This window comes from Geotrypetes seraphini, chromosome 3, assembly GCF_902459505.1.
Source record: "Geotrypetes seraphini chromosome 3, aGeoSer1.1, whole genome shotgun sequence".
In the NCBI taxonomy this organism is placed as follows: domain Eukaryota; kingdom Metazoa; phylum Chordata; class Amphibia; order Gymnophiona; family Dermophiidae; genus Geotrypetes; species Geotrypetes seraphini.
The window spans coordinates 67,151,932-67,415,266 of NC_047086.1; the positions used below are offsets into that span (position 1 = coordinate 67,151,932).

The window sequence follows — 263,335 nt, forward strand, 5'->3', positions numbered from 1 at the left end:
CATCCACACAAGCCTTGAATTGTTTATATTAAAGTATAAAAAGAAACAATATTCTGTACAATTGTCAATTTATAAATCAGCGTCTTCTCCCCACTCTCTTCCCCATTTTCCTTCAGCATCCTCAGCCCACTCTCTCTCCACTTTCCTTCAGCGCACGCACATAAAAACAAGCAAGTAATTTTATATCATTGTCATTCTATTCATTCATAGAAATTAAAGTCTAGATAATGCCAGTCACATAACAAAACATGATTTTACAAAAATAATTCCTTGCACAGTCAAGCCTGCAAGGATTACTAGATGTCTTTCAGCAGCTCCCCTCCCTCCCTCCCCCTTACCTTTGTGGCCAAGTCAAAATGATCTACCAACAATAAAATTTTAAAAACACAAAGCACGCTGTACGCAGAGAAAATGTTAATTATCATTTATATTCCGCGGGTTTTCAAAGAGGTCAAGGCAGATGACTTTATGCAATGTCACCTCAGTAACAACTATACAAAAATAGACAAATATTCCCCCTCCCTTTTTACTAAACTGCGATAGCGGTTTTTAGCGTAGGGAGCTGCGCTGAATGCCCCACGCTGCTCTTGACGCTCATAGGCTCCCTGCGCTAAAAAACGCTATTGCGGTTTAGTAAAAGGGGGCCATAGTGCAAAATATAGACAGCAGATATAAATTTTCAAAACGGACACATTTTGATCACTAAGTTGAAAATAAAATCATTTTTCCTACTTTTTTGTCTGGTGATTTCATGAGTCTCTGGTCCTTCTTCTGGTCCTTCTTCTTTCTTCTCCTGCCCCCCCCTTTCTTTCTCTCTCCCCCTGGCTCCCCTCTTTATTTCTGCCTTTCTTTCTCCCTCCCCCTGGCCCCCTCTTTATTTCTGCCTTTCTTTCTCTCTCCCCCTGGCCTCCCTCTTTATTTCTCTCTCCCCCTGGCCCTCCTCTTTCTTTCTGCCTTTCTTTCTCTCCCCCTTGACCCCCTCTTTATTTCTGCCTTTCTTTCTCTCCCCTTGGTCCCCCCTCTTTCTTTCTGCCTTTCTTTCTCTCTCCCCCTGGCCCTCCTCTTTCTTTCCCCCTTGACCCCCTCTTTATTTCTGCCTTTCTTTCTCTCCCCTTGGTCCCCCTCTTTCTTTCTGCCTTTCTTTCTCTCTCCCCCTGACCCTTCTTTATTTCTGCCTTTCTTTCTCTCTCCCCCTGGCCCCCCCTCTTTATTTTTTCCTTTCTTTCTCTCTCCCCCTAGCCCGCACAAAGCCATCGTGCCAATTTATCCACTTCCATGATTCTTTCCCTACCCTCACCCCCAAGCCAGCAGCCGATTTCTCCCTGCTCCTTCCCCGATGTCCTGATGTCCTGAACTTTATCGGGCAGCAGCAGCATTCACAGCTGTTGCCTGCTTCAGGCCTTCCTCTCTGTCGGGTCCTGTCTTCATGAAAACAGGAAGTAGGCAGGACCCGGCAGAGAACAAGGCCTGAAGCCGGCAACAGCAGCGAATTGTAAACGCTGCTGCTGCCCGAAGAAGGTAATGGAGCACCGAGGCAGTCCGCTTCTCCCCCCTCCCAGCCGAACCCCCGCTGACCCTCCTATCTCCCCCCCGTGAACCTTTCCGACCTTCCCAGCGAGAGCAACAAACCTCCTTCGCGGCTTTCTCCTCCCTCTGCCGCGTCACTGATGATGTCATCAGTGATGCGTCAGAGGGAGGATAAAGCCGACGCTACTGAAGGGAGATTTGCTGCTTTCGCTGGGAGGGTTGGAAAGGTTCACTTGGGGGGGAGAGATAGGATGGTCAGTGGGGTTTCGGCTGGGAGGGGGGAGAAGCGGTCTGCCTCGGTGCTCCAAGGCCTGGCGCCATTACCTTTTTCGGTAATGGCACCGATGCTGCTTTCGCTGGGAGGGTAGGAGTGCAATAGGGACCGGGCCAGCTGTGCACCCCCCCCTAAGGCGGCACCCGGGACGGACCTCCCCCCCGCCCCCCCCTTGGTACGCTACTGCCCTGGGGAAACAGCCTGCAACAAGATTGCGCGATGCCAACGATCTTTGCTTGCTTCGGCTGTTTCCTCCGCCGCGGTCCCGCCCCTCCTCTGAGGTCAGAGGAGGGAGCAGGACCGTGGCGGAGGAAACAGCCGAAGCAGGCAAAGATCTCTGGCATCGCGATCTTGCTGCAGGCTGTTTCCAGACCCGACACCTGGCGCGGGGGGGGGAACTGGACCGGACCGGGAGCACCCCCTCAGGGCTTGGCACCCTGGGCGGACCGCCCCCCCACACCCCCCCCCCTTGGTACGCCACTGATTTAGAGTGCTCACAGTTTGATACTATGAGCATACAAAAGTGGATGAAACTAACTGAGTAGAAAGTTGGTTAATAATGGGATTGGGGGACGTTGTGGGGTGAAGTTGGATGGTTGTTGGTATAGAGGTTAGGATGTGGTGCAGTGGGACATGACTTGAAGTGAGGGTTTGGTAGTAACAGGAAGGGTTAATTGAAGGGTGACTCATGCATTGATTGGTGGTAGTGGTGGTGGGAGGGTGGAAGTGTGATTGGTCTGAGTTGTGAGATTTTTGGAGGGCAGGAATCATTTTACAATGGGAGAGAGAGAGCAGGGAGTGGGGTAATGGGTTAAAAAAAATTTCCCACCCTTCCCGCACAATTTATATGGGGTTGGTGTGTGTGTGGGTGTAGTATGATGTGGATAATTATTTGGGTTTAGGAAGGTTGGTCACAGCTTTAGCTGTGGCAGAAACGTGTAGGTGGTAGGGGAATTTATTGTCTCAGTGTGGCTAAAAATGCATGGAGTATAAATGCCATGCTCTCCTGGTATGTGAAACCATCATGGGTGGAGACAGGACCCTGAAACTTCACAGGTCTTGCTGGGAAAAAGAGGATTGGTGGCATCTGGGGAAATTGCAGTGAGTGTAGCTAGTTTGATATTGAAAAACTCCAGGTGGGGGGTGGGATATTAAGCTACACTGAGCTGTTGAATTTAGTTTTGGACTTGAAAGGAGAATTATTGGTATTATTTTGAAGTTTTGTAATAAAGCTGTGGCCTATGTTTTGCCACTAAGTTAGTTGTGCGTATTACTTAGTTTCTGTCCTGTTGTTCCTTGCTTTATAACAATAATGTAAACCGAGTCAAGCACCAGTATCTGGGGATGATTCGCTATATAAATGTAAGGATTGGATTGGATTCGTTTGAATGTTATTTGGAGCAAGAAGAGTGTGTGAATGCCAATGCTGTTGGTACACAGAATGACTCAACTTGAATCATGTTTTGGCCACAAAGACCTGCCTCAGGAGTCTAAATGCACACAATTAAATAAAAAAAATGGTGGCTTACTATATAAAAATACATAATAAAAGAAACACATAAATAAAATTGACTGGCTTAATAGAGTAGAGATAATAAAGCTTACTCATGAACATGTCTTAATGGATATAACATTATGAGGGTTGATTCATAAGTCATAGCAACTGTTTTTTTCTCTCAAAAATGTGGCAATGTTGGAAATCTAATATACTGTATACTATACGTTTGAAAGTATGTGATATGTACTACTTAATGTTGCCACCAGATAAGAGAAGAGTGCAGGTGTCTCTGGTAGGTGAGAAGCAAACTCCGAAAACCAGACCTTCTCTCTATTCTCCAGACACCTGAAGGGTTTCGGGCTAACTGAGCCCCTTGTACCAAATGTTTGGTTGGAAATTATAAACAGAGTGTTACATCAGTAAGTGGGAACTCATGTGGAAGGTTTTATCTGAGTTCACCAGGGTTCAACACCACCAAATGCACCAACGTGCTTGGCAGATATTACCCACTCACATCATTTTAAAACACTCTGTGGGCTAATCTAAAAATCTTTAATTCATAGTGCTAAAGTTTTTTTAAAACTGCTTTTTTTTCTTTTTCTCTTTAGACTATAAGTGAATGCAAAAATTGTTATCAATCGCCCAAAACCCTGGTGTCTATATAGTGTGGAGAATTAAATTTAAATAGGATTGAAATAAATAAATCAACAATTCAACAATGCTTTTAAACGACATTAGTGAAAAAGCTCCTGAGAAATATAAAACCTGGTGAATTTTAAACCCTTAATAAAATGGCTGAAAAACAGGAACTTATCTGCAAACTGCTGTTTGTTATGTCATGCAGGGTGCCAGCTGATTGCCCTACAGAGCCCCATTTTGTGTCCTTCATCAGGGGCAACCTCAGGGGCATCTCCCAAAGCAGTACAGATCAAAAGTTGGTTCTCCACGGTGCAGTGAGAAGCGGAGGTGAGAAGCAAAACCATGACATTTGAAAGTGTTGTTTTATTATGGCATAACATGAAGAACAAAGTACAAGTAGAAACGGTTTAACTGTTAACACCCTCCCTGTTCTCCCAATCTCAGTCCAGGTGACTTCGATCTGAGTCCTAAAGTGAAGAAGCCATTGCGTGTGAAACACTTTGCTAGCAAAGAGGACATTTTAACTGCATTTCGGTGAGAGGTGGCACACATTAGTGAATCAAATGTAGTTAATGGTATTCACCACCTTCTCCATCGATGGCAATAAACTGTGGACAACCTGGGAGAATACTTTGAAGGATGTTAATAGTTAGTACTTGTACTTTGTTGTTCATTCATATATTCAGGCTCTAAAGGGAAAAAAACTACATGGGGGTAAATTACTTCATCGGCATAAAAAAAAAAAACCTCACCTCTTCCAACAGGCATTCAAACTAAAAGGAAAGCCTCATGTAATGCAGAGCCTTTTAGTGCCGAACACTCCACTTCAAGCATTCACATTTTTTTAAAAAGAATACTTATCATTAGATGAATCCACCACACACTGACAATGACCAGCTGCCTTAGGATGTGAAAGTGTTGATTCTTCCTGAAAACCCCCCATGTAATTTCTTTAGGCCTGGATTCTATAAATGGTGTCCCAATTGTAGGCAGCCAACTGCTACCTAACCAGCCAATCGGGATGCACGTTTTTAAAAAAAACCCTCCGAGGCAGGCTGCGTACATTGGAGGTGCCTCCAGGAGACTAGGGAGGTGTGATGGTCCACCTAAGCTCACCTAAGGCTAGGTGTGGGTGTGGTTTGGCCTGGAATTAGCCTTAGGTGGACCTAGGCAGCCGTTCATGTCTCCATAGACCTGCAGTAGACGCGTACAATGTAGGCCAGCAAAATGCTAGCCTACATTGTATGCAGACATGTCCACTGAGCTTATCTTGGCAAGGGTTCTCCCTACTGCGATAAGTAGGCTGCCAATCTCCCCATACATCGCTGGCAGGAGGGATGCCCAGTCCCTCCTGCTACAACCTCCCCCCCCAAAAAAAATCGCACAGCAGGAGGGATGCCCAGTCTCTTCTGCCCTGCACCCGCAGTGCATTCTGGGAGTGGGAGTGGGCCAACCAGAATCTTAGGACCAATTTGCAGTGCATGGAAGTGGCCTAAGGGATCTGGCCAATCAGAATCTTAGGCCACTCCTAGTGCAACCTAGAATGTACCTTGAATTGGGCCTAAGATTCCAGTTGGTCCAGGTGTCTAAGGCCCCTACTATGAGAGGGGTCTTAAGCACCTGGGCCAATCAGGGCCTAAGGCCCCTCCCTGGTGCATCCCATGATGCACTAGGAAGGGGCAGGCCCACCATTCTTGAAAAGGCTGGCCAATAATCTAAGGTAGGGGGGTCCAGGGGGGTCTGGGTGGGTCTGGGGAGGAGGGTAGTGGGTTAGAGCGGTCTAGCAAGGGGATGCCTTCTATGTTCGGTAGGGGTGGGCATCCCTCCTGCTGGCATTGTACAGGGGTTTCCGGCAGTAGGGATTGAGCATCCCTCCTGCCAATGATGTATGGGGAGTGGGGGCTTCTGGCAGGAGGGATTAGGCATCCCTCCTGCTGAAGGTATGGGGGTGGGGGTAGGGGAGGATTCCAGCAGGAGGGATTGGGCAAATGGAACAAATGTTTAACCAACTTCATCTCAAATGCACTTTCGTACCAAACTTTTAGGAAGTCAATCAAAACTTCTCTCTTTGACAAATTTCTCTGACCCTACTTCAACCTTGATGTACTTCCAAAACACTTCCAGATAAACTTGACTAACCTTAACATGCCAATGTAATTTCGAAAGTTCTCTGTAATATCGCTGTCTGTATACAGTCTCTTCCCCTGTAAACCGCTTTGAACTGTTTGTGGTATGGCGGTATATAAAAATAAAGTTATTATAATTATTATTATAATTGGCTTGGGTGCTAGAACCTTGGTCTCTGAACATTTTCACCATCATAATTTTTGGGAATCTCAGTGAGCCCATCATGTGCTAATGTATGCTGCTATTTCTTCGAGGGAGTATTATTTTTATTTTTTGTTTAGACCTTGAATACTTGTGCTGTTAGTACAATATATAGAATCATACCTAGCAGTGCCTAAGCATCCTGTTTCCAACAGTGGCTAACCCAGGTTCGAAGTACTTAGCTAGATCCCAAGTAGTAAAACAGATTTTATGCTGCTTATCCTAGGAATAAGCAATGGATTTCCCCAAGCCATCTCAATAATGGCTTATGGACTTCTCTTTTAGGAAATTATCCAAACCTTTTTTAAACCCCACTAAGCTAACTGATTTCACCACATTCTCTGGCAACAAAATAAGAACATAAGACAAGCCATACTGGGAAAATGTCCAAGTACTATTGGATGGAAAAAGTGTAGCATACCACTGGGATGAAGAAAATTACCTGGATTATAAAACTTAAGCTTGGAAAATATGATCAGGTTTGGAATCCACTATTACACTCCTTTTCATGATTGCTTCTCAGATTTATAATTTAGATGGACCTTGCATTTTCTCAGGAATGTTTTATAGGACATACCTGTATTTTCTTTTCTCATTGTGAGTACTGATTATTTTTATGGCTATTGGATTTCTTCTCAATTTCTTACACGGTAATACCATTACATTTTATTTCCTCTAAATTTTGGTCTCTTCTGTATGGCTATAATATTATTTCTTTGTTATTTATTTTTTCTTAAAACTGTTGATATTTGCTTGTATTACTATAGTTGCCTTTTGGATGGCTTGATTTTTAAGTGGACTAAACCATTTACATAAGAGCATAAGAATAGCCTTACTGGGTCAGAGCAATGGTCCATCAAGCCCAGTAGCCCATTCTCATGGTGGCCAATCCAGTTCCCTAGCATCTGGCCAAAACCCAAGGAGTAGCAACATTCCATTCAGAATCCTAAAAGAATAGCAAAATTCTGGAATCCCAAAGAGTAACAAAAGATTCCGGAACCTCAAACAGTAGCAATATTCCATGCTACCGATCCTGGGCAAGCAGTGGCTTCCCCTATGTCTTTCTCAATAACAGACTATGGACTTTTCCTCCAGGAACTTGCCCAAACCTTTGTTAAAAACCAGCTAAGCTATCCACTCTTACCACATCCTCTGGCAACGCGTTCCAGAGCTTAACTATTCTCTGAGTGAAAAAATTTTTCCTCCTATTGGTTTTAAGAGCACTTTCCTGTAACTTCATCAAGTGTTCCCTAGTCTTTGTAATCTGTCAAACTGACATTCTTTTACTATAGAAAACATTCACACTTCTTTAAAGATCACCCCATTGCCTTTAACTTAACTATTATCATCCGAATGCTTAATAGAGATTGCTCACAGCATCGCAGAGAAACTCCAGTACACTATGAATTTTTTTTATGTTTTGAGCCATTTCCTACAATAAAATAACATAAAATAATGTGATCTTTAAAGAAGTGGGAATGTTTTCTATAGTAAAAGAATGTCAGTTTGACAAATTATTTGGCTAAATGGTTTAGTATGAATGGAAATAAAATATTATAAGATCAATTTATAAGATGAAAATACATGATGTTGTAGTAGGATTAAAAGTGAGAGCCTGAAGCAATGTGAGATGAGGTACAGAGTGTATATGATTTTAATAGATTTTTTTGTATGTCACAGATAGATGCAGCGTCATTTATTGAACCCTTGAGAAAGCCTATATAGAGGGCGAAACGGGTCCTGCCGGGCTTTTGATTATTTTGCATCTATTTAAGATGTTATTTTGCTTCTTTGCTGGGTGGATAATGATTTATATAGAATATGGAAGCATTTTAAAGAAAGAATTAATTTGTAATCATAGAAGGAGGGGGAGGTTTTGAGGATCAGTGATTGAAACTTGGAACTTGTATGTCTTGGCCTTGAGCTTCATTTACTTATGTCCAAGCTGGTTTCTGAGATCCTCAACCACCCTGTTATGAACATTCTATGCTTCAGTCTATGGGATTGTACTTTTCTTGTGGTTGATTCCTTTTTGAGTCCATACACCATCTTTCCATACATTAGCATTCAATTGAAAGCTCCATGTTATCTAAATATGTGCTACCCGTCAGACTAAACTCTAATGGTTGGGTGTAGTTACAAAATATTTACCTCCAGGATCCCCGCATTGGCCCACACCAATTTCCCTCCATCTCCAACTAATTGCACTATAGATGGTGAGCCTCTAGTCTGTTTAGTCAGCTTAGCCAACAATTTGCCACTCATGGCCATGATGAAGGTAAAGTTGGCATTTACAATATTTTAGGGACTCGAGTGTAGGTGTTCATTTAACATAGCTTGCAATGCCAGCAAACCAGCCTTCCACTGAGATGTGGGCTTTCTACTATTTAGACAGTGCTCCTCTTTAACCCCTCCCTCGTTTACAACACCATGAAAGCAGTTTTTAGCACAGGCCGGGGCACCGAATGCTCTGCGCTGCTTCCGATGCTCATAGGAGCTCTATGAGCATCGGGAGCAGCGCAGAACATTCAGCATGCCATCCGACATGAAAAAACGCTTTTGTGGGCTTGTAAAAGGGAGGATAACTTAGGCTTCCAAGCGCAGAATCTCACTATCTCTAGCTTTATGTTTATGGCTAGCATATGCTATCACTTCACCCTGCAAAACTGCTTTCACGGCCTCCCAGAATAGCACTGTCTTTCTGAGGGGGGTTTCGCCAACATATCTCCTGTTACAAGCCACAAAAGGACGATCTCTCTTCAATTGCATAATAAGACAGCAATACTCAAAGATGATAAAAGGCAGATAGGAAATTAAGGATTGGAAGCTTGTCTCTCCTGCATCTGCTCCTCAGCACGGCATTACGTGACTTCTCTGGAAACCTGTTTTATAAAGGCAAATGAGTGCCTATGCTGCCTTATCACAATAGACTTAAAATGGGTTCCTTTTAGGAATTCTCACATAGGTATCCACCCCTTTAAAGTCAAATGGATGATGTGCTGTTGAATAAAAACCTCAAAGATATTGTTGAAGGAATATTTTTTTTTTAAATTGCAGATACTATTAAAATGAATGTCCATTGTTTTCCTAGCAAAAATAGTTGCATCCTTCTAGAATTTAAAGGGGTTTGGGCAACTTCCTGGAGGAAATTCATAAATTTAATTTATTCAATTTTTCTATACCGCTCTCCCAGGGGAGTTCAGAACGGTTTACATGAATTTATTCAGGTACTCAATCATTTTTCCCTGTCTGTCCCGGCAGGCTCACAATCTACCTAGGGCAATGGGGGGATTAAGTGACTTGCCCAGGGTCACAAGGAGCAGCGTGGGATTGAACCCACAACCCCAGGGTGCTGAGGCTGTAGCTTTAACCACTGCGCCACACGCTCCCCCTAAAAATTAGGTGTGTCCTAGCAGAGGATGGTTACGATCCATCGACCTCTGGGACCATGTAGACTTGGGAAGGCTCCTTCTCATGCCTGGTTGGCTACTGCCAAGGACAGGTGCTGGGCTTGATGCACCTCTTTGGGCTTACCCAGCATAACATTTCACATGTTCTTAAATATTAGTCAGCATAGCAGATAATAATAAGACAATCGGCATGTACCTTCAGGGTGATCTTTTCTGCCTCACTCTCCTTCTTTATATAAGAGTACATAAAACTTGTTTCTTCTTTTTCAATATTGGTGAAATTTACTCCTTCCCAAATGCTCATCCACTCTGTCACTATATTCCACTTTGACCACAGCAACTTACTCCTTAAAAGTCACTTCAAACTTCTATTCCTCACATACAAATATATTCACTCTGCAGCTCCTCATTTTTTATCTTCTGTCTCCGTACGTTCTTCCTCATGATTTTTTTTTTTCCATCTAGCATGTCACTTTTATTTGTGCTCTTTTCTTCTTTTGCTAACTCCCATCTCTACTCGCTCAACTTTGCTGCCTCTTTTGCCTGGAACAGACTTCCTGAGTCGATGCTCCTTTTCCAGCCACTTTAAAATCCAGACTAAAAACTCACCTTTTCAAGTTTCAAGTTTAATAAATTCTTTGATTAGATCGCAAAATCTCATTTCAATGTGATTTACAACAGATAAAAATCATATAAAATAATAAAATCCACATATATCACATATACTGCTAATTGACATTAAAACATTAGGGAAAAGGGCAACTTAAATTACAATATTTAAAAAAAACAAAAACAAAAATAAAATTGGGTATAGGTTTAGTACATACAGGATGGGAGACACATACCCACATATTTTAGTAACCTCCTCATCCTACCCTAAAATATAGTAAGACTGATCTATTAAAAAGCCAGCTCTTTTGAGGTTGCATTTACATTTTGACCACTTCATTGTAATGCATTCATCTAGAACAGGGGTGGGCAACTCCGGGCATTCGAGGGCCGGAATCCATATGCCTGAGATCTATTTGCGTGCACTGCTTTCAATGCATATTCATTGGGGAAATCCTGAAAACCCGACTGGATTCCGGCCCAGAAGGACCAGAGTTGCCTACCCCTGATCTAGAATCTCGTATTTGTTATGTATTTTTGTTTTCACTAGCTCTTAAGATCTGTGAAGCATGAGCTCGGAATGTCTCTTACACGTCTGTACAGTACTATATACAGGAGTAGTAATAAATGAGTTTCTGTATATTCTGACATCAGCAAAATGAGAAAAGTATACAAATGTTCTTCAGAATATACAGCAAATAATATGGAAACAACCATTGTAAATGATCTTCAAGTGTCTTTGTTCTGTCAATATACTGTATCATTCAAGACTACCATTCCTTGAAGGAAACAGAAATGACTTTGTCCTCCATGCTCTCCCCACCCCACATGGTCACCAGGGAGGCTCAGTCTAACCTATTGAAAAGAGTACAGAATACGAAAGAATAATGAGGTAATTCTATAAAGATAGGGCAAAGTGCATGCCTAGAATGATCAGCAGGGATCAGGCTAAAAAGGCATTTGAAGAGTCAGCTGTTTAATAATGCTCAAGAGCTGCCTTTGTTTTCCCTTGATTGACTGGCTTGATGGATCTTTGAGGATATAACTCTGTATGTCTGGTAGAGCGCTACTATAACAAATATTCATTTGTGACTACATGTGCTGTACACCACTGGCTTGTGAGAGTTAACGTATTCCTTTTTCTGCTTAGTCTGTACATTGCTTTGGCCTGCTGAACAGATAGACAGCATAGCAAGTTTAATTAAAACCATAATCACTAATCTTTAAAGGAGAAATATATGCATATAAGTTTGTACTGTCAAAAGGGGTATTTGGGAGGCCATGAATGAGTGTATGCTGATCAGGACTGGAAAGTATGAACATGAAGCTACAGGGCAATACTTTTAAAACCAATAGGAGGAATTTTTTTTTTTTTTTAAGTTCTGGAATGTATTGCTAGAGGTTGTGGTAAGAGCGGTTAACGTAGCTGGTTTTAAAAAAGGTTTGGACAGTTTCCTGGAGGAGAAGCCCATCATCTGCTGTTGAGACAGACATGGGGGAAGCCACTGCTTACCCTGGATTGGTGGCATGGAATGCTGCTACTATTTGGGTTTTTGCCAGGTACTTGTAACTTGGATTGGCCTCCGTGAAGACGGGAGACTGGGCTAGATGGAACATAAAGTTATCATGACGCTGTACTGGGCCATGGTACGCCCTCACCTGGAATACTGCATCCAGCACTGGTAACCGTATATGAAGAAGGACACAGTACTACTCGAAAGGTTCCAGAGAAGAGCGACTAAAATGGTTAAGGGGTTGGAGGAGTTACCATACAGTGAGAGTTTAGGGAAGCTGGGCCCCTTCTCCCTTGAAAAGAGGAGACTGAGAGGAGACATGATCGAAACATTCAAGATAATGAAGGGAATAGATTTAGTAGATAAAGACAGGTTGTTCATCCTCTCCAAGGTAGAGAGAACAAGAGGGCACTCTCTAAAGTTAAAAAGGGATAGATTCTGTGCAAACATAAGGAAGTTCTTCTTCACCCAGAGAGTGGTAGAAAACTAGAACGCTCTTCTGGAGGCTGTTATAAGGAAAAACACACTCCAGGGATTCAAGACAAGGTTGGATGAGTTCCTGCTGAACCAGAACGAACGCAGATAGGGCTGGTCTCGGTTAGGGCACAGGTCTTTGACCTGGGGGCCGCTGCGTGAGCGGACTGCTGGGCGCAATGGACCACTGGTCTGACGCAGCAGCGGCAATTCTTATGTTCTTATTGGTCTGATCCAGTAAGGCTATTCTTATGTTCTTATGCAATGTATTCTATAATGTCATGCCACATTTGCATCTGTTATATATACCTACTAGAATGAAAGAAGACACGTCTTGTAATGTTCAAGTTCCTTTATTTTATTTATTTATTAATTGTTCTATATTGTTCTCCCAGGGGAGCTCAGAATGTTTTTACATGAATTTATTCAGGTACTCAAGCATTTTTCCCTGTCTGTCCCGGTGGGATCACAATCTATCTAATGTACCTGGGGCAATGGGGGAATTAAGTGACTTTCCCAGGGTCACAAGGAGCAGCAGGGGTTTGAACCCACAACCTCAGCGTATTGATGCTATAGCTTTAACCATTGTGCCATGGTTAAGCAAATGCTCAGTTAATGCTAAATAATAATTTTGGACTTACTGGTAGTATTTAAAATAATTTAAATATCCAAGAGAGGCTCTTGACCATTTACATCTTTTGTCTGGGGCTAACCATGCATTTTTAGTGGCACTTAACTGGATAATGCCACTGAAAATGCCTGATTATTGCCAAAGCCAAAACCAATTACTTTGGAAGCATTTCAAGGGTGGAGTTGGCACTTAAACTGTTAAGTTTAAAGTTAACCGCATGAATAAGATTGCATAAAAGGCAGACCTATCTTTCTGTGATTCTTTATTGCTAATTAAGAGCTGACTATTGCACGTAATTGGCTATATTTTGGATGGCTTTGTATACCTGGAAATTCATTGCTGAAGTCCAGACATAACCCAGCCTTGCATTTCTGGGTATAATGCTAGTAAGTGTACACTGGGAAGAGAAGGATTGAGCTTATTGAATGCAATCATTTATTAAATACAACACATATATAAATAATCATCAGTCTATCTGAAAGGATATGCAAGATAGACTGATGATTATTTATATATGTGTTGTATTTAATAAATGATTGCATTCAATAAGCTCAGTTCTATCTCAGGTTGAAGTGTACGGTTCCTTCCCCACTTCTCTTCTTCTGCATATTTACCGTGGAGTTGCTTGTCTTGTTCTTTTGGATTACGTTTGTTTAAACTGAACACTGGGACTTTCATTCCTAGCAGGCCCTTTAAATTGCATACCCTATTATCCAGGGTCAGCGCGTGTTATTTCACAGAATCAGGGTTGGCAAAAATAAAACAGCTTTATCTTATGTTGAAAACTTTTCCACTGCTGTTAATTCTAATTTATGTGTATTACAGACCACAGACCACTAAATAAAAAACTCAACTGGGGAGTATTCTTTCCAATGGAGCAATATCCCAAACTTGCTCTCCTCCTGATGATTATACTGTGTGATGTTAATTCTTCCTGCAGGTGGAAAATAGAAGATTGTGCCCCAAAAATTAGGTGCCTGGGCCAATCAGGGCCTTAGGCCCCTCCCTCATGCATCCCCGGTGGGGATGCAACAACATGTGGGAGAGAATACCTATATCCTTCTTAGAAGAGCAGCCCTGAGCTCAGAGGAGAGTGTGGTGTAGTGGTTAAAGCTACAGCCTCAGCACCCTGAGGTTGTATGTTTAAACCCCACACTCCTCCACTGCCCCAGGTACATTAGATAGACTGTGAGCCCACAGGACAGAAAGGAAACAATGCTTTGTGTACCTGATTGTAAACTGCTTAATAAACCTTGTCCAAACAGTGTATCAAATCCCTTTCCCTTAATGTATTTGGCCACTTTTACCGGGGTTAAGAAACAACAAAGACTAAATAAGTGAACCATCTAACAAATGTACTCCAATATAAGGACCATTATTTAGGAGAAAGCGCATTCCCATACTTGTGTACTCTGGATTCTTGGGCCCCGTCTTCTTTCTGTAGGTTAATGGATAGAGAGTGTGGGAAAGTTACATCAACTGGGAAAAGGGCCTTAGTCAGTGCAAAATACTGTCCCTAGAGTTGTACAGTTTTACTATTTAGCCAAATACAAATACCAAATATGAATAATGAGCATTGGCCTTTAAAATAAGAAATACTAAAAGCAGCAACATTGAAATCAGAAATCAAGTGTTTATTTCAGTATGATTTAGCACAATAGAGTCCCGGATTGTTTGTAGATGGAATTAGATGGGTGGAAGTGGTGGAGACAAAGGCTGTGTCTGAATTCAAGAAAGCACAGGACAGGGATCTCTTAGGGAGAGGAGGAGATAGTGGATGCTAATGTATTTGGGGCACTATTTAGAGCTGAATTGAATTGAATATGAACATTCGGGATAGCCCTAATCACCTGGGATGGGAGAACTAGGCCAGAGATGCCTGATAAATTGTGAGAGGTATCTGATAATATCTCCATGCTATCAAAAGGGCCATCTTCTCTCTTTCTCCCCCCACATCCAGCATTTCACCCTGAAGCAGATGCATGTCCCTGTTCATTTATACTGTATATCTTTCCTGAAGTGTAAATATATCCCCTATGCCTGGTTATAGTGAATGGACCTCACAGATGAATGGCATTAGAGCATAGCTTACTGGGTCCTTGGCATCCCCCCCCCCCCACACACACACACTTTATTAGCAGTTTCATATGCTGTCAGGCTTGTGCAAATATTTGTTAGCACTGAGTGAGAGGACTCGTGTGCTTGAACACTGTGTTGTGCCTTTGTGAGTATGGCTGGGCCATTTGTAACCTGTCCTCATGGGACCGATATGATCCTAATCTCCTGGTGATTTGTTTTTGGGTCACCTGCCTATAATTTGCATATGGACCTTTTGATAGCACGAAGACACTGTCAGACATATCTCACAATTTACCATGCACTTCCGGCCTAGTTCTCCTTTCCCAGATCTCCCCCCCCCCCCCCCCCCCCCCGTTGGCACTTACCTCTCTGGAATAGGAAGCTATTCTGTTGTAGCACCTGCACAGCCTTTCCTAGGCCTTGCCCCATCCTGCTGGAGTCCCCCCTTTGGCCACACAATGGAAACAGATGGTGTTATTGTCTCAGGAAACACCTGGCAGGAGGAAAGTGTTTGTTTCTTCAAAGTTCTGCTCATTTTTTAAAATTATTTTTTTACATATGGCAGCTATTTTACAATGACTGTGATATCAGTATGCATGACACATAAAACTACACACAGATACAAAGATGCACATGGATAACTATGTGCCCTACCTCGTGTGGGTGCATACTTCTGCATCTGACTGTGTGCCTAACTTCCATGCTAAATTCTTCAATGACCTGTTCAAAGGCCTCTATTCTATCCTCATCCTTCTCAATCTGCTGCTTTTGACACTGTTGACCACCACCTACTCCTTGATACGCTGTCCTCACTTGGATTTTAGGGTTCTGTTTTTTTCTTTGTTTACTTCTTATCTTTTCCATTGGACTTTTAGTGGATGCAGTGGTGGATCTCCTCCACTGCTATCCCATTATCAGTCAGTGTCCTTCAAGGCTCTGTCTTGAGACCTCTTCTTTTTTCCATCTATACCGATTCCCTTGGTGTTCTGATCTCTTTCTGTGGTTTTTAGTATCACCACTGCCAGATCTACCTGATCTACATCTCTACGCCACACATTTCTACAGGAATCCAGGCCCGAGTCTCAGCCTGCATGTTTGGCATGGCTGCTGGTTGTCTCACTGCTATTACTGAGCTTCTTATCTTTCCACCTAAACCCACCTCTCCACTTCACCTATTCTCTCTATCCACTCTATTTCTGTGGATAAAACGCTCATCTCCCCCTGTCTCGTCAGCTCACAACTTCAGAGTTATCTTTGACTCATTTCTCTGCACAAATCAAACAGATGGCTAAAGCCAGAATTAATCCAGGTACCTCTCCTCCCTTGTAACCAAAAAAAAACAACAACAACAAAAAAAAACAACCCCCCAAAACTGTTGTAACTTCACTGGAAATGTCCAGTTAGCTCTTTTGTAATCCGCCTTGAACTGCAAGGTATAGGCGGAATAGAAGTCCATAATGTAATGTAATGTAAAGTTTCTTTCCTTATAATGTCACCAAAATCCTACTTTTCCTTTCTGAGCACACTGCCAAAACTCTTATCCACACTCTTATCACCCCTTGTCTAGATTACTGCAACTTGCTTCTCAAAGGTCTTCTATTAAACCATCTCTATCCCATTCAATCCATTCAAAATTCTCTGCATGACTTATATTACGCCAGTGTCAATTTGCTCACATTACCCCTCTCCTCAAGTCAATTCATTGGCTCCCTATCAATTTACACATTCAGTTGAAACTCCTCTTATTGACTTACAAGTGCATTTGCTCTGCAGCTCCTCCTTTATCTCTCCTTATATTCCTCACTGGGAACTCCGTTCTCTCTTATTTGTACCCTTCTCCTCTACTGCCTGCTTCAGATTTCATCCCTTCTATTTTGCTGCACCGTATGCCTGGAAGAGTCAGTACATCAAGCTCTGTTTCTGGCAGTATTCAAATCTAGGCTGAACCCATTTTTTGAGGCTGCTTTTAACTAACTCCCACTCACTTGTAAAGTACCCATGCTTGTTCTATCATTCCCTCTGTAAGTAATTCCCTAATCCCTATTTGTCCTGCTTGTCTGTTTTAATTAGATTGTAAACTCTATTCAGCAGAGATGGTCTCGTACATGTTAATGTACACCGCTGCGTATATCTAGCAGCATTATAGAAATGATACGTAGCAGTAGTAGGTTCTTATTATGGAATACAGAAGCAATACGTGTTTGCAGAAAGAACAAATTATCAAGTGTTTAGAAAAACCTTAAAGATATATTTTCAGGCAGGCATTGCGGTCAAATTAAATTTGCAGTTTTGGAGGAAAATGGATTTAAGTAGTGTTCTGGTTGTTTTAAATTCAAGCGCAGATATTTAGCTGGTGCAGTTTCCAGTTTAAGTTAAACACTAGGACTGTCATTTAACTTAAACTATAAATTAAGTGCCCCTATCCATATAGGTAGCTGAGCTGAATTTATGGATAGTGGTATGACTGTGCTTGCAATATCCATTTAGTTTAGGCTGTTGTCAGGATAATTTCTTGGCCTGTCTCACCACTCCCCTAACTTGATTCATAAAAATATGAATAATATCTGGCCATTTAATAATTTAAACAGTCCAATGTTGCCTGTATATTTTTTTTGAAAATGCATAGATAAAACAATTATGTTTTTTTGCCAGCAGCCAGCAACCGCTGACAAATGCATAATTACCTTTGACTATGAGTCCTGTAGTGTCTAAAATTTGTTATCTTTATTATAAGAAGGCACAATATGATACTAATAGTTAACAGATCTGCAGAATAGAAATGTTAACTGCATGATATGAAGAAATAGAAAAATACAACAGTTGTTTTGTAATTTACAAAGCACAGTTGTGTATATCAGAGCTAGTGCAAAATACCACAGGGCACTGTTTCCTCAAATAATTAGTATAGCTTGAAGAAATGGCTAGGTTCAGCTGGGTAATTAACATAAAGCAGTCTACAAACAAATAACCCAGTATTAGATTTTTGTACGTATAAATCAATTTTTTAGTAGATCCTCAGCAGGCTCCTTCTTCCTTGTACATTGTTCATGCGAACATCGCTTGAGCCGCTCTCGTCACTGGATCCATTTTTAATGCTTAACGTGCATTCCTTATAGCAATAATTTAATTTTAATAAATAGTTTTTGCACTTATCTTATTAGGATTAATACTCTGAGAGCGCCTCCACCAACATGTCCATGTTTCATAGCTCTTCTTCAGGGTCGAGGCTTTCACTATAATACTGAATGAAATACTGTGGTGCTCAGCTGCAATATCTAAGAATCCGAATAAGATATTTTTAGAGGGAGCCTCGACCCTGAGGAAGAGCTATGAAACATGGATAAGTCGGTGGAGGTGCTCCCAGAGTATTAATTCTAATAAGATAAGTGCAAAAACTATTTATTAAAATTAAATTATTGCTATAAGGAATGCATGTTAAGCACTGTTTACATTAAAAATGGATCCAGTGACGAGAGCAGCTCATGCGATGTTTGCATGAACAACGTATAAGGAAGAAGGAGCCTGCTGAGGATCTACTAAAAAATTGATTTCCTCAAATAATTAAGCATGTAAAATGATTAGAATTGTACATGGAGCAGCAAGACATCAGAGGCTTTGTGGTTTGTTCCTGATGGAGTTAGATCGCAAAGTACTCAGAACTGAGCCTTTGCTTTTCTAGCATTGCATCTCCATTAAGACTGAGAGATCTCCTGAACTTTCAGAATGCAATAAAGGCCTCTTTTAAATTATAACTATAGGGAAAGGGAATGGGACTTGATATACCATCTTTCTGTGGTTGCAATCAAAGCGGTTTATATATTATATACAGGTACTTCTGTTGTACCTAGGGCAATGATTAAGAAGGGGATCACAAACAGATCTGAGAAGGTTATCATGCCGCTGTACTGGGCCATGGTGTGCCCCCACCTGGAATACTGCGTCCAACACTGGTCGCTGAACATGAAAAAGGACATAGTACTACTCGAAAGGGTCCAGAGAAGAGCAACAAAAATGGTTAAGGGGACTGGAGGAGAGACTAGAGAAACTGGGCCTCTTTTCCCTTGAAAAGAAGAGACTGAGAGGGGACATGATTGAAACATTCAAGATATTGAAGTGAATTGACTTAGTAGAGAAAGAGCAATTGTTCACCCTCTCCAAGGTGGAGAGAACGAGAGGGCACTCTATAAAGTTAAAAGGGAATAGATTCCGTACAAACGTAAGGAGAGTGGTAGAAATCTGGAACGCTCTTCCAGAGTCTGTTATAGGGGAAAGTACCCTCCAGGGATTCAAGAAAGGGTTAGATAAGTTCCTGCTGAACCAGAATGTACACAGGTAAGGCTATACTCAAATAGGGCACTGGTCTTTGACCTAAGGGCCGCCGCATGAGCGGACTGCTGTGCATGATGGACCACTGGTCTGACCCAGCAGTGGCAATTCTTATGTTCTTATGTTTAATGAAGGGTTGGGAGACTTGCCCAGGGTCACAAGGAGCTGCAGCGGTAATTGAATCCTGTTTTTCAGGGTGATGCACTAAACATTAGGCTAACAACTAACCACTAGTTGCATGAAGGAGATCAGAGAGTATGAATGGAGTTTGGTCATTAATGTTGTTTTATATTTTTATGTTGGATTTATTTTATTTTATGTTTTATGTCTGTGTCAATCTATGGTTATTTTACTTTATGGATACCTTTGTATTTAGATATTGCTATAATTTTACTTACAAATAATTTTGTAACTTTCTTTGAGTGATGGGTAATGGTAAGGTGTGCCACCCATGACAACTCAATACAACACAACATGAAATAAGCATAAGTTTGAACAGATAATCTATTAAGATGGAAACTAACAATAGGTACGATAGTTGGATGAAATAATAAGACAGTTTAGTGCTTGAAAATGATCTACTTTAAGAGCATGGTTAAAAATATTACTAAATAATAGATTGAAAACAAACTGAAGAAAATATTTCTTCACACAACATGTAATTAAACCCTGGAATTTGTTGCCAGAAAACGTGATGAAATCAGCTTAGTGGAGTTTAAAAAAGGGTTGGATAAATTCCTGAAAGGGAAGTCCTTAGGCCATTATTGAGATGGCTTGGGGAAATCCACTGCTTTATTCATAGGACAAGTAGCATAAAATCTTTTTTATTACTTGGGATCTAGCTAAGTACTTGGGACCTGGGTTGGACACTGTTAGAATCAGGATACTGGGCTTGATGGACCTTCGGTCTGTCCCAGTTAGGCAATTCTTATGTTCTTATATTATATTTATGACCAGATGATATCCATACTCATATCCACAGTTCTGATAATAAAACACAACCCAAATCAAACTAAAATAGTTACATTGAAATAATAAGGACCCTTTCACTGAAATGCGCTCTGTTTTGGGCTTACACCACTATAACATAGGATAATGTGCATCAAACCCAAAATTAGTGCTGTATCAAAAATGGGCATTCCCAGTATAATTTATTGCAGGTCATGAATTAACATTCAGATTAACGCATGGTACCTTCTCCAGGTTAACTTGGATACATATAGTGTTCAAATATGGGCACTGGAAAAAATCTTGAATGGTATAGAACAAGTAAGAGTGAATCAATTTTTCACCATTTCAAAAAGTACAAAACCCAAAGGATACTCAATGAAATTACTTGAAAATACTTTTAAAGCATAGAGGAGGAAATATATTTTTACTCAAAGAATTGTTAAGTCTGGAACCCATGGCCAGAGAATGTGGTTACAATGGTTAGTATATGAAAGATTTGGACAATTTCCTGGGGGGAAAAGTCCATAGTCTGATGCTGAGAAGGACATGGCGGAAGCACTTCTTGCCCTGGGATCAGTAGCATGGAATGTACCTGCGATTTCATTTTTTTTTTTTTTTTTTTGCTAGACACTTGTGACCTGGATTGACCAATGTTGGAAACAGGAAACTGGGTTAAATGGACCATTGGTCTGACCCAGTATGTGTTGCCCCCACAGTATGGCTATTCTTATGTTCTTATGTAGAGAGTAGTAACAGTTCTCTGGGTGCCAGACTGATACCTTTTGAAACCTCGTGAAAATTCTAGTGCCCAAGTTAGAATGCCCCTGAGCCACAAATGCACTTCCATGTCCCCTTGTAGGTCGTACACTATAGGATTTAGACACCCAGCGTGTGCAGCCAGATGAACAAAGCTTAGTCAGTGCCAATAACCGTCAATAATTGGCTACTAGCATCCAATTATTAATGGTTTATAGCTTGTTAGCCAATTAATTTGTACAGGTTTCTCAAGAGCATACCCAAATCTGAATGGCATATATAGAATCCAGAGGTTATTGCCTTCTATTTAGAAAGCGCTAAATGATCCTGGATAAACTCTGCATTAGCCAGTTAGTGCATGGTAAGTGTAATGTGCCGTAGTAGGTTTTTTATTTTTTCCCCTCTGTGTTTAGTTTAAGATGGTATCTTGCTGACCATTTGTGTACTTTTTCCAGTGCTCTTGAGAGCTTGGTTGAAATGGTTGCTATGTTCAAATCTGCCTGGATTAGTAGGATGCTATCATCTACATAAAAGAGCCATTCCCTGGGTCTTAGATCAATTGAATTTAAGGTAGTCATAAAGGATAGTAGATGTGTGGAACAGTCTCCCGGTAGAGGTGGTGGAGAAAGAGACTGTGTCTGATTTCAAGAAAGCCTGGAATAGTCACGTGGGATCTTTTAGAGAGAGGAGTAGATAATGGTTACTGTAGATGGGCAGACTGTATGGGCCATTTGGCTTTTATCTGCCATCATGTTTCTATATTTCTATAAATATGTTCAAAAGTAGCTGTGAGACTGGAGATCATTGTAGTTTGCCACAAGGTGGTGTACAGTAGCATGAGAAAGATCTATCTTTTAAGACTGTATTGTCTGTTTGTTAAGAAGCCTTGGAACCATTTTAGTACAAGTTCAGAGACTCCCATTTCAGATAAGCTATTCAACAGCAAGGTGTGGCACAGAATTTTTTTAACTAGTGCACAACATTTCATGCACAAGTTTTATAAAATAGTGCCTAACTTAATTGTTTAAGTGGGGACTAAGGAGGAGGGGCCTGAGGCGTCTGAGCCAATCAGGGACTACCTTAGGAAGGAGCCTAAGGAAGTCCTTGATTGGCCCCTCCCCTCACATGATGCACTGGGGAGGGGTCTAAGGCCCAGTGTCGTCATCGAGGGAGGAGCAGGTTTTTTTGGTACCTCCTGCTTCCAACTTTTAAGGCACAGAGCAGGGGGGCCTGGAGGGAGAGTGGGTACCTTCATGGCGGGAGGGAGTGAGCATCCCTCCTGCATTTTTGGGGGAGTAGGGGAGGGAGGGAGGTCCTTCATAGCAGGAGGGAGTGGGCATCCCGCCTGCCAATTTGCCTCGGGTCGGCCGTGGGGGAGGGGTGGAGTGGTGATGGGGAGGATGGCAACTCAGGGTACTGGCACAAGGTGAGAGGGCATGGCATGGGGGGCTTTTTTATGGGACAGGTTATGTTTAACACAGCACATCTGTTCCATTAAAAACAAAACCAGAAGCCCTAACAGCAATGAGAGGAGGCTTCTTTCCTGTCACTGCTGTTAGGGCTTTGCGCATCTGTCAGTCGCTCACTGAGCGATTGAATCGGTCGCGTTTGCATGCAAACTTGTTTGTGCATCAATTGCTTTTGGGGAATCGGCCAGCGAATCGGCCAACAGTGATCCAGTCAGTAATACCAACTGACTTTTGTGCATCTAGGCCTATATCCTGTTTGTCTGTCTTGTCTGTTTAGATTAGTATCTCTTTCAAGCAGAGACTGTCTTCTTTGTGACTCTGTACAGTGCTTCATACCTCTGGTAGTGCTAAAGAAACTATTAATAGTAGTAGTAGTAGCAGCAGCAGTGAACATACATATATAGTACAATAGTGACTGGTGCAGGCTATATAAATAGTGGTGATATTCATCCCCTTTCTTGATAGCAAATTAGAAGAGAAGCCTAATGTTTAAAGCAGTGGTCTAAGAACCAGAAGGCCTAAGTTCAAATCCCACAGCAGCTCGTTGTGGTCTTGGAAGAAGGCCATGGCAACCAACACCTGTATCATGCCAAGAAAACCATAAGGAGGAATCCCTCACTGCATGGTCACCAGGAGTCAGCTCCAGCTCATAGATCTAGATAGCTGTGTGGTGTAAGAAGATCAAAATTTTTTGTTCTCCTTACTTTAGCACCTTAGCTATCCAGTTAATAGTTAAATACCATGGACTATCCGTTGAGTTATTTGAAATGGCTATGTTCTTTGCTCACTCTGCCACAGCACTGTCTAGGGTCACCAATAATTCATGAATAAGCCCTGGAGAGGGCACTTAAAATTTAGATAATGGCTGCTAACATCCAAATAAATGCCTTTGAATACTAGGCTGACATCTCAAAACTTCTGACCAAAACAACAGACATAAAAGAGTTCCGTAAAGAAATAAAAACACTACTGTTCAAAAAATATCTCCCATCACTCTAACCACCACCCAATGAGTCTCCAATCAACGCCTTTGGAAACACCCACCTATAGTATCTCTTTGTCTGTGATCCAGAATGTACTGTAACTCTTTTACACTACACCCGATATAACTTGATTCAGTTGACATGTATTATCTTCTATGATATGTATTATCTTCTGTTATATGTATTATCTTCTGTGATATGTATTATCTTCTGTGAAATTGAAGTATCATAATCCTTTACTGTTCCTGTAACTTACCCTTATCCTGAAATGTAATTCTACTGGAACTGCCCAGATATTTTCTATATTGTAATCCGCCTAGAACCGCAAGGCACAGGCGGAATAGAAATCCCTAATGTAATGTAATGTAATGTAATGATGATGTATCTCACCTACAGTAAATGATAGAAAACACAATAAAAGGCAAACGATCTGTAAACAATCAACAGGCAGCAAAACACGAAGCAGACCACAAATATAATCTTTCCACAAAATGGTAGCAGTTAGTCTCAGCAAGCAGAAGATCCATTACTTGAAGCGGTCCAGAGGGTGGTGACAAAAATGATAGAAGGTTTGCGCCAAAAGATGTATGAGGAGAGACTGGAAGCCCTGAATATGTATACCCTAGAGGAAAGGAGGGACAGGGGAGATATGATTCAGACGTTCAAATACTTGAAGGGTATTAACGTAGAACAAGAGAAAGGAAAATGGTAAAACCAGAGGACATAATTTGAGGTTGAGGGATGGTAGATTCAAGAGCAATGTAAGGAAATTCTACTTTACGGAGAGGGTGGTGGATGCCTGGAATGCACTCCCGAGAGAGGTGGTGGAGAGGAAAATGGTGACAGAGTTCAAAGAAGTGTGGGATGAACACAGAAGATCTAGAATCAGAAAATAATAGTAAATATTGAAGAACTAAGGCCAGCACAGGGCAGACTTGCATGGTCTGTGTCTGTATATGGCCTTTTGGTTGAGGATGGGCTGGGGAAGGCTTCAATGGCTGGGAGGGTGTGGAGTGAGCTTTGACAGAGACTTCAGCAGTTGGAATCCAAGCACAGTACCGGATAGAGCTTTGGATTCTTGCTCAGAAATAGCTAACAAGAAAAAATAAAAAAAAATTTAATTGAATCAGGTTGGGCAGACTGGATGGACCATTCGGGTCTTTATCTGCCGTCATCTACTCTGTTACTATTTTACTTCTGCTTGCTGAGACTAACTGCTGCTATTTTATGGAAGGATTGTTTGTGAGTTTTTCGAAGAAGGTTGCTCTACCTTTTAGCTTTATCCCTTGATGCAGACTTTGGTCAAAACATGGCAATTTCGAGAGTGGGATTTAAATAAACCAGATATATCCTATTGTTCTTGGTCTGCTTTGTGTTTTGCTGCCCACAGTAAATTATATACAGATGGTGATTTTGGACTAGTGCATCCTGCCAAAAAATGTGAATTAGATGCATTAATCTGCATTTATATACTAATCACTGAGAAGTGACTCCAATAGCATGAAATTTCACATATACAATTCCCACCTGCTCAAAGACAGATGCAATGATTTGCATATATTTTATGCATATGCATGCACGTTAAAAAACAACTTATTTCCCCAAATTTAGTCTTATTTTTTATGGTTTTTATTTGTTAAGTTAATTATTGTAAACCGAGTCGAGCTTTCTTAGAATGATGACTCAGTATATAAAGCCAAACCTTAGATTAGATTATTTATACTTGCAGTTCTGTTCCTGCTCTGGCCAAACTCCACATGCTGGACAGAATTTGTATAAATACACATGCAGTTCTCAGTATGAATGCAACTCCCTTTCCTGCATGTTAAAAATATTTAACATGTGAAAGCCCTTTATAAATTCACTACCTAGATAATCATTATTAATAAAATTAAATTACATTTTGGCCACATTTTGCACATCAAAACACAATTCTGTGGATACAAGTCATTTTAATTTAACTTTACATGTAAAAAATATTGAATAACATTTTTTTTTTTTTTTGCAAATTTACAATTGCTTCATTTCAACTATCATTTTTACTTTTACTGTTGTTGAAACGTGAATTATATATGTAGTCCTAGAGTGAAGCGTACAATACTGTGGAAACTTCAAAAACGTTTCACATGAGACCAAAACCACCTTCAATTGTGAATAGCTCCATTATTACTTGTTGGGAGTGTGCTTATACTGGTTAGTACAACATGTTCTGATAGTCTGGACACGTTGTCATAGTTGCTAATTTGTGTGGTTAGGGACTTTCGGCTTCCTGTGCTCGTCCGTCCTCTGCTGAGCCGTTGTTCATCATGACGCTGGACCCCAAGGCAACGACATGTAAAAGCAGCTTTAAATTCTTCTCTAAATTTTCCTGCCAATCATAAGAAAAGACTTTCTATCATGTGTGCTAGAGGAAAAGGAAAATTGGAGAGAAAATACAATACACCGAGAAATGGTATATGAAACAGTGCTTGAAGAATCACCTCCATAAGTGCATCAGTCATTGAGCATTTGCTGGAACAAGGCTGAGCTGTCAATGTCTTAGAACATTTATCATTGAAACAATTTTAAAAGGAAATACATACATAAAATCAAGGATTGTGAGAGTGCAATGAATGAACTACTCAAATGGATTTTTCAGCTGGTTAAAAGAATGCATCTATTTTCACAACTCAAGTACATTGATTTACATGTTCAAGGCAATATTCTCAGGGGACAAAAAAAACCTGCATATATTGAAATTTCAAAAATGTAAGAGGGGATGCTAATGCACACTTTTACACTACTAGTTTTGATGGCATATATACAGCTGTACATTAAATTCAAGCAAGTCACAGGCAAAAACAGATACTAAGGGCCTGATTCGGTATAGGATGCCCAGTCTCAGCAGTCACCTAGGCGGCTTTTGAGGCGTCCTATATAGAATTGCCCTGATTCTCTATGTCACAGGTGCCATTTAGAGAATTGCATTGCCACTAAGCTGATCATGGCAGGGAACCCCCGAACCCCACCACAAGTCGACTGGCAGAATGGATGCCCACTCCATCCTGCTGGCACCCTCCAACATCCCCAGCAGGAGGGATGTCCACTCCCTCCAGCTAGCACCCCCCCTCCAGAACACATGACCCCCCCTCCAAAGCCCACTCAGACCCCCCCTGGACTTAATAAGCAATGCCAGCTGGAGGAATGCCTACTCCTTCCTGCACCAGGCCCGCCTCTTTAGAATGGGATGCTGGCCATGGCCTTAGGGATCTAACCAATCAGACACTTAGGCCATTCCCAGTGCATCCCAGAATGCATTGGGAAGGAGGCCTAAGATTCCGGTTGGCCCAGGTGCCTAAAGCCTCTCCTATGGGAGGAAACTTAGGCACCTGTGCCAATCAAGGCCTTAGACCCCTCCCCAATACATCCCAGAATGCACCAGGAATGGGAAGGCCCACCATTCTGAAGAGGTGGGCCTGGCGTCTGGAGGGAATAGGCATACCTCCGGCCGGCCCTGCTTATAAAGCAATTTGGGGGGGGGGGTCCTGGGTAGACTTTGGTGGGTAGGGGTTCAGGGTTTCATGGAGTGGGGAGTCATGTGTTCAGGGGGAGTCATGTGTTCAGGGAGTGTCAGCAGAAGGGATTGGGCATCCCTCCTGCTGGGGATTGTTTCAAGGTTTGCAGCAGGAAGGATGAGCATCCCTCCTGTCGCTGACAGTGGATATGTGTGTGTGGGGGGGAAGGGTCGGGGCTGGCAGTGGGAGTGGGCATCCCTCCTGCTGGCCAGCTTGCGGTGGGGTTTGGGGGTTCCCTGCTGTGGCCATTCAGTTGATCATGGCAGGGGGATTTCCTTGCCACAATTAGTTTATCGGCCACGTCTATTTGAAATGTAAGTCAGTATTTCAATAGCTTACATTTCAGGTCCCTATCACAGCACTAGGGAGATGCCTGGGTCCACTTAAGCTTGCCTAAGGCCACTTCCAGGCGAAACCATGCCCATGCCTTGGGTGAGCTTAAGCATCCCTAGGCACCTCCCTGCACCCGTGACAAAAGCCTACAATGTAGGCGGCCTGCCTCAGGTTGTTTTTAAAAAAAATTAAACGTGCATCCCAATTGGCTGGTTAGACAGCAGTAGGATGCCTACCACCACTTTTAATCGGGACGCTGTTTATAGAATTTGGCCCTGTGTGTTTTGATGTCTTTTACATTTGTTGCAGGTTTGGGGGTGGGGCATGAATCCAAAGTGGATGGGCACTGATTTGTAGTACTAAACTTTATAGATTTTCAGTCATTGAAAATGATATAATAATTCAATTTTAAAAAACATGGACAAAAAACGATGTTAACAAATCCAAATAATGTGATTCTAAGTGCTAAAGGCTCTGAACCATTCATATGCCAATCACATGAACAAAATGGTACAGAATTTATTTCAAACTTATTATATATATTAGATGGTGTAAATTCAAATACGATCAAATTACAATGAACTTCAGATCAGGTTGACATCAGCATCATTCCCATCATTAATTTTGATTAATTATGATAAACTACTTAATTATAAAAAAACAGCGATGGATCTAGGAGCTGGAGTCTGTTGCCCCTAAAGGAATTACTCTCCCCCCCCCCTTTTACAAAAGCATAGCGTGGTTTTTAGTGCCGGCCATGGCGGTAAGAGCTCTGACACTTATAGAATTCCCATGAGCATAGGAGCTGTTACCGCCGTGGCAATTAAAAACCATGTTACACTTTTGAAAAAGGGAGGGGGGGAGTTACTGAAGAACTTGAAAGGATATCATTAGCCTTTTTGGATGTTACTGTTTCAGTGCTATTGCTTCTTTAAATAGATGATATCAGACGTTGTCACCATCTTTGAATGCAGCTTGCCTGAGAAATGCCTGTATGTTATAAGTGCGGTGTTCTTTCTCACATGTTTAAAGACAATAGACTGTTTTCAGTCCAATTCTTTATATGTGAGTTTGCAAACCATTGGACCCCTGAGGAAGGCGTGTTCGCCGAAACACGGACCGTGTAGGGCCAGTTGGATTTTTATCACAGTATTTTTTTATCGTACATTTTAAATTGAATTTTCATGGTTTTATATGTCAGTGTTTAATAAATTATCTCCAGAACATCTGTATCCACAGTTTTTGTTTTCATCGGTGGATTGTTTTCACTGTGGATCATTGGGTCTCCCCATTTTTCTTTGTTGTGTTGGACTGAAGAATATATAATTAGTTTGGACTTTTAGATGAACTTTTGTGGAGTTATTTCTCTCTTTTGGTTGCAGAACTGATGCAGCTTTGGATAGCGAAACATAACGTTATGCTTGTGGTTGTTCGTGTATGCTGTCAGATACTACAGGCTTGAACCTAATTCCTGAAGATAAGCTTTGAATTTCGACTAACAGTGAAGAATTTGAGATATATTTGTGAGTGTTATTTGAGATATATTCATGTTATTTTAGATATATTTATGAGTGTTATTGTTTTTGATATAGTAAATAGACTGGCAATGATGTGAAAAAAACCCATCTGTTTGTCAACAGTCCCATCATTAATTTTTTTATAATGTCAATCTGAAGTTCATTATGATTTAATCTCAATTGAATTTACACCATCTGATTATATATATATATATATATATATATATATATATATGGCTGCTGAAAAATTTTCAAGCCAATAAAATTGGATGAGTCTCCACCGAGGGCTATACACTTAGGGGCTGATTCTCCAAACGGCATCCCAATTGTAGGTGATGGTAGACATACTACCACCTTCTCACTAGCCAATTGTGACACACAATTATTTGTGCCTACATTTCACGTATGTTTAGTGCATCTACAGAGACAGGTAGGGCATGGGCATGGATTCACCTGGAAGTGGCCCTGGGTAGCATTAAGTGGTTGTATGCATCTCCGTAGACAGGGAACAGATGCCTGAAATGTAGGCCTGAAAAATGCTGAAAGTTAGATGCTTACACACAACGAAGGAGTCGTGAGGATAAGATGTCAAGTAGACATCCGAGGGTGTATGGTTCAAAAAGTCACTTTATTAGTAGATAATAATAATAATAATTTTATTTTATACCACCAAAGCCTAGTTTGAGGCGGTTTACAACGAAGAAGGGCTGGACAATCAGCGAAAATGGTACAATGTTACAATCAGAGAAAAATAGATGGCAGAGAAAAAAATGGTACAACAGAGAGAAAAAATGGTACAAAACAGAAAGAAAGATGGGTACAATTATGGCAATGAAATGGTACAGGGAAGAAGGTCAAGACAATCTGCGTAAAGGACATAGAGAGATAGAAGGGGCCAGGGTGGGCATAGGGTCTTAGGGTATGAATCGGGTGAAAAGATTAGTTTTTAGTAGTTTCCTGAAGTTTAAGTAGGATGAAGTGCGTGAGATGATGTGGGCCAGCCAGTTATTGTGATGACCTGCTTGGAAGGCAAGAGTTCTATTTAGATATCTTTTGTAACGGCAGGTCCTTAGGGTAGGGTAGCTAAACAGGTGGGTTCTACATGTGAGTTTGGATGGGCGGTCTAGGATAAAATGGGGTACTAAGTAGAGGGGGGCCGGGCCAAGGATGGATTTGTAGCAGAAACAGGCGAACTTGAATAGCACTCTTGCTTCTAGGGGTAGCCAGTGAAGTTTGTGGTAATAGGGAGTTATGTGTTCCCATTTTTTTAGTCCGAAGATCAGTCGGATTGCCGTGTTTTGAATAATTCGCAATCTTTGTGTGGTTTTTTTGAAAGATCCCAGGTAGATGATGTTGCAGTAGTCGACTAAACTTAAGATGGAGGATTGCACAAGTAGGCAGAATGAGGGGGCGTCAAAGTATTTTCTGATGGATCTTAGCTTCCATAAGATGGCGAAGCCTTTTTTGACCAGAAGGTCGGTGCGAGCTTCGAAGGTAAGGTTGCGGTCAAGAGTCACTCCGAGTATTTTTAAGGAGTTTGTTAAGGGAAAGACTTGGCCATTCAGGGAGATTGAGGTATCTTTGATTTTGTCGTTTGGGCTTGCCAGGAAGAACTTGGTTTTATCTGAGTTGAGCCTCAGTTTGAAGTCGGTCATCCATAGTTCGATTTGCGTTAGGATTGAAGACTCGACACGGTCAGTGTTTCAGCGTCTGTGCCTTTATCATGAGTCTGTCTTGAATATGGGCACAGTACATGTGGACACTCTGGGTCAAGCGCTATTGAAATGTCAGTAACGACAGTGTGGAAACTGGTATCCAAATCTGAGCTGCAGATCACTGGTTAGTTAGATGCTTGCCATCAGCTGATTATAGCACGGTAATCCCCAATCAGCTCAGCCTGCAGAACTCTCCAAGACTATGGCTTCATAGAGTCCTGCCAGCTCAGCTGATCGGGTGAAATTCCCATGCCATGATCATCTCAACCCGCTACAATGGGCAGAGGAACCCCCTGAGATTGGCAGGAAGGTTGCCCACTACCTCCTGCCTGCAGGGTCTCTCGCACCCTGGTAACCCCCTGCCCCCTCATATCTTTATGAGGAAGGCCAGCTGGAAGCATGCCTATTTCCTCTGGCCTGCAGACCCGCCTCTTCAAAATGGCAGGCCTTCCCCTTCCTGGTGAAACCTGTGATGCACTGTGTGGGGCCAAAGGCCCTGATTGGTCCAGGTGCCTAAGGCATCCCTCCTGCCAATCTCAGAGAGGGGTGTCCTGGGGGAGGGACTCAGTTAGGCAGTAGGTTGTGGGCATCCCTCCTGCTGATTTTGGAGGCGTGTGGATCAGGGGACTCATTCAGGCAGGAGGGAGTGGGCATCTATCCTGCCAATCTTGAGGAGGTCCTCTCCCCACAGCAGCCAGATGAGCTGATTGTGGCAGGGAATTTCCCCAATCAGCTTAGCCAAAACTCAGCTGATCAGGCAGACTTGCACGGTCTGTGCCCATATATGGCCATTTTTGTTGAGGATGGGCTGGGAAGGTCTTTGATGGCTGGAATGGTTTAGATGGGCTGCAGTAAGCTTTGACGGAGACTTCAGAAGATGGAACCTAAGCATAGTACTGGGCAGAGCTTTGGGTTTCTGGCCCAGAAATAGCTAATAAAAAGGAAAATTTATATTAAATCAGTAATTTAAAGATAGGGCACAGTTGGGCAGACTGGCTGGATCATTCGGGTCTTTATCTGCCGTCATTTACTATGCTACTATATGTTACTATGAGTCCCCAAAGCTGCAGTTTTGTGGAATCCTACTGGCTGAGCTGATTGGGGATTCCTATACCGTTATCAGCTGATGACAAGCGATGGTCTAGTTTTTGGATCCCTGGTGCTGAAATGTAGGCACAGGGCTTTCCAGCCTGCATTTCAGCTGCCTATCTTTACACTCATTGTGATTGTCTAACTGGTGCCGGTTAGATAATCCGGGGGAAAGGCTCCTGTTCCTTAATGTAGATACTGATGTGTGATTGATACATGATCTATGGCCTCTTCATAGGTAGCCTCCAAGACTGACATCCTATACAGAATCAGGCTCTTAGTCCAGTGAATTCTACTTTTTTAATTCCATTAGAAAAATACAGAATTGAAAAAAGTGGAAAATCACTGGACTATGTGTATAGCCCTCGTTGCCTGCTGATTTTAAAGACAGAGCAAAATGATTAGAAAAATAAAATCAGCAAGCAACAAAGGTAAGAAAAAAGAGGCAACATGGATTCACTAGAGGTAGGTCTTGTCAGACAAATCTGATCAATTTCTTAGACTGGGTGACCAGAGAATAAGATAGAGGATGTGCACTAGATGTGGTATATTTAGATTTTAGCAAAGCCTTTGACAGTGTTCTGCACAGACGTTTAATAAATAAACTGAGTGCCCTTGGGATGGGTCCCAAAGTGTCGGGCTGGGCCAGGATATGGTTGAGTGGAAGGCGACAGAGGGTAGTGATCAATGGAAATCGCTCTGAGGAAAGAGATGTTACCAGTGGGTGTGCCTCAAAGTTCTGTTCTTGGGCCTGTTCTTTTTAACATTTTTATAAATGATATTGCTGAAGGGTTGTTGGGTAAGATTTGCCTCTTTGTGGATGATACGATAATCTGCAATAGAGTAGACACACCGGATGGTGTGAATAACATGAAGAAAGACCTGGCAAAGCTTGAAGAATGGCCTGAAATTTGGCAGCTAAAATTTAATGCTAAGAAATGCAAGGCTATGCATTTAGGCTGCAAAAACCAGAGGGAACAGTGCATATTAGGGATTGAAGAGCTTATGTGCACGACAGAAGAGCGGGACTTGGGTATGATTGTATGTGATGATCTTAAGGTGGCCAAACAGGTTGAAAAGGTGACGGTGAAAGCTAGAAGGATGCTAGGTTGCATAGGGAAAGGTATGGCCAGTAGGAAAATGGAGGTATTGATGCCCCTATATAAGACTGGTGAGATCTCATTTAGAATATTGTGTACAATTCTGGAGACCACACCTTCAAAAAGATATAAAAAGGATGGAGTCGGTCCAGAGGAAGGCTATTAAAATGGTATGTGGTCTTAATGATAAGGGGTAAGGGGAGAGACTTAAAGATCTCAATCTGTATACTTTGGAGGAAAGGCGGGAGAAGGGAGATATGATAGAGCCATTTAAATACCTACGTAATGTAAGTGTGCATGAGTCGAGTCTCTTTAATTTAAAAGGAAACTGCAATGAGAGGGCATAAGATGAAGCTAAGAGATGATAGGCTTTGGAGTAATGTAAGGAAATACATTTTTACAGAAAGGGTGGTAGATGCATGGAACAGTCTCCCAGAAGAGATGGTGAAGACAGAGACTGTGTCTGAATTCAAAAGGGCCTGGGATAGGCACACGGGATTTCTCAGAGAGAGAAAGAGATAATGGTTACTATGGTTGAGCAGACTGATGGGCCATTTGATCTTTATCTGCCATCATGTTTCTATGTTTCTATATCTACCACTGTACGAGTACAGAAGAAAATGTGAGGGGGGGGCACTTTATGCGATTAAAAATGTAAATGCAATTAATAAATGTGCAGCTCTAAAACATATACATATATAAAATTGGAATAAATTCAGTAGCGTTTTGTTCAAGTGAATGATACGTTAACAGCATGTGCTATATCATTTTGATTTCTAAAAGGAACCATGGAAAACCCCCTGAAGTCATGACATCAGTAGTGCTCACTATTCTTATTTACTGAGCACTATTCCAACACAGGCTGCATTCTTCTTCTTTGTTTTTTTTTATTTTTTTATAACGTTTTTAATAATACATCAAGCCATACAACTTGAATGGAAAAGTCGACAATGTTGAGAACGCAGGTGGAAATAAAATATTCTCAACCTACAAAAAGGAAAAAAAATAAAGAAAACATAAAGGCAATACAAACAATCCTGTTTACATAACTTGCCAACACAAATCCAATTCAGGATCCAATAGCCATAAACGGAGAAAAGGGAAATGATGAAATGCACGTAAAAAGAAATTAAGACATTATCACAGATGGAAGAGAGATAAACAACATGCATTATACTTCCTTAGCACTTTAAGCATAATGCTACTACTACTATTTGTCATTTCTATAGCGCTGAAAGGCAAACGCAGCGCTGTACATTTAACATACAATAGACGGTACCTGCTGAGAAGAGCTTACAATCTAATTTGGACAAAAGACGGGACATCTCAGGGTTGGGGAGATTCTGGTAGAGGAAATGAAAACTTATAATGAAAGGAACAAATAAAGCATAATAGTTATTAAAATGAAACAAAATTAATGAAGAAGCAGGAGCGATTGGGTCAATTTTCATCTAATTTAGACATTTCAAATTATTTCTGTAGTCAGCGGAATAATCACGCATAGCTAGCACCATTGAATATATAAGTATAAGCCACATAAGGGCCCATTTACTAGTGTATGCTAAGTCCTAATGTGTGCTTAGTGTACCTAAAAAAGCTTACTGCAGGATGCACTGAAGTGTCTTTTGGAAATTTTACTAAGTATGCATTTTATAAATTTATTTTTAAAGGGGAATGCCATGGGCAGAGAATGAACATGTATGAAACATTCCTCAGAATGCAGTATGATCTTTATTTACTTAACTCATAATACTTTCACAAACTTCCCAATCATTATTCATGCAAAATATATATCTATAATAATAAAACCCTAGAGCGCGCATGCGCTCTTGAAAGTTTGTGATTCCTGGTGCCGTGAGATATGTTCTGTGGCAGTATTCTATTTCACACCTCATAGCGCTTGCAGGGGCTGGAGGTGCCTGCGGTGGCTGAAGGCGCACGACTGTGGAGCTGTGTCAATGGCGGTCGGCTTCAGGCGCGTTTGTCAGACCGGCGGGAGAGTGCAATTGTGGAGCTGTGTCAACGGTGGTCGGCTTCAAGCGCGTTTGTCAGACCGGCGGGAGAGTGGCGGCTGCGGTTGCGGTGGCAGTTTGACAGCGGTAGCACCAGCATTTTCTCTTCTGTTAGTCGGTTCCAGTGCTGCTTTGTAGGAGGCTGTGCAGCGGCTGTTATAAGGTAAAAAAAAAATAAAATACTACGGCCCAGGGAAGTGGAGGGGAGAGGGGAAGGGGGCGGCTTTGGAGGGAGGGGTGTGCTGGGAGGCCGACAGACAGAAGGGGGCCAAAAGAGACAGAGAAATACAGGCAGGGGGCCAGGCAGAGAGACAGACTGAAAGAAAAACAGGGGGCCAGGCAGAGAGAGAGACAGAAAGAAAGACAGGGGTCAGGCAGAAAGACAGAGAGACAGAAAAACAGGGAGCCAGGCAGAGAGACAGGCAGAAAGATAAACAGGGGGCCAGGCAGAAAGACAGACAGAAAGAAAGACAGCCATCCACACAGCGGCCAAGGAAAGAGAGAGAGAAAGAAAGAATGACAGACAGACAGCCAGGAGCCAAGGACAGAGAGAGAAAGAAAAAAAAAAAAAAAACCCCAGACAGATAGACAGCGGCCAAGGAGACAGAGAGAAAGAAAGAATGACAAACAGACAGACAGAGGTCCAGAGAGACAGACAGAAAGGGAGAAAGACAGACAGAAGGAAAGACAAACAGACAAGGGGTCAGAGAGACAGATAGAAAGAAAGACAGACAGCCATCCAGACAGGGGCCAAGGAGAGAGAGAGAATGAAACAATGACAGACAGGATGCCAGAAAGACAGACAGCCAGCAGCCAAGGAGAGAGAGAGAGAGAAAGAAAAAAATACAAAGACAGACAGCAGCCAAGGAGAGAGAGAGAGAGAGAAAGAAAAAAAGACATACAGATGGCCAGTAGCCAAGGAGACAGAAATAATGATATACAGACAGGGGGACAGAGAGACAGAAATAAAGACAGACAGCCAGAAGCCAAGAAAAGAAAGAGAGAAACAAAAATAAAGACAGACAGTGGGCAAGGGAGAGAGACAAAAAGAAAAAGGCCAAGGAGAGAGAAAGAAAGACATACATCTTATATAATGTTCCCTGACGCCGTGTTTTCTGATCCATGGCTGGATTCTATTTTAGAACGCAGCAGCAGGGAACACTCTGGCCACTCCCCTCCTCCCGTCCTCGCTCACCAACCGCTGGAGGAAGCACAGGCAAGCTCTCTCCCTGCCCGCCGCCCTGTCACTCCTCACACACGCACGACTCTGAGCCAACAGGCCACTGCCCAGCAGAAGCCCCAACACAGCGTCGACCACAAGGGAATTGCGCACAGGATCCCCACCCCGACACAACCCTCCAGCACGGACATGGAGCCCCGAAGGCAGCCCGAGAACACGTGCCGACTCTGCCGAAAAGGCCCGGCGCACAGCTCCACCCATGCAACCACCGTGCGCCAACTGAAGAAAACGCCACGGACACCCGCCCGCAAGGCAGGCCCTCACGACGACGCCTGCAGCTCCGAGCAGCCAGCACTCCCGACATGCAGCCCGCTGGGAAGAGGTGCTATTGGACAGGGGGAGCAAGGAAGAGGGACAGGGGGAGCAGGGAAGAGGTGCTACTGGGCCAGGGGAGCAATGAAGAGGGACAGGGGGACCAGAAAAGAGGTGCTACTGGACCGTGGGAGCAGGGAAGAGGTGCTACTGGACCGTGGGAAGTGGAGTGGGGAGGGAAATCCTGCTGGTGAGAAAAGGGGGCTCGGGCTGAAAGGGAACAGATGGGAGAAAGGGGCTGGGGGGGGGTAAATATGGGTTTGGAGCTGGGGCTGAAAATAGGGGACATGTGAGGGAAGGAGGCCTTACTAGCACCCGTTAATGTAAAGGGCTTAAACACTAGTATATATATAATATTAAAATAAACGGCCTCTTTTACAAAGCCGTGCTAGCAGCCCCGAAGCCCATAGAGATTTACAGGGCTTCGGGATAGAGAGTTGTGTGGGGACAGAAATCCCACCCATCCCCGCCCATCCCCACTAGGATCCTCTCCATCCCTACCCGTCCCCATCAGGATCCTCTCCATCCCCACCCGTCCCTGCCAGGATCCTCTCCGTCTCCACCCTTCCCCGCAAGGAATTACCTCCATCCCTGCCTGTCCCCATAAAAAGCAGCAATTACTTCTGATAGGATCATCAATTCCACAGTTTCTTTTGTTTTTGCGCTGCTGTTTTCCTTGTGGAATCTCTTTGTTGGAACCCTTTTTTTGTTTTCTGTTCAGGTAATTAACTTATAAACCCCCTCTTTTACTAAGGCTGATGTGTCCATTATATTATATTATATGAATCTGCTTCCAAAGCCTTCCATTCCTGTGGGAGTCCTGTTGGCTAGAGGGGGGTCCCCATGGGAGTCCCGTAGGCCAGGGGGGATTCCCGCAGGGCCCCCATGAGCCCGCAGGATTTCCGCGATCCCCGTTCCTGTGCAGACCTTTACTTCGGGGTTGTTGCCACATGGCAGCCACTAGTGCGGCTTTGTAAAAGTGGCTGAAAGTGTTCAGACCACCAACCAATCTGCTCAAATCTTATAAAAGCAAGCATAGGATGTCAGTGGGACCATCACTGCACTTTCACAGTCCCTATAACTGCCTTAGTAACAATGTTGCTATAATTCTTCACTGATCACTTATAACATATGGATCGCCCCCCTACAATCTCACCTCCCCCACCCTCTCCCTTACCCCATTAATTACCAAGGCACTTGCTTTACCTGATTATCAATGAGTTCCCTCTTATTTGAGTCTTTTTTTATTTTTTACTTAAACCTTCTTAGGTTTCAGTGTTGTCACTTAGTTCTCAAACTTGTCATTGTACTAAGCTTTATACACCCACCTCATCATCAGCCATATTGCTTACAAACTATCTAAATCACTTTTTTAATCCTTTTAAGTTTGATTTTAAAAAGCTTTCATTTATCTTAAGTCCATCTTAAGCTTTCATTTATCTGGTCCAATGGCCAGGCCAACATGTTTCACCACAAGATGGCTTTTTCAAGGCTCTCCCCTTATCTCGCCATAAACTACCATCAGCCCCAGCTCTTGATGGCAGAGAATGGGCATGGACACATTAACCAGCTTGCATTCTGACATTAGCACATGCAAACTGGTTACTGCACCTCAGTAGTAAAGAAAAGAGTTTTCAAAACCTATTAGGTTCTTTGGAAATGTCAGATGGAATGTCGGACCTGGACTGAGAACAGTTTTATTTTTCAATCACTGCTAGCTCCATACGCTTCATTTATTTTCCTGCAATGACTTTAATACCTTTAAAAAGAATTCTTCTGTTTGACCTTCAAACTAGGATGTCACAACTTCTTTGATGCCTTCATCACTTGAAAACCGCTGTCCATGGAGAGATTTCTTCAAAACTCAGAACAGGAAATAATCTGAGGGAGCCAGGTCAGGACTATAGGGTTGACAGCTGCTGAAATCCTTATTCTCAGATGGCAGCTTGTGATTGTCGTGACATGTGCATCGGTGCATTGTTGTGAAGAATCAGTTTTCCTTGTCTTTTCTCCTTGATTGGTTCCTGCAAAGCGATCATTGTGTTGGCGTAACTCTCCCCAGTTATGGTTGTCTTGTGTGGCATGAACTCTAGAAGCAAAAGTCCTTCATCTCAGAAGACAGTTGCATGACTTTGCCTGAAGATTTTTCTCTTGTACTTTTTTGGAGTAGGGATGGCTTGTGCTTCCACTGCACTGTCTCCATTTTGGACTCAGAATCTCTGTGACAGACCCAAGTCTCTTCTCCAGACATGCCCAAACTGTACCTGCTTAGATGCCCATTTATTCAGCTATTCAACCTTAATTCATCTGTCTGACAAAATTAAATCTTTAAATTTCTTGCACATTTCTGTAGAAGTTGCTTCAGTGGACTCTCTACCCCACTTGAAGTGCTTGGTTCAAAATTTTACTTTGTTTGACGATGGGGCAGACTCGCCCTAAACTGCAGTCATGTGTTCATGGATCTCCTTTGGCTTTTTCCCTTCTTTTGTGAGAAATTTTTTTATCACTGAACAGTGCACGAGGACTCTCCTGCCATCCTATCTCTTAGAATATTAGACTTGCACTATGCATGAGTAACTTTGAGACGTCAGAACATGCACGGACTTGTTTCAACATGCTTGCTACTTTCGGTCATGCTCGGGTAGATAAATTATTGAACGCCCCTTATTTGCGGCCCTTCCCTGGAATGCTCTCCTCCACCCCTTTTGCTCTATGAGGGAAATTCTAGGCACCTACGTAGAGCCCATTCTATAAAGCAGTGATTCCCAACCCTGTCCTGGAGGAACACCAGGCCAATCGGGTTTTCAGGCTAGCCCTAATGAATATGCATGAGAGAGATTTGCATATGATGGAAGTGATAGGCATGCAAATTTGCTTCATGCATATTCATTAGGACTAGCCTGAAAACCCAATTGGCCTGGTGTTCCTCCAGGACAGGGTTGGGAACCACTGCTATAAAGGGATGTAGGTACCTGCTTTCCTTTATAGAATTCTAGCATAGAAGGGTAAATAGGCACACATATTTTACATGTGACTGCTTACAACAGCCATGGAGCTGGTTTAAATGGCTATGCCCAGATTGCTTAATAACAGATATCTAAATGATAGCAGTTTAAAAGTTATATTCATAAATTTAAGTCTGCCACTCATTTGCCCAGTTTTTGAGCCTAATAGTAAAAATCAAGGTTAAGCTTCTAATGTCTTTTCCCCACCTTAAATCTGCCCCTGTTGCCACCTACTTTTTATGCTCCTAAATTTAAGTTTAGTGAATTTTTAAATAGTAATGTACGCACCCAGCCCTAGTAAATACTCAAAGATATGGTTACCATATTTGCTAAGTCAAAAAGAAGGGTGTATGACCCCCCCACCCATACCCCACCTTCACTTTGTCCATGCCCCACCCCACAGTGCCCTTTTCTACCCTTGCCTCCCACTAGTCTTCCCCTAAACCACCCCACCCCACAACACAGCCTTTCTCTCTCCAACCCCCCCACTCCCCCAACACACACACACACCTGGGCCACCTCGGAGATGGGTCTGGATCTCGTGAGTTTCCCCTGTCCTTAGTACTTTCTCCAGTGCTGCAAATGTTAAAACTTTGGGCAGCCGGCAGCATTAGCGATGCAATCTCTCTGCCGTCAGCCTGCCCTGGAAGTCTTCACGCTGCGGTTTCCTGCCTAAGCAGGAACAGGAAGTGCTGCAGCGTAAAGGCTTCCAGGGCAGGCTGACATTAGAGGATCTCGCTGCTAAAGCTGCCCACTGCCCAATGTTTTTAAATTGCAGAACTGGAGAAGATACTAGGGGACAGGGGAGACTGACGAGAGCCAGGCCCAACTCCGGGATGGGGACTGGACTGGAGAGAGTTTATCCTAAACCCAGATAAACTCCCTCCAGTCCAGGAAACTATCCAGACACCCGGGCAATCCACTAAAAAGAGGACATGTCCAGGTAAAAGCAGACATCTGGTAACCCTAATCAAAGAGACCAATTTATCTTTATAATCCTCAAAGTTAGGTGCATAATTCCTTTGACATGCGGATCTTAATTATGCTCTTGCAGCACCTCCTTCAAGTTTCTGCATTCAACAGCAACGTCATTCGATATTTGGAAATGCAATGCAATCTAGATGCATAAATCCTGTATTTTGCATGTCTCAGTGCTTCTAAAAAGACCTATTTAGGCAGCTAACAGGATCTTAAATTTAAGGGCTCAGCTGATTTGGAAAACTGGGCCTATTACATTACATTAGTGACTTCTATTCCGCCTGTACCTTGCAGTTCTAGGTGAATTACAAAAGAGCTAACTGGACATTTCCAGGATAGTTACAATTTTTGGTTACAAGTGAGATAAGAAAGCTGGATATTTCCAGGAAATATTGCGAATTAGATAACAAATCAGAATTGGACATTTCTAGGTAATATTACAAATAGGATAACAACTAAGAAAGCTGGACATTTCCAGGAGCTTTACATTTTAGGGAACTGTATTTAGAAGAGGAAAAGATTACCAGAGAAGTGGAGGCTTTGAGAGGGGATTTTACCAGGGAGGAGAGGGATGAGGGTGAGAGTTAAGGTATCTGGACATATTTCTTGAATAGCAGGGTTTTGATCACTCTTCGCTCGTTGTTGTCAGCAGGTTGGAAATGGAGTGGTCGAGTTTTGCTGCTTGCGGTTGCAAGTAGGTTGTCAAACATTTTCTTGCCCTGAGTACCTTTGAGTGGAGGGTAGGTAAATGGGGTCAGAGTTCTTCTTTGTCTAGTAGTGAGGATCTGATTTAGGCCTATAGTCATTATTTATTCTAGTATTTATATACCACTTACAGCCTAAGGGCTCCTTTTACTAAGCTGCGGTAGCATTTTTAGCGTGCGCTACAGAATTGCACGCGCTAACCGCCAGCTCTAAGGAGGTGTTAGCATCTAGCGCGCACGCTAAAACCACTACCGCAGCTTAGTAAAAGAAGCCTTAAGTGGTTTACATTCAAGTACTCAAGTATTTTTCCCTATCTGTCCCGGTGGGCTCACACTCTACCTAATATACCTGGGGCAATGTGGGATTAAGTGACTTGCCCAGGGTCACAAGGAGCAGTGCAGGATTTGAACCCACAACCCCAGGGTGCTGGGGCTGTAGCTCTAACCACTGCACCACACACAATTTTGCATAGCATCGTTTAAACATTATCATGTTTTTAAAAAAAAAAAAAATTATTTTTTTTTATGTGTACATTTGTTGTTTCATAATTTTAATAATAAATTTTATATTATATTTGTGCCTATTAGGACCCCTGACGAAGGTTTGTCCGAAACATGGACCGTGTCGGGTCCCTTGATTGGTAAAAGGGTTTGCATATAATTATTTTGTCACAATAAATTTTGCCTACGTCTTGTACAGATCTGCAGTTTTGTTTTGTTTGCTCTCGGTTGGTTTTTTACTGCAGTTTAGGTTAGAACCTCCCTTTTCTCCTTGTTTTGTGGATTAAGTGACTTACCCAGAGTCACGAGCAGCGACAAACCCCCTACTTCAGGAAGCAGGTGAAAGCTTGACACTTCCCCTAAGCCATATTATAGCAGAACTTGCATATCAATTTCTACTTTAGCTGAGATCATTTTCTTGCACCATTTCAGACTCCTAGTTGAATTTTCCTTCAGTCACTTCCCTTTATTTTCTATGTAACGCCATTAAATCCTGTTACTCTATTGTGTCTCTATATGTTTTAACTCTGCTTAGATCTTGTGCTGTCTAATAAGATGTTTTAATGTGTATTGCACTGACAGCTCATGTAGGATATTATACTATAATGTGCACTGTTATTTGAATTCATTTACTGCTGTAATTCAAACAAAGCAATATTTTGAAGAATGTTATAGGCATATAGCTACTGAACAATACCTTTTTTGTTTGTTGTGATGATAGCTTCAGGATCATGAAAATGTAGACAGATGTGAGAATGTTTATATCATTTTTGATTTTTAGAATTATTAGTAATATTTTATTTAATGATAGAACTCAGGAAAGAAAAATGATTACAGGATTATAATTCCAAGTTGAAAACTCTAAATATAAGGCATCAAAGTAAGAATGGGTAAAAAAAAAAAAAAAAAAAATGTGAAAATATGGGCCTGGTTTTCAAAGCGATATAAACAGCCAAGAGAGGCCCAAGCTGCAGACCTCACAGCAAACCCTGAAGAAAGCCACAGCATGATTGCTAAAACATCGGTTTCTATCTGACAAGAGGCAGCAAGACCTGCAACAAGCACAAGGCCAGCTGTGGAAACCCTACAAGAACAAGAGAGGCTCTTGGCCATTTAAATCACTTTTCTGGGGATCTTTGGGAATATTCAGTGGCATTTAACCAGGCAGTAGTGCTGAATATTCTTTTAAACAACCTTTCCCTAACTGACAAGATTTGGGGTAGGCGTTAGCTAGGCGTTGAGGATGGAGTTAAGATAAAAGTGATGGCCTATCCAGTTAGAATCAATATTCAGTCTGTTTACTGACTAGGTTTATCGCCATAATGCTGGGTTTTTACAAATCTGCGGTAGAGGTAAATGCTCCGACACTCATAAAATTCCCATGAGTGTCAGAACATTTACTTCATCGACCCATAGTAGAAACGTCTACCGCAGCTTTGTAAAAGGAGTCCAAAGTTAGGACAACAAAAAGGCGGCCCTAACTACTTGTGATGAGATTAAGCAGGCTCAAGTCTAAATACTGACTGGGGCTCTGTTATTTCTGGGTCACAGAACTTGTGCTCCTGTGGGATCTCCCCTTCCAATCCTCCCACCCCAGAGCAACATACCCCCACCTCTAATACCCCCTCATACCCCCAGACCTTGGCTATCCCTCTTCTTATCCTTCCTCTACCCTGAAGAAAATACAAGGAGTCCTCAACTCAAGGAGTCCTTTGTAGGTGCCCCTGGGCCTACCTTTCCTGGTCCCTGGCGATCTAGGGGGAGATAGGCCGGAGTGATGCCTATATGCTTCTGACCAGCAGTGTCTACTCTTAAAAATGGCTGCTGTGACCTCTCACAGCAGCCTCTGACTACTTTAAGTACCACAAAACTGCACTAGAGTTTGTGGCAGTCATTTTCAGGAGCAGCCAGTGCTAGGCAAAAGTGAGTGTGCATTGTTTCTGCCTGTTTCCCCCAACATTTTTAATCATTGTAAACCGCATAGAATTTCACGGTCCTGTGGTATATAAACTGTTGTTATTATTATTATTATTAGACCATGAGGGACTAGCAAAGGTACAGGTAAAGGGGAGATAGGATTTAATTATCCTGCCTTTCTGTGGTTGCAATCAAAACAGTTTATATATTATATGCAAGTACTTATTTTGCACTTGGAGCACTTGAAGGGTTAAAGGAGTCACAAGGAGCTACACTGGGAATCAAACCCAGTTCCCTTGGATTGCAGGACATTGCACTAACCATTAGGCTACTCTTCTGCATATAAGCCCAGAAGAGTATATGGGGGTAGCCCTAAGGGCTCAGGCCTCCTGGTATGTTCTGTGGTGAGGGGTACAGGGAAGGATCAGAAGGGGGGTAGCCAAGGTCCAGGGTGGGAGGTATGCTGCTGTGGGGGGTGGTCTTATGTGGGTCCCAGCTGAATATCAGCCTGCATCTAAAAGATTAGACCCAGACCTCTGAACCACAGCCATTCACACAGATCCCCGGATGTTTTTCTACATACCATAATTTTAGTGGTAATACAGGATCGGACCACAGATGAAGGTCTTTTATGACTGAAACACGGACCATTTTGGGTCCATACCACATTTTCCTATTTGTTACATGGATTTGTTATTTGGCTGTATCGCTTATATTCGTGAAGATTTCAAATAAGTTATTTTGTCATGATCACTGTGTCCACAATTTCTCTTGGTTTTATTGCCCATTAATGCATGTTAAAAGAGCAATAATGTGTGTGGGCATTATTTCTAGAAAAACATGAGAGCACTGGGATCCAAACACATGGCCTGATTAGGGTTACCATATTTGTGAAGCCAAAATAAAAGGACACATGACCCCGCCCATACTCCACCCACAGACCCACCCATACTCCAACCATTTCCTTGGTACCCTTTCCCATCCTCTGTACCCTTCTAGTGCTTCTCTTTCCCTCTTCCAACCCTCCTTTCCTGTGGGTGCTTCGCTCTTTCTTTCTCTCTCTCTCTCCTTCCAACCTCCACCCCCCACCCCCACATGTGCTCATCTCTCACCTTTAAACTTCTTCCCCTGCTGTTTCTGTCTTTCCCCTCCCATCCAGCACTACCTTATTCCATGCTCTTTTCTCCAGCATTCTCTCCTTTTCATAATGCTTCTCCAGCCATCCTCCCCTTTCTATGCTGTTTCTCCAGCACCCTCCATGATGTGTCTCCGGCCCTCCCTTCATACTGTTTCTCCAGCCCTCCCTCCCTTCATGCTGTTTCTCCAGCCCCATCCATCTTGTTTCTCCCCTCTCCTTCCCTCCCTCCCTCCTCCGACACTGCTTCCTCTCACTACCGCTCAAGCTCCCAACTCCCCCACCTACCTCCTCTCTGTTCCCGGATGCTGTAATTGATTCTTAGGGCAGCCAGCAGCAGTGAAGTAAGCCTGCTATCGCCAGCCTGCCCTGGAAACCAACTCTCTGGAAGTCCTGGCTACGCAAGTCACAGCAGAGAGGCATCTTCTCGGGCAGGCCGACGGTAGCAGGCTTAGCTCATCACTATTGCTGGCTGCCTGAAGATTCAGTTACAGCAGCCAGGTCCAGGAAGGAGGTAGATGAGAGAGTAAAGAGGGCCAGTTAAACCTGGAAAGTCTCCCCAAGTGGTGTCAAGACAGGATAAAAGGAGCTCCTGTCCCTTTCTGACATACAAGGGGCCACTGAAAAGTTCTTATCCCAACCAACAAAGTTAGGGCAGTCTCCATCGAGGGCTACACACTTAGTCCAGCAATTATCCTTTTTTTATTTTTTCGATGGAACAAAAAAAGTAGAAAATCACTGGACTAAGTGTATAGCCCTTGATGGAGACTGCCTTAACTTTGTTTGTTGGACTGAGAACTTTTCAGTTGCCCCTCGTAAAGTTCAAATGACATTAGCAATCCCTATCAGTAATCTCATGGTACTACTGTTAGAGGACAGGCTGCAGGCTAGTTATTCCAGTGGGAAATTAAGGAAATTAAGTTGCATTAAAAGCACAACTTTTACTGCACCTTAATAAATATGCCCCATAATTGTTGAATTTTATTACAATTTTAGGGTTCCTTTTACTAAACAATGATAGAGGTTTTTAGTATGGACCAACAAGGTAAATGCTTCAATGCTCATAGAATTCCTATGAGCATTGAAGCATTTCCATTGCCGGCCCACGCTATAAAAACCTCTAGTGCCGTTTAGTTAAAGACCATAATTTTTCTGACCTATCATGGTTTGTGCTCGAACAATTGACGAGTGATTTTAGGGGTGACAAGATGGCCCATATTAACCTTAGGGAGCAGTTCTGGATCTTTCAATTGCAGTGTATTTCGCCACATGGTCTGAATGACAGCATCGAATCGAATACTATCGTTTAGTTATTGTTCCGTTCTTCCTGCTTTTTTGTGATTGGCCTCCTCTATGCGTGACATCACTGATGACGGTTTTTAAGCACATCTGGCGCCCCTCTTTGCTAGCTCCTCCCTCCTTCCAGCTGACTTTGATTTTTGAATTATGGGTTCCTGAGGAAGGGACGTGTTCCCGAAACCAGGCTTGGTTGGACCTGGTATTCTGCGGCGTTCCATCTGTCTTGCCCTTCATACCCCTGGACGATAGATGAAGACTCATTGAAGCTAAGTTTGCTTTTTTCATTCTAGTTTTGGGAGTAGGCTGGGGGGTTCCCAGAGTGGTGGCTGTGACTGAATTCACCTGTGTTCACTGTTCACTGTTTTTTATGGTGGTTGTGTCACTTTTGATTTAAAGCACACTAAGGTACCCGATGATGGTGTGTAGGTGGGGGCTTGGTTGCCTCTACCCTGTTATGTGAGGCATTGGAGGAATTCTCCCATCGCTGACCCCTCACACTGAGGGTACCTAATTCTATTAAATTAATTAAATTTATAGATGTTATTCAATCACAGAGTTGTTTTTGGCATTGCTGGACCACTCTCGGAATTTTTGGACCATTTTTGCCTTATTGTTGGTCTCTTTCGAAGTTTCCTTGGCAATACCTTTTGGAGTTTCTTGTGTGGTGTTTAGTTAAACCCAGCATTAGACTTCAGAACAGTAACACTAATTTTTTTAAAAAAGGCTGTAGGTTTAACAACATAATTAGCGGCCAATCAAGTATTTTAAAAATACTTACCACTTAAAAAATTATAAATGATTGGATTTGCAGCACTGTTAGCATACACAAGCCAATGTGAGAATGTAAACCAGGCATAGACCGTCTCTCTGTCATTTGTATGGGTAAACATGCCCAAAACTCTGCAAGATACAAGAAGTAAAGGAGAAACAGTGTAGAGAATTTGGAAAGCAATTGTGTAGCTTTTTTTTTTTTTTCAAATCCATTTTCCAAGTAAAAGTATTATTCATTTTAAGAATTATATGTGATGTATGATTGCTTTTAATGAAACAATATTTACATTGTAAGAAAGGTTCACTCTCAAATTCCTCTTCTGTAATGTTTTAACACCATCAAAAAAAATTAAATATATCCAAATACATACAGCACAGTTAGTTTGGAAGCTTAATTCACAATTTGAGATGAAAATTCCATTATTTACACCTACAAATGACATGCAATTGTAATTAGTGATTTAAAAAAACAATAACAAATAAACTATGTTAACATAAGCAGCCACAATGCAACAGATTTTTTATTTAATATTCAAGACCCCTTATCCACAAACCACCTGAAAATGATAATGGAAACGGTAGAAAAATGGATGTCAAGTCATAAACTAAAACTGAACTCGGAAAAAACTAAATTCCTACTACTGGAAAGGGAAAAAAAACCATCTCTCACAGAACTAGAAGTAAATACAATCAAGTACCCAATGCAAAGCACACTCAAGATCCTGGGAATCCTACTAGACAGAAACTGCACAATGCAGTCTCAAATCCACAAAATCATCCAAAGAGCATTCTTCACAATACGTAACCTAAGAAAAATAAGAAAATTCTTCAACAAAGATCAATACAAGATATTAGTACAATCCCTAGTACTGAGTATTGCAGATTACTGTAACAGCCTATACCTATCATGCCCAAATTACATGATAAAACAATTACAGACAGTTCAGAACACAGCCCTCAGAATCATCTACTCACTAGGCAAATATGACCACATCACCAAAGCATACTTAGACGCACACTGGCTACCAATAAAAGCAAGATCCCAGTTCAAATTCTACTGTCTATTATACAAAGTAATACATGGAACAGCACCCAGCTACCTAAACAACAGACTACACCGTAACCTCTCACACAGATTAAGGAGAACCCAGAGCCTATTCACTCACCCCCCTCTCAAAGGAACACGACGAAAGAAACTATATGACAGCCTTTTAGCGACACAGGCAGCAAAGATCGATACTACCATCACCAATCTACTGACCAAATCAATAGACATTAAAGCATTCCGAAAAGAAATCAAAACTCATCTCTTCAAAAAACACTTCCCATCATCATAACCTCACAAAAGTATTAGAAAATGCTCTCATGACTACCCAAACACCACCACCAGCAACACCCGAATCCGGACAGTATTATCTCTACTCGTCTAAACAACAGAATCCGGACAATATTATCTCTATTCGTCTAAACAACCTATCACTATCTACTATCTACTACCAATTTATCCTGGAAAAGTCCAGAACAACAATTGTAACTTAACGCATTCTTGATTATATGTACTGCAATGCTACTGGAAATGTCCAGTCTTCTAACTTGTAATCCGCTTAGAACCGCAAGGCACAAGCGGAATAGAAATCACTAATGTAATGTAATGTAATGTAATGTAATGAGAACACGGTTTCCTTTAAGATGAGCATACAGTCCTGCCAGCAGGGGGTGCTGTTTCATTATCACATTTTCAATAGTGAAGGACAGGCAAGCTTTGCAGGACTCCAGGAAACATGCTTGTCCCTAGTAACTGAAAACACAGTATGGAAGGCTGTATCTAAGTTAAACATGAGAATTTGCACCAGGTTTGGTCATGGATCCTGGCGCTATGGCGCTACTCTATAAACAGCACCCAACTCGGAGCACCATTTATAGAACAGCATTCAGCATGCATTTTTCTCATTGCCCAAATTTGGATGCCATTTACTGAATCTAGTCTGATATGTAGAAATTTCAAAGGGGTGTGTTGGGGGCACAAGCAAGGATCAATTTCCATCTCTTTGTGGATGGCAAACAATTATTATTTTTCTTAGTCTTGTGTATGGTGTTTAAAGCTTGACATATAAAACCTCCTATGTATCTGTCAAACAAGTTATCTAGCTAGTGTCCACAAAGATCTTTACGCTCCTCTCAGAATGAGTTGTTTTTATTGCTTGGCCTTGGTCAAACCAAACTCACTTCAACGAGAGTTGGCCCAGCTCTGTGGAATTCTGTATTTGACAAATTCTTTGATGGTTCGTCTTATTTAACTTTTAGGAAGTCATTGAAAACAGTATTGTTTCAGCAATATTATGTTACTAAAGATTTTGATTTACTTGTAATTGCTGCATTATGCTAATATAATTGTACTATATTGTATGAGGGTGTACTTGTATATGTTGTGACAAACCCACTGCAATCCTAGGGTTTGCCACATACAAATATAGAATATCGCACAAACCCCGGAGCAGAAGGGCAGACCAGGTCAAAGCCCATGACAGTAAAATAGCTGACTACCCTATGAGCAGTGAAGATGAGACTGACACAGAATGGCAAGACAAGCAAGAACAGGAAAGGTTTGCCTTACTTGAGGCAGTGCCAAAGCAAAGCAGGAAATCTCTGCCCTGCTATTACCCTGTTCCTGTAAAGCAGAAATTAAAAAGAAAGTTCCCTCTCAGAGAAACATCTCAGGCTGAGGAAGGAAACCCTTCCCCCACACAAGCCAAGGGTGTGTGGTTTTCCTCAGCTTAAAGTGAGGTTGAGTAGAGAGCAAAGGGAGAGACAAGAAGAAGCTCAGAGTGGGACGGAGCTTCCCCCAGACCAGGCAGCTGAGGTACACAGCACAGACTAGGAGATGACTGAGGAGCAAGCTGAGGATAATTTGCCTCCAGAGTTCCTTTCCTCAGAACCGGGAGAGGCTATGATTGTTGAGGAAAACGGTGCTGCAGCTGAAGTGTGGTCAGAGCAAATGGAAGTGGCATAAAACAAATATGAGTTTGCTGGAGATTTTTTCTTGCTGTTTTTCTCTGCTATGCAGACTGAGGATGCTGCAAGAGAAGGTATAATTTTGAACTATGTAGTTGTCTGCATTTTTTTCTCTGTGCCTTAAACTAAGGAACTGTATCTCTCACTGAGCAGAGCTTTGGCAAAGCTGAGTCAAACGTTGAGCAGGAAACCTTGTTTTGTTCTGGTGAATCACTGCTAGCAGAGCTCCATGTGTAGGCACCAGCTGCTAGCCGTTGCCACGGCAGCCCTGTTAATTACACATAGCCTGCATAGTGAAAATATCTGCTTTGTTTAAAATTTACTAATTAATAGATTACTGCTGTCAGATACCTATACCCACTATAACCTCCCCAACCCTGAAATGTCATATCTAAATTAGATTGTAAGCTCTTCTAAGCAGGGACTGTCTATTGTATGTTAAAATGTACAGCGCTGCGTATGCCTTTCAGCGCTATAGAAATAATAAATAGTAGTAGTACTAATAGCTCTATTGTATGTCCCCCTAGTCCTAGTATTTTGGGAAAGAGTAAGCAAGTGATTAATATCTACTCATTCCACTTCACTCATTTGTTTTGTTGAGATGATTGTGGGCATTGTAAAGCTTCAAATGAATTGCAAACTGCAGGTGTAATGTTACTTCTGTGTCCTTAATACCTTTAGGGTTAAGACTAAACCTATAGCCCAAAGAGTTTATAAAAATACTTAGTGAATTTATCACCATACAAAATAAGCAAGGTGACAAACAATTTCCCTGGAATATGCCAAACTGAATTTTGATGTTAGATGTTATCATTCTAAGTCAGATGAAATGTAGTTTGCTGCATTTCATGGTGGACTTGATGTACTCATTCAATCAAAGGTTTATATTGCCTGAGTCAAAGTAATTTACTGTTCATGAGTGTGATCATAAGAATTCCCATACTGGATCAAATCAAAGGATCACCTAGTCCAGTATCCAACTTATAAATGGTCAAGCCACATCACAAGTACCTGGCAGAATCTCCAAAATGTAGCAATATTCTATGCTACATAACCCCAGCAATAAGCAGTGGCTTTCCTGGGTCTTCCCAGCCTAACTCCTGCAAGCCACAGTGATCACAGATATTCAATGCCGGGGCTGTATCAAGACCCAACATTGAATATCCAGGGCAATGTTCAGCAGCTCGTGTTTAGCTGGCCGAGCCGATTGTCACCATGGAAATTATTAGCAATAAGTAGTGGAATCACTGGAGGGATAAAGGCATGACCCTCATATACTCCCCTAGTGGTCATTGAGCCCCTCCCACATCTCCAAAGATGTGAATGAAATAGTACATACCTGCTTGTAGGATCAGATGTTATGACAAGAAGGTTCTTAAAGTAGCCTAGTGGGTGGTGTAATCAACCACAAGGGACTCAGGCCTAGATCCGACTCTAATTACTACACTCTTGATGGAATATGTGAGCCTTCCAAAATCTACACAAATCCCATTGTACCTACATATAGGTGACACCTACAAGCATAAGGACTATTGGTGTGGTGTACAATTGTGTCCAGTAGGTTTTGGGTGGAGTTTGGAGGGCTTACCACACGCCCTGACTTATAAGATACTACATTCAGATATTCCCAATTATGTGGCAGCACTAATTAGCCCTTATTCATCAACACATACTAGTCAGCATTGCTTTCTATCGTGCCAGCATCATGGAACTCATTACCTTCAAATCTACGTTTAGAACCATCCTTCACTAAGTTCCACGTGAGTTTAAAAACTCACCTTTACAAACAAGCATTTTCTTATTTTTAGCTTTAAAAGCGGAAGTATCAGAGAGCACAGCGTTGTAGCATCAGACTATGAATGTTTAGGGTTCTCTTATGAGCATGTATTACTATCCTATTTTATTAGTGACATTCTATTCTTGTTTTTGTTTTTAATTTTTTAATGTAAACCGCCATAAATTGCGTTGCAACAAAGGCTGTATACCCAATTTAACAAATGATAAACTATAAGGGGGTTATGGTGAGATGTGTACCTGGGCATTTTTATGTGAGGTTATTGCAGTGCTCCCTTAGATGTCCCACTACTCTGATCGGTTGGTGCGCACATCCAACGGAGATGCCATCACAGATTGCCTGGTTTCAATCACTGTTTTTATTGTATGTTTTACCGTTCTGTCCCCTGAGGAAAGCATTCCAGACTGCGTAAACTGAGATCCTAGTCAGGACTTTTAGCTTTTAAGATCTGTTTCCAAGTCAAGAAACCATATTGGGACTATTTTAGGTGAATAACTATAACTGTTGATTAACATCAGACATCTCACTTGCTTTTCTTGTCTGTTTGGGATGTCTGAGTGGCCAGTCTACTAAAAAATGCTGGCCCCCCTCCTTCATCCCAAGGGCTTATTTTGTATGTTTTCCTATTGCACATCTGAGAAATGGCCATTTAAAAAAAGAAAATAGATTTTTTTTGTCTGTTTCAAAATGGTCATGTTCACTACTGGATTTTTGTTCGCATTCTGCAAAATGTACAACTTTGGATTTGGATGGCATATTGAAAATGTCCCTCCACATCTTGCAGCAAAGAAATATTCACCTTCTTAGTAAGGCATTTTCTTTTCTCAGCACTCCCTACCTAGGATACTCTCAAGAACTTTCTGATAATTATTCCAGACTATATTGGGATTTTGGCTTATCTTACAACTAGGCACAATGGGGCTCATAATCGAAAGAGAAAAATGTCCAAAAACTTGCCTAAGTCGGCACTTGGATGAACATTTCCCAAATACATCCAAGTGCCAATACTAAAAATGGGTTTTGGATGTATTTCTAAATGACCTAGGCTTTCATAGTGCCGCTGAACGACCAAAGCTAAACGGGGCATTTTGGGAGGAGTGTTGAGGGCGGGAGTTGGGCGGGATGTGGGCCGGCTTAGACTTAGTCGTACAGCATATATAACCGAAAATTATACAGCCCACGATCGACGGAACTTGGACATTGTGACTTAGACCATGTAAAACATGGTCTAAGTCACAAAAACCCACCTAAAGTCACCAGAGAAGCACTGCAAACACATAAAACAGATCCACACACACTACCCCAGTGATCCCCGACTCCCCACCCCCATAAAAATATTAATCACACCTTTAAAATTCAGCCTCCAGACCATCATCACCTGGCAGCCTGGCATAGGAAAGCCTAGTCATACAGCACAGAGGCAGCTTAAGTCATCCTGGGGGTGGGTTAGGGACTCATGGAAAGGAGGATCCATGCCCAAAAGCCCCTGTAATCACTGTATTGATAATGAAACATATGCACTCCCCTATACACCCCCAAAACCCTTTTGTACTGGCATATAAGTGGCTCCTGCAGCCATAAGGGCTATTGGGGTGGTAGATAAGTGGGTCTAGGGGATTCTAGAGGTGGTTTGGGGGGGGCTTACCGTGACCTATAAGGGAGCTGTAGTGAGGAGGAAGCCATGGCACCCTTTTTGTGACGTTCACAGCAGTGCCCTGTAAGGTACCCCACTATTTAGGTGGCATGTCTGGGTGTTCAATCCATCACTTTGCAGACCCTTCCCACATCCAACATGGCTTGTTCTAGGCGTTTTGGACTTGGACGAAAAGTTAGACGAAAATGTGGTATAAAGATGGACGATTTAGTACTTGGACGATCAGATCTGCAGGACGTATAATTAGACGATTTTCGAAAGTAAAAAAAATTTTGGACATATGTTTCAAAAATGTGTCCTAGGCTGTTTTTTTACTTTGGACGACTTGCGAGTTGGACGTAAACAGACGTCCCTTTCAATTATGCCCCTCCACTGCTTTATTTAGCATGAGCTAGTCTTTTCTTTCATACAATCCCTTCTTATTGCCTTTGTTTTATCAGTATGAAGTTATTAGAATCAATAACAGATTAATTGGTGAATAATTTTTGGGAAGGCACACTGTCTATTGTATGTTAAATGCACAGCATTGCGTACGCCATTCAGCGCTATAGAAATGATGAAAAGTAGTAGTAGTAGTTCCTATTAGCCACTATGATGTTAAGCCTAGCAGTCCAATCATTTGATTTTTATATTTTACCAGGGATAGAGAATATACTTGTGACCTGGGTTGGCCACTGTTGGAAACAGGATACTGGGCTTGATAAACCTTCTGTCTGTCCCAGTATGACACTCATATGCTCTTATATTCTTATCCAAAATGAGAAGAATCGGAGATAGATTTTTTTGGTACACTTATTCAAGAGCCAGGAAACAGCTTCAATGATCGACAAAGTAGATATTGAGCATGGACAAGGAAGTCTGCGCATTTCTTACAACCTTGACAATAGAGGTTTCATGTGCAGCCAAAACTGACATGTACTGCCTGCTCCATGATTGGAACCCCTGCCAAAAGCACATCATCAGAACATTATTTTTTTAGTTGCTGGAAGATCAATCAAGGAACATAGAATGTACATAACTGAGCTCTGGTTCTGTAGATGGTTTATTGTTTTTACATAGTTTGAGATTATTGTTTTCTCGCGGTTAATGTTAATAAATAATGGGGCCAATATTCAGACTGCGGGAGATAGACTGGCTCAGTCCCACTGTTGGCGTTGAGCCCAGATATTCAATGTCAGGTTGTTTCCGATGACTGGAATTGAATAGCTGGGTTTTTTCAAACAGCGTTAACAACCAGATGAGTCAGTATTCAACACTGGTCAGTTAAATTTATAGCAGCCAAAGATAGGCCTGCTGCTTACATGGCCCAATTTGGCCACTAAACTTAGCCCTTCAATGCTGAATATTGCCGGTTATCCGCGATATAGCTAGTTTTTAGCTGCTAACCATGAATATTCAGGAGAGATAACCACACTGAATATTCAAGGTTAGCCAGTTAAATGCTATTTAACTGCTCAGTGGCCATTTCTGGCCAGTTAAATAGCTTTGAATATTGGGAGGAATTTGTATTTCTTGTCTCCTTTTACGAAGGCGCGTAGTGGTTTAACGCATGTAATGGCGCGCGCTAAACTGCTGACCGCGCTAGCCACTACTGCCTCCTTGAGCAGGCGGTAGTTTTTTGCCTAGCACGGGGGTTAGCGCATGATAAAAAGTCACGCACACTGAAGCCATTACCGCGGCTTCGTAAAAGGAGCCCTAAGTTATGCCTATTGCTTTGTGTTAAATTTTAACAAGTTATAGGATACCATTTATGTTTTGTTTGAATTTGCAAGAGCTTTTAAATACAAGTTGGGTACAGGGATGGAAAATAATTGATTGAGGATGATGAGGGATTGGTAGATTAGATGATGGGGATGGGGATGGGATGGGGCAGAATAGAATTGACTGGGGATAGGTTGGGTTGGTGGCCAGAGTATGACTCTGTGCATACCTACGTTGAAACCAAGGAGTGGATGGAGTTAAAGGGAGTTTGTTTGCAAATTAGTTTTGACTACTTGGGATGACAGTAATGATCTTATTCCCAGCACAGTGTTTGGCACAAGTGATAATAAAGGATAGAGTACAGAGGGAACTAAAAATAAATTACCCAACCAAATTTTGGCAGAAGAACTCGATTGTGTTGCAAATGTACAGAGGGGCTGAAGAGTTGCAAGTGCTTGAGGGGACAGAATTATGGCTTGAAAATTGATTGCAGGCTTTGCTTGACACAATAAGCAGCCTTTCCCTGGATGGCATAAGATTCAGAAAGGATGAACTAGCCAGGTTCATATCTGTTTGTTCTTCATTATTTTCTGCAATATTAAAAACAAGTTTTGTGGAGTCAAATGCAGTTCACTGAAGTGAAAACAGTGGACTGTACTTTGTACTCTGCATTCAACAAAATTTATAAATAGACAGTTTAGAAAACTGAATACCTGCATGATAAAAGGCAGCAATGATGCATCATAATAGGAACGATGGAAAGCACATTCATATAGAAAAGATATGACATTCATAATGTCAGCACAATACAAATAAAACACCTCAACAGGCACACATTAGAACATTCAAATGATATAGAAGCAGGGCAGAATTAATTCGTCGAGGGCCCCTAGGCACACAAGTACACTGGGCCCCCTGCCCCACCCCACCCCACCATGCACCCAGGCGGAAACAGGAAGCTGCGTCAGAGGGAAGCTTTGGGCAAGCAGCACTGCTTGCACAATTACAGTTTCCGTTGCCTTTCTTACCCGTGTTGCTTGCTTGTCTTACTGTCCGTTGATGGGGGGGAGGGCGTGTTGCCGATCGGGGTGGGGCCCGCATTGTCGATCGGGGTGGGGCCCGCGTTGCCGATCGATGCTGGAGGGGTCCGCGTTGCTGATTGATGCTGGAGGAGCCCATTGCCATTTGGAAAAAACAATGTTGATGCCCTCCTTCATCGGGCCCCCCTGACCATTTTGGGCCCTAGGCATGTGCCTACTTGGCCTATTGGTTAATCCTGCCCTGTATAGAAGTGATAAATGCCCATGGGCCTGATAATTAGTCCATGGTGGTAAATGGCTCGTAAGCCACTCATAGCCATAGGCTGAATAAACCCTAGATATTCAATCCTGGAGCATGTCCAGGCTAGTGTGGCAGTTACCAGGTACTGGTCAATATTGAGACCAGTTCCCAGTTAACTCGACAGATAAAGTAGGATAGTGGACAAAATATTACCACTAACTAGTTAAATGCTGACCGAGAGCTATATGGTGAATGAGGACGGAGTGCATTTAATGTGTGAGCCAGACAGATAATGTACAAATGTTGCCAGACATGCAGTGTAATATGGGAATATATTAATAAAAAGGAAAGTAACCCAGAGGGAATGGAGACAAACTGGATGACCTGTGTAATAAGTGCAACATGAGTAGAGGGCTTGACTAGAAGGAAACATATTGGCATGAAAAAACATTGGCTAAAAAGGAGACTTAAATAACAACTGAATGATATGTTTTATGTGGGTAGTGTGTGGTGCAGTGGTTAGAGCTACAGCCCCAGCACCCTGGGATTGTGGGTTCATATCCTGCACTGCTCTTTGTGACCCTGGGCAAGTCACTTAATCCCCCAGTGCCCCAGGTACATTAGATAGAGTGTGAGCCCACCAGGACAGATAGGGAAAAATGCTTGAGCACCTGAATAATTTGTAATTCACATAGAATTGTAGGATATGCAGAATATAAATAAATATCTTAATATAGTTTACATGTTTATCATTTTTTAAATTTAGATTGCTATATGTCCCAAATGCTGTCTTTTACTAATGTATATGCATCGTGATATGTGACCTAAGATTTTAATTGTTTTTTTTATGTGTTGCATATTTCTTAATAGTGTCCCCTGAGGAGGGCGTTTCCTATACGTCGAAACAGGGATCCTTGTTGGGACCACTGTTTTTAAATAAAGACTATCATCATTGGTTGACAAGACACCTCCCGTGCCTTTTCTGTTTGACTATGAACATTATTTTTCCATGATTATTCAGTCTACTGTATTAGCTCAACTGGACTATTGTAATTCAATTTATTGTAGTATTAGTAAGGGTAATTGAAAACATCCACAACCAATACAGAATACTGCAGCTTAGCTGATTTTTAAGAAAAATAAATTTGAATATGTAACACCCCTCTTGAGATCACAACATTGACTTCTTATTCTTTCAAGAGTCAAATTTAAGTGTAACTGTCTAGTTTTTAAAATATTTTATGGACAATTAGGTGACTCAGTTGTACCACTGACTTTAGGTCTACCACGACAAAGTGGTAGACAAAGATCTTCTACTGCTTATAAGTTGTCTTTACCATCATTTAAAGGTGTTCAGTCAAAGAGTCAAGTCTTCCGTTCTTGCTCTTTTCAATTTACTACTTCATGACCCATCAGTTTGTGGTCATGCACTACCTATCAAATCTTTTGAAAAGATTAAAGGCTTTCTTGTTTTCCGCTATTTCAGACTAGGTTTTTGTTTTTTTTTTACAATTAATATAATATGTACAGTCTTAATGTGAACCTTATCAAGCCCTCTTATGCAGGGATGATAGTCACCTACTTGCCATGCCAGGAACGCCCGCTCACTCTAACCTTGAAGCTTAGGCAGTCAATGAAGGCTGTCAAGCCCAGCTTTCCAAACCAGCCTACTATCCTTCTTAGTGCAGCATTCCTCACAACATTAATTGCAAGGAAGCATGTTGGGGGAGGGGGAGGCACAAAGCTCAGAGAGGAAAAAACCCTGTGTGAATCAGAGCAGTACATCCCAGGGCCAGAGAGGGAGCCAAAGAGTATAGGATTCACTCCCTCAAGCTGGAAGTTTGGGGTGTGGCATTCACACCTTAAACAAGCTGGGAGTTTGGTTAGAGAGGGGGACGCAGAATCAGGGAGAGAAACCACACGCACAGGAACGCACATAGCTGAGAAGCACACAACCAGAGCCTGCTGAAGGTATGGGCATTGATACCAGTGATTCAGAAAAGGAAAGCCAGAGCCTTGAAACAAGCCCAGGATAAACCATGAAATGGGACGTGGAAATCGATACAGTTAAAGGGCAACCAGAGGCAATGGACGTTTGCCGAAGAAAGGCAAGTGTTTTTGTGTGAGAATTTGGTGCTGTGTGGGATTGCCAGACACCTGGAAAAGCCAGAGGGGACTGGCTGAGAGTGCTGTAAAAAGAAAACCTTCAGAAGTGGGTTTTTTTTTTAAAATTATTAGTTTATTTTGGCCTGCTTTAATTCTGCAGCCTGCAGTAAGGAGTTGGTTTTTGAGCAGAGTTTATGGAAACTGGGCGGGTTTTTTTGAGGGACTATTTTTCCAACCTTATTGCAGACTCAGCAACTCTTTCCCAGTGCTTTGCACTGGGGCGTAGCCAGGAACAAAGGCTAAAGGACACTGTGGGACATCATATCAGCAGCATTGTGTGGTAAAGCATAAGAACTGAAGTTTAAAATTACTAGAAGCAGCATGTTTTATTTGAAATGAAAACCTGAACATTGCAGTTGGGAAGTATTTTTTCTTTTGAACTTGTATTTTTTTTTTTTTTGTGAAACGCCGCTGGCTTGAGTACAGTGCCATGCAGGTGGTGTGTACAGCTTCCCTAAGGCTACTAGAAAAAGGTATGGACAGCTCAAACACAGGTTTACTAAACAGGAGCATTCTGACAATCTTTGGTTGAAGTCTAAAGTATTCAGACGACACCAAACTGTTCAGTGGAGCTTGGACTAAAGAGTACTGTGAAGAATTGCAAAGGGACTTGAACAAATTAGGGGAATGGGCGACGAGGTGGCAGATGAAGTTCAACTTTGACAAATGTAAAGTATTACATGTGGGAAGCAGAAACCCGAGGTACAACTATACGATGGGAGGGATGTTATTGAATGAGAGTACCCAAGAAAGGGACTTGGGGTAATGGTGCAGCGGCCGCTAAGAGAGCGAATAGAATGCTAGGTATAATCAAGAAGGGTATTACAACCAGAACGAAAGAAGTTATCCTGCTGTTGTATCGGGCGATGGTGCGTCTGCATCTGGAGTACTGCGTCCAATATTGGTCACCGTACCTTAAGAAGGATATGGCGTTACTCGAGAGGATTCAGAGGAGAGCGACACTTCTAAGAAAAGGGATGGAAAACCTCTCATACGCAGAGAGATTGGAGAAACTGGGTCTCTTTTCCCTGGAGAAGAGGAGACTTAGAGGGGATTTGATAGAGACTTATAAGATCATGAAGGGCATAGAGAGAGTAGAGAGGGACAGATTCTTCAAACTTTCAAAAAATAAAAGAACAAGAGGGCATTCGGAAAAGTTGAAAGGGGACAGATTCAAAATGAATGCTAGGAAGTTCTTCTTTACCCAACGTGTGGTGGACACCTGGATTGCGCTTCCAGAGGACGTAATAGGGCAGAGTACGGTACTGGGGTTTAAGAAAGGATTGGACAAATTCCTGCTGGAAAAAGGGATAGAGGGGTATAGATAGAGGATTACTGCACAGGTCCTGGACCTGTTGGGACGCCGTGTGAGTGGACTGCTGGGCACGATGGACCTCAGGTCTGACCCAGCGGAGGCATTGCTTATGTTCTTATATAAAAGCTCTTGTTTTGGGCGTTTGGGAGTTAGGCTTTTTTTTAGGTTGATTATATGGTGTTAGTGTAGACATAGTGGTTGTCTGGGCGTTTAAACAGCTGAACGTAGAGGCAGGCCATTATAAACAAAAAACCTCCTTTTGGACGTTTTTTTTGATAATGGACATTTTCCCTGCTTCTACTTTCAATGTTTAAGGCCTTAGGCCAAAAGTGGACTTAGACCTTTTTTTTTTTATTATTCCCCTCCACGGTTATAGAATTAAGGGGACAAATTCAAACTTTTTTAAACATGTGACAATATAACAGACAGGAGGAGACTGAGTGAAAAACAAAATTGCAAGGAAAAAAATCTTTAGACTGATGAGAAGCAGCACCGATATTCATATTCTACATTTGCTGTTTGAGCTTAGCTCAACTGAAACACTTTCTGTCTCCAGCTAGAGTGCCAGCCTCCTGGTAATCTATGACAAGTTTCATGGTTTCGCAGTGTGTTGCTCTGGAAACACATTATGAGTCAAAGACCAAACCATGAGAAGTCACGAATATCAAATAGGTTATTACTGCTATAAAGCCTAAATTGACTCTCCCCCTTAGAAACACTTTATTAAATAAACACAGTGTAACAATTAAAGAGGAAAAGGCTGTGGCTCTGACTCCGACAAACAGCCCCTTATCGTTTCACACCCTAGTGCTTCCCCATGGGATATAATCTTTATAAATTTAAATACCTTTCACAGAAAACTGAATTTAAAGATAATTATCCTTGACAAGTGCCACATACTCTATAATCCTTTGTTAATATTCCAAAGGTAGACAGAAATATTCATGGTGACTTTTGCTATAGATTTTAATTATATAATGTTGGAATAGAAATTCATATCATAAGCACACCGTTTTGAAGATAATTCTTCTTATATACCCCCTTTTTATCAAGCTGCGCTAGAGGGTTTTAGCGAGAGCTGGCACGGTAAATGCTCCAGCTTCTATAGAATTCCTACGAGCATCTGAGCGCTTTCTTTGCCAGCCCGTGCTAAAAACTCTAGCGCAGCTTGAAGCCATGTTAGGCTTTTTTTTATCACTGGCCGTGGCGGCATTAGCTCCGACGCTGATAGAATTCCTATGAGTGTCGGAGCTAATACCGCTGTGGCCGGTGATAAAAAAAAAAAAAGCCTAACGCAACTTCATAAAAGGGGGGTAAGTTAGGTGCTTACATCGGTTAGGCGCCCCAGTGTGGGCACCTAACTTTAGACCAGGGGTGTCAAAGTCCCTCCTCGAGGGCCGCAATCCAGTCAGATTTTCAGGATTTCCCCCAATGAATATGCATGAGATCTATTTGCATGCACTGCTTTCATTGTATGCTGATAGATCTCATGCATATTCATTGGGGAAATCCTGAAAACCCGACTGGATTGCGGCCCTCGAGGAGGGACTTTGACACCCCTGCTTTAGACGTAGTACAGTATATAGAATTTGCCAGAAAAAACGCATGCGTAAATGAAACAAAAATAGCGGGGGAAAAAAAACACCAAACCTCAGAATAAAAGTATCTCCCAAAAGAGAGCCTCTCATCTCACAATGTTTATATATAAATAAAACAAACTTTACCTTTTTAGGATATTTAGGATGCTAATTGGTAAATAGCAAAGAGCAAAGACAAAGAGAACCACCATGAGCATACGAGCCGTTTTCCTCCTGCCTCTAATCTGTTTGATTTCAGCAGCCACAGCGTTTCCTTTTGGCTTAGAGCTTGGTTGGCTGGGCCCTCGAAGCTGCGTTGAACGCTGCAATGGCTTCCATTGTTTCTGAATGACTGATGAGGTTCCTGGAATCTGCAATAACATTGAAATTATTGCCGCCTATTAATGTATGGTAATTTTTTTGAACTGACAGACATACAGTATTAACAGACAAATACGTCAATATTCAGCAGCTCTTATCCAAGTGGAATGGCTTCCACCCAGATAAATGCCGTTCAGAGAATAGTTAAGTTCTGGAACACGTTGCCAGAGGTTGTGGTAAGAGCGGATAGCGTAGCTGGTTTTAAGAAAGGTTTGGATAAGTTCCTGGAGGAAAAGTCCATAGTCTGTTTTTGAGAAAGACATGGGGGAAATCACTACTTGCCCTGGATCAGTAGCATGAAATGTTGCTACTCTTTGGGTTTTGGCCAGGTACTAGGGACCTGGTTTGGCTACCGTGAGAACGGACTACTGGACTTGATGGACCATCGGCCTGATCCAGTAAGGCTATTCTTATGTTCTTATTTTATTAACATGACTGGTTTGTTTATAGGATTTTTCATTTGATTTGTGTTTCTTTTTTTCTTCTTTTCTTTTTCAGGTAATGTTTTTTAAATAGGCACATTTCTTCAATACTTGGGCATCTTGGATCAATTTTAGCAGGCAACAGAAAAGGTTCTGCTACTCAGCTTCTCTACTAGGATTTCTAACATTTCACATTAATTAAAGTATAGCGATATAAACACTTAAGCTTGTGCCATTACATCAGACTTTCTCCTCTGGCTTCACTTTCAATAACTGGTGTCTTATGAGGAAAGACTAAAATGGTTAGGGCTCTTCAGCTTGGAAAAGAGACGGATGAGGGAAGATATGATTGAAGTTTACAATATCCTTAGTGGAGTAGAACGGGTACAAGTGGATTGATTTTTCACTCCGTCAAAATTACAAAGACTAGGGGACACTCAATGAAGTTACAGGGAAATACTTTTTAAAACCAATAGGAGGACGGGTTGCCAGAGGATGTGGTAAGAGCGGATAGCGTAGCTGGTTTTAAGAAAGGTTTGGACAAATTCCTGGAGGAAAAGTCTATAGTCAGTTATTGAGAAAGACATAGGAGAAGCCACTGCTTGCCCTGTATTGGCAGCATGGAATATTGTTACACCTTGGGTTTTGGCCAGGTACTAGTGACCTGGATTGGCCACCGTGAGAACGGGCTACTGGGCTTAATGGACCATTGGTCTGACCCAGTAAGGCTATTCTTATGCTCTTATCTCTGAATATTCTGCACTATCCTAAACTACAAAAGCAAAGGAGAGGCATGGTTCTCGTAGACTAAAGAAGGAAAAAAAAAACCAGTAAGCATCACTATAAATAACTGATAACATTTATATGGATCCATATGGCACTAAACATCATTTATCCTTAGTTGGAGTGGCTTCTCTCACACACATACATAGGGAGCCACTCTTAAAATCATAAGGGATGTGCAGATACTGAAACAAGAGCACCATTCAAAGCCACATGAATAAATTATATTTGTTGCCAAGCAGATCTCACACCATTTGACATATTATAGACAAGGATTGCTTTTATTCCTATATTGCATTTTATCAGATATTACAGATGCAGGCTTCTGCCTAAACTTCAACACATTAGATTTATTATTTTTTTTTTTTTAAATGATAACATATTGAATTTGTACATTGTTAATATTGCAGTTTCTTATATAAGTTTTTGATGGAGTGAGTAGGGCTCCGTCCCAGGGCCACATTGAAAGAAAGCTAGCTAGAGTGCTGAACCAGAGTCCAGCTATTGGGAGGTAAAACTGTAGAGAGGAAAAGGACAGAGGCCCTGAGCAGATAGTTTCTAAACGTGAGGCCTGTGTGTCCAAAGATGGGCATAAAGGTATGCAATGAAGGCACAAACGCATAACTTTAGCAAAGCCTTTGACATAATGGGGGATGTGTGGTGCAGTGGTTAGTGCTAAAGCCTGAGCACCCTGAGGTTGTAGGTTCAAACCCACACTGCTCCTTGTGACCCTCAGCAAGTCACTTAATCCCCTCATTATCCCAGGTACATTTAGATAGTGTGAGCCTACCAGGACAGATAGGGAAGAATGCTTGAGTACCTGAATGTAAACCACTTAAGTCTCCTTTTACTAAGCCGCGTTAGGGCATTAATGTGCAGAATAGCGCGTGCTAGACGCTAATGCCAGCACTGAGCTTGAATTAGTTCTAGCCGCGCAGCGCGGGTTTAGCGTGCTAAAATGCTGCATGTGCTAAAAACGCTAACGCAGCTTAGTAAAAGGAGCCCTTAGGCTATAAGTGGCGTATAAATAAATAAATTCCACACAGGTGTCTAATAAATAAACCCAGTGCCCTCATTATGGGCCTCAAAGTGATGGACTAGATTAGGAACTGGTTGAGGGGACAGTGACAGAGGGTAATAGTAAATGAAAGTCACTCTGAGGAAAGCAATTTTATCAGTGGTGTGCCATAAGGTTCAGTTCTTGGACCTGTTCTTTTTAACAGAATTTGCAAGTGATATTGCTGAAAGGCTGTCTGGTAAGGTTTGCCTCTTTGAGGATTGTATCAAAATCTGCAATAGGGCAGATGGTCTTGATGGGATGGATAAAATGAGGGTGAACCTAATAAAGCTTGAAAAATGATCTGGCGCTAGTCAGCTAAGATTTAATGCTAAGGGTCATGCATTCAGGCTATAAAAAACACAAAACGGAATGGGATAATTTAGGGGGTGAAGAATTTTTGTGCACAAAAGAGGAGCAGGACTTGCGTGTGATCAAACGTGATGATCTTAAGGTGGCCAAACAAGTAGAAAAAGTGACGTTGAAAGCTAGAAGGACGCTTGGGTGCTTAGGGAGAGGTATGACTAGCAGGAAAAAGGAGCATTGATGCCCCTGTATAAGACTCTGGTGAAACCTCATTTAGAATGCTGAGTACAATTCTGGACAACGCACCTTCAATAACAGTGGTCTCAAACTTAAACCCTTTACAGGGCCACATTTTGGATTTGTAGGTACTTGGAGGGCCTCAGAAAAAAAATAATCAATGTCTTATTAAAGAAATGACAATTTTGCATGAGGTAAAACTCTTTATAGTTTATAAATCTTTCCTTTTGGCTAAGTCTTAATAATAATATTGTAATTTATAGCTACAGAGACATATGATCAAGAAACTTTTATTTTATTTTTATGATTATGATAAACATACCGAGGGCCTCAAAATAGTACCTGGTGGGGCTGCACGTGGCCCCTGGGCCACGAGTTTGAGACCACTGTTCAACAACATATAAACAGGATGGAGTCAGTCCAGAGGACAGCTACTATAATGGTTAATGGTCTTCATCGTAAAACATATGGGGACAGACTTCAAGATCTCAATATATATACTTTGGAGGAAAGGTAGGAAAGGGGAGATAAGATAGACATTGAAACTCCTTTGTGGTATAAATTCAGATGACAAATCAAAACAGGAGGATTGCCTCCACAAGACGATGACAGACAAATGAACAGTGATGTCCAAAAAACCACCAAGGTGCTTTAAATTTAAATCTCTGTTTTTATTGCTATAGTGGCTCAACACGTGTTTTGCCTCAGGAGCCTTATGATTGTCAGAATTTCTTTATTGCAGAGAATACTGTATTGCAATGAAAACTAAAATGACACTTTTTTAAGGCGACGAAGCAGTGTGACAAGGCAGTGCCTGTAGCTGTAGCCAGGAGGATGCTAGGCTGTATACAGTAGAGATAGGCATAACCAGCAGAAGAAAGGAGGTGTTGATGCCACTATATAGGTCATTGATGAGGCCACACTTGGAGTATTGTGTTCAGTTTTGGAGGCCGTATCTGGTCAAGGATATGAAAAAGACTTGAAGCGATCCAGAGGAAAGCGGCAAAAATAGTAGGGAGGTTGCGCTAAAAGAAGTACGAGAAGTGACTAGAAGACTTCAACATGTATACTCTGGAGGAGAGGAGGGACAGGGGTGATATGATATAGACATTTAAATATTTGGAAGATATTAATATAGGACTAAATATTTTCCAGAGAAAGGAATTTGGTAAAACTAGAGGACATAAATTGAGGTTGAGGGTGGTAGACTTTGTGAGGAGGAAAGAGGTGGCAAGAGGATGGGGTTTAAACCTAAAAGGAAAAGGGAATGTGTTCCTTTAAATAAGAATTAGCAGTGGCTGAATCTGAGTCCCACTCCTCTGTCCCGAGGAAGAACACAGAGATAACTAACCCTTTCCATGATCATAAGGATTGGCCTCCCTTGAGACAATTTCTAGAGTTTATGCAAAAACCTGGAACAGGAGAGACTCAAGGAGTGGGCCATCCTCCTTGGTTTACATGGCCAAGCCACTCAGGGACTGGGTTTTGGGAAAGACAGGGGACAGGTGCTGACAAGGAACTAGTTAAACAGTTGGAAAGAGCAGAGGGAGGTCAAACGGAGATGGACTAGGAAGACACTGGGGGGAATTCAGGAAGGAAGAGAAATGACACAAACTGAAAGTTCTCCCCAGGAGTCAGAAGGTATGGACTTAAAAGGGGAAAATGGGTTGGTGATAACCGAGCCCATTACCAGGATAAAATATCTCCAGCCTGGAAGCTATAAAGATTGATAGCAGCAAGAACCAGCAGTAATTCCAGAGGAATACCTAGGTGGGGAGGAAACCTGTAAACTTGGAGGATTCCTACGGGGTGGCAGAGAGCCTAGAGACATTCAGACTCTAGTTTGTGGTGATAAAAGCCAGAGAACTACATGAGAAATTGCTGTGGACTGTGTATAATGCAGTGTAGGGGAGGGATGGACTTAGAAATGGTATTTTTTCTTTTCTTTTTGAGCATTTACCTCAAGAATTGCCCTTTGGAGTGATTATTAAAGACATTCTGTGGTACTAAACAAAGGCCAGTGGACTGCTGGTGGATTAGGGGCAGTGCTAGAGCCCCGAAGAAATTTAAAGAACATACTGGGCCAATTGGCTGAGAGATGATAGTGGATGATAAAGAGGTTTTGTTTGGACGTTATTATTTTTATGTGCTTAACCCCTCCAGGTTGGAGTCTTCTTGATCGCCCGCTTCATTAAATATGAGGTGAAATATCCTAAGGGCTCCTTGTTTTTCTTTGATACACAAAGGGCTCCTTTTACTAAGCCACGCTAGCGGTTATAATGCACGCACTGGATTAGCACATGCTATAGCGCGCGCTAGCCGAAAATCTACCACCTGCTCAAAAGGAGGCGGTAGCGGCTAGTGCACGTAGCAAATTAGCGTGCGCCATTCTGTGCGTTAAGGCCCTAGTGTGGCTTTGTAAAAGGAGCCCAAAATGTCAGAATGAACTAACCAAGGTTTAGGGTTGAGTTTCCAGTGAAAAGCCTTGGTGTTCAAGTGGTGACAAGCTGCCATGCAGTGACAACTTAAGAGTAATGTTAGGAAAAAATTTTTCATGGAGAGGGTGGTGGATGCCTGGAATGCCCTCCCAGGGGAAGTGATGGAGAGGAAAACTGTGATGGAATTCAAAAAAGTGTGGGATGAACACAGAGGATTGCTAATTAGGTTATGAATGGGCAAACTTTCATGGTCTGAATCCTGCAAATGAGATGGTTTGGATAGGCTGGAGTGAGCATCAACAGCAACTCTAGTAGTTGGAACCTAAGGATAGTACCATGTAGACTTCTAAGGTCTATAGCCCAGAAATAACAAAGAAAAAAGACATTTTAATTTAATCATGGAATTCCTATGCATATGATTTACAGGGCAAACTGGATGAACCATTCAGGTCTTTATCTGCCATCATTTACTATGTTACTATGTTAATAAAGTCTTGAAATTAATTTCCATTCTTTTTCACCATCCACACTGTCATAAATTTTTTTATCATTTTGATACTTTTTAAAAGATTACCCCCCCCCCCCTTTTACAAAGCCACATTAGGCTTTTTTATTGCCGGCCACGGTGGTATTAGCTCTGAGAATTGTGCCTAGAGGTGTCTAAGTCATTCCACCTCTAAATACACCTACTTTACTGTTAGGCGCTGATAAACGCCATGTGATAAGGCACCTATCTTTTGCCTATCGTCCAATTAATTTTTTTTTTCAATTAGCTTGTTCAAATTCATGATTGAAGCCAATTTCCTAATTACAAAATCATGCAAGAGGTTTTTAGCACCAGCTGATGCGCTGAAGGAACTCTATGACCAATGGAGCAGCGCAGAGCATTCAGCACTGGCCAGTGCTAAAAACCTCTTGTGCAGTTGTAAAAGGGGAGGGGGGGTAAGATAGGCGCCTAACTTTACATGCCTCCTATATGATTTGCCCCGTGCTAGTGCATGCTAATCATGTTAGCACACGCTAACAATGAGCGCATATTAAACACTAAAGAAGTCCATAGGAATATGTTTCCAGTTTGTCTTTAACATTTAGTGCACGCTAACGTGCTTAGCACCTTTGATGAATCCCCCCCACCTTAATAGCTTTGAATTGTTCTGTGTCATCTGCAGATTTGATCATCTCATTTATCATTTCCATTTCCAAATCATTTGTAAATATGATGAAAAAACACTGATCCCAGTACAGATTTTTGTGTCACTTTTTTATCTTGCTTTTATTTTAAGTTAATCCTCATATAAACTTCAACATACTTGTACTCTTATAGTATTAAAGAAGTTTAGGGAAAATGAACTTAGTCTTTAGACATAGAGGGGCATTATCGGAAGAAACGTCTAAGTCTGTTTTGGGCCTAAGTTGCTAGTTGCCCAAGGTCAGCAGTGCCTAAAGTCCATTCTTGAAAAATACATTCAAAATATTTTTTTTTCTTCAAGAATCGTCTAACTGTACGTCCAGCTGTTTGATCGTCCAGACCACTAAGTTGTCTATCTTTATACCCATTCTCGTCCAAAAATTCATCCAAGTCAAAACGGCTAGAACAAGACCTTTTGGATGTGGGAGGGGCCAGAAAAGTGATGGATTGGACACCCAGACATGGCAACAAAGTAGTGAGGCACCTTACAGGGCACTGCTGTGAACTTCACAAAAAAGGTGCCACATAAACATCTCACCTTAACTCCCTTATAGGTCATGGTGAGCCCCCCAAAACACATCCAAAACCTACTAGGCCCACTTGTCTACAACCCCAATAGTCCTCACAGCTGCAGGTGGCACCGATGTGGCAGTACAGTAGGGTTTGGGGGGTGCACACTTTTCACTTTTCACTATAAATGTAGTGGTTAGAGTGGCTTATGGGCCAGGGTCCTCCTCTCTATGGTTCACTAGTCCTACTTAAGCCACCTCTGTGCTGCTCTACTAGGCTTTCCTATGCAGCTGCTGATGTTCTGGAGGCAAGTATTTATATTTTTATTCTAATTTTTATGGTATTGTGGGGGGGGGGCAATGATCATTGGGGCAGTGTGAGGGGGTCTGTACTTTGTGTTTGCAGTGCTTATCTGGTCACTTTGGATACTTTTTTGGCACTTAGACCTGGTTTTATATGGCCTAAGTCACAACGAACAACTTCCGTCCAGGCAGCCTAGTTAAACTTTCAGTTATACTTGCAATACGACTTAGTTTAGATCAGCCCACGTCCCACCCAAATCCCAACCTCACCATTCCTCCTAAAACGCCCCTTTTAGCTCTGGTCATACAGCAGCACTGAAAAGGCCTAAGCCATTTTTAGATCCTCCTAAAACCCATTTTGATTATCGACACTTGGATGACTTGTCTTATAGATCATCCAAGTACCGAATTAGGCGGGTTTTTAGAAGTTTTTTAATATTTTTATTATGAGCCCCAAAGTGTCCATTGGCCTGGGGGAATATGTCCAACATGTTTCATCTTACAAAGCAGCTTTTTTAAGGACTCCCTCTAACTTCTCCAGTGAGCTACTCATACCACACAGTTGGGAAGAAAATAGGAGGCAAGCCTGTTCCTGCCCCAAGGAGTAGCTCAAGGAGGACAAGTATGTTGAAGTTTATATGAGGCTTAACTTAAAATAAAAGCAAGATAAATAAGACAGATCTTTTCAATGAATCTCTAGAGTCAGGAGTGGTACCGGAGAACTGAAGAAGGGTGGATATGGTCCCTCTCCACAAAAGTGGAAGTAAGGAAGAAGGAGGGAATTACAGGCTGGTAAGTCTGGCTTCTGTGGTAAGTAAATTAATGGAAACACTTTTAAAACAGAGAATGGTCAAGTTTCTGTAATCCTGTGGATTACAGGACTGGAGGCAACATGGATTCACTAGAGGTAGGTCTTGTCAGACAAATCTGATCAATTTCTTTGACTGGGTGACCAGAGAATTGGATAGAGAATGTGCGCTAGATGTGGTATATTTAGATTTTAGCAAAGCCTTTGACAGTGTTCTGCACAGATGTCTAATAAATAAGTTGAGTACCCTTGGGATTGGTCTCAAAGTGACGAGCTGGGCCAGGAACTTGTTGAGTGGAAGGCGACAGAGGGTAGTGATCAGTGGAGATCGCTCTGAGGAAAGGTATGTTACCAGTGGTGTGCCTCAAGGTTCAGTTCTTGGGCCTGTTCTTTTTAACATTTTTATAAATGATATTGCTGAAGGGTTGTCGGGTAAGATTTGCCTCTTTGCGGATGATACCAAAATCTGCAATAGAGTAAACATGCCGGATGGTGTGAATAACATGAAGAAAGACCTGGCAAAGCTTGAAGAATGGTCTGAAATTTGGCAGCTAAAATTTAATGCTAAGAAATACAAGGTCATGCATTTGGGCTGCAAAAACCAGAGGGAATGGTACAGTTTAGGGGGTGAAGAACTTATGTGCACAACAGAAGAGCAGGACTTGGGTGTGATTGTATGTGATGATCTCAAGGTGGCCAAACAGGTTGAAAAGGTGATAGCGAAAGCTGGAAGGATGCTAGGTTGCATAGAGAGAGGTATGGCCAGGAGGAAAAAGGAGGTATTGATGCCTCTGTATAAGACTCTGGTAAGACCTCATTTAGAATATTGTGTACAATTCTGGAGACCGCACCTTCAAAAAGATATAAAAAGGATGGAGTTGGTCCAGAGGAAGGCTACTAAAATGGTGTATGGTCTTCGTGATAAGGCGTATGGGAACAGTCTTAAAGATCTCAATCTGTATACTTTGGAGGAAAGGCGGGAGAGGGGAGATAAGATCGAGTTGTTTAAATACCTACATAATATAAATGTGCATGAGTCAAGTCTCTTTCATTTGAAAGGAAACTGCAATGAGAGTGCATAGGATGAAGTTAAGAGGTGATAGGCTCCAGAGTAATCTGAGGAAATCTTTTTTCTTTTTTACGGAAAGGGTGGTAGATGCGTGGAACAGTCTCCCAGAGGAAGAGGTGAAAACAGAGACTGTGCCTGAATTCAAGAGGGCCTGGGATAGGCAAGTGGGATCTCTCAGAGAGAGAAAGAGATAATGGTTACTGTGGATGGGCAGACTAGATGGGCCATTTGGCCTTTATCTGCCGTTATTTACAATGTTTCTAAGTCAACGTTTAAAAAAAAAAAGACTGATGACGAGGTGGGTATGTGAATCTCATTGCAATGAGAAGGTTTGAGCTTTGAGTGACACTGCTGAAGTCTGAGTAAAGTCTCTTAACAGAATTGAAGAAGGAAAGTTTAAAAGAACTATGGGGTATATTCTGGGATGGTAGTACAGTAAAACCTTGGTTTGTGAGCATAAGTCATTCCAGAAGCATGCCTGTAATCCAAAGCAATCGTATATCAAAGTGAATTTCTCCATATGATATAATGAAAACTCAGATGGTTCGTTCCACAACCCCAAAACTTTAATATAAAATACTATATGTACTTGTATTGCAATACCTCACTCATTTAGAACAGTCACTACACTCCCATAGCGTCAGTGAGAGAAGAACCATCAGCTCAGCTGTGATGTGGGTATACTCTATGTACTTGTATTGCAAGACATTGCTTGTATATCAAGTTAAAATTTAATAAAAAGTTTTGCTTGTCTTGCAAAACACTTGCAAACCAAGTTACTTGCAATCCAAGGTTTTCTGCACTTTATGAATCTTGGGATAGACAATTGGAGTGCATACAACAGTTGGATTCTTTTTTTAATGACATTTTAATTGCTTTTAAATGATGTGATCAATTATCACGTCAATTAAAGGCAATTAATCCAACTTAAACAGATGTCGTTTATAGAATTTGGGTCACAAATCCCTAGTACTCAGGACAGGTTTGGCCCAGTAAAACTGAGCTTCTTTGTTTTGTATCACATTCATTGTAAAGCATATTACCATAGCTTAACCTATATTAAAGTTTAATGTGATTTTTATTTTTAAACTGACAGCATTTATATGTTCGATACAGTTCACATTCCTTATAGTGGACTATTAGCCAACTTGAAAGCAACACAAATTTATATAAAATAACTTACCTGGCGGCACCACAGTTTTTGGAATATTTGTAAGTATGCCAGTATCATGAGACACAGAGGTGCCATATATGTTATCAAGAAAAAGCAGGTGTGGTATATTTTAGGGTACATTTGATCTGCAAAGAAAATCAAAGTAAGTGAAATGCAATTACATATCTACAAGTCGATATTGATATCAAGCACATACACTTCTGGTTTTATTTTTGGTATGGGATGTTTCTGTTGCGTCTTTCATGTTCCAATTCAATCTGACCCACAATTCTATTTATTTATTTATTTATTCAATTTTCTATACCATTCTCCCAGGAGAGCTCAGAACAATTTTACATGAATTTATTTAGGTACTCAAGCATTTTTCCCTGTCTGTCCCGGTGGGCTCACAATGTATCTAGTGTACTTGGGGCAATGGGGGGATTAAGTGACTTGCCCAGGGCCACAACCCCAGGGTGCTGAAGCTGTAGCTTTAACCACTGCACCACTGTAGAAATCAAAATATAGTAAAAGTGAGCCAAGTATAGAAGGACAATCAAGCCATTGTGACATCACTGATGAGATTGCCTCTTAGGCATGGGTGGAATGAGGCATTATGATGTCACAATACCAGCTCTGGTTATCAGAGGCTGAAGCTTTTCACACTATTTACTTATTCAATTTTCTATATTTTTCTCCCGGGGAGCTCAGAATGGTTTACATGAATTTATTCAGGCACTCAAGCATTTTTCCCTGTCTGTCCTGGTGGGCTCACAATCTATCTAGTGTACCTGGGGCAATGGGGGGATTAAGCGACTTGACCAGGGTCATAAAGTGCAGCATGGGTTTGAATCCCCAACCCCAGGGTCCTGAGGCTGTAGCTTTAACCACTGCGCCACACTCTCCCCCTTTGTACTACCAGACTTCAATTAATCATAAGTAGTGTACAACCAACTCTCTCCCCCCCATGATTTCTATTCATAGCATTTTCTATCATATGTATTTATTTTAGGCCACACCTAGCAGAGTGCTTACTGTGGTATGCAGCCAGTTTTTTTTCTTATGCTCTATTTCATCTATATTTTAAACCCTCTATGTTAAGTATTAACTGATCAATATCTAGCCAGCAACTGTCAGCATTTCTATAAACACTGACTACCACAGGCTAACTTAGACCAGATATCCAGTCTAGGGTCCTTTCTGGGCACAGGATGAAATATGTTGATCTTTTTAAGCACCCAGAAGTTATGTGAGTAGCAGGACAATAGCATTCCATTTGCATAGGAAGGAGAACAGTGGACATTGCTGGCTGACAGAACCCAGGAAGGAGGAAAGGAACCATGTTAAGCGCCAAAGGGAGTCAGGAGGAGGGGGACGCCTGTCTACCACAGGACTTTAGACCAAAAGATGGTTGATTGCAGGGGATCAAGGAGAGAGAAAGATGGACTTCAACAACAATGCCAGTGTGATATCATACTAATGTGATGCCTGTATGATAACAATACCTACTTGAAGCATATTACTCATATAATCACTATTCGGTATGATAATGTGTTAAGTTTTTGATAACTGTTATATCTGTAATCTAAAATCTTTAAGGATCATTGAAGATTTGTCTTATATAGTGGTCCTTTTACTAAGCTGCAGTAAGCACTAAGGTGTGTTTACGGCAGCAAAAAATGCCTTAACACAGGCTACACTCATGTGTTCCATGGTAATTTTGCATGTGTGTGGAATACCCATGAGCTAAACAAATATATATATATTTTAGTGCTGGGGCAAGACTTAGGGTACAGAGTAGGCATATTCTCTACTAATCTGTTAGCACACCTATATTGCCATGCAGTAAGGGGCTGATTCTACAAACAGGCATCCCGATTGTAGGCGGCGGTAGGCGTCCTACCACCATATGGCAGCCAATCAGGATGCACATTTTTTAGAAAAAAACCTCCCTGAGGCAGGACGCTTACATTATGGGCATTTGTCGCAGGTCTAGGGAGATTCATAGGGACACCTAAGCTCTCCCAAGGCTGGGCGTGGACGTGGTTTTGCTCAGAAGTGGCCTTAGTCAAGTTTAAATGGTCCTAGGTGTCTACCTAGAGCCGCAACAGAAGCCTGAATTGTAGGCCTGCAAAGTGCTGGCCTACATTTCATATCTTAAAAGTAGACACAGCCAGCTGAGTTGATCATGGCACGGGAATCCCCGATAAGCTGACCCAGCAGGACTCTCTGAAGCCATGGCTGATCAAGGGGGAAAATACCTCTTCTATGATCAGCTGAGCTGGCTGCAACAGAGGACCCCCCCCCCCCCCGACACCCAGCCCCAAAATTGGCAGGACAGATGCCCATTCCATCCTGCCTAACACTACCTAACACCCCCCATCAGCAATTAGCAGGAAGGATGCCCACTCCTTTCTGCCTAAGATCCTCAATCTCCCGACACCTCTCTCATCGGCAATTGACAGGAGGGATGCCCATTCCATCCTGTCACTAGCTCCCTGAACCCTCCAACTACCAACACCCCCCCCCCCCCCCGAATCCCTAAACCTCCAACTCTGACATCCCAGAACCACAAAACACCCCAGCCCAACACCCTTTAAACCATTCCAATACTCCCCACCCCCATACCATTTAAAGTAAGGCCATCTGGATGGATGCTTACTCCCTCTGGCCAGCAGGCCCACCTTTTCAAAATGGCAGGCCTTCCCCTTTTCTGGTGCATCATGGGATGCACCGGGGAGGGGTCTAAGAGCCTGATTGGCCCAGATGCTTAAGGACTCTCCCATAGGAGGGGCCTTAGGAGTTAGGCATTCATGCTATAGAATACAAGGAGTTATGTGCCTAACTGCCAACAGCCTTTGATAGGTTCCAAATTGCAGACCCGTCGTCATATCAGCACCTAAACCTTGGTGCTCTTTCTTGAATCTAGCTCTTATTGCAAGGGAGGCTTTCATGTGGTGGAAAATGGATGGGCCTTTGGCATGTCACCAAGAAACATTCACAACTTATTGAACACTATCAATTGCACGCATTGCATTACACCAGCAACTGACTTGATGTTAGTGGGCATGCCAAAATGGTTATGCCTACATCGCATTATAGAATTGGCATGAAGTGTGCCCCATTTTGCTGCCAAGTTATAAAATTGCCCCATGTGTGTAAATAGCAAGTCTGCTCATGTTCCAACAAACTCTGCCCAGAACATGCCCACATACGGGTCACATACATATACGCGCGTCCTAGACATTGCATGTACTTTTACCCATGTATTGCATGTGGCAATTTTATAAAAGACATTTTACATGCGTAAAGTGGAATTGTACATATAGTTGACCCATTTCAAAAAGGATATAGAACACGTAGAAAAGGGAGACAAAAATGATAAATGGATGGAACAAGTCCCTTATGAAGAAAGGCCAAATGGTTTAGGTCTTGGAGAAAAAAACAAAACAAAAAAAAACCAGTTAGGGATAAAGCTGACGAAAAACATGGGCTGATGAAAGCGAGCCAACATGGCTTCTGCAAAGGAAGATCGTGCCAAACAAATTTACTGCACTTCTTTGAGGGGGTGAACAGCCAGTTGTACAAAGGGGAACCCATAGACATCATTTATCTCGACTTCCAAAAGGCCTTTGACAAGGTACCCCATGAGCGGCTACTTAGGAAGCTGTGGAACCACGGGGTGGAAGAGGACGTACACAGATGGGTCAAACACTGGTTGGCAGGCAGAAGACAGAGGGTTGGAGTGAAGGGTCACTACTCGGGCTGGAGGAAGGTCACGAGCGGAGTTCCACAGGGGTCTGTACTGGGACCGCTGCTGTTTAATGTATTTATTAATGATCTGGAAACGGGGATGAAATGTGAAGTTATAAAATTTGCGGATGACACTAAACTCTGTAGAAGGGTTAGAACTACGGAAGAGTGTGAGGACCTACAAAGGGACCTAAACAAACTGGAGGAGTGGGCGAATAAATGGCAGATGAACTTCAATGTAGGGAAATGTAAGGTCATGCATATAGGGAGAAAGAACCCGATGTTCAGCTACCAAATGGGGGGATTAGTATTAGAGAGAAGTGACCTTGAAAGAGATTTGGGTGTACTGGTGGATACAACAATGAAGTCAACGGCACAATGTGCAGCAGCCGCGAAGAAGGCAAACAGAATGTTGGGTATTATTAAGAAGGGTATTACGACCAGAACAAAAGAAGTCATCCTGCCGTTTTATCGGGCAATGGTGCGCCCGCACCTGGAGTACTGTGTTCAGTATTGGTCACCGTAACTTAAGAAGGATATGGCAACACTTGAGAGGGTCCAGAGGAGAGCGACACGAATGATTAAGGGCATGGAAAACCTCTCATTCACTGAAAGATTGGAGAGACTGGGGCTCTTCTCCCTGGAAAAGCGGAGACTCAGAGGAGATATGATAGAGACCTACAAGATCATGAAGGGCATAGAGAAAGTAGAGAGGGACAGATTCTTCAAACTTTCAAAACATATAAGAATAAGAGGGCATTCGGAAAAATTGGAAGGGGACAGATTCAAAACAAATGCTAGGAAGTTTTTCTTTACCCAGCGTGTGGTGGACACCTGGAATGCGCTTCCAGAGGACGTAATAGGACAGAGTACGGTACTGCATTTCAAGAAAGGATTGGATGATTTCCTGCTGGAAAAAGGGATAGAGGGGTATAGATAGAGGGCTACTGCGCAGGTCCTGGACCTGTTGGGCCGCCGCATGAGCGGACTGCTGGGCACGATGGACCTCGGGTCTGACCCAGTGGAGGCATTGCTTATGTTCTTATGATAAACTCATGAATAGTGAACTCAATTAAATAGCATACATCACAAAAAAGAGGACCTTTGTGAAGCTAATGAGCAGCATATTGGAGAAAGTTTTATTTTTTCATGCAGCATATATTAAACTATGGAGTCTTATAGCAGAGGACTGTCAAAGCAACTAACATATAGAAGTTATAAAGAGGTTTGGACAACTTCCCAAAGGAAAAGTAGATAAAAATGATTAGCTAGGTAGACTTGGGAAAGCCATCGCTCATCCCTGGACATGAGCTATATGAAATAGACCTACTTTTAGAAGTCTGTCAGTATTTGTGATTAAGACAGCCACTGTCAGAGGCAGGATGTTGGACTTGATGCATGGTTATTTCTCATGTTCTTAACCCTGTGCATCCTTTTAGCTAGAATAAGTGAAGTCCATTTTCAGACAGTCAATTTACCTGAGCAAATCGTTATTTAATACGGTAAATGGCTTTGAAAATGGTCATTTTAATATTTCATGAACTAAGATAATTGTTAGCAAGATAAACAATATAGACATAAGAAAATAATTATCTTGAAACAAGACAGTACATCAAGCAGTGTCTGCGGAATTTAAAAAGTGAAAATTGGCAAACTAGATGGCCCCTTTTTGATGCTTTTTTTTTTCTATCACATTTCAAAACATGGATAGTTTTGTGTAACATTAAATAAGTATTAGAAAAATCCAATCACTGGCTCTGACTCCTCTGCAATTTGACTGTAAAGCTTAGAGGAAAAATAGCCACAGTCACCAAAAAATAGACCAAAGTAACTCAAGACATGCCAAGGTGAAAGAGGGCAGATTTAGGAGTAACTAAAGGAAATACTTCTTCACAGAAAGGGTGGTGAATTTGGGGAATGGTCTTCCAGTAGAGGTAGTAGAGACAAAGACTGTGGCCCCGATGCTCTAAACTCACTGTGCCTTTAACGATCAATGCTAAACCAGATCTTACTGGTTTAGCATCAAAGTATTTTACCTTTCGATCCACATAATGGCTCACCGCTGTCTTTTCTGTGTTTCGTAGTAGCCTCAGACTCTGCTTTGCAAATGTAGTACAACAGAGGTCAATAATATTATAACAAGCACTCCGGGTGATGCTGTGACATCGCCTGGTGATCCACAAACTGAAGCATCGACTTTTAATGCTCCAAAATTACTGGCTTGTCGGGGGGTGCCAGTACTGTTAAAAGCATATCTCAGGTGCATTTGTCTGGGGCTGGGGATGACAATTACATGACATGGAAGTCCCCCAAAATTCTCCCAAACCTGGCAGATATCACCATCATTATTTCAGATGCAAATTGTATTACCAGTGGGGGGGAAAAAAATCTCAAAATAGCAAATGAAAGTCCCCTCCATTGCCAAATATCTTCCCCAGAGGGCCTGAAAAGACTGCCATTGACGAGCCAGTAAAGCAGTCAAACAATGGGGGTTACTGTTCTGTTCTTGATCTACCATACGAAAAACGGCTTGACAAATTACAGCTATATTCACTCGAGGAGCGCAGAGAGAGGGGGGACATGATCGAGACGTTCAAGTATCTTACGGGCCGCATCGAGGCGGAGGAAGATATCTTCTTTTTCAAGGGTCCCACGACAACAAGAGGGCATCCGTTGAAAATCAGGGGCGGGAAACTACGAGGTGACACCAGGAAATTCTTTTTCACTGAAAGAGTGGTTGATCGCTGGAATAGTCTTCCACTACAGGTGATTGAGGCCAGCAGCGTGCCTGATTTTAAGACAAAATGGGACGGCACATGGGATCTATTCACAGGGCAAAGGTAGGGGAGGGACATTAAGGTGGGCAGACTAGATGGGCCGTGGGCCCTTATCTGCCGTCTATTTCTATGTTTCTATATTATGGGGTTTTTATTGTGTGGGATACTTTGTTGCTGGCCCTTGGTAGGGGGTTGGGGGGGCGGGGGAAGGGGGGGCTTGTTTTCTGGGGAGGGTTCTTTATTCTTCTTTGTGAAGCTGTATAACACTTTGGTATTCTATTGCTGTTCCCCCTTTTGGGGTGTTGACTTGTGGTCTGTTTGACGGCTTTTGCTTCTTTTTGTGATGTGCTTCACTTTCAATACATAAACAATTACAAAAAAAAAAAATAGCAAATGAAATAGCAAGCAAACTTCATCTGGAATCATGTATCGATGCATTCATTGGGATTAGGGCACCATATACGTATATATGTGGTAAAAACCACGTCTCAAGCACGTGTATTAAAGGTGTGTCTTATGCGTGTTTGTTGAAAGTTGCCGATTGCTGATAGTTCTCCACCCCTCTCTTCCCGTCACCTCCATCCAATAGTCTCAACAATAAGGCATGCCTAGGATGTGTGCCTAAGACGTAGCATTTCCCAGTGCATGCACAAACATTTATGCCTCTTTCTGTGGACTGTTCTGCACTTGTCAATCACTTTCTCCAACCACTGATTGAATGGGATTTCTGTGGACCTCCACGAACCTCATTTGCATGCGAGGTTCTCTGGGCATTGTTCACCCACAGGATTTTAACAGCAATTTTAGAGCATTGGGGCCTGTGTCTGAATTCAAACAAGCTTAGGGCAATTTATTGAATAAAGTCAGTTACGTATGCAGCTTAATTAGCTAACAAGCCACTAGTTGGTGTTAACAACCAATATTATTGAGAACTGGTGTTAATTAGTAATAATTAACAATTACATGCGTAACTATTCCTAGTCTGTATTCAATAACCCATGTGCGCAAATTCCAGAGTGTGCAACTGCAAGAGGGCATGTATTTGGGTAGAGCATGGGCAGGTCAGGGTGTGCCTAGCAATTTAGTGCATGGGTTATAGAATACTTACAGTTACATGCCTAATTGTCTAAATGACAGCAGAAAAGGACTTGTATGGTCCTCCATTTTTTCCAATAAGTTGGTAGGGTTATGCCTGCCACTCTACGAGGGCCCCAGTCACCCATGTTTAAATACCTATAGTTAGGCACAAGCATGTAAAGCAGCTATTGAGCTAGTGTAAGTGCTTGGGCCTAAAATTAAGTGCATAAATACGGATTTACATTGGCATTCTATAACAGCTATTATAGGAACCAACAAGAGAGGGATGTAAGGGTATATTCTTTATAAGCTTATTTTGCTATGCAAGAAATCACACAAAAACATTATCTGTAACTATGACTACTGGCTATGGAATTTCCCTCCCCCCTCCCTGTTTTCATGAGAAACGAAACTTATCTTTCCTCATAAGCTACACCCATTATTAGCTTGTGACTGGGCATGTACAAAGTGGGGGGGGGGGGGGACTATAAATATGTGATGTTGGTCTGAATAAAGACACATCTCTTTTGCCATGTAATAGTCTGCATGTGTGTTCTTTTCTTCCTAATGAGATGCCCTCCCCCCCTTTTTTGCATCGGTACCAGAGACGACAGAGTATGTGTGTAAGGCAGTATTGGGATCTGAACCTTTTCAAGGGAGCTATTTTTGATTTGGTCCTTAGTGGTATGCAGGGCATAGTATGTGAGATAACTGTTTTGGGTCTACTAGGAAACAGTGATCATATTGTGATCGCATTTAATTAATCTGATTTCTGTAGTGACATCGATAATGAAATTTACTATAGCGGCACTTGCTTTTTGAAAGGGCAACTCTGATAAAATGAAGAAAATGTTAAAAAGAAGCTAAAAGGATTAGTGGAAAAGGTTAAGACTATAAACTAGGCATGGACATTATTTAAAAATAACATCATGGAAGCCCAGACCAAATGTATTCCATGTATTAACAAATGTAGAAACAAGAGCCGGCATGGCTAAGAGACATAAATACTGGCAAATTATAATAATAATAACAGATTATATACCGCAGGACCGTGAAGTTCTATGCGGTTTACAATGATTAGAAGATGCTACAGATTGAGTGGAATTAACAAAATTAGGAGTTAGTGATTAACAGTTCTAAGGATCAGTTGTTGTGGACTAAGATTGTGTAGGTCAGTTACCTAAGTACTTCAGGAACAGATATGTTTTTAGGTGTTTACTGAATTCCCCATAAGTAGTAGGCAACAGCAGTTGTTCCAGATCTTTACCCCATAAATTAGATGCATAGCATTGATAAAGAAAGCTAAAAAAAAAGAATATGAAGAGAAACTTGCCAAAGAGGCAAAAACTCATAGTAATAATTTTTTTAAGTACATCAAAAGCAGAAAATATGTAAGGGAATCTGTGGGACCGTTGAATGATCAAGGAACAAAAGGGGTACTCAGGGAGGATAAGGCCATAGTGAAGAGACTGAATGAATTCTTTACTTCAGTTTTTCTGGAAGAAGATGTAAGAGATCTATTTGAACCAGAAATTATTTTCAAGGGTGAAGATGTGGACGAACTGAAAAAAATCTTGGTAAACCTAGAAGGCATACTAAGCCAAATTGGCAAGTAAAAAAGAGTGATAAAATACCTGGAATGGATGGAATATATCCCAGGATACTGAAAGAACTCAGACATGAAATTGCTGATCTGCTGTTAGTGATCTATAACCTGTCACTAAAATCATCTGTAGTACCTGAAGATTGTATGTGTATGTATGTGTGGGGGGGGGGAAGGGGGGGAATGTTACACCAATTTTTAAAAAGGGTTCTAGGAGATCCGGGAAATTACAGACTTGTAAGTCTGACTTCAGTGCCAAGCAAAATAGTGGAAATAATTATAATAAATAAAAGTGTGGAACATGTAGACAAACATGATTTAATGGGACAGAGACAGCATAGGTTCAGTCAAGGGAGGTCTTAATTACCAATTTGCTTGACTTCTTTAAAAGTGTGAATAAATATGTGGATAAAGGTGAGCTGATTGATGTAGTGTGTCTAGATTTTCAAAAAGCTTTTGACAAAGTTCCTCATGAAGGCTTCTGAGAAAACTAAAGTCATGGGATAGTATAGTGTATGCGATCTTTCTGGTTAAGGTACTTACATCACCCAAAGATATTCTTTCACATTTTCATGAATATTATACCAAGCTATAGCAATCAGAGAGTACTAATGATCCTAAGGAGACTGAGAATTTGTTAGCTTCTCTATAAAAATACACAATTGCACCGGAAGAGCAGGATTGCCTAGAAGCTCCTTTTACCACTGCTGAAATCCAAAAAACGATTACCGTATTTTCGCGGATATAACGCGCGCGTTATACGCGTTTTTACGTACCGCGCATACCCTTCGCGCGTTATATGCCTGAGCGCGGTATACAAATTTTTTTTTACATATTTTACACCCCGCCCGACGCCCGATTCATCATCCGGAAGGATGCTCGCACCCCCACCGCTCGCACCCCCACCCCGAAGGACCGCCGACTCCCCGACAATATCGGGCCAGGAGGGAGCCCAAACCCTCCTAGCCACGGCGACCCCTTACCCCCACCTTGCACTACTTTACGGGCAGGAGGGATCCTAGGCCCTCCTGCCCTCGACGCAAACCCCTCTCCCCCCAACGACCGCCCCCCCCAAGAACCTCCGACCGCCCCCCCAGCCGACCCGCGATCCCCCTAGCGACCCCCACGACCCCCCCACCCCCCTTCCCCGTACCTTTGGTAGTTGGCCGGTCAGACGGGAGCCAAACCCGCCTGTCCGGCAGGCAGCCAACGAAGGAATGAGGCCGGATTGGCCCATCCATCCTAAAGCTCCGCCTACTGGTGGGGCATAAGGCGCGTGGGCCAATCAGAATAGGCCCTGGAGCCTTAGGTCCCACCTGGGGGCGCGGCCTGAGGCACATGGGCCCAACCCGAAAGTCAGGGCGGGTGAACGGTGAGTCGGGGCAACCAGAGGAGAGTCGGGGAGGGCGAAAGGAGAGTCGGGGTGGCCAGAGGAGAGTCGGGCAGCATGCGCGGTATACCCATGAGCGCTGTATACAAAAGTTTCCGTACATACAAGTGTGGTTTCTGCGCGCTATACCCGTGTGCGCGTTTTACACGGGTGTGCGTTATATCCGCGAAAATACGGTAAATCCTTCAAACATAATAAGATGCCGGGTAGTGATGGATTTACTGTTGAATTCTTTCTACATTCCAGCAGGAGCTTTTCCCCATTTGGGCTCTACCTTTTCTTGTTTTCTTTCCACAAGCAAGTTATCTGGAAAAATTATAAAAGCCCTTACTATAGTTATCCCTAAACCTGGTAGGGATTTGCTTGAGGTCTCTAACTATAGACCTATTTTGCTGATTAGCATTGATGCAAACATTTATGCTAGAATCTTGGCCCATAGAATAATGGATCTCTTAAAGTGGTCCTGATCAAACTGGATTTCTCAGTTATAGATATTCTTTTCATAATTCTCATTTAGCCCTACATCTGATACACGCTGCTAAAAAATTGCAATTCCCAACATTTATGGTGTCCTTGGATGCCGAGAAAGTCTTTGATAAGGTTGAGTGGCCCTATCTTTTCAAAGTACTTGAATGGTTTGGATTTCAGCCCAATTTTATTAATATGATATAGTAATTAACAAATAAGTTCCTCCCCATTTTATCTATTCAGAGGCACCAGACAGGGGTGTCCTCTTTCAACTCAACTGTTTAATCTTGCTCTAGAATCCGCTCTTCTTTGGCTATCTCTGGTATTTCTGTACAAGGAGTGGAATGTAAATTATCCACTTATACAGATGATATCTTGTTTTATTTGTCTCACATGGAGCACTCTATTCTTTCGTTACTTAAGCTAATTGATAGTTTTGGGTCATTTTCAGAGTATAAGATAAGCTAGGTCAAGTCTGATTTAATACCGTTAAATCTATTCTGTACTAGAGCTACTTGTCAACAATTCCTCTTTAAATGGTAGACTGGAAGGCTAACATATTTAGGCATATTACTTCTTCCAGATATTGATGAAAGAATCAAAGCTATTGAGTAACAGATCCAGCAGAAAATACTTTTTCTATGTAAACAATGGGCTCTCTTGTATTTAAGTTGGTGTGGCCAACTTGAGAGGTTAAAATGTCCTTATCACTCATCATTTTGTATTCTATGTGTTTGATACCTCTATTCTTCTCCAAACTACTCTATCAGTCTATTACCAAAATTGTTTTGGATTTTCTCTGGCAACACAAATGTCCAAAGATTGCTTTAAAAAAGTTACAAAAATCTAAGGAACTAGGTGGGGTTAATTTTCCTAATTTCTATAATTATCACTTGGCTTTTTTGATGAGACAATGCATGTTTTGGATTTATTCTGTAGACTTTTCTTTGATACATAACTGGCTACCTCTTGAGCAGCAACTTGTTCTTCCTATGTGTCTTGAGTATCTATTGGGATCTTCATTGCCTAAGAAGCTGAGAGCCATTCCTATTATATGGTCTACATTTCGTGCATTTCAAATTTCAGATAAGGCTTTTCCTCCTTTAATTCAACAGTCTCATTGCATGCCAGTTTGGTGGAACAAACTTTCTTGATTGAACATCAGCCTTTACTTTGGACTCTATAGATGTGCTAGGGTATCTGGACACTCGATCATCTATTTTTGGATACATGCCTCTATTCTATTACTGAACTAAAGCGTCTATACCAGTTGCCTTTCATGCAATGCTATAAGTGGATGCAACTCCGGCATGTAATTTTAACATCCTCTTTTCAATTAAACTCCTAGGCATTGGAGTCAGGTATTCATTCTATTTCTCTTGCATATGAATTTTCACAATTATATGCTGCTTTGTTTTACAAATTAAATCGCCACTCCTACAAACCACAAGAGCCGTCTGCACTTAAATCTATTTGGGAACGTGAAATCAAAGTGCAGTTATCCAACGGAGACTGGGAATCTTTATGGAATCAAATGGTTTGCTGTTCTTCTGCATCCTTAACACAATCATTTTATTTCACAACTCATTGAGTGTTATGGACTCCAGTGAAGCTACAGTGACTTAAGTTGAAATCTATGAACCTGTGCTGGTCTTCTCTGCTCAGGCAGGAACTTTGGACCATATGCTTTTGTACTGCCCTCTAATTTGTTCTTTTTGGCAACGATATGGTCTAGGATATGTTCAATTTTTAAACTCCAGACAGCCTTATCATACCAGTTTACTTTTTGTCAAGCCTGGCTCACATTTTTTGGAGGATAGAGGTTTATTCAATATAATATAATGAAAGCCATAGTACTCCAGCTCATAATTAAGAACTAACCACCTCAATGTTCATTTTTGGTGGAATTTTCTTTGTTTAATCTATAGCAGGGGTGTCCAATCTTATGGCTTTCCTGGGCCGCATTGGCTGAAAAAAGTGTTTCTGGGGCCGCACAAATGCTGCAGCAAGACAGAGGAGGGAGCCGGCAAGATGGTAAACACTGCATCGCCCTCGACCAGGGCCGCACAAAATACTTCATGGGGCCGCATGCGGCCCTCGGGCCACAGGTTGGACACCCCTGATCTATAGCAATGAGGCCACTATTGCTGAAAGCAAAGATAGATATGACAGATTTGTCTCCAGATGGTCCACTCTACAGATTTTCTTAGAAAAGGGTGTTTAAATCATAGGCGTCAGAATGGGGGGAAGTCACAGGGGCCGGGGCCTCTCCAAAGATTGGTGCCCGCCCTCCCACCCGCTCTCTGGTGTTCTAATGTTTAAATCTTCCAGCAGCTGCCGCACAGCCTGCCCCGGAGCACTTCATTCTACTTCTGGGGGCAGGACTGCTCGCTGACTCTGCGCAGCGGCTACCTGAAGATCTAAAAGTACAGCGCCGGGAAGAAGGTAGGTGGGGAGTCAGGAGCTGGGGAGAGTCCACACTGTAGGATTCCGCAGGGCTAGGGTGGAGCTCCCGGACCTGCTGCATGTCAATCACGCTGAGGCGCCACTTTGAGCATTGCAGTTACAGACGCCTAACGAAAACCTTAGATGCCGGTAATGTAGGCCAGGGTTTTAAAGGCCTACATTGCCGGCACCTAAGTGTGTCAGAAAATTGCACCTGGGCCGGCGCCATCCCTAAACCCTGCTTACTTCCATGTTAGACATCACTAGGCACCACTCGGTGCCAGTTCCAGAAGGTATCTAGCACTGTCTAATTTTTTTAAAATTGTTTCTTAATTGGTTTTTAATGGTGTGTTCAATTATTGCGCCAATTAAAACAAGTTATGTGACGGTAGATGTGATCTAGGTACCTACTGGAGCCTAACTTTAGGTGGCCGTGGAGAATTTCCCCCTCACTCTGCGACATTGGTGAACCTAAAAGGATATGTGCCCATTTATAGAATTGGCCCCTAATGAGTTCACCTATATAAAGGCCAGATTTTGATGGAAACCAACTCAAAGGCTGAACTTGTTCACATGATCAGAAAAACAATCTAAAATTATTTCACAAATTGTCTGTTTGCTGGTCAAAACATAGAAATTTGTGGGATACAGTAATTCAAAACAATTTTTTTTTTAAATTGTTATGACAGGCATTTAATGATAGATTTTTAACAACTCTATATAATGATAATAATTATTTCTATGACTAAGCAGTAATTTGTAAAATTGCTCACACATTCTAGTCATAACACATATTCTCATGAACTTTATTTCTCTCTTATTCTGAACTGAAGTAGAACAGTTCCAGCCATGTATTTTTGGATAGTCAACAGAACAAACACTAACACTATACAGTATAACATTTCTGGTTAACACATGGGGCTTACTTTTCAGCAACACTTACTCAGATAAGTACCACTCACTGAGGGGCTATATCCAGATTTTCAGTGGTATTACACAAATAATGCCAAATCTTCATTGACTGCTCTAGCACTGTCCGCGTACTGCTAGAATGCCCAGGGGTAGATCCAGAATGTATTCAAGTAATGCCAGTATTACCATCTATGCGAGATAGACTAAGAAAATGTATGTATGTATGTATGTATAAATTTATTCAATTTTCTATACCGTTCTCCCTGGCGAGCTCAGAATGGTTTACATGAATTTTATTCAAGCATTTTTCCCTGTTTGTCCCGGTGGACTCACAATATGACTAATGTACCTGGGGCAATGGAGGGATTAAGTGACTTGCCCAAGGTCACAAGGAGCAGCATGGGTTTGAAATAGAGAATGGCACGGGAACATTCACCCAGATAACAGCACTGAATATTGTTAGTACCTAGGAAACCTCCAGCGGTCAATCTATTCCCGGATATTCAACACCAATGTCTAGGTATCAGTCAGCGCTCAATGTTTGGTTATAGATTTAAATTCCACGTCCAGCATTTAAATCAGGGGTGACAAAATTCCTCCTCGAGGGCCACAATCCAGTGGGGTTTTCAGTATTTCCCCAATGAATATGCATGAGATCTATTTGCATGAACTGCTTTCATTGTATGCTAATAGATCTCATGCATATTCATTGGGGAAATCCTGAAAACCCGACTGGATTGCGGCCCTCGAGGAGGGACTCTGACACCCCTAATTTAAATCCAATGCTGACCATGCTGTTTAAATATTGGGGGATAATATCCGAGATAGGTTCACACTTACCTCCCCAGTGCTCATCACATACTGTAAATAAGATGGTCTTGTTGGCTAGCTCTGGGAACACACTGCTGCACTCCATAACAATGGCTTGAGGAATCATTATGACACAGGATACAATCCAGATAATTATAATACTGTTCCTCGCCCGCTTGGCTGTGCTTTTAAACATCAAAGGATGGCAAATTGCATACCAGCGATCCAGGGCAATGCAGCTAAGTGTCAGTACAGACACAGAGACTGATACTGTCTAAAAAAAAAAAAAAAAATACTATAAGGACTTCATTTTTGGACCATTAGAATAATTTCTACATTATATAAAACAATGTGTATTCAATTTGATGCATACATCTTTGATTATACTGTAGATCTGTACCTATATCTATATATCATGTTTTGTACTTTTCAAGAGAGTGCAACATTTTTTATGTATTCATTGATCTGTGTAGGTTTAAAATCTGTGCTATGTGATTTAATATAGATTATGCAGTCTACTCCGGCTATGCAATGACAAGAGTTGTAATCACAAGAGTGTTTATTTTAGAAGCACAGGTCAGGTTGCAGATGTCCATAAACTGGCATTTTAAACTTTCATATCGCATGGATGTCTAAATCTCAATCTTAAAAAGCTGCAATGTTGACATCTAAAATTGAAAAATGGCCATATGGCAAGGAGGTATGGCGTGGACACGAGCCAAAATACAGACATCTATTCCCCATTTCAGGCTGTTTAGAGTGCTTCCGGCCCGACGCTGCTTAGGTATGTAGGGCTCGTGGCGGAGTTCCAATGGGAGGGAGGGAAGGATAGGGATTCAGCTGCCTGGCGGGGTATGAGTGCTTGGAGGGGAAGGGGTGCTCGCTCAAGGGTTATGCTGCACAAAGGGTGAGAGGGAGGGAAGGGAAGCTGGGCAAGGGGCCTGCTGCACGAGGGATAGGAGGGGAGCAAAGATGCTGCACATGTGGGGCAGAGAAAGGAAAGAGGAAGAATTGGGGTGAAGGAGAGGAAGGGAGAGATGATCATGTACATACCCTGAAAATAAGACCTAGTGCATTTTTTGGGCCTAAAATTAATATAAAACACTGTCTTATTTTCGTGGAAACATAGTAGTATTTGGGTTCCTGCAAGGTACTTGTGACCTGGATTGGGCAGGTTGGGAGACTTGGAGCTAGGTTTTGTTTCAAGGGTGGCTAAAACTCTGGTTGTCAGAGCAGTTGCAATTATCACCAGACATGACCCAGCACTGAATATCTGGAGTTAATTTTGCTTGCAGTAGTCTGCATTTTAAAATATGTTGACTGACCTAGATAGACCATTGTTGTGACCCAATATGGCTAATCTTGTGTCTCTAAGGCCTAGATCAGACATGTCAAACTTTAGCCCGTGGGCCAGTGTAGTGAAATTTGACCCGCCAGACAATTAACTTAAGATGGCCCGCCAGCAGACAGAGTGTGATTCGGGAAGTGCTGCAGTTCCTCCCGCTCTTACCTTCCGCTAATTTCGGCAGCCTGCAGAGAGGATTGCTGGTGCTGTAGCGATCCTTACAAGCTGCCATCATCCTGAGCACCACATTCCCTCTGCCATGATCTTACACCTGATGTCAGAGGAGGGGCAGGATCGTGGTAGAGGGAACGTGGTGCTCAGGACGATGGCAGCTTGCAAGGATTGCTATAGCACCGGCGATCCTCTCTGCAGGTTGCCGAAATTAGCGGAAGGTAAGACCTTGACTTTTCACAACCTATGAGGGTTGGGTAATATATTTAAATTAAATTAGAGTCAGAGCTTTTTGCCAAGCTGTTTCTCAGCGAGTAGCATGGGCAGAGAAATAGCAGAAGGCACAGACAATGAGGGGAAAATGATTGAGCATCTAATAAACTTTCTCTTCTAGGAATAGAGCTACCAGGTAAAAAAAAAAAAAAAGAATCAATAAAGCAGCACAATGAGCCAGAAATACATTAGAAATTTTTTTAACCTAATAGCAAAAGTTTTTCTCTATTCATATGCATTGTGTTTGGAAATCAAGTTGTTAGTGTTGCTAAAACAGAGTAGAGGGAGAAAGATAGTGAACAATTGGATTTAGGAAGGGAAGGAACAGAAAGGGAGAGAAGTTGGACACAAAGGATGGTGTAGATGGGGAGGGAGATAGCGAAACTGGATAAGAGGGTAGTTGGGAAGAGAGAGTAAAAGTCTTTTTTATTTATTTTGTTTACATCACAGAGCTGCGGTGGGGTTGGAGAGATTGTAACCCTATACTTCTACTAAGACTAAGGGGTCCTTTTATTAAGATGTGAATTTAGCGCGCTCTAAATCGGTTAGTGTACCTTAATAAAAGGACCCCTAAGTATCTTAATAAAAAATTCAGCCTGCAACTTACCCTATGTTTTAGATTTTGGCCCCTTATGTGATTGAATTTGACACCCCTGGCCTAGATGCACTAAAATTGGTAATACTGACTGGATCGCTGTTGGCCAATTCTCTGACCGATTCTGGCCGAGTGATCGATGCACTACCAAGTTTGCATACAAATGATTTGCACAGAGGTGAAGCATCTGGTGGCAGGAGGGAGTGGTCATCCCTACTGCCTTGTTTTTATCAGGAGGAAGGGGGAGAGGAGGGGATGGTTAGGGGGGTCAGAGGCGCAGGGGGCCCAAGATCGAGTGGGGGCATGGCGCAGGGGTATTTGGCCAGGGATGAAGGAGTAGGCATCCCTCCTGCCATTTTTTGCTGCCGTGGGGGTGTCCTGTGCCAGTTCATTGGGGGGGGGGGGGGGTCATTGAGGAGGGCTGTCATTGTCTAGACTAGTCATTTTTTTCCGATAACTAAAGCCCCTTCTTTTTGGAGTTTGTATGTTTTTTTTGCATAGCCAACAATGTTAGTGCATCAATCGCATGGCTACTTTGCATGGGGTTTTAGCTAATTTGCAAGGACGGATCGGAAAATGGGCGATCAAGGGAAAAAACACACAGTGAGCCATTTCGTGCATCGGGTTGGTAAAAGTGATTGTCGTTGAAGCTGTGAAAACAGGTTTAGCGGTGATTGCTGACTTTAGTGCATCTCGCCCTAAGTTGCTTAGATAACTGGCAGGCCCAACCATTCAAATGCCCCCCTTGAAACAACCCACTATGCCACTTATGCACATCCTCACAGAATAGTACTTAGTTGATATTCTGCCACTTATGCATGTAAGTGTACACTTACCTGCAAAAGTGTTTGTATTTTGTACATTTATACACATAAACAGTATGTGGTGAAAAAATGCAGGTGCCCAGTTATAGAATTGCCCTGATAGTGCCAGGGTGGTCCTGGAATTTATCTAGATAATATTCAGTCTGCTATCCAGACAAATTACACCTAAGTTGAATATTGGCATAATGTGGATAAGTCTGGTAGCGCTATAGAAATAATAAATAACAGTAGCTGAAGTAGATTTTTATTAGATTTTTATTATATTTTATTGTTAACCATTTAGACACTTGTATGATAAACGGTATGTCAAAAATAAAGAAACTTGGAAACTTAGATAAGTTCCAGTGCCTTATCTGGCCACTATGTGGATAATGATGTTGAATATCTGGATTTATTTTTTCCACAGCAGCCCATGTTGAAAAAAAAAACCCCAAACCATTGAACATGATAAATATTGACCTGGTCATTTTCCCATTTTCTCTGCAAATGAATATAGATTGTTTTTGATATACTGTTTGTTTGGTCAATATTGTTGTTGGTGTGTGCTAGATGAGACCAGCTCTGGTCAGCCTTTTTATGATTGCATGATCAGACTTGACTTGGAGAACAACATGTACCTTTTTTATCCATATGCATTTGTAGTAGTAAATATAAAATCATTGCATAGATTAACCCCCTCTTCTACGAAACTGCGCTAGCAGTTTCTAGTGAGGAGAGCCATGCTGAATGGCCCACGCTGCTCCCGACGCTCGTAGGAACTTTACTAGAAGAGGCCCTAAATAATTAGAATTCACCCACCTGATATTCAAAGCCCCCTGCCCAGCTAAATCACTCCTGGTCACCTAACTGCTGAAGTTCAACAGCATTTAACCAGACAGCGCCACTGAAAATCACCACAAACTTCTGCACTGTCCGGTGAGTAAAGGAACAGTCTGTGGGCAGAGACTTGGAGGATTTGAGAGTTAACTGTTTAGCAGTGATATTCAGACCTCAAACTAGTTAACTAAGAAGCTAAAGTTAGGATAGCAAAAGAGCTGCAAGATTGCCACTAGGAATTATGGTAACTATTATGAGACCAGACCCATAAAGGACAGAAGCAAGTGGGCACGTCTCCTTCCAGTACAATCCCCCTAGACCAGTGGTCTCAAACTCAAACCGCTTGCAGGGCCACATTTTGGATTTGTAGATACTTGGAGGGCCTCAGGAAAAAAATAGTTAATGTCTTATTAAAGAAATGACAACTTTGCATGAGGTAAAACTCTGTATAGTTTATAAATCTTTCCTTTTGGCTAAGTCTTAATAATATTGTAATTTATAGCTAAAGCGACATATGATCAAGAAACTGTTTTATTTTACTTTTGTGATTATGATAAACACACCGAGGGCCTCAAAATAATACCTGGCGGGCCGCATGCGAGTTTGAGACCACTGCCCTAAACTACCAATAATATTCAAGGTAGGCCCAGGGGAGGGCCTTTCGGGGTCGGAAGGATTGGGTCAGGCTTCATTTTTCTCCAGGAAGAAGAGAGAGGATTGAAACACCTTCTTGTCTTTATGCGATCTCGGTCGATATTCAGCCAGGACACACCTAAGTACCTTATGCATATCCTGATTGAATATAAACTGGGACACGTATAAGACCCTGCAGATAACATGTTTTGAATTAACCCTGGATATTCAGTATTGACACCCAGGCATTGCCTGATATTGAATATCCGGAGCCAATTCTGCCCACTTAAAAAAAACAACAACACAATTTACAGTTAAAGCTTAATATGTTGGCTATAAAATTAGACAAAATACACTTTCACAAGAAAAATATATACCGGTATATAATGTCAAGTGGAACATGAACAGTACTGCTTAGGTTTAAATGTGATGTGCCATTAAAAAATGGAGGATAAAGCCTCAGACTGGAACCCTCCCACCTCCACAAAGGTGGTTAACAGGTGGTTAGGCGATAACCTCACTGGCAAAAAACCTCCTGGCAAAAAACCTCCATTTTTTAATGGCACATCACATTTAAACCTAAGCAGTACTGTTCATGTTCCACTTGACATTATATATATATTTTTCTTGTGAAAGTGTATTTTGGATATTACTTAGTTTTTCACAAAATCCGAGTTTCTTCGGCTATAAAATTAGAGCCTATGAACTCAGATGCACGATGCAACATGGCAAGTGTTCACAGCAAAGCTTAGAGTCTGTGAGGAGTGCAGTTCATTACTGTCAACATATGGTCAAAACTACCCAATCTGGAGACATTGCTCCAATGGAATCTACTGTATTATTCTTGTATATGTTGAAAGAGAGTGTATTATTAAAAAGAAACAAATACCTGCAAGTAGGGAATAACTTTGCAGAGAGTCCTTCCAAAGAACCAGGTTTCTGTGATATCAACTACCAGTGTTGCTGGAAGACAAGTGATCGTAACAAGAATGTCAGCAAAGGAGAGGTTCACTATAAAATAGTTGGTAACCGTCCTCATATGATGATTCTTCCACACAGCGACGCAAACTGAAATTACAAAGAAGAGTAAAAACATTTATAAGCATCAGCCAGTCAGGTTTTCTGCCTACCCACAATGAATATGCCTCCCGTTAACCATCAAAATGGAACCCTGTTATCTCAGATTTCAAGAGAAACTAAAGACTCTTCTCTTTGAAACATTAAACTCCATTGACAATCAGTAGCATGTTCCAACTCAAAGATTTCTCCCTCATTCAATATAATCTGCACTTTTAATGTCAACCCAACTCTTCCCAGTAGAAGACTCTACACCCTCTCCTTCTACTCCTCCAGCTAACTCTCTCTTGCCCCTTAATTCTTCTATCCTTTTGTCTAACACTTGATTTGTACATTGCCTTGAACCTATCCAGGCATAGAGCGACTCACAAATTGTAGATTAGATTGGATTAGAATATGCATGAGATGAAGTTTCATGCATTGTTTCTGTCGTATGCAAACTTACTTCATGTACATTTATTGCAGGTGTCTTGAAAACCTGACAGGATAAGTGTGTCCCATGGACTGGGATGAGAACCACTGATCTATTACTATGAAATAAATAATTTTCATTGACAGTTTCTGTAGTGAAAGTCAATTTTTATAGGCTTTTATGCTGAGAAGCACTTGTTGGCTCAGGTACAATTCATTTTTGAAGAGTCTTGCCATACTGCAGATAAAACGTTACCCACTGTGATGTCATATGCATACTTTGATCAACCCAGTCCTTCTTACATACCCAGTTAGTCACATTTTCAGTATACCCACAATAAATATGCAAGGCTGCTATCAAGCAAGCTTAGGTTTTGGCAAAATGCTCCCACTGAGCAGCACTCCATTTGAGGGATAAGGGATTTTTGTCTTTTTAACCCCAAAAGTCAAACTGGCAAGGGATACCAGTCTTTGACTGTCAAGATAATACACATTTATATTTTAAAAAATGCAAAGAAAAGTACGTATGGGCTGACATGTATACATTTATGTGCTGGTTTTCAACCCATTGAAAGTTTCAATTCTTATTTTGCTAAAATGGATGTTTATGCCATACATACCTGGTACATAAATTTCCAAGATGGTGGATAAGAAGGGATAAAAGATTACATGGACAGGCAGACTAGATTGACCATATGGTCTTTATCTGCCATCATTTTTCTCTGTTTTTATTTCTCCTGTATTTTAAAAGAGGATCTATACCAGGGGTCTCAAAGTCCCTCCTCGAGGGCTGCAGTCCAGTCGGGTTTTCAGGATTTCCCCAAAGAATAGACATCATTTACCTGGACTTCCAAAAAGCCTTCGACAAGGTACCCCACGAACGGCTGCTAAAGAAACTGTGGAACCATGGGGTAAAAGGGGATATCCACCGATGGATCAAACACTGCCTGGCAGGCAGGAAACAAAGGGTTGGAGTAAAGGGCCATTACTCAGAATGGCGATGGGTCACGAGTGGAGTCCCACAGGGGTCGGTTCTGGGACCACTCCTGTTCAATATATTTATAAATGACTTGGAGACAGGGACGAACTGTGAGGTTATTAAATTTGCAGACGACACTAAACTCTACAGCAAGGTTAGAACCAAGGAAGACTGTGAAGACCTGCAAAGGGACTTAACGAGATTGGAAGACTGGGCAAGGAAATGGCAAATGAGTTTTAACACTGAGAAATGCAAAGTCATGCATGTAGGGAAAAAGAACCCAATGTTCAACTATAAAATGGGGGGATCATTGCTGGGGGTGAGCAACCTTGAAAGAGACCTGGGGGTGATGGTGGACACAACACTGAAAGCATCAGCACAGTGTGCGACAGCCTCAAGGAAAGCAAACAGAATGTTGGGTATCATCATAAAGGGTATCACAACCCGGACGAAGGAAGTCATTTTGCCGCTGTATCGGGCAATGGTGCGCCCACATCTGGAGTATTGTGTCCAGTACTGGTCGCCGTACCTCAAAAAGGACATGGCGGTACTCGAGGGAGTCCAGAGAAGAGCAACAAAACTGATAAAGGGTATGGAAAACTTCTCATACGCTGACAGATTGGAAATGCTGGGGCTATTCTCCCTGGAAAAACGGAGACTTAGAGGAGACATGATAGAAACTTTCAAAATCATGAAGGGCATAGAGAAGGTGGACAGGGACAGATTCTTCAGGCTGTGGGGAGCCACAAGTACAAGGGGGCACTCGGAGAAATTGAAAAAGGACAGGTTTAGAACAAATGCTAGGAGGTTCTTTTTCACTCAGAGGGTGGTGGACACATGGAACACGCTCCCGGAGGCTGTGATAGGCCAGAGCACGCTACAGGGGTTCAAGGAGGGTCTGGATAGGTTCTTGAAAGAAAAGGGGATTGAGGGGTACAGATAGAAGTGGAGGTAGGTTACAGAAATAGTCAGAAACCACTTCACAGGTCTTGGACTTGATGGGCCGCCGCGGGAGCGGACCACTGGGCCTGATGGACCTCTGGTCTGACCCAGTGGAGGCAACTTCTTATGTTCTTATGTTCTTAATATGCATGAGATCTATTAGCATACAATGAAAGCAGTGCATGCAAATAGATCTCATGCATATTCATTGGGGAAATCCTGAAAACCTGACTGGATTGTGGCCCTCGAGGAGGGACTTTGGGACCCCTGATCTATACTGTATGATGATCAGGTTACCAAGTCCATTCTTTCAAAGCCCTTCCTAAATGTAATGGGTATCGTTCCTCCCCAAGACAGGCATAGAACCCTTAATGGAAAGGAAAACATGATCCAACCTTGGGAAGGGAGCAGTAAAATCTAATACTCACATGGAAGGGAAGGTTCAATCCTCAGATAGAGAGCAGACTTTAGATCAAGCCCAGTTTTTCAGGCTCACAAAGCAGTATTCCTTAGAGCCAAAGGGAGGCTAGGAGGAGGAGGGGCGTTCCCTTTAGCTCTTAGAGAAAATGCTAATGGACAGAAGGAAGAGGAATAATGCCCAAAAGAAGAGGATATGGAAATCAGCTCAGATTAAATGGGATTTAAGAGTGGTGATGAAAACTCCTGAGAGCAGTGCCATTAAACCCACATGTACAGTCCTGATGGGTGGTCAGTGAAAGTACCTGGAGTGAGAAAGGTGGGGCTAAGGTTCTACCTCTAAGCTGTGTCCTAGAAGCAGTGCTTCAGAATAACAGTGTGAGAAAAGGCAGAAACGATGTATGCTTAATTGCAAGCAACATCAGTGAGGGTGAGGTTAAACCATGCTGTGTGATTTTTTTTTTCTCCCTTTTTATTAAGCCCTGGTGGATTGTTGGGAAAAGACTGATTCAGGAGATAAACTGACTTTTATGAGCTTTTCTGCTGGCTTTGATAATTCAGGGTGAGCCTATTGGCAGTGTGTGAAAAGTTAATGGTTTGTTTTTTGAAAGCTATAAAGCTTCATCTGTTCCTGTGAAGGAGAAAGGACAGTGCAAGAGTACTAGGGATCCTATTGAGGGCTCTGCTTGAACTTTAGACTTACACATAGGTCCAGGGCACTAGGAAAAATGTCTTATTTTGGAACTTTAATGCTTTTGTGTGTTGTTTTGGAGAACCCAAAAAAACAGATCAAGATCTGGCGTTTATGCATCTATGTTTTTTTTATCATTGGTAGAGTTGGAAAGCAGCCAAAACGGGTGAAGGTAACCAGGACCATGGCACACCCTGGGATTCCATTACAGTTGACAGGTTCTGTTTTGAAATGCTAGTGAAATTTGATACATTCTGACCTGGACACCTCAATTCTGACTTCTAAGTCCTTTTAAAAAAAAAAAAGGGGGTTGCATGTGTCCTTATGCGAGGAGGGGGATTCCTTTGTTCACTGAATCTTTCAAAGTGCAGTGAGGAAGGGGATTGCAGAAATTCAGCAAACAGGCCTCTGATGTCATAGCAACAGGTAAACTGTCTGTTTATTATATAGACTCCTCCCACTGCCAAGAACAGAGAGTTACTATTGGCTGTTTTGAAAGATTTAGGGGTTTTATTTTTTTATTTTTCTGAGAACAGTGCAGAGAGAGAGAGAGAACTGCAGTTGGAGTGAGAAGGGGAAGGGAGCAGTTTGGAGAAGAGAGAAGTACTCTGTCTCTTTTTGGTTAATAGTTTGGTGGGAGCAGGCAGATCATTTCTCTAAGCATCTGGCTAATTTATTTAGCGCACGCTAAACGCTAATGCGTGCATGTTAGGCCCTCTTATACTAAGGTGCGCTAAGTGCTTTAATGTGCATTTAGTGCATGCTAAATCAATGTGTGCGCTACCCGCTAACGCTTCCATAGGATAACATGCATGTGTTAGTGTTTAGCACATGTTTAGTTTGCGGTAATATTTACCGTGCACTAAAAAGCATAGCGCATCTTAGCAAAAGAGGGGGTTAGTCTATGGATGTGTTAGCACGCTAATCGGTTAGCTCACCATAGTAAAAGAGGGGGTAAGTCTAGGTCAGCCTACAACCCATCCTAACCACTCCTCCAGATATGCCCCTTTCTGCTCTGGGGGCACAGCAGCATTCAGAGGCATAGAAAGTCCACCAACACATCCAGAAATTGGTTTGATTATCGACACTTGGACGACCTAAAACAGGTCATCCAAGTGCCGACTTGGGTGTGTTTTTAGACGTGTAACTTTTGATTATGAGCCCCATAAAGTTCAAAAATGATAAAAGAAGAATCTCAGTGTCAAGATAAGATTGAAAATCAAACTGAAAGGAGTCAAGGATGGAATTAGTGTGCAAAAATTCAGCTAGTTGGTCAAAGACTACCTTTTCAGGAACTTCAGCTAGAAAAGAAAGAGAGGATACAGGTCTATAATTATCAACTAAGTTAGGATCAAAAAAGGGCTTCTGAAAGAGGGGCTTCACAGCTGCTAACTTAAGACCATCGGGCACATGTCCATCTAGCAAAGATTTATTGATAATATCAGCATAAAAAAGGAGCAGAAAGATCTTTCAGGGCCATTTAATTGTGGGAAAGCAGACATTGAGGACATATCAGGAGCTGTTGATTCACGAGAAAATATGTACAATATCTCAAAATGTCACTGTGTATAAAGACTCCCACAATGGAACAGGATTGGATGGTGGTGGAGATTCTAAGGGCAGGGATCTATTATAGAAAGTTGACAGAAGAGATTTTAGCAGCTCAGTAAGTAATTAAACTGTGGAGATTCTTCATGTATGATAAGATTAGATATGATGTGAAATAGCTCCTTGGATTGGCTTTGAGGAGGAGAGAGTAAGTCCTTTTTGAGGAGAGGACAAGAGATCTATAATTTTGTAATGATAGGTTGTAGCATTCCAATGTATCACTGGAGGGTTTTTTCCTCCAGGATCATTCATGATGTCTCACTGCACGTTTGAAAGAGTCGAGATCGGCATTGAACCAAGGGACTATGTGATGCCTTATAGGAGTAAAGATCCTTATAGAGGCTATTTGATCTAAGGCTTGAAGCAAAGCTCCATTCCATGGAGACTTTTCCAAGTAAGAAAGTTTGAAATGACTACGTTTAGAAAAAGTGTGAGGAGAAGAGGCAAGAATAGTATCTCACACAATAGAAAAGCTAATTAAATGATGATCTGACCAAGGCACCTGGAGAATCTGGTTAATCTGAGTTCTTGAATTGCCTAGTGTGAGGGTGGAGTTAGTGGAAATAAGATCAAGTATTTGTCCTTTATCATGAGTACAAGAGGTTACCAGTTGTGTCTAGCCTATGGCATTAAGTAAATCAATAAACTCATCTACAAAAGGATCACAATGCCTATCATCGATGTGCATGTTAAAGTCACCAGCTAGGATGGAAACTCAGTGACACAAATCTATATCAACCAACCATTCAATGCAAGCACAATAGACACAAGGAATGGCACTATGAGCACAATAACAGAGAAGGATATTGAGTGGGAGGACAGAAAACGAAGATCAATGCCATCAAAGACATCAAGTTTAGAGAAGCAAAAATAATTCTTTAGCAAGAACAAGGACCCCTCCCCCCTTTCTTCAGTATGAGATTGGTGATAAGCAATGAATCTAGGCGGACATAAGAAATTAATATCCACAGTATCTTCTTGCAGAAGCCAAGATTCAGAGATGCATAGCAAGTCAGAATGGCAATCTCTAACATAGTCTCCCCACATCCAAACTCCACCCGTGAAAATGCCTAGATGCAGGTTGTGTAAAAGTCTGTGCCTTTGTCTTATCATGTATAATTTTATGCCAGAGGTAATTTTATAAAAGCCTCTTTTTGTGGGTGTTTGAATCTCTGCTTTCCTGGTTCTCGGTCTACTCAGTCTACTCTTCCACTCCCGTTTGTAGGCCAATCAGTAAAGCACTTTAGGAGCTCTTTTACTAAAGGGTGGTGTACTGCGTAAACAGACTATTTCAGAAATATGCTAAAGCATGTGCGTGCACAAACCCACATGTCACCAATTAAAAAAACAAAACAAACATTTAGGAAGGAATGTGCCATGGACAGAGAATACGTGTGGAAGCATTAACCAGCTACTGTGCTAACTGGCTAAAGCAGAGACAATAATATAGGAGCAGTTAGGCTCTGATTTTATACAGTACGCCTAAGCAATAGGCTTAATTAGTGCTGATACTGGCACTCAACACCTCACAATCGGCCTTAATTGGATTTAATTGAAAGTTAGGCACCTAACTAGAAAGCACGATTCTATAAAAGGTAAGTACCTAACCCAAAGCTCCTACACTAAAAGTGGGTGTGGATAGGGGTGGATTATGGGCGTGGTTTTGAGTTAGGTGGTGCTTTGTGAATCAGGTACCATTAGGCTCTGATATCGGTGCCTAACTTTAGGCATAGAAAACCCTGGCATAAACTGGGGACACCTAAACGTTAGGATTCTGAGCGCCACCTAATTAGGCTTAGATGATGCTGAGCACAATTCTATAATGGGCCTGTAAGTTTTCTAGAATCAGTGCTTATATTGACAACTAACTATAGGTGGACTTTATAGATTCAGGGCCTTAGTGCTACCTAAATAGGCTCTCGTTAACTGTAGGCAGGTACCATGTGCTAATGCACAACCTGCAATAAAATATATTTTAAAAATCTTCCAAAAGTGCTGTGCATTGTCATGTGTTAGGCCCCAATTCTAGCTCATTTTAATAAAAGGGCCTCTTAGAATCCTGTGTGTCTTTATAAAATACAAGCACAAATTCTGCAGAAATTGTAGGTAAAAATGAACCTCCAGTACATTTACATAACAGGCATAAATATACCCACAAACAATCCATGCATTCATTCATATTTTATAAAAGCTGCCTGTAAGCCCTACTTTACTTATAGAACAAAATAAAGTCACCACACTCATTAATACACTCAGTAAACTTATTTTTTGTTTAGAACTCTGCTCAGAGACATGAAGGCTGATTACTCGGCCTCACCTACCAATCATTGCAGTGTTCAGAAAAAATTTTTGATTTTGAAGTTGCTATTGATAATGCGCTAGCCAGAAGGCTATGCTGAAAGTATAAATGTTCTCATGAATTCTATAAACTATACAAAATAACTTAACTTTAAATAGTGACTGGTTCCGACGTGCACGTTTCGTTGCTGCGTCAGGGAACCGACAATACAGCTAGGTTTAAAGCTGGTAGTGAAGTCACTGAAAGCAAGAAATAAATACTGTAAATAACAATTCTTTGAAATAAATACAAGTTGTAAAATACTATAGCTCTATCTTATGGCTATTAACTGGAAGAGCACACTCACCATGAGATTGCAAAACTAGGTTTCTCAAGAAAATGTTTCTTCTTAGATGTTTCAAACAGGGCAAGCGAAGTACAGACGCTATTTAAAGATAATGCTGAGCCGGTGAGACTGCCACGTCAGAACGCTGAACGTAACTGTCCCGGCCTGCCGAGTACTATTGCATCATTAAGCTCTCTAAACTATAGAACCAAGTGCTACACTCATTCTCAACAGATAACTGCTATTCGCTAGTGAAATCAAACTAAAAAAATGAATAAAACAAAAAACCAAAATGCAAACTATGCTGTGAATGCCCTACCTTGATAGAAGACATGTACAGAATCAATATTATCATACAAAAGATCACAAAAAAGCTCTCCACCCAACTTCACTATTCAACCCCTGAGGGAACAGGGTGCCCAAGGTATAGATCCATTTCTGCTCTAAGGCATACAATTTAGCTTTCATGTCACCTCCCCTAGGTAACAGTTATCTGTTGAGAATGAGTGTAGCACTTGGTTCTATAGTTTAGAGAGCTTAATGATGCAATAGTCCTCGGCAGGCCGGGACAGTTACGTTCAGCGTTCTGACGTGGCAGTCTCACCGGCTCAGCATTATCTTTAAATAGCGTCTGTACTTCGCTTGCCCTGTTTGAAACATCTAAGAAGAAACATTTTCTTGAGAAACCTAGTTTTGCAATCTCATGGTGAGTGTGCTCTTCCAGTTAATAGCCATAAGATAGAGCTATAGTATTTTACAACTTGTATTTATTTCAAAGAATTGTTATTTACAGTATTTATTTCTTGCTTTCAGTGACTTCACTACCAGCTTTAAACCTAGCTGTATTGTCGGTTCCCTGACGCAGCAACGAAACGTGCACGTCGGAACCAGTCACTATTTAAAGTTAAGTTATTTTGTATAGTTTATAGAATTCATGAGAACATTTATACTTTCAGCATAGCCTTCTGGCTAGCGCATTATCAATAGCAACTTCAAAATCAAAAATTTTTTCTGAACACTGCAATGATTGGTAGGTGAGGCCGAGTAATCAGCCTTCATGTCTCTGAGCAGAGTTCTAAACAAAAAATAAGTTTACTGAGTGTATTGATGAGTGTGGTGACTTTATTTTGTTCTATTAATCTCTTTAGTCACTCGACAGTAACCTTGACTTGAAAGAGTTACCCCTGTATATCTTTTTTTCTACTTTACTTATAGTCTGCTCAAATTCTGCTCCAGAATACACCTGCCCCAAAGTTATACTGTAAATAAAGGCACACATTCTCGTCTTTAGAGTCATTTTCTAATGGCTTTTTATGCTGCATATACTGTCCATGTTTATTTGGGAATGTACAGGGTGAGGCAACTTCTTGAAATTTTTTTTTGTTGTTGTTGTAACTATGTACCAAGTGGAATGAGATTATCTTTAATCATGGCAAAGTGAGACTCTTTAGCGTGGAGTATAAAACAGGAGAACCAAATCCACAAACTCAAAGACGCAAAGAAATGAGTTCCCCCCCCTCACAACCCCCATCGGAGCTCTTTAAAACTAAGTTTTCCTGCAGCGCGCTTGTGTCTTGCACCAAATTGTCAGTGCTCAATTTTCGGCATGCTGGTGTCTGGTGCGCGATTGTCCCATCACCGTGGAGGACATGGTTGGGATATTTCTACTTCCGTGTTGCTCTCTGCAGAGACGGGGTTCACCGTACTGCTTCCTGAGCCTTTTGCATGTCATTTTCAGCTGTTCTTAGAATGTGGCGCAGAGCGCGCGAGGCGGGTCCTTGTGTGTGAGGGGGTGGCAGGGCCCCACTGTTTGCACTCGCTATCCACAGTGACTGACCTGGGTGTCTGCCTGTGTTGGAGTTGCTGGGAAGCAGTGATTTTGAGGGTGAAAGATTTTAAGGAACTTTACTCATGATGTAATTTTTAGGGGTGGAATCAGCATCCGAAAAATCGCGAGTAAGCGAAACCATGAGTGCAGAAACCACGAATACGGAGGGAGAAGTGTAGTATCATACACAGAGATTATAGAAGCCTAAGGTGTTGGTATTTTGTTAAATGCTATACATCCAAAGCCAGAAGATGGCGCTTTAGCATAAATTTACTGCACTGTGTCAACATTCGAAAACTCATAAAACCTGAAGCTATACACAGCTCTTTGGTTATTATGAAAAAAACTGAATCCTGAGCACAGATGTCAAATGATGCAATTTAAGAAATTTTGAGAGTTATGTTCAGAAAAAGATAAAGCTGCAACATAAATATGACCCATTAGTGAAAAACAATAGACAGTTTTGCTACAGATTAAGAGACAGTTTTAGGAAGATTCCAGACTAAGGATCAAATTGTCAGCTTCCCTGCAGTGCATGCAGACACTTTCCATCTGCTTTACAGCACTATTTAACCAGCTGGGATGGCGTTGAAGGCAATTTCAAAAAGGTGGGCTTTCAATCTATTTTTGAACAAGGAAAGAGGCATGATGCACGGACTTAGAAATCCTATGCCAGGCATATGGGGCAGCAAGGTGAAAGGAACGAAGTCTGAAATTGACAGTAGGAGAACAGTTCAGATAAGTTACTTTTATCTGAGGAACAGAGTTCTCAGGGAGGTGTATAAGGAGAGACAACAGAGGAAAGATGCTGAGGGGCTGTAGAATGAACATTATTCAAACTCATATTAGTTTGAACTGTATGTGAAGATGGATAGGGAGCCAGTAAAGTGATTTGAGGAGATAGGCTCTTGATCCCATACAGTTCATCTAGAACTCTCAGATCATCTTCACAATGTACTTTAAACGTCCCCTCTCTTAAAATTATAGGAACCCGCCGTGCTTCAATTTTCTCTGTTACGGCACCAATGTTATGGAATTCTCTTCCATTATACTTAAGATTAGAACAGGATTTAAAAATATTTAAAAAGAATCTTAAATGTCTTCTTTTTAAAGAAGCTTTTAACTGACAGATTACAATTTCTCTTTTTTTTCAGATTTCCTTTCGGTTTCTCATTTTTTCCCTTATTTCCCCATTGTGTTTTCCTTTTATGTAATCTTTAAATAAATATTGTATTTCCTCCCCACCTTCCTAATGTTATCAGCTGTCTTCTTGTCCAAATTGTTTCCCAGTATGTTTATATGAATAGTAATTGTATAAGTAAGTCTACTCTATTTTATTTATGTAAAACGCTTTGAAATTTTAAAAGCGTTTAATCAAACAATATAATAAACTTGAAACTTGAAACTTGAGAGGGGTAATGAGTGTAGCAAGGTTGGCAGAAGATAAGTCATGCAGCAAAGTTTTGCACAGATTGCAAGGGGAGAGGTGGTTCAGTGGGAGACCTGTTAGAAGTAAATTGCAGTATGTAAGAGTGAGTATATGAGGGTGTGGACAAGGGTCCAGGTAGTGTGCTCAGAGGGGAAGAGATGAATTTTGGTGATGTTGTAGAGATGGAAGTAAAACCAAACTATTTCTCCACTACAACCAGTCGAATAATATATGAACGCTGGGTTTTACTAAACGATGCTAGAGGTTTTTAGCACAAGCCGGAGAGGTAAATGATCTGACGCTCATAGAATTCTTATGAGTGTTGGAGCATTTACCTCACTGACCCGCATTAAAAACCTCTAGTGCCATTTAGTAAAAGGAGTCCAAAGTTGTTGTTTTTGTTATGTAGATCTTCAGATGGCTATCAAAAAACTCATGCTAGTGTCAGCCCCTATCTTCATTAATCCAATTTTCATATTATTTTATATTATGTATTCATTCAATAAATAAATACAGTGATACCTCGGTTTGCGAATGCACCGGTTTGCGAGTGTTTTGCAAGATGAGAAAAACATTCGCAAAATCAGCGCCTCGGAAACCGAGCATGCCTCGCCTCGATTTGCGAGCGCCCCCTGCGATCCGGCACCCTCCCCCCCCCCGTGATCCGGCACCCTCCGCTCGCGTCACACCCCTTCCCCACTGCGATCCGGCATCAAAAAGGCACCCACCCGATCACATTTCTTACCCCCCATTTGGCACCGGCACCGGCACCAACGCACAGGACATGCCTCCTTCTGCGCTGGGTCTTGAGCATCTGCGCATGCTCAAGGCCTTCGTGTTCCCGTTCTCTCCGAGATTCTCGGAGCTTTGGTCAGAGAACTGTTTTTGTTAATGTTTTGATTGCAGCTAGAGTTATACCAGAACACTTAGAGGGGCATTTTCGATAGGAATGTCTAATTTGAACATATTAAAAAAATGTCCAGGAATCCAGTCAAAAAAATGTTCATTTACAAAAGAGACAGACATCTATCTTTTATTTTTGAAAATAACCTATGTAGATACTTTGGTCCTTAGTACGTCTTTCTTTTTTGACCATTTTCAAAAATAAAAATGTCCACATGAAAAACACATAAATGCAAGTTTTGCAGATGTACCCAACTACCTTGTCTGATCGCGGCAGGGGAATCCTCATCAGCTCAGCCGGTTTCAGTGCAGTCCTGCCGGCTCGGCTGATGGTGAATTCCCCTGCCAGGGTTAGCTGAATCGGCAGGGAGAAAAACATTTGTTTCTCCCTCCCTCCCACCCACATATCCTTCTACACCCTTCCCCCCAACATCTCCCCACATCCCTCAACACCTCCCCACATCCACCTGACATCTCCCCAAATCTCCCAACATCCCCCAACAACCCCTGTACCTTCGGATGACAAATTAGCAGAAGGGAAGCTGCGTGCTCAGAATGATGGGCCTTCCCCCTCCCAATGTATCTTGGGAAGCAGTGGGAGGGGCCTAAGGCTCTGATTGACTCAAAATTGTGATGTTGGGGGGAATTATAAGCTTAACAGTTGCTAGTGAACATGCATCTCCCATTTTAATATTGACTTGATAGGCTTGAAAAGTAGAAAAAGGTCTATGGCACTTTGCACCAAGGTGGGGTAATGGGCAACAACGGAATATAGTGGCTGTGCTCTGTGCACTATCATTGCATGCACTTACCTGTTGGATTGCAATATGCTTGTAGGATCAAAATTAGTATTTAAACTTACATTTGTACGTGAAAATCTTTTGGAGCTTTCTTGTGTCCACTTTGCAGCCCTTTACATGGAAAAGGTCGGAGACTATCCCGCCTCCCCCCTTTTACAAAAGTGCGGAAGAGGTTTTTAGTTCCAGCTGGCATGCTGAATGCTCTTTGCTGCTCTGATAGTCATAGAATTCCTATAAGCATTGGAGCAGCGCAGAGAATTCAACGCATCAGCTGGCACCGAAAACTTCTTCCACACTTTTCTAAAAAGGATGGTATCTTTATATTGTATAATAGATTTAGCGTACAAAATTACCAGTAGAGAATACTAGCATAGAACTCACCTAACTTTTAGCGCTGTTTATAGAATTCTGCACTATAGATGTAGCACAAGGAAAGGATCAAGAAAGTTCTTAAAAGATTTCCCTTAACCAAAGGCACATTCAACAAAATTTTCATTAGCAGACCTGAAGGGATATAAGCTACAGATGAGTTTTGCGATATTTAGGCCCCAGACCATGAATAATCTTAAAAACAAGGGCAAGGATCTAAATTGAGCTCCAAAGGAGACAGGAAGCTGATGCTAATATTGTCTCTTATCCTAGCTCCAGTGAGAACTCAGGCAGCAGTATTCTGGAGAAGATGTGCTTTCATAGTTTGCTTTTTAAAGGGTCCTATGTACAGAATCTTACAATACTATATCCAACACTCTTCTTAACAAATAACACACTCCTTAGATTCGAGGATGAGTCGGAGCTTAGTATAACTGTCCCTGTCACTGCACAGACCAAATAGACATGTTAAATACCCATAGCAAAGGAAAAAGCCTCAAAATCCCACCCACACCGCCTTGAATAAAACAAAGTGTAGGAACTGACCTGGGGTAAGTTACCTCACTGGCATTAAAAAACCTTCTGAGTTGGGAAATGTCAAAGCCTTGAACAACGCAAGGAGAGATAATCAAACTTTATGCTCTTAAATCAATACTGTTCTTGATTGAAAAAAAGAAAAATGATAGAGAAAATACTTATCCCATGCTGGAGTAGATAAACGGAGTGAGTGTCACATCTCACTCCATGTGACACTTACTCCGTTTACCTACTCCAGTGTGGGATAAGTATTTTCTCTATCTTTTTTTCTTTTTCAATCAAGAACAGTGCTTATTGCGGCCCTAGGGAGATGCCTAGGGCTGTTTAAGCTTGCCCAAGGCCACTTCTGGACAAAACCTTACTCACACCCTGCCTTGGGCAAGCCTAAACATCCCTAGGCGCCTCCCTGCACCTGCAACAGATACCTATAGTGTAGGCAACAGGGATTCACTAGAGGCAGATCTTGTCAGATAAATCTGATCAATTTCTTTGACTGGGTGACCAAAGAACTGTATAGAGGAAATGTGCTATATATGATGTATTTAGATTTTAGCAAAGCCTTTGACAGTGTTCCATAGAGGTGTCTAATATATAAACTGTGTGCCCTCAGGATGGGCACAAAGTAATGGGCTGGGTCAGACACTGGTTGAGTGTAAGAGTGTAGTGGTCAATGGAGACCTCTTTGAGGAAAGGGATGTTACCAATGGTGTACCTCAAGGTTCAGTTCTTGGGCCTCTTCTTTTTAATATTTTTGAAAGCGATATTGCTGAAGGGCTGTCAGGTAAGATTTGCCTATTTGCAAATGATATAAAAATCTGCAATAGAGTAGACACTCTTGAAGGTGTGAATAACATGAGGAAGTACCTAGTGAAGCCTGAAGAATGATCTGAAATTTGGCAGCTATTATTTAATGCTAAGAAATGTAAGGTCATGCATTTGAGCTGCAAAAACCCAAGGGAACAGTTCAGTTTGGGAGGTGAAGAACTTTTGTGCACAAAAAGGAATAGAACTTGGGTGTGATGATCTTAAGGTGACCAAAAGTTTGAAAAGGCAACAGTTCCCCCCCACACCCCCTGGGAACAGCTACTCCAAAGTCTAAATCAAGTTGAGCATATCAGTTCAAAAGTCTGCTTCTAGCAGGGGGTGTCAAAGTAGAACAGAAAGGCAACCAACATCGAAGAAATAACGTGCCTTGCTTAGAGTTCATATCAGAGATAGCCTGGCGCTCATACCCTGCCAATTGAATCATTTGGGCCGCCAATGCACCATTGTAGGAGTAAGCGGAGTCAGCCAGCATTGAAGGATAGTTTTGAGTCCCATAAAAATAGCTTTTTGAACAAAGGCAGCAGTGCCCGGTCGAACAGGGACCAACAAAATTTTCAAGGTAAAAAGAAATTTATCTGTGGGCATCCAAGTGCAATTCCACAAAGATTTGATCTGTAAATAGAGGCGTCTCCAGTATGCCTGAATGCCTGGACATAACCAAAACATATGGCCCAAAGTGGTTCTGGAGGCAGCACATTTAGGGCAACTGTCCATAGGGTTAATATGTGCTTTGTAGGCTCTGTTAGGTGCAAAATAAGCCTGAACCAGGAATTTATAGTATCGCTCTCTTTCCGCTGCAGAGACCAATAGTTTGGCCCCCAGCTTAACACTCCGCTTCAGCATGGCAGCAGAAATTTGCAGCTGTAGATCCCGAGTCCATTTGGTCACCAAAGTCTCATAGTCCAAATCACCAGCCAGCTCCTGCAAAAAGCGGTGATGAAAATGCATCGGTATGGGTACCTGCGCAGTCAAACAGAGGGATTCTGACAGTTTCTCTTGAATATCTTCAGACAAAGCCAGGCTGGGGAGGGAATGAACATAATGCTGTAGTTGTCTATAAGAGAAAAAAATCCCCAGCAACCAGGTGTAAGGAGTCTTTAAAACATCTGAAATGATTGCAGAATGACATCAGAATGCAATCCTCGAGACAAATAATACAAGCCCTTCCTAGACCACAGAGAAGGCGGCCAAGCACTCATGCCAGGGACAAAGTCCCCATTACTCACAATAGGCAAACACAGTGTCACATCAAATCTAATAGCCAGTTGTGTACATAGTTGTTTCCAAATTTTGCGCGCTGGATATAAAAACAAGTTCCCATAAGACTGAGCACGTATAGGCAAGCACTTAACATGTAGTAAGTAACTAAAATGAAAAGGGGCATAAGCAAGGCATTCTACCCCTGGGGCTGAAAAATGATTCGTCCCACAGAACCAATCATTCACATGTCTAAGTTGACAAGCCATATTAAGTCTTCCCAAATGCAATAAACCTAGGCTCCCCTGATCCGTAGGAAGTGCGAGGGTGTATAAAGGAATCCTAGAGCGTTTACCTCCCCACAAGAACGTAAGCAAAGATCTATTTAGTAACCTTATGTGACGGTGCTGTATGAGCAAAGGTAAGGTTTGAAGGAGGTAAAGCCACTGGGGTATCGCCATCATATTGTACAAAGCAATTCTACCAAGAATGGTCAATGGGTAAGAGCGCTATGCCCGCACCCTCTGTCCTGTTTTCATAAGCAGCAGAAGCACATTAAGGGAGTAAAGTGAAGTCAAGTCCTGAGGTATAAAGATACCTAAATAACACAATGATGAGAAGGTTCATTCCAAGAGGGTCCCGGCTAAGTATCTTGAACCTCCACTTGTAAAGAGAAGCACCATAGACTTCTGCCTATTCAACGTCAATCCAGAGAAAAGATGGAACTCATCTAGAAGCTCCAAAGCCCTAGGCAGCGATCTCTGCGGCCAGGCCAATGCAAGTAAGAAGCTCATCAGCAAAGGCCAACACCCTTAATTGGGAAGATCCCTCTGGTAGCCCAACCAATTCATCATCTCTCTGGATCGTACATAGAAGAGGTTCTAAATATAGTAGGAAAAGTAAGGGGGACAAGGATCAACCCTGACGCGTCCCTCTACCAACCGCAAATGATCTAGTGGGGATCCCATTCACCAGGACTGAGGCAGTCGGAGCTGAGTATAACGCCCGTAAGGAAGACATGAATCATCCCCCGATGCCCACAAAGTCCAATGCCCGAAAAAGATAGGGCCAATGAACCTGGTCAAAGGCTTTAGCCGCGTCCAAGCTCACTAGAATGCCCAATGTATGATTGGATTATGCTCTAGCCACAGCCAACAGTGCCTGCCTAACATTCAATACCGAGTGTTTGCCCTGTACAAAGCCAACTTGCTCGGGAGATATTATATGTGGTAGGAGAGGAATTAAGGAGTTAGCAAGCAAACTTGCCAAGGTCTTCAAATCCACATTTATTAAAGAAATCAGACTGTATGATTCTACTTCATCTCTGGGTTTATTCAGCTTCGGAATTAAAGTGATGGTGGTTTCATTGGCATAAGCTGGAAACGTGCCATCCGCCAGGGCTCTAACATAATAACCCAGAAGGGGCTCACACACTTGCAGGGATAACATTTTATAAAATTTGGCCCAAAAACCGTCAGGACCCGGGGCAGTACATGAATATAAATGCTTTATCGCTTTTTGGATCTCCATGCCCTGTAAAGGTTGGTTCAAGGCCGTTCTCTGCAAGTCCATAAATTTTGGCATACCCGCATCCTCCAGATAGTCCAGAACATCCGGACCACAATAAAGGCCCGGACTGCTATAAAAAGTCAAAAAATGGCGGTATCATATGAACCCAGCTATGTTAGTGGGGTTCATATGATAGGAACCAGGGCCACTCTTAATCCGTGAAATATATCTGTCATCCTGCCAATTCTTAGTCAGAGTGCTCGTTATATTCCCATAATGATGAAATTATATTTTTGGTAAAAAAGGGATCTTTTGGTTCAGTCATGCAATAGAGTGTTAAGAGCAACCTGGACCGAGTGAAGTTCCTCCTGCAAGGCGGGGGCAGGATTCTGCAAATAACTCGCTTTCAGATGCGAATACTGTTTTTCCAAACATATAATGCCACTCGAGATACATTTACGACGTGCCGCAATGTAAGCTATAACATCCCCTTTAATAACGGCTAAAAGGTTGTAAAAGCAAGAAATTCCTAAATCACTCTTTAGCATCTCAGGCAGCTTCTCATGAAAAAGAATTTCGATCATTGTTGCTCACAGCTGTTTCTTACAGACATTTTAGAAAACAGCTAAAAACCTATCTTTTCTCCAAATACCTGACTAGCTGACTCATTCAAATATACGATTATGTTTAATGTTTATAATCTTTTGTAAACCGCGTAGAACTTTTTGGTAACACGGTCTATAAGTATAATGTTATGTTATGTTATGTTTACAAGTCTCCCCAAAAAGACCCGGGCTAAATTGATGTTGGCCATTTGCTAGTAAATAATCTTCCCAACATTTCCACAGGTAGTCCGAAAAGTCCGGATCATTCTGCAGGCAACATCCAACCAAACATGACAATGGTCTGAAATTGCCAAGGGGCCTATAGTAGCATCAGTGATCTGAGAAAACAAGGATTCCAAAACCAGAAGGTAGTCCAGGCAGGAAAAAGTCCTGTGGGCACGAGATTGATGAATGTAGTCCCGTTCAAGCAGATAGAGAAGCCTCCAGGGATCCACTAAGCTCAAGGACTTACAAAGAAAGGGAATACCTTTAGTGAGGGTGTCAGCAGAAAGAGCCGTAGGACTGGATCAAACGTAACATCCAACACTTGATTAAGGGACCCAGCTACAATAAACGGTAAGGAGGTGTCTTTAAGACCCAGAGTGACCAGTGAGTTAAAATAGGCTTGGGAATAGGTGTTAGGGACATATGTGATCAACAGCCTAAAATCTGTACCCTGCAAAGAAATGTGAAATAGTAAACATCTACCCTGGGGATCCTGATGTTTTAAGGTGATAACACACTTCAAACTCTTACGGACCTTTTTCCAAGTGGAGGAAGTATAAAATACAGAACCCACCCAACCTCACTGCAATTTCTTATTTTCCTCCTCTGTCAATTTAATCTCCTGTAAGCAGGCAAGATCAGCATGGTGGTGCTTCAGCTGTCTCAAAATATTTGTGCGTTTAACCGGGGATGCTATACCAGAAACATTCCAGGAAACAATACGAAGTGGGCGATCACCCAGGGGCACTAAACAAGTAGTATGTACCAGTGGCGTACCTAGGGTATGTGGCACCCGGGGCCCATCATTTTTTGACACCCCCCCCCCCTCATGGAAAAATTTTTTTTTTTTTTTTTTTGCAATAACCATGAAATGGAATAAATGGTCAGAATAGAAACAGGCAGTGAAAATTTTCTTTTATTGAACCTCATTTATGTAACCATTATTCCAAACATAACATAACATAAATTATGTCGGAATTGTCATGACATCAGAAGTACATATGGAGTAGTTGCAGGTGATGCTTGGGACAGTTCTGATTATGTTAGTTTGGTTTTATGTGTTTTTTGAATAGAAGGGTTTTTATTTCTTTTTTTAAGGTTTTGTAGTTTGTGGTCGAGGTCAATAGGTTGTAGAGTTGGGGGTCAAGTGTTGCAGCTCGAATGGCTAGGAGGTTGTCGAACAGTTTTTTTCTTTTGACGTTTTTGGTTGGAGGGTGTGTGAATGGTGCGTGAGTTCTCCTATGTCTGTTTGAAGTGGATTGAATTATTTAGCTGAAGAAATTAGTTACCCCCCCATTCCACACACATTAATTCTCTTCCATTTTTGTTCCCATTATAAAAAAACACTGATAAGTTCCCAGGAAAAAAATACATTAAAATAAGAAGTGAAAACAAAGGCCCCTACAGATGAGAACATAACATAAGAATAGCCTAACTGGGTCACACCAATGGTCCATCATGCCCAGTAGCCCATTCTCATGGTAGCCAATAGTGCTGCCCGATTCAGAGAAAAATATTTCATTCGATTCGATTCACCCTGTTGAATCGATTTTTCGATTAGATTCACTGTTAATGACACCGCTTTTTAAGTTTAAACAAAGTATAACAATAAATTTCACAACAACAATAAATTTCACAAAGTACTTAAAAAAAAAAAAATCACATTTTTCCATTAAAGCAGTTCTGGAGACATTTGCTTGAACAGTCTTTTTTCCCAGTCCATAAGCAAGCAATATGAAAAAGATTTCCTTAATTATCTACTCAAACATTTTTGCTATTTACTTTCATTGTACCTAGACTATTATTCAGTAGAAAAAATTTAGTTTGTTCAATCAAGCAGAACATTCACTCATAGAAGTCCAATGTCCACACAGGATTTGATTGAACAAACCATATTTTTTCTACTGAATAATAGTTTAGGTATACTGAATAGCAAAAATGTTAAAGCCACACAGAAAAGCAGTAAAAGTCAATAGGTTCTCCAAGTGGGAACAACCTGATGTCTCAGCACTTGAGGAAAAGACCACGTAATAATGTTTATAAGATAAATCATATAAATGATTATACTGAAGCAGGGTGTCCTCAGCGTGAGAGGTAAGTGAGAGGAGAGAATTCTCCAGTGCTTTACACAATAAGGCTCCTCTGCCTGCAGTGCACACCATCATAGGACACCTCAGGTGTGCTCAAATTAATCAATGTGATAAATTAAACAGTGATAAACAATTGGTCAATCACAAGAGTGCAAGATCAAACAGGTTGTTCCCACTCAGAGAACCTATTGACTTTACTGCTTTTCTGTGTGAGTAGATAATTAAGCAAATTTCTGATAGCCTACAGAACTGATTCTCACCTTCCATCCCCAGCCCCCAAGACTTACCAGACCCCCCCTGCCGATGCATTTACTTACTGCCTGAACTGGATATTAAATCGTGGGGAAGAGAGGAGAAATGCGGGGAAAGAGCCAGCCAAAACTAGTATTTGTTGCTGCTGAGTGCACCAATCCAGGGCAAGCAGACGCTTCCCCCATGTCTTAATAACAGACAATGGACTTTTCCTCCAGGAATTTGTCCAAACCTTTCTTAAAACCAGCTACGCTATCTACTTTTAACATAACTTCTGGCCACTTCATTTTTAAGCTTAGATCTTTCCTTCCAAACAGAGACCTTGCTAGATGTCAAATACAGCACAAGGTAACTTCACATGGACTTAACTGTGCAGGAAATGAATCTCCTCATACACCCACCATATAGTGCAAAAATGTGCAAAGGTCTGTTTTTTTCTTTCGATCACTACATAGCCTAATGCCACACAAGCAGCGCTGTTACAAACATATTCTGAAGGTCAATGCTAAGGTTGACAAAGTTTCCTTCCTTGGACCAGAAGGAGATACTGACAAACCACTGGAAGAGATTCTAAAACAACTACCCAGAAATAACACCCAAAGACCCACTCAGTGTGTGAACCAGTTGAGTGGAGTGGACTAACTGGGGGTGGAAATGGGCCCAGAGTTTGCTCAGCAGAATTTCCCAGACTACCTCTTCCTCTCAACACACTGACATGCTACCACCACCACCAACACTAGGAACACCTCACCGAGTATGCCAGCAATGCTTATAAACTTTATAAAACACATTATTATATTTTCTTATAAAGCATATATTTTAACTGAACTCAGCCTTGCCATTCACAAAAATAGAAAAGTTCCCATTTCAAGCTGTCTCATGTACACTTTTCAAATCTAACATATTGTAATCACAAAACAGAAAATAAAATTATTTTTTCTACCTTTTGTTCTCTGATCAATATTCAAATCTTGTTGGTCCCAGGCTCTTGTTGTCTTGCTTGCCAGGGTCTCCTTTCTCCGTGCTAACCATCCGTCTGCCATCTCTGTTCTCCCCTTCCGTTTCCCTTCCCTCTCCCGGAGATCTGGCATCTTTCCTTTTTTTTGTCTCCATCCACAGATTCACCTTTTCTCAACTCCCCACCACCCCAGGATCCACCATCTCTCCCTTTCTGTTCCCAACTATCCTCCTATCCAGTATCTCTATCCCCCCTCCACACCATCCCCTGTTTCCAAGTTCTCTCCCTTTCTGTTCCTTCCCTCCCTAAATCCCATTATGCACCATCTCTCTCCCACTCCTCTGTTTTTAGACCCATTATTTCTAACCCCCAAAGTCTGGCATATGCACGTATCTTTGAACCCCCCCTTCCCTCTCTCCCTCTGTGTACTTTTACACCAGGACCCCCCCCCCCCCGAAGGTCTGTCCCCCCTCAGAAGGGCTACACCCCACCCCTGAAGACCTGCACCCCCCGAAGGACTTTACCTCCCACCCGAAGGTCTGTCCCCCTCTGAACGCCTAAACCCCACCCCTGAAGGCCTGCACCCTCCCCGAAGGATTGTACCCCCCACCCGAAGGCCTGCACCCATCCCGAAGGCCTGCACCCATCCCGAAGGCCTGCACCCACCCCGAATGCCTGCACCCACCCCGAAGGCCTGCACCCCCGAAGGCCTGTCCCCCCCCCTTGAAGGCCTGACCCCCCCTTGAAGGCCTGCCTGCTTGTCCCCCCTTGAAGGCCTATCCCCCCTTAAAGGTCTGCCTGTCCCACCCCCTTGTAGGCCTGTCCCCCCTTAAAGGTCTGCCTGTCCCACCCCCTTGTAGGCCTGTCCCCCCCCCTTGAAGGCCTGACCCCCCCTTGAAGGCCTGCCTGCTTGTCCCCCCTTGAAGGCCTGTCCCCCCCTTGAAGGTTGGCACCCCCCCCAAAGGCCTGCACCCCCTTGAAGGCCTGTCCCACCCCCTTGTAGGCCTGTCCCCCCCTTGAAGGCCTGCCTGCTTGTCCCCCCTTGAAGGCCTGTCCCCCCCTTGAAGGCCTGCACCCCCCCTTGAAGGTTGGCACCCCCCCAAAGGCCTGCACCCCCTTGAAGGCCTGTCCCACCCCCTTGTAGGCCTGTCCCCCCCTTGAAGGCCTGCACCCCCTTGAAGGTCTGCACCCCCCCCGAAGGCCTGCACCCCCCCGAAGGCCTGTCCCCCCACTTGAAGGCCTGCCTGCCTGTCCCCCCCTTGAAGGCCTGCACCCCCTTGAAGGTCGGCACCCCCCCTGAAGGCATGCACCCCCCCTGAAGGCCTGTCCCCCCTTGAAGGCCTGTCCCCCCCCCTTGTAGGCCTGCACCCCCTTGTAGGCCTGTCCCCCCCCCTTGTAGGCCTGTCCCCCCCTTGAAGGCCTGCCTGCCTGTCCCCCCCTTGAAGGCCTGCACCCCCTTGAAGGTCTGCACCCCCCCCCGAAGACCTGCACCCCCCCTTGAAGGCCTGCCTGCCTGCCTGTCACCCCCCTCCCCCTTGAAAGTCTGCCTGCCCGCCCGCCCGCCCCACCCTGAAGGCCTGATGCCCCGACCCACCCCGAAGGACCATTCGCCCCCCTGGCCTCCCCGCACTACCTATGAAGCAGCCGCAGCAGGATCGCGACGTCAGCTATCTTTGCGCTGCTTAGGAGCTGCTTCCTGCGCCGGGCTACCTTAAGCTACTGCCCCCCCCACGCCCGAAGGACCGCTCGCCCCACTGACCTTCCAGCACACCTATGAAGCAGCCCGCAGCAGGATCGCGACGTCAGCAATCCCTCAGCTGCTTGGGCGCTGCTTCCTGCGCCGCGGTCCCGCCCCCTCCTCTGACGTCAGAGGAGGGACGGGACCGCGGCGCAGGAAGCAGCGCCCAAGCAGCTGAGGGATTGCTGACGTCGCGATCCTGCTGCGGGCTGCTTCATAGGTGTGCTGGAAGGTCAGTGGGGCGAGCGGTCCTTCGGGCGTGGGGGGGGGACTGAGCGGCAAGGCCGGGAACACCCCCTCAGGGCTGGTACCCGGGGCGGCCCGCCCCCCCCGCCCCCCCTAGGTACGCCACTGGTATGTACAGAACACAAAATCCAGCCCAGCCCCACCCCAGTGCTTACCATATGACACCCAGCATCGATCAGTGCAATAAACAACATGCTCAAAAAACAATAATACAAACAAAAAGCATTGAAGAACAAACCCCATAATAGCAAACCCATAGACTCTTCCCAACCAGAGTCCCCAACCCCACCCTATCCCCAAACAATCCCTTAGGGAATATCTCCAAAGGAATATGCAACAGGCCTATAATTGACACCATATGGGACCCTAACCTTCCAAAAACAATTTAGAACAAGTAATACTGAGGAACACTAGCTCGCAATAACAAAGAGAACAGTACAATCAAATCACAGGCAACCCTGGCTTTAAATCAAAAATCCTCTGAGGCCAGGAAATAATCACGGAGAATCAACAGAAGAGCCAAAGGTCACATTAATGTAGTCCACGGCCTCCGTAGTCACATTGAAGGAGTGCCAATTACCATCATGATGTATTTTCAATAAGGCTGGGTAAACAAACAAAAAGCATTTTTTTTTATAATCCACCAGCTTTGCACAGAGAGGGTAAAAAGCCTTTCTGAGGTCAGTAAGAGCAGCCAAGTAATCCTGACTAATTCAGACAGTGAAGCCTTTAAATTTGAATGAGTCCCGCTTAGCCCGATATTGGCACAGAATAACCATTTTGTGTTGGTAATTTAAGAATTTAATTATCACCACACGTGGTCTGGAATCTCTGGCCGAGCGTACTTCGATGAGATGAGCCCTATCCAAAGAGAGGGGGCCAAGTGATGATGTATCCGGGAACTCCAACTCCAGCCAGTCTTCCAAATTAGTAAGTAAGCGCATGTCTGGAATTAGTTCTGGGACGCCCAAAAAGCGAAGATTGCCTCGGCGGGAGCTATTTTCTAGGTCATCAAGTTTATCCACCTGAAGTCGCACCGTTTTTTGCAGGGCCACGATGTCCAATTCATGGCAATTAAGCATGTCTTCTGCCGTGGACACCTGCTGCTCCAGGTCAGTGGTCAAGACTGCCATCTCTGTCAAAAGCTGTTCCAGGCGGCTACACCTTATTCTGGAAGAAGCTAAAAACTCTTCTCTTCCACAATTAAATCTTTATGCCCCTCTATCCCCCCTCTTCTCTCAAGCCTTTCCTTCAGTTCCCCCTCCCCTGCCTTGTCCCCTCTCTCTCTCCTTTCATTGTAAGTCGCCTAGAGCCTGGCCAGGTTTGTGTGACACACAAATGGAAGATTAGATTAGATAAAATAATAATAATAATAATAATTTATTTCTTATATACCGCCAAAGCCATAGTAGTTCGAGGTGGTTTACAACGAAGAAGGACTGGACAATCAGCGAATATGGTACAATCAGCAAAAATAGGTACAACAAAGAAGAGCAAGACAGTCTGCGTAAGGTTCAATCCAAGAATGTTTTACGTATATGCCTATATTCACTGTTTACCAACATTCTTGGATTGAACCTTACGCAGACTGTCTTGCTCTTCTTTGTTGTACCTATTTTTGCTGATTGTACCATATTCGCTGATTGTCCAGTCCTTCTTCGTTGTAAACCACCTCGAACTACTATGGCTTTGGCGGTATATAAGAAATAAAGTCCATTTTAATAATGCCTTATGGAGTTTTCTGTTAGAAAATTATCCCAAACTGCTTTTTACCACATTCTCTGACAGTGAATTCTAAAGTTTTTTTCCACACAGAATGAAAAATATTTTCTCCAATTTATTTTAAATAGACTACTTAGTAGCTTCATTGCATGGCCCCTAGTCCTAGTATTCTTGGAAACAGTAAACAAGTAATTCACATCTACTCATTCAACTCCACTCAATATTTTCTGATGTTGTTTAGAGCAGTGTTCTTCAACCTTTTGACTCCTATGGACCGGCAGAAATAAAATAATTATTTTGTGGACTGGCACCGGTCCGCAGACCGGCAATTGAAGAACACTGGGCTAAGTCGTGCCCCTCTCCACTCAGTCTCCACCCATAATAGTACTAATTGTAACACCATTTGTTCCATTCATTTTTCATATACACACACACACACACACACAATATAATCGTATTAACAACACATACTGGTTAACCACAAAATTAAAATACACAAAGCACACTGTATGCTTTTCAACATTCATTCCTACCAGAAAAGAGATAACCCCATGCAAATGCAGGACCAAAAACTAAAAGTACTAATATTTGCAAACAAACCCTAAGATACAAGACTCTGCAAGCAGTACAGCCCCAGAGGAAAAGAAACAAATGCATTTCTTCCTGAATAGACAGCAGATGTAAATCAATCACTAAATAAAAAAATAAAAGCATTCCCCCTACCGCTGTTGTCTCTCTCCCGCCATGCTGTGCCTTGCCTTCTGGCCTGCCCCCCGGTGTTATCTTCGGACCGGTCCACGGTGCGATCAATGCGGCATCTTCGGGCCGGCTCCCTGAGTGCTGCATTTCACAAAGCTGTGGGCAGCGGCTCCTCACGCGTGTCCCGCACCTCATCTGGAAGCCTTCCCTCTGACATTGTGATGTCAGAGAGAAGGCTTGCGGTTCAGGTGCAGGACACACGTAGGAGCCTTTTCCCACGGCTTTGTGCACTGCAGCACTCAGGGAGCTGGCCTGAAGATGCCGCATTGATTGCACCGTGGACCAGCGGCTGAAGAACACTGTCTTCTGCCTGATGGACGTGCCAGCCCTGTGGACTGGCAGAAAATTTCTGCAGACTGGCACTGGTCCACGGACCAACGGTTGAAGAACACTGGTTTAGAGAGAGCTGTTTGCCTCACCACTTATAGACTTCTATCATATCTCCTGAGCCGTACCTTCTCCAAGCTGAAGAGCCCTAGCTCCTTTAGCTTTTTCTCATAAGGAAGTCTTCCCATTCCCTTTATCATTTTTGTCATCCTTCTCTATACCTTTTCTATTTCCGCTATAACTTTTTTTAAGATACAGAGTACAGAATTACACACAGTATTTGAAGTGCAGCCAAACTATGGAGCGATATAAAGGCATTTTAACACTCTCATCTTTATTTTCCATTCCTTTCCTGATAATTTCTAACATTGTATTTGCTTTCATAGCCGTTGCTGCACACTGAACAAAGGGTTTCAACATATCATCAATGATAACGCCTAGATCCTTTTCCTGGGCGGTAACTCCTAATGTGGAAACTAACATCACTTAGCTATATTTCAGGTTCCTCTTTTCCACATGCATCACTTTGCATTTGTTCACATTAAACGTCATCTGTCATTTTGATGCCCAATCTCCCAGTCTCTCAAGGTCCTCTTATAATTTTTCACAATCCTCTTGCGATTTAAGAACTTTGAACAACTCTGTATTCAGTAAATTTAATTATATCATTAGTTATTTCCATCTCTTAATCATTTATAAATATCTTAAAAAGTAGCAGTCCCAGCACATCCTACTGGAAAACCCAACTACCCACCCATCTCCATTGAGAATACTGACCATTTAATCCTACTTTCTGTTTTCTATTTTATATCCAGCTCTTAATCCACAAGAGGACATTACCTCCTATCCCATTACTTTCTAATTTCCTTAGGAGTCATTTGTGACATACTTTGGCATATGCCTTGTCACAAGCACTCCTCAGAGCAGAGTGTTATCATGACAAAATCTATACTCTGGCGTGTCCCCTACCACCAGGGGTATCTTCAGGTCTTTGACTGGGGAGAAAAGGGTAAGTATTGGCTTCAACCACTCAACAAAATACAAAGTCCAGTCAGAATTCTTCCAAAACACAATAATAGTTTTAATCTGACCTCGATGGTCAAAAAGAACAAAGCATACAGGCCACACATGCAGCACTCAACAAAATCCAGTTTTCAATAATGAAGAAAAAAATAGATTAAAGGTTCAAAAGAACACCTAAACAGCTACTCACTGTTAATTAATGTCTATGGGCTATGCCTGACTCTATGTAATGGAGCCAGCTTCCTGCACTTCCATTCCTTCCAACCACTCTGGCAACTGGCAGGTAGAAGTAGGAAGGCTTTCTTCCACCTTCTGCATAGGCCACTCTGGGACCTCAGTTACTGCTACCTTGTTCCAAGGCTCTTGCTCTGCTCTGAGCTGCTGGAGTGACTCAACCTCGTCACTCTCTCCTCCCCTTACTGCTTGCTTCAGTCTTCCTTCAATCAGCCCAAAGCCACTCCCCTTCAGCCTGTAGAGGGGGATGGGCTTTGGTTCCACTGCAGGCTTCCCTTGCCTGTTTTGCCTAGGTTTTCTAGGCTCGGCTAGCTTATATTTGACTGCCCTAGCTGACTTATGGACAGGATGCTGCTGTTGCCAGTCTACCTGCCCCTGATCAAGATCACCACTGCTTTGGTCATATGGGCAAGGGAGGTCAGTCTCAAGTTGGTCCCCAGAATTAATCTGGTTAGCTCTTCTGCATAGGATCCTGTTAGGTGCAAAACTAGTATGGGTGCTAGGTTTGTCACAGCCTTTTGAAAATCCTGATACACAATATTGACTGGCTCACCTTTATCCTTATGTTTATTCACCCCTTCAAAGAAATATAGTAGATTGGTGAGGCAAGATTTCTCTTGACTAAATCTATGTTGAGTTTGTCTCATTAATGCATTCTTATGTATATAGAGTAGTAGAGTAATAGATCACTACAGGTCATTGACCTGGGGTGCCACCGCGGGAGCGGACTGTTGGGCGTGATGGACCTATGGTCTGACTCGGCAGAAGCAATGCTTATGTGCTTATGTACTCTGCAATTCTGTTCTTTATAATAGTCTCTACCATTTTGTCCGGCACTGATGGTTCACTGGTCTATAATTTCCCAGATCACCCTGAAACTCATTTTTAAAAACTGGTGTTACATTAGCTATCCTTCCAATTTTCCATGCTGTTCTCAGATATGCTCTTTCTATTCTAGGCATCAAGACTAGACTAGTAACCTACAATTTTGATAAATCTACTTCTTTACCTATAAGCAAGAAAATGAGAGCGATGTGAAGTTTATCCTACCAAACATCCAAATTTTCCCAAATTCATGAGCACAGTGACTTTATTCATGTCAGTTAAGAGCTTCTCTTTCCCTGGAAATCAATTATTTTTATAATCTCTACTTGCAGGTATATATTTTTGTATAATTAAAATTTTCAGTAGTTACAATCTAGGTAACATAAAAAGCAATAGGCAAATATAACAAAAAGAAAAATTAATGCTATAAGCCCCCAACAAAAGGAGTTAGAGTAGACTACTAAAATAAAAATCTACCAAAAACATTACTTAAAATAATAATAATGGACATCTGAGCAGGTAAAATTATACTTTACTCTAAAAATAAAAATAAAATTGTAAAGCCCCCACCCCTTATAAAACCGCAAACGCGGCTTGTAGCGCAGGCTGGCACGCTGAATGCTCTGCACTGCTTCCAACCCTCCTGACCTGTAGTTATGTAAAAGTGTATGTGTGTGTGTGTGGGGGGGGGCTGGGTAAATGTATTGGATCTAAAAATATATGACTCTTTTCCCTATGTAACCTACAGGGAAATTAAAAAAAAAAAAAAAAAGTGGCTCTGCCAGCCAAAAGCTTAAGTTTGTCTGGATACATCTGGAAACATTAAAATAGAAAGGTACACTCTTCGGTAAATAATACTTCATAATTATCATATTTTTCTCCAAAGAAAACACAGAAACCACTAATATTGATCTTTTAATTATAGAATCCTGAGATGTTTCTAGAAATTTTGTAAAGTCAAGACTATCTCGCAAATAGCTTCCCTAGTTCAACATGGTGTATATAATAAGTATTAACAATATTTGTATCATCTAGAATTAGCTGTAACATATCATTCACATAGATTTTTGAAAAATTCTTTAGGGGGAAAAAAATGAGTCATTGGAAAATTTAACAGTCTCAAATTAATTGCCCTAGAAGCATTTTCAAGTGCCTCCATTTGCATATGAATCATCAGATTATCTGTCATAGAATGTGCTTGTACAGCTTGACAAGTTTTCAATTGCGATTCAATTTTACTAAAATTCTGTTCTAAATTAGTTATCCTGGTGTCTTGTTCAGAGAATTTAATTGAAGCTTCCTCAGTAAATGTATTATAACATGATAGATGTTTTTGTAGTGTTTTATCTAATTTAGTTATAGTCATTATTATATGTTTTATAGAACTATCTTGTCCAAGTATGGAAGATTCATTCAAAGAATGATAAGTAAAAAAAAAAAAACAACTAACTGGTGCTGGTACCTTAAATGTCCTGATTACTTGATTTTTCAAATCTTGAGAAAGACCCAAGAATCTTGACCTGTATGTTGTTCCTGTATGTCATATCTTCAACTCTCACTCTACCAAGATCAGCTTCAGAGCAAAATAGGTTGTGGGGTGGGTTAGGTCCTCCTGATGAAAGGGAAGTCTCAGGAGGAGAGGGACACCCAATTACCGAAGGTGAAGCCATAGACAAATGCTTATTCATAGGACCTGAAATCACTATTGGTACAATTTTCCCCTTTGATACTCCTTTTCTCTTCCCCATCGAAGCAAAATGGATCAGAATTCCATTCTCCATGCTTCCAAGTGACCCAAAAGGGGCTTCCCTTTGGTCACACCTCTTTGGGCACACACCCACATTCATACCACAGTCGCATACCACAAAGCAGACGCCGAGATGAATTGGCCTCCAAGGACCCTCCTCTGAAGGGGCATCTAGCCTGATGCCTATAGCAAGGAAGACTCTTCTTGAACTCCCAATATTGAAGGGAGCATGCACCCAGATGAACTGGCTTCCAAGGACCCCCCCCCCCCATCTAATGACACCAGATGGTAGGGGACATCTAGGCTGATGCATGTAGCAAAGAAGACTCTGCTCATACTCCAGGTATATTTTGACTAGAAAATATTGGTTTTCAGAGTGAGGGTGAAGAAATCAGGCAACTGCCCTAGGCATTATGCATCAAGAGGTATTGGAATGATTTTATTCCTACAAGCAGTACTACCTATTCCAAATCCTCCCTCCCATCCCCCACCACACTTTCAAACACTTACAGGCAAGAACAGGAAGTTTGATTGGATACTAACCCTGGCTGCCACGAGACTGAATCTTGCAACACTTACTAGACAGTGAGTCACAGAGGGGAAATAGGAAGTGAAAAATGAGAGAAAGAAAGGGACAATAAGAGGCTTTTCAAAGGGGAGAGAATAGGAGACTGAGATTAGGTGGATGGCAGACAGGGAGAAATAGAGACATAACTATCAACCTGAGCTCCATTTAAGATATTTTATTTTACACTAATTTGTGCTATTTTAGTACAGGTCCCATTTTAAGGAATAAGACCTACAACTAATAACTAGGGTTAGCAGTAAAATAACATGTCTTTAATGATAGCCCATGTTGATAGCTTTCACACTTAATGCTATTAGATTGCACGATTAAGCCCAGCTTTTTTCTGCATGTAAAATAGACTTTAAATGTGGGGAAAAAATCATTATATAAATTTACCCACAATAGGAGGAAGCACATTTCTTTTTCTCTTCTTTTCACTACTACACTGCTCATAGAGCCTAGCTTTGTTTTTATCTACTTAGTCATTTCTAATTTGAGGTCCCTCATTCTGTATTAGCTGAGAGTCTGTCTATGTTCCAGCAAGTACCGTAGTTTTTGTATAGGAATCTGATACAGTCCCACTTTTTCTGTCTTTCCAATGGTAGGTATACTTAGGGCCTCTTCTATTAAACTGCGCTAGCAGTTTTCTAGTGCGGGGAGCTACGCTGAATGGCCTGCGCTGCTCCCAACGCTCATAGGAACTCTTTGAGCAGCTCTTTGCGCTAAAAACTGCTACTGCAGTTTAATAGAATAGGGGCCTAGTGCTCTAAAGCTCAATGCAACATTGACAGTGTTGCTATTTAATAGGTGGAGTTACTGCAGCTTGCACCTTGGGAATTAAGGCTGTTATGGTACACATGCAGTCCCTGGATTTAGCAGGCCCGACTTACATCAAACTCGTATTTACGAATCAGGGTTACCTAGCATATGTGACACCCGGGGCCCATCATTTTTGACACCCCACCATCTGTATGAAAAGCATGATTTTTAGTAACAATCCACACGTCACACATGAATACCTAGGAAAAGGCAGCATCTTACATACTGCAGTGAACAGTACATCAATAAACCCATTGTAAAACTAAACAAGCCAGACTAGTACAGATACTAAACTAAACTAAATCTTAAGTTTATATACTGCATCCTCTAATCTAATCTAATCTAATCTAAATCTTGGGTTTATATACCGCATCATCTCCGCAGATGGAGCTCGACACGGTTTACATGGTTAGGGAAGGAACGGAACTCCAGTGGAATTATATAAGTATGAGAGAAGAGAGGTTGGTGTGAGAGTGCCAGGAGCGGGACGGGGTTACGTTCTGGAGAAGAGCCAGGTCTTCAGATGCTTACGGAATGGTAGAAGGGGGCTCAAATTGCGGAGAGGGGAAGGGAGACTGTTCCAGAGCTGAGTGATTCTGAAAGGGAGGGAAGAGCCAAGTTTACCAACAAGGGAGATGCCTTTTAAGGAGGGGTAGGATAGTTTTAATTTTTGAGTGGATCTAGTGGAGGTTGGATTTGAGGAATTCCAGGATAGAGGGATAAAAGGAGGAAGGATACCGTGGAGGATCTTGAAGGTTAGGCAGGCACATTTAAAGTAGACCCTGGAAATAACGGGAAGCCAGTGGAGTTTGGATAGGAGCGGTGTGACATGGTCAAATTTACTTTTTGAGAAGATAAGTTTGGCCGCGGTGTTCTGGATTACTGCATCCTCTCCATGAATATAGGCTCGGTATGGTTTACAAGAGCTTAATAAAGGAAAGTATAATACATTGAATTTGGAGGTAGTGTAAACGGGGGGTGGGGGGGAGGGAGGAGAGCATTACGTTTTTGTGAAAAGACTAGTTTTCAGGTGCTTGCGGAATAGTTGGAAGGAGACCTGATTCCGCAGTGGGGTAGTAAGGTTATTCCAAAACCCTGAGATTCTGAAGAAGAGAGATTGTCCCAATTTTCCCGCATGGAGGATGCCTTTTAGTGAGAGGAAGGATAGCTTAAGTTTATGGGTGGGCCTGGTGTTGTTGGGATTTGGGGAGTTCCAAGATAGTGGGATTAGGGGAGGGAGGATGCCGTGTAGGATTTTAAAAGCTAGACATGAACTTTTAAAGTGAACCCTGGCGATTATTGGGAGCCAATGGAGTTTGGACAAAAGTGGGTAAACATGGTCAAATTTACGTTTTGCGAAGATCAACTTGGCCGCAGTGTTCTGAATTAGTTGAAGTCTTTGAAGACTCTTTTTAGTTAGACTTAGGTAGATGGAATAACAGTAATCTAGTTTGGAAAGGATGATGGATTGAACTAGGACGGCAAAATGTTGTTGGCGGAAGCAGGATCTCACTTTCCTCAGCATGTGGAAGCTGAAAAAGCATGATTTTACCAGGGAGTTGAGGTGGTCATGAAGGACAGAGAAGAGTCAATGATGATGCCTAGAACTTTGCTTGAGAACTCAAGCTGCAGCATGGCGCCAGAAGGTAGTGCGAAGAGAGTGGGCAGATGTTCTAATTTTGGACCGAGCCAGAGAAGTTTCGTTTTGGACTCATTCAGTTTCATTTGAACAGAGAGGGACCAGGATTGGAGTTTCATTATGCAGGCTGTTATGTTCTCAGAGAGGTTGGTAAGGTTCGAGTCTGTCTCGAGAAGGACAAGGATGTCGTCAGCATAAGTATAGATCAATCCTACACAGAAAACCATGTCTTTTTGAACACACAGAAGACAGAAAACACCTTCGCCTAGTATGTAATCACAAACTAACCCCTCCCCCTTTTACAAAACTGTAGTGTGGTTTTTAGCCATGGTGGTAACAGCTCAGATGCCAACGCTAAAAAACGCTCTACAGTTTTGTAAATGGGGAGATAGAATAAAAAAAAGCTGGACTCTGCATTCAATGCAACATCACAGAAACAGCAATACATCTCACCTAAAGCAAAAAATAAATAAATATAATTTTTTTTTACCTTGTCTTCTCTGGTTTCTGCTTTTTTACTCATCTTTTTGTCACTCTCTTCCTTTCATCCACTGTCTACCCTCTCTCTGCCCCTTCTATATGGCATCTTCTCTCTTTCTATTCCTGTTCTAGAAACTTTATGCATCCCCCTTCCATTTCTCCCTTCACCCCCATTAGTCTGGCATCCATCTTCTTCCCTTCCCTCCTCCAATAGTCTGGCATCTCTCCTCTCCTCTTCTTTCCTTCCCTCTCCCACACCCACATGGTCTGGCATTTCACTCTCTCCTCTCCCTTCCATCAGCATCTGCCCCTTTTCTCTCCATCCAACCCAATTCTATGCAGTATCCTTCCCCCTTATGTCTCTTTCCCCACAATTCCATCAGCATCTGCCCCTTTCTCACCCTCCACACCCTTCCATATCACCCTGATCCCCTTTCTCACCCTTCACCATGTTTCCATACCACCCTGACCCCCTTTCTCACCCTTCACCATATTTCCATCCCACCCTGACCCCCCCTTTCTCACTCTCCACACCCTTCCATACCACCCTGATACCCTTTCTCACCCTTCAGCATGTTTCCATACCACCCTGACCCCTCTTTCTCACCCGCCACACCCTTCCATAACACCCTGACCTCCTTTCTCTCCCTTCACCACTTTACTACGCTCCTTTCTTTCTCCATTCCTAAACAGCAAGGTCCCGCAATGACTGCTTCTGTTCCGGATGGAACAGGTAAGTGACGTCGGAGGGGGCTGGGCCAGCGGACGCAGGGAGTTGCAGCAAGATCCTGCGATGATTGCGGCTTCTGGTCCACTCCCCCCCCCCCCCCACATCACTTACCTCTTCTGGAACAGAGGCAGTAGATGGCGCAGTCATCGCGGGACCTTCATTCACTTCAGCACGGCTGATGACTCTGCTCTGTTATAAGTACGGTAGCCAAGCTGAGGTGCCATTTGGAGCAGAGCGGGAGGTTCCGGATCCAGCCGGCTGTGCACCCCCTTGGAGCGCAACCATGGCGGACCGACCCGCTACCCCCCCCCTTTGGTACACCACTGGTCCTACCTCTCCCTTTCTGTGTCAGCACATCCCTTCTTCCTCCCTCCCTTCCTGTCCAAAGCGCGCCCCTGCTCCTCCCTTCCGTGTCCCAAGGCACTCCTCGTTGTCTTTCCTTCTGTTCTGCAACCCAAATCTATGCCTCTCATGGGTGTTAACCTCCTATGGCCAGCTCTCCTCCCAGTTGCACTTCTCTTCGCAAAGTCCTGGCCACTGGTTCCTGCATACAGCTCGTGGCTGACCTGAAAATCTTTCCTGAGGGTCAGCCATGAGCCGTGTGCAAGAACCAGTGGCCACAGCTTTGCAAAGAGAAGTGCAACTGAGAGGAGAGAGCTGGCCATAGGAGGTAAACACCCACAGGAGGCACAAAGGGTCAGGCTGTCGGGGCAGCCATGAGCCACGTGCAGGAACCAGCTTTGCAAAGAAAAGTGTGACTGGGAGTAGGGAGCCAGCAAGAGAAGGTAAACACCCACGGGAGGCATGAATTTGGGATGCAGAACGGAGCGAAAGACAATGAGGGGCGTGTTGAGACAGGAAGGGAGGAAGAAGGGGTGCATTGGCACAGGCATGGAGAGGCAGGGCCATGTTTATTTATTTCAAAAATTTATATTCTGTATATCCTACAATTCTATGTGGATTACAATAAAACATCCAAAATTGATAAAAGACATACAAGTAACGAATTACAATCTTACACTACAAAACATATTACAGTAACTAATACATTTTTTTAAAAAAATAACAATAACCCTAAAACACTAGAGTTCTCCACCTTCTCCCGCTTTACTGAGAAATGACTGTTGGCACATAACTCCCTTCTTCAGTTTGAAAAAGTGTGCAAAAACAGAATAGTTTTAAGCTGTTTCCTAAAATGTAATATGCGTTAGGACACAGGAGGAAGGGAGGGAGCACAAACTTCGGAGAAAGGATGGAAGGAAGGAAGAAAGGAGGGAGGGAGCATGAACTTGGGAAATAGGATGAAATGATGGAGGGAGTGAGGGAAAGAGATGCTGAGGTAGGGAGAGAATAGAAAGGGAGAATTGTTGGGCATGGGTGCCTGAGTGAGAAGCAACGAGAGACGGTGCACATGGGAAAATGAAGAAAGTGGTGAATTGTTGGGCATAAGGAGGGAGAAAGAAATATTGGACATGGTGGTGGGAGAGGCGTAAGGTACAGATTAGAGAATGACACAGGGACAATTTTGCCCCCTACCCGGAAGAACTCAATTTCCCCGTCCTGTCTCCATGAGTTTTGTCCCTGCCCCATTCCTGTAAGCTCAGCCTTAACCGCACAAGCCTCAAACACGTATGATTTTAAAGTATTTGAAGCTTGTGCAGATAAGGACGGAGTTTGCAAGAATGGGGCAGGGACAGGAAAAGAACTCATGGGGATGGGAAAATGAGTTCCTGAGGGGATGGGGACAAAATTGTCCCTGTGTCATTCTCTAGTACAGATGCATGGGGAAGGGAGAGATGAGAGGGAGAAATGTTGGAAGTGATAGCGAAGAGGGAAAGAATGAAGAACAAAATTAAGTGTGAACCTATTTTTTCTTTCTATTTAAACTACAGTACTTTGTTTTGAGGATTGTTTCTTTAATGTTCTTTAATGTTTAATGTTTTTATAGACTGTATACTGTACAGGATCCGAGTTACATAGAAATTCAACTTTTATTGCAGAGTCTTTTATAACTAACTAAAGGGCAGAGGACAGCAATAAGGTGGTGGGTACAATGTCTGAAAATGTCATTTTGATTTGCCTCCCTATTGCCACCCTGAATACTTCGTCCTAAGCACCACTGGTCTGCTAACCTCCCCAGCCCCTTCCTGTCTGACAGATCATCTGGCCAGTGGTGTAGTAAGGGGGAAGGGACCACCTCAGATGCCGTCTCGATGGGGTCGCAGGCCTGCCCCGCCACACCCGCACTGCTCACGCCATCTCTTTTCCCGCCCCATACCTTTGTAGATCTTCGCCAGCACGAGCAACTTCTCCCACCCGTTGCTCACGCCATCCTAATTCCCCTCTAAATCACTTCTTGGTCCCGGGGCCAGGAAGTGATGTCGGAGGGAAACTAGGCTGGCATGGGCAGCATGCTGGAGAAGCCACGCGCGCTGGTGAAGATTTACAGAGGTACATGGGGGGAGGGAAGGGAGAGTATGACTGTAGAGATTGGTGGGAGGGCGCGGAAAGAGGAAGGAGTGGTGGGGGAGAGGAAGGCCGGATGCCTCCTACCCTCGCTACACCACTGCATCTGGCCCCAGCATGTTCTGAGAAAAACTGGCATCATTGATCCATGCAACTCCCTACTTTACCCCCCCCAAAAAAAAAAAAAAAAAAAAGAAAAAAAAAAAATCTTGTAAAGAAGTGGTATAATTCTGGGTGTTGTGACCAAACAGACACAAGGCCTGTCAAGGTCCCAGCTAAGGGAAAAGCTAATGTAACAATAAAACCCCGGAAGAAAAATTCCGGGATTTCTCAGGAATTTATTGTGAGAAACAGGGTCAGTGACCACCAGGTGGAGCCTGACTTATCTGGGGATGAGATAGGTGAATTATGTACAACTCGCCACCAGGGGAGCTCTAGAGGACCCTGGGCTACTGCTGACTCACCTAGAGCAGGGCACGCCCCAAAGGTAGTTAAGCCAGCAGTGGCATTCAGACCAGCAAGCCGGTTAGGGAGGAAGTTTGGGCCTTGCCTCCCTAGGAACCCTGCCGAGCCAAACAGGGACAACAAGCCCCAACCTATGGAACCTATGGAGGTTGAACAGCCAGAGGATTTGTCTGTCCTGTTTGAAGAACCTATGGACTTCCAAGAGTCTTGTGCTGGCAGTGAGTGTAATTTGCCTGAACCTATGCAGCTGAACCTGACTTTGAGCCACAAACAGTGAGTGTGTTTTGGAACTGTTTGTGTGCTGTGTATTTTGTTTTTGAATGCTGATTTTGTGAGAAAGCTTTGAGAGAGTGGGGAGAGGTTTTGCTTCCATTCTGGGAGGGAATTTGAAAGCCTTTTCTGAAGGCCTTTGTTTTTGGCAAAACCTAGTACTCTCTCCTTTTCCTGGCAACCATATTCTGATTGCCAGAGGCTTTCCTTCATTTGCTGCAAGGACTATAAATTAAGGAAAACTTGAATGCTGAACTGTAATTTTGATGAAGTGAAATACCTGCTTTTCAGCAGGCAGAGTAAGCTCTGTATTGAGCTGAGGTCTCAGGGATAAGTGGGACTTAAGAGACACAGAAAGAAAGTTGCACTGTATTGTGAACAGCTTTATTTTCCTGCCTTTTTCTCTTTTGGCAGTTTGTTTGTTTTGGTTTTTGGTTATTAAGGCTGTGTGAAAACCTGACTGAAGTTATAAAGTCTGAAAAGTACTTACCTGCCCTAAGGAATTAAGTAAAAAGAACTTTATCCTGACATGCCACTATTGTTGGAACTTTATTTGTGTTTGAGTGAATTTTTCATTGCTACTATAAACTCCAGTCCTGCAGGGTGACTCCAGGCCGGGTCACACGCGATTGCATTATTGTTTGTAGCCATCAAATTTTCTACAGAGCCCTGCTCTGGGTAAGACTGGTGGTCACAGTGTAAAAAAAAAAATGCTGGTCCTGGCTATCTGGCTATGAATGTAGTAATTTATTCTTTGAGCCCTGAAACAGTGGCCATATGTTACAAAATTGCCAACTACAGAGGAAGTTCTCCATGTGGGCTACCATCAGGTCATGCTATTTTACTGTTTACCTGGGTTATTAGTAATTAGGTCTCATTGCATAAAATGGGACCTGTACTAAAATGCAAATACAACAACAAAGTTGACCAATTGGTGTTCAGTCTCTTTATCGGTAAATAGACTCGGCACGATCATGTTTCGGCCCACAAGGGCCTGTCTCAGGAATTTTGTGATAAATTTATTTGTGTAATTTCCAAGAATACTTCAGTACATACTATAGTGAACTGCAGCTCTAATGAATGACATCTGCTGTGGTCCACAATCGTGTCGAGTCTATTTACCAATAAAAAGACTGAACACCAATTGGGCAGCTTTGTTGTTGTGTTTGCCGTTCACCGTTGTGAGGGCAGTTTCTCCTGTTTGTATCCAAGACCTGTACTAAAATTGCACAAGTTATTGGTGAAATAGCACGCCTTAACATAACATATGGCACTCGCACCGCTTCACTTTCATATAGCACATCTACCACTTAAACAAATGCAGACAGACACAATTTAATGGACAAATAATTTGGCCATAGCTTTATTAACAACTTCTTTTTTTATATTATTTTTAATCTTTATTAAATTTTCAAACTACAATTATAAGAACATAAGAATATAAGAATTGTCACTGCTGGGTCAGACCAGTGGTCCATCGTGCCCAGCAGTCCGCTTAAAAAGGCGGCCCCCCCCCCCCCCAGGTCAAAGACCAGTGCTCTAAAATGAGTCCAGCCTTACCTGTGTACGTTCTAGTTTAGCAGGAACTTGTCCAACTTAGTCTTGAAATCCTGGAGGATGTTTTCCCCTACCACAGACTCTGGAAGAGCGTTCCAGCTCTCCATCACTCTCTGGGTGAAGAAGAACTTCCTTACGTTCGTACAGAATCTATCCCCTTTCAACTTTAGAGAGTGCCCTCTCATTCTCCCTACCTTGGAGAGGGTGAACAGTCTGTCTTTATCTATAAAGGGCTCCTTTTACGAAGGTGCACTAGCGATTTTAACGCACGCACCGGATTAGCGCGCGCTAGCCGAAAAACTACCGCAAGCTCAAGAGGAGGTGGTAGCGGCTAGCACGTGTGGCATTTTAGCGTGCACTATTCCGTGCATTAAGACCCTAATGCGCCTTCGTAAAAAGAGCCCCAAGTCTATTCCCTTCAGTATTTTGAATGTTTTGATTATGTCTCCTCTCAGTCTCCATGTACATATAATATTACAAGAAAAGCACAATAAACTTACAGATATTAATAAGCAATTATTTTCCCCCACCCTCCCACCTAGTAATCAAGAAAATAAATACCCATAAGAAACTACCTAAAAAATCCCTGAATCAATTAACAACTTCTTAATATAACAATGTGATAACCCATAATCATTCTAACCATCTTCTAGGCTGGTCACTTACTAAACTTCTTCATTACTGTCAGCTAGTCGGTGACGGACCTAGCTGTATTTTAAATATTCACAAATTGTATTCAACATATGAAGTATTCCCTCCCCTCCCCCATGAGACCTGCGGTGGCCTCACGCTACTTGTAGTGGTATCGCACATAGGTATTTCACACCCAAGAGTCCATTAAACAACTTCAAGCAAACAGAATGGCCACCTGGAAGCACCCCATTTCCACAGCTGCAACTCCCTTCACCCACTTTCCAACCCAACAAGTACTCAAACCCCAACTACCAAAGAAAAGACAACGGGCGGGCAGGGTGGGAAAATTCCAAACTCCCCCTAAGCCTTTCCTCAAACCTCCAAACTACCCAACCTCCCCACACCAAACCAACCATACTGTCCCCACAAGAACAAATTCCTTTCCTTCAGTTCTCACTTCCCGCCTATCAACCAGCCAATCCAAAACCCACACAATCCCCACACTTCCTTCCTCAGTAACCATCTTCCAGCCACCAGTCCCTAAATGTAACCCAACCCTTCCATCCTTCTGCACTCGCCTCTCACTCTTTACCCACTCCAATTCCCTCCCCTCACCCCACTACCTCATTATTTCCTTAACCCGGCAGCTCAGCCATTGTTAGCCCACTATTTAATTAGCGGGCTTCCGTAACCCACATTGATAACTCCACCTCTATATGGCTTTAGTTACAGAAGGGAACATGCACAAGGCTTACTCCTAGTTAAACACAAGTTTCGGTATATCCTTACCTGTTCTGTTTGGCTGACTTTCTTAGGACTCTTCTGCTCTGCTTGCTAGGTGTAATGACTACCCCGGGCTTCTTTGACTCATGACATCTTTCCTTTAGATTCAGATACCTGATGGGAAGAGATATAATTCAGCCCATACAGCCACTAATCTTTAATATGGACAGAGATGCCAAGGAGGAAAAATTTTTGACACGGGAGATTTTACTACCTATCCGCCAGCTCTACCCACTCCGTCTCCTAGTGTCACTCTCTGCTCCACCTCTGCCCCATGGGGTGACGGGTCAAAAGCGCGCGAGGACAAAGGCGCGCCGACAACCGAGCGCGGACAACTGAGCGCAGGGCTTAATCGCGCTGAAGAAAACCCGTATTTTAAAGGTCTCTGACGGGGGTGTGTGTGGGGGGAACCCCCTCCCACTCTACTTAATAGGGATCACACTGCCTCACGCTGCCATGTTGGGAGTGTGTGGGGGTGTAACCCCCCACATTATACTGAAAACTTAACTTTTTCCCCTAAAAAACAGGGAAAAAGTTAAGTTTCCAGTATAATGAGGGGGGTTACAACCCCCAAACCCCCCACAACGCCAGCGCAATCTCTATTAAGTAAAGTGTGTATGTGTTGGGGGGGGTTCCCCACCCACACACCCCATCGGAGCCCTTTAAAATACGGTTTTTCTTTGGCGTGATGAAGTCCTGTGCTCAGTTGTCCGTGCTCGGTTGTCGGCGCGCCTTTGTCCTCGCGCGCTTTAGACTATGAACCGCCCCATGGTGATTCCATATTGGTGATGACAGGGATGGATAAGAACTGCAGATAAATTACAAGTGCAAAATAACCTCCAGTCATTTACTCTGAGAATATTAACCTTATTGCCCCTTACCTAATATATAATGTTCTTAAATGAAGGAAAAGGCCTCAGGAGCTGCGGAGAGCAAAGCTCCACTGCTGCTATGAAGGGAAAAGCTGTGTATATACAGTATACAAGCTAAGAACTACAGATAACCATTCTCACTACTTTTCTTGTTAACCCCTTTGATAAATCTTCTTTCCCTATCAATCTGTCACTGCAACTATTACATCAGCCCTAGAGCACTAATACGGCTTCCATTGGGAAACTGCAGTATGGTAGAACAAGCTGGATTGTTACAGATCCCTACAAAAGGAGTTACAAATTGCACCTCAGTTACATATGCAGAAGATAGACAGACCCTTTACCTAATGCAGAATTAAGAGACCACAAATTTGAAATAAACAGCTAAATATGAACTGAAATGAAAATCCCCTAAGAACAATAGACTTTATAAGCAGTCCAGTACCAATTAAAGAGAAACAATAAATGCAATGGCCTTATGCACATTGCAAAATACAAACATAGGAAAAGACGATCTTGAACCAATAATGATACATTCCATTACTTTTTTTTTTTTTTCAATTCTAACTCTGTTGACCTGGCATTTTATTTTTCTAACCAGTTTGATTCCACGTTTCTTGTGTGATTCTTCTCTAAATAATTTTTTTTTCTGCATCTCCTATTTCTTCTTTCTTCCCTTGTCTTCTTTTTTTCTCCCTTCCCTATATCTGTTTAAAACTGATCTTCTCTCTTTTCTCTTTTTCTCTCTTCTCTGCTTCTCCACTCATGGGTCCATTTTGCCTTTATCTGACCCTCCAGATCCTCTTTTCACCTCTCACCTACTTACCAGCTTTTCATCTCCCATTTTTTCACTCTTCCAGTTGCTCCCATGGTTCCTTTTTCTCTCTTTTTCCTTTGCCAGCCTATTCTCCCTTTGAGGGGCATAATCAAAAGAAACATCTAAGTCTGTTTGTGGCCTAAGTCACTAGTCACCCAAAGTCGACTAAGTAAAATGTCCATTCCAGAAAAATACGTCCAAATTATTCCCCCCCCCCCCCCCCGAAAATTGTCTAGTTGGACGACCAGCCATTTGATCGTCCAGACCGCTAAGTTGTCTATCATTATACCCCATTCTCGTCCAAAAATTTGTCCAAGTCAAAAACACCCTTTTGGATGTGGGCAGGGTCAGCAAAGTGATGGACTGGCCACCCAAACATTGCACCAGAGTAGTGGGGTACCTTACAGGGCACTGCTGTGAACTTCACAAAAAGGGTGCCACATAAACATCTCACCACAACTCCCTTATAGGTCATGGTGAGCCCCCCAAAATACCCCCAGAACCTACTAGACCCACCTGTCTACCACCCCAATAACCCTTATGGCTGCAGGTGCCATTTATATTGCAGTACAAAAGGATTTTGGTGGGTTTTTAGGGGTGCACGTTTTACCATGAATGCAGCGATTAGAGTGGCTTATGGACCTGGGTCCTCCTCTCCATGGTTCACTAACTCACCCCCAAGACCACTTAAGCCACTTCTGTGCCGCTCTGCTAGGCTTTCCTATGCCAGGCTGCCAGGTGCTGATGTTCTGTAGGCAGATGTGTATATTTTTATTACGATTTTTATGGTGTTGTGGGGGGAGGTCATTGATCACTGGGGCTGTATGTAAGGGGTCTGTACTTTGTGTTTGCAGTGATTATCTGGTCACTTTGGATACCCTTTTGCCACTTAGACCTGTTTTTACATGGCCTAAGTCACAACTTCGATCCAGGCAGCCTTGTTAAAGTTTTGGTTATACATGCAGTACGACAAACCCATGTCCCGCCCAAATCCCGCCCTCACCACTCCTCCTAAAATGATCCTTTTAGCTCTGGTCGTACAGCGGCACTGACCAGGTCTAAGTCGTTTTTAGGTACGTCTAAAACCCGTTTCGATTATCAGCACTTGGAGGTTCAAGTATCGATTTAGGCGAGTTTTAAGATGTATTTATTTTTTGATTATGAGCCCCTTTATGTTTAACTCGCTTCCTAATCAGCATTTCCATCCTCTATACTCAACCCCTTATCTACTGTACCTTTTTCTGACTCAGGCTAAAATGTAGATTTGGATGGTTAGCTGGATAGGGAGAACTGTCCTTTTACTAAGCTGTGTTAAGCAGCTAGTGTCAGTAGAGCCTCACCTTAGATCAGGAGTGTCAAAGTCCCTCTTTGAGGGCCATAATCATAAGTACATAAGTAAATAAGTAGTCGCCTCCGCCGGGGCAGACCAGAGGTCCATCCAGCCCAGCGGTCCGCTCACGCGGCGGCCCATCAGGCATATTGCCTGAGCAGCGGTCCCTGACTAATTTTATACCTACCTCTACACTTATCTCTATTTGCATACACTGCTTTCATTGTATGCTAATAGATCTCATGCATATTCATTGGGGAAATCCTGAAAACCTGACTGGATTGCGGCCCTCGAGGAGGGACTTTGACACCCCTGCCATAGATAGTACAGACCCACGCTAATGTCTGATGCATCAGTAAACTTGTTAGCATGGTAAAATAATAATAATAATAATAACACTACCTGCTTAATGCTGGAGTTGGTGTGATTAGGGTGAACTGGAGGAGTGACTGGTTCTGATAGCATGGGTCAATACCTGCACTTACTGCCACACTATTAGCAGTTTGGAAGCACAACTGCATTTAAGGGCCAATGCAAAAAAAACTACTGTGGGCCTAACTGCATGGTTACTATGGGTTGAATATGCACTGCCAAACAATGTAGAGAGTTGCTGAGCATAGGTATTAACTCAATGATTGTTTTATGTATTACTTATGTAGTTAATAGTTCGTTTTATGCAGTGTTTTATGTTCAATTAATTGTATTGCACTGTCAAAGTTTGAAAATCAATAAAGATTAAAAAAAAACTCAATTGCATTTACATTAAAACCTTGGTTTATGAGCATAATAATAATAACTTTATTCTTTTATACTGCCAACACCAGCAGTTCTAGGCGGTTTACATAAAAGAGGACTGAACAATCAGTGAAAAGATACAATTGCATGAAAAATACACAGATGCAGCTTTAAAACCATCTAAATCAGGGAATAAATCTATCAAACAAATTAGTCTTAACTAGTTTCCTAAAAGAACAGTAGGACAAGGCTTGAGGAATAATTTTGCCTAACTAAGTTTGCAATTTGCCCGCCTGAAAGGCAAGTGTCCTATCCAGGAACGTCTTATATCGACAAGATTTTAAATTAGGGCAGGCAAATAAGCAAAAACTTTGAGTAGCTTTGCTAGACCTATGCCGCTCAAAGTGAGAGGAAAGGTAAATAAGAGACAATCCAAATGCCAATTTGAAGCAGATGCAAGCACATTTGAATAGAACTCTTACTTCAATGGGTAGCCAATGTAATTGCCGATAGTAAGGGCTAACATGGTCTTGCTTTTCAGACCAAAAATTAGTCGGACAGCTGTATTTTGGATTAACCTCATTCTTCTTAAGATCTTCTTGTAGGATTCCAAATAGATTATGTTACAATAGTAAAAAATAGACAAAATTAACGCTTATAATCCAAAGCACTCATATATCAAAGCAAATTTCCTCATAAGAAATAATGGAAACTCAGATGATTCGTTCCACAACCCAAAAACTTTACTGAACTGTAGTATGTATTTGTATTGCAAGACCTCACTTGTTTAGAACAGTCACTACACTCCCGCAGCATCAGAGAGAGAAGAACCATTGGCTCAGTTGTGACGTGCATACTTGTATTGCAAGACCTCACAGCATCTTCGGCTCAGTTGTGATGACGTGCTGCACGAATACGTACTCGTATTGCAAGACATCGCTTGTTTATCACATTAAAATTTAATAAAACATTTTGCTTGGCTTGCAAAACACTCGCACACCCACTCGCAATCCAAGGTTTTACTATAATGTCAATGAGGCCATTAAGAGATAATGCAGAGAGATAGACAGGGGTTTTGTCGTGGTTACCGCAAGAATATTTTCATCAAGTCTGAGGCAGAGTACAGGGGTTAACGAAGAGGATTTCATGGCAGGTTTTCAGATTTAATTGCCAATTTTTTCTCTTTTTTTGCAAGAGAAGGAAGATCTTGCAATGTTCAAGTGCACGCAGGAGGTGACAGACATGTGCATTTATCTGAACACAACGGAAAGTAAAAGTACACCTTGGCACCTGTCCTTGTGCGCCTAAATATGAGACTTGCAAAACTTTTGTGTAAGCAATTTTTGCATGGATGATATTTAGGTGCAAAAAGCACGCACCAATGTGTGCTCACACTTTCATTTTTTGTTTACACATGAGCACAAGCTACATGTACCAAAAATCTTCCATACACATCTGTGTCCCATTAGCCACAAGATTTCTGTGCATAAAATTTGTATACCATCGGCTTTCTGCATGGCATGGTGTTACACTTCTAATAGAAGCCCTGTGTTCAGACATCCAGGCTCAGCTTTACTATGAATCTTTCCATATTGGCCTCTCAATGGACATGTGGTGGTAATCCCCCATTCTCTAAAACTTCCTTATAAACCCCTTCAGCACAAACCCTGATCCTCTGAAGATGCCAACTCTGACCCCAATGACTCAGACACTAATTCTTGATGTTTAAAATACTGACCCTCTAAAGCAGGGGTGCCCAAAACGTTGATCGCGATCTACCGGTCGATCGCAAAGGCAACGCCGGTAGCTCACAGAGCCAATGTTCTCCCTAGCATTCCCCCGGTCACTGTCTCACCTTTAAACTAGTGGAATTATGGCAGCCTGCAGAGCGAACATAGCAGATTTCCGTCAGCCTCTGTAGCACGTTCCCTCTGCAGCTGTCCCGCCCCCAACGTCAGAGGAGGTGCGGGACCACGGCAGAGGGAACGTGCTACAGAAGCTGATGGCAGCATGCTACGTTCGCTCTGCAGGCTGCCGTAATGAACTTTCAACTGTGATAGGCCAGAGGGAAGAACGGAGGTGAGGGATCCAGTCTAAGGGAAGCAGCTCGATGATCCAGTCTGATGGAAGCAGCGGAGATAAGGTCCCACATGTCGGGGTAAAATTGGGCCCATTGCAAGGGAGGAGGGAGATTGCCTTAGAGACGCTGGATCGGGGAGGGGGGGGAGAGAGAAGAGACAAAAGGACCTTGAGGAGGGGCAGGAAAGCAGCCTTGAACAAAAAGGGAGTGGGAAGATAAGGCAGATCCTGGACTACTAGAGGGCTTAGAGAGGTTGAAACACTCTGAACCGAGGAGAGAGAGATGCCAGGCCCTGGGGAGGGGGAAGACAAAGAGAGTGAGAGACACAAAGACCTGGACCAATGATGGGAGGACTCAAAATGTTAGCAGAAGGAAGATAGAGAGGGAGAAACCTGAAATAAAGGGGAGGCAGAAGAGAGGGGACAGATATTGGGCTATGGGACAGAAGAGACAGAAGGGGAGAGACCCTGAGGAAGAACAAAGAGTTGCAATATCAGAACAGAGGAGGGAGACATGTTGCCAATAGGGGTGGAGGAGAGAGAAAGAAAAGCTGGAAGGACAGAGAGATGTTGGTTGGGGAATGGAGCGAGGTCTGGAGGACAGAAGAGGTGCACTCGATATATATATAAATAAATATGGGGGTCTTTTACTAAGGCGCACTAGCTGATTTAGCGTGCACTAAATGCTAATGCGTCCATAGAATACAATGGGCGCACGCTAAATCGGCTAGCGCACCACAGTACAAGAGGGGGTATATGTTTACTATTTTTATTGTTGGTAGATCATTTTGACTTGGTCATTTTGAAAGTAGCTCGCAAGCCAAAAAAGTGTGGGCACCCCTGCTCTAAAGACATAAAGCCTGTTCCCCCCCTCCCCAGAGTCCAAACGCCTCTCATTTAAGAAACAAAGCCTACAGTCCAAAGGCCAATTTCAAGTTTCAAGTTTATTAAAAGTTTGTTGTACACGCAATATCAAATACTTCAATGCATATGACAATTTAAAATTAGGAGACAAAGGCTGCCCTCCAGATACAAAACCCCTACTTACCGAGGGGTTATCTTTGATAGATCAGGTGAGAGCGGACATAGTACTACTCGAAAGGGTCCAGAAAAGAGCACCTAAAATGGTTAAGGAGCTGGAGGAGTTGCCATACAGTGAGAGATTAGAGAAACTGGGCCTCTTCTCCCTTGAAAAGAGGAGACTAAGAGGGAACATGATCAAAACATTCAAAATAATGAAGGGAATAGACTTAGTAGATAAAGACAGGCTGTTTACCCTCTCCAAGGTAGAGAGAATGAGAGGGTACTCTCTAAACTTAAAAGGGGATAGATTCCGTACAAACCGAAGGAAGTTCTTCACCCAGAGAATGGTAGAAATCTGGAATGCTCTTTCGGAGGCTGTTATAGGGGAAAACACCCTCCAGGGATTCAAGACAAAGTTAGATAAGTTTCTGCTAAACTAGAACGTACGCAGGTAAGGCTAGACTCAATTAGGGCGCTGGTCTTTTACCTAAGGGCTGCCACGGGAGCGGACTTCTGGGCACGATAGACCACTGGTCTGACCCAACAGCGGCAATTCTTATGTTCTGCCTGTGCCTCATCCAGGATCCCAAATGGCCATCAAGTTCCCTAATGGGACTCCTGAGGAGTCATGAGTAGGGGGAAAGTACAACTCTCAAGGTTGGGGTTTGTACTGGTGGTGGCCCTTATGCCTACAGATGGTCAAAGTTTAGAGTTTTGGGAAAAGGGAAATTTATCTTTGGGGGCTGGGGTTTAGAATGTGGGGTGGGAGGAGGGGGAGGGAGTCAGAGTTTGAGCCATAAGCAGGATGGGGTTTGAGTTTTTAGGAAGTCATGACTTGAGTTTTGGGATGGGTCATGGTTTGAGCACACCCTCTGCATTTACTGCACAGGATTTTGCACTTACTGCAGTGTAAACATGTGCTAAGTTCAAAACCCAACTACAATTTAGTAAAAGGGTCCCTATATAGTATATATATTCAGAATCACTCATGATCTGAATAGCAGCATTAAATATAGCTGCATTAATTTAATCATTCGGTATTTCAAAATCTCAAAATTATAGATGGTTGCAGTTGAAGCAGGCCTTTCAGAGTGGGTTCCCTGATTGGCGAAATCTAAAAAATCATTATAGCTTGCAGGTCCTATGCTTCCAGGCAGATTTTTTTAGGACATCAGGCCGCCAGGTGGTATAAATTAATTTCTGAATTCTTGAATTCAAAAAAATAGTCTTAGAGACATTTGGAGCATTGAGATAAAGGAGTATATTTCTGCATCTCGATGGCCACGAATTTGGACTTGGAGGATGAGATGTTTTTTCTGTTACATAGATCTTTTTGGACCCCTGTTAGGTTGCACAGGTTAAACAGTTCTAAATCTAATAGATGCTGGCACTGTCATCTTGACATAGGGACATTGGATCATCTGTTGTTCTATTGTCCTTTGATACTCAACTTTTGGAAGTCAATATGGGGACAGATTAATCTCATATTGGAATCAACAATTCCAATGAGGTAGTCATGTGTGGAACATTACTGCATATTAAGCTCCACATGGACAGCTATAAATGCAGGCTTTTCCTAATTATGACAGGGATAGCCATGCAAATGGTAACTCGCAATTGGAAAAATTGTGATCGCCTTAATTTTCCTTTTTGGTGGGCGAGTTTATGTTTATGCTACAGATATGAGAAGATGAATGCTGATATGTTGGGGCATAGCAATTTATTCAAACTGGTTTGGGGCCCATTGACATCCTTTGTAACTTCATTATAGGTATCTTTTGTTTTTAATTTTAATTTATTTCCATACACATCCAGGACAGGGTGGGTGTGGGGGGGGGGGGATATCTTGTTGGTTTATTATTTGATTAAATGTATTAGATGGGATGGGAGGGATATTTTTCTTCTGCATTGTTATTGATTGAATATAAGTGATTGTTTTGATTATTAATGTCTGTATAATTCCTGGCACTTTGTATTAGTTTTGAAAAATTAATAAAGATTTTAAATAAATAAATATATATATATCTGCATTAATTTAAGCACCATAGCTAGCATTAAAAAGAAAATGCTGACTGCAGTTTTTTAAATCTCAGACTAATAGTTACCTCATTTAATTTAACCAATTGTGTGGATGTTTCATAGAATATGGTATTTGTTTAATGATGACAAAATTTGTTACAGCTCAGTTTAATTTTATAATTCTTAATATTCTCTGTAGCTATCGTCAGCAAGCATGACATTTAGCTGGGTAATCTAACTAGTGTCAGCTGTGTCTGCTGAATTATTTTCCCTAGAAATGGCTATTTGCTGAATCCCTTGACATTATTTTGAATTGCCAAGGCCAACTACTACTTGCCTTTAATTCTTTTTGCCTAGAATTTCCTTGCTGATATTCCAAGTTTTGTTGCAAGGTCTCTGCCTGGTGCCTAATTATTGCATCTTCCAATCTCTCCTGAGTGGACCAGGTGAGCTCTACTTTATCCAGTAGAACTTCACCACTCAATTTAATTGGTTTTCTATGCAGGGCTTCACTTGCATGCAAAAAGTGATTCTCTAAGCTTTGTATCCTCTTTTATCAAGCCACATAAGGATAATTTCTCAAAATGTTGCTAAATTATGGCAATAGGAAGATGTATGCTAAGCATGAATTGTATAACACAGTTGTGCATATAACGACCTTCTAGTATTCGAGCTGAAGCCTGAATTTACATGCCTAACTTTGGCTATGAGCATTTACACCACCTCAGTGGCTGCTGTAAATGCTTGCATCTAACTGGCAGTTATGCATGTAAATGCTAGTGTTCGGTAATTTACGTGCATAACTGCCTGACATGCCCCTGATCCTCCCTATCCAATTCCACATACAGTTCAAACTCCTATTATTGACTTACAAGTGCATTCACTCTGTAGCTCCTCAGTATCTTTCCTCTCTTATCTCTCCATTCAACTCTAGACTCCGTCCCTTCTATGTTGCTGCACTATATGCCTGGAAGAGACTGCCTGAGTCGGTACATCAAGCTCAGTCCTTGGCAGTATTCAAATCTAATCTAAAAGCCTACTGTTTCAAGACTGCTTTTAACTCCTAACTCCCACTCGCTTGTAAAGTACCCATTTCTGTTTTATTATTCCATGTGTATGAAATTCCTTAACCCCTATTTGTCCTGTTTTATCTGCTTTAATTAGATTGTAAGCTCTATTTAGCAGGGATTGTCTCTTACAAGTACAGCACTGCGTACGTCTAGCAGTGCTATAGAATTGATACGTAGCAGTTGACCCACCCATGACCCTCCCAAGTCCATGCCCCTTCAGGTTGCATGCTCTGAAATTTGAGCATGCAACTTAAAAAATTGCAACTAAGAGCAGTTATGCACATAACAGTTAATTGATGCTAATGAGTGCCAACTAAGGACAATTATATCCTCTTATTGGTCATTTGGGCATGCAGCTTTCTAGAATTAGGGGGACAATGGGCTAGATTAACTAAGGCCACCGATCAACTTCCGACCATTTACATTACATTAGGGATTTCTATTCCGCATTACGACACGATTTCCCTCCGAACTGATTCATTAACCGCTGCCCCGATCATCCTCTGATACATGCATGCAAATGAGGGGGAACGGCATTCAGATGCAGGCAGGAAGCAATTCACTAAAATAAAAAAGCAAAACCGACTGGGCTGGCCGATCCAAAAATAAGCGACTGCTGAGGACCAGTTGCTGAGGTCCTTTCCGAATGCCTTGCCTTCTGCCACCTACTCTCTGCCCTGCTTCTCTGCTCTCATCCCCGAATCTCCTGCTCTGTCCTGCCTGCCCCGATCTCCTGCTCTCGCCCCAAATCTCTCCTGCCTGCCACCCCAAATCGTCATCCCAACTTACCCCGAATCTCTCCTGCCCTTCCTGCAGTGCTAGCCCGTGGTTTTAACCTGAGGGTTTAAAGTGGGTTAAAACCACAGGCTTGCAAAAATAAGTTTAAAAAAAAAACTTCTTTGCCGGGCTCGGAGGGCCAGCACATGCGCAGACCATCTACAGATGGTCTGCGCATGTGTCGGGATCGCTAGAGAGCGATCCTGGCAGTCAGATGGGGGCATGATTCCGATTACCCTCATTTGCATGAGGGCGATTCGTGAATCAGTTCCCCGGACATGGATCAGATTGGATCCCTCACGGATCGAATCCGATCCGTGCCCTTTGTTAATCTAGTCCAATGTATATTCACCCACACCCAAATCATGGGAAACCTGTGCCTGGGTATGGCTTGCCTTGAGGATATCTAAAGCCTTACGATTTTCTTAGATAGTCCATTGCTTACAAATTTGCTAACAACCCCCCTCTTTTACAAAAGCCGGCAGTGAGTGCCAGCGCGGTAAATGTTCCGACACCCATAGGAATGGAATGAGCGTCGGAGCATTTGCCGTGCGGCACTAAGCTGCGTGGCTTTGTAGAAAGGAGGCCAAAATGAGAGAGTCATTGAGAAAAAGTAAAAACAAAAAAACAAAAATAAACACATAAACAAGTTGGCAACTTTAAATTCATCTGCAGCACAAATTAAGAATCACAACACATGGGAAATATGATGGAGCTGGAAACCACCTTCTTATTCCATTAAGTTAGAAATAAAAAAAAAAATCAGCTTTTCTTTATTTAACTGCAACACAGTTTAGCTCCTTTGAATAGTGAAAGCATGTTTGACTTAAATAACAGTTAAAAAAAAAAAGTATTTATAAAGAGACATATGTCCAGTTGATAAATTGATAGTGAAGAAAAGGTTGTGTGTTATGCTGAATACTAAACAGGTAGAATGAATCTTCACTGATCATAACATTTGAATACTACGCATTTTCTTTTGATGTACATTACCACAAAGAAGGTGATAAATAGTAATATTAGCTTATTCTTTTTTCTTTTTTTTTTAATGCTTGCTGCATTTTGCAGCTGTGTAGTGCTATTGAAATTAGGAGATGATGGGACATTAGGACATTGGCAAAATGTGTTGTAGCTGAATCCATGTTATAAATCGGGGTCAATGGGCAGACTATGTTGTACCCACATTTGTGATGTATTGAGCCACCAGAGTACTTGCCTAAGATCTAAGGCCTCCGTGACAATCAGAAATGACTCTATTCCTCTATCCAGTGGAGATTGTAATATATGCTAATTAACCCCCCTCCCGAGATGGTCAATTTTTAGAGAGAGCCAGGCCAGAAGAAGCCAGTGTACTAACAACTGATGAAAGATCAATATTCATCTCATTTGGTGGATGATAAATCAAACAGCAAAATGAAAAGAAAAAAAATTCCCATCTTCCAGCCCCATTTCCATTCCAACTACTTGTTAGAGCATTGGGCTGACAGCCAGGGGAGCCTCCTTCAAATCCTACTGCAGTTCCTTGTTGATCTCAGGCAAGTCACTTTACCTTTCATTGCTCCGGATACATGCTGAGTTTGTAAGCCTTCCAGAGACAGGAAAAAATATCTAATCATTCACTTTTAGCTACTGCTGAAAGAAGCATGAGCTAAATCCAAAACAATAATAATTCTTTAGATCAAATCCCCAGACTTTTTTGGGTCAACAGTAGCCCCCACCCCTAAATCAGCGCAAATTAAACTTATCTGTTTCAGCAAGCTTTTCATTTAATACATGAGTGATTTTCTAGGCAATTACAGAAGGAAGTCATGTAACTTCTTGATTAATGTGGACTTCAAATTAATAATGCTCTAATTGCAAGTGAACTCTGCTTTATATGGATTATATATTTATGCTTTAATTTTGTTATATTTTATGTAATTTTATTATGTGTTGTTGTAATCTGCCTAAAATTTAAGAGAGAGAGCAGAATAAAAATTTGGAAAATAAATAAAATAAAAATATATTACCACTGCCTCTAGCCCTAAAAGAAATAAAGCAGTCATAGTTTTGTGGACAAAGATATCAATAGGGGAGAGTGTGGGGCAGTGGTTAAAGCTACAGCCTCAGCACCCTGCGGTTGTGAGTTCAAATCCACGCTGCTCCTTGTGACCCTGGGCAAGTCACTTAATCCCCCCAGTGCCCCAGGTACGTTAGATAGATTGCGAGCCCGCCAGGACAGAGAGGGAAAACTGCTTGAGTACCTGAATAAATGCATGTAAACCGTTCTGAGCTCCCCTGGGAGAATGGTATAGAAAATTGAATAAATAAATAAATAAACCAGGAATGAGTAATCCAGAATAGATCTAATCCATCTCCATGCTATGTATCACATAAAATAAGCAGTTTAGTCTATCCCGAGTGAGATATATAATTACAAATGAAACTGTTACAGAGGGGCAAAAGAAGACAGAGGCAGAGTAAAAGGGAGGGGGGGGGGAACAGTAACAGAAATAGCCATTGTTAGCAGGTAAATCCTCTTTTCTGCTGAGGCATATATGGAGTGAGTTTTACGGAATAGAAAATCTGATGATTCCTCATGCAAGTCATTTTCAGAATCGTGAGATAATTGAATGTTTTATAGCCAAGGAAGGACTAGAGAATCTAGTTCTTATTGTGCTAACTGGTGAGGAGGTAGAATGCTTTTTTGTTTGGGGGGAGGAGCCAAAGAGCTCTGCCCTAGCCCCAGGGGATCCTGTGGCACAACAACTCCCCCACCTATCTTCCCTGGTTGTAGTGAAGTTGCAAGGGTGAGAGGTAACTGGGACGGTGTTGCCCCTCCTCCACCCTGTTCCCTGCCCCTCCTGCTGCACACCCCTTCCGTCTTTAGCATTCCCGGCACAAGCAGCAACCTCAACCTGCTGCTTGCGACAGCGGAGGCTCTTTCTCTGATGTCACTTCCTATGCGTGTGTCTCAGGAAGTGATGTCAGAGGAAGAGCCGACGTTGGCATGACAGCATGGTTGGGGTTTCTGCTTGTGCTGGGAACGTTAAAGAGGTACAGGGGAGGGAAAAGGAAGGTAGAGGGTGGGGGAGCAGAGATGAGGACGGGTGCCGGTAGACTTCTACCCGCACCATTACTATGCCACTGCCAGATCGCTGTCATTTTAAATATTCAGGCTGTTGTCGTGCAGTGTCAGTAAGCAGGCCTGCCCTGAAAGTCTTCATTCTACAGCAATGCTGTGTGGTGGCTGCCCCCAGATTTAAAATTACAGCATCTAAGAGGATGCGGGTGGGAAAGTAGAGCCATAGCTGGCTTTTCTGACCACCAATTTTTGGGGAGGCCATAGCCCCTGTGGCGTCCCCGGTTACGACACATACTGCCAGAAACAAATGAGTCCACAAGTAAAGCAGATAGTGGAGCTTGTAAAGGATGCCTATGACCATACTGAAAAGAAATGTTTCAGGAGCCTGCCAATGCGATCTCCGTGTGATGAGCTGGGGTTTGCAAGGGGGGAAAACGCAGGGTTCAGGATCAAGCCTTCTTCAAGAAACTGTCTTTAAGCTCAGGCTGGGCCGGCGTGAGACGATCGTGGAGCTGGGGGAGAGAGTGCCCAGCAAAGGATCTAGAGTTGGCCTCCGCAGCACGTTCCCTCTGCCGCGGTCCCACCCCTCCTCTGACATATGGGACCGCTGCTGAGGGAACGTGTGGCGGCAGCGGCAGCAGGGCTCCAATTTCGACATGGCTCCTTTTCACATGTTGCGGTGCACCTGATGGAGGGAGGGAAGGAACAGCGGGTCCCGGCGATGGCAGGAATTGTTTGGCGGCCCAAGTTTTATTGGCCCGCTGGCCTAACATGTCAGATTTAAAGGTAGGGACGGGTGTGTGTGTGTGTGTGTGTGGAGATTGTTATATTTGCTCTATAAGACATACCCGGAAAAAAAGTGTGTCTTATGGAGCGAAAAATACAGAAAGCTCTGTAACTCATTGGAGGAGGATGTGGCAACAGAGATTAGTGTAACTAGGTTTAAAAAAGATTTGGACAAATTCCTGGAGGAAAAGTCCATAGTCTGCTATTGAGACAGACATAGGGGAAGCCACTACTTGGTGGTGTGGGATTGATGGCAAGGAATATTGCTACTATTTCAGTTTCTGCCAGGTACTTGTGACCTGGATTGGCTACACTGTTGGAGCAGGATACTGGACATTGCTTCCTCCTTTGACAACACAAAGTCACTGTAGGTGCATTTCTTGCAAACCCTGCTCTATGGCTAAGCAATGTGATAGTTTTACTTCTTAAGATATTCCACCACATGTAAAAATCTCAGTATGTGACTTACATTTTGAACTGCAGTTATAATAAATTGTACGTTGGCAAGGCCAGAAAACCACTGCGTGTGAGGTTTATTGAACACAGATCAGCCATCTAATGATTGAAGCAAGGTGCTCCACTTGTATCATATGGCAGCCAAGTGGGACATATTATTCAAAGTTTTCATAGGTTTTTCCTATAGCCCAGCTCTTCACAGACCAAGGGATATTGACAAACATCTGTACCAAAGGGAACTACTGTGGATACATTTTTTTTTATTTCAATTGAACCCTTTGGACTCAATTCTTCCATGGAATGAAGTATATGTTTTTGATCTTGGTGTATATACAGTATATATATATATATATATATATATATATATATATATAAACTATTCTCATTTTAAGATTATTGGACATTTTATATTCTCAGCAGTTTGCAATGCATTTGCATGTGTTTTAGCAGTTTGCATTTGCATTTTTTCCCTTTCTGTGTGGTTTTTCCATGTGGTTTTCTGCATGGTTTTCCACATATTTTTATGACATCACTATGTTTAGATGTCATCAGTTGGGGACTCAAATATAAACTTTTTTTTTTTTTTTGCCCAAAAATCTCGCTTTATATTTGAGTATATACGGTAGGTATGATAGTATGTCATGGTCTTAAGGCAGTCAAACAGGTTGAAAGGGTGAAAGCTAGAAGGATATTAGAGTGCATAGAGAGAGGAATGGCCAGTAGGAAAAAGGAGGTATTGATGCCACTATATAAGACTCTGGTGAGACCTCATTTAAAATATTGTGTACGATTCCAGAGACCACACATTCAAAAAAGATATAAACAGAATGAAGTTGGCCCAGAGGAAGGATATTAACATAATTGGTGGTCTACATCATAAGGCGTACGTGGACAGACTCAAAGATCTTTGGAAGAGGGAGAGGGGAGATATGATAGAGATGTTTAAGTACCTACATGGCATAAATACGCATGAGGCAAGTCTCTTATTTAAAGGTAACTCCAGAGTGAAAGGGCATAGGATAATGTTAAGAGGTGATAGGCTCAGAAGTAATCCAAGGAAATATTTTTTTACAGAAAGGGTAGTAGACGCATGGAGACAAAGACTGTGTCTGAATTCAAGAAAGTGAGGGACAGGCACGTGGGATCTCTTAGGGATAGGAGGAGTTAGTTGATTCTGCAGATGGGCAGACTGGATAGGCCATTTGGTCTTTATCAGCCATCGTGTTTCTATGTTTCTAAAATTATAGGGCTCCTTTTACTAAGGTGCACTAGCATTTTTAGCGTGCGCTAACCACGCGCTGCATGAAAAATACTAACGCAAGCTCTATGGAGGCGTTAGCGTTTAGCACGTGCGATATTGTAGCGCATGCTAAATGTGCTCTAAAACCGCTAGCGCACCTTAGTAAAAGGAGCCCCAAGTATGTATACGATAGCTTTACTACTTTTTCAGTAAGTTTTGGTCTTTGTTTTGTATGCCTTGATTTTTGTAAGACTTTACTTCTTGTGTTTGGCAGATAAGAATGGTTTTCTTTTCCTGGATCCCTTGAAGAACTGGTGGTGAAACAGGATCCTGGTTTTGAAAGATAAGTTTTCCTGACTCTTCTCTACATAATCCTGAGTGCAGTGGAGTGGAGTAGAACGGATACAAGTGGATCGATTTTTCACTCCATCAAAAATTACAAAGACTAGGGAACATAGAAACATAGAAGATGACGGCAGAAAAGGGCTACAGCCCATCAAGTCTGCCCACTCTGCTTACCCACCCCCTGTCTATGCCCTAATGACCCAATTTCCTTATCTTGACCCTCGTAGGGATCCCACATGGGTATCCCATTTATTCTTAAAGTCTGGCACGCTGTCTGCCTCAATCACCTGCACTGGAAGCTTGTTCCAATGATCAACCACTCTCTCTGTGAAGAAATATTTTCTGGTGTCGCCATGAAATTTTCCGCCCCTGAGTTTGAGCAGGTGCCCTCTTGTGGCCGAGGGTCCCTTGAGAAAGAAAATATCATCTTCCACTTCAACACGTCCCGTGAGGTACTTAAATGTTTCGATCATGTCTCCCCTCTCCCTACGTTCCTCGAGAGTGTAGAGCTGCAATTTGTTCAGTCTCTCTTCGTATGAGAGACCCTTGAGCCCCGAGATCATCCTGGTGGCCATCCGCTGAACCGATTCAATTCTGCGCACATCTTTACTGTAATGTGGCCTCCAGAATTGCACACAGTACTCCAGATGAGGTCTCCCCATGGCCCTGTACAACGGCATTATGACTTCAGGCTTTCGGCTGATGAAACTTCTATTGATACAACCCGATATCTGCCTTGCCTTAGATGAAGCCTTCTCCACTTCATTGGCAGTTTTCATGTCTGCACTGATGATTACTCCTAAATCTCGTTCTGCTGAAGTCCTAGTTAAAGTTTCAGGGAAACACTTTTAAAACCAATAGGAAGAATTTTTTTTTTTCACTCAGAGAATAGTTTAGCTCTGGAAAGCATTGCCAGAAGTTATGGTAAGAGCGGATAGCGCAGCTGGTTTTAAGAAAGGTTTGAACAATTTCCTGGAGGAAAAATCCAGAGTCTGTTATTGAGAAAGACATGGGGGAAGCCACTGCTTACCCTGGATTGGTAGCGTGAAATGTTGCTACTCCTTGGATTTTGGCAAAGTACTAGAGACCTGGATTGGCCACCGTGAGAACGGGCTACTGGGCTTGATGGATCGTTGGTTTGACCCAGTAAGGCTGTTCTTATGTTTTCCTCTACTCTCTTCTCCTCCCACCTCCGTCCACTAGCCAGTTTGCCTGCCCACCCATGCAATATTTCTTCTTACTTATGGGCATTTGTCTTCAACAGGTTGCTGGTAGTGGTTCCTATCTGTTGCCAGTGGCTGACCTGGAAGCCTTCCCTCCGATGCAAAACACAAAAGCGTAAGAGGAAAGACTTCTGGCTCAGCTGCCGGTAGCGTGTAGGAACTTTTGCTGATGGCTTATTGAAGAGTGAAAGTGTGACTGCGCAGAATCATTGAAGGTACATTCCCGTGGGAGCTCCACAGGAACAATTTCTATCCCCAAAGGATCCCCAGCAGTGGGATCCTCGTCAACCCCATTCAGTTCTCTACTTTGGAAATAATTCCAATTCCTTTCCCTTTCCCCCCCAATCATAGAAAACAAGTGATTCCAAAAGGTATTCCAGCTGTGCTCTTGTATCTTAAAAAAAAAAAAAGTTACATTTAGGGGGAAGTTATTGTTAAGATGGGTTATTTTACCACACAGTGTTCTATTTTAACATAGGGTTACAGTTTTTGCAATGAGAGCTTGTGCTAAAAAAAATCATGAAGTGATAAAAATAACCCGTTTTAACGCTAGCCCACCTTGATATTTCCCCTCCCCAGTTGAATGTTCATTGTGTGAAATTCATAAGATTATCTACATTTTCTAAAGCAAGACTGAATACTGTATATGCCAAAAGATATTAGTGAAATTGTTTGAAAGGGTGCTTTGGCACAAAGCTGTGCAGTTTATAGGAAGGAGCCAATGCCTTAACATTTATTTCTGGCAGAATGAAAATGTAACAGTGGCGGAAAATCACAGATCCTGAAATTATGGAAGATTTTGAAACTAGCATAAAATATACCAAAACCAACTCGATCTAAACTTCAAATCCTGTTTAGTACATCATTCCCAAACACCAAAAGTCTACTGTAATATGTTTATTCATTCTTGATTTATACTAGTGGTTAGACATTAAAAAAAACAACGTCTAAGTTCCTTTTTGGCTTAAGGCAATAGGTGCACAAAGTCGGCAGCAGGGAAATGTCCATTCTGAAAAAAAATGTCCACAATGTGGTCTCCATCTAGAGTTATATATTAAGGACCTGATTATGTATAGGACGCCGGTCTCAGCAGGAGCCTAAGCAGTAGCTGAGAATCGTACACATGCGTCCTATACAGAATCACGTCTGTCCACCTAACCTGCTTGACTCTGTAACTGGCACCCATGTTAGAGAATCACATTGCCACTGAGCTGATTGCAGGAAGGGAATCCCCCTGCTGTGATCAGCTTGCAGCTGCAGCAGGTAAGCCCCACCCATGCAAACATCCCCAGCAGGAGGGATGCCCAATCCCTTCTGCCACCACCCCTAAAACAATCCCCTATCCCTCCTGCTGCCACTCCTGAAACAACCCCCGGCAGGAGGATGCCCAGTCCCTCCTGCTGGCACCACACACTAACATCCCTGGCAGGAGGGATGCCCACTCCTTCCTGCTGGCACCCTTCCCCAAACACATTACCTCCATCCCCCCCAAAACCTCCCACCACCCGCCCCGACCCCCAAAGCTCACCCGAACCCCACCCCATACCATTTTCAGTAAGGCCGGCCAGAGGGATGCCCACTCCCTCTGGCCCTGCTGGGGGTGCCGGCAGGAGGGATTGCCATCCCTCCTGCTGGGGGTTGTTTTAGAGGTGGTGGCAGGAAGAGTCTGGCATCCTTCCTGCCGTGGATTGTTTTGAGGGGGTAGCAGGAGGGATCAGGCATCCCTCCTTCCATGGACAGTGGTGGTGGGGTTTGAGGGTGGCGGCAGGAGGGAATGGGCATCCCTCCTGCTGGCCGACTTTCAGTGGGGTTCAGGGGTTCTCTTTCATGGCCACTCAGGGAGATTTCCTTGCTGTGATCAGTTTAGCGTCCGCATCTATTTGAAGTTTAGGCTAGGATTTCAGTGGCCTACATTTCAGGTGCCTATCGCACCTCTAGGGAGATGCCAAGGGCCACCTAGGCTCCCCCAAGGCCACTTCTGGGTGAAACCATGCCTATGCCCAGCTTTGGGTGAGCTTAAGCATCCCTAGGCACCTCTCTGCACCCATGTCAGATGCCTACAGTGTAAGCGGCCTGCCTCATTTTTTTTTTTTGGGGGGGGGTTTGTAAATATGTATCCTGATTGGCTGGTTAGACAGCGGTAGGACTCTTACTGCTGCTTACAATTGGGATGCCGTTTATAGAAGTTGCCCCTTAGTCCATCAAGTTTCTATTTTTTTCATAAGCTATTTTTCCTGCGATACGAAAAAAACCCTGAAATTCCCTGGACTAAGGGCTCCTTTTACTAAGCTGTGATAGCATTTATAGCACACGCAGAATTGCCATGCACGCTAAACCCGCGCTAAGCGGCTAGAACTAACACCAGCTCAATGCTGGCATTAGCGTCTAGTGCGCACAGCAATTTAGCAAGCACTGTGTGCTAAAACCACTATCGCAGCTTAGTAAAAGTGTATAGCCCTCAATGGAGACGACAATATTTAACTTACCAAATTACCCTCATATATATTTATTTTTATTTAATTTGTTTTCTACCCCGTTTTCCCCAAAGAGTTCAGAATGGTTTACAGGTTAAACATATATAATATACAGTATATAATTTCAGTACAAGTTTACGATGCAAGTTTTTTTCCGACAAGTTTTTATCCTTGACACATATTAGGGGTCTAATACTAATATACATAATATACATTTTACAGGTTACAAGTTTTATCCTAACTTTACGCACATAGACAGTTTACAGGTTAAATTTGCCATAGTCACAGTGCAAGATTTTTCAATACAAGTTTTCCTAACATGATACGCACTGGGATCTGGTACCAATATACATTTCTTTGTAATCCTTTGGTCAAGGGCAGAGGAGTTAGGAAAAGAGGTATGTTTTTATTGCCTTCCTAAAGTTGAGAGGTCTTCAAGGGATCTGATCTGCGGGGCAGCCAATTTCAGTGGCTTGATATGAAGTAGGAGTAGGAATGTTGTCTGGCGGGTGGTAGTTGAAGGGCACAACCAGGGGGCGTTTTGAGGCATATTTCATTCTGGGAGTGGAGGGACCTGTTCAGCGTGTATGGAGGAAGCTTAGCCCTAACGTTGTCCGGCGCCATGTCATGCAAGGATCTGAATGCTAGCATCAGAACCTTGAAGACACAAGTCGACGCTAGAGCCTGGGAGACAGGGTCACGGGCACAGAGGTTTTTTTAGAAGCCTGATTGCCGCATTTTGTACATGCTGGAGACATCGTATGTTCTTTGCCGTGAGACCATTGAATAACGTATTGCAGTAATCCATGTGGTAGAATACTAAGGCATAGTGTAGTTAGATGAAGTCAGACTCTGAAAAGTAGTTCCTCATTTTTCAGAGTTATCGCAGGTAAAATAAGGAAGATACTATCTGAGAGATATGGTTGGAAAGTGACAGTTTGCAGTCAAGGAGTATTCCTAGGCTGCATGCTTGGTCTTTTGCAGTTATGGTAATTGAGTCCCAGCGCAGCGAGGGACGGGCATGGTTGCACTGTTCCTTGTGGAACCAAAGGAGTTCTGTCTTGGAGGCGTTTAGTTGTAATTTGTTGATGGACATCCAGTTTTTGATTTCCAAGGAGGAAACCTCAGAATACCAATTGGACATATATTTATGTGTATTGTTGTTGACATTGTAAGTAGGATACAGGTAGTTGATGACTTAAGACCGCAATAGGTTCCGACTGATCAGTCGTAAGTTGATTCGGTTGTATGTCGGCCTATGTTAATACAGTACAGTATAAAGTACTGTACTAACTATTTTTTACCTCTCCCCGCCTACCTTTTCCCTGATGGTCCAGCGGTGTATCCTGCCTGAGCCCTTCCTGCCGATGTCAGAAGCCAGCAGCGTACCTGGGCTGGCACACGCAGGAGCGAGATTTTAGAACTCCCGCCCTGCCCTGCGCCGCTGACTGAAACACTGCCTTAAGTTCTCACGGGACTTCTGGTTCTTGCAGAAAAGGTAGGTGGAAAAGGTAAGTGGGGAGGGATAAAAGTTATAATTAGTATGGGCTGGGGAAACGCGTCGAAAAGTTGAACGGTCGCAAGTCGCATAGGTCGTAAGTCGACAACAACCTGTACTATGCTCTAAAGCAGGGCTGTCCAAGTCTGGTCCTCGAGATCTACTGGCAGGCCAGGTTTTCAGGATATCCACAATGAACACGCATGAGAGAGATTTGCATACCAAGAAGGCAGTACAGGCAAATCTCTCTCATGCATATTCATTGTGGATATCCTGAAAACCTGGCCTGCCAGTAGATCTCGAGGACCAGACTTAGGCAGCCCTGCGTGGGTATTGTTATATAGAAACATGATGACAGAAAAAGGCCAAAAGGCCCATGCTGTAGTAAATAGTATCCGCAGTAAATAGAATCTCTTCCTCTCTCTAAGAGATCGCATGTGGCTATCCCAGGTTTTACTATTGCAATTGCTTATTAGCTATATCTGGGCTATACTTGCTGACTATCACCTTGAGTGAATTTCTTCAGAAAAGCGGTAAATAAATCATGATTAACTGCAGGATTGGGAGGAACTAGCGAAAAACCGTAAACATTCAAAGAATTAAATTCCAGATTCCATCTACAGACCTTAAGAACAGAGACTTTGGGCACTGGGTGCTGCCTGCTACATGTTTTAGTTATGTGCAGATTGGTGTTACTTTGAACTTTTCTGAAGCAGCACAAGGTAGATTTTGAGAACACTTTAAGTACTGCCTTGCAACAGGTTGCAAAATACAGAAATACAATGGCATTTTGATTCCATTATGTCTAAATGAGTTACAAATAATGCAACTTTTATATATAGGTTTTGTAAACTTATAATGAAACTATCAGACAGACCTAAAGAGAGAAACATTTCATATCAGTGAGAAGGGTCAGTTTCCCTTGTATCAATCACAGAGCTGAAGATAAACATTCATCCGCAGTTTGGGAAGGACGGTCCTTCTATATAGCAAAGAAAACCCACCAAGAATACACTTCTTGTGTAGAATGCAAGACAGCTACACGTCTATGAAACTCTACAAATACTGAGCATTAAAAAACAACAGTAGAACCTTTATTCCAACCACTCTACCCGATTTACACCCCCCTTCCCCCCCCTTTACAAAAGTGCAGAAGGTGTTTTTAGCGTTGGCCGGAACGCTGAATGCTCTGCTCCAGCACTCGTAGGAACTCTATAACCGTCAGAACAGCGCAGAGCATTCAGCACACCGGCCTGCACTAAAAATCCTTTCTGCGCTTTTGTAAATGGGGGTGGGGAGGGCAGGGGTTAATCTGTTAAATCACCAAGTGAGCAACTTTTCAGCACTTTTTCTTATGAAGTGCCCTCCAAAAGGATCCAGATGACAACATAAGGACATAAGAACATAAGAGTTGCCTCCACTGAGGTAGACCATAGGTCCATCTTGCCCAGCGGTCCGCTCCCACGGCGGCCCATCAGGCCTATTGCCTGAACAGTGGTCCCTGACTAATTTTATAACTTACCTCTAATCCTGTCCCTATAATCTACCTCTACTCTTATCTGTACCCCTCAATCCCTTTGTCCTCCAAGTACCTATCCAAAGCTTCTTTGAAGCCCTGTAGTGTGCTCCTGCTTATCACATCCTCCAGTAGCGCGTTCCATGTATCCACCACCCTCTGTGTGAAAAAGAACTTCCTGGCGTTTGTTCTAAACCTCTCCCCTTTCAATTTCTCCGAGTGCCCCCTTGTACTTATTGATCCCCTTAATTTGAAAAATCTGTCCCTGTCTATTTTTTCTATACCCTTCATGATCTTGAAGGTTTCTATCATGTCTCCTCTAAGTCTCCGCTTTTCCAGGGAGAAAAGCCCCAGCTTTTTCAGTCTGTCAGTATATGAGAGGTCCTCCATGCCCTTTATTAGCTTAGTTGCTCTTCTCTGGACTTTCTCAAGTACCGCCATGTCCTTCTTGAGATACGGCGACCAGTACTGAACACAGTACTCCAGGTGCAGGCGCACGAATTAAAATCTGCAGCCAGGTAAATATATACAAACACTGTATGACTGCTTTTGGATACTACAGTGATGTTAATGGACTGAAATAGTGCAGGATCAAATCAGTTAACGTAGCAGAATGTAACTAGGTTCCCTCCTGCGTCCTGATTTTTTAGTTCTTTTCTTCCAAGATTCCACAAGTATAAGAGTTGAATCTAATTCCGTATATAGTGGAAGAAGCAACTGGTTTATTAACATCAAGCCATACTTATTTATCATTATAGGTATGAAAGCTACTGTCTCATCCTCTGCAGCTGCAGAAATCACAAACCCAAGGTCCTAGTTAGTAGCTAAGAGTGGTCCTGTCGTGATCTTTAGTCAGAAATTCATAATCTCTATAATATGAATCGTGGCCAGACTAGGGGCTCCTTTTACAAAGCCGCTCTAGGGCCTTAACGTGTGGAATAGCGCATGCTAAATTGCTGTGCGTGCTAGCCGCTACCGCCTCCTTTTGAGCAGGTGGTAAATTTTCAGCTAGCGCATGCTATAGCGCGCGCTAATCCAGTGCGTGCGTTAAAAACGCTAAAGCACCTTTGTAAAAGGAGCCCTAGGAGAATTAAACCTTTCAAAAAAAAAAAAAAGGTTGCGGGTTATATTGCCTCCCTATTAATATCACTATTCAGTTCTGATGACCACCTTATGAATCGAACAAGTTCTATATTAACACAGGTATGCATATAAAATAATAACAATAAATCTTATAGTCCTGAATAAAAGTAAATACAAGAAAATAAATTCCTAATGCACTTTTATACAGATCAACCATATACATTGCAACATGGTTTTTAACAATAAATCTTCAAGTTTTAGCACTCTCAAACTAACAGTAACCAAATAGAATGTGCAAAATTAAAGTCTCAGCCAGCTCTGGCATTGTAATACTTACCCAGTATGTTCCCAATCAGAGCCACAACAAACACAATAATATAGCCAGCAATCAACACCCATTCATATTCTTTGGGATGCAAATATTCCCTCCACAGATATTGGAGAAACTCGTCCTCATAGTCAGAAGAGGGGTTTAGAAAAGGGTCACGAGTTACATAATTCAACTCTTGGGCTGATGACCAGTTCCTGGAAAGGGACTCAGCAACTTTGGTCATGGGCATGCCTGTTCAGTAGCCAGGTCCTGAGAGCCTTCGGGGTTTCTGACGTCTGCCAGCCACATCCATTTACCGGAACGGAGCAGTCTGTGATAATGCAGCAGAAAAGGCTATAAAACGTCAGAGAATAAGTCCTCGGGAGTTGGACGCAAAACAACTTAACTGCCTCTGCCTGGGTTTCTCCTAAGACTCGGCAAAGGCAGTGCTTGGGCGTCTGACTGAATTGCTGCTTGTCACTCTCTTCGGGGAAGATGGACCAATCTCAGAAAAGTGTAAGAGAGAGAGAGAGGGGGGGGGGCGGGGGCCGTATCCACCGAGCAAACAAAGCTTCACCCGGTTTGAACCTCATTCAAAAGCATCCCCCCCCCAGCTTTAACTCTTTCACTTTAAGTTGGTGGTGATGCTTCTGTGGAGCTGTCTCCGGACTGGTCCGCCCCTCTTGCTCTTTCGTACCTCAGTGCTGTGATTCTTCTTCACAGCATGGGAGCTTCCTAGACCTTTTTTCTCGACCCTTGTGGCTAAATATTTCTTGTTGCAGCTGTAGTAAAAGAGAGAGAGAGAGAGGTACCTTAGGGTGCTTCCCTACCACTTTGCCGTTGCATCACTTCAATGAGGGCTTCAAATTCAGTCTTTCTACACAGGTGTTGCTTTCGGCAGGGGCTCACGCTGGAAATCTTAATGTGCAGTTTAGACTACAGCTCTCTATTGACAGGTTATTCTGAATAAAGATTTCCCTTTGAAGCTCCCTGGAGGGGTTGTTTTTGTTTTGTTTTTTAGCACTGTGACTAATTAATCTTTAACCATACCTTTGTGGATAATCTGTCCTTCAGTTACCATTTAAGCTTAATAGAAGTCTTTGCATTAAGGTTAGTAGACCTTGGAAGAAACTTAGCTAACAGTGCTCTCTGATTGCAAGAGAGCGAGAGCACAGGAAGAAATCACTCCTCACCTCCCCACCACCATCACCATCACCAAAATCCTTCACTTTAGCTAATAGTATCCTGTGAAAATGTTGTTGTTGTTTTTTTTTTCTTCAGTTTATTTACCAAGGCTAAATGTGATAAGCCTTCTGACAGGGACTATTCAATAGTCCACTGAACAGGTAATTGGATAGTCGGTTACATTTGCAATTGCGATGTGTGCCGCTGAAATCCCAGTTAAGTTTCTGTGCTCCGAATCTGAGTGTGTGAAGTAGAGTGGAGGAGTAGCCATTATTGAGATGGCTTTGGGAAATCCACTAGAAGTCCTAGAAGAAGCAGATAAAATCTGTTTCACTCCTCGGGGATCTTACCAGGGACTCGTGATCTGGATAAGCCACTGCTGGAAACAGGATACTGGGTCTGATGAACCTTTGGTCTGTCCTGTCTCTGTAAATAATACCCTTTCATCTAGCGCCCCCCCCCCCCCATACCTGGAACAAACTACCAGAGTTTGTCCATCAAGCCCCGCCCCTTCCCTTGTTTAAAAGCAGACTGACAACCTACCTTTTTGCTATAGCCTTAAGTCCATAAGCCCATTCCCCAATGCCCACCATTGGCCAATCAGACCTTAGACTTAGTAGGGATGGGCGGACCCTCTAATCCTAAGGCCTGATTGGTCCAGGCTTCTAGAGCCTGGGCCAATCAGGCCTTAGGCTTCGGCGGGATGGGCCGGGAAGGGGCGGGCCTCATTTTGACGAGGCGTGCCTGCTTGCTCGACGTGCAAGACCCATCTGTAAGAACAGGTTTGGTGGAGTGGGGGTTGTTAGCGCAGGGGGGGGTGCGTCTTCGGGCAGGAGGGATTGGGCACCCTCCTGCCAGCGACCGATATTGTCGGGGGGGGAGATCGGTAATGTCGGGGGGGGGCGATCGGTAGGGTAGGGGGGGCGGTCGGTAGGGTGGGGGGGGGGGGTGCGTCTTCGGGCAGGAGGGTTTGGGCACCCTCCTGCCAGTGATCGGTCAGGGGGCCACGGCCCGCTATACTTATAGCGGCAGAGAGATCCCTTGCCGCGATAAGTGTAGCGGGCCGTTTCTAATCTAACCCGATTCTCTAACCCGCGTCTGTAACATGGACGCCGGTTACAGAATCGGGGTTTAGTTTAGGCCGATTCTGAATAGGACGCCTCTCCCGGGCGTCCTATACAGAATCAGGGCCTAGGTGTCTTGCGGGCCTCGCCTTCAATATAGGCGGCCTGCCTGGGGAGCATTTTTTTAAAAAAAACGTGCATCCCGATTGGCTGATTAGACAGCTGTAGGACGCCTACAGCTGGCTAAAATCGGGACGCACTTTTAGAGAATCAGGGCCATCATGTGTAGGCCCTTTCTCTGTTCCTAGTGTGTTTGTAATCCAAATTTTTGTTCCCGGGGCAAATGGACAATTCATTCAAAGCAAAAAAAGAAAGATGTTTTTATCTAAACCTGTTTCAAACACATCCAGAATACAAAACTGTGCCCCGATTGAGTAGTTGACCACTGGAGGGATGAAGGTATGTCCCCACCTTACTGACCCCCTGCAAAAGCTGTATAGCTTAGCCTTGGCTTAGTTGTGATGGCTTGTTTGAAAGGCTAAGCTATTCAGCTTTGGCAGGCTAGCTTCGGCATTATCCACAATCCTGATGAAGCAATGAAACGCATCGGTAGGGCTGATGCAGCAGCAGCTATTGAAGCTAAGTTCAAACGCTGTTATATTAAGTTATTATAAAAGCATAAGAAAATAAAGAAAAAGCATTAAGAAATTGTAAAGAAAGTTGTGGGATACTGCTTGGGTGACATTCTGAAGATCCTATTAAATAGGACCATCAGCAGTGTAATTTCAGCGTTGGTGTGTGGAATGCTAATATTTTAATCACTTTTTGCTAATGCCAATTACTAGTTTGGACTTTTCTTACAAAATATACATACTGAGATTTTTAAGTCTGCCTCCATAATGTTTATGACGAGTACCACTGACCATTTTTGTAGGTGCTCTCTGGATCAACTCCTTCCTGTTTATATCTTTTCCATGGTGTGTAGAAATAAAGTTTAGTGAACAACAAGTTTGAAAGTGAATTCTTGATGCCAGAGGTGGGCAACCTTGGTCCTCAAGGGCTGCAGCCCAGTTGGATTTTCAGGATTTCCCCAATAAATATGTATGAGATCTATTTACTTTATGCACTGCATAGTGGTAGACTGGGTATCCCTCCTGCTGTGATCGTTCGGGAGGGGTTCCGAAAGGAGAGATTGGGTATCTTTCCTGGCATGATCAATGGGGTGGGGGTGGGGGTGGGTGGGGAGGGCTCTGGTAGGAGGGATTGGGCATCCCTTCTGCTGGTAGTTTTCACAGGGGGTGGGGACGGGTTGCCACTAAACTTATGTGGCAGGGAGATCCCTTACCACAATAAACTCAGCGACAACCCGATTCTCTAACCAGCACCTGTAACATGGGCGTCAGTTAGAGAATTGGGTTCTTAGGTGGGCTTAGGCATAATTCTCTATAGGACGCCCATGTGCGATTCTCAAAAGCTGGTTAGGTGGCTTCTGAGATTGGGCGTCCTATACAGAATCCAGGTTATTATGACCTGGATTCTCAAACTGATGCCAATATTGGTGGCTGCCGTAAAAGTAGCCACCGATCGTGTGTCAATTATGCATCGGCACCGGTTGGCCACCAATCGTGTGTCAATCATGCATCGGCACTGGTTTCAGAACAGCGCTGAGGTGAAAGACACCAGAAATGTAGGCCAGGGTTTTCCAGGCCTACATGTCTGGCACCTGTCTTCACGTGAATCGCACCTACATAGGCGTTTTAGGACGCCTAATGCCACTTCCAGCATTGGCCATGCCTACTTTGGCATCAGGCGACCTAAAATGCCCATGTAGGTGCAATTAAAGTGATAATTTTCTAGGCATCAAATTTTTGTTAAAAGTATCATTTGGATGGCATTTTTAATGGAGGTATGGGCGCCTACCGGTGCCTAGAAAGTTGGCACCAGTTTGAGAATCTGGACCAATGTGTACAAGGAAAATTCAAAAATCTCAAGTTCCTTGCTCGAGATGAGTTCTAAACATATTCCATACACATGTGAGCTAAAAGATTGTCCTTTGTCTATTGTGTTCTTGATTGTACATGGTTCCATTCCTAATTTTATAATGCCATTCATTCCTTTTGTCAGCTAGAAATATTGACCTTGATTCAAGGGGATTTCTAATGTTTCACTATCCTAACCCTAGAAAAGTGATATACTCGTATAAGAAATTTTTATTATTATTATTTATTTCTAGTTTTACATTAAACTTCACAAGAATAAATCTTGCACCGTTAAACACAGGGAAGGAAATCAATTCAGAACACTTAAGAAAATCATTCTTACAATATAAACCAATCATAATCCCCTTCTTAGACCACAATATTGAGGAGAGTGGTCAAACTATATAAGAGAAAAACTTAAGTATAAATTTTTCAGAAGAAAGGCTTAATGTTATCTAAACAGCTGCATTACTTCAAAAAGACCCTCTTTAATCATTCCTTGATAATCTTCTTAAAATCTATAAATTCCTTCAAATGGTCTGGAGAGAGAGAAAAAAGTATACTTTATTCCCAGATACCCAACCAGGTACTTACAGGGATATGCCAAAATTGAATGTAGCACCTAACTTGTCTCTTGAAGTAAAGATAGAAAGTCTTTCCTTCGCTCTTGAGTGGTCTTAGCGACATCAGGATATACCCATATTTTCTGTTCCCCAAACAATTTTTGAGAGTTCTTAAAGTATAATTTCAAAATGTATAAGAAATTTTTAGCAGCACATTTACATATCAAGCTAACAGACACTGGAATAAGTTATCGCATGTTATAAGAAGTCAGGATGACTAGCAGAAATTCTGAAAATTATTGAAGACTTTTTTATTCAAGAAATATTTTACTAGCCAGCTGCAGTCTTTCTTTGGGGAGCACTATTTTGTATAATATTAAAACGAAAGACAAAAGAAAGAACGACAAAATTGTACATACGAGGGGAGGGGGGTATGCTGAAAGGTTCTAGCCCCACTAAGAAGAGTATGACGTGAATATGGTCCAATCAATAATCTGAAACAATTCAAAACATAGGGCTCCTTGCAGCGGATTAGCGCACACTAACCCCGCGCTACGCGGCTAGAACTAATGCCTGCTCAATGCTGGTGTTAGCGTCTAGCGCGCGCAGCATTGTAGCACGCGCTATTCCACGCGTTAAAGCCCTAACGCAGCTTAGTAAAAGGAGCCCATAGAATTTCACTTCTGCAGCTTGGCACTTAGGCCCTCTTTTATTCCTCCACGGTAGAGTTTCCAAGTTTCCAAGTTTATTAATTTTTAATATCCCGACCATAAACCAAATATCTGGCCGGTTAACAATATAGTTTAAAAAAGGGGGTAAAAGGGGAAAATGGATAAAATATTTAAGTGAGACATGAATGACAAAACAAGACAGACTTGACTGTGAGGATAGTAAGGGAGGAGGGGAAAAAGTTACATTTAATAAGAAGAAAAGGGAAGAATGGGTAGGGGAAAAACGTAAAGGTAAGGGCATATTGTAGTGATAATTGCTTGCAAGAGGAGAGAGAATAGAAATAAAAGAGAAGAGAGAGAAAATGGATAGAAGAAGATCTAGGTTACGTTATAAGCGTCATGAAATAAGAAAGTCTTTAGACAAGATTTAAATTTAACAAGTTGTTGTTCGTCGCGGAGGTATTGTGGCAAGGAGTTCCATAATGTAGGAGCAGTTACGGCAAAATTTGCACCGCAGCCTGGGGTGCTAAATGCTCTGATGCAGCTCTGATGTTCCAGGCCGCAGTAGAAACCTCTGCCATGGCTTAGTACAAGGGGGTTTAATGAAATAAGATAAACACTCTTTTCAGCTACAGTGGCAAAATAACACTCAGAATTTAGGAAGTTAGTTGGTTAGGCTGAGAATTTTTCAGCACTCCCTCACACAATAGAATTTAATCATATTTCTAAAAATATCACGTCCAGCCTTGAAAAAAAGCACACACAAAAAATACTTTGGCATATACGGTAATAAAAAGTGTAGATTCACTGACTGGCAGTGACCTTTTGATAGCTTACAAAAGAAAAAAAAAAAAACCTTAAAAGACCTTTTAGCTTCTTCAGCACTTCCTCCAATTAAGATTCATATGGAAGCTGCTCTGTATATTCTATGAACTTTAAAAACAAAATCCTCTGCCACCCTGTAACAAAGGAAACTTTTAAATTAAAGCATGCCATACATTGTAAGACTGAAAAAGTAGTTTGTCTAGCCATTTGACCTTATAGCCTCATATACCTCCCCCCCCCCCTTTTTTTTACAAAAGTGCAGAAGAGGTTTTCAGTGTCAGCCAGCCAATGATCTGTGCTGCTCCGATGCTCATAGGAACTTTATGACCGTCGGAACGGCGCAGAACATTCAGTGCGCTGGCTGATGCTAAAAACCTCTTCCGCGCTTTTGTAAAAGGGGGGATTAGATTGGGAGGATTAAGAAACCACTGAACAAAAGGTAAATTGAACATAAAGTAGAAGTGTAATTAAGAGAAAACTAAAAGAAAAATCTCTGAACATTCAGTCCTCCAGAACCATATATTTGAGGCCTTTAAATTAATGGTCATTTGTAGAACTGCATTCTCATGGAGAACTGGCAATGTCAAAACACTGTTATTAAGAATGGAGAGTGATTAATTTTCTTTTTTTAATTAATACTTTTATTTATAAACCAAACCATAAAATATACAAGCTTCTAATAACACAGCAAACAAAGGATTTCTTAAGTGCTCAATGCTTACCGACACACAAACCATAAAGTGCAAGATCAATCCCTCACCCCCCACCCCCACCCCCACCGCTCACCCTCACCCATCACCTGGACATATCATAAATTGACTTCCAATGTTCAAAACAACGCCAGATACGGATAAAACGCCCTATGTTAGCATGTTTATGAGCAGTGAGATAGTACAAAACATACCATTCATCCAGCTTGGTGAATACTTTAAGGGAATCAGGGGGATGTGGCAGCTTCCAGGAGGCAGCCAACACAATCTGGGCTGCAGTCAAAAACAACTTGCAATAAAGTACCTCTTCCTCAGTACTATCAAGAGGGAAAACACTAAAGAAGGCTGAGGATATACCTGCCGCCCCAAGATAGACGCAAGCATGTCAAATATCTTTATCCAATAACCCTTCACTAGCGGACAACCCCACCACATGTGGAAATAGGTTCCCCTCTCCCCCACACCCTCTCCAGCACAATCCTGTACCTTTCCCCCATTTAGCAAAATGGATGGAAGTATACTGTAGTACTATCGGAGTAGTGCTTTATAACCATTTTCAATGATAAGGGTGGACATATCCAGGGTTTATCGTGACGCCGTGAGCAGCCATTCTTCCTCCATCAATAACTTCCCCAAATCACCCTTCCAAGCCACCATATATTTAGAGCTAAGCCCTCGTCGAGCTGTGAGACACTTGTATATCCTCGATATGGCCCCCTTACTTAAAGCAGGATCCAAAAGAAGTTCAAACTGTGTCTTGCAAGTCACCCAAGTTTTCTTTATTTTTGATTTACCGTTTATAAGTCGGGTATCTACAAGGCTTACAATAAAATGAGATTTAAAATGAAATGTCAAAATAAAAGATATATCATATCTATAGTTAAAAAGTACGGGGGCAGAATCAAACTGATGTACATGAGACAAGGGGGATGTTAGGGAAGGTAAGTTAGTAAATACATCTAGATGAAAATAAAAATAAAAGGGAGGCAAGTGGAGAAGGGGAAATACATTAAGGTAGGGCTCACTTCAAAAGAAGCATTTTGGTTTTCCAAATTACTTCAGAGTTGTAAGAGAATTATTTGAGAGAGCTGGGATTAGAGAGTATAGGCATCTTTAAAAAGAAAAGTCTTGAGTTTGGTTTTAAATTTTTCTAGAGTTTTCCAGTCGGAGATCCATTGGGAGGGCATTCCACAGAGATGGTGCAGTGACGGAGAAAATGGATTTGCGAGTAGTATTGTATCTCGGATTGAAGAATATAATGTTTCATCTGGAGATAGGGGTAAAGATCCCTATGGTCCAAACCATAGTAACATAGTAGGTGACGGCAGATAAAGACCCGAATGGCCCATCCATTCTGCCCAATTTGATTCAATTTAAATTTTTAAAATTTTTTTCTTAACTATTTCTAGGCAAGAATCCAAAGCTCTACCCAGTACTGTGCTTGGGTTCCAACTGCCAAAATCTCCATCAAAACCTGTGCAAGTCTGCCCAGTACTGGCCTTAGTTCAATATTTAATATTATTTTCTGATTCTAGATCCTCTGTGTTCATCCCACACTTCTTTGAACTCAGTCACCATTTTCCTCTCCACCACCTCTCTCGGGAGCGCATTCTAGGCATCCACCACCCTCTCCGTAAAGTAGAATTTCCTAATAGAAAATGACACGGTGACAAAATTTGTCACCGTTCCCGTCCCCATGGATAACCGCGGGAAATAATCCCATGTCATTTTCTAGTGTCTATTTCAACCTCAGTCCTTCTACACCAGCATTCTTTAAAGCAAAGCTTGTGGGTCAGTGGTTGTGGCCATTCATACTCTGATTCTTCCCTCTCTCCTTAAAGAATGACATGAAGATGGTTTCCCACGGTTATCCGCGGAGACGGGGACGGTGATGAATTTTGTCACCGTGTCATTCTCTACATTGCTCTTGAATCTACCAACCCTTAACCTCAAATTATGTCCTCTGGTTTTACCATTTTCCTTTCTCTGGAAAAGATTTTGTTCTACGTTAATACTTTTCAAGTATTTGATCATCTGAATCATATCTCCCCCATCCCTTCTTTCCTCTAGGTTAGGGTATACATATTCAGGGCTTCCAGTCTCTATTCATACATCTTCTGGCGCAAGCATCCTATCATTTTCGTCGCCCTCCTCTGGACCGCTTCAAGTCTCCTTATGTCCTTCGCCAGTGTTGGCATCTATGAGACAAACTTGTTTTTTTCTGTTACATAGAGCGTTATGGACCCCTGTTCAGTTACAAAAATTGGATATCTCTATGTCTAATAAATGTTGGCACTGTCATCTAGAAGCTGGGACTTTAGATCATTTATTATTCTATTGCCCATTTATTATGAATTTCTGGAAATCAATTTGGGACCAAATTAATTGTTTATTAGATAACCCAGTGGCATTATCATATGATACTGTTCTATTTGGTATGGCAATGAGAGCAAAAAGTCAGATTTCTACAAACAATAATAAATTATTACTCATAATGACTGGTGTTGCCATTCAACAAATTATGTATAATTGGAAAGATTGAAGTAGATTAAATTATAATTTCTGGTGGAATTCTTTATGTCATGTTTATAAAATGGAGAGATTTATTGCAATACAGCGGGGATGTTTCAGGAAATTTCAAGATGTGTGGGAGCCATTAACAAAATATTGTACTGTTTAGATGAAATTGTTTCCCTTAAATTTACAAGTTCAATAGTGAGGGGGGAGGGGGGTTATTTTACTATTACATATTCTATAAGTTATTTGATTATATGGTAGGAAAGGGTGGGAAGGGGGGTGATAAGAGTTTATGTTTTGTATCAATGATGATTATTAAGTGATGTATTTATTGTTAATTCGTTTGAACATATGTCACACTTATTGTAAGTTTGAAAATGAATAAAGAATTTTAAAAAAAAGATTGCTTCTTGAAGGACCAGGATCTTCCACATATTCAATACTCTCCTTTTGTAGCAAGGCTTTAGCCTCAGGCAAAGTGGAGACCCTCTTAAGGACACCATTTTCGGTAATCAAAAGGCCAAAGGGGAAAGTTCATCTATAGCGGTTGCTTGACTTGGTGAAAGCTTTCGTCACACCCCAAAAGGAATGCCATTTTTGAAGGGTGTTAGAAGTTAAATATTGATAATCCTTCCAAAGTACTGTGCCCAAATCATAGGCATGCAGCAGGAGACGTTCCTTTAATGAAAACTTTGTAGGCATATAACAATGTCCCAGGGCGATCAGCCACTAGGGGTCCCAACGATCTATAGGCTCACTCGATCCCCAAGTCCAGTGACTCATTGCCAAGGAGCCATTTCCCCAAATCAGTCACAACTGCTCAGGCGCCCCCAAAGACACTGATGTCTGGCAACGCTCAGATTTGAAAGTTATTGCACCGAGTTCTGTTCTCCAAATCCTCTAGTTTTGCAATCATCTCAGAAAACTCAGCCCGAACATCCTCCACTCCTCATTGTGCTACTCCCATGGAGTCCTCACACGAGTCAACTCTGGTCTCCACCGCGTTTATGCACGATCCTATTGCGTTCAGATCGTGTTTCAATTCACTAATGGTCTCCTGCACCTGAGAGGCCATGCCAGTTATCTCCAATTTAATTTCAGCCAGCCACATGCGCATATCTGCTCTGGTGAGTGGTGCGTCGGCTGCAATCTTCTCCATGCTAAAGGACTCCGATGCTAAAGGAGATGTAGCTCCTCCCTGTGGTGGCCCGCCATGTGGCATGTGAGCCGCCAGGCAATCTTCCACATGCAATGACTTGTCGGAATCCAGTTTTTCCAGTGCAGCCATGGGCACCGTCAATTCCCCACTTTCTATTGAGCAGAAGATCAGGCTCAAGACTGCTGGGAGTACTTGTAAAAGCGAGCTTGCTCGTAGCCAAAGACGGAGCCCCAATTTCAGGCGTCCATCTTGGTTGGTGACGTCACTTCCTCCAAGAGTGATTTATTTTCTAGTTTAATACATTGACTCCATATAGGATGAATTAGGAGATGGACTGGTCAGTATAATTTTGACCTGTGTTTTATATTACAAAAACTGTTATGTGTTTGCCTTTTGCTCAGTTCTTTATTGTCATCCATACTATCTAGCTTTTATTAATGAAGATATTAAAATTGCATTAACATCGGCATTAACACTAGCCCCCAAGCACTTCACCACAAGAACATATACCACTTATACAAAAACCAGTCTCAAATCAATACTTCTCCTGCAAATTTGTTGTGATAAAATGCTTTGGCTACAACTTTATTATCTCGATTAATGCCAGTAAAATTGATATCAAACAGAACAGTAACACCCAATGCAGCTTCCTTAACCCCCAGAGCTAGTCAGTGACAAACCTAGCTCCTTTAAAGATTACAACTTATTTATTGCAGCATAACATCATTGACACAAGGTCGTACCTTCACTCATGACAGTGTCGCCTATGTTGTGCCATCCTGACCTATTTTCAAATAAATTCCACATAGTTCAAGTCGCATCTGGGTCCATTACCAACCTCATGCCTCCCCCCCCCCCCTCAACAGAAACTGCAACCAAACCACTATGCACAAAATATTCCAATAAATTCTGTATGGTACTCAGAAATATGTCCTGACCAGTATCAGTTAAGTGGACTCCATCCTGATGATAAAGCCCTGGACAATCAGCTAAGATCAATTCATGTGAAAGCACCAATCCCCCCCAAATAAGTAGAAACCCCAAAATCTCCAAATTCATTATTTTTCTCATTCTCTCAATGGCTTTGATGTCTCTAGACCAGGGATGTCAAAGTCCCTCCTCGAGGGCCGTAATCCAGTTGGGTTTTCAGGATTTCACCAATGAATATGCATGAGATCTATCTGCATGCACTGCTCTCATTGTATGCTAATAGATCTCATGCATATTCATTGGGGAAATCCTGAAAACCTAACTGGATTGCGACCCTCGAAGAGGGACTTTTGACACCCGTGCTCTAGACCATTTCCACATCCTGTGAGCGATCACATGAGAGCAAACAAACCCCCCTCCTTTACAAACGCTTAGTGCAGGTTTTAGCACCAGCAGTGGCAGCAACTGCTGCATTTTTATAGTTGCTGGTAGGCACCCAAACTCTGTGAAAAATGCCGTTTAAACAATGTTTTTCCATGATTTTCAAGGCGCCAGAATCAAGCCTCCGTAGGTACTTTATAGCGCCTAATGCCATTGTATGCATGGCTAACACCAGAAGTGGCATTGGGCGCTGTAATACTGCATATGGAGGCGCAATTCACATCAAAGGTAGGTGCCATAAATGTAGGCCTGGAAAACCCTAGCCTACATTTCTGTTTTGCCTACAGTTGTTGGAGGCGCAATTCTCTAACCGGTGCTGTCACTTGATTGGCGGCAACATTTAATGGTGCCAGTTAGATAATCCTGGCATAGTGAAAACCTTTAATGTAATTTTGCATAAATATTTTTTTAATTTTAAACACTTAAAACTTTAACTTATTCAGGTGCAATTTAATTAGTTCTGAATTTCTGTATGAAAACACACAATAGACATTACACAAAGAACAAGGTCTTATGCAAAAGATATACTGTATTTTAAGAAAATTGTAAGCTTATCACACTGTTTAAAATGTAACTTATTCAAATGTTATTTATTTAATTAAAAATATTTCATTTGGCACTTTAACAGCTGTTTGCCATCGTTTAATTATTCTGCTCCCATCACATATATAATTGTAACATCTCTTCTGAGATTCAACTGAAGGAGCACTCTAAAATTAATATTTAACGTTCTAGATGGGAGTCAACCCAACCAGACGAGGTCCTTATTTTCTGAGAACATAGAAACATGATGGCAGATAAAGGCTAAATGGCCCATTCATTCTGCCCATCCACTGTAACCATTATCTCTTCCTCTCTCTAAGAGATCCCATATGCCTATCCTACACTTTCTTGAATTCAGATTCAAGTCTCTGTCTCCACCACCTCTTCAGGGAAACTGTTCCACGCATCTACCACCCTTCTTGTAAAAAAAATATTTCTATAGATTTCTCAGTTCACTGGGTTAAGAGTGAGTCCAAAGTATTTGACCAGTGTTTGACCACAAATATTTGTTAGCAAGACTCAGGCCCCCTTTCATCAAGCCATGTTAGGGTTTTTTTTAATCGCCAGACGCTGTAGTAAAAGCTCTGATGCTCATAGGAATTCTTTGAGCAGCGCTTTTACCGCAGTGACTGGTGATTTAAAAAAAAAAAAACAACCCCTAACGTGGCTTGATGAAAAGGGGACTCAGTTATCTTCTGCCTCACTGCACTAGGTCACATTGATCCCAACCCAAAACATTAAAAGACCAGATGGACACCAGCAAACTAATTGCAGTGGTACTTGAACTTACAAGCTACTTGATCACAACATCCTACACGGAACTGGGAACACACATTGTCTCCAGAGGCTCCCCAAGTAGCTGAGGGGCTTCCAAGTGACCTAACCATTGGGAAAGGCGGAACATCCAATTCCTAAAACAGAGAAAAAAATTCACTGGCCCACCGACTGAAGAGGTAGCTCTAATGGGGGACCCCAGATGAAAGCCCAAACTTGAGATGTTGTTATCTCTGCAATCCATAAATTAATAACCCAAACACTCAACATATCTGATTTATTCTGAGCAAGACTTTATAAGTGAGCCAGCGCAAGCCCCCATATATTTTGTAAGTTCGCAAAATCAATTCAGAGTAACAAAGCAAGCCAGGGTATAAGGAGGGCTTGGCCTCACCTAAAACACTGACAAATATATGAAAACCACCAGCTAAATATAGCTTTGTGAATATTCCCTTTCTTATGCTTCTTCCTCTCTTCCCTACCAACATGATCTTTTTTATCACTACTCTCCTGATTATGGGCAGACAGAACAAATAAATCAATATATTTACAGTGTAAAATCTTTTGTCTCCACTTCCGAGAAATGACACAATCAAGCGGGGTTACAGTACATAGAGTATGCCCCTGGCACAACACTTGAGTATAATATATAGAACCACCAAAATGATACTGGAGGTAATTTCTTTTTTTTTCTCTCTATTTATAGACAGGAACAAGCCTCAGAATATTGAGTATTAGATTTTCACCCATTCAGGGTTCTTTCAAAGAGAAAGACACTTCTTTTCTCTTACTCAAATTCACATCACTGGCTTGAACCCATCCTCCCTACCATCTTTCAAACATTAAATATAATTTTATTTCTTCACTGCTTTTCATTAAGGGGTTCTTTTATCAAGCTGCGGTAGGGGTTTAACATGCGCAATACCACACGTTAAACCGCCTGCCGTGCTAGCTGCTAACGCCTGCATTGAGCAGGCATTAGTTTTTGTTTAGCCGGCCGCGTGGGTTAGCGCGGCTTGATAAAAGGACCCCTAAGATTACTGCTTAATACTCTTCACTACTATTTAATACTAGAGAGATTGTATACTTCATTCATAATAAAAGCTAATTAAACCTCACAGTTCATTTCAGAAACTCTGGACTGACAGAAAGTGCACTAGTGCTAAAGTGTACTAGTGCTTAAAGTGCCATTTCATAAAGTGCCATTCCAAAAAGTGCATATGTGCTGTAAACTTTTAAATCACATAGAGCTTAAAGTACATAGCTTTGTTCTTATGCTCTTTAAGAACCAGGACCGTTGCTTGCTACTCTCAGTCGGAGGAGGCTGGATACAGTAAAAGGAAGGTACATTCGGTGTGCAAACATGAAGCCAAGTTATGAAAAAAGGGGGATAGCCCTTCATTTTTCTACTGCAAACTGATGAAGAGAGTTCATATTTATTTTGACTCTTTGACATCAGCCATAACAGTTAACTTTTTAGATGTGATAACCTTTCTAGGATTTTCAGTTAGCTGTCAAACCACTTATTCTGTGGGGATACATTTATGTCAGAAAATCAAATAATTTACATACTTCAAAAAATCTATCGTATGATTCTTGTACCTATTAAAACAAATCACAGTCAATTGTATTAACAAACATACACAGTGGAAAAAAACCCCATCATATGTATACTGCTAAATGTTTCTTCAAACTCTTTATTATTCTCCTTTCCACTAAGGGACTATTTTTCTTCTTCTTCTCCCTTGGGATCTCCACAAATATCTCTTTCAGGATGTCTTTTCTTGTTTCTATCCTTGCTGGTAGGCTGTTTCTCCGGAATCTTGTAAAATGTCATACAGCAATTCTCTCCCATTCGTGTTATCCTTATTTGCTTCCTTTCCTTTTTAAATTGTAGTTCTCCCTTTTCCCATATGTTCCAGTAAGTGATTTGTGTTTATGTGGCTTGTTATGTTTTTAATTGATTACACATTTCCCCAAACAAATTTATAATAAACTTGAAACTTTATGGGGCTCATAATCGAAAGAGAAAAACGTCCAAAAACCGGCCTAAGTCAGCACTTGGGCAATCATTAGTCAAAAACATCCAAGTGCCGATAATAAAACCGGGTTTTGGATGTACCGTATTTTTCGTTCCATTAGATGCACCCTACCATAAGACACATCCCCTTGTAGAGGAGTAAAACCCAAATTAAAAAAAATTCTGCCCACTTCCCTGCCATGTACCCCGTCCCCCATCTGGTGATCTAGTGGTAGGTCGGGACAGGGTACAAGGCAGGTCTAGTGGTAGGCAGACAGGCAGGGCCCCTCCCCGTACCTCTTTTTTATTTTGGTGGTTCAGTGCTGTAAAGCAGAAGAGGATGCCAGAACTTACCCCAAGGCCTGCCAGCTGGAGGAACGCGTCGAAGCAAACAACCACCAGATGATGATCCACTTCAAGGATCACTACAAGCGTCAGAGCGCCAAGCTGCGGGAGGAGTGCGGTCGGTTGCGGATGACTACAAGCATCAGAGCGCTGAGCTTTGAGACGAGTGCGGCTGGCTGCGGATGACTACAATCATCAAAGTGCTGAGATGTGAGAGGAGTGCGGCCAGCTGTGCAGGATGACAAGCATCAGAGCGCCAAGCTGCGGGAGGAGTGCGGCCGGCTGTGGCGGGAGATGGACGGCGAGACTTTGCGCGAGCGGGTGGAGCTGTTCAGTCAGCTGCAGGAGGAATGGACCCGAGCAGCTGAAGGATGTGAGCAAGGACTGGGACACGGTCCTGCACGAGCGGCAAGAATGCATCTGGTCTGACCCAGCAGAGGCAACTCTTATGTTCTTAAGCAACCGCGACAGCTCTCGACAGAAGGCGAGGAACAGCGGACCCCCATCGGGGAGCTTGAAGAGCAACAACAGCGGGCCGAAAACGGAGGATCTGCGTGGCCATCTGGAGCAGCTGAGCCGGGAGAAGGACGAGCTGCTGGACCTCTCCATGTCTCAGGGCCGGTTGATCCAGGAAAGGCAGCAGCAGGTGGTGCTGCTGCAGGACGAGCTGCGGGCTGTCATAGAAGAGCCTGGGGGGGAGGGGTGGTGTTTTAAAAATTGCTATTCGCTCCATAAGACGCACCTACATTTCCACCCACTTTTGGGTGGAAATAAAGTGCATCTTATGGAGCGAAAAATACGGTATTTAAAAACGACCTAGGCCTCACAGTGTCGCTAAATGACCATAGCTAAATGGGGCATTTCAGGAGGAGTGTCGAGGGTGAGATTTGGGCGGGATGTGGGCAGGCTTAGACTTAGGGATCCTTTTACAAAGGCGCGGTAGTGGTTTAACATGCGAAATATCGCACGTTAAACTGCCTGCCGCGCTAGTACCTAACGCCTCCATTGATGAGGCGTTAGGATTTTAGGCTGCCGCAGGGGTTAGCGCGTAATGAAATGTCCGACGCGCTACCCACCTAGCGTGCCTTGATAAAAGGAGCCCTTAGTCGTACTGCATATATAACCAAAAATTATACAGCACAGCATAGACGGAACTTGGACATTGTGACTTAGACCATTTAAAACATGGTCTAAGTCACAAAAACCCACCTACAGTCACCAGATAAGCACTGCAGACACAAACTACAGACCCCACACACTACCCCAGTGATCACTGACCCCCCCTCCCAACCCCATAAAAATTGTAATCACACCTTTAAAATTCAGCCTCCAGACCATCATCACCTGGTAGATTGCACAGAGCTAGCTTAAGTCGTATTGGGGGTGGGTTAGAGACCCATGGAGAGGAGGACCCATGCCCATAAGACCCTGTAATCACTGCATTGATATTGAAACATGTGCACTCCCCTATATACCCCAAAACCCTTTTGTACTGGCATATAAGTGGCTCCTGCAGCCACAAGGGCTATTGGGGTGGTAGATAAGTGGGTCTAGGGGATTCTGGAGGTGGTTTGGGGGGGCTCACCATGACCTATAAGGGAGCTGTAGTGAGATGATGACATGGCACCCTTTTTGTGAAGTTCACAGCAGTGCCCTGTAAGGTACCCGACTATTTAAGTGCCATGTCTGAGTGTTCAGTCCATCACTTTGCAGACCCCTCCCACGTCCAACAGGGCTTGTTTTAGACATTTTTGACTTGGACGAAAAGTTGGGCAAACTGTGGTATAAAGATGGACAATTTAGCGGCTTGGATGATCAGATCGGCAGGACGTATAGATAGACGATTTTCAAAAACAATTATTTTGGGGACGTGTTTTTAGAAAATGTGTCCTACGCTGTTTTTTTACTTTGGACGACTTGCAACTTAGACAAAAATGAATTAGACGTTCCTTTCAATTATGCCCTTCCCGGGTTTTCTATCCACAAAGGACTTATATGTTTCAAGTTTCAAGTTTTTATTAGACTTTGATGAATCGCTTATTTAGCTTTACTAAGTGAGATACAAAAAAATCAAAAATTAGTAAAATATAAACATATATTTTTACAAATTAAAATTTAAAATAATAGGGTAGACAATTAGACATACAGATCAACTAATACAAAAGGGGAGAGGGGATAGAATTACAGTTTAGTATTTTAAAGTTCAGAGGAGAGACATATATGGAAAGATCAATAAGGCGGGGAATCTAAAAAGGGAAAAGAAGAGAATATAAAATAAAATAATAATAAGGGAGAAAAGGGGGGAAAAAAAGGGTACATGAAGGATAAAATGACACCCCCACCCACACAACCCTTTTACTAAGTCACAGTAGAGGTTTCTACCGCTACCCGGAACACTAAATTCTCCGACGCTGCTCTGACGCTCATAGAATTCCTATGAGCATTGGAGCAGCGTCGGAGCACATAGTGCTTCGTGCCATGGTAGAAACCTCTACCGTGGTTTAGTAAAAAGGGGGGGGGGGGGGTGGAGGTGAATTTTTTTTTAAAATGTCTTTATACTCATCTCCGATGACCTAATAATATGTGTGTCCCTATTAGTTTTCCATATGAAACAATTAACTATTAATTTCTACTAACAATATAGCAAGTGGCAATTTGTATGAGTCATTCATTTCGTTGTGAATCATTTTAGGTTTCAAAGAGAGGAATACATAAATTTGAAGAGAGAAAGAATAAAGAGAATTTTTATTCTCAGTAGTGTAGATTAATGGTACAGAACACAGTTGTGTGCATTTTCATTTTATTTTGAAATATCAGAAGAAATATAAATTAGAGATGTTGAATTATTTTGGAATTGTTGAAGTAGTTCCAAAATTGAGGCTACCCACTGACCTGCCTGTGGAACAAGAGCTTTGTTTGCCACTGTACAGTTTGAAGAAGTTATAATCGACAGCAGGATTTCCTGTGAACTCTTAAGTTATTTTATTTTTCAGATGCTTTTTCAGGCTAAATAATAACGGCATTTATGGTGTATCCCCTGCCTCAGCTGCTCAGTGGCCTGGTGAAGCTACCGCAGCTGCTCAGCCTGCTTTCTCAAGGTCTCCACTCTCTAGTGCAGGAACTACAGTTTCTGCTGCCTATAATCTGCTATGTCAATGTTCTGGACCAGCAGCCTCTACACCAGGCAGAAAAGCAGCTTTCTCTGTTGATGGGGTCCTCTCTGGTCAGGCTAGGCACCCTCACTGGCCTTATCCTGGCCAAGATCTGATAATTCCAGTTGTGGGGGAAGGAAGGTGCCACCTGCAGCCTCTTCCTCTGCTGGTTCTCTGCAGGGATCTTGGCCTGCATCTGCCACCATCTCATTACCCACTGCTGAAGGATTGCCAGCCTCTCACCCCCGCCTCTGGTTGGGCCTGTGGGTGTGCTACCTGCAAGCCACTGGATCCTGGCTTCAGCTCTGAGTTGTCACCTATATAGGGATAGTGGAGAAGATGCAGTTGTTTCCTATCTATTCTGGCACAGGTCACGGGCATTCCGGTTCTTGCCCCTCCAGGTACCCATCCAGGCTTCAGCAGTTGAGCAGTGCCAATGTTAAGCAACTCAAGGATGTCTTCCCCTATATATATTCCTACCAGATCCAAATGTGAAGATGCACTGTGTCTCTCAGATGCTAAGGTGCCTGACAGCAATATAACAAGGTAAGAACAGACAGAAGGTTTCTAGTTGGGGTACAGGGAGCACATAGGTATGGGTTGAACATATATATACTGTTTGGGGGTGGGAGGAGGGGGGAAGCATTGGCCATTGCAAGGTTCAAAGGCCCTCCAGTTGCTTAGTCACGGGACCACTCCTTGTTGCACACCTCAGCCATGTGCCTTGCTGCACTGCCAGTCAAGATGTACCCTGGCCTACCATCCTACTCCCATCCACCTGGGGACATGGACCTCACATGGGTGCTCTGGGAGTGAGACCTCCCCCTTTCCTTGGCTGAAAGAGATGGTACACCAAAGAGGACACACACAGCACAACTTCTATCCCCAAAATGTACCTGAAGATCCCAGCTAATGACTCATGACTTCCAAGCCAATAGATGCATGCCTGGGGGAGAAGGCTATGGACCATTTGTTCTACCAGGATAAGGTCCAACATATTATCCCCTGGATACCTGTCTCCAGCTTTGTGGTGGGCATTTTCAATATCACCCACCTCCTTTTGTGTTTGCACTCCTCAAAGTCACAGTTGTTATGGTGGACTCACAGATGGCAGCCCACTCTTTCCCCTTAGCAATGGCACACGGCCTTTGGCCCGTAGGGGCAAACAGGTGTGTGTGATGTACCTGCATCTCACATACCGGCATCTCAATCTCTGCATTGAGAAATTGACCTGAGGCTGCTTCTTTGGGGACACCTCCAAAAAAGCCTAAGAAAATTTGACAATCCCCAACAGAGCATTTATCTAGGATCTTTTGGACATCTTAGCTGCAGGTATTTGGACATTTGGGACACAGACATTTGAATTTTTTATTATGTACCAATAGGAAAAATGTCTCCCGAGATCCTGCCACTTAATCGCTAATTTTGAATCTTACCTTCACCTGAACATAACAATAGCTTTACTGGGTCAGGCCAATGGTCCATCAAGCCCAGTAGTCCATTCTCACGGTGGCCAATCCAGGTCCCTACTACCTGGCAAAAACCCAAAGAGTAGCAACATTCCATGCAGAGCAAGCAGTGGCTTCCACCATGTCTTAATAACAGACTGACTTTTCCTCCAGGAACTTGTCCAAATCTTTCTTAAAACCAGCTACGCTATCCGCTCTTACCACAACCTCTGACAATGCATTCCAGAGCTTAACTATTCTCTGAGTGAAAAAAAATTTCCTCCTATTGGTTTTAAAAGTATTTACATTACATTACATTATATTACGGATTTCTATTCCGCCTATACCTTGCAATTCAAGGCGGATTACAAAAGATTTGGCTGGACATTTTCCAGTGAAGATACACTTTTTTTTTTTTTTTAACAACAGAGGAGATATAGCTGGAAAGATTCCGAGGGGATTTACAAGTTGGATAGCAAATTGATAGTGCAGAACTGTGTGATATAAACAAATAGATTACATTTGGAGTAGGTAAGATTACAATACATTTCAGGGATCTGTTTACTTGGTAAGTGATTTGGGGAGGATTTTATAGGGGAGAATTATTTGGAGGTAGGTAAAGAGGGGTTAAGATATTTGGATGAATTTTTTGAAAAGCAGGGTTTTGATTTCTTTTCGGATGTAACTTCATCGAGTGTCCCCCTAGTCTGTTATTTTTGATGGAATGAAAAATCAATTCACTTGTACCATGCTATTCCACTCAGGATTTTGTAGACTTCAATCATATCTCCCCTCAGCCATATCTTTTCCAAGCTGAAGAGCCCTAACCTTTTTAGTCTTTCCTCATACGAGAGGAGTTCCATCCCCTTTATCATCTTGGTTGCTCTTCTTTGAACCTTTTCTAGTGCCGCTATATCTTTCTAGAGATAAAGAGACCAGAGTTGAACACAATACTCCAGGTGAGGTCACAACATGGAGCAATACAGAGGCATTATAACATTCTTGGTCTTCTTAACCATCCTTTTCTTAATAATTCCTAGCATCTTGTTTGTTTTTTTGGCCACTGCCGCAGATTGGGTGAAAGGTTTCATTGTATTGTATACATTGACACCCAGATCCTTTTCTTGGGTGCTAACCACCAAGTTGGACCCTAGCATCTGGCAACTGTGATTTGGGTTATTCTTCTCAATGTGCATCACTTTGCATTTGTCCATATTAAATTTGAATGTTTTAGTTTAAAGAGGGGAGTTAGACAAGGATGTCCATTATCTCCTTTGCTTTTTGATATTGTTTTGGAACCCTTGTTGTTGGCGATTCAGTAGGCAAAGGAGATACAGGGAATTCCATATGCAGGTCGAGATTATAAAATTTTGGCTTATGCAGATGATATATTGCTTCATTTGAAAAATCCTGAATCAACCATCCTGCATTTACTGGAATTGCTTGATCGTTTTGGTAAATTTTCTGGTGTTAAAATAAATTAGAGTAAATCAGAGGTTCTTCCATTGAATGTACATTGTGTAAAATGTATATTTGATCCATTCCATTCCTTTGGAAGGAAGAGGGAATAAAATACTTAGGTATAATGATTCAAAAGACATTGAAAGAAACAATTACAGTAAATGAAAATTCCTTATTGTTGAAAGTCAAAGAAATGTGCGAGCATTGGAATCCATTACATCTTTCTTGGTGGAGGAGAGTCCAAACTATCAAAATGATGATCTCGCCTTTAGTTTGTTACCAAATGAGTATGTTACCAGTTTATTTTCAGAGTTCTTTTTATACAAAATTAAATAGGATTCTTACAAAATTTCTTTGGCTTGGTAAAACTCCTAGAATAGCCTTAGTATCTTTGCAAAAAATCTCAATCGATGGGAGGGGTAAATTTTTCAAATTTCTACAGATATCATCAAGCTTTTATTTTGCGTCAGGGTATGTATTGGATCCTTCCTGAACTCATGGAGAATCTGACAGATTGGTTGATTCTAGAAAGTCATCTTATGGGCCCACTTCATCTTAGCCATATATTGAGTATCAAGCTTCCTAGAATATTCAAGGACAATATTATTTTTCATTCAACTTGGACTACGTTAAAATTTATAGATGCATTAACTCCTAATCCGATACAGCAAACCAAATGTCAGTCCCTATGGTTGAACTCCAAGATACAAATCGGCGAGTCTAAAATCCTCTGGAAACATTGGATGCAGGCAGTATTTTAAATGATGTAATTTTGAATGGGAAAATGGCAGATTTATTACAGTTACAACAATCATTTGATATTTCAAAATCTCAAGGTTATAAATGGCTGCAGTTGAAGTAAGCCATTCAGAAAGGGTTCCCTGACTAGCGTAATTAAAAAAATCAGTATAGCTTGCCAGGTCTATGTTTCCAGACAGATTTTCAAGGGCATCAGGCAGCCAAGTGGTATAAATTAATATCTGAATATTTGGTGAAAAATCCTAAAACAAGCTTAAGAGACATTTGGAGTATAGAAACAAAGTAGCATATTTCTGCTATGCAATGGCCATGGATTTGGACTTGGAGGATAAGATGTACAGCTTCAGCATCTATGGGACAAACTTGGGGCTCCTTTTACTAAGCTGCGGTAGCATTTTTAGCGTGCGCTGCAGATTAGCGTGTGCTAACCCCCACGCTACACAGAGAAACCAATACCAGCTCAATAGAGGCGTTAGCATATAGCATGTGTGGCAATTTAGCGAGTGCTAAGCGTGCGCTAAAACCACTATCGCAGCTTAGTAAAAGGAGCCCTTGGTTCTCTTTGTTATATAGAATATTTTGGACCCCAGTTCGTTTACAAAAGTTGGATAATTCAAAGTCTAATAGATGCTGGCACTGTCAACTTGATGTAGGGACACTGGCTCGTCTTTTATTTTATTGTCCATTGATACCCAGTTTTTGGAAGTCAATTTGGGGTAAAGTTAATATGGTATTAGGTGTCTCTATTCCATTGTCTTATGACGTGGTTTTATTTGGGACATTGTTGAAACTTAATAGTCCAATTGACAAATATCAAAATAGACTTCTTATTATTATGATTGGGGCAGCCATGCAATTAATAATTAGAAATTGGAAAAATTGGGATAGGTTGAACTTTTCTTTTTGGTGGGAAACATTTTGTTTATATTATAGATATGAAAGGATGATAGCGGAACAAGCTGGGAATAGTAAGATTTTTAAAGTTATTTGGAGTCCATTTGAGTCATATGTTAAACAATGGAATGATTAAAAATTTAGTTAACAGATGCACACATCCAGGTAGGGAGGGGGGTTTAGGGGGTAGGGTAATTTGTTTCAAGTTAATTGTAAGTATGTAAGTTCTGTTTTTGATATTTTTTTATTGTATAATTGTTGCACTTTTGATATGCCTTGAAAATCAATAAAAAATAATTTAAAAAAAATTTCATATGCCACTTGGACGCCCAGTTTTCCAATTTCCTAAGGTCTGCCAGCAATTTTTCACAATCTGCTTGCATTTTAACAACTTTCTAGGCCAGGCAAACACAGGAAGAGATACTACATCTTCAGCAGTTTAAAGCAGCTACATTTAAGGATAATACCTTAATTCATAGGAAACTTGAACAGGTAGAAAATTATAATTGGTGGTTAAATCTTCGTTTCCTGAATTTTCCTCTTTTTTTTTTTTTTTTTATAATTCTTTATTGATTTTTAAACAAGAACAGTGTTATATAAATAAAAGAACAGTATATTATTGCATTCAGTCATAACACTAATATCTATATAGATAACAGAAGGGATCCACACCAAGCGAAAGCGGAAGCGAAACATGTTGGGTCCAACCGCTTTTAAGCACACATTAAGATAAGTATAGCACTATAGAGTTTTCAAAAAAAAGTGCTTTGCTTTAAACATAAAAGTGTTAAAATTAAATTGAAAATTGAACCTAGACCGATGAGGAGGGCACACACAATTTTCCCCGTTTAAAGAGATTGCCTGAATGGGATGGAGGAGGTGTATTCTGAGGTCTTTGGTTAAACAATAGGAAGATGAAAGAAGATTAAAGTTGAAAGAAGATTAGAACAATAGTACTTGGAACGGGTCTTATAAATGAATGTTTGATTAATGGTTCCAAGTTACAAATTTTTGCCTTCACTTAGTGTAAACTTTAAGTTAGACACAATTTTGTAATAGGCGCCTAAGTGTGTTTGATAAGAGGTAGGTGCCTATAAGGCTGCCTATCGTAGACGACATTTACAGAATTTCCCTCTAAAATGCCTTGATATATTCTTCACTTCTTAGAATAAATCCTGGTGGATAAATTTGTTTCTATAGCAACACAAATTATGCACAAAGTATAGTAAGAACAGTTATTAATGTTAGCAATATCATTTTTACAGTATTTTATTTGAGAAGAATGTATGTAATATATTGCATTTAATCTGAGCTTCCAAATTCCTCTGGAGTACTACTATAACACTGGCCAACACTCATTTTGGTGCCTCAAATGTTAGACCTGTTTCTGGGTACATTTGACCTGCTGATTCCAATGCCACCAGTTTTCTCCTATCAGCTCTAGTTTTTGAGATAAAAAACATGTGCCACATACCACTCTTCACTCTGCTCATCCATTAAAAGTTAGGATATTTTAATGTAATGTTTTAAATTAATATATTTTAAACACGAAGGAAACATTAAAAATTAAAAGAAAAGTGTACAACATGAAAATCTACTTATTTCATACCAAAAGCACAAATTTATGATACAAATTTTCTAGTTATTTGACGCACAAGAAGCTCCTTTTGTAAGACTTCCTAGAGTGGGAACTGCCAGGACAATCCTGCATAAGATTCCAACAATAGTTTGCCATCATGTGTGCATCCCATCTTCCTTGGCATCTCATTTCCATGTCTTGGTGAAATCTTTCATTTTTCTCTTCGCTTAAGTCACCAAGGTTCTCTGGAACATGATCTAAGTGACTATGCAGATAGTGGACATGTTACAGCCAAGCATGTTGAAATGAAAGAGCATATTCTCTTCTAATTGTGTGCAGTTATCTGCCTTCTTTTTTTTATTTATAAATTTCAACTTACTTATCAAGCATACAAACTTGTACAGAAAGAAATTGAACTTAGATCATATTCAAAAAGAAAATACATTGGTTATAAACCATCAAATATAAGACGGTTACATTTAGGTTCAATTTACTCAAGTCCACATAGATCCAAGATTTTCTATTGGCGAGAAATTAAGAAAATATAATAGAAACAAGAACTTGAAGCTGAGAGCAAAATGTAATACATACTTTCTTCTAACGGGCTTAAGATTTTAAGATTTTTCTTTTCCCAGGAAAGAAGTTAGTTGAAATGGTTCAAAGAAAACATACTTATTTGCTTGGTGATGCACTATACACTTACAGGGGTGACGCAAATAAAAAGTAGCCCCCAAAGCTAAGACTCCTGGCTTAAGTAATAGGAATTCACGCCTACGCTTCTGCATCTCACGTGATAAATCTGGGTACATCTGTATTCTATATCCAAGGAATTGTTTCTGTCTATTTTTAAAGAATAATCTCAAAATCCAAGATTTATCTGGTTGCAAAGCTACCGTTATTATCAAGGTTGCTGGAGTAGCAATTTCTTTGTCTGATGTCTCAAGAAGAGCTGAGACGTCCATAGCTTCTTGGTTTAGTAGTCCTTGATTTTGGGGTTGATCTCTTGAAGGTAGATAATAAGCCTGAGAAAGTGGAGGTAAAAGATCCTCCAATATGCCCAAAACCTCTTGAAAGTATTTTTTAATCATTTCTCTCAGAGCCACCATTGCGACCCTAGGAAAGTTTATCAACCTTAAATTATTGCTCCGTGACATATTCTCTAAAGTTTCAATTTTCCTTCTAAGATTTATATTGTCTTTAATTAAAGTCTCTTGTATTTGTTTAAAGGAAATTAAATCTTTTTCAATCTTCTGAGTATTGGATTTAGAGTCACTCAATTCTACCTTAATCTCTTTCAATTCCTTTGTATGCTCAATCAATTTCCCTTCTATGTAATTAAAATGGGGATTTATGGCTTTCCCAAAATTAGCCACAAGATCCCAGAGAACATCAAGAGTCACCTCAGAGGGTTTATTTAGAAAAGTTTGCATCTGGCCAGTGAAAAAGTGCTCACCACTCGTTGATTCTTCTTGTTTCTCTTCCAACTGGATAAACCCCACACCCACTGATGGAACTACCTCCGGTTCTCAGGTGATGGAAACAACCTTTCTCCGGGGTTTCCTCATTTCTTGGTGAGCTTGTTATCTGGGGCCGCGGGGGCGGAGCTCGAGTGTCAGGGCTGAGAGTAGTATCTGGTCCAGAGAGAACTGCTGCAGACCCGCCCATAAGCAGCGTCTCCTGCGGGCTGCCCTCCGACATTCCGGCTACATTCTGCATATGCCTCAGGATATCTTCGATGGTGCCGACAGGGACTCCACTGGTTTGCCACGAGGCAGCAGCGGCGCTCCGGTCATGTCGCTTCGGCATTGCAGGTAGGGGAAAAGCAAATTCCACACTACCGGTAGAAATTCAGATGACTAACCGGACAAATTCCCAGGGCGTCATGCTCAGGCAAACAAGATCGCGGCCATCTTGGATCCTTGTCAAAGGAAGTGATTAGCATCGTTATCTGCCTTCTTGTTGCCAAGAAAGTTTTCACAACAAGAACAAATGAAGACCAAGCACATAATTCGATTTCATTCACTGATGCTATGAAATGTGGGTCATTTATAAGTTGCTATCAGTATCAATCACACCCTATATCCAGCCATGCCTCTCCCAGATACCCCTTCTCCCCTATCGCAGGAGTTTTACCATGCTGACTGTTTAAGTTTATGGTAGCCATTAACATGACTGTGTTAATGGCTATTGCATGCTGATACTCACAATAGATGCTTTGTGTATTTTAGTAAACACCCTCCTTATATATTTTATTTACAAATTGTAGCTCACCTCAAACATTTGCAATGAAATTTAATCAAATGTTGGTAAATAAAGAAAAGAAATATGCAATGCAATACTGACACATTGCTGAGAAAAATATGAACCCAAAACATAATACTGTAACAAAAATTGCAAGTTCTTTATTATATACAGTACAAAAATATTAGTTCATCCCATAAAACCTTACAATATATCCTCTCATAGGTTTTACAGCATAAGACTGTTGGGGTGGGGGGGGGGTCAATATTGGCAGCTGTGCTCAGTGTCTGACTGACTGCTGCTGGTTTTATGCTCAGAAATTCAATGTTGGGCCATGACCAGGCTCCAGCACTGAATTTCCAGCTTTGTGGTGCCAGCAGAACCATAGCTGGTCAAGTGTGATATTCAACACTTAACCAACTATGGGGCACCACACAAATTTAGGACTGACTTGTATGTGGCTCTATATATGCAGTAATCTTACCTGGTTAAGTGCTGCTGACTATCAGCACTTAACTGGCCATTGTGCCAGCCCTGCCCCCACGATGCTTCCAAAATAGCCAGCTTCGTTTTAGGTACTAAAGGGGAAATTCTAGAAATGGGGCCTAAATTTAGGAGCCGGTAGGTGCCCTACCAGTGCCTAAGTTAATTAACAGAAAAAAACAAAAAAAACTCTGTGGAGTGACGATGTTCCTGGAGGTCCAAATGCAAGCAGTGTCTCACTTCCGGCTCACCACATAATTGTTTCCCACGTATTCACCTTTATAGGACCCTCAGGGACCCCTGAAGAAGACTTTTTGTCAAAACGCGGACTGTGTTGGGTCCTGTATCCCTAGCGGACTAGGTCCTTTAAGGCTCTTATGTGGATGATTTATTTTTATGTGGATGAAATTATTTTATGTGGATAATTTCAGTGTACCTTTGGAACTTTGACACTTTCAAATAAAGTCCATTTAGGAACATCCACAGAGTTTTTTTGGTTTTCTCTGGATTTTCTTCTTTGTGGATATTTTGGGGTCAATTCCTTTTGTTTTTTTTAAGTTAATTAACAAACACCGTTTAAAATGGTAAAAAAACAGCACCGTTAAAGTGTCTGCCAGCACCTAAATAATACAGAATCAAGCCTATGTAGGTGCTTTAGGACATTGAATGACTGGCTAACATCGGCATGGCTAAGAAGCCCCATGCGCCTATGTAGACGTAATTAATAACTGTGGAATTCACTTGTCAGTCTATTACGCAAATGTCATGAAAAGGGCAGTTTTAGAAAACTACTTAAAATGCAGTTATTTGTAGATGCCGATCTCTAGATAATGATCCTTCATTATTTCTGTTGAATAATTTTTTAATGATTCTTTGTTAAAGCCTTTTCGCTTTTATTTCTTACAGTTGATTTTCTGAGGATAATTTGTTAATGTCTGTCTAATTTTACTTATTTTATAGAATTATGTAAAATTATGTAAACCGTTTAGGTTTAAATGGTATATAAATTTTTAAAATAAATAAACACAGGCACCGGAAATGTAGGGCCAGAGAACGCTGGCCTATGTTTCACGGAGGTACGATTCTCTATAGGGCATCATTGCGTGATTGACATGCAATCGTCGGCCGCTTTTTAGGTGGCCTATAAAGAATCCGGGGGTAACTGAACAAGCAATTTAACTGAGCAGGAGCTGTTTCTGGCTGATTAAATTGCTTCGAATATCAATCCCATTATCTTTCAACTGCTATAAGTCTTTATATCACTTTATGAAGTGGCCACACCTCAAATACTGAGTGCAGTTCTAGTCACTGCATCTCAAAAAAAGATATAGCAGAATTAGAAAAGTTTCAGAGAAGGGTGACACAAATGATAAAAAGGATGGGAAAGCTTCCCTATGGGTCAGCCTGGAGAAGAAATGGCTCATGTTCTTATGCTCTTATGTTTTTTGGTCTATAAAATACTAGGACTAGATGGTATGTGATAAAACTGCTAAGTAGTAGATTTAAAACAAAATGAAGATAATATTTCTTCACTCAAAGTATAATTAAACTCTGGAATTTGATGGCGGAGAATGTGGTGAAAGTAGTTAGCTTAGCATGGTTTAAAAAAGGTTTGGATAATTTCCTAAAAGAGAAGTCCATAGTAGAGAGTTGCGCGGGGACAGAAATCCCACTTGTCCCCGCCAAAATTCCACCCATCCCCACCCGTCGCCGTGAGGAATCCCACCTGTCCCCACCCGTCCCCACGAGGAATCCCTCCGTCCCCACCCGTCCCCGCGAGGAATCCCCTCCGTCCCTGCCCGTCCCTATAAACTTCAGAAATAGTTATTTCATTTAATTATGCTACTGAATTAAAGGCTCTGGTAGAGACCCATTTACAAATAAGTAAAGAGACTTTATTAATTTGGAAATATTAATTGGGAAGAATACATACTTTGTAAATGGGTTTCTACCAGAGCCTCTAATGTAAATATAAAATATAAATACTCAGCTGATGAGAACCCCCAAGCTGTCAGCTGAGGACTTCCTTTGCAGTTGGCCGGAGGTCCCTTTTGCCAAGCTTGGCAGGCACCTCAGTGGCTCATGGATGTTGCCAGCGACTGCTGTGCTTGGTGGAGGGGAGTTCTGGCCGTCTCTAGAGCAGGTCCTCTGCTGGCGGTGCTTGGGGATCCTCACCAGTCACAGCAAGGGTCAGCAAGTACTTCAACACTGTAGAAATAAAACCAGAAATGCATTTCCTTTTGTTTTGAACACAATACAAAGACATCTGTATATACATTTCCCAAAGCTAACATATTTTAGTCAATAAATTCCGTTTTTTACCTTTGTTGTCTGGAGACTTATTTTTCCATAAAGTTGGTCCCAGTTTCTTTTTTCCACTTTCCCATCTTCTGTAAATTCTTCTGTTGCTGTCCATTGGTTCCTCCTACCATGGTCCAGCATTTATCCCTTTCTCATCTTTCATGCCTGCCCAACAGCCCCTTGCCCAACATTTCTCCTTCTATCACCCCTCTCCAGCACCATGCCACATCTCTCCCTCCATTCCCTTCACCACTATATCCAACATTCCTCCCTCTTGCATCCATTTCAATCTGTCCCACTGTTCCCTTTCCACCACAATATTTCTCCCTCTCATCTGTACCTTACTCCCTCCCTATGACCAAAAATTCTCCTTTCTTCCATTCCCATGTACACAACCATCTCTTTCCCTCCCTTCCTCTCTCCCAAGTCCATGCCTTCTGTGTCCAAAAACACATTCCCTCCCCCACTTCAGCATCTCTTTCCCTCCCTTCCTCTCTCCCAAGTTCATGCCTTCTGTGTCCAAAAACGCATTCCCTCCCCCACCTCAGCATCTTTTTCCCTCACTTCTTCCATCCTCTTTCCCAAGTTCATGCCTTGTGTCCAAAAACACACTCCCTCCCCCCTTTTGTGTTCCGCCTCCCAGCCCTCATCTGCAAGCAAATTACCAGCAAAATGGAACTCGAGCCGTGAGGCTCGTCTTCTATTTCCTGCCTGCACTGCCCCAGCACACATAGCCGACCGGAAGTCTTCCCCGATGTCAGCGCTGATGTCGGAGGGAGGGAGAGCTTTGCTTAAGCCCTCCCCCCGATGTCAGCGCTGACATCGGGGAAGACTTCCGGTCGGCTGTGTGCTGCGGCAGAGCAGGTAGGAAAAAGAAGATAAGCCTCGTGGCTCGAGTTGCTTCGAACCCCACAGGATCCCCGCGACCCTAGGAGGTGTCCCCATGGGATCCCCGCGACCCGAAGGGGGAACCCGCGGGATTCCCATCGTCTCCGTTCCCGTGCAGCTCTCTAGTCCTTAGGCCATTATTGAGATGGCTTGGGGAAATCCACTTCTTATTCCTAGGATAAGCAGCATAAAATCTGTTTTTCTTCTTGAGATATTGCCAGGTACTTGTGACCTGGTTTGGCCACTGTTGGAAACAAGATACTTGGCTTGATGGACCTTCGGTCTGTCCCAGCATGACAACTCTTATGTTCTTCGAACTGTAACTGTCATTTTTTTTTTCTCTGAAGCATTCCTGGAAATTATAGATATGCAAGCAGGTTAAATTGTTTTTATTGTTTTATAAAGAACATGTGTTGATGAAATTTCAATACATTTCTTACATAACACTTCACCCTTAGAGTAATTACATTTATCTTTTCTTTCTCAGGAACTCTACTGTGGAAGCAGCTTCCATCATTAAGTAATTTTACATCAGGTAAGTTTTCAATAGAATTTTCTTTTGTTACTTAACCACCACCAATTCCCTAACCAGTTCTTTCAGAAAAAGCAATTTACTATGAAATATTTACTCTTTCCAGTGAAGGTTTTTTAACTGCTTGCTCACTTCAGTTCCTCTCAATTTTTTTTAATAGTTGCATCTTCTTATGTCCCATATTTCTGTAAGGGCTCCTTTTACTAAGCTGCGGTGGCATTTTTTAGCGCACGCTGCAGATTAGCACGCGCTAACCCCCGCACTACGTGGAGAAACTAACGCCAGCTCAATGGAGGCATTAGCGTCTAGCGCACGTGATAAAACCGCCAGCGCAGCTTAGTAAAAGGACCCTTAAGTGATATGCTTAGGCAACAAAATACAACACAATATAGTGTCTTAGATACTGCAATTTTCTGCAAGGAACGGTTTACAATACGATTTTGATCAAGTTCTTAGAGTTACATTGTTAGAAGGAGAGGTGAAGGATATGAGAATGGCTATAGGGAGATGAGATGTCTTAAGTTTCTTCCAGAAGTCAAGGTAGGTGGTGGGCTGTTCCAAATGAGAGGTCCTTGGTATTCAAAGGTAGCTTCAAACATCTTCTTCCGCTGTATTTGTTGAGGTGATGGGAAGGATAGTTTGAAGCATTGAGATGCACGTTACTTGAAGAAGGAGTGTGGGACTTTGATATCGGAAGTTACTGTATTTTTTTGTTCCATAAGACGCACCTGATCATAAGACGCACCCTAGATTTAGAGAAGGAAAACAAGAAAAAAACCATTCTGAACCAAATTCTCCCTGCCAGGCTCTGCACCCAACCCCACAATCCTTACCAGGCTCTGCACCCTGTCCCCCCTCTGATTAGTCCCAGCTGACTAACAGTTTTTTACACCCCCCAGTACCTTTTTAAATCCCCCCCCCCAGTAACATTCATTTGTATTTATACCTGCCTATTAAAACATTTCTAGGCAGTTGACAAAACACTGAACTTCACTAGTACCGCCCATAGTACAACTTACTTGAAAGAGAGACCTAGTTCTTTCATTTAAAATTTTTTTTCCCCTGCCACAGCGTGTCCTCCAGGTCCAAAATCGACTGAAGCTCAGCCTCCATTCGACTATCTGCTTTGTATCTAGATTATTTAGGTTTTCAAGCAAGAAATTTGTCCTCCATCCTCTTCCTTAAAACCCTTTGAGAGTGCTCGGTGCACTGAAGTTTGTAGCTAGACATCTGAAGATTAAGGAAAGGGAATTCGATCATCGCCCTAAACCCCTCATACCCTACTACTGCTTATCATTTCTATAGTGTTGCTAGACGGAAGCAGTGCTTTATATTAAGTCCTCTCCTACTTTCCTAAAGTGATCATCCATCCCTTCACTTTTAGTATTTTTTTAATATCGACTTTAAATGACTTTAAACCTACCTTGTCTGTCAAAGTGGATCCTACCTTATTCAAGCCCTGCACCCAATGGGATGCAGGAGGAAGAGGAGAAATAGCAACTGCAGCAGCCCAGTTCTATTCTCACCCTTCATTTTTGCAAACTCTGGGGTACCGGGAAGCTCTGGCCACGTGCAGCTAATCCTTTTTGCATGCACCTTCTCTATTACCCAGCTTCTGGTCTGGAAAATCGTGACGTGAGCAGTGAGTGGGAGGTGAGGGGAGCCTGGCGCGAGGAGTGATCAGGAAGGAAGAAGGAGCTTGGCGCCTGCAGGGGGAAGCAGTGTATGAATGCTCTGGCTGGGGAAAGTGCTCGGTCGGTGGCGCCAGTTAGTCGTGGCTAGCGCTACACGCCGAGCGGGTTGCACTGTGAGGAACCTGCAGGGAGGGAGCGAGCGAGGGGAGGGGCAGCCCGAGTCGGAGCCTCTGCCGCTGAGAAAGGCTGTGAAGAGCTCAGCCTCCGGTACCGTCTCTGCACTGGGAAGAAGCAGCGTGCCACCACAGCATGCCGCTCGCACAGCTGGCCGATCCCTGGCCCAACATTGCGCTGGTCCAGCATGACCCAGAGAATGGACAGAGTGGAGATGACGAAAAGGCAAAACATCATTAAAGAAGGTAGAAAAGGAGTTTTGTAACACAGTGTAGGCTGACGGGGTAAGGGTGAAGAGTAGGTATTGGTGGTAAAAATTTGTATCTTCGCTGCATAAGACTCACCGACATTTCCACTCAGTATTTTTTGGGAAAAAAGTGCATCATATGGAGCGAAAAATACAGTAGTTCCTCTGAGTTTTTTCCTTCGATCACTTTGTGAACCATGCAGGCTATCTTGAACTGGATTCTCTTTTTCATCGGCAGCCAGTGCAGTTGTTCTAATAGTGGACTTGCCCTTTCATATCAATTATTCTTGCAGCCATGTTTTATAGTACTTGTAGTCTCTTGTGTTCTTTTTCTGTAATGCCACAATATAATGAGTTGTAATAGTCCAGGTATGGTATTAGGACTGAAATGAAAGTGGTGGGTAGATTGAGGGGGAAGAGCAATAACCCGACCAATATTGCGTCCAGCACTTGTTCAGCAACTGGAAAACTTGAGGGTGAGGCCAGAGACTTTTTTTTTTAACCTTTGAACCAAAAAGAGTGTCTATTTTCTCTGGTATGTTGTTCATAATCTTTAAACTCACCTTTATCCTTAACACATTCTGCTTTAATTCCACAGATAATTCAGGTAACATCAGAATGTTTTAATTGAATTTAGGAGAGGACATCCTCTTTATTTCCATTATTTAATGGCTCCCACCCTTTCCTGACAGCTAATCTGATAAGGGATACCAGGCTCTGATACAGCTTCAAGAAAAGTAAATATATGTGTTCTTAAATGACTAAGATATATGTTTATGGCCAGGAAAATAAATGTTCATGCCACAGTACTCCAGGTGAGGGCGCACCATGGCCCGTTACAACAGCATGATAACTTTCTCTGATCTATTCGTGATCCCCTTCTTAATCATTCCTAGCATTTTGTTCGCCATTTTCGCCGCCGCCATATATTGCACGGACGGCTTCATCAACTTGTCAACCAGTACTCTCAAGTCTCTTTCCTGGGGAGTCTCTCCAAGTACCGCCCCGGACATCCTGTATTTGTGTATGAGATTTTTGTTACTGACATGCATCACCTTACACTTATCCACGTTGAACCTCATTTGCCATGTCACTGCCCATTTCTCAAGCATGGTTATGCCACATTGCAGATCTTCGCAATCCCCCTGCGTCTTCACTATTCTGAATAACTTCGTATCATCCGCAAATTTAATCACCTCACTCATACCAATTTCCAGGTCATTTATAAATATGTTGAAAAGTACGAGTCCAAGCACCGAGCCCTGCGGTACCCCACTGGTGATGCTCTTCCAGTCCGAGTATTGTCCATTTACTCCCCTATGTTTCCTATCCGCCAGCCAGTTTTTAATCCACATGAGTATTTCACCCTCGATTCCATGGCTCGCAATTTTCTGAAGTAGTCGTTCAAGTAGAACCTTGTTGAACGCCTTCTGAAAATCCAGATATAGAATGTCGACAGGGTCACCCTTGTCTATCCGCCTGTTTACTCCCTTGAACAAGTGCAGAAAGTTCGTCAAGCAAGATCTTCCTTTGCCGAAGGAATCCAAAGATCATCAGAAAAGTGGTTCGACTCTGCAGTTATGACCCTAAAAAGAACTGACAAGCCAAGCACTACTGGCGTAAACACCCATCCCCGGAAAACAAGACTAAGTGGTGCCAGAAAATCCTAGAATAGAAATCATTATTGATGTGAAAGAAGGAAAAGCACTACTCTAAACAGATCAACACTGAAGATAATCTTAAAAACAGCAAACTGTTTTCAATATTAGATAACCTTACCAACAAGAACAAAATCACAAATAGTGACAACCCCTGTATGTGGGGCTATGTGCTGATATTCAGCGGCAGTCAACTGGTTAGTGCTGCTGAATATTATCATGAACTACCAAAGCCATAGCCAGTGATTTTTTTTGTCCAGGGGCAGAGTCAGCATTTATACAGTAAAGTGCTAATATTGAACATTTAGGCCCTGATTCTACAAAGTGCGTCCCGATTTTAGGCAGCTGTAGGCATCCTACAGCTGTCTAATCAGCCAATTGGGATGCACGTTTTTTAAAAAAATGCTCCCCAGGCAGACCGCCTATATTGAAGGCACCTCCGGGAGCCTAGGGAGGCCCGCAAGACGCCTAAGCTTGCCTAAAGGCCTTAGGCGGGCCTTAGGCGAACCTAGGCGGCCCTACGCGTCTCCCTAGTAGAGGAAGAGACACTTAAAGGGCATATTTAAACCCACCAGAGACTTTTTCATTCTATGGAAAAATAGGCCAACTGACTTTCACAACAAAATTCAAATTTCTGACCAACTGACTTTCCCGCCAAAATTCAAATTGGTGAACTGTCCTGGAATAAGGACGGATATAAATTTTAATAAATTAAATGTTATTTATTCTATAAAATGCACGTGTAAATTTGAGGAATGCCCTCAATCAGTCCATGGCCCTCCCATATCTGTGTTCCCTTTTTGGTGTCATGTGTAAATTTGATCCTGCAAATATATGCAACTGTTGTACACTCAATATGACTGTAGCCACTAACTTCTCTTAGCATATATCTCTGAAGCCCAAACAAGGCTGAAGACAGAGATACAAGCTAAGAGAAATTGTTGGATACATGTGTAGATCTGAGGCATGGAGCCCATGCCAAAATGTATGTACATAAATTTAAATTAAGTCCGATTAACACTAATAATTGCATGTTAAGAAGCCAGTTATCTGCTCTAATTGGATCGTTATTCAGTAACGTTGCAAGCACAGCTCAAAAAGCCAAACATAGAATTAGGGGGTCAGTGCCAATTCTATATTTTAAGATACACCTTACCCATTTTAAAGTAGTAGCACAAACTTTGGTCCATCAAAGCTTAAACTTGACAGCTTACTCTAGGTCAATGGCTAGCATAAGCTGGCATGCCTAAGTGTGCCTATTTTATAAAGTGGGTGTATACATTACAAGGCATAATGTCTGTGACATGCCCATGATCCACCCATTGGTACAGCCCATTTGCTATTATACACCATGGACTCTTTTTACAAAGTTACACTTCCAATTGGCATGCGCTGAATGTAAAGAAAACCATAGGAATTGAATGGGCTTCTTCACATTCAGCGCACCACTTCACATTGTGACGTGCATGCTAATTAATGGAATAGCACCTAGCCCAAATGCATGCAAATGACAATTTGTGATATAGTAACATAGTAACATAGTATCATAGTAACATAGTAACATAGTAGATGACAGCAGATAAAGACCCGAATGGTCCATCCAGTCTGCCCAACCTGATTCAATTTAAATTTTTTTTTTTTTTTTTTTTCTTCTTAGCTATTTCTGGGCAAGAATCCAAAGCTTTATCCGGTACTGTGCTTGGGTTCCAACTGACGAAATCTCTGTTAAGACTTACTCCAGCCCATCTACCCCTCCCAGCCATTGAAGCCCTCCCCTGCCCATCCTCCACCAAACGGCCATATACAGACACAGACCGTGCAAGTCTGCCCAGTAACTGGCCTAGTTCAATATTTAATATTATTTTCTGATTTTAAATCTTCTGTGTTCATCCCACGCTTCTTTGAACTCAGTCACAGTTTTACTCTCCACCACCTCTCTCGGGAGCGCATTCCAGGCATCCACCACCCTCTCCGTAAAGTAGAATTTCCTAACATTGCCCCTGAATCTACCACCCCTCAACCTCAAATTATGTCCTCTGGTTTTACCATTTTCCTTTCTCTCTAAAAGATTTCATTCATGTACAATTTGCACATGTTCTATAAATTAGTGTGCAAAATTGGTGCCTGCATTAAGGTGTTCTTTATAGAATTGCTCTTAATACTTTTTATCATTGTTAAAATAATTAAAATATTTTAAAAAATCACTTCAGATAAAATACTCCGAAAAACACCCTACTTTAATTTTCTGACTTTGAAGCTCTAACAATGAATATAACTGTCAGATAAGTTTTAATGTACTTCGTTCTACTTTTCTAACCTTTTGTCTTCTCAACACTTTATAGAATACTAATACTGACGGTTAATGTACTTTAAATATAAGATGCACATCAATGTATTCAGATAAATAATTTCTGAATTATTTGTGTATGAACATATCTTTTACTTGTCCAATTTAGAATTAGATTATTTTAAAAAAATTTTTTATTGTTCACTGATATTTTTCTAATGTGACATTAAAGACTCTTTCCTGGGTAAGTATATACAGTACATATTATTTTTAGTTCTAATTCAAATGACCTTTCATTCTCGCTAAAACTCAAATGCAGCTTGGCTGACCAAATACCGCAATAATTTAATCACAGCTTTGTGATTTGATGAATTTGTAATTATTATTATTATAAGTTTTGATGAGTTCAAGTTGAGTAGAATCTTGCTCTCAGAGCTTTAGTTTTAATTTGTGCTCTGAGCCTTCTCAGCAAATGTAAGTAAATGAATCCTCATATGTTCTTATATCTCTGCTTTTCACTTCTAACAATCTATTCACTCTTACTCCAGTCAGATATTACTTCAACTTACACTGGCTTCCAATTCCAGCACGAATACTATTCAAATTCTATTGTCTACTATTTAAAACTTTAAAAGGAGACAGCCCAACCTACCTGAACAACCGCCTCATCCAAATCCCCTCAACCAGGCATAGGAAAACTCACACCCCATTCACACACCCTCCAATCAAAGAAGTTAAATGGAAAAAAACTATATGATGGCCTCCTTGCCACTCGAGCAGCATAACTAGAACTAGACAACCAAATCTCCAACCTACTGTTAACGACCCCAGACTACAAAACATTCAGAAAAGAAATAAAGACTATACTCTTCAAGAAATCCCTGAAAAAGACTTAACTTCTCAAGCTTCCTTATTCCCTCACTCTAACCCCCCGAAACCCCAAAACAACCTGCTCTACCCTTTTTCCCCTGATAAGGACCAGATATCTTTTTGTAATCCACCCTCTTTAATTCTTTTGTAATCTACCTTGAACCGCAAAGGTAATGGCAGAATAGAAATCCCTAATGTGTGTGGCACAGTACTTAAAAGCTACAGCCTCAGGACCCTGGGGTTGTGGGTTCAAACCCACACTGATCCTTGTGACCCTGGGCAAGTCACTTAATCCCCCCATTGCCCCAGGTACATTCGATAGATTGTGAGCCCGCCGGGACAGACAGGGAAAAATGCTTGAGTATCTGAATAAATTAATGTAAACTGGTCTGAGCTCCCTTGGGAGAACGGTATAGAAAATTGAATAAATAAATAAATGTAATGTAATGATATTACACTGCAGCAAAAGTTCTAAGAGGTCATTTTAATAATTTACCAAAAGTGCTAGCACACACTTACTGTAACTTAAAACACCTTACTGAAGGATGCTTTGAGCTGTCCTGCAGTAAAATCCCAATGTGCACGTGCAAACCACATGGTAACAATATTCCAGAATTTATTTTAGAGGGGCATATTTGGGCTGAAAAGTGGGGTGTGACAGTATGAATCAATTAGTGCAAGCACGTTGCCTTGCATGAACTGATTAGTCTGGGATTAGTGCATAACCTCTTACCGCCCCTTACAAAATGGGAACAGTACAGTTTAGGGGGTAAACAACTTTTGTGCTCGAAAGAGTGGGCCTTGGGTGTGATAGTTTGTGATGATCTTAAGGTGACCAAATACAATGAAAAGTGAGCAGCTAGCCTTGCTCTTAGGTGTGTAAAGCGTACAAGAATGATGGCAAATGACGCAAAATGTTCCCCAAAATTTAGTAATTTTATTTATTTCCATAACAACTATCAAAAGATTGTTTGCGTCATTGAGGGTCTTTATAGAGGCCAAAATCTGGCATTCCTAGCAAAGAATCCTGCTCTATACTTCGTTGTTCACCAATATATATCTTCTATCCAGTATGACATCATCCCATGTTAACCAATCAACCGACAGAGGTTGTCCTTAAGTTTGAACAAAGAAATTCCTTTTGACATAGGAAAAAAGTTTCACAAATCATATTTTTGTTTATATTAATTTCTAAATATGCATAAAACATTATAACATTCCGAAAGAAAACTTTAAATCCAAAACAGCTTGTTTGTTACAGCCAGCCTGCACTTGTGTTTTCAGTATCTGCTGAAAAGTTTGTGTCCCTGTATTAAAAAGTGAAGCAGGAGAGACCTACTCCCCCTCCCTCCTATGCTGGAGGTCAAACTAGCTGACCTTTCCTGCTCTGGGCCTCTCAAAGACTGGCTCTAACTATTTCCAGATGTTGCCTCTTAGGCTTCCTTAAAGTTTCTTCAGGTTTAAAATATATAAAATATGTTTTTCAAAACCAATTCTCATGTTTAATATACATTCACACACATAATCACTCATGGGATCCCATCACACACACATCCACAACACGGTATATTGCATTCATAAGATACATATAACTATTTGTATTCAAAAATATGAAACCCTATATCTTCCACAAGCCAGACTGAGAGGTCTGGTATTAATTAGAGCCATGAGGCTCAAGGCAGGAAAACTTAGAGAGTAGAAAGAGAAACAGAAAGACAGAAAACAAGATGGAGTCATTAATCCCTCTAGAACAGTGGTCTCAAACTCAAACCCTTAGTGGGGCCAAATTTTGGATCGGTAGGTACTTGGAGGGCCGCAGAAAAAATAGTTAATGTCTTATTAAAGAAATGACAATTTTGCATGAGGTAAAACTCTTTATAGTTTATAAATCTTTCCTTTAACAGTTAAAGGAAAGATTTATAAACTATAAAGAGTTTTACCTTAAGCAAAATTGTCATTAACTATTTTTTCCGTGGCCCTCCCAGTACCCTATTTTTTCTGCAGCCCTCACATTTAAAGTTTAATATCTTTCCTTTCTCAAAACTGACACATTTCAATCATTATATTGAAAATAAAATCATTTTCCCTACCTTTGTTGGCTGGTGACTTTATTTTTCTGTGCTTTTAACTATGTTTCCAGGGCCTTCTTGTCCTTTGACTGTTTTTCTTTCCATCTTCACTTTTGCCTTGCATCCATCTTTGGCATTAACTTAATATTCAATTTTTCTGTTTTCTTTTCAAAATCTACATTTCCATGTGTTACCTTCCCTTCTATCTCTCTCTTCTTCCGTCCCTATTTCCATGGTCTGACATCTCTTTCTTTCTTTTCTCTCACTCCCTCCTTCCTTCCTTTCCCCTGGTCAGGCATCTGTCTCCTTCCCTCCCCCAACTTTTTATTTCTTTCACCCTGCCCCCTTCTTTCTTTCTCTCTCTCTCCATGCCCCCTTTCTTTCTATATGTCTGTCTTTCTCTCTCTCTCTCTGTGCCCCCTTTCTTTCTTTTTTTCTTTCTCCATGACCCTTTCTGTCAGTGTCCCGTCTCCCTTCTTTCTTTCTGTCTTCCTGTCCCCCCCTTTCTTTCTTTATTTCTCCCTGCCCTCCCCCAAGCAACCATCAGAGAACAGGCCGGCGCTGAGTTCTTAGTTCTCCCTACTTATCTTCCCCAGCACGGTGCTGATCAGGATTGGCTGGCCCAGAACTTCCTCTCTGACATTAGAATTGATGTCGGGTGTTGAGAATTGGTCAGCTCCGCGTTGGGGAAGATAAACAGGGAGAGCTAAGAACTCGGTGCCAGCCTGTTTCCTGATTGCGGCGGTGTTAGCCTATTCCCCGATGGTGGCGGTGGTTGCCTATTCACCGGCTGAGGTGGCGGCCTGTTCCCCAATGGCGGTGACTTGGGGGAGGGCAGTGAGAAGGGGACCCCTGCTTTAGGCGAGCCGCGAGCTGCACTCAAGTGGCTAAAGAGCCGCAGTTTACCGACCACTGACATAGGCCAATGTGAAGAAACACCACCACAGGAGAATTCATAGGGGGGGGGATCAAAAAAATTTCTGTGTGACAGACAATTGTAATAAATCAAAGCCTATGTGAAGAAACACCACCACAGGAGAAATCATAGGGTGTTAAAAAAAATTTTTTTCTGTGGGACAGATAATTGCAATTTCCAAAGAAACACATTTTTCATATACTTGCCAAAGGCCTACAGCCACCACAGCCCCACCACAGCCTGGGATGCCTTGTTGCTTAGTTCCGGTGCTTGTGGGTGAGCTGCAGGGCAGAGTGAGCTGTGCGCTCTGGATCTGGGCTGAGAGGGAGCGGAGGGAGGCTGAGATCATGAGATGCACAGCACAACCTGGAAGCCGCTAATGCCGCCTAGAGACGCAAGCCAAAGCGGGTGGAGACTGGGAGAAGCACAGCGCCACCAAAAGGCCGTTTGTTGACATTCCCTCCGACGCAAGTCATTTACAACAGCTGCGATTGTCCTCTCCACAATCTGAAAACTTGTGAAGTGGAGAGGACAGATCGTGGGCCGCAAAATAGTCCCTGGGGGGCCGAGTGTTTGAGACCGCTGCTCTAGAAGTATGTTACGGATTACCTGATTCCCTCTATGGTCTGGCTTAATAGCAAAATACATAAAGAGAATATTATTATGCTTTTCCTTAATATTAATCTGTAGTGTGTTTTTCTGGCCTTGGCTACATCCATATTGAGATTTTCATGCACCCACTTTTCCTTACGCTTCTATTGGGCATGGCCTTAACTAACACATATGTTTGTATCTAACTAGAGTTACCCAGAACCATACGAAAAGCAGGCATTACATGTAGAAAAAATCCACAAAATACGGCACCAACACGTCCTGCACACCATCCATTCCATTAACGCATTATAGCGCCCCCTACAGCCCATGAGTGAGTGCCACTCCTCAAAAGGCTACAAGGATGCTTGGGTGCTTAGGAAGATGAATGGCCAGTAGGAAAAAGAAGGTATTGATGCCCCTGTATAAGGCTCTGGTGAGACCTCATTTAGCCTATTGTGCACAATTTTAGAGATATAAACAGGATGAAGTCAGTCCAGAAGAAAGCAACTAAAATGGTTGGTGGTCTATGTCATAAGGTGTACAGGGACAGACTTAAAGATTTCGATATGTATACTTTGGAGGAAAGGTGGGATAGGGAGATATGATAAAGAGATGTTGAAATATCTATGTGGCCTAAATATACATGAGGCGAGTCTGTTTCAATTGAAAGGAGACTCCAGAGTGAGAGGGCATAGAATGGGGCTAAGAGGTGATAGGCTCAGGAGCAATCTAAGGAAATACTTTTTTTTTACAGAAAGGGTGATACTGTAGATGCATGGAATAGTCTCCAGGTAGAGATGATGGAGAGAAAGGCTTAATTCAAGAAAGAGTTGGACAGGCACGTGGGATCTCATAGGGAGAGGAGGGGGTAGAGGATTCTGCAGATAAGGCAGACTAGATGGTGAATTTGGCCTTTATCTACCGTCAAGTTTCTAAGTTTCTATTTTTTTTTAATAACCTCATGCTAATGGCAACATTACTGCATAAAAATAATAAAAATTAATACTCAAATTCAAAAAATTATATGTTAGAAATGTTACTAGCCAACAGTGGAATCACCAGGGAGAGATACATTAATCAAAAAAGTGTGGAGAAAAAGCCTCAAATATAACAATTTGGCAGCAATCAATAATGATTTTAGGCTGGACTCGGACCTGTCATTGGCATAAAAAAACTCCACACACTAATGATAATCTCTCACCAGGCATGAACCCACCACTGGGCACAGGGTATTGAAAAAGAAAAACTTCCACTTAGCTGAAAAACATGGAGTCCAGCATCGCCATCAATTGTTCAGAACCACAAACGGCAGCAAACATCTCCCGCTGCCATTAGATGTCATAATCCATGTCCAGCTGACTTCCTACAAGAGCCTTGTATCGCCATTGACTGGCTGCTTTAGGGATTCGTACAGCTGAAGCTCTCCCTACAACACAGTGCACTAATGGCGCAAGAGGCACGCCGAAGTTAAAAAAGGAACAGACTAGCAGTTTCCGGTCCAACTTCCAGTCCATCACGTCATCCGCTCAGGAAAGCAGCAGCTGGTCAGTCAAACCAGAGATAAGCATGAGCAATGTTGACAGTCAGCTGGAAACTCCGCCATATTAATATGTAGATTTGAATAGATGAGACAAGGATAAAAATTAGCCAAAAAAATGCACACCTCTCCACTCGCTGATTTAGACCATTGGGCAAGAATATCCAGGAAGAAAATCCAACATTGCTCATGTTGGTAAAGAATTAGTTTAATATCACCTCTCCTTTCAGTCACAGGAATAAGTTCCAATACACTGCGGACTCCTTTTACGAAGGTGCGTTAGCGTTTTTAATGCACGCACCAGATTAGCGTGCGCTAGCCGAAAATCTACCGCCTGCTCAAAAGGAGGCGGTAGCGGCTAGCGTTATTCCACACGTTAAGGCCCTAGCGCGGCTTTGTAAAAGGAGCCCTGCATTTAAACCCCTCAAAGCCATGCTTCTTTGCCACACAGTGATGTGTAAGTACATCAACTTCTTTTTTAATGGGTGATATTAGAGCGATGCTCAAACAACCTGGTTTAAAATTTTCTGGCTGTATGTCCCACATATGCTAGATCACAGGGGCAGATCATTACATACACCACCCACTCAGTTTCACAGGATGTAAATTTACGTAAATCGATCCTTTATCTTCCAGGGATGTGCATCATAGTTCCTTCTAACATATTGTCACAGACTGCACATTTGCCACATGCAAAGAAAATATGCACACCACCATTTAAACCAGGTTGTTTGAGCATCACAGCACTGATAATAATTGATAATGATTGCATGCGATAAATCGGTTAGTGCACCTTACTAAAAGGACTCCTAATTATTTTATTGCAGCTTTGATTGAAGCTTCTTTTAGCAAAATTATTATTTTTTAAAAAAATTTCCTGTCCTACCATCAATTGTTTAATTCTTTAGGATTTAAAATTTTAATCTGCAGTCTCTCGCATCAGAATCAGCCAGAGATTTCCAGTCCTGAAATATTTATAATTATGTTTAAATTCTCTTAACAGATATTTAATTTTATATCCCCAGTCAGTCACTTCCTTTCATGGAGCTCACAAAACATGTTTTTAACTATCTTGCTATTATTTTTAACTCTCAACGCATTCATCTATTAAATTCTGTAGGAAATGTATCTATCCACACAAATCATAGTTCTATCACTTTAGCTGCTTTGTTTCTTTAATCACTCTTTTTCAATTAAAATTCTTATCACATTCTCATCCAATGCTATAAATACTTCAATTCAAGTAGTTAAACTAACTTTTTCCCTATCCCTATCATAACCTCAGCTGACTCTTGTCTTTTTCACTTTACCTCAATTTCCTTTAAAGATTTTTTTTAACTGTGTCAGTTTCCTCCCACAATCAATGTGAGTCTATACAAGCTGCATATACAGTCATGCACTTAAAATCATTTGTCTGCAGTGCTGCAATCAAACACAACCCCCTCTCTGCATTCCTTTCTTACATACATGTATACAATGGCGTAGTCATTTGGAACATGAGGCCAGTGCCAGGCAACTTTTATGGTTTGTGTCTCATAAAAGGCAAGATGGTTTGGTTAGGTTGGAGTGGTCTTCGACAGCAACTCCAGTAGTTGGAACTTTCCCACCTCCAGTGCTCCAATGTTTCATTCTCTTTATGGCCAGTAGGAAAAAGGAGGTATTGATGCCCCTGTATAAGACTCTGGTGAGACCTTATTTAGAATATTGTATACAATGCTGGAGGCCGCACCTTCAAAAAGATATAAAAAAGATGGAGTCAGTCCAGAGGAAGGCTACTAAAATGGTGCGTGGTCTTCATCATAAGGCATATGGGGACAGACTTAAAGATCTCAATCTGTATACGTTGGAGGATAGGCGGGAGAGGAGAGATATGATAGAGATGTTTAAATACCTGTGTGGCATAAATGCGCATGAATCGAGTCTCATTTGAAAGGAAGCTCTAGAATGAGAGGACATAGGATGAAGTTAAGAGGTGATAGGCTCAAGAGTAATCTAAGGAAATACTTTTTTACACAAAGGGTGGTAGATGCATAGAACAGTTTCCCAGTAGAGGTGGTGGAGACAGAGACTGTGTATGTCTGAATTCAAAAGGGCCTGGGATAGGCACGTGGGGTTTTTCGGAGAGATAATGGTTATTGCAGATGAGCAGACTAGATGGGCCATTTGGCCTTTATCTGCCATCATGTTTCTATGTTTCTAAACCTTTTCTCCATACTGTGCCATTGTCCCTGCATACTGTCAATCCTCAAATGGTCCATCCACTTTCACATACCTTCCCTTCAAACCTCTCCTCTTTGCCATGCCAGTCCCTATCCCTTCTCTCAAGGCCTACCCACCTTTTTCAAACTACTTCATCATGCTCCACCAGTGTCAATATTAAAAAAAAACAGTGAGTTGCTTGAGACCTTCATGCTAAATGTTTCTGCTGGGTCTCACCCCTGAGACACAAGAAATGAGAGCCAGAAGGGGCAGGACCCAGCAAAAAATTATAGAATAGTTTGGTGGAATGGTACAAGGTGTCTTATTCTTTCTATTGTTGACCCACTGACTTGGAATGTAGGTTTGAGGGAAGGGGGTGGGATATTGGTGCTGTATAAATTTGAGAGAAAGTGTCCTTTTTTTTATACAGGAAATCTGGCAACCCTAAGCTTGCCTGTCCTTCACAATTGAAAATTGATAGTAAAAAAAAAAACCACACTTCTACTGGTAGGCCTGTAGGTGGAGGGCTCCCACTCTACTTAGGGAGAACAGTGATAGTCCTTGGGGGCACGCTCTATGTGGTATGTTACTGGCTACGGGTGAACGTGTTTTCACAGTGGTCACCTCTCTGCTCGCTCTTTTTTTTTTCTCTCTCTCTCTCTTTCACATTTTCTATTTCTGTTATTGTAATTTGTATTCAAGGGCCCGATGTCTGGTCCATTTTCTCCCATCAGTTATCTGTGTCACCCTTCCAGTTGTTCTTTTTTTTTTTTTTTTTGTATCCAAAATTTATTAGATAGGTAAGACTACAGGAACAGTATGTGAAAAGCAAAAGTCCATGTCAGCATGGGATACTGAAAACATTAAACTTTAGGACTACCATCATCATATGCTCTGGGGCAAACTGTGCAGTAGTTCTACCCATCCCTCCACAGTACACACACAGGCTGGGCTTAGTGCTGCTTCCGTCTGAAGGAACATCCTTCAGTGAGCCTTGCTTTTCCACCAGTGGGCTGACAAAGAACAGTTGAGCAGCCCACACAAAGAACCACAGTTTGGGCATGGCTAAATACAGTGGTGATTTTATAGCAACCTAGGCACTTGACGTCCATGAAGTAGGAGTTGGGGCACTGGACCAGCTGCTTCTTCCTGTGCTCCCTCTTCTCCTCGGGGGATGGATGCAGGAGATCCTTGGCCAGCAGCATCTTCACTCACGCAAGGCCGCCGCTGAAAAGGAGAGAGACCCAGAAGCGGCCGCCCCTATCTCCCTCACGCAAGGCCCCTCCATGGCCTCAGTGTGGAAAAGTGTGGTGCAGTGGTTAAAGCTACAGCCTCTGCACCCTGAGGTTGTAGGTTCAAACCCACGCTGCTTCTTGTGACCCTGGGCAAGTCACTTAATCCTCCCATTGCCCCAGGACATTAGATAGATAGACAGGGAAAAATGCTTGAGTACCTGAATAAATTCATGCAAACCATTCTGAGCTCCCCTGGAAGAACAGTATATAATATTGAAAAAATAAATAAAAGTGAGCTAGGGCTACCTTTTCCCACAGCTTAGTAAAAGAATCCCTCCTTGTGCAAGGTTGTATCTTGTACCCAAAACAATTTGGGCCAGGTTCTATAAATGGTGCCGTCATCCGCCTAAAAAATGGCTGCAACTATGTGTCAATCAAGCAACAGCGCAGTTTCCAAAATAGCTTTGTGGCGCCGGAAATGTAGGACAGGTTTTAAGGGCCTACATTTCTGGCACTTACCTTTCACATGAATTGTGGCTGCAAAGTGATTTTATAAGAACATAAGAATAGTCTTACTGGGTCAGACCAATAGTCCATCAAGCCATTCTCACGGTGGCCAATCCAGGTCACTAGTACCTGGCCAAACCCCAAGGTGTAGCAATAATCCATGCTACCAATACAGGGCAAGCAGTGGCTTCCCCCATGTCTTTCTCAATAACTGACTATGGATTTTTCCTCCAGGAACTTGTCCAAACATTTCTTAAAACCAACTACGCTATCCTCTCTTATCATATCCTCTGGCAATGCTTTCCAGAGCTTAACTATTCTCTGAGTAAAAAAAAGATTTCCTCCTATTGGCTTTAAAAGTATTTCCCTGTAACTTCCTCAAGTGTCCTCTAGTCTTTGTAATTTTTGACAGAGTGAAAAATCGATCCACTTGTACCTGTTCTACTCCACTCAGCATTTTGTAGACTTCAATCATATCTCCCCTCAGCCGTCTCTTTTTCAAGCTGAAGAGCCTTAACCATTTTAGTCTTTCCTCATACGAGAGGAGTTCCATTCCCTTTACCATCTTGGTCACTCTTCTTTGAACCTTTTCTAGCTCTACTATATCTTTCTTGAGATAAGGAGACCAGAATTGAATGCAATACTCCAAATGAGGTCGCGCCATGGAACGATGCAGGGGCATTATAACATTCTTAGTCTTGTTAACCATCCCTTTTTTAATAATTCTCAGCATCCTGTTTGCTTTTTTTGGCCACTGCTGCACATTGGACAGAAAGTTTCATCGTATTCTCTACAATGACACCCAGATCCATTTCTTGGGCGCTAACCCCCAAGGTGGACCCTAGCATTCGGTAACTGTGATTCAGGTTATTTTTCCCAATGTGCATCACTTTGCATTTTTCCACATTAAATTTCATCTGCCACTTGGACGTCCAGTCTTCCAATTTCCTAAGGTCGGCCTGCAATTTTTCAGAATCCGCATGCGTTTTAAAAACTTTGAACAGTGTAGTGTCATCTGCAAATTTAATCACCTCACTCATCATTCCAATTTCCAGATCATTTATAAATAAGTTAAATAGCACCGGTCCCAGTACAGACCCCTGAGGCACTCCACTGTTTACTCTCCTCCATTGAGAAAAATGACCATTTAACCCTACCCTCTGTTTCCTATCCGATAACCAATTCCTAATCCACAACTGAACTTTGCTACCTATCCCATGACTCTTTAATTTTCTCAGGAGCCTCTCGTGAGAAACCTTATCAAAAGCTTTCTGAAAATCTAGATATACTTTATGAACCGGTTCACATTTATCCACATGTTTATTCACACCTTCAAAGAAGTCAAGCAAATTTGTGAGTCTAGATCTTCCTCGGCTGAACCCATGCTGACTCCGTCTCACTAAATCGTGTTTGTTTACATGTTCCACGATTTTATTTTTTATAATTGTTTCTACCATTTTGCCCGGCATCGAAGTGAGGCTTACCGGTCTGTAATTTCCCGGATCTCCCCTGGAGCCCTTTTTAAAAATCAACGTAACATTGGCCACCCTCCAATCTTTATATAATATTGGCCTTTGACTTTAGGAGGGGATTCAAGGTTCAAATTATTTTGATATATTTCATATCTTAGCAACAGCTACAAAAATTACAATCTTCCAGGTAAAAGAGAAAGTGAGAAAATAGAAAGTGCATTGTACATTACAGCATGATACTAACAGTTCCAGATCTCGCATCTTCCCTTTAGACATGCTTTAGATTTTACCATGGATGATTCTATGCATAAAGTAGAAGATTATTTCAAAAAGATGGACCCACAACAGCAAATAGGGACCTACAAATATGTTCATGGCATATTTGATGAAAAGATGGAATATACGACAGATGCTGATTTGCTGAGACAATGGAAGGCCAAAAGAATGGGTTGGGTGTATCAGTGTAAGAATTTTCTATGAGATTCTACAGGCTAAGGGTAACCAATGTTCTTGTCTAAGCAGGAAAGTGACCTCATCCTACCTCTTAGCACCCCAAACTTTTACCAAACTGTGATAAAGTGACCTTAGTGTGTCCTTAACTGAGCCATTCCCACATATTAAGGCCATTTTTACTGCAGGGATAAAATGGGCGATTTTTCTATTTTCTATATTAATGGCCATACCTTATTTTTTTCCATTAGCATGTGGACATTAGCAAGTGAGCCCCTATCGCCATCTATTTTGTAGACAGTAAGGACACATGCACTAACCATGTATTAATCAGTCAGTGCACAGCAATGTAGCTGCACTAACCAATTAATAATAATAATAATAATAATAATAATTTTATTTCTTATATACCGCCAAAGCCATAGTAGTTTGAGGCGGTTTACAACGAAGAAGGGCTGGACAATCAGCGATAATGGTACAATGTTACAATCAGAGAAAATAGGTGGCAGAGAATTAGTGAAGAGCATGCCTACTCTCCACCCTTAGACCCACCCAAAGTGCTAACAAATAAACTATATTTTTTAGTGCATGGGTAGCACGTGCTTTTCACAGAATTACTGTGGCATACCTGAGCATGCCCTACAGCTTATTAAAAGGATTCCCAATGACTTTTACAACTGTATTTTGGGACAGTTGAAAATGTTTCAAATCTTGTATATACAAACCTTGATAAAGAAAGTTGCAATAATCTAATCAACTTATCGCCAGAGACTGAGGGGCATTTTTGATATGACATCCAAATCTGAGTTTGGATGTTTTGCGGAACACATACAAAAATCCATTAGCGAACATGACCAATTTCAAAACAGAAAATAACCATTTCTCGTATGTGCTTGTCCTCAGTGTGTCTATCTTTTTGAACCATTTTTGGAAAAAACATGTTCCAAATAAAAAAACACAAAACAAACCACTGTGATGTAGGAGCGGCCAGAATTTTTAGTAGACTAGCAACACAGACATCACAGCTGAGCAGTGGGGCACCTTAGCATAAAAAGGCCCAGGTACACATCTCACCATAACCCCCTTAATGGTGAACCCTCCAAAACCCACCCAAAACCTACTGGACCCCACTATATACCACACCAAAAGCCCTGTTTAAAAGATAAATTCACCATGTTTTAAATGTGTTGAAAACCATATGGACTTAATCTTAAGATCCAGTGGATGACATTAGTTTGAATGTAGAAACATGTACAATGTTGCAGGCTAAATTTATTGTATCAAATAATTGAATGCGGTTAATAATACCACCTTAAAAACAAACCAAGGGACCCGACACAGTCCGTGTTTCGGTTAACACACCTTCATCAGAGGTCCTAATAAACCAAAATAAGAATAACTCAGAATGTACATGGTCATAACAAAAAAATATATGTGCATTAATGTGACAAACAGCTTTATAGATGAAAGGATGGACATCTAATTTTGGTTTATTAGGACCCCTGATGAAAGCGTGTTAACCGAAACATAGACCGTGTCGGGTCCCTTGGTTTGTTTTTAAGGTGGTATTATTAACCTTATTCAATTATTTGATACAATAAATTTAGCCTGCATCATTGTAAGTATTTCTGCAGTTTTTATTTGTTTTGGCTCTGCATCCCTCAATGCAGACTTTGTTGGTTTTTCCCCCCCCCCCTTTGTTTGCATTAGTTTGAATGTCCCAGTAGTCTGTGGTGTCTTGATTCTAATTGGCTGAGATGATCAAGTGATTAAATGAATCTATAGAGGGTTGTGAGAAGACAGTACCATTATGAGAATTGCTTGGTTGGAGGATGGTTTATGTGCTTAACTAAGGTGTGATATCTTGTTGAGATTTTGTAAGTTTGGATTTGGCTATGAATGTAGGGATAATAATTGTCAATATTGATCTTTTCAGGGAAAGATCCTTGATACAGCGCTTCTGTGAAACATGGATCCATGTTGGAGTCCCTGAAGCCAACATTTAAAAATGTAAGATAAGCACTGTTCAACAGTTTATCCTCTATAATAAAACCCTAAGCGCACATGCGCTCTTACGATGCCGTGATCTCTGCCGCCGTGATGTGTGCCTCCGTGGCTGTATTCCATTTACGGCGCCTAAGGTGGCTTGGGGCGGCTTGCAGCGTGTGCAGCAGTTTGAGCGGTGGTTTGTCTTCTGATTGCTGGCAGTAGAGCAATGGCAGGAGGGTGTCGTGCGGGTGTTGTGAGGTGTCCCATGCAGGTTAAAATTCTGCTACTGCTGCACAGGAAAGTGGAGGGGGAGAGGGAAAGGGGGCTGCTTTGGGGGGAGGGATGTGCGGGGGGGCAGGCAGCAATCTTGCTTTGCTCGAGGGGGAAGACAGAAGGGGGCCACAGAGAGACAGGCAGGCATGGTGCAACAGAGAGAGATAGGCAGGCAGGGGGCCAGGGAGAGAGACAGACAGACAGAAAGAAAGACAGAAAGACAAGGGGCCAGGGAGGCACAGACAGAAAGAATGACAGACAGGGGGCCAGAGAGACAGACAGACAGACAGTCAGTGGCCAAAGAGAGAGGGCCAAAGAAAAAAAGACAGACAGACAGACAGCAGCCAAGGAGAGAGAGAGAGAAAGAAAGACAGACAGAGGGCCAGAGAGACAGCAAGACAGACAGCCAGCAGCCAAAGAGAGAGAGTTAAAGAATAAAAGATAGACAGACAGACAGTGGCCAAGGAGAGAGAGAGACAGAAAGAAAGAAAGACAGACAGACAGACAGACAGAGGGCCAGAGAGACAGACAGAAAGACAGACAGGCAGCCAGCAGCCAAAGAGAGAGAGATAAAGAATAAAAGATAGACAGACAGACAGTGGCCAAGGAGAGAGAGAGACAGAAAGAAAGAAAGACAAACAGACAGCAGCCAAGGAGAGAGAGAGAAAGACAGACAGACACATCTAGCACCTGTTAATGTAACGGGCTTAAAGACTATAGTAAAGTGTACTATAAGAATAGTTAAGTTATTGGTATTTTTGTAATCATAAGTGAAGAAAAGTTTTATGAAAAATTAGACCAACATGGCTGGTAACAGCTCAGTAACAAGTGCTAAAATAATCTGAGTATAGTCCATGAGGTTTAAACTTGCAGTTAATTGAAGTATTGAAGCAGTCAAGAATATTTGTGAAGACAAAGTGCTCATATTACCCTTACACCTCTTATTAAGTGCCTATGAAAGATTTGATTAACATTTTTTAATATGGACATCTCTAAACTGCCATACAAGTGTCCGTGTTTATTTTATTTTATTTTTAAATTTAAAAACATTTCTAATCTGCCTTTATCCAAGGTAGCTCACATTATTACATACATATTTCAGGATTTGCACAACATAAAAATCCCATACATCAGCAAAAATCATAAGATTATACCATCTCAACTTATAAATTACATCTCAACTACTCATTTACTACATTACTTCAATCAAGAAGCACAAATTAGAGAATGACACGGTGACAAAATTCATCACCATCCCCGTCCCTGCGGATAACTGTGGTAAATAATCCCATGTCATTTTCTAGTGTCTATTTCAGCCTCAGTCCTTCTACACCAGCTTTCTTCAAAGCAAAGCTTGTGAGTCAGTGGTTGTAGCCATTCATACGATTCTTATGTGAGCCAAGGATAATGAAGCCATTGTGACATCACTGATGTGATTGGCTCTTAGGCACTGGTGGAATTAGGCATTATGACATCACAATATCTGCTCTGGATACCAGAGACTGTCATTCTGTAGTGTCTGTTTCAACCTCAGTCCTTCTACACCAGCATTCTTCAAAGCAAAGCTTGCGGGTCAATGGTTGTGCCCAATTATACTCTGATTCTTCCCTCTCTCCTTAAAGAATGACATGTGTCCATGTTTATTTTATTTTATTTATAGAGGGTGAATCATGGAAAGCCCCAGGTAGAGATTTATCTCTCTTCTCAAACAAATGCATGGATTGTAATAGCAAGAATATCATCTATGCTATTGTTTGCCCCTGTGCCTTAATACATATTGACAAAAAAGGCAGAATCAGTCAATAAGGTTCTAAGAGTGGTAACCCAATGATGAAAAATCCTGTGACTAGCAACACCACTTCAAAGTAAGATCATACTCTAAATTTTTTTGTGAAAATGGGTAACCTCAGTGTGGAGGGTCAGCGAAGGGAGAATTTCTCCAGCGCTTCACACAACAAGGCAAGAGCAACCATGGCCCTGCCTACATACCATCATCGGGTACCTCATGTGTGCTTTAAATCAAAATATGTGTCTAACCACAGTGAAATAACTCATAATACACAGGTGAAAACAATCATTGAGACCACTCTAAGAACCCCCCCCAGCCAACTCCCCAAACAATGCAACGGACTTGGCTTCAAAGAGTCTTCATAAGTCAAGCTGAAGAAGCCGGGGAAAGTAAGTAGATCAATTCACCCCTGCATACAGAGGTATCAACAGCACCTTTCTTCTACTGGTTGTACCCCTCTCTATACAATCCATCAATCTTCTGGCCATAGCCACAGATTTGTTGCATTTTATTATCACCTTGAGATCCTCAGACACTATCACCCTAAGGTTCCTCTCCTCAGCCATGCTTATCCATCTCGCTCCTTCTATCTCATACATCTCCTTTGGACTTCTGCACCTCAGCACTCCTTCACATTAAATTTTAACTGCCAGACCTTAGACCATTCTTCTATTGACTCAAAAAGCATTTAGGCCCAGATTCTATAAACAACTTCCCGATTGTAGGCAGCCTTAGGCATCCTACTGCTGTCTAAGCAGCCAATCGGGACACACATTTATTTTAAAAAAAGCTCCAAAGGCAGGCTGCCTACATTGGAGGCACCTCCAGGAGCATAGGGAGGCACGCAAGCCCACCTAAACTCGCCTAAGGCTAGGCGTGGATGTGGTTTAGCCTGGAAGTAGCCTTAGGCGAACCTAAATGGCCATATGCATCTCCTTAGGCCAGTGGGAGACACGTACAATATAGACCAGCAAAATGCTGGCCTACATTGTAAATAGACGCTATCGCTAAGCTTATCGCAGCAAAGGATCTCCCTGCTACAATAGGTTTAGCATGGCCGCCAGTCTCCTCCCCCAAACGAATGCGGCAGGAGTGATGTCCAATCCCTCCTGCCCAGAACACCCCCTACCCCCAAACAAATGTGGTAGGAGTGATGCCCAGTTCCTCCTGCCCGGAACACCTTCCACCCCCTTGAAGATCAACTGCAAGAGGGTGCCCAATCCCTCATGCCTGAACACCCCCACCCCCTTGAAGATCACTTGCAGAAGGGTGCCCAATCTCTCCTGCCCAAACACCCCCTCCTGAAGATCACCGGCAGGAGGGTGGTGGTTTCTGGCAGGAAGGTTTGGGCACCCTCCTGCCGGTGATCTTCAAGGAGGGGGAGGGGTGTTCTGGGCTTGTGAAACTGGGCATCCTATACAGAAACCAGGTCTTAGGCCCAATTCTATATATGGTACCCCAAAAGTTGGCACTGACTAGTACTGAATTAAGCACGATTCTATAAAAGATCGTGCTTAGCACACTTAAACAGCATTAGTATCGCTTAGTCAGCCTAAGTAAGTGCACCCTAGGTATGCCAGGGTTTTCTTGACCTAAATGCATGCACCTAAGTTAGGCATCTGCTGGTGTCTAAGTCCAAACAGACACCTACATGCAAAACATGCCCATGATCTGCCTCCTAACCATGCTTATGTTGTAGTAGGCATCTAACATCCAATCAATTTCAATTTATGTCAATTATGAGGTACTAATTTTTTTCACTTACCAATTGTCTATTAAATTAAACCCCCCTTTTACTAAACCACAATAGCAGTAAGAAAGAGAGTGGTAGAAAACTGCAACGCTCTTCCGGAGTCTGTCATAGGGGGAAAACCCTCCAGGGATTCAAGACAAAGTTAGACAAGTTCCTGCTGAACCAGAACGTACGCAGGTAAGGCTATTCTCAGTTAGGGCACTGGTCTTTGACCAAAGGGCCGCCGCGTGAGCGGACTGCTGGGCACAATGGACCACTGGTCTGACCCAACTGCGGCAATTCTTATGTTCTTATGTTTTTTAGCACACGGAGCCGCGCTAAATGCTGTGCGCTGCTCCCAATGCTCATAGGAGCTCTATGAGCATCGGAACAGCGTGGAGCATTCACAGTGGCTCCCTGTGTTAAAAACTGCTATCACAGTTAGTAAAAGGGGAGGGGAGGGGTAAGTACCAAACACAATACAAATTACCGATCCCAGGATACAATGAAGAATCTCATTCAATATTGAGGGTCCTCGGTACCCACTGGCACTCATAGAGCTGGCTCCTATTTTAGAAACAGGTAGGAAATTCAGAGCAAAGGAAGGGATAGTTTTGATATATTTGAATATACAGTGGTACCTTGGATTACGAGCATAATCTGTTCCAGGAGCATGCTCGTAATCCAAAATGCTCGTTTATTAAAGCGAGTTTCCCCATAGGAAATAATGGAAACTCGTTTTGATACGGTCCCACTCCCCGAGGCCAGTGGCGCTGCTCTATCCCCCCCCCCCGAGAACCGGCATTGCTCCCCCTAAAGCCCTCCCTGCGATCCGGCACCCTCCCCCCGCGATCCGGCACCCCCCCACCGCGATCAGGCACCCCCCGCCGTGATTGGGCACCCCCCCGCCGTGATTTGGCACCTCCCGCCGCTGCTTACTGTCATCTGGGCACTGGCACCGGCATGTCCTGTGCGTTGATGCCGGTGCCCAAAGATCGGCCTCCTCTTCTTGCTGGGCCTTGAGCATCTGCGCATGCTCAAGGCCTGCGAATTCACGTTCTCTCTGTGAACTCACAGGCTTTGAGCTTGCACAGATGCTCAAGGCCCAGCAAGAAGTAGAGGCCGATCTTCGGGCACCGGCACCAACGCTCAGGACATGCCGGTGCCGGTGCCCAGATAACAGTAAGCAGCGGCGGAGGGGTGCCCAATCGTGGCGGGGGGGTGCTGGATTGCGGGTGGAGGGTGCCGGATAGCGGGGGGGAGGGTGCTGGATCATGGGGGGGGGGAGAGGGGGCGCTCGTAAATTGAGTCATGCTCGGTTTCCGAGGCGCCGATTTTGCGAATGTTTTGCTCGTCTTGCAAAACACTCGCAAACCGGTACACTCGTAAACCGAGGTACCACTGTACTTAATAATTTTAATTTTTGTATGTTTGAAACAGGTCAGTAATGTGTGGCTATTACTTGTGATAACATCCAGTATACTCAATTATGCTACTTCCTTCATAACTATGTGTCCCTTCTGCTTTGCTTATTTTGGCATCATGAAACATCTTACAAATAGATACTATTATTATTTTGATTCTCTTCCCAGAAATGGTGCTAATCCCTGTTCTAGGTTCTTCATATTTATATACTTAACAATTATGTTTCACCTTCTGTTCATATGGGATATACTTGGTTATTGTTCTTTGCGTATAATTCTTAAATACATTAAAAAAAAAATAATGCACATAAGTGCTGGTATTCTACCTATATATTTTTGTATGTTATTGGCACCAACATTTAGGAGTCCTTTCAAAATTGCATCCTTTTTTTGTCTTTTTATTACCTTTCTCACCAAAAAGATTGTCCTTATAATACCCCAGTTCAATTCTGCCCACTGATCTTCCACTTTTCCTAGACTTTTCCATCCAGAAAAGACCCAGGTGAGGAGAAAACTGACCTATAGCTATCAGCCTTGTCACGCCTCAGTCTAGTCACGATTCCACCTGTCTCTTTGTTGCTTCTTTGTCAGTAAAGTGTGTTCAAAAATGGTGTGAAAGGATGTGATTGTGGAGAAAAGATCCCATGGAAGTGGGTAATAGGGGGAAATCTTTGACTATCCTAACCCACTGTATAAAATCATTCCCACTTATATAACCACCTTGTAAGTACCACAGTGCCTAGACCACACAGTCTGCTAGGGCCTACATTCAACTAAATAAATTGTGAGGTCATAGATGCAGTGGTGTACCAAGAGGGGGTGGGGGGTGTCCGCCCCGGGTGCAGCCTTATGGGGGGTGCACAGCCGGCCCGGTCCCTATCGCGCTCCCTCCCTCCTTACTGCCGCCCTCCTTACTGTTGCCGCTGAATTCAATCAGCTCCCTTTCTCCCTCCCTGCCCCTTACCTTCGTGGCACTTTCCCACACCTCCTTACCTTCATGACGCTTTCACCCCAACAGGCCCGGTCCGACAAACCTTCCTGCCCTGTGGCCGGCAATATCTAAATTGCCTTCTTACGGCAGCTGGAGCATTGTAATTGCATATGGCTGCCGTAAAGGTCGTCTCTGATGCAACTGGGCATCCATCCTGCCAACAATCTTTGGGGGGATTGGGGGTTCTGGCAGGAGGGATTTGGCATTCTTCCTGCCTGTAGTCTTTGTGTGTGTGTCTGTGTGTGGGGGTGTGTGTGTGGGGGGGTGGGGGGGTGACGGTTGCTGCGACTGCTAAACTTATCACATCAGAGAGATCCCTTGCCGTGATAGGCTCAGCGGCCTCGTCTGCTTGAAATGCAGGCTAGCATTTTGCTGGTCTACTTTCCAGGCGCGGGCTTAGGGAAGTGCCTAGGGCCGCCTAAGCTTGCCTATGAACACTTCTGGGTGAAACCACACCCACGCCTAGCTTTAGGCAAGCTTAGGCGGCCCTATGTGCCTCCCTAGGCTCACGGAGGCGCCTGCAATGTAGGCGGCCTGCCTGGGATAATTTTTTTTATAAACGTGTATCCCGATTGGTGGTTAGATAACAGTAGGCTGCCTAAAATCAGGACACTGTTTATAGAATTTGTCCCTTTGTGTTCTTAGCTTTCCAGTTGCTGTACAATGGCAGTCTTTCATCTTCTGTATAGCTTTTCTGTTCAGTTTCACTTTCTTCTCTGTTGCTAAGAATGAATTCCTGATTGCTGTTTAACTTGCTTCCTTCATAATTGTCACATCTTTTCTTTTGCTGGAAGTGACTACCTGAATGGACCTGCTTCCCTATGCCACATCTAACTTCTAGTTTACAAGCCTAGAAACTAGTGCTGCCCGATTCAAAGAAAAATATTTCGATTCGATTCAATTCAATTCACCCTGTTGAATTGATTTTTCGATTCGATTCGATTCACTGTTAATGACACAGCTTTTGAAGTCTAAACATTTTATTTAACCAAGGCAATATCATATCAAAAGTTCCCAGCTTCCATCCCCAGCCCCTAGACTCACCAGCCCCCCTGCCGATTCCCAACTTCCATCCCCAGCCCCCAAGACTCACCAGCCCTCCTGCCGATTCTGAGCTTCCATCCCCAGCCCCCTGCCGATTTCAGCTTCAATCCCCAAACCCCCTGCCGATTCTGAGCTTCCATCCCCAGCCCCCCTGCCGATTTCAGCTTCCATCCCCAGCCCCCAAGACTCACCAGCCCCCCTGCTGATTCTGAGCACTCCCTGCCGATTCTCAGCCCCCCACCGATTCTCAGCACTCCCTGTCGATTCTCAGCCCCCCTTGCTGATTCTGAGCACCCCCTGCTGATTCTGAGCACCCCCTGCCGATTCTCAGCCCCCCTGCCGATTCTCTGCCCCTCCTGCTGATTCTCAGCCCCCTCTGCCGATTCTGAGCACCCCCTGCCGATTCTGAGCCCTCCCTGCCGGTTCATTTACTTACTCAACTGGATGTGGGATTGCGGGGAAGAGAGGAGAAATGCGGAGACAGCCAAAAAATACCCTTTGCTTCCGACTGGTCCGCTGCACGAGGTCTGCTCGCTCCCCCTCGACGCTCCCACATCCTTTCGTTTCTTCTGATGTAATTTCCGGTTTTGCAAAACTGGAAGTTACATTAGATGGGAACGAGTCCGGCGGCCGGCAGTGAAAAAAGAATGAACTTTAATCGGGATGGATCGGTAAGTCTATTTTTTTACAAAAACGAACCGATTCGAATCGATTTACCTGATTCGAATCGGTGAACCAATTCTAATCGTGAATCGGGCAGCACTACTAGAAACATGTTGACCCCGATTCTATAAAGTCTGGCTAAATCTGGGTGCTCATATTGAGGCCTAACTTAATCAATGATCAATAGACTTAATTAGTGCTGATACCGGCATTCAACCTCTCACAATGGGCTTTAATTGGACTTAACTGAAAGGTACCTAACCAAAAACAATTCTATAAAAAGTAGGCATCTATCCCACACTAAAAGTAGATGTGGTTAGAGGCAGATCGTGGGCATGTTTTTGAGTTAGGCACTGATAGGACTATTAGCTGACCTTCTCACTAATGATTCTTTTTTCCTGACACCATGAGATGGAGCCCACCATTACAATGTACAAGTCTTTTGTTTTATTCCTTAGATATTCTTCTTCCTTCGATGTACTTAAAACCTTGATGATATCAGGTTGTGAGCCACCTATTGAAGTTTTTAGTATTTTCCTACTTTTTTCTCCATTTCCATAAGTAGGTACTACTCCAGAAAAAACTACAGACTGTACCAAAGACTTTAACCTCTCCTCCTTCTGCTTGACAGCTCTCTGCACTATGAGTGGTAGTATTGACCAGGCCATTTCTTCCCAGGTGGATAACAACATCAATATTAGAATCCTTAGTTTCTATTTTGATTATAGTCTGTATTTGTCTTGTACTCCTAGTAACTGAGAATGCTGGAACATAAGATTAGCCATACTAGGTCAAACCAGAGGTCCATCTAGACCAGTATCCTGCTTCCAAAAGTGGCTTCTTTTACTAAGGTGCACTAGTGTTTTTAATGCACATACGTAATTACTGTGCGCTAAACCGCACGGTATGCTTCTAGAAAAACGCCAGCTCAATGATGGCGTTAAGGTCTAGCGCACGCGGCAATTTAGAACACGCTATTCCGTGCGTTAAGGACCTAACACACCTTAGTAAAAGGAGGCCTAGGTCATAAGTACCTGGTGGAAACCCAATTAGTAGCAAAATTCTATGCTACTGATCTCAGGGCAAGCAGTGGCTTCCCCCAAATCTGTTTCTATTTTCTGTTCAATAACCAGTTCCTAATTCACAACAGAACATTGCCTCCAATCTCATGACTTTTTAAATTTCTCAGGAGTCTCCCATAAGGAACTTTGTCCAAAACTTTCTGAAAATCTACAACTAGCTTACTTTATCTACATGTTTATTCATGCCTTCACATAAATTAATCAAATTGGTGAGGCAAGACTTCCCTTGACTGAACCCATGCTGACTCAATCTCATTAAACTATGTTGGCTGTCATTTGCTCTTCTTTCCACCATTAATATATGGAATGCATCTATTCTGAGCTTCTAAAATAGTATTTCTAAACAATGTCCATGCCTGATTTAAAATCTTACTTTTGCAGCTGATCCCTTTAGCTTTTTTTTAATCAATTTCCTCATTTTATCATTGTTGCCCTTTGGAAAATTAAATGCTGCTATTGTAGATTTTTTTTGTGACATCATTCCAAATTTCAGCATGTTATGCTCAAATTTGAGCTTGTTATGATCATTGTTTCACAGTGGACCCAACACCATTACTCTTGTACCATGCATTCCACTAAAAACTAGATCTAAAATAACTCCCTCTCTTGTTCTTTCCTAGAACAGTTATTCCAAGACGTAGTCATTTATTACATTTAGAAATTTTACTTCTCTAACATTTATCCAGTCAATACTAAAGTAATTGAAATCAGATAGGAACTACATACCATAACATGTGTGCTATTTTCAAATGATGGCAGGTTCACATTCTATCATCTGTCAAGAAAAAACTCCCTCCTGCCACGAAGTCTCCCGCACGCCCACCAGCTCCCCTGAAAAAACTGGCAGGAGGGATGCTCACTCCCTCCTGCCACTAAAGTGACCCCTTCCCCACCCCCTCTTCCTCCTCCCCATCCCGGTGTCCTTACCTTCTGTTGGGAGCAGGAGATACTTCAAACACCTCCTACTCCTGCTCTTCTGCCCAGCCTTCTTTGCCACTGGGCCTTAGGCCCCTCCCTGGTGCATCATGTGATGCACAGGGAGGGGCCTAAGGTCCTGATTGGCTCAGATGCCTCATGCTCCTCCCTTCAGATGGGCCTGAGGCATCTGAGCCAATCAGAGACTTCCTTAGGAAGAAGCCTAAGGAAGTCCCTGATTGGCCATTTGTTTTGGCCAATCAGGGACTTGCTTAGGCTCCTTCCTAAGGAAGTCCCTGATTGCCTCAGATACCTCAGGCCCCTCCCAAGGGAGGAGCACAAGGCATCTGAACCAATCAGGGCCTTAGGCCCCTCTCTGTGTATCACATGATATCTTTCTCTCTCTCTCTCTCCTTGGCTGCTTTCTGTCTGTCTGTCTTTCTGTCTCTTTTTCCTCCGCTGTCCACCACCACCCCTTGCCAACTCTCCCTGTCCAGCAGTAGCCCATCTCCCTTCCTTTTATCTCCCCTATGTCCAGCAGCACCTCTTCCGTGCTCCCCCTATCCCTCTTCCCTGCTCCCCCGTCCATCAGCATCTCTTCCGTGCTCCCCATGTCCCGCTTCTCTGCTCCCCCGTCCATCAGCACCTCTTCCGTGCTTCCCCTGTCCCTCTTCCATGTTCCCCCATCCATCAGCACCTCTTTCGTGCTCCCCCTGTCCCTCTTCCCTACCCCACCGTCCATCATCACTTCTTCCGTGCTCCCCCTTTCCCTCTTCCCTGCTCCCCCTATCCCTCTTCCCTTCTCCCCAGTCCATCAGCACCTCTTCCGTGCTCCCCTGTCCCTCTTCCCTGCTCCCCCATCCATCAGCACCTCTTCCATGCTCCCCCTGTCCCTCTTTCCTGCTCCCTCGGTCCAGCAGCACCCCTTACCTGTCCAACATGTTCGTTTGCAGCCTGGTGAGGATAGCGGCCGGCTGTAGCAAACCTCACAGGCCGCTATGCATCTCAGTAGCAAGTTCCCTCTGACACGATTGCGTACGTCGGAGGAAACGTGCTACTGAGGTGTTGAGCAGCCTGCGAAGTTTGCTACAGACGGCCGCTATCCTCACCAGGCTCCTTTGAAGAGCAGCATCGGCAGCAGTACTGGGCAGTTTCAAAGCAGCGGCGGCCACCATGGCCGGCAATTGGGTGGCAACGACGCGGCTCTGGCGCCGCTGGGAGAGAGCTTGCCTGTGCTTCCTCCAGCAGCAGCGGTTGGTGAGTGAGGGCGGGAGGAGGTGAGTCGCCAGAATGTTCCCTGCTGCCATGTTCTAAAATAGAATTTGGCCACGGAACAGAAAACACAACGGCAGGGATCGCAAAACCCTAAGTGCGCATGCGTGCTTAGGGTTTTATTATATAGGATTTTGCCTGTGGGGACTGTCTCCTTATCGAGTAGCACGCCAGCGCAGCTTTCCTGTGGTCCACTCGGGGGTGCTATTAGCCTAGTCTAGGGCCCGGTGGCCACAGAGTTTACTGCTGACCACGGAACTTAGCTAGGCTGTCTCCCACATTCTGAAAATCAGTTCCAGAATGTTTAAATAAATATCAGCACACCTAACACATAGGCACCCACATTTATGCCATCCATGTAGCTGACATAAGTGTGAAATTGTGTGTAACTTATACTATTCTGTATGTTAAGCATCTCATAACACATTTGTTCAAAGGGATTAACTGCACACAAGTGGGATCCCTGACTGTATCCCACCTATGATCCACCTCCGTGTTCTCCTCTTGCAAACACATACTATGTAATAAATATACTCAGTGCTGGTATATATACACTCTATTTATGTGTCAATATTCAAATCTATTTATCTAGATAGCATGTGCTGGCCGGGGCTATCCAGTGACTTTCAGCAGCAATATCTAAATAGTGTCACCAAATATCTTGTAGACTGACTTAGAAATGCTCTGGTGGTCTGTGAACAGAACTTTGGCAGATCCAGGAATTATCCAGATAGTAGTGAAATCATCATATAAAAGGTTTAAAGTTTCTTTGCGTATTGTATGCAGAAAATGCTTTATAAAATTATTTCTAATGGAATCTGGGATGTTTTTCTATTAAAGAATTACCGTATTTGCCAGAAAATAAAATATTATTCATATTTTGCCACTAGAGGGAGACTCTCGATAAATTAGTATGAATGAAGCATGACAATGTTAACATGTGTTCTTAGCAGTGCTGCCCGATTTAGGAAAAAAAATTTTTTGATTCGATTCAGCTTATTGAATCGATTTTTCAATTCAATTTTCCTGCCCAATTAGGTGTTTGTTTTTTTCAAACATCCTTGTGGGTTTTTTTTAATATATATAGCTTCTTCACCCCCTTTGCCTTCTCCTAACCCCACTGGCATTGTGGTGTAAACAAAATAAACAAACAAAAAAGACTTTTCCTCTCTCTGTTAAATCCTAGCTCATGTTTGCGGTCTAACGCCAGCTCTGGCAGCATACACGTTTCAAATCTGACCTATTGTAATCACAAAACAGAAAATAAAATTATTTTTTCTACCTTTTGTTGTCTGGATATTATTCAAATCTTGTTGGTCCTAGGCTCTGGTTATCTTCTGATAACTTGATTGCCAAGGTCTCCTTCTTTCTTCTTTCTCCGTGCTAACAATCCATCTTCTATCTCTGTCCTCCCTTCCGTTTCCCTTCCCTCCCTCGGAGGTCTGGCATCTTTTCTTTTTTTTGTCTCCATCCACAGATCCACCTTTCTGAACTACCCTTTCATCCAGCATCTCTCCCTCCTTCCCCACCACCCCAGGGTCCACCATCTCTCCCTTTCTTTTCCCAACTACCCTCCTATCCATTATCTCTATCCCCCCCTCTACACCATCCCTTGTGTCCAATTTCTCTCCCTTTCTGTTCCTTCCCTCCCTAAATCCCATTGTCCACCATCTTTCTCAATTTCCTCTATTTTTAGACCCATTATTTCTTCCCCCTCAAGTCTGGCACATGCATGTCTTTTTGACACCCCCCTTCCCTCCCTCCCTCCCTCCCTCCGTGCACTTCTACACCAGGACCCCCCTCCCCTAAAGGTCTGTCCCCCCCCCCCCCGAAGGCCTGCCTGTCCCCCCTGCAGAGAGGATCGCCAATACTAGCGATCTCTGCAAGCTGCCATAGGTCTTCAGAGCTGTCTTCACTCTGCCGCGATCCTGCCTCTGACGTCAGAGGAGGGGCGGAACCGCAGCAGAGTGAAGTCAACTCTGAAGACCTATGGCAGCTTGCAGAGATCGCTAGTACTGGTGATCCTCTCTGCAAGCTACTGAAATTAGGTAAACGGATGCGTTGGAGGCCAGGGGGAAGCCGGTCACAAGCACTTCCCGACTGACCCTCCCCACTCGCCCTCTAAAGCAGGAGCGGCAGCAGCCAGCCAGCAAGAGGTAGTGCTGCCACTCCTGCTTTAAGGGGCGAGGGGGGAGGGTCAGTCACTGAATCGGGAGGCCAAATTTTTTTTTTTTAATTGATTCAAATCGATTCACCCAAAGTGAATCGGTGAATCAATTAGAATTGTGAATCGGGCACACTAGTTCTTAGATTGATGTAATGCATACAGTAGTCCATAATTAATAGTATCAAAACAGAAAACAGTGGAAAGGTATCAAAACAGAAGACAGTGGAAAGATGGACTGTTTCTTTCATTCTGTGTTTGCAGGAATGAAAACAAACAAACAAAAAAGCTTAAACATCTAGGTCTCCTGAAAATTAAATCACTGGTAAAAGAAAACTTTGAAGTCAAAATAGAGATAACACATTAGAGGAGACATGGACAACATATCTAGGAATGATTGAAAATACTCATAGCTAAGTGATCCATACAAATCAGGTAATATTAAATTCAGTCTTTTTGAATCTTTTAGTTGATGTTGATAGGAGCATATAAACTAAGGAGTATATTATCAGAAGGTCACCGAAATATAGGCTTCATGGAGTAGTGTGTTCAATTCTGGTCTCCTTATCTCAAGAAAGATATAGTGGCGGAAGAAAAGGTTCAAAGAAGAGCAACCAAGATAGTAAAGGGGATGGAGCTCCTCTCGTATGAGGAAAGGCTAAAATGGTTAGGGCTCTTCAGCTTGGAAAAGAGACGGCTGAGGGGAAATATGATTGAAGTCTACAAAATCCTGAGTGGAGTAGAACGAGTACAAGTGGATCGATTTTTTACTCCATCAAAAATTACAAAGACTAGGGGAAACTCGATGAAGTTACAGGAAAATACTTTTAAAACCAATAAGAGCAACTATTTTTTTTACTCAGAAAATAGTTAAAGCTCTGGAATGCGTTGCCAGAGGATGTGGTAAGAGCGGATAGCATAGCTGGTTTTAAGAAAGGTTTGGACAAGTTCCTGGAGGAAAAGTCCATAGTCTGTTATTGAGAAAAACAAGGGGGAAATCACTGCTTGTCCTGTATCAGTAGCATTGAATATTGCTACACCTTGGGTTTTGGCCAGGTACTAGTGACCTGGATTGGGCATTGTGAGAACGGGCTACTAGGCTTGATGGACCATTGGTCTGACCCAGTAAGGCTATTCTTATGTTCTTAGGATGAGGCACACTAAGTGTGAATTTTATAAGGACAGTTCTACATACAAATGCCATTATAGAATCCTAGAATAAGTCTACATTTACATGCCTAACTTTAGGCACAAGTACTTATGCCAAATCAATGGCCAATGTAAAGGCTTGCATCTAACTGTAGGTAGTTATGTGCATAAGTGAAAGAATTCTATAACCTGTGCATATAATTACCTGACATGTCCCGACCCACCCATGCACATCCCAGGTACACACCATTTTGATGTTGCATCAATTAGTGCCAATTAAGGTCAATTATAGCCAGTAGTTAACTGCTAACTCCAATAAAAGCAAACTATTTAATTAACCGTGCAAGAGGTTTATATTGCCGGCCAGGGTGCTGAATGCTCTGCACTGTCCCGACGCTCATAGGAACTCAGTGGCCATCAGAACAGCGCAGAGCATTCAGTCCGCCAGGTGGAGCTAAAAACCTCTTGTGCAATTTTGTAAAAAAGGGGGGGGGGAGTGTTGGTAAGTTATATGCAGGTAATTTGCACGTGCAAGTCAAAACGTTGAGCATGCATGTTTCTAGATTTAGGGGTAAATGATGACAAAATTCTTATGAACACATGCAGCCTAATTCTATATATGTTGCTCAACATTACGCATGGAAATTTGAGCACCCAATTATATGGTGGAGCTTACCTAAGATGGCGGATTGGTAGTAGCTGCGGAGACGCCGTCGTGCTCATCGTGTGGATTTCCTAGAGTTATGGTAAAAAGAAAGTCTAAACTTCGGGTGTTCCCCGTTGAGGCAGCAGCACCATTGGGTCCGATGGATGTCTTTGTAGAACGCGGCTCACGAACGTTACAACCGGAGGGTGCCACGGCTGGAGAGACTGCACAGGCTGAGGTGCGGGATCTCTCCTTTGAGGCTGTCATTCTGTCCCCGGATGAGCGAAGACCGCCTTGCTGTCCCGCTGCGACGGAGGAGTCGATTGTTGACTCACCGGCTCGAGATGCCCTCTTGCTGTCCTCTCTGTTTGGGAGGACTAACCCAGGAGGGGGGGAGGAGGAGCTTCCAAGATCACAGCAAGCGGTGAGGAGTTCACAGCAAGCCCGAGGAGACTCTTCAAGATCACTGATGGCTACAGGTATTTCAGTAGCCCAAGAAACTCTTTTGATAAATGAAGTGATATCTGGTTCAATGGGCATTGCAGGGATTCCTGGAACTGAGATTATTCCCTTGCAAAGGCCCAAGGTGATTACGATGGAATCCATATGGGAGGCCATATCTAGTATGCAAACTTTACTGGGGAGTCAAATTCAGCAATTATCTTTGAGCTGCAATACTGTTATATCGGAAAATTTGGAACTAAAGGATAAAGTTACAAGCCTGGAAAATAAAATGAGTGACATTGAACCTAAAGTAAAAACTTTGGAAGTACAAGCCCAGACTTGGATTAAGGACAATGCTAGTTTGCACTTTAAACAAGAAATGTTGGAAAATTCTGTTAGAAGATGTAATCTTCGGATTATTAATTTTCCTAAAGTACAAACAATAACTGCCCTAGCTATGTTTAAAAAATATTTGTTAGAAATTTTGAAGGTACCAGAAACTTCGTACCCACCTCTCACAAAAATATATTACCTGCCAACGAGAGTTAAATCTCAAAATCCAAATCAACAGAATTTATCTGTTGATAGTTTGGATTTAACACATTTTCTAGAGAGGTCGGATACGGAAAATCAGGTCCCTGCTACCTTAATAGTACAGTTTGCAATTGACTCAGACAGGGATTGGCTGCTTAAAATGTTTTTTAAGCATAGAGATGTTCCATTCATGACAAATATAATTAGGATGTACCCTGATGTATCTCGCTCGACCCAGAAAAGAAGAAAACAATTCTTAATATTGAGACCACAGGCTGTTCAGCTAGGGGCGACCTTTGTCCTAAGATATCCCTGTAAATGTGTTTTGACATATGCAGTGGCGTACCTAGGGGGGGGCGGGGGGGGGGCGGGCCGCCCCGGGTACCAGCCCTAAGGGGGTGTTCCCGGCCTTGCCGTTCAGTCCCCCGCCACCCCCGAAGGACCGCTCGCCCCCCTGGCCTCCCCGCACCACCTATGAACAACCGCAGCAGGATCGCGAAGTCAGCGTCAGCATCCCTGCGCTGCTTCCTACGACGCGATCCCGCCCCTCCTCTGACGTCAGAGGAGGGGCGGGACCGTGGCGCAGGAAGCAGCAGGGATCGCTGACGCTGACTTCGCGATCCTGCTGCGGCTGTTCATAGGTGGTGCGGGGAGGCCAGGGGGGCGAGCGGTCCTTCGGGGGTGGCGGGGGACTGAACGGCAAGGCCGGGAACACCCCCTTAGGGCTGGTACCCGACGCTGACTTCGCGATCCTGCTGCGGCTGTTCATAGGTGGTGCGGGGAGGCCAGGGGGGCGAGCGGTCCTTCGGGGTGGGTCGGGGCATCAGGCCTTCAGGGTGGGGCGGGCGGGCAGGCAAGCAGGCTTTCAAGGGGGAGGGGGTGACAGGCAGGCAGGCAGGCCTTCAAGGGGGGACAGGCCTTCGGGGGGGGGGTGCAGACATTCAAGGGGTGCAGGCCTTCAAGGGGGGCAGGCAGGCCTTCAGGGGGGTGCAGACCTTCGGGGGGGGGGTGTAGGCCTTTGGGGGGGTGCAGGCCTTCAAGGGGGGAAAGGCAGGCAGGCCTTCAAGGGGGGGACAGGCCTACAAGGGGGGGGGGACAGGCCTACAAGGGGGGGTGCAGGCCTTCAAGGGGGGGTGCAGGCCTTCAAGGGGGGAAAGGCAGGCAGGCCTTCAAGGGGGGGACAGGCCTACAAGGGGGGGGACAGGCCTACAAGGGGGGGGTGCAGGCCTTCAAGGGGGGGTGCAGGCCTTCAAGGGGGGTGCAGGCCTTCAAGGGGGGTGCAGGCCTTCAAGGGGGAGACAGGCCTTCAAGGGGGGGAAAGGCAGGCAGGCAGGCCTTAAAGGGGGGACAGGCCTACAAGGGGGGGGGACAGGCCTTCAAGGGGGGGACAGGCCTTCGGGGGGGGTGCAGACCTTCAAGGGGGGAAAGGCAGGCAGGCCTTCAAGGGGGGGGGCAGGCCTACAAGGGGGGGGGACAGGCCTACAAGGGGGGGGTGCAGGCCTTCAAGGGGGGGTGCAGGCCTTCAAGGGGGGAAAGGCAGGCAGGCCTTCAAGGGGGGGACAGGCCTACAAGGGGGGGGACAGGCCTACAAGGGGGGGTGCAGGCCTTCAAGGGGGGGTGCAGGCCTTCAAGGGGGGTGCAGGCCTTCAAGGGGGGTGCAGGCCTTCAAGGGGGAGACAGGCCTTCAAGGGGGGGAAAGGCAGGCAGGCAGGCCTTAAAGGGGGGACAGGCCTACAAGGGGGTGGGACAGGCCTTCAAGGGGGGGGCAGGCCTTCGGGGGGGTGCAGACCTTCAAGGGGGGAAAGGCAGGCAGGCCTTCAAGGGGGGGACAGGCCTACAAGGGGGGGGACAGGCCTACAAGGGGGGGGACAGGCCTACAAGGGGGGTGCAGGCCTTCAAGGGGGAGACAGGCCTTCAAGGGGGGGAAAGGCAGGCAGGCAGGCCTTAAAGGGGGGACAGGCCTACAAGGGGGTGGGACAGGCCTTCAAGGGGGGGACAGGCCTTCGGGGGGGGTGCAGACCTTCAAGGGAGTGCAGGCCTTCGGGGGGGGTGCAGTCCTTCAGGGGTGGGGTTTAGGCCTTCAGAGGGGGACAGACCTTCGGGTGGGAGGTAAAGTCCTTCGGGGGGTGCAGGTCTTCAGGGGTGGGGTGTAGCCCTTCGGAGGGGGGACAGACCTTCGGGGGAGGGGGGTCCTGGTGTAAAAGTACACAGAGGGAGAGAGGGAAGGGGGGGTTCAAAGATACATGCATATGCCAGACTTTGGGGGTTAGAAATAATGGGTCTAAAAACAGAGGAGTGGGAGAGAGATGGTGCATAATGGGATTTAGGGAGGGAAGGAACAGAAAGGGAGAGAACTTGGAAACAGGGGATGGTGTGGAGGGGGGATAGAGATAATGGATAGGAGGATAGTTGGGAACAGAAAGGGAGAGATGGTGGATCCTGGGGTGGTGGGGAGTTGAGAAAAGGTGAATCTGTGGATGGAGACAAAAAAAAGGAAAGATGCCAGATCTCCGGGAGAGGGAAGGGAAACGGAAGGGGAGAACAGAGATGGCAGACGGATGGTTAGCACGGAGAAAGGAGACCCTGGCAAGCAAGACAACAAGAGCCTGGGACCAACAAGATTTGAATATTGATCAGAGAACAAAAGGTAGAAAAAATAATTTTATTTTCTGTTTTGTGATTACAATATGTTAGATTTGAAAAGTGTACATGAGACAGCTTGAAATGGGAACTTTTCTATTTTTGTGAATGGCAAGGCTGAGTTCAGTTAAAATATATGCTTTATAAGAAAATATAATAATGTGTTTTATAAAGTTTATAAGCATTGCTGGCATACTCGGTGAGGTGTTCCTAGTGTTGGTGGTGGTGGTAGCATGTCAGTGTGTTGAGAGGAAGAGGTAGTCTGGGAAATTCTGCTGAGCAAACTCTGGGCCCATTTCCACCCCCAGTTAGTCCACTCCACTCAACTGGTTCACACACTGAGTGGGTCTTTGGGTGTTATTTCTGGGTAGTTGTTTTAGAATCTCATCCAGTGGTTTGTCAGTATCTCCTTCTGGTCCAAGGAAGGAAACTTTGTCAACCTTAGCATTGACCTTCAGAATATGTTTGTAACAGCGCTGCTTGTGTGGCATTAGGCTATGTAGTGATCGAAAGAAAAAAACAGACCTTTGCACATTTTTGCACTATATGGTGGGTGTATGAGGAGATTCATTTCCTGCACAGTTAAGTCCATTTTTTCTACTGAATAATAGTATAGGTACAATGAAAGTAAATAGCAAAAATGTTTGAGTAGATAATTAAGGAAATCTTTTTCATATTGCTTGCTTATGGACTGGGAAAAAAGACTGTTCAAGCAAATGTCTCCAGAACTGCTTTAATGGAAAAATGTGATTTTTTTTTTTTAAGTACTTTGTGAAATTTATTGTTGTTGTGAAATTTATTGTTATACTTTGTTTAAACTTAAAAAGCGGTGTCATTAACAGTGAATCTAATCGAAAAATCGATTCAACAGGGTGAATCGGATCGAATGAAATATTTTTCTCTGAATCGGGCAGCACTATTGGCTACCATGAGAATGGGCTACTGGGCATGATGGACCATTGGTGTGACCCAGTTAGGCTATTCTTATGTTATGTTCTCATCTGTAGGGGCCTTTGTTTTCACTTCTTATTTTAATGTATTTTTTTCCTGGGAACTTATCAGTGTTTTTTTATAATGGGAACAAAAATGGAAGAGAATTAATGTGTGTGGAATGGGGGGGGGGTAACTAATTTCTTCAGCTAAATAATTCAATCCACTTCAAACAGACATAGGAGAACTCACGCACCATTCACACACCCTCCAACCAAAAACGTCAAAAGAAAAAAACTGTTCGACAACCTCCTAGCCATTCGAGCTGCAACACTTGACCCCCAACTCTACAACCTATTGACCTCGACCACAAACTACAAAACCTTAAAAAAAGAAATAAAAACCCTTCTATTAAAAAAACACATAAAACCAAACTAACATAATCAGAACTGTCCCAAGCATCACCTGCAACTACTCCATATGTACTTCTGATGTCATGACAATTCAGACATAATTTATGTTATGTTATGTTTGGAATAATGGTTACATAAATGAGGTTCAATAAAAGAAAATTTTCTGTGGGAGCATTTGTTGGAACTTCTGTTATCCTGATTTCTTCTATCTGTGGGCTTTCTTTAGCTAACCTACTTATCTGGGGCTTTCCACTTCTGCAGCTGCCCTTTTCACGGTCCACTTTGCGCTTGCACTCTCTGGGGAGGGGGGGTTGGGTCTGGGCTTGGTGGGGTAGGTGTGTCTGGTAGTTTTGTCTGGGTGGTGGCTGGGTGTTTCTTGGGTGCTTGTTGTGCGGATTGGTGTGTCTGGTGAGCGGTCTGGGTGTTGTTGCTTGTGGGGGTTTTTTTCATTATAAAATATGGCTGAGGGTCTAGTCCGGCTTATTATTCTTGTGGGTTCTGGGGTGGGATTTGTTTGCTTGCCCCAAGTTTTGGCCTTTTGTTGTGTATTGCTATGCCTCTCATTGGCAATTTTCTCTTGGGAGAGGCTTGTTCATGCTTGTTGTTGCTGTTACTCTCATTCTGTGTTCTTTTTGATAATGTATAAGTTTCTGTACAGACCATGGTTGCTTGTCTGGACCTTTTGCCATTCTCAATAAAAATACTTTGGAAAAAAAAAAAAAAAAAAAAGAAAATTTTCACTGCCTGTTTCTATTCTGACCATTTATTCCATTTCATGGTTATTGCAAAAAAAAAAAAAAAAAAAAAATTTTACATGAGGGGGGGGGTGTCAAAAAATGATGGGCCCCGGGTGCCACATACCCTAGGTACGCCACTGGACATATGGGGGGAATAGATATGTATTTTATGATCCACAGCATTTATCTAAATTTATTTTTGATAGAGAGTCTTCATGAGCTGCCTTGTTCTCTTGTTAAGCTCAACATATTGGTTCAAGAGCATTCAAAACGCCTATCTTTTTGCCTTATACTAATTGCCTTGATGACTTATTTCAGTCTTTTTCATTAGCCTCGTCTCCAAAATTGTGGACTAATAATGCGATGTATATTTTGATATTCCTTAGCTGTTTGGAATTTTGATTTAATTTCAATTTACACTGCATGTTTTCTTTTATTGACTTGTAATTATTGTCAATTATTAAAATTATAAATAAAGAATTAAAAAAAAAAAAAAAAAAGAAATTTGAGCACCCGTGCGCAATATTTTTTTATTTGAATCATGGCACCCTTCAGTCCAAGTTGTATATTAAACCTACAGACACAAACAGTCTGTTACAATATGATAGCTGCCATCCGGTTGCCCTAAAATATAGTTTACCAACGGCACAATTTTTGAGACATAGAAGAATTTGCTCAGATGTAAATGATTTTAAACAATCTTCTAGGTTACTAGCAAGCAACTTAAAGAGTAGAGGTTATCCAAAACCTTTAGGGCTCCTTTTACGAAGCCGCGTTAGCGGCTTTATTGCATGCACATTTTTAGTGCGCGCTAACCCCCATGTTAGCCAAAAAACTACCGCCTGCTCAAGAGGAGGCAGTAGCGGCTAGCACGGCCGGCAAATTAGTATGCGCTATTACGCGCGTTAAACCGCTAACGCGGCTTCATAAAAGGAGCCCATAGTGAAGAGGTCATATAAAAGAGCAAAGTTTAACCATAGAGATTTTACAACCATCTTCTCAAATATCATCTGCTCCTGAATTACAAGAGGAAATACAAGAAGAAAAACATATGTGTATTACAATTTAATACAGCATCACAAGAAATCAAGGACATTATGTATAAGCACTGGCATATAGTCCAACGATCTCCCTGTTTTCAAGATTCTACCATACTAGTCTTTAAGCCCGTTACATTAACGGGTGCTAGAACATATGTGTGTGTGTCTATCTTTATTTCTTTCTCTCTCTCTCCTTAGCCGCTTTCTTTCTTTCTGCCATTCTTTTTCCTTGGCTGTCCATCACCACCCCTTGCCTGCTCCCCCTGTCCATTTTCCCTTCCTTTTACCTCCCCTGTGTCCACCACCACCCCTTCACTGCTCTCCTTATGCAGCAGCAGCCCTTCTCCCTTTGTTTTACCTCCCCCCTGTCCAGCAGCACCTCTTTCCTTCTCCCCCTGTCCAACATTAGGCCTCTGTTCCTTTTTCTTCACCCCCCCTGTCCATCAGCATCTCTTTCCTTCTCCCCCTGTCCAGCAGTAGGCATCCCTTCCTTTTTTATCCCCCCTCCTCCTTCTTATCCCTATGATACTCTTACCTTGCTCTTTCCCTGATCAGAGGTTCCCGACAATCTCCCAGTTGCACCCATTGGAAAAGTTCCCACTGCCGCATCCCGCACCCCTACTGACGCAGCTCCCACTGTCCTTTCTGTCTGTCTCTGTCCCTGGCCCCCTTTGCCTGTCTGTCTTTCTGTGTATCTCCCTGCCCCTGTGTCTTTCTTCTTTTCTTTCTGTCTCCCTTCCTCCCTCTGTCTGTCTGTCCAAAGCAGCATTCCATCCCCCTCCATTTCCCTTCCCCCCACACCAGTTCCCTGTGCACCTGCCCCTGTGTCTTTCTTATTTTCTTTGTGTTTCCCTTCCTCTCTCTGTCTGTCTGTCTAAAGCAGCATTCCCTCCCCCTCCATTTCCCTCCCCCCACCACCAGTTCCCTGTGCAGCAGCATTAGCGTTTCCTCTAACCCCCCCCTTTCCCTTCCCGCGGTCCGGACTACAAACGTGGTGATTCCAGCAGCGCTTGCATCAGTCTCCACACGCTGCTTCAGGTCCTTCTACTGCCCTGATTTACTCTGGCACGTCCCTGATGACATCATCAGAGATGCGGCAGAGTAAATCAGGGCAGTAGAAGGGCCCGAAGCAGCGTGTGAAGACTGATGCACACGCTGCTGGAATCGTCATTCGGGCCCGCGGGAAGAGAAGGGGGTGGATGGCAAAGGAGGAACGGAGATCGGCGGCGGCAGGAGGAACGGAGATCGTCGTCTGGCTGCGGTCCGGCTTACACTGCTGGAATCGCCATTCGGGCCCGCGGGAAGAAAAGGGGGTGGGTGGCAAAGGAGGAACGGAGATCGTCGTCTGGCTGTGGTCCGGCTTGTATAGAGCAGGGAGGCTGTGACGTAATAAGCGAGCAGGTGGTGACGTAAAACGCGCGCATGCGCACTCGTGTTTCCGCGACGGATCAGGGAACACAACTTTTGAGTGTGCATGCGCGGCCTAGCATTTTATTATATTAGATAGATTGCTTTCAGCAGGACAAGAAATTTAAAAGAAATCCTTGGTTTAAAACCGGATGGGCATGAACCATGGGATTCTTTTAATGGACATCTTATCTGCGGGAAATGTCAGATTTGCCCTATGACCATCATTGGTCAATCCTTTGTTGATCCTGTTAATCAAAAACGCTACTATCTCCGACATCACACTTATTGCACAAGCGATTTTGTTGTTTATTTAATACTCTGTCCATGCAAAAAGTTATATATAGGAAAAACTACTAGACAGTTTAGGATTCATGATGGAATAACTTGATTCCCTGTCAACCAGCAGGTCCTAGTCTTACTTATATTCAAAATTAAATGGTTTTTGAGGAGCCATTCTGCAGCCATTGCCAGGCTATTCTCTAATAATGAAAAATCTAAATAAATAGGTGATAATTTGGCCGGAATAGAATATCATCCACATGACAATATACATTGAGACCCTGTTCCTATAATAAGGATTTGAGTTAACTGATGCAGACATTAAATAGCAGTAGAGAGAGAATATGGAGTTCTACAGGGATCAGCCCTATGTTAATTTTATCTGATTCATTCTCTCCTATGTATACTATGTAAGATTTATTTTATGAGGATCATGCTGAAATTAATGAGCAACAATTTCTTAAAAATCATAATCTATAACATTAGTATTCACACTCTGTTACCTCCAACTGAAAGCTGAATGCCATCAATCAATAATCACACAACTCAGTTTTGTTGGAATAAATATTTGGCCACAGCTTTATTATCTATCTTAATATTATTTCCACATACAATACAATCCATGTCCAAAACCAACAAACCAACAATACATATTTCACCCCTCCCCCCCCCCCCCCGGGAGCTATTTGGTGTCAAAACTAGCTCAGTCTTTAAACTTATAACATTTCCCCAAACCGACCCATGGTGACACCAGGCTATACTTCTCCTAATCTAATCTAATCTAATCTAATCTAAACCTTAAGTTTATATACCGCATCATCTCCATGAGAATGGAGCTCGACACGGTTTACAAGAACTTAAAATAGTGGGTAGAGAAGAAGTAAAAGGATTACATGAACTTATGTGTAGAAGGGGGGAGAGAAAGGGGGGAAGGATAGAGCTACAATTTGCTGAAAAGCCAGGTTTTCAGTTGTTTGCGGAATAACTGAAGGGAGCTCAGGTTCCGCAGCGGGGTGATGAGGTCGTTCCAAAGACCTGTGATTTTGAAGAGAAGGGATTTTCCCAGTTTGCCTGCATAGTGGATGCCGCGTGGAGAGGGGAAGGCTAGTTTAAGCCTTTGGGCAGTTCTGGAGGAGTCGGGACTGGAGGAGTTGAAAGACAGTGGGATAAGAGGAGGGAGGATTCCGTGAATGATCTTGAAAGCCAGGCAGGAACATTTGAAATGGATTCTGGAGATTATTGGGAGCCAGTGAAGTTTGGCAAATATGACCAATTGTGACGCTAGGCCATGCATCCCCTTGCATCGGTGTCGCCTACGAGTGTTACACACACCAGATGAATCTGGTGCTCTTCTTTAATGTAGGAAAAACAAGTACCTCATTTTAATGTACAGACTTTACACTACGTGTTGAGGTATTGTGATATCGTTAGCTTCTATCACGTGACCTGAGCAGAGTTTTGGCTCTACCCTACTCATAGGTGCACTGAAATGATGATAATTGTACAAATATTTCCCATAAAATATTTTTTATTCAAAGTTTACAGATAGTCCTGTTTCAAGGCATTCATTTGTACAATGGAGGAACAAGTCAGAGAGTGTAAATGCAACTTCTCTGACTTAACGCCCTCAAAATTCTGTTCTGCTAGGTTCACTTAAATATACCTAATACATGGCGACATTTTACTGCCTGCATATAATTGGTCATGAATACTTGATACCATATAAGGCGCTTGTATTCATATTGGGGGAGTGTCTGTCCCCCTCACACAAGAATTCTTAAAAGTTACATTTTAATACTAGCTTATCTAATAAAGAAAAGGTACAGAAGAAACCAGGAAAAAGTATTACAATCCTATATAATAAAAGGCTAACTCGCGCATGCGCAGTCCTATTTTCGTGTTCCGTGCGCTGTAGGTCTGTGGCCGAAGGAGTGCGCATGCGCGCGAATACGTCACAACCAGATCGCCTCCACAAGCCGGACCGCAGCCAGACGACGTTCTCCGTTTCTCCTGTCGCCGCCGCCGATCTCCGTTTCTCCTTTGCCGCCCACCCCCTTCTCTTCCCGCGGGTCCGAATGGCGATTCAAGCAGCGTGTACATCAGTCTCCACACGCTGCTTCGGGCCCTTCTACTGCCCTGATTTGCTCTGCCGCGTCTCTGATGATGTCATCAGGGACGTGCCAGAGTAAATCAGGGCAGAAGGGCCCGAAGCAGCGTGTGGAGACTGATAAAAGCGCTGCTGGAATCACCACCTTTGTAGTCCGGCCCGCGGGAAGGGGAAGGGGAAGGGACAGGGGCGGGTAGAGGAAACGCTAATGCTGCTGCACAGGGAACTGGTGGGGGGGGAGGGAAATGGAGGGGAAGGGAATGCTGCTTTGGACGGACAGACAGACAGAGAGAGGAAGGGAAACACAAAGAAAATAAGAAATACACAGGGGCAGGTGCTCAGGGAACTGGTGTGGGGGGAGGGAAATGGAGGGGGATGGAATGCTGCTTTGGACAGACAGAGAGAGGAAGGGAAACACAAAGAAAATAAGAAAGACACAGGGGCAGGTGCACAGGGAACTGGTGTGGGGGGAGGGGGATGGAATGCTGCTTTGGACAGACAGACAGAGGGAGGAAGGGAGACAGAAAGGAAAGAAGAAAGACACAGGGTCAGGGAGATACACAGAAAGACAGACAGGCAAAGGGGGCCAGGGACAGAGACAGACAGAAAGGACAGCGGGAGCCGCGTCAGGAGGGGTGCGGGATGCGGCAGTGGGAACTTTTCCAATGGGTGCAACTGGGCAGCTGTCGGGAACCTCTGATCAGGGGCAGAGCAAGGTAAGAGTATCATAGGGATAAGAAGGAGGAGGGAGGATAAAAAAGGAAGGGATGCCTACTGCTGGACAGGGGGAGAAGGAAAGAGATGCTGATGGACAGGGGAGGTGAAGAAAAAAGAACGGAGGACTAATGTTGGACAGGGGGAGAAGGAAAGAGGTGCTGCTGGACAGGGGGGAGGTAAAACAAAGGGAGAAGGGCTGCTGCTGCATAAGGAGAGCAGTGAAGGGGTGGTGGTGGACACAGTGGAGGTAAAAGGAAGGAAAAATGGACAGGGGGAGCAGGCAAGGGGTGGTGATGGACAGCCAAGGAAAAAGAAAGGCAGAAAGAAAGAAAGCGGCTAAGGAGAGAGAGAGAAAAAAAGACAGACACACACACATATGTTCTAGCACCCGTTAATCTAACGGGCTTAAAGACTAGTATAATATACTTACAGAGGAAAAAGAATCCATACACACAGAGCTGTAAATCATTTCTCCTTAAAATTCAAACTACTGCTCCAATGTTACTGAGTCATTTAAGAGCATGCATTGAAAATGCTGTGTCTCAGTGAAAGAAAAAGGGGAGTGGCCAATCCTCTCCCACAAACCCTACATTTTCCTATATACATCCTCCAGTACAATTTTTAGAGGTAATTATATTTCAATCTGAACCCTTAAATATGAAAGTCCTTACGTTGTTAGTTTACTAAAATTTAATTCATCATATATGCATTTTATATATCCAATTAGAATTTCTAACTTTACCCTGCAAAAAGGAGAAGGAACCTGGAATGTAATCTCTGTAGTAAGAATAAAAGTCCATCTCTATATCAACCAGGTCAAAAGCCAAACCTTATCTGCCACACAGGTCTTTGGAGACTAGACTGGGCACACATTGAAACAATGGAACTTCATAAAACTAAGCTACAGCCTGTGTGTATCTTCTCTGGTCTTCAACCGAGCTTATTTATTAATTCTAGTGACCTGAAAGAAGGCCTACTCCTGTTTCCAGTGACCTCAGCACAAAACACATATTTAGGTCAATATATTATCCCATATTTGTCTTATCTGGTTTGTGTTCTGGCTTCTCCAATTGTAATTTTATATAGCCATTTATAACCCCTCCTCCTCTGCCCTTGGCTAGGTCCTTATCTTATATATCAAACCCTGACTAGTAAATCCAGAGCAATGGAAGGAAAATATAATGGCTATTTTATTTTTTATGCTTGTCCATTCCACTACATATCTGTCTATTTTTAATAGGCTGCCACGCCCAGGTTCAAAAGAGCCTTATAAGACCACAAGAAGTAGATACAAAATGGCTGACACTAATGTTTTGTTTCGTCAATGTGCTGTCATTGAATTCCTTGTTAAAGAGGAAATCCCGCTGCAGAAATTCTCCAAAGACTTCAATGTGCATATGGAGATATGTGCAGTGTTAGGAGATGGGTAAAACATCTCAAAGATGGAAACACGAGCATCCAAGATCAGCCTCATAGCAGTCACCCTCGCACTGCCTGCATTGAACACAAGGAAAGGGTTGATGACATCATTAAAGAAGACAGGTGTGTCACTGTGACTGAAATTGCAACAAAACCTGGAACAGGCCATATTGCAGTGCAGAAAATGATTGAAAGCTTAGGCTAGCAAAATGTTTATGCCCACTGGGTCCCAAAACCATCGCTCAAGATCTTCTTCAGAGATATTGAAATGAAAATGATTTTCTGCACCCTGCCTACAGTCTCGACCTGGCACCCTCTGACTATCATTTTTTCAGTTTTGTGAAGAAACAGATGGGAGGCCAATGCTACAAGACAGTAGAGGATGTCCCGAAAGCAGTGTGTTTGTGCCTTCAGGCAGCTGGAATGGAGTTCTACCGGAAGGGAATTTTCAAGCTTGCAGAACGATAGGAAAAATGTGTGCAGAGAAATGGTGACTATGTTGAAAAGTGAAGAAAAGTCTGTACATTAAGGGCTCTTTTTACAAAGGTGCGTTAGAGCTTTAACACGTGGAATAGTGCACGCTAAAATGCTGCGCGCGCTAGCCACTACTGCCTCCTTTTAAGCAGGTGGTAATTTTTCAGCTAGTGCGTGCTAATCTTGTGCGTGTGCTAAAAACGCTAGCGCACCTTAGTAAAAAGAGCCCTAAGATGATGCACTTGTTTTTCCCTACATTAATAAATTCTGATTTTTAAAAAATTGTTACTCATTAATTTTAGTATGACCCTTGTACAAGAAATATTCTAGCCATTTCAATGCTTACGCACAATATCAACCTCCTGTAATTATTGCAGTAGCAGCCTGTGATCCACCAGATCAAAGGCACCATAAGATCCAGGGAGATGGCCAGACAAATGAAACCATTATCTAGCAATTCCCCAATATTGTTAAGGAAGGCTATCAAAATGGTTTCCATGCTGTGGCCCTTTGTTAAATCTGGTTTTCTTGCATTTAATATATTTTTGACCAGTGTGGATTTGATTTAAATCAAATCGATTTAAATCACTAGTCAGAAAGACTTGATTTAAATCATGTTCCAAGTTTATTTAATCTTTGATATACCGTTTATAAAAACATACCTAAACTGTTTGCAATAATCAAATATTATTAAAATAAAATAAAAGATAAAAATAAAAATAGAGGGGACAACAAAACATGTAGACTTACTGATACAAAAAGGAATAAGCAGGAAAGGTGAGAGATTAAACACAATACAATAGTTTTCTCATTGTATTCACTACCACTCAGTACTGTCCAAAAAAGGAATATTTACTTGTTTCAACTCTTTATTTCTTCATAACAACTGTATCAAAATGATGGTAACATGCAGTAATAATACAAATATATTTTTGCTCAAATATGACAGTCTTTAAGAAATATGATAAAATCAAAACATTTACTAACCTGAAGATCCTGCCTGTTCAAACATGTTCCTTTTTTTGTCTTCATCAAAGCACTTCTCATGATGCTTCATTTGAGCCATCAGGCCTTGCATTGTTTGCATGTTGCATGTATTCTTTAATTTAATATTTTTTCAATTAATAGCAAAGCTAAGGTGTCGTATGTGCAAAGCCTGTATGATAAATGCGGGGGGAGGGGATATGCAGCACCTTCTCCTTCCATAGAGTACAGGCACAATATTACATGCATTGGCAGATGGTGTTGGATCAGCCGCACTATAACATGACATAACAAATTCACTTATACACCACAGTAACCTCTTAGTTGAATGCAGTTAACAACAATCAAAAGACTGTACAAGAATAGTGTATTATAATCACATTCAGAAGAATTTGTCAAATAAGTAGGTATTTAGCATTTTTCTAAAGGAAAGATTGGAGTTAGAATTTATCAGGACAGAAAAGAGGGTGATCTCATGATACAGCTTGAAAATATAAAATTCTATGGAAAAATCTTTTGTATGTGGAACCTTTTACAGTAGGAAATGTAAATAATCTAAAATGCAGAGAAAAACATTTTCTGTCATTAAATTTAAAGTGATCATTAATATAATCAGGTATAAGGCCAAACAATGTCTTGTAATAGGTACAACCTAACTTGAATAATATTCTTGCCTCAACTAGGAGGCAATGTAGCTTCCTATAGAATTTAGTTATATGATCAATTTTTATCAAATTGAAAATCAAGTGTGTAACATGGTGTCAGCCCAGCACAGTTCTTGTACTATGGTGCAACCCAATCCCTCTGATCTGATCCCTTCTCCAGTCTGACCCCCCTGAAGCAGTGCCCATAATCTAACACCCCCCAGAGCAGCCCTCAATCTGATTTCCCAATTCAAATCCTTAAATCAGCCCTCTACTCTGATTCCCTCCATAATGCTCTCTATCTGACCTCCCAGAACAAACCCTCCGACTTCATCCCTCCAGAATCATACAAAATCAGAACTCTACAAATCTCCAATTCTTCCTGTACCCCTGACCTCCCCATGACTTATATCCCTGGTAGACGCATGGTCTAAGAGGAGAACAATCCTTTTCCACTCCTATCCTGGCACTGTATTTGAGGTAGTCTCACAATCCTACAATAAGGGTCAATCTGCCATTGATAGAGGAGCTGTTCCAGGAATCATGAATTAGGGATCTGCTTAGGCAGGAATAAGTTCATGGGGTTGTTCTACAAGGAGTTGAATGAGGGTATTGATCAGAGGTATTGGATTAGGGAAACATGGGGGTATAGTCAGCCTATGAAGATGAAGTGGTTTGGGTAGGCCTTTAATGTTGACTTGTATTTCCTATTTCACAAGGCAAACATGTGTAGATATTAAAACAAATTGTGAGTGTGGGTATGTACACCTGCTCTGAGACGGACAGAAGTAACTGTCTGAAGGGGTAGTGGAAAGAACAAGGCCAGCCCCCCTCCCCCATTACTTCCCCCAGACATCTGATCTTAAAGTGGCATTCAGTGCAACTGCTCAATTAACAGTCATGACAGCTAGCAAATGGCACCAACTTGCGTGCTAGATGTCACAGGTGGCCACATTTCTGCTCTGCCCATCTCCTTTCTAGTAGATATAAGAACAGACCTGTGAATGCACACACACATTCATTTTATTGTGGAGGAGTACAATATCATATATATGCTGATTATATCCAGCTTTTAAATTTATTTTGACCTTGTCTCAAAATCAGACATAGTAATTTCCAGGTTGAATTTCTGTCTCTTCAAAATAGGCCTCCAGCTGAAAGAAAATAAATTTACTCTATATAAGATAGAGTTGTTGTGTGTGGCTGAAATATTAGCAGTCAATTTCAAAGTGAAATGAAGTTTAAATTCATATGGTAATACAATTTTATTTAGTAATTTTTTAATTTAAAATATTATATTCTAGGGAGTGTGTGGAGCAGTGGTTAAAGCTACAGCCTCAGCACACTGGGGTTGTGGGTTCCAACCCACGCTGTTCCTTGTGACCTTGGGCAAGTCACTTAATCTCCCCATTGCCCCAGGTACATTAGATAGATTGTGAGCCCGCCAGGACAGACAGGGAAAAATGCTTAAGTAACTGAATAAATTAATGTAAACTGTTCTGAGCTCCCCTGGGAGAACACTATAGAAAATTGAATAAGTAAATAGAAACATAGAAAGATGACGGCAGAAAAGGGCCAAGGCCCATCAAGTCTGTCCACTCTATAGACCCTCCCCTTAAGATTAGCCAATGTTTTGCCCTGACCCACGTAGGGATCCCACATGGGCGTCCCATTTATTCTTAAAATCTGGCACGCTGCTGGCCTCGATTACCTGTACTGGAAGCTTGTTCCATTGATCAATCACTCACTCCGTGAAGAAATACTTCCTGGTGTCGCCGTGAAATTTCCCGCCCTTGAGTTTGAGCGGGTACCCCCTTGTGGTTGAGGGGCCTCTGAGAAGGAAAATGTTATCTTCCACTTCTATACGTCCGGTGACGTATTTAAACGTCTCAATCATGTCTCCCTTCTCCCTGCGTTCCTCGAGAGTGTAGAGCTGCAAATTGTTTAGTCTTGCTTCGTACGAGAGACCTTTAAGCCCTGAGACCATTCTGGTGGCCATCCTTTGGACCGACTCGACCCTCTGCACGTCTTTGCGGTAATGTGGCTTCCAGAATTGCACGCAGTATTCCAGATGAGGTCTCACCATGGTCCTGATAACCAGAGCTGGTATTGTGACATCATAATGCCTAATTCCACCCATGCCTAAGAGGCAACCTCATCAGTGATGTCACAATGGCTTGACTGTCCTTCTATACTTGGCTCACTTTTACTATATTTTGATTTCTAGAGTGGTGCAGTGGTTAAAGCCACAGCTTCAGCACCCTGGGGTTGTGGGTTCAAACCCACGCTGCTCCTTGTGACCCTGGGCAAGTCACTTAATCCCCCCATTGCCCCAGGTACATTAGATAGATTGTGAGCCTGCCGGGACAGACAGGGAAAAATGCTTGAGTACCTGAATAAATTCATGTAAACTGTTCTGAGCTCCCTTGGGAGAACAGTATAACGGTATAGAAAAATAAATAAATAAATTGTTTTTCCTAAGCAGATCACAAAACATCAATCACTACTGTATATTCATCATACTAAGGCCATTATTTTAATTGGATCCCTAACCCCCCTCTTTTACTAAGGTGCTCTAACCGATTAGCACTCACTAAATGCTAATGCATCCACAGACTAACATGCACGCATTAGCATTTAGTGCACACTAATCGGTTAGCGCACCTTAGTAAAAGAGGGCCTAAAGGCTCCTTTAACAAAGGTGTGTTAGGGCCTTAATGCACGGAATAGCGCACGCTAAAATGCCACGCGCACTAGCTGCTACCGCCTCCTCTTGAGCAGGCAGTAGTTTTTCAGGTAGCGCACGCTATAGCACGCGCTAATCCGGTGCGTGCACTAAAAACGCTAGCGCACCTTTGTAAAAGGAGCCCTAAGCGTAAATAGGAACTTTCACGTGTGTATGTAAAACCCCCTAGTGATGATGGGATGTAATTACATTATAACATCTCATACATTTAATTGTAAAAATTTAATTGTAATCATGGTTAGATGTTTCAATAAGTTTCCCCTTCAATTCACACCCACACAGAAGTTAAACATTTCAATATTTGTATTAATTTGTTACAACAATAACAGCAAAACCGGCATGGTTAAAAGGTGAAGTGAAAGAGGCTATTAAAGCCAAAAACAAAAAAAAATCCTTTAAAGCAGGGGTGTCAAAGTCCCTCCTCGAGGGCCGTAATCCAGTCGGGTTTTCAGGATTTCCCCAATGAATATGCATTGAAAGCAGTGCATGCACATAGATCTCATGCATATTCATTGGGGAAATCCTGAAAACCCGACTGGATTCCGGCCCTCGAGGACCAACTTTGACACCTGTGCTTTAAAGAATGGAAAAAGGATTTGAATGAAGAAAATAAGAAGAGACACAAGCACTGGCAAGCTAGATGCAAAACATTAATAAAGAAAGCTAAGAAAGAATATGACGAGAAACTGGCCAAAGAGGCAAACACTCATAACAACTTTTTTAGGTACATCAGAAACAGAAAATCTGTAAAGGACTCTGTGGGACTGTTGGATGATCAAGGAGCAAAAGGGGCACTCAGACTCTCTGTCTCTTATCTTTTTAATATCCCTGCAACTCCCAGGCTCTATGCATGGGCCTAGCCTCTGAGCAGCTCTCAGCATTTCCCTCCTGCCTTTAAATTTTTTATTGTCTACACCAGGGGTGTCCAACTTTTTGGCTTCACTGGGCCGCATTGGCCGAAAAAAATGTTTCTGGGGCCCCACAAACGTGCAAACGCTGCAGTAAGACACAGGAGGGAGCCGGCAAGATGGTAAAAACCCAGGGGCAGCAAAGGAAAACGCTGCATCACCCTCGATCGGGGCCACACAAAATACTTCACTGGGCCGCAGGTTGGGCACCCTTGGTCTACACATTAAGCCCCAGACTGCATGGTCCTTTTATGCTCTCGCACCTTGGTAAAAATTCAATTCAGAAAGAGACCAATTAATAGACTCTAATTGTAGGACAATCCCTTTTTGTTCCACCTCCGGTTCTCATTCAAATACCTTAATCTGTTGGGGGGTTTTTGGTCCTCAAAAACACCACCTTAGACTCCTATAATTCATTGGCTTAGGCTTTAAGTGCTGTTTCCTCACTGGATCCTTTTTCATTTTACACTAATATTTTAAATATATAAATCTTTTATGAATAATTTAGCATGATCACTTAATAGTTTAACTTATCTTAATGTGGTCTTCCTTAATGGGATAACTTTGCCAACATGTTTCACTAAGAATTTTTATCAAGGCCGTTCATCCCTGCGAACAAATGAAATAACCATTCGTCAATTTTACATCTTATTAGACATCCTGCTAAATCCTGTCCTGATAATCTAAGAATCCCCTCATCCCGATATCAGAGTGAGATATAGTTTACCTTAAGCAAGCTCTGTGCTACTCCAACCGACCACAATATGTGTTAACATGGTCGCTATGTTCCTGCGAAGATCTGCAACGCAACATAATCAGGCTCGAGGAATGGGCATCGACATGGTAGATGAGGTTCAGCGTGGATAAGTATAAAGTGATGCATGTCGATAACAAAAATCTCATGCACGAATACAGGATGTCCGGGGTGATACTTGGAGAGACCTCCCAGGAAAGGGACTTGGGAGTTCTGATCGACAAATCGATGAAGCCGTCCACGCAATGTGTGGCGGCAGCAAAAAGGGCATACAGAATGTTAGGAATGATAAAGAAGGGGGATCACGAACAAATCAGAGAAGGTTATCATGCCGCTGTACTGGGGCATGGTGCGCCCTCACCTAGAGTACTGCGTCCAGCACTGATCGTCGTACATGAAGAAGGACACGGTACTACTCGAAAGGGTCCAGAGAAGAGCGACTAAGATGGTTAAGGGGTTGGAGGAGCTGCCATACAGTGAAAGATTAGAGAAACCGGGCCTCTTCTCCCTTGAACAGAGGAGATTGAGAGGGGACATGATCGAAACATTCAAGGTACTGAAGGGGATAGACTTAGTAGATAAGGACAGGTTGTTCACCCTCTCCAAGGTAGAGAGAACGAGAGGGCACTCTCTAAAGTTGAAAGGGGATAGATTCCGTACAAACGTAAGGAAGTTCTTCTTCACCAAGAGAGTGGTAGAAAACTGGAACGCTCTTCCGGAGGCTGTTATAGGGGAAAACACCCTCCAGGGATTCAAGACAAAGTTCCTGCTGAACAAGAACGTACGCTGGTAGGGCTAGTCTCGGTTAAGGTGCTGGTCTTTGACCAGAGGGCCGCCATGTGAGTGGACTGCTGGGCATGATGGACCACTGGTCTGACCCAGCAGCGGCAATTCTTATGTTCTTAAATTAGCCTCCAGTGGAGCGAGGTTACCGATGACGTCATTACGTCAGCAGGAAGTCGCAGCGCTGAAGGAAACTTTATGATTTCTTTTGTTAGGGGTGAAATAAAATGGTAAAATGCACTGAAACCTAGTTAATAAACTTTAGGAGCCCCAGCCACACTCATTTAAAGTAAGGAGGCCCATTCCAATTCTAAATTTAAACCCTTTGGAATCACTGTATCCAGACGATATATCCACCTCTGTTCCAGAAAGTTCAGTCTCTCCTCCCAGTCCTTATATGCTGTCATTTTTTTTATGGTTCTCTGATTTTATATGTTTTTCCTTCCTAAATTGATTAATGCATATTTTTTTTGTGGAATAAAGATCACTGATGAGAATTTAACAATAAGGATACCGTAGTGCGAACCTTAGAGGAAATCTAGGACAGCACTAGAAACCTAAGAACCTTGGCCAAGGATAAACAGTGAGGCGGGAACGAATGTTGGAAAACTGGAAGATATAATTGAGAGGGAGGAAAATCAAGCAAATGGGTTATATTTTTAGAGCACATAACAAGCATGCTCTTTAGGAAAGCAGAAAAGAGGTATGGATGGAACATTAAATGCATTCAAATGGAGTCGATTTGAATCCTTAAGGTTTGCTAATCTTTACACTATTTAACAGGCTTACACTGTTTCAGTAACTGTCAGTGCCCTGTGAGATTTTGTAAGCTGTTGCCCTTTGAATGAGTCAGCAGGGAGTTGCCTTAACTGCAGATTGCCATGCCCGTGAACCAGAGGCTTGATTCATGAATATTTTAGGCAGTTCTGGGTGTGGCGTCAAGCTGGCAGAGAATTGAGAATGTGCACTAGTAAGAAAGCTGAACTGAGAAGGATCTCGCTGTCAAGATTTATCTGAACCATTTTGGAGAATGGTTTCGTTGGAGGAAAAAACAAATGAACAGAGATCATTATGAGAAAAAGAAGGTACATGTATAGAACAAAAGGCAAACACTAGTAGGACTTGATGGAGGCAGTTGCCCTTGTGCAAAGAAATAATCAGAAGAAACATAGAATAGAAACATAGAATGATGACGGCAGAAAAGGGCTACAGCCCATCAAGTCTGCCCACTCTACTGACCCACCTCACTAATTCTGAGTGCTAATGACCTAGTTCCTTAACTCGACCCTCGTAGGGATCCCACGTGGATGTCCCATTTATTCTTAAAGTCGAGCACGCTGGTGGCCTTGATCACCTGCACCGGAAGTTTGTTCCAGTGATCTATCACCCTTTCTGTGAAGAAATACTTCCTGGTGTCACCACTAAATTTCCCTCCTCTGAGTTTGAGCGGGTGCCCCCTTGTGACCGAGGGTCCCTTGGGAAAGAATATGTCATTTTCCACCTCGACACGACCTGTGACGTACTTAAATGTCTCAATCATGTCACCCCATTCCCTGCGCTCCTCTAGAGTATAGAGCTGCAATTTGCCCAGGCAGATTGCTTTTACCAATGAAAAAAATAAATATATTATTTTGAAATAAACCGTTCCTCATAACAGCAAAGACAGATGAGGATTAAGTATGCATAATTTTATTCCACTTTGCTGGGCTGACTGGATGGAAAGTGCCAAGTCTTTATCTACTGTCATTTACTAGGTTGCTATGGGCCCATTATTCAGAAAATGCTGAGCTCCTACATTTAAGCCCTATTTTCAGCCAAATTTAGCTGTATAACTTTTCTACTGAAAAAATTATCTTAATTTAGAAGTAGAGAATGACACGGGGATAAATTTTCCCCCGTTCCCACAGGAACTCAATTTCCCCGTCCCGTCCCCGCAAGTTTTGTCGTCGTTCCTGTCTAGGGTTACCAGATTTTCCATCTGGAAAATCCAGAACCCTAGCCCCGCCCCCCAGGCCCACCTAGTCCCACCCATCACCACCCCGTCATGTCCCCAAGCCCGCCCAGCCCCCACCTTCAATCCAACCCCAACCCCTCCTCCCACTGCCTGCTCTCGTCGGGCAGGACATGCGCAGATGCCCTCCTACCCGAAGAAAAGCTTTTCAAAACCCGGACAAAGTGCTCGGTATTGAAAAGCCATCTGGGGAAATCCGGACATCTAGTAACCCTATTCCTATCCCTTCCCCATTCCTGTAGGCTCAGCCTTAACTGCACTTATCAGGTTTCAGTATTATTAAAAATATGATATACCACCTTATCAAATATCAAAGTGTTTGAGGATTGTGCAGATGAAGACAAAGCTTGCAGGAATGGAGTAGAGATAGGAACAGAACTCGCGGGGATGGGGAAAAATTTATCCCTGTGTCATTCTCTATTTAGGAGCTTAAAAGTTCTGGGGCTCATTTTCCAAAAAATAAAGACATTCAAAAGATGGCATAAAGTGTCACTTGGACATCTTACCACTGTGTATCCAAAGTTTGGGGGGGGGGCGTGTTAGAGACGTGTTGTGGGTAGGCTTTGGACGTCTTGCGGTGATAAACATTTCACAAGGCATCCGGGAAGGAACTTGGACATCTGGAGCTATACCTGTTTTAAAAGTATCTAAGTGCCAAAAAGAAACCCCCCAAAAAAACAGATGACCACTGGAGGGATTAAGTAATGACCCCCCTCCACACTCCCTCAGTGGTCACTGACCATCTCCCACCCTACAAAGATCTGAATGAACAGCAGCAGCTGGTATGGGAAAACCTAGTACAGTAACACACAGGTGTCTGGAGTAATCTTGTGGGCGGTGGAGTGAACTATAGAGAGGGGGACCCAGGCCCATATTCTACTCTATCCACTACATTTATGGTGGAAAGTGTGAGACCACCAAAATCCTACTATACTACCATATAGGTATCCCGTGCAGCCATGAGAACTATTGGGGGGTGGTAGACAGTGGTTAAAGTAGGTTTGGGGTGTTTTATAGGTCTCACCGTAAATTATGAGGTGGTTATGGTGAGATGTACTTCTGGCACCTTTTATGTGAAGTTCACAGCAGTACCTTCCAAGGTGCCCACTGCTCTGTGTGGCCAGTCCATTACAATGCTGGCCCCTCCTTCATCCAAATGATACGGATTTGGAGATTTTGAACATGGGTATTTTTGTGGTTGAAAATGGCAAACAAAGTCAGGTGTCCTAAGGTTGGATGTCCTGATCACTAAGATGTCCAAATAGGTCATTTTCAAAAAAGAAATTTGGATGCCTAACGGTTTCGAAAATGGATTTTCCTACCCCAATATGTAGACATCATGCAGGAAATATCCGAAATCAGACTTAGATGGAGTTCATAAATGTAGACCTGTCATTTGTTTGCCTAGATTTATGAGTCTAATTTATGAGCCTGGTATTGAAAATCAGTGCTAAGCTCCCAACTTCTTTTTTTCTTGCCCTAAATCTGCTTCGGTTGACAACCACTCTTTATGGCCCTAAATTTATGGTTTTAAATTTAAGCAGTTTAAATGGCCAGAAGAGGCTCCTGGACATTTAAATTGTCTGTACTGGATTATCCGGAGATTTCAGCATCTCTTATTTGTACCTCCCATGATGAAACTGGCTGGTTTGTGGGTGGTCTAGGGACAGAGTTGGGTTTAGCAGAAGCTTAGCCAGTTAGCAAAGATTCTCAGTCTCCTAACTGACTGAATAACCACATAAAGGCCCCCTTTTATCAAGCTACATTAGGGATTTTACCTTGGCTACTATGGTATAAGCTCTGATGCTCATAGAATTTCTATGAGCTTCGGAGCTTTTACCGCAGCCGCCAGCAATAAAAAACCTTAACACGCCTTGAATAAAGGGGGCCGAAGTTAGAACAGAAAAAAGGCTCCTTTAAATTTATACAGAGAGTTACCATATACTGTTCTGAATATTGTCTGGTGCCCAGTTAATTTCTGGGTCCCAGTGTGAAGTGTTGCAAACTCTCCCCTCTCTTCTCTCTTCTGGAACATACTACTACTACTACTATTTATCACTTATATAGCGCTGAAAGGCATACGCAGGACTGTACAATTTGACATTTAATAGACAGTCCCTGCTAAGAAGAGCTTACAATCTAACCTGGACAGACAGACATGTCATATAGGGTTGTGGATGCAGAATCCAAGGTGAGAGGAGTTAGGAGTTGAAAGCAGTTTTGAAGAGATAGGCTTTTAACTTGGTCTTGAACATTACCAGAGACAGAGCCTGCCATATGAATTCAGGCAGTTTGTTCCAAGCATATGGTGCAGCAAGGTAGAAGGGACAGAGTCTGGAGTTGGCAGAGGAGGAGAAGGGCACATATGGAAGGGACTGCTTTAGTGATTGATCACAAGGTGAAGAAGGCTCAAGCGAGAATCATGAAAAAACTGGATGTACAGATTGAGGATGAACTGCAGTAAAATAGTGTCAGTTGCATGTTCTTTGATGGGTTGTAGTGATTGTTCCAGCATCATGTTAAAGGCAGAAGAGAAAGGCAAAATGTATCCAATTATGGTGAAAGAGGAATATTACACAATTTCTATGGACTAAATATAATCAACCCAAGTGGTCAAAATATCACTTACTCATGTAAAAAATAGTTACCACTTAATATGACAAATACACTGTGTAAATATCCTAATCTCATTCACGAAACAGGGCCTCAGATTCGGAGCATACGCGTAGTCCTATCATGGACTCAACTGTCAGCGTATTCTTATAGCTCCATACTCCAGTCATAGGCCAACAACCTAAATTTAATTTTTTGAAACTTTTCTTAAATAAAGCTTAAATATACTAGCGCCTACATTCAGCTAGGCACCGGTTTTCATTGCCTATATGATAGACACATGATGGTGCCTAATCCTTTCCACAACTACACACCAACTCTAACCATGTCTATTTAGGCATTAGGCCTACCTCCACCAACATATAAGCACAGGTAGTCATCCTTAGCCCCTGTCTGTCCAAGTTAGGTTCAAACAATTTTTATTGATGCAAACACAGCAAATACAACACCAGCGCACCCCAAAGGTGCACAGTACAAATAATAATGCATCATATATACAATAATAGAACAAGCATATACAATAAAAGAGTAACATAAACCAAACTTCTTCCCCTTCCTTCTCTACATAGGGCAATTGAGATTAATGAGGGTGGAAAGCTAAGTTAGATTGTAAGTTCTTCTAAGCAGGGACTGTCTATTTAATGTCAAAATGTACAGCGCTGCATATGCCATTCAGCACTATAGGTAAATAGTAGTAGTAGTAGTACATATAGGCAAAGATAGGCATCCTGTTGAGTTCCACATGGAACTCAAATTCATTTCAATTTTTTTTAAATGAGTTTTAATGGCATGATCCAATAATCACACCAATTAAGCTCAGTTAAAAAATTTAAGTTTGACACAGAACTTAACTGACGCTACCACTTTCCTAGGTACCATATACAGCAGGGGTCTCCAAAGTCCCTCCTTGAGGGCCGAATCCAATCGGGTTTTCAGGATTTCCCCAATGAATATGCATGAGATCTATGTGCATGCACTGCTTTCAATGCATATTCATTGGGGCAATCCTGAAAACCCGACTGGATTTGGCCCTCATGGAGGGACTTTGGAGACCCCTGATATACAGAATCAGGCCCTTAGTGCCACCTATTGTATAGGCGATAAGGGCTCATGTGCTAATCCTGCACTAACTCAGTGGTCTCCAACCTTTTCCATTTAAAGGGCCACAGTGTGAATACATTGTCCGCGCATACTGTGGTTTTTATACTACTGTGTTCTCTGCTGGTGAAGCTGATTGTATTGTTTTGCATTGTTCACAACCACTTTTGTTTGCCTATGTATTCTTTGTAGGTCCTGTGTTACTCTGGTTGACCTCAATAAACATGATTTAAAAAAAAAAAAGAAAGAAAGCTCTGAGGGCCACCAAAAATTTTAAGCTTATACATGCTACTAATTTTGCAAACCAGCTTGACCTGCATGCTCAGACAGGGTATTAAACTTTTAAATTAATATTATTATTGATTCTACAGCACTTCAAGGATATATATATATTTTTTTAAAATCACTTTATTTTGGATTATCAACAATAGCAATTACTTTATATAAGATGCTATACTTAAAATCCCCCCCTGAAAAATTAAAGAATTAAATTGAAGAATTAAAGAAAAAGTAACATCTAATCATTACAAAATTTTGTTAATGGCTCCCACACATCTTGAAATTTCCTAATATATCCTCGCTGTGTTGCTATTGTTATGAAGGGGTGGGAAAGGAGGGAGATAAGATTTTATGATTGGTATTATTGCGGAATATTAAGTGATATTCTCAATGTGCAAATGTGTTTATGTATTATCACACTTATTGTACGTATAAAAATGAATAAAGATTTATTTAAAAAAAAAAAAAAAAAGCAAATTCCATAAATGTGACACCTGAGTAACACACTTAAGAGAGTGGGCAAGATTGAAATCAGCACATTTACAGGATTTGAAGAGCATTTCAACCAACTGTTTGAGGTACACAGTGGAGGCATTGGAGGCCACTGCAATAAGGGCCTGATTCTGTACAGGGCACCAATATCAGTGGTTGCCTAAGAAGCAGCTGCCAATCGCATGTCAATCATGCATTGACGTCCTATTTAGAATCGTGTCTACACACCTGGACAGATGCCTTAATGTAGGCCAGTATTTTGCAGGCCTACATTTAAGACATCTGTCTCACATCTACGGAGATGCGTACTGATGCTTAACCCACCCAAAGCCACTTCCGGGCAAAACCGCATCCACACCCCACTTTGGGCATGCTTAAGGATGTGTATGCGTCTCCGTAGATGCACTACAGAGGCCTACAATGGAGGCATCCTGCCTCGGACACTTTTTTCTAAAAAAAACTTGCATCCCAATTGATTGCCAGATGGCAAAAACACTACTCTCTATTCCGAGATGCACCCCTTCCCAGAGAAATTGGAAAATATTTTTTTAGGTGGTTTGTTCACACTTATTCATAACTTAATGTTGGAGGCCCCAGCGCATCCCATGGTAATCCCTTTAAGCTGTGATAAGCACACGCTAGTGCTTACCGCAGTTTAGCAAAAGGATCCCAAAGTGAGGCATGTCAGGCCATGCAGACTTGGAAGCACAAAATACACGACCGGACATCTGACAAACATCGTAACTTTTTGAGCAGGTAGTTTTTTCATTGGTCCCATTTAGAAAAAGGACAAATGCAATGAGCTTCCAGGCCACGATGTCATTGGAAACTCAGGGCAAGAAGCAAAGTCTAACCTAAACTTCAATTCCAAGCCTACATAATTTGCATACTCTCTCCCCAATGTATTCAGTCTTACCCTATTACAGTCAGTGAGGAAATCTCCATCAGTCATGAATAATTATGAAATCATTAATTACTGTGAGAAAAAATGCAAATGGCTTAGTAAACTGCAATCTAGGACGAACTGATGGCATGCAAGGGCAGCATGTAACAGAACATTACAAAGCACTTTTCCCATGTACTTGATATTGGCTCTCCTTTCATCAGCTGTACTGCCCATGATGACACAATCTTTACCCCATGGAGTCCTTTACTTCATAGCATTTATAATGGACTCAACGGTCTCACGCATTCTTTCTAGCCATCAAAGAATTGGGATACAGGACACCCCAATCTCATCTTTCATGGGAATCTTCACTACACCTAATCTGCATTCCCCGCTGTCATGCCATAATCAGCAAACAGAAATGAGAATGTGTCAAATTGCACTGGCTCCCCATTAAAGCAAGACGTCTCTTTAAACTATGTACACTGATCTATCTGATCGTTCATGGTGACATTCCCAGACTATGTGAACTTAGCCAAACTACCATCTAACAAGAATTACAACCTGATCAGCAACCACCAAAGACTTAGATTCCCAAACCGCAGAAGAATCAAATACAACACAGTACATCATAGAACTTTTCCTTATCTGGTGGCAAAATGGTGGAACTCTCTCCTAACACAACTAAGAACTTCTCCTTCCTACAAAAGCTTTTGTAAAGACCTGAAAACCTGTTTACAAAATATCTCATCTAAGCTAAAAGACACCTGAAGCAAAGATTCAGAACAGCAAATCAGACTATCTAGGTTCCCCTACTGTGATATCTTGATCCCTAATTATAAGTTTGTAATTCCAGAACATGAACGCAAACACAAGATTGTAATTCCTGGATATGACCAGTAACTTTGTAAGCTGGAAATTGCATTGAACTCTTTCTGGGATATATTAGTGATCCATAAATATTTAAAGGCACTTTTATGAAATCGCATTAGACTTTTTATCGCTGGCCTTGGGCAGTATTAGCTCCGACGCTCATAGGAATTCTATGAGTGTCGGAGCTAATACTGCCACGGCTGTTGATATGAAAGCCTAACAAGGCTTCGTAAAAGGGGGATGGGGGTGGAGTTAATGTAATGTAATAATTTATGCTACTCTGAACAGCAATCTTCCACCTTCTACAATATATCTATCACATATATTGGGATGGAACCCTATATAATAGGATATTCTGTTCACGCCCTTCAGTCGATCTCAGCAGGAATATATAAACATCTGTAACCATAACACACACACACACACACACATATATAAATCTTTAAGCTAAAGGCTTACTGGAGATTACTTTGTTTGCCTTTCTTGCTTTATCGGAAAAGCCTGCAAGATGCCTTTTTTTTTTTTTTTTTCTTGTGCTGAAGTAGCATAAACATGATCCTTTTATTATTTGTATTGGGTGTGTGTTTATTATGTATATTATAACTTGCTAAATAGCCGTTACTGAAAAAACAAATCTAGGCAGTGTACAATCTAAAAAAAAATTAATAAAATAAAAAGCACTTCTTAGTTCAGATAAGAAAGAAACTACATTCGTTCAAGAACATTCAATATTTTTTTAAAAAACAAAAAAAAACTAACCTTCACAGGTACGTCTGCTCTTCCAGTCACAACAAGAAACAAAAAGAAGACCCAATATTCCACAGTAAGAGCAATCCAATGATAAAAACTAAAAAGACTGTGGATGTAGATGTTCTGAAAGATGATTTATTATCCGCTCTTTGCAATAAAAACATTAAGGGCTCCTTTTACAAAGGGTGCGCTAGCGTTTTTAGCGCACGCACCGGATTAGCACGCGCTACCCATAAAACCACTGCCTGCTCAAGAGGAGGTGGTAGCGGCTAGTGTGTGGCATTTTAGCATGCGCTAAGCGCACGATAAAATCGCTAGCACACCTTTGTAAAAGGAGCCCTAAAATGCAAGTATAAGTCTATAGTACATATGTAATAGTCCAACTGGACTCTATACGGTCCGTGTTTCAGTGAACCCGTCTTCCTCAAGGATCTGGTTGATGTAGGGTACACAGATAGAATAGACTAAAAACAGTGTACTTGTCTTTGAGCAGATAACCGAAAATGGCTGGAGACAGTGTATGCTGCTATACACAGGATTTGGGGGTTAGATTCTCATTTATAGAAGATTGCCTAAATGAAATTACCCCTATTTTGTTGCCTAACTTCCATTTGAGTGTCTAAACTTAGGTGGAAAATAATAAAGGCGCAACATGTCGAACGGACAGGTCCCTTCCCGACACAGAAGATATATTTATATAGTCAAGCAAAGAACTAAGATAAGTTTTTAACTTTAAGTTATAAGTATTTAATTAGAACACAGAGTACAAAGTAAAACACAAAAATATAAAAATTTATGATGATGATGCCAGTATCAACATTCTTGCTTAGCCATAGAAAACACTTGCTAACAACTGGCACTTATGAAGACTTTGCAAAATGACACTTAAATAAATTTGTTTAATAAAAGATATATGATACTGTATTACTGTTGATCTATGTAGGATATAAGTTCAGTGAACAGTATTTGAGAAATATTGGCTACATAAACATCACTCTTTGGTATGTACAGGTTTATGGATCTGAAAAGGGGATACGGCCATGGGAGGGGCATGGGTGGCTCAGGGGCATACCTAGATTTGCACGCAGTGTTATAAAATAAGGAAGATCTGCACTAGAGAATGACACGGTGACAAACCGCGTATAACCACGGGAAACCATCTCCATGTCATTCTTTAAGGAGAGAGGGTAGAATCAGAGTAGGAATGGGCACAACCACTGACCCTCAAGCCTTGCATTGAAGAATGCTAGTGTAGAAGGACTGAGGTTGAGATAGACACTAGAGAAAAACAGTCTCTGGTATCCAGAGCAGATATTGTGATATCATAATGCCTCATTCCACCAATGCCTAAGAGCCAACCTCATCAATGATGCCACAATGGGTTCATTATTCCATAGGCAGCGGAATGCTTTTCTATTTGGGGGGCCCACAAGCTCCACCCCAGACCCAGCCCCATTTTTCCATTCATTTTTCATATATACACACAATATAATCTTATTAACAATACATAATGGTTAACCACAAAATTAAACTATGCAAAGAACACTGTATATTTATCAGCATTCATTCCTACCAGAACACCTGGCCTTGGTCACACATGCAGAACACAGAAAACCCCTATGCAAATACAGGACCACAAACTAATATATACAAACAAAACCCTAAGATGCAAGACTGCATGCAGTACAACCCCCAAAGATATAGAAACAAATGCATTTCTTCCTGAACCGTGCAAAATATAGACAGCAGATGTAATTTCTCAAAACTGACACAATTCAATCACTAAATTGAAAATAAAATCATTTCCCCTACCTTTGTTGCCTGGTGATTTTGGTTTTCAAACCATCTTTCCCAGTCTCTGACTGCATGTCCTTCTGTCTGTGCTCTTAACTGTGCATCCAGGGCCACCTTATCCATTTGCTGTTTTTCTCTCCTTTACTTTCTGCCATACATCTGTCTTTAGCATTAACTTTAACATTCAACTTTCTTCAATTTTTCAGCTTTTTTCTCAAACTTTACTTTTCCATGCCTTCCCTTCCCATCTATCCATGTCTACCATCTCCTCCTTATTTCTTCTCCCCTCCTCCCATCTATCCATAAGAAGCATTTCTTCTTATCTCTTCCCTGTCACATCCATCTCTGTGCACCATTTCCTCCCTCTGTCTTCCCTTCCCCTCCATCCCTATGCACCATCACATCCCTCTCCCATGGTCAGACATCTCTGTCTTCCCCCTTCCCTCCATATGGTCTGGCATCTTTCTCCTCTCCTTCTCATAGCCTGGAATCTCTCCCCTCTCCCATGGTCTGGCGTCTCTCTCTCATTCCCTCCCTCTTCCCGAGGTCTAATATCTCTCTCCTCTCCTTTCTGCAGTCTGGCATCTCTCTCTCCCCTCCTTCCCATTCCAATGACATCTCTCCTCCCTCCCACTGTAACATTTCTCCCTCCCTCTTCTCCACCACTATCATGTCCAACAATTCTCTCTCTTTCTTCCTTTCCCCATATACATCACCTCTCTTTTCCTCCCATGCCACACACCTATGTCCAACAATTCCCCATGGACCTATGTCCTTTTCCCTCCCTCACCAAGAATTCGCGAGAGCCAGTCAAAGAAGCCGCTGAGCGCTGAGCAGGAGCGCCAAAGCACGCTCTCACTCATTGCCACTCAGCGGCTAAAGAAACCAGCGGGCTCCTGCCCGCTGCAACTCTGGACCTCCAGGGATAAAAGTAAGTGAGTAAGTGGCAATTTATGGGGAGGCCACGGCCCCTGTGAACCCCCCTTCCCCGTTCTGACGCCCATACATTATCCTATACTTCACTCACATAAGAATCAGAGTATGAATGTGCACAGCCACTAACCCTTACATTGAAGAATGCTGGTGTAGAAGGACTGAGGTTGAGATAGTTACTAAAGAATGACACAGGATTGTTTCCTGTGGTTATTCGCGGGGACGGTGATGAATTTTGTCACCATGCCATTCTCAAACCTGCACCTAATTTAGGTGTGAGAATTTACACCAGGTTTCAGTTGATGTATGAGTGCTTCATGCCAGAAATTGGGTGCAGATTCTCGTGCTTAATACTGATCTGTAAACAGTGCTCAACTTGTAACACTATAGAATAGCACATAGCACTCATTTTAAAGAATAGAGCCCAAATATCTAGTGCGGAACTGCATGGGGTGGGGGAGGTTGTGCATGTTGGAGGGGCATGGGTGGGTCATGAGTGCTATGTAAGTTAAGTATGCAAGAAGCTGCATGTAGGCACACACATTTTAGTTTGAAGTAGATGAATTTCCCAGAATGTATGGAAAAATTGTTCTTACTCCAATTGGGAAAAATATAACTTTAAATGCATCTCAGACTACTAATTATAGACCAATTGCCTCTGTACCATATTGTTAAAATGGTGGAGAATTTCGTTACAGGTTACTTGGAGGATTACTTAACCTGATTTAACATTTTATATGTCTCTCAATCAGGATTTCACACTCTATATAGCACTGAGACCCTATTATGTTCCCTAATAGCCCAAATAAAGATTAGTCAGGGTAAGGAGACATTAATAATGCAATTAGATTAGGGTTACCATATGGCTCCAGCAAAAGGAGGATGGATTGAGACATCTGGCTTTTACTTCCATTGTGGAAGTAAAACCCAGATGTCTCAATCTGCCTTCCTTACTTCCACTGCTTTTAATGGAACATAGTAGTAACATAATTAGATATTTCTAGTGTGTTTGATCTTTGCTATTAATTAAATAGGATATGATACGAAAGAAAGAGGGGGGCAGTGGAGAGAAATGACAGGACAGTGTGAAGGGTAATTTGCTAACTGTGACAGTGGGAGATGGGTTTCTAGTCATATTGACCCAGATTCTATAAATGGTGCCTATCAGTAGGCTCCTAAATCAGCATGCCCACCGATGTAGGTGCCTAACTTAACTTTTTTTATTATTGGTTAATTAGTGCTGACAAATGACAGCGCCATTAAAAAAAAAAAACAATTTAAAAATGATATATTATTAAAGCTTGGTAGTATAGGAATAACTGGCAAGGTGTTGAATTGGTTTAGGGGTGTCCTATCTTATAGCTCTTACATGGTTAAGATGAATGGGAAACTTTCACAATATTGGTTTTCTGACTGTGGGGTCCACAGGGATCTCCCCTGTCCAATGTGCTACTATCCTTTCTGGGAACCCTATCAGATAAAGCTGGCTTCCTAGCTCATATATATACAGATGATATTACCATTCTGTTTACTGTTGATTCCGCTTTTGAAAATACTCTCCCTTAAATAACAGTGTGCATGTCTTTAATTAGTACATGGATGAGTAATAATTTTCTTCAACTCAGTGAAAAGAAGACTACATTTTTATTACTTGATAATAGCTTTATAATCCTTAAACCTACTCCTCTGCCCTCCAAAAGAGCCCGCTGATTAAACGTTCCCCTTGTCTGTCTTGCCTGTTCAGATTGTAAGCGCTTTCGAGCAGGGACTGTTTTCTTACCCTTTGTGATTTTGTGCAGCGCTGCATGCATCTGGTAGCGCTATAGAAATAATTAATAATAGTAATAAAACTGTATTTGATTTTTTTTTTTAATCTATCTTTCAGGCAGGGAATATAAAGTACAGTCTGGAGAAAAAAATGTAGGTATAATTTTTAATTACAGGTTGACCATGATTGATCAGTTAACCAACTAACAAAAAGTTGTTTGGGGTTATGCAAAAAATTGAGAAGCATCCAGAAATATTTACACCCTGACTAGTTCAGTTTGGTAGTGATTAGTTATATTAAAATGGATTATTTTAATGTGGCCTGTCTGGGCATATCAAAATATTTTCTGAAACATCTGCAGACAATTCAACCCTCCAGGATTTCAAGACAAAGTTGGACAAGTTCATGCTATACTGGTGAGACTGGACTCATTTGGAGCTCTGGTCTTGAGCGTGAGCGTGAGCGGACTGCTGATCAGGACGGACCATTGGTCTGACCCAGCAGCGGCAATTCTTATGTTCTTATGTTTAGAGCTGTTTACCTTACTCTTTAAACATTTCTGATCATATTAGTCCTGGGGCTTTACATTTGTTATCAATAGACACCCGAATTTTGCTTAAACTGGCTTGCCTAATTTTTAAGATCCTATATGGATTAGGCCCACATTATCTGATAAAGCTGATGTGTGGGCCTCTCTCCACCACATTACATCTTATTCATCAATTTAACTTTCTGTCTTTTCCAAGTTTTAGGAATATAAAATATAAGAAAGTTTTCCAATTTTCTTCCTATTACATTGTGCCCACTTTTTGGTCAGCACTTCAGGTAACCAATTGTTATAATAAATGAGTAAAAATGCATCTTGTTAAGAAATGTCTCTTTAGCTAATCTCAATTTATGGTATTTTATTTAATTATTTAAAATATATATATATATACTGCCTAATTTCTAAGCGGTTTCCAAGCAGTAAATATTCATAAAATGAAATGACTTTCAACCATTTTATCCACATACACCATACAGGATTTTCTGCAACCTACATACAAGCAATAATAAACAGCTTGCATAATAAAGTTTCCAAGAACTGAAACATATGAAACTTAATGCAACCTCTACATAAAGGCGTCAACGAACAACTGAGTTTTTAAAATAATTTCTTAAACCCCCTTTGTTTTACCTACATTCTTAGATTTATCCTTTATGCAGATTTTCCTGACCTTTTTTTTTTTTTTTTTTGAAAATCATTTTTATTGTGACACAACAAGAGAAACAAGCAGAACACAGAAGAAAAAATAAGCAAACAATGGCAATCAGGAGAAGAGAATAACAAGCAGCACCAAGAAAAGAATATGCAACATGACACTGCAGAACTGACCAAGAAACAAAGGCTGCCAATCTTCTTTACTGTACTTTTTGTTCTGATTGTACCTATTTCTCTGATTGCTCCATCTTTCGCCGATTGTACCATTTTCGCTGATTCTACCATTTTCCCTGATTGCTCCAATTTTCTCTGATTGTACCATTTTCTCTGGCACCTAGTTTCTATGATTGTTCTATTGTAACATTTTGCTGATTGTCCAGCCCTTCTTCATTGTAAATTGCCTCGAACTACAACGGCTTTGGCGGTATATAAGAAATAAATTATTATTATTATTATTATTATATGAAACTGCATTATACTATTCATTTTCACACCCTTGAAAATGTTAATTCTTAGATAAATCTAGCTGTCTTAATGTTATCCATTTAGAACTGTATTAGATAACAGAAGAGTATAGGACTAGCAACTGTAATATATACTTGCCATAGAAATGGTGTAAGTGGTCATATTTAAATGTGCATATACAGTGTTCCCCGCAAATTCACGGTTCGTGAATTGTGGACTCAGTTATTCACGGTATTTTCTGACTGCCTCTTCCGATTAGGAAATACAGGGAATGAGTCCACGAATCAGCCTTCTGCACAGCAGTTTGTTCCTCCTCTTTCCCACCCCCCCACCGGAACATACCGTATATGATTTACTGCACCTGCCGGCGCCCCAGCTGCCCTCTCCTGCCTTTTTACAGACTCAAAACCGCATTTGCGGTTTTTCAAAATTCACAGGTGTTCCTGGAATGGAACCCCCGCGAATTTCGGGGGAGTACTGTATGCCAACTTATAAGTGCACTAGTATTCTATAATGGCTTAGTGCACAAAATTTAGGTAACTAAATTTAGGCATTTCCAGAATTCACAGTTCAAATGTATTTACTGAATCAAAACAGAGCTAAGGGGAAGGAAGAGGGGAGAACACAAGAATGCCCATGTTACAATGAAGCAAATATATAAATGGAGTAATAGGTAAAGAACACTAAGGGCTCCTTTTACTAAGCCGCGCTAGCGGGTTTAACGTACGTACCGGATTAGCGTGCGCTATAGCATGCGCTAGCTGAAAATCTACCGCCTGCTCAAAAGGAGGCGGTAGCGGCTAGCGCGCACGGCAAATTAGTGCGCGCTTTTCCGCGTGTTAAGGCCCTAGCATGGCTTTGTAAAAGGAGCCCTAAGTCAATTATTCATTAAATAGGATATGATAAGAAAGAAATGGGGGGGGGGGGGGCAATGGAAAGAAATGACAGGACTGTGTCTGAATTCAAGAGGGCCTGGGATAGGCAGGTGGGATCTCTCGGAGAGAGAAAGAGATAATGGTTACTGCAGATGGGCAGACTAGATGGGCCATTTGGCCTTTATCTGCCATCATGTTTCTATGATTGTGTGAAGGGTAATTTGTTGACTTGGACAGCGGGGGATGGGTTTCTCATCATATTGACCCTGATTCTATAAATAGTGCCTATCGGAAGGCTCCTAGATCCGCATGCCTACCAACGTAGGCACCTAAGTTAATTTTTACTTGGTTAATTGGTGCTCATAACTGACGGCACTATTAAAAAACAATTAAAAAAAAATAATTTCCTGGTAGGCGCCTACAAATTGGCTGTAGGTATGTACACTGAGGTGCCTACTTGAAAAGTGGGCATGGTTAGGCGCAGAGTTTGGGCGTGGATTGAGTTAGGTGCCAGTAGGCATTTGTTAGGTGCTGGTATATTAGGCCAGGAAAACCCTGGCCTAATATATCAACATCTATCATTATGATGTCTACTTGTGCCTAATTCAATTTAGGCACCACTAGGCGTGAATCTGCAAATGGCACCCAACTTCGAATAACATGCAGTAGGTGCCATTTTCCTAGGCACCTACCAAGTTAGGCATCGTTTAGAGAATCAGGCCCATTGTTTCAATTGTCAAACAGAAAAGGCAAGGCACTCTCTAAAGTCTTTTCAACCAATAATAAAATCCTTATTGAAAAAGTAATGGTCCCAACAAGGATGTTACTGCACAAAGCAGCGATCATTATTGCACTGGCATTACACCAATTCACATGCTAACTGCGTAGTGGGCTTTATTAAGCGTAGGGATTGGGCTTAGTCTCTGCATTGCCGTGTCCCGTACATGGCCATTCAGTTGAAGATGGGCTGGGATGGTTTAGATGGGCTGGAGTGAGCTTTGATGGAGACCTAGGCACTGTACCGGGCAGAACACTGGGTTTCTGGCCCAGAAATATCTAAGAAAAAGAACAATTTAAATTAAATCATTAAATTATAGCAAGTGTATGTTTGGGCAGACTGGATGGACCATTCGGGTCTTTATCTGCCGTCATTTACTATGTTACTATGTTAGCATATAGAACTTTATCACACTGTCCCTTGCCACCTAAACCGAAGATGGTAAGAGCCCTTATGGTAATTTTGAATCCATTTAAGGTGCATTAAAGAAATTTCATGTGCAGTAGATGCCCCCAACAATTACCCCCTCTTCTATGAAACTGCGCTAGCAGTTTCTAGCGCAGGGAGCCACGCTGAATGGCCCGCACTGCTCCAGACGCTCTTAGAGTTCCTATGAGCGTTGGGAGCAGCACGGGCCATTCAGCGTGGCCCTCTACGCTACAAACTGCTAGCGAAGTTTCGTAGAAGAGGGGGTTAGTGTACATTTTTGTACCTACCACATGCCAACTGTTGCATTTAACACAAGGTAAGTACAAAACATGTCCCTAGGTTTCAGCAAAATTGGCAAAATAACACCATAAGAAACCAATCATTGCATAGAGATACTGAGCACATCTAATCTGATGCTCCTCTTCTGGGAGACTATGCCAATATGATGATTTCTTCAAGACCTAATGTGACTGATCATTCATTCTGATCAGGTAGGAAATCTTATCTTACATGATTGGTGGGTCGGAATTTTCATTCATGAATCAAAATCATCCCCTGTAATTCACAGTTGTGTAAATAAAAGCATCAAATCCAAAGTACAAGTTTAGAGAAATATTTTATTTAAAAAGTAAGAAAATAATGTACCTGAACTAGATTTGTACAGATTTACTATGCATGTAATATATCATGGCTCATTTGTGTCCTAGTGGTTTAGAAAAGGATAGTTTTCTAATAGGTCACCTAGGCTGTAGAAGCACATAAGCAAGAGCCTCTCTTACTTGACAGAATGTCCCTCCCCCTACCCCCAGCACAGACGTTTATGCCTTCTCTGAGGTAGCAGCACCTAAGTTTGCATGAATATACACATATTTCATAATATGTACATGAGGATCACACAGTTATATGACCAGCTTTAACCTTCACTCCTGGGGACATCTATACTGTATATAGTTCCCTGGATTGCACATATGGGACCCATATTTAGGCACCGACCCAAAATGTGCACAGAACTTAATAGGACGAGCCACTTGTGCAATAATTGGGGACTAACAATCAATTACTGACAATCTGAAGTGTGTACACATTTTGATGAGTGCTATTCTATAGCACGGGGAGCCCAAAGCCTATAGTGTGCACCCCAAAAGGGGATGTGTTCCTGGGAGGAGCATGGCTGGATCAGGGGCATTCCAAAATGTTGGGCTCATTATTATAGACTATGGAGGACTTGCACCCAACAAGCATGCCAGGATTTATACCACATTTCAGCTGGCGTAAGTCCAGTACCCAAAGTTGAGTGTTGAAGTCAGCTTTAGTATTATTCTCTAAAACCAGTGTTCTTCAACCTTTAGACACCTATGGACTGGCGGAAATAAAATAATTATTTTGTGGACCGGTACCGGTCTGAGGACCGGCAGTTGAAGAACACTGGGCTAAGTCATGCCATCTCCACTCAATCTCCGCCCCAGACCCCACCCCCATAATAGTACTTATTGTAACACCATTTTTTCCATTCATTTTTCATATATACATACAATATAATTGTATTAACAACACATCATGGTTAAGCACAAAATTAAAATACACAAAGCACACTGTATGCTTTTTAACATTCATTCCTACCAGAAAACAGATAACCCCATGCAAATGCAGGACCAAAAACTAAAAGTACTAATATTTACAAACAAACCCTAAGATGCAAGACTGCAAGCAGTACAACCCCAGAGGAAAAGAAACAAATGCATTTCTTCCCATCAATCACTAAATAAAAAAAATAAAAGCATTTCCCCTACCATTGTTTTCTCTCTCCCTCCATGTGCCTTGCCTTCTGGCCTGCCCTCCTGTGTTATATTCGGGCTGGTCCACTGTGCGATCAACGCAGCATCTTTGGGCTGGCTCCCTGAGTGCTGCACTGCACAAAGCTGTGGGCAGCGGCCCCCTGTGCACAAAGCTGTGGGCGCG

At 42.5% G+C, this 263,335-nt stretch overlaps 2 protein-coding genes across 6 annotated transcripts; both read right to left on the minus strand.

Annotated features, from left to right (window-relative positions):
- Positions 1-25,260: 25,260 nt before the first annotated feature.
- HCRTR2 (hypocretin receptor 2) lies at positions 25,261-158,181 on the minus strand. 5 transcript variants are annotated; one of them, XM_033938478.1, is made up of 8 exons: positions 157,750-157,835; positions 133,012-133,119; positions 92,588-92,766; positions 87,072-87,315; positions 71,837-71,952; positions 61,299-61,522; positions 46,658-46,779; positions 25,261-25,836 (listed from the first exon to the last, which is right to left on the minus strand). In XM_033938478.1, exons 3-8 carry the CDS (start codon positions 92,735-92,737, stop codon positions 25,613-25,615), a joined length of 1,080 nt encoding a protein of 359 aa, XP_033794369.1. In that variant the 5' UTR covers positions 92,738-92,766; positions 133,012-133,119; positions 157,750-157,835; the 3' UTR covers positions 25,261-25,612. The 5 variants fall into 5 exon arrangements, with proteins under 5 accessions (XP_033794369.1, XP_033794367.1, XP_033794370.1 ...); XM_033938476.1 differs by lacking the exon at positions 133,012-133,119 and having other exon boundaries at positions 157,750-158,181; XM_033938479.1 differs by lacking the exons at positions 133,012-133,119; positions 157,750-157,835 and adding an exon at positions 126,112-126,173.
- Positions 158,182-204,132: 45,951 nt separating this feature from the next.
- On the minus strand, positions 204,133-204,576 carry LOC117357851 (40S ribosomal protein S27-like). Its single transcript, XM_033939023.1, has one exon. It carries the CDS (start codon positions 204,574-204,576, stop codon positions 204,325-204,327), a length of 252 nt encoding a protein of 83 aa, XP_033794914.1. The 3' UTR covers positions 204,133-204,324.
- Positions 204,577-263,335: the final 58,759 nt, after the last annotated feature.

What these genes read in the sequence shown, in the direction of transcription:
- HCRTR2 (XM_033938476.1), bottom strand. Translation starts at nt 157,972, where the DNA reads ATGCCCATGACCAAAGTTGCTGAGTCCCTTTCCAGGAACTGGTCATCA. An exon ending in ATCCTAAATATCCTAAAAAG is followed by an intron (nt 46,780 to 61,298) that starts GTAAAGTTTGTT and finishes TGTATCTTGCAG; the next exon opens with AGTTTTGGGCATGTTTACCC. An exon ending in CATTTATAATTTTTTAAGTG is followed by an intron (nt 25,837 to 46,657) that starts GTAAGTATTTTT and finishes TATGATTGGCAG; the next exon opens with GAAAATTTAGAGAAGAATTT.
- LOC117357851 (XM_033939023.1), bottom strand. Translation starts at nt 204,576, where the DNA reads ATGCTGCTGGCCAAGGATCTCCTGCATCCATCCCCCGAGGAGAAGAGG.